The sequence below is a fragment of the Conger conger genome, chromosome 3 (genome assembly GCF_963514075.1).
Source record: "Conger conger chromosome 3, fConCon1.1, whole genome shotgun sequence".
Lineage (NCBI taxonomy): Eukaryota > Metazoa > Chordata > Actinopteri > Anguilliformes > Congridae > Conger > Conger conger.
Genome location: NC_083762.1, coordinates 36,282,416 through 36,486,516, shown reverse-complemented (window position 1 = coordinate 36,486,516; position 204,101 = coordinate 36,282,416). Strand labels below are relative to the sequence as shown.

General features: G+C 40.1%; 4 protein-coding genes across 5 annotated transcripts; 3 read left to right on the top strand and 1 right to left on the bottom strand.

Moving 5' to 3' along the window:
• The first annotated feature begins 20,784 nt into the window (after nt 1–20,784).
• Nucleotides 20,785–118,158, top strand: LOC133124269 (acid-sensing ion channel 4-A-like). Of its 2 annotated transcripts, none has more exons than XM_061235312.1 (10): nt 20,785–21,360; nt 108,127–108,277; nt 109,027–109,154; nt 109,303–109,453; nt 110,373–110,426; nt 113,203–113,356; nt 113,883–113,974; nt 114,557–114,636; nt 115,034–115,138; nt 115,781–118,158. In XM_061235312.1, exons 1-10 carry the CDS (start codon nt 20,785–20,787, stop codon nt 115,889–115,891), a joined length of 1,602 nt encoding a protein of 533 aa, XP_061091296.1. In that variant the 3' UTR covers nt 115,892–118,158. The 2 variants fall into 2 exon arrangements, with proteins under 2 accessions (XP_061091296.1, XP_061091295.1); XM_061235311.1 differs by having other exon boundaries at nt 115,034–115,150.
• A 1,425-nt stretch (nt 118,159–119,583) lies between these two features.
• Nucleotides 119,584–136,295, bottom strand: chpfa (chondroitin polymerizing factor a). Its single transcript, XM_061236929.1, has 4 exons — nt 135,853–136,295; nt 130,500–131,064; nt 125,079–125,261; nt 119,584–124,458 (listed from the first exon to the last, which is right to left on the bottom strand). The coding sequence occupies exons 1-4, from the start codon at nt 136,146–136,148 to the stop codon at nt 123,196–123,198; spliced, it is 2,307 nt and encodes a 768-aa protein (XP_061092913.1). The 5' UTR covers nt 136,149–136,295; the 3' UTR covers nt 119,584–123,195.
• A 15,011-nt stretch (nt 136,296–151,306) lies between these two features.
• LOC133124620 (protein Wnt-6-like) lies at nt 151,307–164,900 on the top strand. The gene is made up of 4 exons (XM_061235977.1): nt 151,307–151,386; nt 153,773–153,993; nt 163,188–163,489; nt 164,439–164,900. Exons 1-4 carry the CDS (start codon nt 151,307–151,309, stop codon nt 164,898–164,900), a joined length of 1,065 nt encoding a protein of 354 aa, XP_061091961.1.
• A 21,354-nt stretch (nt 164,901–186,254) lies between these two features.
• On the top strand, nt 186,255–203,089 carry LOC133123467 (protein Wnt-10a-like). The gene is made up of 4 exons (XM_061233933.1): nt 186,255–186,316; nt 187,295–187,566; nt 193,752–194,125; nt 202,544–203,089. The coding sequence occupies exons 1-4, from the start codon at nt 186,255–186,257 to the stop codon at nt 203,087–203,089; spliced, it is 1,254 nt and encodes a 417-aa protein (XP_061089917.1).
• Nucleotides 203,090–204,101: the final 1,012 nt, after the last annotated feature.

The window sequence follows — 204,101 nt, the reverse complement described above, 5'->3', positions numbered from 1 at the left end:
ACATGATGCGATAACCATCCTACTGTAACTCAGCACCCCCCGAGTGAAGCACCCCCCAGGCCGGAGCTGGCCCACTGTGTCAGAGAGAGAAGACGGCTGGCTATGATTGGCTCTCGTACCATGTGTCTCAATGCCCCAAGTGCACACAAGCACGCACGCACATACAGTGTTATTTTAATGAAGTATTACCCAGCTCAGCAAGAAGCACCTGAAAGATAATTGTCCACAGCAATGTCCCAATCTGGAAGCAAAGACAGATCCTGGTTAAGGTCAAACTCCACAATGCCCTCAGCTAATCTAATTAATGTTACCTGCCTTCAGACCACCCTGGGTACATTCATATTTACACATTTCATGGGAGATTTCCTATTCCTTGGCAGATGGGATGCCATTCTGTTCAAATTCATTTCTTGTTTTTGTTTTTTTGGCATTGCAAGTTTCTTTGAGGTTATTTAGTAACAGTTTTTTGACAGCTTTATTATTACTACTGCAAAATATCTTTCAGAATATCTTGAGAAGATCCATGTTTAGACCTGGAGAATGGAATTTACTTACTGTGCAACAGGTGATGATGGTGACCAATGTATTAGCTATGCTGGCTTCCGTGAAAAGCTCCATGTCTTTGTTTTCTTACACCATGTCTTGTAGTAAAGCAGTCATTCACTACTAACAGGGCCAAGGATCATTGGGCCTCATTTATCAATATTTTCGGAAATCCGTGTGCAAATGTGGGATCGGAAACAAACTAACAGCGTTCGCCGTATTCATGAAAGACGCATACACAGCTTTTTTTCGTATCCACGTGTGTATGTTGATAAATACCAAGTAATCGTAAATCAAAGGCACGTGCACAAAATTTCTGATTAGCATAAATTGACACCCCTAAAACACCATATATGAATTTCGGCTTTTTAAAGAGATAGTCGAAATAAGGAAAAAGCTTCTCTGAAGCGGATACTGAAGTTCTGTTAATGGAAGTACAACAAGCCAAAAACATACACCAATCAGCCATAACATTAAAACCACCTGCTTGGACCAGTTTTTTCACAATTAAAATGCTTTAAACTGTATAAACAAGTCTATAAATTTCACCACATGCAGTACCATGTAATTCCAACGGAGGGAAGAAGGGTGAAACTGATTTAGGATTAGATGCCATGCATTTTGAAATATGACGGGAGGTTTTTATTTCTTGTTAAATATGAAAAATTCTACAGGTCCTGGAGAATCTGTTCAGATAGACGTCATCCTGAACACCAGTACGTAGCAAGATATTTCAATAACAAAACAGTGCACACACACAAACCCCCCCCCCCCCCACACCCCACCCCTTAAGCTTATAAGACTTCTTTTTAATTTCAATTGCAATGCAATTCACTTATGATTATCTGCTTATATACGTATTATGCATGTCATACAATGCAATGTTAAGTGTTTCTAGACAAGTGTACACAGTTTAACAGTTTAAAGCATTTTCAATCATGAAAAACTGGTTTAAGCAGGTGGTTGGCTGATCAGCGTATTTTATTTCCGTAGTGTTCCGTAGCTGTGGAAAACTAAAGCCTGGTAATATAGCCTGGCTGTCATAAACACTTTCTCAAGTAACACACACTATGCAACAGGTAAAAAGAAAATAGTTTCACATTTGGCACTTTCCTTCCCACAGTGATATCTACAAGGCAACCGTTTCAGCTCTGCCAACCATAGATTATGTGTACATATTATTACTTCGCTAGCAACCTTTCTTTAATGTATTTTTATGAAATTTATGTGTATATATGTTACTTTTGCTAGTTTGCTAAACCCGTCGCGATTATTTCGACAAGCTGCTGCCTTCCAGGCTTCACTGTGGGAGTATACATTTGGCTGGAGGAACACATTGGCAAATCATAGGAGACGTCGTTGAACCATTATAGATCGTTGTTTTGTAGGCGTAGTAGGCGTAGTAAGCTACGCCGTGCCCCATACGTGTTTTCTAGAATTTATTTTCAACTCCACTTAAGCATTAATTAATTGGAATGAAACATCACCCATTTTAATGTTGAATCCTGTTGCGTTTTTATATGATATGAATAATTATAATATCCAATTTCCATATTAAAATAATTTAGCCACTCTAAATAAAATAATTCTGATATATATGTATAAATAAAATTATATATATATTAATACAATATTAATTAATGGAATTACGCGCACAATACAAACAGCTGAGACCACTCATGGAGTTTGTTCGGCTCCTACGAAAAAACTGACATCCAAAAACTTTGATAAATCCCACATTATTTGTGGAAATGCATTTCCGATGGATTTACACCAAATTTTGTTCGGCTCACGCTTGATAAATGAGGCCTTTTGTTCGGGGTGAGCTGAGTTTTTGTTTCATACGAATACTCATAACGAGTATTTACCTTTTTATCAAATACGAATGTTGCATGAGTAATTGGATTCATTATCCGTGCAATAGCTGTTCCTCAGTGACGAATGCGTAACATGAAGTTATCAGTAAAAACTACTGCCTGCTGTTACATTCCTCACTTCTCTTTTGTGTATATCAAGAGATTGTTGTGTGAACTTGTTCTGATTTTTGATTAAGGATATAACTACTTAACTAGTATCTTGTCATCATGTGATCAGGGGTGCATTCAATATTGCAAACGTTAGCGAACATATTAAAACTTTTTTCACTTACAATTTGAAAAGGTAGTGCGCTGCTAACAGAAATGGCTGTGTAAGCATTAAAAATGTTGAAGTTAATTGTGAGGATGGAGGATGCAGTCACATATGGGGCAGCTGTGTTCCGACTTTACTTATTTTGAAACTCACGGATAATCCAATGTTTAATCGTGTGTGCATGGTTAGCTGGTTCTTAGAATTTTGGATCCGGTTCTAATTTGGAATTCTCAGTTCCCAACCCTAATTGTAATACAGTCAAATATGTTCTACTGTAGGTCTCTGTAGGTCACTCTCTACATTGAGCTCCATACTTTTATACAAAGCCTCATTGATATACAGTACTGTGCAAAAGTCTTAGGCACATGTAAAATAAAGTCTATAAAAGTGAAGTAAAAATATAATAATTAAATTATATGTTTTAAAAATATCACAAAATGTACTATAAAGAGCAGTATGCAGGTAAAAATCTAATCAAATCAACATTGTTGTGACCACTCTTCACCTTTAAAACTGCATCAGTTCTCAATTATAATTATTATTTAGAAGGAAATCAGCAGATTGGTTGTTCCAAACATATTGGTGAACTTACCACAGTTATTCTGCAGACTGTGGCTGTTTCTTCTAGCTCTTGCAGCAAATCCCAGAAGACAGCCCCAAGTTCTTATCAGAAAAGTGGTCTTTTACTTAACACGTTACTTTGCTTTATTTAATGCACTGCAACATTTATCTGGAACATTTCATTTCTTTTGGAAAAAGAATGCTTGGAAATCTCAAATATGCTCTTTTATATTTACACACTGATGCAGAAAACAATAATCATCTAAGACCAAATTTGTATTTATCTAGGGTGCCTAAGACTTTTGCACAGTACTTTAGTGTGTAGCTGTCCATATGCTAAGACATCCTGTAGGTCTCTGTCCTGTAGGTCTCTGCCTTCACTTTGGTCTAGTTGTGCTATCTGGAATGGGTGGTGGTCTATCACTTCTTAATGCTAATGAACGGTTAAGACTCCCAGATCCTGTCCCTCAGATATTACAGCCTGAGACAGAATTATTGATCTCGGAAGATTGATCAGTGTGGAGATGATACATCTGTGGCAGATGATTTATTTTAGCCTTAATACACAGCGGCAGAGCACACCCCGGGGAACCTGCTTCTTCTCATCATTTTAAATATCAAAATCTTTGGTAAAGCACACACTCCAGTTTTCAGCAGAGGGCAGAAGCTGTACGCTCCACTGAACATGACTGCTGCCCAGTTTCACAACCACCTCACATGTAATCCTGACCCACATCTTGGTTTTCCCCTTTGGTCTTTAATTCAACTTTAATCCAGAATTCTCCCGAGACCATACAGTGAAAAAGTGAGTCTTAATTAAACTGCAAGTTGTGTCCTTCCGTGGTTCATTTGCTTTGCAAGACTGAATACTGAATCAAAGCTGGAGTCCATTCACTCCTTTCTAAATATATATTTTAGTCTGTGTGCATGCTGTGGCATTCTGGATAAGCAGATCTGGGATCAGATGTTTTCTTTGTAAGATTTTACTGAAGACTTCATGCACTTGCCTTGGAGATGATCTAGGGCACATGAGGCCTTATCATATTTCCATACCTGGAAAACTTTGGCAGTCAAATAGGCTGTATTAAGATTTACAAGAAAAATATATTTACTGTAAACTTCACCTGCCATCAAATTTTGACCAGAATAATTAGCAAATCTACAGCTATGTTTCGATAGTCAGGATTTGTTCATTTTACAGGAATATAGTACCGAGTGGGCCCTGATGTGTGTTTAATGGAGCCTCCATTGGTGGAGTATCTGAAGTGTGAGTGTTTGTGCCATGAACGGGCAGGGGAAGGGGGCTAGAGTTTTCTCTCAGGCGTCACTCCACATCCCATCTGTCCAGAGCTGACAAAATGTGATCAGAATAACAAGACAGCATCTGTGTCCAAATAAACCTCTTCACCCCACAACAAGGTACCAAACACTGGCATCCACCCGTACTTACACTCATTTGCAAATACACACACTCACAAAGGCATTTCCAGTATGCAATCATCAGGGTGAACAATATAGCCTCCACAATTCACTTAATTATACGATCTCCTAAAATTTATCAGTATATTGCTCTGAACAACTCTTCAACTAACTAGCATAACTGACTGTTCTGTTATATACAAAATGCTTTATGCCTTATGTAAATTCAATGTAAATGTTCTATTCATTTCTTTGTTCTATTGGTCACTGTGCTGTCTTCTGTAATACTCTAATGTGGTTTGATTACACTTTGATTCAATTCAATGAAATTGTATTTGTACAGTGCTTTTCACCGAGGTTGTCACAAAGACGCTTTACAGAGTAACAGAAGTAAAGAAAGAAAGGGGGAATTATTTAAGAATTATGATTAGCTCCCCTTCCAATCTTCTAGCTCTGTGCTATCAGCCTCCTGGAGAAATACTATAAAACTTGGTGAATCCATTGGCTCCTTGTATCGCCCCTGCTCCCTGCTGGATGCGCAATATTTGTTCATTTTAAAATTATTTATAGTGTAATAACCTTAGAACACAGTGCTCGCTAAGTAGCTAGTTAATGCTAGCTAGCTGTGCTAAACGCTAACTTGCTAGAATGTTTTAGCTAGCATGACATGTTTTGCAAGGAAAAGCCAATGTAAACAAAGGGATGGAGAGAAACTGAGGGATTGAGAGAAAGGGGGACAAGGAAAGGGAAATAGAGAGAAATAGAGGGAGGGAGAAAGGGAGCCTGTGTGCCTGTGTTTTTTATCTTTGTAAAGTGAATGCAGTAAATACATGTTTTTAGCTGAATGTGCAGGTGTGTGTGTGTGTGTGTGTGTGTGTTTTTCTGTGTTTGTGTATGTGTGAGCATGCATGTGTTTATCTCTGTAAATGTCTGCAATGCAAATTCAGGTCAATGGGTAGGTTTGTGAGGGAGTGAGAAAGATAATCATCTAATAATCTAATAATAAATATCTAAATGTTGACCAGACCTGGAAGAATTATGTGCAATCATGAAAGTGCCATTTAAGTTTGCAAAAGCTCTACACCCGAAAATCGACTGCGTCGAGATCACAGATGAGGAAAGTGCAGCGAGTATAGCTTTTAGTATATGTTTTCCAAGACTTGAGTCTGTTGCAGCTGTGAGTGCAGGTATATTTCCACAAATGTACACGAATTAAACCAGTAACCACTTCCAATGTTATATTGTTTCACTTCAGTAATGTCCATTTGCCCATCCTAATTTCTATAATAAACAAATGTCCTTCATCATTTGAAAGATACTGCTCTCCGAACTTCTCCAAAATCCTGTCAAAAACATCAGATGTGGCTCCTGATATTGAGGAAGGTAACAATAAAAAAGGCAATAAAATTATATTAAATCATATTCAACAATTTTGTTATATGTACGACACATGTATAATCCAAACGAACTCAGCCAAACAAAAGCCAGCTTTGTTGGCAATACATTTGACAGTATATATTTTTACACAGAAACAAGAGGCTTCGAGCAATGGCACAGCTAATTCTTAGCACCATAATTCCTGGCTATGTCACACTATGCTGTTTTTATGTGGGGTTTGTTTTTTCGTGGGTATGTAATGTTGGAAATGCTTGCCACCATAACTACAGTTACTGGAATTGCTCATATTCATTGAGGGGAAAAAATTCTGACATTTAGATGAACACAAATAACGGGATAGCGGCATTTCAAATCAGGAAATATATTTGCATACCTCTAAACACACTTTTTCAACAGCCAGCCATTCAACTAGAAAACCTAAGGCCTCAGATATTGTCTTCAAACCAATTGAAATGTACCTCTGAAATCTGAAAATACTGCATATACATATCTGCATGCACCTATATATTGAGTTGCTGCCTCATTATTGCTGAATAAATACAGTGGCTAAAAAAGTATTCAGGCCCCTTCAATTTTATTGTGTTGTAGATTTTATTTTAAATGGATAAAATTGCCAATAACCTGACACAGTGAAAACATGTTTAAGAAAAAAAAAACTGAAATCTCATTTATATAAGTATTCACTCCAGCGGTGCCCATAGCATGATGCTGCCACCACCATGCTTCACCACAGGTATGGTGTTAGCCAGACATAGGTCTTAGAGTTCTGCCCATCCATCCATCCATTATCTGAACCCGCTTATCCTGATCAGGGTCGCAGGGGGGCTGGAGCCTATCCCAGCATACATTGGGCGAAAGGCAGGAATACACCCTGGACAGGTCGCCAGTCCATCGCAGGGCACACACACCATTCACTCACACACTCATACCTACGGGCAATTTAGACTCTCCAATCAGCCTAACGTGCATGTCTTTGGACTGTGGGAGGAAACCGGAGTACCCGGAGGAAACCCACGCAGACACGGGGAGAACATGCAAACTCCGCACAGAGAGGCCCCGGCCGACGGGGATTCGAACCCAGGACCTCCTTGCTGTGAGGCGGCAGTGCTACCCACTGCACCATCCGTGCCGCCTGAGTTCTGCCCAAAGAGTTCAATTTTTGTCTCGTCCGATCAGAGAATCTCGTCATGTGCTTTTTACTCAAGAGTGGCTTCCATCTCGTCACTCTACAATACAGGCCTGATTGATGGAGTGCTGCTGAGATGGTCATCCTTCCGGCTGGTTCTCCCATCTCTGCAGAAGACTTCCGTAGCTCAGTTACAGTGATCAATGGGTTCTTAGTCACTTCCCTGACCAAGGCTCTTCTTGCCCGGTAACTTAGTTTGGCCATACGGTTCGCCTGGTCTTAGACGTCACAAAATACATTTGTTTTTGTCAGTGTGTAACCGTATGAGTGTGCTTACTGAAAATGTTATGGTTTGTTTTCACTGGAAAAATGTTTTATCTTGGTTTATGCAAGCCTAACAAGCTCATATCATTAGCTAAAAGTGCTTCTCAGTTCTCAGTTTAATACCATACCCCTAGTCAGGTATGGCCAGAGAGCTTATTCAAAAAGTAGATAAAAGCATTCCTATGTAAGTACTGCAACGGAAGTGTGTAGTGTGCAACGAAAAAAAAAAAAGATAATTCCTCTGGAGAAACTTTAACCCTGACCCGTGTCTGTGGATTTCCACCCCCCCCACGTCAGGCTACGTTAGGAACCGTTGTCTCTAAAGCAATATAACTGTTGGTTTTAATGCTTTAAAACTGTCTATCCTGTGACCATATTGATATTGAAATTTCACCCAGGAAAACAGGAATGAATGCACATAAACCCACTCAGGTTAAAGCTGCTGATGTAGTTTATTCTGCTCATGCAGGATGAAACGGGTGAGGCACCAACATAACATGCATGGTGACAGTACAACTGGGGCTCGAGCTGAGTTCTGAGTCTTGCACTTTACTCATTACTGGTTAAAAGCGACACTGCCATTTCAGCTGACAAGAGAAACAGACTTCTCTTGAACTTCAGGAAGGGCCAAAATGCATACAGTCTCTTAACATAAAAGGAAGCTCTGAAAAACATTACATTTATTATTAAGGAGAAACCATGCAGGAATGAATTTGTCGGAAGTGATCTTGCTGTGGCATTTAGCCTTTGTTTTAGAAGTTCACAACTAAGCTTTTTCACACGAGACTATCAAGACAAAACGAAGAGCAGAGTAAAGCGCTTCCGTGTCACGAGAGGGTGATGCAGTGGTTAGAGTTGTCCCTGTAGTCCTCTTCATGCGCATGTGGCTGGATGTGTTTTACACTGGCTATATTTGTCCTTCTGTTATTCCTGTACATCTGTTCACGTGTCACTGTTTGGAACTACTGATGAAAAATACAATCAAGGTTCTTGCATAAAATTGGGTTGATGTATAACCTGTCAGGAGCCCTTATATGAAATTGACAGTTTGGGGGTCTATACTTGTTGTTGATTTTAAGGATGAAATGAAAACCAGCACTGGTATTCAAGGACAAAGGTTTTATTGTTCTGAATTTGATAATGGCCTAGATCAGGCGTCGGTAACTCTGGTCCTGGAGAGCTGAGGGTGTTTTTTTTTTCCCTAAAAATCAGCAACCGATTCTGATCCAGGAAACAAGGTGAGGTGGAACTGTGTAGTCAACCACTTTCATTGCTCAATTAAGTGCTGAGTAACAATGAAAGCTAGCACACCCTGCTGCTCTCCAGGGTCAGGGTTGTTGACCCCTGGCCTAGATCGTGGGTAGGCAACTAATGGCCTGTGAGAAAAATCTGTTTCCCCAGCAATATGGCCTGATGAGTCCCCCGCAAGAAAACTACGTGTATTGTATTTGGTCAAATATATTTGGTAAATATCGATGTTGGCTTAGCTTTATTCATTCACTGGCAAAATAAAAATGACAGATTTTCCTTCTGTGCCTCATTGATTCAAAGACTTGTTAATTGGTGATGTGTCTGTCTGTCAGTCATATGATAAATACGAATTATCATTTGAATTCCTTGAATGGATACAAATAGTTTATGAGACCAGGCTGTATATGAAATGCTGGAGGTATTCTGTTATTTTTACTGCATTATTTTCTGTCCCTGAATGGCTGATTTGATTGGAAATTTAGAGTACTATATATTTTTGCAGAAAAGAATAACAGTTTAAATTAATAGTGAGTCATCGCTAAATACAGAAGTATATTTAATTTTGTCCCATTCATTTTTCCCATTGTTAATGTGTCAATTATTTTGAATGCTCTTTTGCATTTAAAATTTTTTCAAAAATGAGATACCTTTACCATTACCCTAATTATTATAATGCAAGTACTTTTTTCTGCAACTCAAATGATAAGGAATTACATCCATTGTTTATAAATTTAAGACATTTAAAGTCACTACATTGCTTCTGTGAACATACACTGAAGGTATTTACCTGTAGCCTCATTCATTAGGTCCCTCACTTTTGCATTTTCACAGCGCGGTACTGACAGTCCAAGAGTTTAATTTGTTTCTTTATAAAAATGTGTGACTTACTGAACATAGCTGATAGTAATGAGGGCTCATTTGTTCACTGTTGTCAGAAGTTGACATTTTCTTTTTATTTAAAATCTTGGAAGAGGCGAAACTCTAAAACTTACTAAAAACTATTTTGTTATAATTCACATGTGTATGTGCGTGCTTGCATGTGCATGTGTTCACACACTCTGTTCAGCATCTCACCTTTTGGGTTGGTCATGGTTTGTAGTTATTTTAAAACTAAAAATGTTCTGTTGTCACGCCCGGCTTTGCCGTGCTGGGCATGCTCACTCTACCTTTGACAGATTAAGTTTGGGCGGTCTCTCTCCCTCCAGTCTGAAGGGGGAGCTGTCTGGTCTTGGGCCATCTGGCCTAGACAGCAGCTGATTGGCGGGACTGCTTAAAAACATCTCCTGCCAGTTGTTCGGTCTCTTTGGCTCTGCTCTGCTCTGCTCCAGCACCACGGGGGCTGGCTGCAGCACCTTTTCGCTCCTTTTTGCCATTTTTGGCCTCTTTGCACTACACATACATTTCACTGATCTGCACCACACTTTTGATTTGCCTTTTCTTGCTTCCCATTTACTGACTTTTGATATTGACTTGTTTGTTCGAGATATGCTTTAGTTTATAGAATTGTGCTTGAATAAATAATCTTGATTAAATGTTACAAACGGTGTGGTCTCCCCATTATGTGTGTCCACTTGAGCCGAGTGGTCATGACACTGTGCAGTAATAAATGTTCAAGTTCAAGTTAACTGTTGAATTGATTTAAATTCAATTATAACTCAATATTTAAGAAAATCTGTTGTAATGCGTTATCTGTTGTTATTCCTGTCAGCTTCGACCAGTCTGGCGCTTCTTCTCTGACCTGGATGTCACTGGATGTTTTTTGTTTTTCACACCATTCTCTGCAAACTCTTGAGACTGATGTGCGTGAAAATCCCAGGAGATCAGCAGTCTCTGAGATACTCAAACCACCCTTCTGTCACCAACAATCATTACACAGTCAAAGTCACTTAGATCATATTTCTTCCCCATCTTGGCAAGCTGAACCTTTTGACCACCTCTGCATGCTTTTTATGGATTTAGTTGTTACCACATGATTGGCTGATTAGATATATGCATTAACAAGCTGTTGTACAGGTCTACCTAAATAAAGTGGTCACTGAGTGTATACAGACAAGTGACAAATTAAAGGAAAAAATTGTCTTTGTAAGTTGTTACTGCGACCATTAGCCACCCGAACAGCTTCAATGCACCGTGGCACATTTGGTTGTGATCTAGTGACTGCGAAGGCCATAGCATATGATTCACATCATTTTCATACTCATCAAACCATTCAGTGACCCCCCATGCCCTGTGGATGGGGCCTTTTCATCCTGGAAGAGACCACTACAGTTAGGATATAAATGTTTCATCACAGGATAAAGGTGATCAATCAGAACAACTATTGATTTTCAGTGACCCTTCCCTGAAGCAGATCCCAAACCATGCCAGGAAAATGCCCCCCAACCCCCACAGCATAACAGAGCCTCCAGAGTCCCCTCACTGTTGGGGTCAAGCATTCAGACCGGTACTGCTCTCTTGGTCATTGGTCTTGGTGTGCGCCACACATGCACTCGTCCACTTGATGAAGGATGACTCATTTGACCATCGCACTGTTTTCTACATCTCAGTAGACCAGTGCCTATGGTTTTTGCACAACTGAATTCAAATGTGCATTTTCTTTGCATTAAGGGGAGCACTGCAACCTTACTATAATATCCCTCTCGATGGAAGGACTGTTCTCGCTGATACAGTCTATCCATGTCCTGCTTTGGCATTGTCAGTCACCCGGTTTTTCCTTACATATTGCACTAATGCACAAGCGTCACGGTCATTGAATGTGCGGCCAGTAGCGTAGCGGTTGAGGTGCATGACTGGGACCCGCAAGGTTAGTGGTTCGATGCCCGGTGTAGCGGCAATACGATCCGCACAGTCGTTGGGCCCTTGAGCAAGGCTCTTAACCCTGCATTGCTCCAGAGGAGGATTGTCTCCTGCTTAGTCTAATCAACTGTATTGGCAGATGCTCTGGGTGAGAGCGTCTGCCAAATGCCATTAATGTAATGTACTGTAATGTAGTGTGCGCTTTCGACCACAATTTCTGATTCTGTCTACTTATGTCTTTCCCATAGGCCTGCCGATCAACGGTCTGTGCCCATCAAACTTTAGGACCTGGCCCGCTGGCGGCATGCTCAAATACGTTTTTGAAACACTAGCCAGTTGAGCAGTGTTTGTGACTGTAGCTCATGTTGTCTGTGCCCCTCATTTAAACTCACATCTTTTCTGTACATCTTGATTGAAAATTGGGGTCAACTGGGCCCACTCAGCAATTGTATACATGCGACAGAGCATGATAGGGTATTAATTGCTTAATTGTATCTTGCAGTACCCCTATTTAGCAGCATCTGCATTTTGTTTCTCCACTCATTCATTCAGGTTTTTCCTTTAATTTCTCACCCGTCTGTATACACTCAGTGGTTACTATATTAGGTAGACCTGTACACCAGCTTGTTAATGTATCAGCCAATCATGTGGCAGAAACTAACTGCATAAAAGCATGCAGAAATGTTCAAGTGGTTCAGCTGTTTTTCATACCAAGGGGAGGAAATGTGATCTAAGTGACTTTGACCATGGAATGATTGTTGGTGCCAGACAGGATGGTTTGAGTATCTCAGAAACTGCTCATCTCCTGGGATTTTCACGCACTTCTAGAATTAGCAGAGAATGGTATGAAAAATGAAAAACATCCAGTGAGCAGCAGTTCTGTGGGCAGAAACACCTTGTCAATGAGAGGTCAGAGGAGAATGGCCAGACTGGTCAAAGCTGACAGGATGGTGACGGTAATGCAAATAACCACACATTACAACAGTGGTATGCAGAAGAGCATCTCTGAACACACAACACATCATAACTAAGTGGATAGGCTACAGCAGCAGAAAAATGTAATAAGTCTAAAAAAAGAAGTCTAATAAATACCTAATAAAGTGCTCACTGAGAGTATATTCTGTATAAATGTAAAACTCATAAAATATATACGTCTGATAAATAATGTACCAAAAGACATTAAGGAACATTGCTGAATCTTCAGCTTCATGCTTGCGTGCAGAGCATGGGAGCTTGGTAATTTCTCAGTCCACTGAGTTAACGCTGCTCATGTTTTTTTTTTCCCTTGGGCTATGCATATATTACTACATACAGCAAAATGAACATACCTATGCATGGGGTAAATAACCTAACATTGCTAATAAAGCTTTCATCAGCTTTTGGTAGTTTGACTTTCACGCAGTGTTACTCAATGATAACAGAATTTTGCTAACCAATGCTGAACCAAGCAACTCACCTATGCCTTATCCACTCAACACAAGCCAAAGAAATTGATGTGCTGCACTAAAAGTCAAATGGATGCTTCAGCATTTCTAAAAGTAGAACATGCAAAAATGAAGGTAAAAACCAAGAAAGGAATTTGAGAAGAAAATAAAGATTCACTTGAAATGTATATGTTTGGGATGGCAGTAATTACCATTCAACTCAGTTTGTGACATGTTCCAGCATCTATAATCATTGAGGAAAATTGCCAGAACTTTCCACCATGCTAAATCATCATGTCTCATTCAAAAGGCCTATGAATCTCTGGGTAGGTCAATGGAAAAGCAATGTTATGGAATGTACTGAATTGTTTCAGATCGTTAATATTAGACAAAGGGAACCTGAGTATGCACACAACACATTTTTTAAAAATGATTTTGTTTATTTCATGAAGAAGCTATCATGTTATGCATTGCATTATAAAATGGGCAGGACAAATCTGGTTTGTTAATAGCACTGATAAAAAAATGATATACCACTGCTATGACTTGACTATGCTTGTTTACTGTTCTATTTCAATTATCACTCTGCGGTGAAGCAGTCAAAATTAAAAACTGTTACATGCAAGCCGATGCACGTCAGTCACCTTGCAACAATGTTGTCCAAGATTTGCAAGCAAGCAGGGACGGAGACCTACACACTGTCTCCACTTCCACATGATTCACAAACTATCTGATGCGGGTCTTGATTTGCGAGAGATATTTCTGCCGGTAAGCGGGTAGAAATGGGAGTTCTCTCGGGTGATCGAAACTTGTGGACATGAGAAAGCAGAGTAAGATGCAACGTGATCCCAACTGATGTTGGACAGTTTATCGGTGTTTTCACACTGGGAATGTACTAATAAACTTTAAAAAGACGTAAACTCTTGTTTTCTCACTCACAGTAGTTTCCAAGCTCAGTAACAAGCCAGCGAGTTTGGCAGAATAACGTTAGAGTTTACTAACGTTGCATAGCAACCGCCTGCCACTACCTGGAGCCGTAGGGAACTATTTTCTTCTCAATTATTCTTGTACTGACATTGTTAATAAAAACACGTGGCTAGACCGGGGCTTGAACCGCCAACCTTCCGAGTCTCAGTGATGTACCTTAACCACTATGCGATAGTTCCGAAGAGACACTGCAACATCTGGAGCAGAGGATGCAGATAAATTCGTATGAACTACCTGATGTAATTTATTTATACCAGGCTGACGGTAACTGCAGAAAAGGTAATTGGGTGTGTTTTTACCTCCTGGGCACCGCAAGTCTTAACTTTGGATCAGCATTGACAGTTATGCTTTAATTGTTTCTAGAAGGAAAGCGTGATCAGCATCAGAATATCTTTCTACACAAATGCCGCTCCCCCCATCAAGATGAGCAAAAGCCTCAACTGGGCTGCCAGGTTATGCAATACTAAAGATTGGCTAAGATAAATACACATAAAAAAATGACGTGGAGCTAAACAATCACATATACCGTTCATACACCAGGGAAAAGTTTCACAGGCAGAATTCTTAGTGAATTAGCCTTTGCCCTGAAATACGACATGGCAATTGGTTGTTATTTAGTGTTCTCACCGCATGTATCAGGTTTTAATTGCAAAATTGAAATTAATATGAACTTATTAATTTCCTAATTATTTTTTCTCTTTAAATTTTCCACAAAGATCTGCAGTGGTTCAGAAGCAGATGATTGCCTGGTCCATTGCGCAATGCCAGTATTATTATTTCTAATTTCGCTGATCAGAGATTTCTTTTGTTATTATGAAAGGTTCATTTTTCTTTCCAGATGATCAATTTGGGTAATCGACACACACACAAAAGAATAGTCATAATCGCCCAATGCATACTCATATTTTTTCTTAATTATACACTTTTTCATAATTTATTCAGAAACATTTATTTCCCTTATAAACAAATATTTTTTATGAAAAACCCAGACGTTTATTCCAGTGAATTCTATAATCTTGGGTGGCAATCGTCAGCATCAATAATTCCATGATCACTGCTGCAGTATTGCCATATGGTGCAAAAACCTCAGGTGCCATAAGCTTTTGGTCCCATGTAACATAATTGACATTTAATGTGTGTGACGTGTGTCGTAATTTTGATCGCTGAATGTAGGTCACTCGCTATGAACTGTAATAAGCTGTTTTAAATGATTGGGACTGGTGTCTGTTTATGATTAGTCAGACTTTTCATTGTATGTAAAGTGGTACTGGAGATAATAACATATGGTAGAGTAGAGGCTTTGCAAAGGAAACAGGGAAATAAAATCACAAAAAGGAAAAGTTATGCATGCCTTATATTCTGCAGCAAAGACTCACTTTGTATTCCGTGTCCCCCCCTCTAAAATCAGAAATTCATTCTGATGTTATACAGCTGGGAGCTTTTTGCTATTTAATTTCAGATTAGAACAAATAACCATGTTTTCTCATTGCACACTAGCCCCACCCCCCCAAAAAAAGTACCTCTGTACAATATTGTGCTCTCTTTATGTAAATCTGACATTTTGGCCTGTCTGTTCCTTCGAGAAACACACTTTGTTTACTGCAGATACCTGCGCCTGTTGGTGCTGAGGTGGCAGAGCTTTAACAATGACTGTCACAGCATTAATACGCTCTCTGACAAAAAAAAGGTACTCTGAAAACAAAAATACAAAAAAAATCCTGCAATTCCAAGAAAGCTGTTTGGTTTTCAGTTGGATAAAATCAGAAATTCAGCTGAGGAGCATTCCTCATAGAATCCACACATGGTGCTGAATAAAAATGCTAGAAAAGTTATTGAGCAGTGAGGAGGGGGGAGTTGAACCTAAGGGGATTTAAAAAAAGTTGATGATACTGATGCTCTTACTAAGACCAACATGTGACATGATACGGTTCTAGTTCATTTAATGGTTTCCGCACTGAATATGCATCATTATCTGTTGACAGGTTTCATGCTTGTCTGTCTATCACCAGAACACAGATAATGACAAAAACCCAAAAACCTCCCTTTTTTGGGTTGGGCTGAGCATGTTAAAGCATCCATGAACTTTGGACTATTTTTCACATTGTAGTCCACACAGTACTACAGGAGAGCGTGCTCTGATCATACCTCTCACTGGTGACAATTGGCAACCTGTGGAAAACAGGATTCATTCAGCTGAAACCTGAGGACCCATGCCTAATGTAGGGGCACTGTGTCCCTGGCAGGATGAGCCCAGTGCCTCAGCAGTGTAGACCCATGGTCATGCCTGGATATAGACACGCTAAAGTTGTAATGGGGAGGCGGCCTGTGGCATAGTGGTTAAGGTACATGACTGGGACACGGTAAGGCAAGATCGGTAGTTCAATCGCCAGTGTAGCCACAATAAGATCTGCACAGCCGTTGGGGCCCTTTACCCTTCATTGCTCCAGATTGTCTCCTGCTTAGTCTAATCAACTGTACATCACTCTGGATAAGAGCGTCTGCCAAATGCCAATAATGTCATGTAATCTAAAGCTGTAGGGGCCCACCTGCTTGTGGAGCCATTCAGAAGGCCCTATTCCGACTGAGCTATTCTCTTTCGGCTGTTCTCCAGCTGAGCCATTCTCTTTCAGCTGTTCTCAACCTTTTCATAGTTTCTTGACATCACTCATCTCACAGGCACCGAAACACTTTCAAGTCTAAAAATGTTTTTGCTATAAAATATCAGATTAACTGAATCACCCTGAAACAACAGGCCTGTCGGGTACTTGCAATGGTCCTCCGAAATGTTATTAAAATAATAAAACTGTCTGCTGAGGCATGTATGTATATAATTTATTTATTTTCTCTGGGTCAAGGGGGTGAAGCCAAATTTAAGTATTCGATGGGTCCACAGTAATTTGCCATGTTTCTCATGTATCTACAGTGATTTTCCTTTAGGGCTGAAGTTCTTGTTAATTAAGTGGGAATTGCTTTCTGGTTGCTTAGCTTGGAATAGGGGGACCTTTTGCACTGTAGAACCAGAGGTGTTGAAGCTAGCCATGTCATTTCAGGAGGTGAAATTGTGTATTTTTAGCCCCCAGAACACAGAATGAACTTGCATGTCCATTTTATTATGGCGATTTGAAGGTACGATTTGCTCTAATTCCAAAGGATATCGCTCCCTACCCTGTATGAAAATAGTCTCCTTTATTACTATGCCTGCTATTCCCTACAATAAGATTCTCTGCTGTATAATTTGGCATATTGATTTTCAGTACATCATTGCACCATTCTGAATGCAGCACTGCTGCTTTTGTAATCGTCATAATCAGCCTCACTTTTAGCTATTTCTGTAAGAATATGTGTGGCATGGCTCTGTATTTGCAATGCGTCATAATGAATGCATCACATGCATCAAAACTATTAATACATTTGTTGGTCAGAATCTTTAATGGCAAAGCTGGCTGAGAGAAAGAGATAACACCTATGGAACTACAGATTCTACACAGGCTTCTGCACATATCACAGGTGAATTTAAGGACAGGCTTATATTGTTTTTGCTACTTTTATGCACAAATGATGAGTGCCTTGAACTTTTTCCACTGCACAGAATTTTAATGTTGACGGGCGGTGGAAAAGACTGGCTTTTCTAAAACAATTTCTTAGTCATAGACAACAACATAAATTATTATCTGATAACCTTTAGGCTTGTTGTGCTATAATGATTGGTGCAGGAGATTAGCACACAAATGTCCACTGCAGAATGTGACATCACTCCTAAAAAAGCAAAAAGAAAATGATTAGTTCCCTTTTCTGGGGGACGGTAGTTCCTTTTGCTAATTAGCTTGAAGGGCTAATGGTATCGCTTGTTGTGTGGAGTGGTTGCTCCAGACCTAATGCCGTTGTAAACACGGTGGAGGTGTTTCCAACCGGGGCGGTGCTTGTGGCAGGTTTTCCCTGCGATACGCCCAGTTATTTTGGCTGCAGTCTGATCCCGGAGACACTCATTCAGAGCAAAGCCATCCTGCCTCCCACACACACACACACACTCACATTTTCAGTCGCGTTGTGCAGTGCTACCCCTTTACCATATGCCATCAAAGGACTGCCTAAATTAATCTCAGGAATGATTGGATCTGTTTTTGTTTCTGTCAAAAATCATTAGTATAGCACAGATTTTTGTATGCCAGAATGCAAATCTCGTGCAGGTTTTGAAAACAATATGTTGCAAAAACTACCTCAGCCGAAATCATAACATTGAGCCACCGTCCAAGGAGACACACAGTACATTTACATTGCCTTTACTTATTTTGTAGTAGAAACAATTTATTACATTGAAAAGTGCATGCGGCATGAGATGAAATATTGCTTTTTAATTTCGTATGCACTTGCTGTACATAAATCATACAAATACACCTGTATATCCTGCGAAAGGACAACCCGAGTCAGTTTGATTTCATGTGTTTTATGCTGCAGTTGTTCCTCCAATGTGTGGATTATTTTTGCTTATTTATACATTTGTGAAATATTTATGATATTCATTGAAAGACAAAATGATGTGACCTACTAAATCTACGCCGCGTAGCTGCCAGGCAAGCCCCGTGTACGTGCCTCGGTGGACTGAAATGTCATTTTTTTTCTCCACTCAGTGGAAATGGCGGTTTATGTGGCAAATGGGTTTCCAGGGAACCTTCTCTAATTTCCCTTTCTGCGGGGAGGAGGGGTAGCTGCGACACATAATCACCCACATCAACACCCCCGCCCCCCCCCCCGTTCAGCGCACGCGATCGTGTGTGGACCCCGAGGTTGTCTCCGACCCGCACGTCACTGTAAACAGCCTTAATTTTTCCTCCGGGGATCCCTAAGATCCCTAAAAAAAGACTAAAAGTCGATGGGAACCTGGTGGGATGGGAGGTTTTACGGGACAGTGGACCGTGCCCCAGAGGAGCTTCAGTGTATCCACACTAAATCACATCAACGGGCAGTCTTCTGATATCTGACTGTTTCCTGGGTATAGACGGCTGTCGTGGTTCCGGCGTTAAGGGAGTGGGTGGCTTGTGCCTTTAAGAGGGGCTACAAAGGTGCTGTAAGACGTGCCGTGTCGGTCTTTATGGGGAATAAGTGCATTTCCCAGGCTCTACCCTGCACAGGATAGTTGGATCCCACTTCCCACCGAACATGGATAAAGAATGATACCGCTCTGCTCAAGGTAATAACTGAAGTCTGATGCAGTAAGTAAACAACAGCAAGCACTAAAACAGCAGACCAAAATTTTCCCATCTGGCTGGTTTTTCAATCACTTGTTTTCTTCTCTTTTTTTTTCGTTCTCCCCCCTCTCTAAAGCATCATCCCCAATCAGAATGTTCTACTGCGAATTCCAAAGCTATTCGGGTCCTTCAGATTGTTTGGCTGCCAAACACAGAATGACTTTAACCCAGCGATGACAAAATGCACTTGTAGCATTTTCTGCTTTACTGAACATGCTGTGTTATTTCCTGGAGCCTTGGCTTCCCCGTTCTGTGGCCAGCATTGTGCAGGGAGCACTGAGGAGAGGGGTGTCTGCTTTTAACTGCTTCAGTGCCTAGCGCAACGCTTCATTTAGTCACAGTAACTCTGGATTATGCACTGTCCACGTACTGCATAGCCTTCATGGATATGGATACAGAGACCCGGTTCCTTATTCCACTGTTTTTCATAAATCTTGAAATAATAATAACCCATGCATTAGAATACGCCTTTGTATTTCCTGTTCACTTGACGGAGTTTGCTCATGAAAGAAAGGGGTCATTAAGGGCACCAAAGCGCACTGTAAAAAGGAGGCGAAAAGCGGCTAAATCGATGCTTTATTTCAACATCTCTAACGTCATCTGGATACAAATCAGATGGCAGCCGCTAATTTAAATGCCTGCCCGAGCCCTCTGATGCTGCCATTAATTCCTGATAAGAAAGGGCTGCTGTACTGCCTTCCTTAATCTCTGACAGATACTTTAGCCCGGTCGATATTCTTTCACTTTTTTTTTTGTCCCGATGAGAAGATTGATCGCAGAGACCTGCCTGCCTTTCCTCTCCTCCACCTCTCTTACTCCTCTTTATTGTTCCAATTAGTCCCCTGCAGGTGACCTATCGGTGCGGGGGGCTTTGATACCGACCCCCCCCCCATGAATGGCTGGATTTTCAGCAGTGTAACCTTTGGCACCAAGTCCTCGCGGTCAAGGGGGCAAGGAAAGCCGTCACACAAGTGGATTAGACGGCAGAGGCGAAAACAGGGAGAAGGGGGCGAGGGTGGGGGTGGTGGTGGGGGGTGGGGGGTGTTGGGGGGGAGGTGTTGGGAAGCCGCTGCTCCCGCCAGCCAGGAGGAAATAATCACAGTGTTGCTCCTCATGAATTATTAAGTATCCCCTTGCTCTTTTTAGCTCTACTCAAAATGCTGCATTTTCATCTGAGGGTCTGAAGCGCGAGGCGAGGGTGCGTGGTTTTGACAGCTGTAACGCCGCTGATAAGCAGGGCTCCCGCGCGCGCGTGGATCCAGGACCGGGGGAGAGACGGCAGAGTGTGCGCGGCTACGGGGACAGAAGTAGCGCTTCGAGCAGCGGCGCTAACAGTACCGGCGGTGGCGGCGACAGCAGCAGCAGCAAGCGCCACTCCTGCCTCTTTTTCTTTTTTTTCTTTTCTTGGTGGAGTTGAGATCTGTTGAGGAGACAAACGGGAAAAGAGAGAGAGAGAGTGAGTGTGTGTGTGTGTCAGAGAGAGAGAGAGAGAGAGAGAGAGAGAGAGGGAGAGAGGAGCTGAAGCAGGGCTTGATAGCTGTAATCAAAAAGCAACCCCAAAGCAGACCTGGCTGCCCACATGCCGATCGAATTTGTTTGCAAAATCAAATTTGCAGAGGAGGATGAGCAGCAGAAAGGTAGGCAGGAGGCGGATAAGGAGAGTTTGATAGAGGAGAGCTGCGCCCCCCCGGTCAAGGACCTGGCCGGCTTCGCCAACTCCTGCTCCCTGCACGGGATCAACCACATCTTCGTGTCCGGGCGCCTGGGCGTCCGGCAGACCCTGTGGGCGCTGGTCTTCTCGGTCTCCCTGGTCTTCTTCCTGTACCAGGCGGCCAAGTCCGCCATCTCGTACCTGGAGCACCCGCACGTGACGGTGCTGAGCGAGGAGGCCAGCCGGGAGATGGTGTTCCCCGCCGTGACCATCTGCAACATAAACCGCTTCCGCTTCTCCGCGCTCAGCGACGCCGACATCTACCACCTGGCCAACCTGACGGGGCTGCCGCCCAAGAACAAGGACGGACACAAGCCCACCGATCTGGAGTACCCCGCCCCCGACATGCTGGACATCTTTAACAGGACGGGGCACCAGCTGGATGGGATGCTGAAGAGCTGCAACTTCAGCGGGCACAACTGCTCCGCCAAGGACTTCTCTGTGGTGAGTGGCCAAGTTTTTTTAGAAGAGCGCGTCGAGTTTCTTCACACGTGGTTAGGTCCAGCGCGCTTCCGTGTTCCGGACGCCGTCCGCACTGAATGCGAAACGTGGTATCGCTCACCAACGACCGAATAAAATGCCGAAATGCGTGTCCGGAAAAAGTGCGGGCTAACCGGGAGAGGTGAAATTACCTTTTCAGCAAGGACGGAAATTAAATTTACTCGAACGCAACGCTACATTTCATTACGCTTCTCACTTTTTCCTTGTTAACATCTTGTGCCGATACAGAGATGTGAGTGTTGTGTAAAATAAAACGACTCTTGTTTGTTCAGTATTCTCCGAAAGGCGTATTGTTTAGATAAGCTTCTATAAATAGTTTTTACTGTGAAGCCTCGGCCACAAACGGTGCAGAAGTGTCAGGATCTCTCGTGACCGCTGCTGGTCTGACCGTACAGAACAGCAGCTCCTGCGTTTCTGCTGAGTGGAAAAAGAGAGTAGGAGCACGCTTACTTTTCACAGGCAAACGGTGGTTTTACACTGCCTCCAACGCAGGCAAAAGAGAGAGCTTCCTGTAAAAACAAGCTTTCTCTCCGCAGGCTTACAAACCTGCGGCTTGCTTCTCATTACAAGAGCCTTTCAGCAGGGGTGTAAGGAGCGATAATGTTTCACGCTAACGTTGTATTTCAACGTCATTGCCTTTAAGATTAAATATTTACAGGCTGATGGACATGATTCTTGCATTAGCCCAATTGACTAAAAGGAATAAACAATTCTCAGGCTTGCCCTGTGCACACCGTTCGGCATTTATTAAAGGTGCTGTCCAAATGGGAAATGAATTTTAAACTCTGGACAAAATGGAGTTTGCAATTTCTTTACCGATGATTAAGTGCTGTTGTCAAAACAAAATATTACATGTTGTGCATTGATACCGTTGCCCTTCTGAGCACTGGGCACACTCATTTTCATCAAAGGCCATTATATGGAATTAGATTTGTTGCACTGTGACACAGGCCAAAAGAAAAGTTGAATAATCCTTCTTTGTTTCTAAATATGTCTTGTTGTCAGACTGTTTCCCCCCCTCTCTCCAGTACTTTTTCAAATGTTCAAAGGCAACCAGTGACATAGAGAACATTGTGGTGGCAGTTTGCCAACTCTCAATTTTATAAAACAAATATGTTGTGTATTCATTCTCAAAGAAACACAACAAAGGGTGGAAGATAAAATAGAAGGAACATTAAAATGGGCAAATGCAAAAATAGGTAGAAATATGTACAGTTAAACGCATAAAGTATATATAACTATATTGTGCACGAGCTCCATTCCATTGAACTTGTCTGACACACACGGGTAGCCCGTGTCTAAGGAACCAGACCCTCGGCAGTGTGTTCTCCCCAGTTTGCCAGCGTCGTGTCTCTGCTTTCTGGGGGCTGGGGGGGACGGAGGAGCGGGAGGGGGGTGGGTGTCCTCGAAACAGTCCCCCGAAAGTTTCTCTCGGGTCACTTGTCCCTCCCCGGCGGATTTTGCGGTCTGCGTCTGTGCCGCTGTCAGTTAGATTTGTCTCAGATGTCTGGCTCCCCCTTCCCGTGACCCGCGGGCAGCGTTCGGAGCCGGGCTGTAAGAGCGCGTCTCGGGGACGCAGCCAGCTCGGGGATCTCAGCCCGGGAGCAGATGTTTCATCCTCCTCACACCCAACTCCCGGGGGGCTCACGCACTCTGTTCCTTTCTGTCTTTTGAAAATAGTGCTGCGCTCAAGAAAATTTACTTGGTGAGAAAACGGTACAGCTAGATAAATACACTGGAATAACAAAATAAAGAACATAATTATCCCCAGAGGGGAAATAGTAAAATATCCTAAAATATTAATATATATATATATATATATAATCCATCCATGATATATGCAATATCAATTGATGTCAAAGTAACAGAGAACAGTATTAATAAATAGGACAATGGACAGTCGCAAAAGCATTAAACCCTGGAAGTGACAACAAGTAGGCAGTGCTCGCTAGAATTATGACAATTGATATAGTCCCAGAATTGATACAAACCCTGTGCAGTATGTCTAGAATCATTCACATGGCTATAATATGTGTATATTAGGGTTCGGTTACCATGTGGTTGTCTTCCATTTTTCCCCCATTCTGGGGTGTTTGGAAAAGTTAATGAATTGATTTTACAATGATTTTAAGATGATGTTTGTGTCGTGATGAGACGGTCATGGTGAGTCACACGGACATCAGCGCTTTCTTCAGGGTTTTTTTCAGAGGATTATGAAGATTCAACTCCACTGTGTGTTTGGATGTTTTGATCAATTTATTCTATGGTGATACAGGAACCCCAGTGTATTTGCTTATTGTTTTCTTTGCAGAAAGAAGGATATAATTCAGAATGTATTTTAAATTCTAAATTAATACATGCACATTGTTTTAGCATGGAGATTTGTCTTGCTTTTCACTCCGGTAACCTAAATGTGAAGTCATATTTTTGCATTGAATAAATTTTAATGACAGCCAAATATAAAATAAGGTTGGAACAATGACTTGCTATATGAAGCATAAAAGAAACTAAACATTTCCAATTGCTGGAAGAGTATATGATCAATAAATCCTTAAAAACATTTCTATTTATTTTGAAGGGGACCTGTGGTTGCCATCAAATAATATTTTTTTTCTGCTTTAAATGGTTGTTAGCTGAATGAGTTGGCTTACTATACCGGCAGGAAGACTTCACATTTCAAATGCTACAGCCATATTACTATACTGAATCCTATAGCAGTTCTATTTTAAGTTTGGAATGGCTCTCATTTTGGCTATTTAAAATGTATCTCCGTCTCTGCCATTTGTCTGTCGTTGAGCATTCATAATGCTGACGGTGGTTGTTTGTGGGAACACATCTTCTCATATTATTTTCCTTGCGCACTTACGGCGTATTGATTTATCCGGTTCTTCTTATTGATTAAAAAATGTTTTGTTCTTTGGCAGTTGCAATCATTGCTATTGTGTATAATTAAAATATTGAGGCTGTTCTTGACACAAATCATTTATATTTTGAAAGGCAACACTTCATGATAGACTACAGAGAATCGGAGAGATATCCACTTATCAAATGATTTTTCCTCAACTAATTGTCATAATGTGAAATTCGAGTGTTAAATTGGGAGCCTATTCAACATGTTACACAGGGAGGTGTTTTTATGCTGAGGGTCTCCAGTTGGTGTTCACGTTGCTCTACTGTTTATGGATGAAGGCTCTTTCAGAGCAATATATTACTGAGATTAACAAACAAGCGAGAGTAAATCTATAAAACCTACTTTGACAATGAATGTGTTAAAGGTGCTGATCTCCCATATGTCATGTTACACCTTGAGGTCTTGGTTACGAGGCAGGCGCATCTGAAAAGATAATTGAATGGTTAATGGCATGAGACTAATGTGAATAACATGTACACCCCTGCCGATTTAACACCCCTAAATCAAATAATAGGCAGTAAAAACAGTCATAATTCTCTGTCAACTTGGAATTCAGCGGTGCCTTCACTTAGAAAACATTGAAACGCAACTTTGCCAGAGGTCTGTATTGGTGCCTCGGTCAGAGTTTTTGTTCCATAGTGGGCAAAATGATGGGGAGAATTTTGGAGTGTAAGGCTGTGTGGTTGAATCAACTGCAAGGATGGTTCTAGGCACTGACAACAAAGGTGGCTCCCTAGGGAATAATGGGGAATAATAAATAAGGCATTGTGTGTCCTTAATAGTCAGCAGCAGATAAGATCGGATGGTGTACACCACAAATGCCAACAGCGTTCACCTCAGCCCTGGAATTTCAGTGGCTTTGATGTTAGAAGAAAAGTACATAGAAACTCATACTGTAGTTGAGTGGAATGACCAGTCATATGAACCATGAAATGGCATAAGCAATTATTCCTTTTCAAGCTCCTTATTTTACAATACATTGTAAAATACTGTATTGTTAGTTGTTATTATAACTGACACAGTAAAATATGGAAATACATCTATTTCTCCAAAACTGTGTGTTTAACCCATTTAAAAGTGGTTGCAAGTTCCCTAGGGTGCAGCAAATGAAATACAAAAATGGTACATTCACGTGTTTGATGAAAGGCACTATGGGTTGCCTGACATATTGAGAGGCGCATTTATTTTATTTTAATAACAGTGTTAGAAGCAGTTTATGTTCAGCTGAAAAGTCAGAAACTGCCTGCACTCCTTTCAATGTTCCTTCGGTGATGCTGTGTCTTACAACAAAAGAACCATCCTCAGCTTGCTTTGGACCTTGGTTGGTGCCACATACATATATTTCTAATTATTTTCTTAGTACATCTTTCTTTTCTTGCTTTCATAATTTTTTCTGTCTTTGACACAATGGGTACATTGCTTATGACATTAGCTTGGTAATGTTTTTGTTTCTGAATGTAATGAATGTAATGACCTATAGCAGTTTTGCTAGCAGCTGTCAACTACAGACAGGTGATTACTGCATTATGCTGCTTATTGGAAGCTTATGTTGGATAAAAAAACAATGTTCTAATAACATCCTACTTATGTCTTGTGTCTAGATTATTAACATAACGGAATCCATAGCAACAAAAGGAAAGCCTGTTTAATAATAATGTAGCAATAATGCAAACAACCATTCCAATCAATTATTCTAATAAAATGTGTATATTTCGGCAATGAGGTTTATGAATTACTGCCAATCCCGAAGTGTTTGTGTCTCATATGTTTCTACGGTATTGCAGAAATGATCCTGAATAGACAATGAAGCACCTTATCCTTTAGTTTATTCTCTCTCACCATGCCAGCCATGTTAGAGAGTAACAGGTGGCCAGTGATGTTGAACATGTTGCAGGCAATCACCTGGGGTAAGCTGTGTATCTCAGGGGTGACACAAGGGAACAACATCATCTAATGGCCAGCCTTCCAACACCCAGCAACCTCAGACCCCCCTCCCCCAGCACCCCCCCCAACACCACCACCACAGGGTGTGCAGCATCTGGCCGCTCTCCTCTTTCCTCTCTCCTCCTGTCTCCCTGACAAAGACAGAGAATTGGGGACCGTGAAAGTGACCGCCTTCCTGGAGCGCAATCCAAAACAGCCTGTCAACAACCTAAAACAGCCTGTCAATTAGCCGTACAGTTCTGCCAGCTCAACCTGAACGCGCCTCAAATTCGCACCTCCAACTCGTACTCCGCGCCCTTAAAAGCACGAGCCGCGTGCCGGCTTATTCTCTTTAAGCACACGTGCTGCGCTGGAGGAACGCAGAATGGATGGCCTCCTCACCCCCTCATTCCAAACAGCCGCGCTGGGACGGACAACTGAATAATGAGTTGTCAGTCCTGTGTCTTCACCTGAACTCGGATGGTGAGGAATGCAGGCTGAAAGCTAAACCTCTCTTTCTGTCTCGTCCTTGCCCCTCCGTGCTATGTTGTAGCGCTGTGGCCGTCTAAGGCAGAATCAGATTGCTGTCTTGTTATGCTGGAAAAAAAACTGCCACTGCCGATAACTCGGGGAGATCTAACTTCAGAGTGGTTTTGTTTGTACTTCTGAGTTCTGAGTGGTTTTAAAAGGCTTCTCGCCAGAGCATTTCTGTTGAATGGTGACCCTGAATGAGGTAAACAGCATCTCTGCAAACACTGTAGGTTTTTGCTTAATAATGAATTCCTGAAGCCATTTTTTTGTGACTTGGCTGAGTGCTACGACTGACTGATTCCTGGTGATGTTGTGGTTCCTAATGAGACTGTGTTTTGTGATGAGGACATTTTTCTTAAAGGTATCGTGGTTACTAATGAGACTCTGTTTTGTGATGAGTCCATGTTTCCTGGCGAGAATATGTTTCCTGGTGAGGTTTTCACGAGGCTGTGTTTCTGTTTCTAGTTAAATCCACACAACTATGATTGATTTAGCACTGCACTTCTAAAAATTAAAATGGCACTACATTTATCCATTGATGTGACTGGAATTAGGTTTTTAGAAATAGCCTCCAAAACACCAGAATAAATAAACTTGACTGTTCAGTAGGAATTTTAGGTAAACATGGTTTGCCGTTTTGTTTGATGAGTTCAAGATGAGTGCACGTTCAAACGGAGCAAGAAAAGGGAGATTTGTTCCCTCATCGCTGGTATCTGTTGATCATTTTCGACCGGATGGCGCATGTTTATACTTTAAAGTGACCTCAAATACAAAAGCCATTGTGTGCGATTTGCATTGAAATGTCAGTGCGAGACAGGGTTTGTATGCAGAGAGAGGGTATAATGAGGATCATAAATGTCACAGTGCAGATACTACCGTGGCTCAGGGCCGCCTTCTGCATGAGGGCCGCTGTATCTACTTGGCCGGGTGCTGGCTGGCATTCTGAGCCCTGCCTAATGTCGCTCACTTGGCTTCACCTCACGCTGCTCTTTTTGAAGTTTATTTCCTTGTCTGCCCATGTTGGGAGCGTTTCCCTGCGCCGTGTGGGATGAATAAACTGAGTTAGCGTTGCGGGTTCAGACCAGTGAGAATGCGCGAATGTGGTGTTATGTTTGAAATGTGTTTTTTTCCTTGACATTCATATAAATACCAAGGTCCCAAAATAAGCATAAATATGAATGTAAATGCAATTAGTATTACCTGCGAATTAGGACCAAGCTGATAGCGATTCATATCAGGGTTCAGACAATTCGTGCATATCACCAGTAATAGGCAGCTAGAGGCTTGAAATCACATTGAAAAGTGTTGACATTCTTTTGTGCAGTTTGTGAATTATTTAAAGATATTCTGATATTCATCTGTTAAATAGTTTATTTCCTAATAAATAAATAATGAATAGAGAATAATGTATCATAAATCAATAAGAAATCGGACTTCCATTGGTGCTGCACTTGTTACATCCAACAACATATTTGACCAGTTCAACTTTCTAATAGTTATTACATTGTGCAAAGGGAAAAAGAAATGCAAATCAGCAAGTGAATTAATCACATTTCTTAGACATACTGTCCGTCAAAAGTAGTGGGCAAGTTAAGGGCAAGTTAAAACAGCTCTGGGGTAAGTTTAAACAGCGTCCAAAATGGTGGAAAGACTGGTAAAGCTTTCTTTTAATACAAGTCAAAGGTTGGTGAATGTAAGATTTACTGTTTACATGTTTTATCTGATAATTGCCCTGTAGAAATGGTCTATATTCTGTCTATACTATCCACATATGACAACATTAATATGTCATGAATGTCTTGGAAGAAATGGATAAGAGCGAGTGCTAAATAGGACCTAATAAGTGCATAGTATAGATGGAATATACAATGTTACATTAAAAGTTATTGTGGCTAATGCATTTATAATAGGTGGGGGTATGTTTGAACACAGTGTTACAATGTGCCCCAGCATGGCTTGTTGTACTCCTGCATGGCTTACGGTTTCTGTTTACTTGTGACATGTGCAGTGGCGTCTCGTGAGTTCAGAATTGGTGGGACACAAAACTTTCCTTTAAGCTAATCTTTCATCTCAACGTGTTACAAATCTATTTCACAAAGTAGCCTAGCCTACACTTAGCAAAAAATAACTACTGTATTGGCTTTCAGAATAACCAGCAATAACAAACCTTCAAGATGGTTTACAATCTACGCATTGCAGATCTTTTCCACTCGAGTATATTTTCTGAGTGTGAGTGCAGAGAAATTAGTCTATACGTGTCGGCAAATAATGTTGATAATATATGCACACATTTGTAATGCAAATAAAAATAAATGCATAAGGCATATGCTACTAGACTGCCTAATGGAAGAGCTGGTTGTATGTGATGGTACTGAGTATTTTGTAAATGAATCATTGTATTGATACTCAATGAAAATTAGGGGACGGCTCCACCACTGCTTAGTGATGTTTCTAAATTGTATTTTCATTTAACACCATTTAAAGAAGCTGCATGTTTCATTGCAATTGATTAGTCAGATCATTGGCACGCTTGTTAATCGAAAGGAAAGAAAACAGGTTGAGGGCAATGATTAGTTTAAAGGAAGTTTTATGTCCCACCAATTTTGATGTGTCAAAACTATACTAAAGCAATAACTCACGACAGGCAGTGGAATATTGTTATTTTATCACCGCTAAGGAGCGTTGTTCAGCCTGTTTCACCACACAATTAGTCTAATTAGACTAATTGACAAATATTGTTAAATTTCTCTATGTTTACGTGGATTGCACATTATGAGCCTATTACACAGACAGAGTGTTTAATTCTAAGTTAATATTCGAGGGGACCTTGCGGGGGGGCCTGCAGAATTGCGCTACCCCACTGCACGTGCAGTATAGCATTTGTACTCATGACACTCATTTCTTGCGTACATTCAAAACACTGCACGTTACTGTATACTCATCACTCTATATCTCTGTACCTCAGCATAGGTCAGCATAGAGAATAGAGTAGGCGTGATTCTGGAGTAGGTGCAATGTGACTACCCCTTGTAGAACATATCAAATCAGAGATGTGACTACAGGTGACCTGCTCAGGCCCCTTCAGCCAGGGGTTTTCATGGTCTGATAACTCCCATGAACCCTGTGGGCCGGTTGCCATGTCGATTGCTTCACGACCTTTCAGTCCGAGCCAGATAACTGCCAACTGCCTCCGTGTTAACATGAATATCTCCACTGCCTCTGTTTTAACCCTCCACGTCCCCCGCTTCGCCATGTACGATTTAGTTTTTCATGGAAAAGCGTCCGTTTCTTCATCTAATGCCTTGTGCTTGAAGATGAGTAACACACCACTAATACAGATGCTCCCAGAATTTGGAATTTCATATGATCCTGTCACAAATGGATAAAAAGGCAGGAATTGAAAAACCTAAAAATATGGGGGAATTCGCCCCGGTGGCATAATGTGCCAGTGTAAAATTTGCAGCGTAAAATAATGTGCGATGATTTCTCTTGAGGAAATGGTGGGATGTTTGGGTTTGCCAACAAACACCACCTTGACTTCGCCTCAAATCTCTCTTATCAGTGAAATAGTGTCACGTCATGTGAATTCACCGGATGAGATGTTGGATTTCATTGCATCAATCCTGTGTTGTGTTGTCAGTTAAGTCGCTGCAGCCATCAGAAGTGTTGGGAACTTCTGTCTTGTCAAACCACGTGATTGATGTCATTCATTATATTAACATGCAACTAGAATAATAATAATAATAATAATAGTAATAATATTAATAATAAGAAGAAGAGGAATTCCTAGCCTACTGCAAAGGCCAATTTAAACACAACAACATGCTGCCCAACCCCCTTCCGCATTGATGGAGCACAGTAAAGTTATGAGAAAGCACGCTTTGTAGGTCTGTTGCAGTGAGAATTGCAAGTACTGTGTCTTTGAGTGAACGTGTGGTCTGTACATTAAATAATTTATTTATACGGGACGTAAATGCTTTTTGAAACATTATGGAAAAGTGTCATTGCATTATTATGCAATGGATGATTATTATGATTTCTTTTTTGTGTGTGTTGATTACCCATGGTGATTGTCAATCACACAATTATGATGTAATCAGCCCAGCCCTGGGGTACAGTACTTTCACCCAAAGATATATGCTTACAGGGACATTTGTTTATTTTTATACATTAGCCTTTATTTATAGATTGACTACAGGGTAGGCTGACTGAGCATGCATGCTCTTTCACAGCAACACCCTGTCAACACCCCCAACACACCCCCCAAGTAGCCTAACCTGCATGTCTTTGGACTGTGGACTGGACTGAGCCAGAGTATACATAGGAAACCCACACAGGCACGGGGAGAACATGCAGACTCCACACAGAAAGGCCCTGACGAGGGACCTGAATGAATACTGATTGATTGCAAGATAATAAATAAATAAATATATTTATTAAAACAAGTGTCGGATGTTATGACAGATTCTACCTTTAGGTTTGAGGTTTGTTGGCTTGTTAGTTGGTTTGTTAGTCTCAGAAGTTGGATATAGTCTGAGGCATGTGGCATCGTGTAGTTTAACACTTTTAAACATCCTGTAGTTATTAAATGGACAAGGCCCATAGGATACGCTCAAAGCAACTCTGGGAAAGTATACATTTACCATCGGTGCTGTCGGTGTGGGTCAGAATGAGCTCATTCCATTGTCATTTTATTCAGTGGAATGTTCATGGAATGTCTAATTCATAATTTAGTGGTTGCATTTCTGAAGTGAGGAAGGGCACACCTCAGGTAGCTTGGAGAGTGTAATACAAGCTTAGGAGTGTAGAAAGTCAGGTCTTTAAAGTCAGGACCTGGCGCTCATGTTAGCTACATCTCCAGTGACAGGAAAGCCACAATGCTATTACCCTGAATTGGCAACCTAAACCTGCAGTTGGCAGTTGAGCAGTTTTATAAAATTTACAGTTGTGTTTTGTTTGGTCATCATTTCAACAGACGGTATATAATGTAATGGATGTTTTTTTTTATCATCTCAATCAGTTTGGCAGGACTAATTTTCTTTGCACAAATATTTCTTCTTCAAACATATAAAGCCAGCAGCAAAACTCACCACACAGAAACTCCAAACAGGTTATAGATAGTGACAAGATTATACTGCAAGTTTTCTATCTTTATCTATTTGTATGTGCAAAGGGTTAAATAATGCAACCTGCGCTGGATATCAAACAGTAACTTAATCTCATGGTTTGGACCATGTAGACGGCCCACTCAGCCTTGAGTTTCACAGACTCATCTAAATCACCACACAACACATTTCTCACTAACCCATTACCCCATCCAAGTCCAACCTTTCACTTACATTACTAACATCCTAATGTGTCTGAAAGACTACATTAATTACAATGAACAGAAATAGACCAAATGACTTTGCATCACATTACAATATGAAATGGATTCTTTATGCATTCATATGAACTCAAAGTACACCCATTTAACTCCCTTGTCTCTTTTTCATATTTTTCAGTTATGTCACACGAGGACTGAATGAAAGAATAATGAATCCCAGGGAAGCTATTGTTGTTGTGGTTTGTGATTGTTTGGCTGCATTCAGTGTAATGAAGAAATTGAGCCGAACAATGTGAGAACCCGCCGTTTTTCTTACTTGGCGCGGTTAATGGCTGCCGGTTTGATTGGCATAGCCTTGTGTTGCACACGGCTGTGATTAGCAAAGCCTTGTTGCATAACTGTCAGTATTGAGCCTTACTAGAAGCAGCAGACAGGTATTTTTTGAACACTTACCTGGAGAGCAGTCATATTGATCTTCTCACCCTAAATAGCCTGGGAAAGAGGGAGGAGGGTTGGAGGGGGGGGTGCTGTTTGATGGCTTTCTCAGAGTCAATAGAGGGAAGGACTCACATGTGCAAACAGAGTGAGTAGTATATCCAGTGGCCCAAGAAAGATTAAAGGATTTCCCCAGCAAATGAAGGACACTCAGGGAGGTTTCTAAAACAGGGATTTTTCGGCTTGTGTCTGGCTGCTGCTCAAGGATCCGAACATGTCGGTCTGTATGCGATCTGTATGAAGGAGGTCACTGACTTGTACGATTATCTACAGTAGGTGTCTCTTCTGGAAAGTTCTCTCAGTCTGAGTCTGGTGATATTCACATGGTTGAAGGCACTGTATATGTATGAGTTAAATATTTGTGGAGTCCTGTTACAAAACATTGGCAGAGTAGAAATAAAGCAAACTATAATTGCTTTGTTTTAAAATAACCTTTGCTTGAAGCGCATGTCATGAACAGAGATATTATAATGCAGTGGGCTTGAGAATTCAATCAACAAAAGTGTGCTTTATGAATATTGAACTGTGTATTATATGAGTTTGTCTTTCTGTTTCCATAGTTTCACGTTCATATATTTATATCCATGTCAGTCTTAAGAAATTTCCACTTAATGTAAGCTTAACCTTGTTTTGTACAGGAACAGTGTTTCAGGAAAAACTTGGGAATGGAAAAAAAATGATTCAAATGTTGAATTTACGGTTGTAGAAGACAGCGTGTGTCCTTATTTTCCCAATATGACATTAACATAGGCTATCGGTATATAGAGGTGTCAAATCCCCGAATATGCAACTTTGGCCCTGCTTTTTTTTTTTTATTGTACCCTATTTATTCAAATTGCCTGCATGTTAGCTAGGGATTCACTACCTATACCCTGTCCCTTAGCGGCCCGGATGGATCAGGTGAGCCAATTTTGCCACTCCATTTCAGCTTTGGCAGAACCAGAAATCGAACACAGTCCTCGGTGTACAACTGTAACCGTCCATTATTTTAGCTGTGCGCCACCGAGGCTCCCCCTGATTGCGGTTTTGAGCTTATTTTAAGCTGTTCGCTTGTTTCCAACCATTTTTATATTTATGGTAACTAGCCTATTGTTCAAGCACACTAGATGGCTTATGAATTTAGACATTCAACCCTCAGTACCGATCTGCAAAATCCTACCCATTAAAGTTGATGCTTGTTTCGACGGTATCATGAAAGTTGGCAATGCCACATGCACTTTAAGTGTATTTTGTCATTTCTTCCTTAAAAAACCCATCGAATGCTAGCAGATTTTGTTTTACTTTTTGTGGATTTATTTGACTTTTTAGATTCGGTTGTTCTAGTAAGTTGCACCTGCCTTGCCCTTGTGGTTTTTTTCCTGTACACGTCACTGATGTTGGTTGAGTTTGTTGTGTAAAGAACAACCTCATTATACCTATTCTGGATCATGTAAATCCCAAAGAATTTTGTTTTTGCAGATTAATCTGATTTAAGATCAGCGTTTAATCATACTAATGGGTATTGATTAGGAGGGCACAGGTGTTGAGGTGGAGAAAACACGCACAAAACAAAACAACACTAAGACCAAGAAGCTACAGGTATGAAAAGTGCCAAAAAAGATACAAATGCTTGTCACTTTAGTGGTACCCTATACAGTGGGTACATGAAATTTTCCCCCTTACCATTGGATTAATAATTAATTTGTCATTATTTCTACCCAAGAGAACAGTATTGTACTTTAGAGAACAAAAATGTACCTCCACTGTACCCTTACTTCCGAGAGTGTAGGGGGTGGCAATCACCATCCCCTGGAATCCCAAATGACACCCCAGGCTTCATATACAGTACAAATAAAATGCAGAAAACGTTCAAATGTTTTAATAAAATAACTAATTGGTCTCCTTTAGTAAATGTTATACACATAAATAATCATACCTGAAAAATTCTCTCTGGAAATGCCACTGTTGCAGAGGTTCACAGATCTGTCATACTTTGATAAAATCTGAGTCAATCATCTTTTTTTTTCTTCAGAATTTTGACTTAAATTGTAAGTGTAATTCAATGTAACTGTCATTTCTCTGGCAGTGTACCAAGTTCAGCAGTCCTAAGTATTAATGACAAAATATATTTGTGCTGAGAAATGTAATGCTTGCATATATGTTAAGTCAGAGGCAAGTCATTTTTCATGAAATCCATTTCAGTCTTTGAAACTAGAAAGCCTGTTCACTCAGTGTCCATGCACTGAAATGTGCTGATTTAGCAGGCTCTTGTTTACCAACCCTTTGCCTCACGTTGACCCCGCCCTCCTATTAATGTCCATCGTTCTCCCCTGACAGGGCAGTTAAGATTAATTCTGTTTGTCCAAATGTATGCTAATGAGAAAGTTGTGTGGATTTGATTGTCGATAACTTGAAATACAGTCGTGCTGCCTAAATGCCATTGCAGCTCAATAACCTATTAAAGCTGAATCACAGATAAGTTGGCCGCATCAGCAAAGCAATCTGAAATTTGTGCTGGCATTGATCCACTCGGAAGAGCATCTGATGGCTCCGTTTAAAAGCTGAGGAGGGACCGCTCCTGGCTATTAAAGAAATGCGTCCCTCCGGAGAGAACCGCCTCAATATATAAACTCAGTCTAATATTTATGGGGCACGCAACCGCCTCCAGTAAATATGAACCCGCCAAAGCATCACCATGAAACAACGTGATGAGCAAACACCGCTCATCACACATTCACAATTATATGGTCTGGAGCCTTTAACATTTGCCCTTAGCTTTGAATTATGACATACACGGATGCATGTGATTACTTTTTTCTTTGTTAAAACCCAGTTTGGTGAGCTAATTTTGGTCACCACTGAACTCGCCAAATTGGTTTGAGAAAAACAAATGCCTTCATTTAATTGTGAGTCAAAGTTAAGGACAAATATTGATTGAACCCAGGACAAGGCATTAGAATGAGGTGTTGACTCAGGATTATTAGATGGTAATTGATTTTGTGTGCCTTATTTGGTATATGCAAATGACTATCAAACACACACATCTTTGATTGCAGAACAAAACCGGTAATGCGTGGGGGAAAATAATATAATTAAAAAGTAATTTGTAAAGTAACAATTTCGTATTTCTAACATTCTACATATTACCAATTTATATTTCTAAATGATTACTGGAGAAAGTTGTGCTAAGTTTTGAAAATAAAAATGACCCGCTCCAGATCTGATCAGACAGCACTCTGGTTCCAGATCCAGTTTCTACTCAAGGTTTCTTTCTGCACGAGACCGCGAATCAAGATCTGGGGCCACTGTCATTTACAGAACCCAGTGAACTTTCAATGGTAATGTTGCTCACGCTTGATCAGCTTGCGCTTATTATATCTTAGGAATGTAAATGCCATGTGTAAAAAGCCCTGTGTTTACACTGTTCTAATCTTCACACAAATTAAAAAAAGGTCCGCTGAACAAAGAGTGCTCTTGTTTCAATGCCCTTGGAAACAGGGAAAATAAAAGTAATAAATCTTTACATTTGCAAACTCATCAGTTTCATTGCAAACACCCCGATAAGCACGTCATTTGGAATATATATGGATATTAATGAGGTATGGCATCTTGATCATGTTTATGTCTGCCCTTGACATTCTCATTGCATATATGGGAAGGATAATAATGTTGCTCTGAGCGGATCCAGGGAAGAAATAAATGTCACAGCGCAGCAATCACAAATCATCTTTCCTCTGACCTTCACAGCCTTTTTGAGGTATACAAAGCTGATGATAATATTCAATTAATACGTATCAAAACGCTGTGTACACAGAAAAACATGCCAATGAGAAATGTGCTCATGTGCACTGTAGTATTAGATGCCATTTTCTTATGTGATTATATTTCATGGTTCTTTATGTTGCCCACATTCCATCAACATGGCTCCTTTGCTTTGACTGAAAAATAAATGTGAGTGTTTACAAAGTTGGTTGTGTTCAATTTGGTGATTGGTGAACTACCTTGAAGGAAAAGGTAAACGCTAGCGAAGTAAAGGACAAATATTGAACCCAGGCCTGTGCTCCTTTTTTACTTTTGTGTGTTCCTGGAATTGTTCCAATGAATGAATCTTTTGCCAAATATAACCTGAGGCATGCGCATGCTGATGATAAGCATCTCTGGAGTTATCCTCAATATTCTGTGAGAGATGGGACAAGGAACTTCCTGTCTTGTGAAATCAAAGGCAAACAACCCCCCAAGTGATTCCAGTCTGCATCTTCCTATCTTCTATCATGAATGAAATTACAGACACAGTATATGTATTTAAAGGCCCACTCAGTAAATTTTGTTGCTCAAAATTCAAAGTCATTTAGATCACATTTCTTCCCCATTCTAAAATTTGGTCTGAAAAAAAGATTAACCTCTTGACCATGTCTGCCTGCTTTTATGAATTTAGTTGCTACCACATGATTGGTGATTAAATATTTGCCTTAACAAGCTGGTGTACAGGTCTACCTAATAATGTGCTCAGTGAGTATAGGTTTAATGGGATTCAGAACCCATAATAAACGTTTTTGCAATGTTTCTTACAGAGGAAACTGTACAAATTCAAACAGATTCCTCTTATTTAGGAGATTCGTTAGAGCTGCATCTGCTGAGTAATAACTTTTTCAGAGAAACATTAGAATTAGAGCTACAAAAAATAATTAAGAATTGATGTAACTATTAGGGTAAGAGGTAAGAATTATTTGCTTCCACTATAGTGCTATGTTAATGTAAAATGTTTTGTTCATTTCTCTATGAATCATGCTGAATTCTGTGCTCTTGCTTGCAAATTGTAATTTCCATGTTGCATGTATATTTCCTAATTTAAGCTCAAGGACATTTACCTGGTCAGTGTCGGCTATTAATACATGACTGCCTTCAGACCTGTCTAGGCACTGCTGGCACTGCCCGGGACTTTGGAAAACAGTTCTGAGTGCCCTAAGCATAAAGGAGGTTGGACGGAAAACCAGGTTCACTTTCTGTCCAACCTTGGGGTAGAGCAGCTGGTACTGGAGCTAAATTGGACCCGTCCTGGGGCCAAAGCCTCCTTGAACTCCCGGGGTGTCCCAAGCACAGTGTTATCCGCCTCATTTAGCACCAACCTGGTTTAACTGGCATTGAACCCAAGCCGTTTTTGTTTTCTGTCTGTGAGGACTCCCAGGCTGACGGAATCAATGTCGTTTCAGAGTAGGAAAATTAGAAGCCACCCACGGTGCTTGGCCTGTTCTCAATTTTTTCTTGTACATGCGTAGTTCAAATAATGAACTACTACAATCTTGTACAAAACTGTTTCCTGCTCAAATCGAAGGCTTTGGGAGGACAGTTTGATGCAAACTTAGGGAAATTAAGCTTACTGTTATTGTGGATTGTATCTTTTTACTCATGAATTATTGATTGATGTGCTGTTTATCTATGGAGTGAAGTTGTTTGTATGAAGCTGTTTTGTCAACATAAACTACCGGGCAAAACTTTTAGTACATTTTTAAGCAATGAAATGAAAAAAGAAAAAGCACCTTTGGTAAATTTGTTGAACTGTTCATTTTGCTAAATAAGTTAACTCCAAAATGTTGGTCACTATCCTATGAAGTAAAAAAATCATTTTAAATGCTTTTGACTTCCTTATTCACTACTTAACTTTGGCCATCTAAGTTAAAACCATAAGTTAAACTGAATTTGAACTGAAACATTGTACAAAAATACAATTAATGAGCTATAACCAGTAGTGTATGCAGTATCCGCCAATGTTGCATAAGTACAGGAATACATATTAGTTTCAGCAGAATATCTTTCTTACTTTTCCAGTCAGCTTCCTACAAAATGATGGTTACCGTGCAGTAACTTAAAAATCCCAGAATACAAAAACCAAAAAAAAAAACAAAGCAGTACTGTCAATCTATAGTTGTGGATTTGCGGGGCTGTTTAAGGAAAATGTAAATGTAGTTACAAAATTTAACCAATGGTCTTGGTAGTGTACAATACAGGCAATCCAACAGCATACCATTATTAACTTTTAATGATAGATATCAACCATTTCCTTATTGAAATATATCACTTAAATTCCTTCAGTGCAATAAACAGTGTCATCTGGTGGCAAAATTGGGAAGAGGGCCACATGCAAATATACTATACTATAAAAGTATTAACACATTTCCCTTGTGTTAATACATCGTGGTCACAACATACTTAATATTTCCACAAATTAAAAAATAAATAAAAAATGTTATTTCACATCCAGGGGTCCATAAATTTAAAATCATCTGAGTAGATTTCAAATCATATATATATTTTTAGAAGTGTACTGTACATACAATGCCCTCCATGGCAATGGAGATTATATATACGATATATTATAAGTGTGGCTGATTATGTATTCTGTTAAACGGAATTAACGAGGGTCAAATTGTGCGTGAAATTTCTCTGCCTCTATAGAGCAGGTGTAAACTGAGGTGCAAGACCGAGACACAGATCTAGACTTCGAATACTGAAATAATCTATGCAACAAGAATCACACTATTTCAACCCCGAGAGCAAGAAATAATGACTGCAATCACTGAAATAAGGTGCTCAACCGTAGTGACAGTAACTGAAGTTTAAAAAATCAATGTTGCTGCTCGTAAAAAATATTCATTCATTCATTCATTCATTCATTATCCTAATCCTCTTATCCTGAACAAGGTTGCAGGGGGGCTGGAGCCTATCCCAGCATACATTGGGCGAAAGGCAGGAATACACCCTGGACAGGTCGCCAGTCCATCGCAGGGCACACACACCATTCACTCACACACTCATACCTATGGGCAATTTAGACTCTTCAATCAGCCTAACCTGCATGTCTTTGGACTGTGGGAGGAAACCGGAGTACCCAGAGGAAACCCATGCAAACACGGGGAGAACATGCAAACTCTGCACAGAGAGGCCCCGGCGGACAGGGATTTGAACCCAGGACCTCCTTGCTGTGAGGCGGCAGTGCTACCGACTGCACCATCCGTGCCACCTCGTACAAAATATCAGTAGGTTAAATGCAATGATAAGGAGATTTTAATCACTTTTTTCCATTGCGGAAAGAGCATGTGTTTATTATTTTTACCTTGCTAGCTAACTACGATACCTGTCTGTGTTCTCTCACCCAACCAACCTTTCAACCAAACGATCTTGTGAATTTACAGTAAACCGTCAGCAGGGAGCGCTCTTTAACACCAATAAAAATAATCTGTGCACAATACAATCTGATCAATACAGAAAAATGATATAATAGCTACATGTTATATGGTTTGACAAATTCAGGCTATTTCAAGTGATACATGCTGTTATTTGATGTTACTTCGTCTCGTTATAATGACCACAACCTCCAATTTGAGAAATGATGAGAAAAAAATAAATACATTACTTAATTACATATATATATTAATGTATATATATATATATATATATATATATATATATATATATATATATATATATATATAAATTAATATATTGATTACAGAAATGTACATTTAATGGAGGCAACATATAGCTACCTTTGATAGCGATCAAAAAAAATGTTAGATTGTGTATTTGTAAAAATGACTGCATGTAGACTACATAGTAAAGTAGTGTACATAATGTTCATTATTAACGTATTCCGTTATAAATACAAAAAACAAAAAACACTGGTAATTTCAATATGATTTCTGAGTTTGAGTTTTTGGACAAAATTCAATGTGGTGCTTTGGGCTATGTAGCCAGTAGCCAGTAGCACACTGTTGCTTCTGGGAGAAATAAAAGATGTACTGGTACCTCTCACACAATGTTCCCATCTCATCTCCTATCTCAGCAATAGTGAAGCTCATTGCAATGTTACATCTCGCATTTAATTCAAATGAAAATAGCCGCCACTGCAGGAATATGTACACATTTTGTCCTGCAATGGATATTCTTTTATATGGCAGCCGATACATGGATATTGCCACAAACAGTGAAGATATTCAATGCCCTAAACAGCTGTTTTAACTTTAAGATCTGTCTTTTGCAAAATGCGTTTTGTAGGCAGTCCCATTCTCTGATTGCGTAATGAGCTGTAGCCTTCGCAAATAAGACGTTAATTTAAGGCAGATTGCGACTGCACCAATATACCCTCGTCAGGCTGCCTTTTGCGCTGCAAGCTTTGTGTATGTAAATCTGGCCCTATGTCTGGCTGATTATGTTTTCCATTGAATTTACTAAAGTGCAATAGCCATTCATGCAATTATTATTTTTTGAATTTTCAACTCTTTATATGAGAATTCAACAAATTCGCATTTGTCACAGAAACTATTGGCTAAAGTCACAGAGCAGTCATGAAAAGGTTGTTGGAAATCATGGAAACTGAAAAAAGGCATAAATCAGGCAGAAGTGTTTTTATTATAAAACAATAGATCTCATGAGCACCAGTGGGAAATGATTGAAAAAACATGCCCTACTATAGGGACAGTAAAAATTGTGTTCAGTTAAAAAATGCAATAATCAGAGGGCTGTTGTGGCTAGTAAAAAAAAAAAAATCCAAGTAGCTTAAATGCATTGATAGGCTGTTGCATTTATTTGCTTCTGTCCATCTCGGAAACTGCATGCTTTTTGCCTTTAACAGAACATTGTCAGAAATCCAGCAAGCTCAATTGCATCACTAAAATAATGGGGGGAAAAACAGAGTTACTGTGTGTTTTTTCTTAACTTCTTTAAAGTTTGATTTGGCACATGTTGTAGCCTACATTGTGAGGTTTAAGTCTTTGATGGAGTGTCTGTTATCACTGACAATGTTGCTGTAGCTACAAGGACAAGGAGCACTCAGCCTTAAAACCACTGAGATGGGCCGTCAAACATTGGATTGCAGGCTGTGTTCCCATCTAAAACTACCGAAAGGTCACAGAAAGCACTAAAAATGGGGAAAGACACGGAACTGTCCAAAAAGAGACAGTGATGTGATATTTCACCTGCCCTCTGGAGACTGCTGGTGATGTCACTGACTGTTGTTTTAGGGTTTTTCATCACAGCTCTTGTCTGTCATCAACTGCCGACCTGGCCAACCTGGACAGTCTTAATTTCTGAATTCACCAGTGGTTTCTTTCTTTTACAAGAGTACTGCTGTACTTGGTATACAGTTTTGTAAGGAATTCTTACATTTTCTTAGATTCGTTTTTCAGTTCTTTGGTCTTCATGATGGTGTATGCCTCCAAATTAAATCTCCACAGAAGGAAACAAAGGCTAAAATAAAGACTAGACAATTCTAATACTCAATGTTAGCTTATTTGTGAAAAATCCATGCAAAAGGAGACAATTGAGTAGCAGTTAACATCTGTCAGTCATCAGTTAATTTAATTTTGCACAGTTGAAAATGGGTGGATTTGACCATGTTCTTGCTGTTTCAGTAAAACATGTATGCATGCAAATACCATGAAATGAAAGCTGATTGTCAATACTTTTTTTTATTCATCTTTATATCTCAATTCCGAATGCCTTTAGTATATCCATCCATCCATCCATCCATTATCTGAACCCGCTTATCCCGATCAGGGTCGCAGGGGGGCTGGAGCCTATCCCAGCATACATTGGGCGAAAGGCAGGAATACACCCTGGACAGGTTGCCAGTCCATCGCAGGGCACACACACCATTCACTCACACGGGCAATTTAGACTCTCCAATCGGCCTAACCTGCATGTCTTTGGACTGTGGGAGGAAACCGGAGTACCCGGAGGAAACCCACGCAGACACGGGGAGAACATGCAAACTCCGCACAGAGAGGCCCCGGCCGACGGGGATTCGAACCCAGGACCTCCTTGCTGTGAGGCGGCAGTGCTACCCACTGCACCATCCGTGCCGCCCCTTTAGTATATCCCTGCTGCAAATTTCAGCTTAAGGGGAAAAAAATCCTTTCCTCCAATCAAAATTACATTTTATATTTTGAATGTGGTCACAAATGCAAAAAAAAAATTGAATTATGAGGTTTATTCATTATTTTAGTAATATATGCAAATTAGCTCCTGAATATTATTTAATTAAATTAAATCAAGGAATTTTTATATTTTTGTTTTTTGATGAATTATTTAAAAAAACAAGTTCAGTATATGCTGGAAAATTCAACTACTCCACAAAATAGAAATGGCAAAATATGTCTCAAAAGCTTCGATAAAACCCCAGATATTTTGGTTAAGAAGCACCAAGTGAAATTTACATGTAAAGTTTTTTTTGTACAGGAAAAATAGCCTTTGTAGTTATCTATTATCATTTAACTATACACTGGTGTGAAAAGTGTTTGCTCCCTTCCTGATTTCTTATTTTTTTGCATGTTTGTCACATTTAAATGTTTCAGATCATCAAACAAATTTAAATATTAGTCAAAGACAACACAAGTAAACACAAAATGCAGTTTTTAAATGAAGGTTTTTATTATTAAGGGAGAAAAAAAATCCAAACCTACATGGCCCTGCGTGAAAAAGTGATTGCCCCCCCTGTTAAAACATAACTTAACTGTAGTTTATCAAACCTGAGTTCAATTTCTCTAGCCACACCCAGGCCTGATTACTGCCGCACCTGTTCTCAATCAAGAAATCACTTAAATAGGACCTGCCTGACAAAGTGAAGTAGACCAAATGATCCTCAAAAGCTAGACATCATGCCGAGAGCTAAAGAAATTCAGGAACAAATGAGAAAGAAAGTAATTGAGATCTATCAGTCTGGAAAAGGTTATAAAGCCATTTCTAAAGCTTTGGGACTCCAGCGAACCACAGTGAGAGCCATTATCCACAAATGGCGAAAACATGGAACAGTGGTGAACCTTCCCAGGAGTGGCAGGCCGACCAAAATTACCCCAAGAGCGCAGCGACGACTCATCCAAGAGGTCACAAAAGACCCCACAACAACATCCAAAGAACTGCAGGCCTCACTTGCCTCAGTTAAGGTCAGTGTTCATGACTCCACCATAAGAAAGAGACTGGGCAAAAATGGCCTGCATGGCAGAGTTCCAAGACAAAAACCACTGCTGAGCAAAAAGAACATTAAGGCTTGTCTTAATTTTGCCAGAAAACATCTTGATGTTCCCCAAGACTTTTGGGAAAATACTCTGTGGTCTGACGAGACAAAAGTTGAACTTTTTGGAAGGTGTGTGTCCCATTACATCTGGCATAAAAGTAACACCGCATTTCAGAAAAAGAACATCATACCAACAGTAAAATATGGTGGTGGTAGTGTGATGGTCTGGGGCTGTTTTGCTGCTTCAGGACCTGGAAGACTTGCTGTGATAAATGGAACCATGAATTCTGCTGTCTACCAAAAAATCCTGAAGGAGAATGTTCGGCCATCTGTTTGTGACCTCAAGCTGAAACAAACTTGGGTTCTGCAGCGGGACAATGATCCAAAACACACCAGCAAGTCCACCTCTGAATGGCTGAAGAAAAATTGAAGACTTTGGAGTGGCCTAGTCAAAGTCCTGACCTGAATCCTATTGAGATGCTGTGGCATGACCTTAAAGGCGGTTCATGCTCATGGCTGCATTACAACAATTCTGCAAAGACGAGTGGGCCAAAATTCCTCCACAGCGCTGTAAGAGACTCATTGCAAGTTATCGCAAACGCTTGATTGCAGTTGTTGCTGCTAAGGGTGGCCCAACCAGTTTTTTCTCCCTTAATAAAAACCTTCATTTAAAAACTGCATTTTGTGTTTACTTGTGTTGTCTGACTAATATTTAAAAAGATCTGAAACATTTAAGTGTGACAAACATGCAAAAAAAAAAAAAAAGAAATCAGGAAGGGGGCAAACACTTTTTCACACCACTGTATATCTAGTCATGTGATTTACTTGCATAATATGCAACACCTGTACACCTCTTACATTACTTTGGCATTTAGTTTTTTTAGTTTTCAAAACCGCACTTCTTGCAATTTAGATCAGTTTTAACGATTTTGCCGTACAGTATACTTTATGTTCTCAAAAGACTTTGTAGTGTTCTCCGCAGAGTATGAATTGTGCGGTACAGTGATGTGCATGTAATCTCACAGCACAGGAGCAGAGGTGGGGAACTGTTCTGAGCCGCATCTTGCATAATTTGAACCTCGGAAACTGTTCTACTTGTAATGGGGGGGATTAGGCTGGGCCTTGATAGACATACCATGTATACGGATGTTGAATAAGTATAGCCATTCATAATGCATGGATGGATGTTGAATGAGTAAAACTCTTCCAAACCTAAACAGCTGAATATGGAGCATAGGATTAGCATCTCATTACAACAGATGGGCCAGAGAAGTTGGGCTGAAGGTGTGAAATGAGGGAACTAACTGGGACCACAGCCGCCCCCTCAGAATCCCAAATGAGGAGGGGGATAATGATGTTTCGGAGGGAGGCAAATCAAAGCCGTGGAAGAACAGAACAAGCAATGATTTTTAATGCTAGGTACGCACTGATAATCGTCTGCATTTCTGGGGTTGCACAGCCTCTGTTCTTTTTATGCGCGTTCGGAAATGCCCTTTTACTATTGTTGCAGGTTAAAGCCTGCAAGCTGTTTGAGCAAACCCAGACTCTGGAGTGTGGGGCAAAATGAAATCCCAGAGCCCTCTACTACAAAGGGAAGATTAATATCAAACTTGACAGATGGGGAGAGAGAGTATAATCTAGTGGATACTTACCCAAACAAGTTGCAGACAGTCTGCCAGAGAAATAAATTGCCAAAAGCGGAAAAAAAGTCTCCCGCCGTTCACCAACCCGACTTTATCTGTGGCACAAACATGAAATTACCCCCTTAATTTTCTTCCCTTCAGATAAGCATGCACATTCAGAGAAGCTGCCCATGGTGGAAGTCACAGGGATAAATCTTCAAGCAGTGTGCACCTCTGAGGTGAACCAGAAGCATGCAGGAATTAGGCTACTGTTTGCAGTTAAATCTGTGCAGTTAAATCGGTAACACTCATTTTGTCTATCTGAATGTAATTATGACACAAGCTTTGATGAGTATCAAACTGTAGACTGTACTGCTAAATTCCTGTTTTTCATATTGTGACGTGTGAAAATGGCTGATTCTGAGCTGTCCATGCATGGCTGTCTGAACACACAGGATCATCGACAAAAATAAATTGTTTTGTATTCTATACTACACTCAGTGAGAACTTTATTCAGTATTTATTAGCCATATTTTTTAGACTTATTAAGTCTTCTGCCATCGTAGCCTATCCACTTAGCCTTGACGCCTGTGTTCAGAGATGTTCTTCTGCATACCACTGTTGTAATGTATAGCATTACTGTCACCTTCCTGTCATTCTCGCTTGCGGTCCAAAGTGGCAAGCAAGCACTCAATTTGTGAAAATGTGTCTGATACAGTAAAGCAAGGGTGGCCAAAAAGAGACCAGCTAGGTCGGCATACATAAACAGAACACTTGCAGCTAAATGGCCAGCTATGTTATTTTATTAGGCTAGTCATAAACTCCAACAAAGTGAGTTCACTAGGCTCGCCAGCTAGCTCTAGCTACAAAGAAAAATGGCAGTGACAGTGTTAGCTAATGCCAGCTAGCTAACTAGCTAGCCTACAGTCAGGCTTTTAAAATTAGTTTGTGATCAACCTTACTAGCTAGCTGACTGGCTGATATGGAGATATTTCTTGTTACACATGACATGAGAGAACATGCAATATTGCAAGCAAGATAATATGCAAATACCGTGTTGATGGCGGACAACTGGCGTCACCTTAAAATTTGACTGAAGAAATGCATTTCAGACAGCAGAATGATCATTGAAATGGTTCTACTGTATGTGACTGTGAATATAACGACTGCCTCATATTCTGTAAAATTAGTTCTGATGTAATTCACCTGAAAACTAAGCTGATTGGCTACAATCAGCAGGGTGCTGAGTAACAAATTGAAGCTCCATCTCAAAACGAAGGCAGTTTCCTTGCATTGTTGCCTCGCTACCTGATTAGTCACTGCCCTTCAAACGCTTCTTCGGAGGTGCTTAGGCAGCACATGAATGAGACACACTTTGAAGGCCGGAAGATGTCAGAGTCAAAGTAATGTGCTAACGTGATGTGTGACGATTTGTGATTATAAACTATTTAGCTGCGTAGTTCATGGAAAGCTTACAGAGGCTTAAAACTATTGTTTTGGTGTGTTTGCTGTATACCTGTATCTCTGCCACTGTTTTCAACCGCCATTCATTTAATGTAAGTAAGAATCCTAAATTTAATCTCAAAGATTTATTGGATATCCTACCCGCCAAAGGTTCCCTCTTGCTGCCTTGGTCCAAATCTTCCAAATAAACGCACCTTAGAAGGAATCATGGAATTTTTGCAGTTTGAGACCCAGACGAGTGTGTGGCTTGATGACACAAGATCACCTTCGAAATAAACCAACCAATAAATAAACCAGCTGATAACATTGAACAGTAATTTGTTCATAACAGCAGGCTAGCTACTGTAGATATGAGACAACCTACTGATTTGTTTGGTGCCAGAATTGTGAGGATCGCTTTATTAGAAAGAGAAATATGACAATGTTTATAAGCTGGTTGTTGAAATCAAAGCAAACCATGTTTTTAATGATTCTATGAGCTGCATATCTTCATTTGTCATCGTACCTCCATTGTGGGTGTTAGTAGCATGAGCAACAAGAGCAACATGGCTCGTGTGTTCATCATTTAACAAGGAAGTGTTCCGGCTTTGCACCTGCAACTGCAATCTCATGACATAGCAACATCATAAATTATTTATCATATTTATGACTCATCGTAAATCATTTTTCAACCCTAGTTTATTAGCAAAGCAGCATTTTATTGCATTGGGGACGTTAGCCAGTGTAATATTTTTGAGTGTGACAAGACCAAGACCGTGTTTTCATCCTCTCCCTAACATTTGCTCTCCGGGGTTTATCTGCATGACCCTCTATCTGCTGAGACTATATTGCGCTTGGATTATACTCGTATATCTAATCTTCCTGATAAGGCAGTTTTTACGAGCTGCCCATCTTGCGCATAGTCATCACAAGAGCTGACGCACTGTGAGTGTGGGTGGACAGGAGCATTAATTCATACACCGTGAGAAATCAGCCCTTGTGTTTTTACTCTCTCTCCTTTGCGCTTTGATCAAGCCCTTATGTGATTAGAATCTGACCCTGACATGACAGGCCCAAGATACCCTCATCACACCAGCCCACTGATCTCCGGAAGAGGGATGCCATATATATTCCGAAGGAGCTGGGCTCTCCTCTGTATCTTCTGGGTAATAAAGATTTCATGTATTCATTTTACTCTGGAAAAATTGCAATCTATAATGACCTGACATTTTCTTTTAAAACTGGCCAGGAGAATCATGATTGGAATGCTAAGGGTACAGGGTGGGTACAGGGTGGGGGGGGTCTGTTTGCTTCAGGAGAGCAGCAGCAGGGGGAAAGGAAGAGAGGCTCATTTTCCGTTCGGGGCACGGTAGCTGGAAAAAGTGGAATCCATCTGATTTCAGGAAGTGACTGTAGCAGAATCAACAGAGCCCCATTTCAGTTCAGCGGCAGGGTAAGAGAGGGAAGTGGAATACGCCTTGAATTTGTGTTTGTTTTACATTTAGCTATATATTTATGCTGTTTGTAATGACAGTCTTTAGTTGAGTTGTGCCTGCATTCTTGTATTGTAATGGATCATTGGTTTTAATGTAATGTTATACACTCAGTGAGCACTTTTAGGTATTTCTTCGACTTGTTTTTTAGACTTCTACTGCTGTAGCCTATCCACTTAGAGTTATGATGTTTTGTGTGTTCAGAGATGCTCTCCTGCATACTGTTGTAATGTATGGTTATTTGCATTACTGTCACCTTCCTGTCAGCTTTCACCAGTCTGGCCATTCTCCTCTGATGTCTCATTAGCAAGGCATTTCTGTCTGCAGAACTGCTGCTCACTGGACTTTATTAAAAAAAATAGCACCATTCTTTGCAAAAATCTCTAGAGACTAGTGTGTGTGAAAATCCCAGGAGATCAGCAGTTTGTGAGATACGCAAACCACCCTGTCTGCCACCAACAATAATTCCACAGTCAAAGACCAAATTTTTTCCCCATTCTGATGGTTGATGTGAACATTACAGGCAGCCTGTAGCGTAGTGGTTAAGCTACATGACTGGGACCCACAAGGTCGGTGGTTTGATCCCCAGTGTAGCCACAATAAGATCCGCACAGCCGTTGGGCTCTTGAGAAAGGCCCTTAACCCTGCATTGCTCCAGGGGAGGTTTGTCTCCTGCTTAGTCTAATCAACTGTACGTCGCTCTGGATAAGAATGTCTGCCAAATGCCATTAATGTAATGTAATGTAAATGAAGCTCCTGACCCGTATCTACATGATTGTATGCATTGCACTGCTGCCACACAATTGCCCGATTAAATAATCGCATGAATAAGTAGGTGTACTAAAGTAAATGTTCCTAATAAAGTGCTCGTTGAGTGTATACTTTTGTCTGAATTTCTGTATTCATAGTGCCATGTTGACAGGAAAAAGGGTAGTTTATTATTCTGTACTGTGAGTTTATGATTTAAAATACAAAGATAGAACTAAGCACACCACACCCTCAGGTCTTGGGTGAGAAGACTAGTTCTTCTTGACTTCAAATGCGATATCCGTCTTTGAATTCAGACCCCATCCACAGTGTATCTGCCTCATAAGGGTGTTGCAGCTCAAAGAGTCAAATCCCTACGTTCAGCTCAAATCTGATATTCTGCAGTAAACCGAGGGCTTTACTGGTTGCCTTTTTACTGTACATTATTTACATCAGGTCAATATATTAACTATATATATATAGAATCTAATGCAATTTATCTGCTTTACCGTGGACAGTGGCATAGATTAGAGAGAGCAAGTCTAATTTTGTATTCTGTTTGGTATGTCTTACTGGACTGAGAGTTGCGTAGAATACTTTAATTCATGTCAGGGTCTCTTTATGTATATCTGTTCCCTGGGCACTTCAATTTCCTTAACCTGCATAACCCTTACCCCTTTGTCATCTCCATTGGTAATGAGATCTGCATCATGCAGGGTCAGTGTTTTCCTGAGCAGATAGCCCGGGCCGTCTCAGAATGCAGCTTTTTGTCTGGATGTGGATTTTGTGAATGACGGGTCGGAATACTGATTAAAACAAGACGGCTTCTGAATCGTTTGCTTTCATCATTTGGGATAGAACAAAAGAACTATGAAAGTCAGAGGCAGGGTTTATCATTGATTATCCCTCACGATGTGTGTCTCCTAGTGGATGCTCCATGATAAACAAAGATTGGATTCAACACACTTTGCTGGTATTGCATATAAAATATCGAGTTTTCAAAATATTATATTTTATGATATAATAAGGTTTAGAATCTTACATTTGCCTTCAGGTAGTTGTTGGATCGGATGTATAAAAACGGGAACAGCGTGTGACTGTTGCGTACCGAGTCCGCACCTATTGAATAAAGCAAGCGTTTTTGCGATGGGTCTGTGCAGCTGTGGTGGTTGAGTACTGGGAATAGAAGATGGGGAATGCCCGGGGCTAGAGGTCGGGTAGAGGTCACGACTAATCCTTCCTGCGTCTCGCTCTGTGTGGAACGCCGAACTCAAAAACCGAGTCGTCTCGCAATTAATAATTACGCTATTGCTATGAAACATCGGCGCGCGTTTGTGATTGCAGCACGCAGGTACTTGTTCTTGGGGCGGAGAAAATGAATGAGGGAGGGCGCATCAAAGACACCTGTTGCTGTTTGGCAAAGGCCTCTGCCAGACGTGTGTGGGAAGAGCGGGGAAATGCAGCATGCCAGATTTAAAATGTCCTCCAGGCCTTGCATCAGCTCTGCGGTTTGAGAGGGGTGGGAAGCTTCCTTTCGGATTACAGATGGATCTGTCTGTACCGGCTTAGCAGGGCCTGGTCAATCTGTCGAAAGACGCCTCTATTGTACTCCTCTGATTGACATCGTCTTCTTCCTTTGCCCACTGTGCTGGGGGGATATTTTTACAGGTTTCTGATTTGATTTAAGACTCCGGGTGGCAATTTACACAACAAAGCTGGCAAGAAAATGTGCTTGTCATTTTAAAAGCCTCTGAAATAGGTAGAATAATACATGTAGTCAGGGGGGCATGGAAGTTCCTTTACAGATCTACCTCAACAAAACACCATGTGTTTGACCATAGAGAGGGGAAGCAGTGTGGAGGTGAAGACCAGGTCTGTCTGTGACTCTAAACAAGACAGGGTTTCACCCTCACTTCCTGTTCCTGTTGTCCTATTATTTCAGCCTCTGACTTCTATGACCAGTACTGTAGCAGGCATGAATTAAAGATGGAGGTAAATTAACCAACACCGATGTGCTCCTGTGCGGGTATGTGTATTTCAGCTCAGGGTTCAACACCAGATACACTGTAAATGTCAAGCTTGTTCAACTTAAAAACATACGTTTCCCTGCTGCCTTAATATATAAGTGAATAAACTCTACTTAAGTTAACGTGATTGTTTCCATATTGTGCTTTAAGTTGGTAAAGTTGTCATTTAACTGATCATTTGTTCTCTGACTTAATTTGATTTAGTACGAATGATTCAACAGTATTCATGCAAAAGGTTTTTTATTGGTACAGTATAACAATTTGGGATGGATAATACAGCTATAATTTTCCCGTTACGATAGTAAATGACTTTGAGCCAGATCTGCACCAAACCTGGCCTGAGGACAAGCAGAACCAATGCAGAACTGACCCGCAGTCGTTTGCTACTCCTGTTTATATTCAATAAGGCATACTTGTTTAGCAGTGAGAGAAATTAAGCTCAATGCACACACATGTTATAGATTTAATCTAGATACAATTGCCATTTTTACCCTTCAGTCAGTTTTTCATTTGTTATAAATTTGGACAAATTTCGAAAAACATGTTTTCACTGTCATTATTGGTTATTGATGGGCAAAAATGTCAATAAAACATAATAAAGAGTGCAAAACGTAAAGGGGTCTGAATACTTTCTGAAGCCACTGTAACTGCTTTAATGTAGGTTATAGTTAAAATTGCTATACACAATGTACTATTGTAATACCTAAACTATTAGTAAGCATATTTCAACATTAATTTTGGAATTTCAATCTCACTCTAGTGTGCCATGTATAATTCAGAATTGAATGGACATTGACTCAAATGATGCAGTCAATGAGTTGTTTTGAGTTGGAAATTTGAAAAGCTAGTTGTGAATTTTATACAAAAAAATGCTCATGATACATTAAGTTTTAGTGGATAAACAAGTGGACATGACAAAAGTGGGCTGTGGGTTTTTACAGTGTGCCACTGCAGATGTGCTGGTGCCTGTGAGCTCAGTTCTAGCTCACCTGCAAGGCTCCTCAAAAGCCTGTGTTGCAGGCATTTTGCATCTGTGAACAATAGAAGTTGCAAACCAGAGAGGTGGAAGCAGCTTAACCAATAGATGAACCCCTTGCCTGATGGAAACCACTGCCTTTCTAGCACTCGAACTGTGATTCTCTGTGAAGTTCTTCAGCCTTTCCTCCCAAGAGGCTTCTCCAGCAACTCCAGCTGATCATTTTCTCTTTAATATCCCTCTCCCAGTTTCACAACCGTTGATCAACGGGGCTGAAAACAGCAGACTGTCCATTCTCTGAAAGTGGCCAGCGACAGCTGAACACACTAAATTGATGGCTCTATAGCGGGGGGAGAGGAAGAGCTCGAGTTGCCCATGGTTTCCGCTCCGATCTCATTTGCACCATCTTCTTCACAAACAAATTAGCAATTCAAAGCGCCGCCCTGGGGTTAGCCGTGTATCGCAAATGCCGAGGGTGATGAAGGCGCACATTTGTAACCTGTCAATCTGCTGCCATTTACTGCACACACAAGGAAGCAATCAGTGTCAGAAATACTCAGACATCCATCTACTCTGGGCATTCTGTCAAAATAGACACCTTTCCAAAGTTATTCGAAACATCAGGCCTGTTTCAGTTGTTTGGTGCTTTTTTCTTCAGGTGAAATATACAGTAATATTTTCTGTACTAAAAAGTTATCTAGGGTAGGCAGCTCTTCAGCTCTCAAGTTCTCAACATGAAAAGGTAGTATTATGAATACTGATCAATTGTCCTTATTAGCACTTCAAAAGCACAATGAGTTGCAATCAGATTAGTTTCTCAACCTATCCGATCAATTTTCCCTTTGAAGCACCTGGTTAATAATGCTACCTAAATTCTCACTCAGCAACTTGCTAATGATTGCTTCTCTCTTAAGGACAGCTATAGGGGTGCAGTGGAATCTAATGATTTCCTTTAATGTGTATTTTCCCGATTGCAGGCCATAAGTATGTTGCTGCTTCTCTCCGCTGTTCATCTTGCCTTGATGGTACTGTAACTGCAGATTAGTCAACAATGACAAATTAAGCCCATGCTGTAGTTGTACCTTGCAAGAAATAATGAATCATATCTAAGTTAGGTCACAGGAGCGCCTTTTATGTTGTCTTGCCTTTTTGACATTGCAGTTGCTGTTGTGTTACAGGTTATTAAGTACATCAACAATGGCTACGCTTAATGAGAGTGTGAAAATGTTTTCTTGAAAGGAAACGGCAAATGTAGACGGTGGCTTTTTTTCCATTTTACGTATATTGGTAGCTGATAATATTACCTGCTGGAGGGATGCATTTTGGCCTGACGCCCAGGGAGACATGGGTCTCAGTGTCTGAGCCAACTGGTTATTTGCCATGTACATTGGAATCTGTAGGATATATTTATGTTCACTTGTGCACTTTTATTTTTACTTTGTTTTCAAGTGTTTCTCTTCCTGATTTTATGCAGAGATGTCACCCTCTGCACAGTTGTCGTTTGCCAGCTCTTAACAAATTATGCAAATGACACGTTAATCTCACCGAATCCTGTGGATTTTGAATGCCGTATTGGGGTCAGAGAAGGTTAATAATGGTGTGGAGTGCAATACCACTCTGAGGGAATTTGGTAAATTGGTTTGGGTGTTTGCTGCTCTGGTGCACAGAAGATGAGTTTGGGTCATTACATTAATATATTTTATTTATTTATTTTCCCAAGAAACACTGAAATATCATCATTGCACTTTTGTAAAATAATTACAAAATAGATTTCCGAAATGATGCAGGTAATAAAGCCGACCCACACTGGTGAAAGGAATAATACATTATATTAATTTATCCATTAAATCATATACTGTATATATAATATATACAATATAGTATGTAGAAACTCCATGACATGGCATCACCATGGAAGCTCTTGTATGTCCGTCGAAATTCATTACAATTTTCCTTTTCGTCTAATTGTATGAACCATGGAATAACTTTCTTTTAATCAAAATGAAATATTTTATGATATAAATAAATAAAATTAATAAATGCAGCAATATATGACATAGTAAATTGAGAAATAGTTAAAAATGCCCACAGTCAAACAAAGAGGTGGTAGTAGTGTGATGGCATGGCGATGCTTTGCTGGCTCAGGTCTTGGATAACTTGCTAATGTTAGGTAAACCTAGCTAGCCCATTTTAGCTGCCGCAAAGCACAATAACATTAACATATTATATTTGCAGTACATGGGGTGCCCAACAATACTGGTGTACGGCAGGTAGATACAAGATAAAATACTGTTTTGGGTTGTGACATTGCTGATACATTACACAGCTTTATCACACAGACCCCCATCAGAATAAGTTAGCTAACTACATCTAACTAACATCTCTGAGCTCTTCAGTATGCTGCCTGAAGCTGACTGTAGCGTAACTTTGCCACTAAGTGCCATAAGTTGACTTGCAGTCTCACACTAGAAAAGTACTGCCAGATCCAGGCAAAGTAATCAATAGCAGAGGATTAGCCAATCACTGACAGATGACCACGCTATGAAATAAAACTGTCGCCATGAAATTAAAAAAGAGGTATTCAGAAATGTAATGTTTTACAATGAATTTGTAATAAACATTAAAAAATAATACTTGTTATTATGAAAAAATGTACATGTTGTCATGAAAATGACCATGATCAAATAATATTTTACAATTATGAGTTGAGTACTATTTAATTATTGCACAATTTGAATATTTATTGAAATATTTTTGAATTATTTGGTTTCATTTAAGCAAAATATGAAATAATCAGGTTTTATATTGTTCATCTGTTCAATGTACACATGTTCAATATGTCATAAAGACCATTTACAAATCTTGGCACAGTGATGCAACGGCTTTAGCTGTTGCTTCACTTGCTCCTTACAAGCACAATGAGAATTAAATGATTTTGGCCAGGAGATGCAATCACCCTCCCCCTCCATCTAGGATGCTCTACAAAAATATCATGAATACTTTTGTTGCGTATGCATTGGTGATACATTGTGGCCATATTTAAAGGGCTCACACTTTTACTTGCCAGTAAATTTATTCACATAAGTAGAACAAATTCTTTCCTTATCTCATACAAAATGCTCTGCCACATCCCCTTCGGGAGTACAGAATGTAAGCACTGCGGGGCAATGGGCCATTAAAGCACTTTTCACATATTTTGCTATTCAGGAATTTCCATGATATTACTGGCAACAAGACCTATTTACAGGATCTGAAAGAAACTAAAATGCGTTTTCATTTCATTCTGGATTTTTATATGCTTTTCATACACATTTCTTTTGTCCCTGTTTTTTGTGTTGTATTTTTTGTGTGTATGAGTGGTTTGTAGTATTTTGCTGTGCCGTCTCTTGTTTGTATGACTTTTACATCTAGCTATGGTAGAGATGAGAACCTACACTTTATAAGCTTACATCAAAAGTATGCACCGATGAGCCAAAATATTATGACCACCTGCCTAATATGCTGTTGGTCCTCTGTGTGCCGCTAAAACAGCTCTGACCCACCAAGCCATGGACTCTACAAGACCTCTGAAAGTGCCCTGTGGTATCTGGCACCAAGATGTTAGCAACAGATCCTTTAAGTCCTGTAAGTTGCGAGATGGGGCCTCCATCCTTGCTGATAGGACTAGATTTGGGGAAGCACCTTCTTCGTCATGTACCTCAAAGCATTCCCAAACAATTTGTGCAGTGTGGCAGGGTGCATTATCCTGCTGAAAGAGGCCACTGCCATCAGGGAATACCGTTGCCATGAAGGGCGTCCACATGAATGCCCAGATCCAGTGTTTCCCTGCAGAACATTGGCCAGAGAATCACTCTCCCTCCTCCGACTTGTCTTCTTCCCACAGTGCCTCCTGATGCCGTCTCATCCCTAGATAAATGGCAAACACGTATCTGGCTGTCGACATGATGTAAAAGAAAACCGGACTCATTGGGCCGGACAACCTTCTTCTATTGCTGCAAGGTCCATTTCCGGTGCTAGCATTCCCATATCAACAGGGGTCAGGGGTTAGCTTGGGCACTATCTATGCAGCCCAATACACAGCAGGGTGCGATGTATTGGGTGTTGTGGCACATTCCTCCCGTAACTGTCTTTTACATTTTCTGCGACTTGTGCCACAATACCCCTTTTGTTGGTTAGGATCAGAAGGGATAGCCTTTGTTGCCCTTGCACATCGATGAGCCTTGGGCGCCGAACACCCTGTCGCCGCTGTGTTTTCCCTCCTCGGACCACTGTTGGTAGGTACTCACCACTGCTGATCGGGAACACTCCTCAAGCCTTGCCGTTTTGGAGTTGCCCTGACCCAGTCGTCTGGCCATAACAATGCCCATGTCAGTGGTCATAATGTTTTGGGTTATTAGTGTGCAGTACTGTGCAAAAGTCTTACGCACCTGTATAACATTCTATACAGGTAAGATTTTTTCTAAAATAATTCAATGAAATTTATGTCCTAAATAAACATACATTTTAGTAATTTAACAGAATCAAATCAATATTTTTTGTGACCACCCTTCGGCATTAAAACTGCATCACTCCTCTGAGATAGCCAACTCTGTCCTGCAGTTCTATAAGACAATTAGCAGGGAGGTTGTTCCAAGCATGTTGGAGAACATGCCACAGTTCTTCTGCAGACTTTGGTTGGCTCCTTGCTTCTCAGACAGCCTTGATCAAGTTTTTATGTAAAAAGTAGTCAATATGTTACTTTTCTTAATTAAATACAAAAATGTCTCTGTAAAATTAAATCTTTTGGAAAATGAATAATGAATAATCTCTAATGTGTTCTTTTATATACCAACACACACAAAAAAAGAACCATATATATAATAAAGTCAAGGGTGCCTAAGACTTCTGCATAGTACTGTATATACTCCTGACTGTGATTCTGCTTTATTTACAATACAGTCTGAATGCAGGAAATCTAGCGTTCATCAACTCAAATGTTAGCTTCATTTCCGTTTTCTAGTGGACATAGATTTATGTATTTACTTTTGATTGAAACAACGAGGGTCCAATCATAAATATTTCTCCAATGAGTTATTCCTGGATGTAATACCAGGAAGCTGTATAGTATTTTTGGTGACAACAGCGCCTTTTCCATTGGCCTCTGCCCCTTCTGACATTAGTACCAGAGGGATTTCATTTAGTCTCAAATGTTACTTAAATTGCAACAGAAATAGGTTTATTTGTAATGTTCTTGCTTATTGATTAAAGTGGCACTGGCTAAACAAACAGCGCGCAGTGAATTACATTATTACTTTTGTGCTCAGTGTGGCATACGCTTGTGAAGAAACCCACTAGGAACCGAGAATAGTCAGCTCTGTCATCGAGAATTGCAGATCTTCTTTCTTGAAAGCCAAAAGTCCTCGAAAGGTTGGCTTTAATTAAGAAGCACTCAGTGGGATGTTCCAGGGCTTTCTGGAGTCATGTGACCTTCACAAGCAGGCCAGTTCCGTGACTCTGCATAAGGCTTGCCTCTGTATTTTCGCTGGTAGTGGGAAGGGTGGCTCACACAGCAGGGCTCACAGGTACTCTTGATATTATTATCAACAAAATAACGTAATTACAGGTTGCAAAAAGAGAGAGTTGTACAACATAAACAGAGCTGGTACAAAAGAGCTGAATAATCTGCTCCGAAACATTGAATAGTATTTGAATAGTCAAATGGGATTTAATGTTTGGTTTTTCAAGTATTTTATATTTACCTGAATTTTACTTGCCATCTTAAAAATATTTCTTAGGTTTTATGTACAGTAGAGTTCAATCTGAACATTGTGTTCTGTAAGAAATAGTGGTGAGTTATTTCTAAGAAAAAGGCTGGCGTAGTGATTTCTAAGCTGTGTTATTCCCTGGGAAGCAATGTATATTCAAATCACTCGGATACTCAAGAGAATCCTACACAACCAGAAATTTTATTTAGGCTGTCTTTGGAATAAGATACATACTGACATGGTTTGTCAGTACTTTTTTATTTAATTAAACAGAATCCCTTTTAGTTAACGAGCTGTTTTGAATTAATATAAAATGGCATTTACAAAAAGCCACATGACAGTTCAGTAATGGCTGCATTCCTTTGCTCATTGGATATATCACATATATCTAAAATTTGTTGTTGTCAATTTGTACTTGAGGCAGATGGAGTGGTACTGTCATTTGTATACACAGTGAAGTATTACATGTTTGTTTACACATTTCTCATCAACTTGAATACATATAGCTTATTATTGTTTGTTTTCACAAGCCCATTCAAACACTGTATTCTTATTAGGCATGACAAATTTAATTATTTTACAAAGTAAACCGCAAATATTGATTTGTCTATAAATTGCCATGCAGCTATGTTTGTTTTGCATTTGGAAAAAATGTTGTTAGAATTTTCCTCTATATCGCTGATTGAGGTGGAAGCATAATACACAACTCAAAGTATACAATTTACAATTGATTGGGTGTACAACCTTCATTAAAAGTAAAAAAGTAAAACATGGAGAAGATATGATGCCAATAAATGCATGCTTTAACTATATAACATTTAAATATGCATAATTTATTTCATTTCTTTCACATTTTATTTATAATTTATTTCATTTATGATGAATAAAAAAAGGTCAAACACCCATGTGAAAAAGTAATTGCCCCCTTAAACTTAATAACTGGTTATACCACCTTGAGCAGCAATAATTGCAAACAAAGCCTACAATTTAAATCTGTCTTTCACATCACTTTGGAAGAATTTTAGCCCACTCTTCTTTGCAGAACTACTGTAATTCAAACAGATTGGTAGGCTTTGGAGCATGAGCTGCGCAGCTGTGCATACCATGTCCTGTAGTGACTTTGACTGTGGAATGATTGGTGGTGCCAGATGGGATGGTTTGAGTATCTCATACCCGATTTAACCATTGTACCCTAGCTACATCATTATTTGTGAAATGGCCGTTATCACACAGAACAAAGTTATGAATAAGTGTAGTTTATTATAATATTATAATACATAGACTATTGTAGTTTTATATAGTATTTTTAGAGGAGTTATTGGACTGTTCTTGAAACTAAAGCCTATATTAGAAATATGAACAGCCTAATACTAGAAAGGTAGTGAAACCATATTTTCTTGAAATAAAAAACGGACACAATTGATTTAAATTGAAAACAGGATTAAAAAAAAATATTTTCAGGACTGTTGCCATCATCCTAGCGCATCTCCATTTGTAACCAATGTGGTTCCTTGACTGAATCCCCAGCGCTTCTGTGTGAAAGGGGCATCAGAAACTGACACCCACAACAGTCTCTAGAGTTTACAAAGAATGGTGTGAAAAACAAAAAACATCCAGTGAGCAGCAGTTCTGTGGGCGAAAACAGCTTGTCAATGAGAGAGGTCAGATGAGAATGGTCAGACTGATTCAAGCTGACAGGAATTCGACAGTAACTCATAACCATGGGTTACAACAGTGGTATGCAGAAGAGCATCTTTGAACACACAACATGTCAAACCTTGAAGTGGATAGTCTACAGCAGCAGAAGAGCACTCCAGGTTCTACTCCTGTAAGTTAAGAAGCTAAATTGAAGCTACAGTGGGTGCAGGCTCACCAAAACTGGACAGTTGAAGATTTGAAAAAGGTTGCCTGGTTTGACAAATCACAATTTCTGCTGTGACGGTAGATGGTAGGATCAGAAATTGGCATAAACAACATGAATCCATGAATCCATCCTGACTTACTATATGTCAGTAGTTCTGGCTGGTGGTGGCAGGATGTTTTCTTGGCACAGATTAATACAAATCGAGTATTATTTAAATGCCACAGCCTACCTGAATATTGTTGCTTGCTGACCATGTGCATCCCTTTTTGACCACAATCTACCAAACTTCTGAGTTAAATATATATAAAAGCCTTTTAATTGTCCTACATCATCAATGCAATGTGAAGACAAAGGAAACTCTTGTCTTTCAATGGAGTGGTTTGATATGATATTATGGCAGAAAAGGATTGGTGCTCTAACCCCTAAGTAACTATAGATATGGTGTATAAGCATGTGCTGTCAAATTTCTTACATAAGATCTTTCATTACTTTCTTAATCTACTTGATAATAACATGCAAATTAGATCACAGGGGAAACTGTCTGTGGCATTTAGATGCGGATATTCTGCTGTATTGCATCTCTTGCATATGACATGCTTTACAATGTTTCAGACGGTGGAAAATCAATTCAAAAGGCTACGGGCATTGTTCTTTGAAGAACAATACAATGTGACATCCCTTGTGGAAGACGCATTGCTGTCAGTTTAGTGTGATGTGATCAGACGAGGGGGAAAATGTTCTCCTTAGACATGAAATTGGTATTGTCATGCAAAGAAACATGTCGTTGAATTGTTTTCATTTGCTGTTCCCCCCCCCCCCCCACAACTTTGGATCATATCGGGGAATAAAGCAAGATTAATGCCGTTTTCAGAAATCACCGTCATTTCATAATGTACTGTCTGCGATCGCCCTCAATGCAGAAAGACAGGCGAATGCGATTCAGCAGCACGGCGTCTGAGACAGCAAGTTGAATATAAAGCATGGTTGTTTTGGCTGCCATTGACATGGTAATAAACTATCCCCCCCAAGAGCTCTCTGTCCCCTGTAGTATTTCTACAAGAGCAACAATTCCCCACAGTCCTGTCCCGCACTGCCTTCGTGGCCTTTGTCTCATTTACAAAGATAAAAGATACAATATTAAAAGATGAAGCGGATGAACTAAAGATTCCCTGTCTTTGTAAGGTTTAACAAATGATTGGCTGGTAAAGGTTAAGTCTCTAATGCTTTATTATCGCCGCCATAATGTTGGGCTTGTATCGAACGGTTGTGATTAATGTTTTGCGCGGGGATATAGATTTTAACCCGTCTCTGGCCATTAATGAAGGAAGATCGGCGTTTGTTTTGATTTTTAAGGATGTGTGCCTTGGGCCAAGGGTGGTCACCGCTTGGACCCGGGGTCAGTCCACTTGGGAGGCCACGGGGAGACAAAGCAGGTTCACAGGGCCGTGAAGAAGGCGAAGCAGTGTAGCCTTGTCACGCTGTGCAGTGGCGGCTTCACCGGAATGTACTGGAACTTTACCTGAGCTGTCCAAGAGTAAATGTGCTGGTGCAGTTCACCTGGGCCACATGCAGTGGACTCAGACTGGGACCTGCTGACAGACCTCAGTAATTCAGTAAGATTCTCAGAGATGGAGGTGGAGAAGTCTACATGGACTAGGCCCTAACCAGATTATGGATCATTACTTACAGTCAACATCAGTATTATGGGTTCACTGGAGCACGTGTCAAAGCATTCAGCAATATTCAGGTCAGAAAAATATTTGTTACACTTTTTCCCCCAGCCACAGCCAGTTCACAATGTCCAGCACTCTCTCATCTGGTTATAAAAACAAAGTAACCCATTTTGCTAGCAGAACGTGTTCACTTTCCTACTGCTGTGCCAGAGCTTTAGATAATCATGTACTGTAAAAGCCTAACCAAACGTTCATCATCAGCGGATTTTTACCACGCAAAGAGGTTTTAATCCTGGCAGTGGCCCTTGTCTTTCCAAAGGCCGTAAGCCCTAATGAAACCGGGAGCTACTGTACGTATTCCCCCCCTACACTTGAGCATGTATCGCCTCAAGTGCGGCAACATGTGCGAGATCTGGAAAAGGAGAGGAACTCCAGAGGCCGCACAAAATGGAAATAATCTGCAGAGTAATGCATTGACCTTTTCCGTGGCCTCTTTCAAGTGAAGCAATGCAGACGAGCGCTAATTAACATTTGCCATCAGCAGCTGAGACACGTCTGTGGGGGGAAGTCGTGAATAGCAGAGAGGAGCTGAAACCCTGTACAACACAGCAAAGGCCATCGGTTCATCTGTTAACACCAAGCCTGTGCACTCTGATTCTATATGAAAAAAACACACTGGCCAGCTGCTCATGCATATTACAGTATCGGAATAGCTAATGTACAAGCACATAATTATTTTTCTTTCCAGCATTCAGTGTTTTTTTGCCAACATTGCAACTGCAGCTCAGTTTGCGATACAATAATATTAAAATGAGTAACTCCCATAATTGTCAAATTATGGGAGAAACGTTATATGAGGCAGGCCATTAACTCCTTTTTGAACTTGAAATTCATACAAGCAACTTGTGTGACAAACAATGCAGAAAATGTCTACATTTTATTTTGAGAGTCAATCGACATTAATGATAGAGGTGGACAGAGGTCTGGCAATGTTGTCAGTGTAATAAACCTATTTTACCATGGTTCAGACATATAGCACTCGTCTGTGCAAGATTGAACATGCAACTGTTACAAAATAGCACATTAATCTTGATAAATCATATTTGCTTCACATATTATAGTAAAAAATGCGTTATGTACCAGTGATTATAAATAATTTCCTCATGTTCAGACACTGGCATGTATTAACTGATGAAATATCATTAGCACTTCAAATGTCCGCAATGACAAATTGTAAAAAAACTAAAAGTACATACTGTATAGCTAGTACCACTTGTACCATGACTACAAACTAAGCAAATTGTCTTTAAAAGAGGGATCTGAGACAAATAAAAATAGTTCATACTGCCTGTCCTAGTATAATGTGACAGACCTACAATGGTTTTGTGTTTCATTTGACGTTTTGCCTCTCGGCAAGAATGCTGCCAGCCAGGAAATAATACTTGCGAGGTTCCGATAGTAGAGGGCAGCCATGTTGCATTTTGGCCTGAAACAGGCGGAGCCATCATTTGTAGCAAGATTACCCATAATCCATCGTGGTTTACGGTTTGTGTTCACACAACCACCACCAGGTGGCAAATGTGAGCATTCTACTCTGCAGCTGTTGTGAGGAGTGATGGATTTAACTTTCCAGGTGCACGAATAATGTGGCAAGTGTATAACCACTTAAACTGTCCACATTCTGCACTGACGCAATGACAGAAATATACCAGTAACATTACTTGTAAACTGTTCTGAGTTGAATATATGTCTAGCTAAATTGATAGCTAATCTGCAAAGGTCAGTAACTTTGGTTTCTGAATGCTTTCAAATGGAAGGTTGTAATAAAATGGCTGATGACCAGTAACTTTGTAATCAAAGTTACTGGTTCTACCTATGGCAAACGAACAAGATAAGAATTGTAATGTTAGTCAAAGAAAGAACGAGGTGGTACACAGAAATTCTACATGCTACAGGAATTTTTCCAAACTAACTAGGGGTGCGTTATATTACTATTATTCCTCACAGCCTTTCCTTGTCTCCTGCCTGTAAATATGTGGAGGGAAGGAGCTAAGACTATGCAGCAGCTTTCCTTTACGCTGTTTGCCAGAGATGGCAGAGAATCGCAGTCGAACACCCACTGTTGGAGACCAACTGCTAGCAGGTTCCGTTATAGCAAAGGCACTCTGGGCATAGCACATCTATGGCCCTGCTCCTTCCCGCCTGGTTTCTGGCAACAGCCAATCAGTGTGCATATAACCATCTTACAAAAGAGAAAAACTAACAGATATAAGGAAAAAATGGAAGGAAATGACTGACTTTACAGATTATGGGCACAATTTACCGGATAGAAAATCGTCAAATTACCGGACAATATTAGATGGCTTTTTATGAAAACATTTTCACACACTGACAGATCGGGGGGCCCTTAGCACCTCCATTGAGCGGCCGCCACTGCTGCAGAAGCTATAATTTCTCATTCCAATATTGTAAAGCATGTGTCTGTTCAGAAATAAAGGCAGCTAGCACCACAGTGTAGACAACTGCCATGGTGATGGACTGCACAGCAAATCTCAAACACTGTGGGTGTCAAAATCAACACAATTTGGGTGTACATGTGTGACTCACTGAAAAAGTGTTAAAATAACACTTTTGATAGTGTTGATGTTTTACACTATGTGTGAGTTGAATTTTTTAACACTATGGGTGTCAAAACTGAACACGATCCCAGTGTTGACTTGACAACATTAATACATTTTTAAGCATTATGGGTAGTCATCTACTGCAACTACAGTGGTAGCTTTTGGATTGCTACATTAATAAGCATAATCATTTTCATAATAATCAAGACCAGGCAAGCCTGTTGTAAGGGTAATTTTCTTAATTGATTCTTAATTGAAAATGTGTGTTAACATAAAGACAATCACATGATTACAAATAACCTTTTAGTGATTTATCCTTATTACTATTAGACCACTTTCTGAATTAACTGCTTACTGTGAGTCTTTCTCTGTCTCTCTCCAGCAGACAGACAGCCTTTGACCTTAATGTCTCTGCTTCTCAACAAGCACATTCTGGTCTTAGAGCAAGGTCAACAAGGGGTGTTCAGAAGACAAAATACTGATAAATATTTGTGGCCAGCTTCATGTCTTTTTGTTTTGGTAAAGCCCCCCCTTTGGGAAAAGTGTGTATAAGAGTCTTACTGTGTCTGATGCAAATCAGAAAGCCGGTAAGCTTTCTCACTTTCTGTCATTTCTTTGCAAATAAATACAAAAGTTAAAGAGAAGAATAGCTATTGTTGTGTTTTTACTGGATCTGTTTAATCAGACAGGGCATTTTTCCCTAACACTGTTCAAAAGCCTGTGCAAGCCTGTGACATGCAGAGGTAGCTAATGTTAGCTAGCCAAGGTATTTACTTACTGTCTAACCTCCCAAGCTGATGTTACACAGTTTAACTGAGAACGTTTAACTACCCATGGTGAAGATTAACTACTGAAGATATCGATGATCTGATGTTAGGCTATATAAAATTATTTCATAAGAAACCTAATAAGCAAGCCAGCTAGCATTCACTGGAGTACAGCTGTGCTCTCAGTTTGTGCATGGCTTTTGGCTGTTGTCAATTACTTTGCTATGATGGCACCAACAACAGTTCTCTGATAGAACCATACCTTCTTATTACTGGTTTGATTGCCAAAGCACAATCAGAATCTTTAAGCTTATTTGTTTGCTTGTCAATGGCATACACAACTGTTCGTCGATAGAATATACACTCACTGAGCACTTTATTAGGTATTTATTAGACTTATCTTTTAGACTTCTACTGCTGTAGCCTATCCACTTAGAGTTATGATGTGTTGTGTGTTCAGAGATGCTCTTCTGCACACCACTGTTGTAATGTGTGGTTATTTGCGTTACTGTCACCTTACGTCAGCTTTGACCAGTCTGGCCATTCTCATCTGATGTCTCATTAACAAGGTGTTTCTGTCTGTCACTGGATTTCTTTGTTTTTGCATCATTCTTTGCAAACTCGAGAGACTAATGTGCGTGAAAATCCCAGGAGATCAGCAGTTTCTGAGATACTCAAATCACCCTGCCTGCCACCAACAATCATTACACAGTCAAAGTCACTTAAATCACATTTTTCCCCCATTCTGATGGTTGATGTGAAAATTAACTGAAGCTCCTGACTATCTGCATGATTGTTTGCGTTGCACTGCTGCCACACAGTTGGCTGGTGAGATAATCACATGACTAAGTAGGTGTAATAAAGTAAAAATGTTACTAATTATGTGCTTGGTGAGTGTATACCTCTTACTTGTTTACTTGATGAAGGTAGACACTACTGTTCACAAAACTTTTTCTAAAAATAACTTTCTCTATATCTTATTTCACATTGGTGAAGGCTAAATGCAAAATGTTATAATCCATAAACTTTTGAATGCTACTCCATATTATGCATACCAAAATGACAAAGAACGTTTGTCCACAAGTGGCAAATTAACAATTTGCTATTTAACTGCTTTTTCATAACTTGAGTTGACTTAAAAAATAGTGCATATTATTGGGTAATCTTCACTGACACACCACAGGCTTGAATACAGAATGTCCACAATTCTTGCTGCCTGCGGCCAATGTCATAGAGAAATTTGATGCCATGGAAAACCCTTTCCTGATTTCATACTGAATGTTTTGTATTTGACAAAGGGAATCTGAGTAAACACAAAAAAACTTTTTTTAAAATTATTATTTCATTAATTTAAGGAAAGTTATCAAGCACCCTGTCGTATGCCGTGTCACACCAGTGGGCAGAAGAGATGGACACTGGGAGGTAGCAAGAAAGTTCTGCGTTTTATTCACAATGCTGGAGCGGGGAAGGGAGCGGGAGAGAGAGAGGACTCTAAACTTAGACTAGCGCACACTGCTCTGCTTCCTGTACAGCAGTTCCCTGGTCTCAGTCGCCTACTGGCTAGGTGTGTGGCTACTTAACCAGTAGGTGTGGTCCTCAGATTGGCAGGTCCTCGGATTGGCCTGCCTCCTGCCCGCAAACCAAACCCAGCTTGCCACACACCCATATCACCCATGTGAATTGCCCCCTTAAACATAATAACTGGTTGCGCCACATTTAGCAACAATAATTGCAACCCAATGCTTCCTATATCAGTCTTTTCAGACAAAATGGTAGGTTTTCAAATTTCTTTTCAGATTTTGATTCTTTTCAGTCAATTACAGTAGATTTGGAATTGTGTTTTGAATCTTTGTCTTGCCATATAACCCGATTATACTCCTGCTTTATTTTAACTGCTTCATTTTAATCAGTTTTTCTTTAATAATATCTGATGAAGTAGTGAACTACCAAACATGAAGGGCCACACAAAATTCTGCAATTGTATACAGTCAATTTATTTGAGGATCTCATTATACATAATGCAACAGCACTTCTTTCCCTTCTTGTGTCAGAATGGCTGTGCATCCATTTAGCTAATAGAAAATTCTCAAGACAAATAACTACTGTCCATGAAATTGTTGCATAGCCTTGCATTCCTGCATTAAGATGCAAGGTGACTCGTAAAACCTACTCTGTGTACATGTCAGACAGCTGAAAACAGTTGTTTATTAATACTCCATTTTTCAGGGGAAAAAACTTGTTAGCACTTAGTTACCAGATCCATAATAGAGTCTTCTTCCCTTACTTGTGCTGTTTTTCATGTAAAATCAATGGCAGTTTAGCAGCAGAAGCCTGTACACTCATTTTTATCTTTATTTTACTGGCATTCTCCCAGGCAAAGAGATGCAAAGCATCTATTTGGAAATGTAGAGCTACCAGGGAATAACGTAGATCACTGCCAGGGGAATAAGGTCATTTTCCAACATGCAATGCAAATTTCTCCATTTCTATTAAGGGTGCCAATAATTCTGGAGCCCACTGTAGCATGCCATGTGAGTGTAAGTTGTCTGATAAATTATAATCAAAATAATTTTATACATGTAATCAAACATTATGGTTTGGCTTTTCCAGATAATTTTTCATTTGTTTATTCTCTGAATTCCTTATTTGCAGCAAATAATTTTTTATTTAGAATAATTTGCTTGTCGAAACAAGACACAGTTAACTGCGCACTGCTGACCCTGCTCATGACCACAACAACCTTCGTAGCGTTGTGCATGATCTCAGCCATCTGCAAGCAGAAGGAATCATCACTGTCACATGATGTACCAGCACAGAAATTCCTTCCATCTATGGTTTGCCTAGACAGAACAGAGTGTTTATCACTGAGATAGGGCATCTGGGAAGGGGGAAAGAGGCAAAAAGCACACTCCATGTCTCCGAACGTCGACTGCTGTTTCCCACTAAAGATTGACTTGATTGAATTTCGGCTTATCTTACAGAATTTCCACACACTTATTGGAGTTACAAACTGAACCGCTGAAAATAAACACTAGGAGGTGGCATGCCGGTAATGCTGATGCACTTTCAAAAATGGATCAGATCTGGAGGGGTATCTGGGATTGATCTGGTCATGATCTAGTGTTTAGACCACCTCTGTGTGTGTGTGTGTGTGTGTTCCTTTTCCTTTCTCCCACTTTTATTTAAATTTTAATGGGCTTGGTTTTCAGAAATCCTTTCCCTGTCACTGGACCAGATTGTTTTCTGTGTCTCGGCGATTTCCTGTTTCCCCTCCAACCCACTGATAATAATTGAATTGCTTAATTATTTTCATTCATCATGAAATTATCTGACTATAACAGCATCTTCACATGCTACGAAGGCAAGACATCCATCTGCCTATTGTTACACTTGCACTTTTAGTTTTCTTGATTCATTTTAATGCCACTTTTACTTTGTTTATTTTGTTGATTTGGTGCTTCTGCACTGTAAATAACTTAGATGCTATGTTCAAACCATAAAACCACCAAATAAACAAAAACAAATTGCCAGCAACGTGCATATTTTAAAGAACCTCTTGCGGGTAAATCCAATGCATGTACTTGTAGCATTTAAAACTGTCACCCATTGAGTACTGATGCCATTAAAGGGAGGAATTCAGTTACAAAATCAGTGTACATCTGCTGCCATGGAAACGGCTATGCAGGGAGAATGTTTTCATCATTCATAATTTTGTGACCATGCTATATTAACAACTACGTGACTTTGTTGGATTTTTCATCTGGATGTCAATTATGGTAACACTTTTTTGACAATTACTGTAATGACCAAGGCTGGATAGGCCACTTTAGTGGCGGCTAGCATGGCTAAGTGGAGATGGAAGTTTGGGTGCTTTGAGTGATTGAAGGCCAATTTTACTGTGCAGTGTCTCAATGCATTGGGGCATTAATATATTCTCCACATTACTGTGTCCTTTCACAAAAGCTTCTGAAAGGCGTCTTCGGCTTGATTCCATAGAACCCTTTTTAGTTCTTTAGTTTAGTTAGGTGTGAAGTGTGAAAACCGTTTAACTCGATCTTTCTATGGATTTTTCTATGCCATTGCAGGGTTCCTTTTTTTATAACAGTGATCCAGTGACACTTAGCCAGGAATTCATTTTCTTGGTGAAGGGTGCAGTGGTTATAATTCAAGAAATTAATTGAAATTCAGTTCAATTTAAATTCATTGAAATACATTAAATTAATGGAAAAATCCTCATTAACCATTATGCATGAGCCATTTGTCACTTGGTGAACTGTTACTTTCAGTGTCAATTCATTTCCTGGACTGACAACATTACAATGGATTTGACCCTAACCTTGTTTGGAAATGCTCCAGACTGGGTGGTGTGCAGCGTTGGATCTCATCCCAGTTCTTACTCTGGTATGAAAGTCACCGAATGGATAAGCTCATCCCGAGCCGCGTGTATGACTAATTCTGTATTAGGCCTGTACTATGGCCAAACTGGGGAACTGTACGCACATCCTTCTGGTATCTGAATGAACTCAGACCAGTGCACTGTTGAGAGGCTGTGGACTGGACTAGTATGTGTCAAGCTGTGGCTTATGCTTTCAGCAATCGACTAAAAAGAATCAACCTTAAACCAAAGGTCAAGGCTATAGACCGTTTTCAGACAGGGTGCCTTCAAACCACTTTAGCATATTTAAAACCTAACTTTGTGGCGGACAGCAGTGATAATATCTTGAGACAGTGGATTGTGTTGAAACATGGTAATATGTCTGCTGCTGGGCTAGGCAAAAGCTTTAATGGAAATCGATGAACCTGCTGCAACTTAACATGTGGCTTGATCAAATATGTGGAGTAGCGAAGGAAATGGAAATAAATTGATTTGGGAAAGGAAGCATGTTTCACAAATGCAAGCAGTTAAAATAGCTCTGCGCCTGGTGTCTGTTCAACTCAGACGGGACTGAACTGGTTTTGTGGTCCTTTTAATACTGAGAAGGCCAAGGGGCCATGCACACACACGCGCACACACATACACATACACACACACACACACATACACATACACACACACGCACACACACACACACACATACACACACACATACACACACACACACATACACATACACATACACACACACACACATACACATACACATACACATACACATACATACACACACATACACATACACTTTACCCTCATATCTGACCCAGACATATATTTTCATTGATATCCTAATGGTAATATATATTTTTTTACTTTATCAAACAACATGTCCTCAATAAATACATCCATTTCTTATGGTTTCTGCCTTAATTTTCAGTAGTGTGATTATTAGGTGATGACATATCCTTTGTGGTCATATATGACCCCAGTCAAAAGCAACATATTCCGCCAATGCAACTTGATAAAATAATTTTTCTGAGTTCAGATTTATGTAGAGACATTGACTGTAATGTTATAAATTTGGTATTTGGTGTGTGGAAAATGTTTCAATTGTACAATTTTTGGCTGTAGCATGAAGTAGGGGACATCTGTGGCGCAGTGGCAGAACAGTTCAGCAGTGGCAAATACAGAGCTTGTGAATAGCACCACTGACTCCACTGAATGAGTTCACAAATAAATATCAGGGAACATATTTGGTATGCCCAAAACCTTCTACACTTTATGCACATGTTTATTTGCAAGTGATACATGATGTTTTCCCCCCCATAATAGGTTACAGTTTTTTACAATCGTTTTCACACTTGTCTCAATACCATGTCCACTTTTTCAAAACTCTTCACACAGTGTGCTTTTGAAACACACACCTGAGCACATCAGTTAACCTTTGGTGCAAAAGGCACTTCAACCACCAAAACACTTAATATTTCACCCAAAAGTGACTCTTGCTGCCATAACTATAGCGCATGCTTTCTCCCATAAGACTACTTTGTCACTCAATGTACAATGAACTACAAAACACAAACAACTTGGAGCATTGCTAAATACATATATTATGTGTTTCCCTTTCCTCTATTTTTGCATCCACAAATATTTCAAGCCAAGTAGCTAAATAAACTTTTGATCTGTTGGTTTGCCTCTCACAATAGATGTCATGACTAAGTGTGGTAAATTTACAGTAAACTGTAAATTAATTAATGTTTTACTATATTGGAATCCCAGAATCCCACATTTTTACTATGTAACATAAAAGAATATATGATAAAGAAACAAATCACAAAAGCAACAGTATTCTTCAAAGGGTTTACAGTATTTTGACATTTGTTCTCACAGTGCAATATACTGTAATTCAGAAAAGAAAAATACAATACAATCAATTACTCAAAGTACATTACAATCAATAACAAATACATACCAAAAAGCAATATTTTCACTATATACAGTCATTTGCACATATATTGTCTGCCTATCAGTATCAGAAGTCTACTGTTGGCCTGGCCCATCCATCCTGTCCTCTGCATTTGCCTATTGATTTTCATCAACATCACGCCAAATATTATCTCTTGCTATACACCGAGGAAAACATCTCTTTGCGTGCCTTTTCCAGCCCTGGATGTGTTCCACTGTTATGTCCATACACCCAGCAGCCATTGCATCTAGAAGTGACATCTGTTCATGTGGGTGGTGGTCCTAAACCTTCACATATACCTTCATAAACTTCATATTGTTCCTTGTCTCAATACCATGTCCAACCTTCACATATACCTTCATAAACTTCATATTGGTATCTGAGCTCCTTGACACCCTCAGAGTTCCTGTCAAAGGGGACAGTGTACAACTGTTTCATCCTGAATGGTTGTAGTGTCAATGTTTGGAAGTATGTTGTTGTCTGCGATTATGTTGTTGCATATTTCTCTTAGCCTGATGCTGTTATTGACAATGACCATCCCAACTATTGTATCCTCCTGTTGAGGCGTAAACATTCTTCCCCTTCCCCCCTGTGTGACTGTGTGAGGTAACCGCTGGGTCCTGTAGTGAGTCAAAGACAAATGTGCACTGATACATCTGCTTTTTCTGGAGACTTCTGAAATCACAGTACTGCTGTAATATACACATCAATTGAACTTGGTTTGGTTGATGCTCTTCCGCGACGTCTTCTTCCTCTGCCTCTGGCTGCATCCATTTTCCCCACCAAGGCTAAAGAATGCAAATGCCAATCCAAAGGTGGCCCCTTTTGTATATGTGGTAACAGGGCACAAACAACAAACACCTTGGTAGGTTGTTCACTGAAATGACAGCCAGATGTTTCAACAGTACATATACAGCAGTAATAGTGGAAAAATCTCTTCAGTGACAACTACATCTATATTTTCCCTATATACATGCACATTTCAATGCAAGTATGATCACTTTTGTACAGATGGTAACAAGGCTGCAAACAAAAAAATTTAATAAACTGAATAAACTTTCTGCTCAAATCAGAATGATCTGTCTTATGTATTTCAAGCATATAGTTTCATTTTTCAGAATTTTTCAGAATTTTATTGGGTTTTGAACTGAAAGTTAACTGTTTTGAACAGAGTATCTAAATGTCTGCAAAAGTTGCTGTATTTGTACAAACATTTGCTGGTAGTGAACACTGACTGAGAGAGGTATTCATGAATTTTGGAAGAAGTGGTGATTGAATGCCTTTAGTATGAAAGCAATGCAAAAATATCCACAGTTTAGTTCACATAGTCTAATGATATGGTGAATGTGTTAAGTGTTTTGAAAAAGTGGACATGGTATTGAGACAAGTGTGAAAACGATTGTAAAAAACTGTAATATGAGCAAGTCTTTCAAAAAAATGTTCTTCAAAATTACAGCAATTACCATTTTTGCAACAGTACTATCACCTTAAGCTGAATGCCTGTAGCTTGTATTTTAAAATGTATTTATTCAGCGGCACGTTCCAATGTAAACCTGTGTGAGCCCAGTCAATAATGCTAACAATGTTTGCCTCCCAATGCCAAAAGGGAGATTACATCATTTTATACACCACAACCTGTTCATTTATTTTCCAGCACAAAATTTTAGTCCTATTCTTCCTGCCAACACTGGGACTCTTTAAAGTAACATACTCTATTTACAGATGTGTATTGTCAGCTCAGGGAGACTTTAGGTTTGCTCAGGACTACATTTACCATTCTTCTTCATGCTCAAGGTCATCCGAGAATGTGTGCTGTATTTCATTCCATCCATAAAGCCAGGTGATCACACTGAATAGATTCAGATCTTTAGACAAAATGTAACATTACACAAAGGGAACCCGAGTAAACACAAAACACATTTTAAAAATTATTATTTCATTTATTTAATGAAAAAAGTTATCAAACACCCATATCCCCCCTGTGAAAAGGTAATTCATAACTGGTTGCACCACCAATAATTGCTACCAAACGCTTTGTATAATTTGATATCAGTCCCTCATCGTTGTGGAGGAATTTTAGCAATTACCTGTGAAAAGGTAATTGCCCCCTTAAACTTCATAACTGGTTGCACCACCAATAATTGCTACCAAATGCTTTGTATAATTTGATATCAGTCCCTCATCGTTGTGGAGGAATTTTAGCATGCAGAACTGTTTACATTTTTAAAAATTATTTTTAATAAAAATTCATAAAGCTCATATTTTTTTAGAAAACATAAGTGAATAGACAATCCTACAGCTGGTTTTGGTACGTAAATAAGATTCTTGAGTACACTGTAACTGCATGTGACTGCAAAGTCAACATTTTGTTGTTTTTAATTTTTTTTAAGATAGGATTTGATCAGTTGAATGTTGATGCTGCTACAGGGACCTCTGTGAGATGAGGAAATGTTAGCTTGAGCAGGCTCATTAAAAATAGGCACCTGTATGTAGAAATGGATTTTCCCATAATTGTTTTTGTAGCTGGAGGCCAGAAATGCAGAATTCCATTTTCGTTTCGATAGACTGTTTATTTCTCCAAATATCAAAGGGAAAGATTTCCAATTTCTGATCCTGAACATTGTGATTGAAGGGGTTTCTCATGTAGCATGCTGGAAAAATACATGTATTGCTGTGAGCAAAAAGCACTTAGACATCTGCCAGAGGGTGTTTGCATTCATGTTAAAACAATTTACAGGTATGTCATTTGATATAAAATACATTTGTTTGTTTGGGTTGTTTGAAATTGAAATTATAGAATCCAATCAACTTAAGTTTAGTGTTTTCCTTTTTTCATCACAGGCCATACACAGCTGCTGTGACTCTCTCCTTGTCAAAAGTAATGATTGTAGAGATTAGCAAACAACCACTTACCAAACTTTTTGGAAATGACATACTCAGTCTGTACTTACATTTTGTTTGTTTATGGAACAGTTTCTGTCATCTGCAGTGATGGTATTATCAATGCTGTATTATGTAGAGACAGGAAACAAGGACATTGAACCTTACTCTGAAGTTTGATAATTGTGCAGTTAAAAAGAATATATAACAGTTGACCACTGTATGGCAATTATAAAGTGCCAGACATTACCTCACGAGGATGGAAAGTTCCAGCGTGGCCCGCAAAAGAAAGCATCATACTCTTTGATTGAAAGATGCGTTGTCATTGATATTCATGAGATCCCATGCTTTTTAAATGCACCTTGGGGGACACGCTTGGCCTATCAAAGCCAGCGTACAGTCGTCTGAACCGAACTAATAGCCCTCCTTTTCTGAGTGTGCCCCAGAGGCCCGATTGCTCAGATTCATCACCCAGCATGTGAAACAAACCGGTGGAAGGTGAAACAAAATGGCTGACATCCATGGTCCCTGATACTAATCTGTGGAGCTGCTCTGGCCAAGCCCATACACGGGCCAGTGAGGAGCGCCCGAGGAGGAGAACAGTAAGCCCATGGGCTCATTCTGTGTTCTCCTTGGACTGCTGACTGATTGTAGGCAGGTAGGAATAAGTGTGTAGCGCCAGCAGGAGGGAGAGATAAGGTTTTCCCATACCTCCGCAGATTAAACAGGCGGATTAACCTCTCTGCTCTACCACCACTATTTTCACCCTTTATCGTCTCCCTTTTTCCTGTTACATTTGCCACCGTACATTTGTTCAAATGTCATTGGAGTGAAATTGCTTTTTAACCCTTTGTTTTTTAACCTTGTCCCTTTATTTCGTCTACCTCCATATTTTCAAATAAAAGACAAGAAATGAAACAACATTCTACAGTCATAGAAAATATGAGAAAATTGTTGACTATGATAATAAATTGTACCTCTCTTTCTCTCATCTAGCTTTTAATAACTTGAGGGATTTGGTTTGAGCTTTCAGTTGTGTTCAGAGGAATATGTATTCAAGTGTAAAATGTATTTACTGTACAGTATACACTAAATGTTCACAGCCAACACCGAGCCAAATTGCCTAGCTTTTCCCTTTGGAGGTGTTTATTGTCCCAGCCACTGCAACGGCAGGGCAGGAGGGTAGTAATATATCTGCTAAAATATGGCTAAGTATAAGTATTATTTCATATGATTTATTTTCTGAGCGTGGCCAGGGTGACTTTCACGGCTTTCATTTTAGCTCAGTGTCTGTGTATACAGCTGTATATGCACTGAAGCAGCTCAGATTATATTTGCTCCTCAAAGGTTCTCCAGTACGGTCTCGCCAGATTCAAATCTGCAGCCTTCAAAAGTTAAATTCCCTAACCACACAGTCCACACAAACACTTCATACATTCCACTCTTTTCACCGACACAAATGATCAAAGAATTTATATCTACATTTTATTCCCAAAATATATCTTTACACACAAAAGAAGATATTTCTTATTCCGAGTAAAGAGCATGTCATAAGCAAGTTGAAAGATTAGTAGTAGTAGATGTACTCCATGCTTGTTATTTGATTATTTTTATTTGTAGCCATTTTAAATACTGATTCTGCATTACACAGCTAACATGTACCAGTAAGTCATTTACAAACATCAGTTTTCAGAACTGAATTCTGCGAGATTTGGACAAGGATAAATGTGAGCGAGAATGGGGAAATTACGGTTGTTATTTAGGCTGGTTCATGTTTCAAGATTTATCTATTTATTTATTTAGTTTAGCCATCATAAAATGGCTGGGCTACATGCTAGTCCAGAAGAGATTGGGGCTATTACATGGCAGACAATCGCCGTTGGTGTGTGTGTGTGTGTGTGTGTGTGTGTGTGTGTGTGTGTGTGAGAGAGTGAGTGTATGAATGGGTGAATGAGAAGAATCAATTGTACAGCGCTTTGGATAAAGGCACTACATAAATGCTAAACATTTATTATTTTGTTATACAAATGACCATGTGTGCAGTGCTCCTGTGAATAGATTCAAAATGAAACTGAAAAACAATTTTAATTTGAAGTTGAAAATTGTTGCCTTCAAGAGATGGAACGTTGCATGCTGTTGTAAGAAAATGGCCACCTTCTGCCCCACTGTCTATTAGCATAAGCCTGCTTTGCAGTAGGTACCTGTGATAAGAGGGCAGGCGACCGGACAAGCCATGACATTCCATTGATCCAGAAAATTGCTGCAGAGCCAGCCTTGAAATTAGTTTAAATTGCTGAATCAAAAAATGTTATCCCCGAGTGCCGGCAGGGCCCACACGATCCCTTCTGTCTCTAATCCCCGTCTGATTTAGAAAGTCGTCAGGGATCATGTTTTCCGCTGCCCAATTGATTGGGGTATTTGGATTGCTTGTGACAGAGAGACACACATGCAGGCATGCAGGCTTTGACTTGGATGACACTTAGTGTCGTGACATGGTTTTAAATTTTGGTGGCTTGAGGAATTTCCAACTGTGATCCACAAAGGCTTTGTGCCTTCCAATTCAATTACACGCTTGCACTTTTACACCATGCCAATCTCCGATCCACCATTTGTTATTTGTCAAGTCATAGCACCATGCCTTGCTACACAAGGAGAAACAGCTTAGTGCTAGTTCCCTTTCTTTGAATTTTGTGTTTCCAACGCTGTTTGAAGAAAAACATTTAATTATATTTAGTCTTATGGCCTCAAGTTCATCCAACCCAAGAGAATGTGTTTAATGTCTCATTTAATTTTTGAGGGTAACATGATTGCTGGTTTTAGTGTTATCTGGCGTGCATTAGGAAAAAATAACCTGTAAACTAAGCTAATGTGACAGATGCAACTTAATGAACTAAACAAGTCAGCAGATGAATCATGTCTTTCATAAACACTCAGCAGATGCTTTCATGGAAAAAGTGTCCCACATCATTTTGACTCCCATTATAATTTATAGTGAAATGGCTACATAATTCCATTTTAAGAATCACTGATCCACAATCACAAATCAATGACCCTTAAGGTGTACAGAGACATCTTATCTGTCCAGATCTAACCAAATGCCTCAATACTCAACTTTACCCTGCAGCGCAAACACCAAGTAATTCTGGACCAGAACATGAAATGTTTTTGACTGGCCATGTATACTCACTGAGCACTTCATTAGGTATCTATTAGACTTATTTTTTTAGACTTATTAAAGGTACACTAGGTAAGACTTTTGTGTTAAAACATTGTTATAAGACCATTGTAAATCCCTTCCTATCATTGAAAAAGGCTCACCGACATGTTGACTCACCCTCTGCCTGTGTTTCAAAGTGCACATTTATCGGACCGTCACTGTATCAAAACATTGTACTGCTGTACAACAATTCAAGTTCATTGGTTGAAAATTGGTTCTAACTGCCACAGCCAATTGGTGCTTTTATTGCTTATTATCCAAGCGAAGACTACATATCTAGTTATAAAACAATACCAGTTCGCTATTGGTAGCAACACCTGACAAATTTACAAATATCCAGTTACGATAAAATATAGGCTTCGGCTGCTTTGTCCTCTCACTCATGCAATTATTCCTCTGTAAATTCTGATTTGAAACTGTAAGGTTGTATTTCTTCTAAATGCTCATCCACTAACTTGGCAAAGTCAGAGCTATCCGTCTTGTCACTCAGACTAGCCAAATTATGATATTTTTATGCTAACTTTAGCATATTTTCGGTATGTTATGTGATCGCCTGGATGGGTGGCCGTCCGTAAACCAGTGTCTGCGTTCAAAGGTGTTTGAGTTTGTGTTTGAGCACCCGTTACCTTCTGAGTAACACAGGCTCGAGATTCAAGCCAAACACGTCCAGTGACGTAACTGGACATGTTTGTTTTGAGACATGTAGTCCCATATTTAGGAAACGGCTACACTGATGCTTACACTCATAATTTAAGCATTTAAACCAAATAAGCTCAACTGAAGCAAGCGTGACAGTGTTCCTTTAAGAATGCAAAGACAAGTAAGTACACAAGATAGATGGTGAGAGAGAGAGAGGGAGAGAGAGAGAGACAGAGAGAGAGAGAGAATGGGATGGAAATTTGTATAAATGACAAATTCATCTAGATCTAGGAACGAAATGCAGGTGTTGTACCTTATTTTCTTCAAAGAAGTTGCCTTGTATTCAAAGTAAGGCTAGTTTCTACTCCAAGAGAATGATTTTATATTTTCACAATTCATATAAAAAATGGCAGTGATAACAGCGAACGGATGGCATTTCATCTGCTGGTTAGATTTCCCTTTACCATATTTTTTGTAATGCGTATGCTCAAATGTCACAATACTCCCAATATAAGACCCGTATGTCGCATGTTTACCCAGGGGAAAATGCCTGGAATTTCACACCTAATCCCCTGTCAAAATCCATTACAAAGTTAGCAGAGGAAATCCTGCAGTATAAAGCAATGCTCTGTTGGTTACGAAGGGATTAAAATGTCCCTTAAGTGTCTATTGATCAATGTCATTGCAAAAACAACTTGCAGTGTATTATAGGCAGATTAAGAGACATTATCAGCAGTCATTTTAAGTGGAAGGGGAAAGCTGGCAGGTGGGATTAAGGGGCTTTTCTGTCGATGGTTTAGTTACAGTGTGATTATTTCACAGTTATTCTCCAATAGAAACGCTCATTCATTCACTCAATTGATACTAAGTATTGTGGGCTTTGTGATGTGGGCCTTTAAGCAGCATGGTCTTTGTTGAAAATATGGACTTAAGTATTTTCATTTTAAATGTAATTATTACATGTATTTCGTCTAGGAGGCCTGCATTGAGCTGATTGTGTTTCTAAAATGGCATATGGCTTTGGGCCTTTCACACAGGGTTTTGACAATAACCTCTGACAGCTCATTGGCAGCACTGGGCCTGTGACTGTCACCTCCAACACTAGCTGAAATCAACCCCAATTTTAGTAGCAGACCCATTGCACACCATGCAGCCATAGTAGCATGTCATTCTGCACTGTTTCTGGAGCCTTGGAGACCTGAACAAATGGTAGCCAGTAGCACTGGTCACCTTTTTTTGAATGGGCAAAGAGACAAATATTTCAGCCTGATTCATACTTCACCACATGACCCAAGTAACAACAAGTGTCGTATTACAAAAATTATACATTTTCAACTGAAAAAAGTTGAACTTTTTCTCAGCGCCGCACACCTGTAGAATGTTGTTATGTCACGGAAACAGTTATACTTTGTTGCATAGTCTTGATTTGACAGTCAAATCCGTCTGAAATCACTGAAATCATTGTCATGGATAGGTGCCAAACACAGCAGCACCCGGTCTAGCCATTTGGCATCTTATTACCATAGAGACAGCAGAATCCCCATCACAGTCTTTCCCCGAAGTATGCCAAGGGTTGTCAAACTGTCAGGAGTTTTATGAATTGTTACCATAGAGACAATAGAAACCTCACCGCAGACCTTCTCCTAAAGTATAAATGCAGAATGTTTTTTGCTGTGCAACAATCATTTTTGTACTGCCTACATTGTGTAAGACATTTTATTGCATGTTGCACTGCAATAAAATATTTGATAATGCAATATGTTTGAAATATGTTTATGTTGGGTGTTTATTATGAAAATATAAACTGGATAAAGAAAGACTGAATGCAGGGCAGAGCCATACATGTATTGTTAAATTATGCAGTAAAATGTATGACTGAATATGAGAAATAACAGTTGTCCTTCAGGTTGACTTTAATAACAAATCTTGATTCAGTTCAGGCCATTGAATCAATTCTGTGTCGGGTAATTTTGTCAGTGGCTAAAGTTCACAAACGAAACCAACTTTCCTTTAAAGGGCAATGTTCAGGTTATATTTCAATTCTGGGCTCATGGAGAGGATTTTTTTTTCTGATGCATCTTCCAAAGCAGACAAAAAAACAACCTCTTATTTAATTCAATAATTAATCTTGGAATTCATCATTCATCTCTGTATTCACACTCCTTAACATTTACATTTACTGTCATGTTTTTTATTTAGTAAAAAAATTATTTTCTGAAAGCCACAGGGGCCAAAATTATTGGCACCCCTAACAATTATTGTAGATAAAAAACAAAGTGAAATTGCCAATACAATTTTACTTTAAATACAATTTTGCTTTAATTTAGTTAATCTTTGTCTAAAGGAAGTATTTTCTGTCATTCTGACAATCCCTTTGTCAACCATCAGCGTAGGAAAAGCCAAAGAACTGTCAATTCAGAAGATGGTAATTGACCATCACAAGTTGGATAATGGGTACAAACAAATTACATGAATGGTTAAACATACCACGTACCACTGTAAGGGCAAAAATAAAAAGGCATAAAACCTATGGAATGGTTGCAAACTTGCCAGGAAGAGGACGCAAGTGCATATTATCTCCACGGACAGGAAGGAAGATGGTGAGGGAGGCCATAAGTAACCCAAGGATCGCAGTTTAAGAACTGCAGAGATTTGTTGCTTCTTGGGGTCACCAAATAAAAAATTAAAAACATAAATGGCAGCTCCATACCAGCAAACTCTTTGGAAGGGTGGCACAAAGACAGCCCTTACTGAGCCCAATTAACAAAACCAAGCATCTCCTAAACCTCATTGGAATTCTGCCTGGAATTAATTATGCTTATGCATGGTTACATAATTAGACGAAAATCTTTGGGCATAAACACCATCGACATGTTTGGCTGCAAAGGATATCAATGATTCTGAAAAGTTCTGCATGGAGGAACGGTGAAATCCGAAATTATAGGAAATGACTCATTGGTTGTCATCTTTGCCAGGGGTGTTTGCGTAAAGTATTAAACCAGGGTTGCCAATAATTGTGGAACATTTTTTTTGGGAAATATTTTTTATTTGAAAAATTTAAGACTGTATTGAATCATTAATAAAAACACTACTTTACGTATGTTGGTAAATAAAGCTTATGTCAATAACTGTTTGTTTTTTTTAGTTTACAGCATTTTCAGTGCATATTTATCAAGGGTGCCAATAATTCTGGAGCCCACTGTATTAGTTTTCAAGCCCATTTCAGTGGAAAACGTGTTTCAGTGGTTGTTTTTTGAAAGCGCATCTGCTTAGTGGCAGTAGATTCAATTGCCTATGAAGAGTGGTAATTACGATTTTAGATCCTCTAACTGAAATAACTAAATAGTTTACTGAAACCATCAAATATACATTCTAACATATTTATTATCATCACATTCTTTTGCTTGATATTGGCATACATGTTAATTACTCAATAAATGATTTCCATGGATGCCAATTTCACTGCCTCGTTAAGCAAACGACATTGCCCATCAGCTGCTCCTGCTTGAAATAAGGTTGGCACAGAACATCAAGCTTCCGGTTCATTTCCTCAGGTCGGAAAATAGATAATGTAATGTACTAGCAAATAAATACTGCAGTGTGTTGCAATATTGTCCTATTAGATAAGCAACTGTTTATAGTGCCTGCATTTTACTCTCGCTACACAGGGAAATGCAGGACTGTCTCCTTTCCACTGAGAGAAATGGTACCAATGGGTATAATTACATGTGTAGCTGCAAACAGTTTTCTTTTGTATAATTATTTATAAAATGGAGACATGAAATCAATTTATTTTAACGAATACAGATCGCAAATTATGATTATGACATATAGTTATAGTTAAAATGATGTGATTGCAAGAACAGGCCATTCAGCCCACCAGTACCCCTAAGTATGCCGCTTAGTTTGCCTAAAAGTTAAATAGTATCTAGCACCATATCAAGCCTGGGCTTGAAAACCCCCAGTGTTTCTGCCTCCACTACATGTCCTGGCAAGCTATTGACTTCATAATATCTGTACGGATTTCCATTTGCCTATTTCCATTTGTGCCCTCTTGTTCTGCTAACCAAACGCACCCTGAAGAATTGCCTATAGTTCACTTTGTTAATCCCTTTAATTAATTTAAAAGCCTCAATCATATCCTCCCTTAAAGAGAGCAGCTTAATTCTATCCTCATAACGCTTATCTTTTATACATGGAATCAACTTGTTTGCTCTTCCCTGAACCTTTCTTTTCCAGCACCTCTATATCTTTCTTATAGTGCGGTCCCAAGAACTGCACACAGTACTCCAAGTGCAGTCTAACAAGAGTAATGTATAAGGTAAATATAGCTTCCTGAGACTTATACTCAATACTCTTGGCTATGTATCCTATCATGTTCCAATATACCACCCATAAAGTAATCCTGCATTATGTTCTTATTTCACACATGTTGGACTTTACATTTAGTTGTATTGAATTTCATTTGGCAGGTTTCCGCCCACTACTGGATTCTGTTTAAAACTTACTGGATCTTTAGTAGATTCCAAATTGCTAGCAAAAACTCTAACTACAGTACTTTCAATGCCTCTGTCAAGGTCATTTATGTGGATGAGAAAGAGCAGTGACCCGAGCACTGGACTCCACTTCCCACAATACCCTGCTCAGATAAGATCCCTCTTACTTCTACTCTGTGTTCTATCCCATAGCCAGTTCTGAACCCACTCTGAAATAGTTCCTGTAATTCCTACCATCCTGAGTTTTTCATACATTTTGAAAATCAAAATATACTATATCATAAGCCCTGCCAACATCAAAACACTTGGTAGCTTCCTCAAAGAATGGCTATCTGGCTATTCCTTTATGTTATAATTGTTATAATTCCAGTTTGTCTCTAATGATAGATTCCAGTATTTTTCATGTGATGCAAGTTAGACTGACAGGCCTGTAGTTTCCTAGATCAGTATGGTCCCCTTTACAGACTGTCACCCAGAATCAGATCTCTTAACAGATCAGTGCATTGGCTGATACCCTAAGCAAATATTTCCACTGAAGTTCAATGAGATAGTGAAAAGTGACTTCCTAGAAAATGCTGTGTATACAAAAATAAAGTACCACATGGTCTGCTGCACAATGCTCTCATTTTGTGAATCCCCACCTTAGTCAAGCAATGTCTTCTATTACTATTTGTTTTGTGTTGCAAGTTGTGCGATTTTAGTAAAGCTATCAAAAGCTCGGATGAAATATCTGCTCATTCCCACTGGTATAGAATAGCTTAAGCAAAACACATGCATTTTTCAAAGGAGCTCCAATTGCAATTTTACATAAATTAAATACCTTGGTGTGACTCACTATGTATTGCTTATACAAAGCAGATGTTCCTCATGCTGTTTAATAGAGACAGATCTGAAGGTAACTCCCATAATGGCCTTTTGTAGTAAAATCATTTTATCACCTTTGAAAATCTTCCCAAGGCACTTTCTGCAAAATCTTTGATATGACTGCGTTATCTTTGGCTCCAGCGTCACATTTACACACACATACTTTTTTTTTCTTCCAGAAAACGGGTTTTGACTGTTACTGGTAGTAAGAGTCTCTGCAGACTGCAGTAAATGCTGCCGGTTGTGCTAAACTTGCAGGTGCTGTAGACCCAGTCTTCTGTCCTTCGTTTAATAAACAGAGATAACAATGTCATTTAGAGACTTGCTGTTAGCTTGATGGCAGAGGGAAAATTGATTACAGCTCCAAATGTGCAGTCATGCAATTAAAATGTTGGCCGCAATGTCATAATGCAAATGTATTTAAAATAAATTAAGTGAGAATGTAGAATAGACAAGTGCCTGTTTAGTTTTTTTTTTTCAAAATCTAAAACATAACAGGTGATTTCAAATTTATTATGCCGTTTCACAGAAATACCCCAGTCTTTTCTCATTATTAATGTCTTGCTGAATGTGTGAAAACGAGTTAAATTCCAGAATCAATGACACAATTGTTACTGTGTGATGGTGGCGGAAAAATAGACGATAATGGTGTTTAATTATCATACATATCTCTGGATACATGACTGCAGTTGGCAACAAAAAAACAGCCTGAATATTACCTGCCAGGCTGCCACAAAAGTGTGTTTTCTGTTACGTGAAGAACGCTTACCTTCGTGAACTGGACAGACAAACCAAACTGATTTTCTCTTTACCTAACTGAATGGTTTAATAGGTACAGGCAATGTGCAGGTAATGTCAGCCATTTCTCTTTAAAGTATTAGGGTGCGTGGGTCACTCCGGATCTCTATCACCCCCACCTCTCCCCCATGTGAGAAATGTTAAGCCCAGATATGGTATGGATGCTGGAGTTGCCTTTACTTTTGACATTATCACCTTGCTTAGCAGACACCTGTGTCCAGAACAACTTTTATAGTTTTAGATCACAGGCTGCCAGTTCATATGGCAGGATTTCTGCTCAATAGATGGAGATAATGTGTCTTCTATAGTGGTTTCAGCTCTTGGCCTTCAGGTCAGGACTATAATCCTCATACCACCTGCTACATGCTGTCCCCTTGTGCACCAAAGACTGGCAAAACTCAATAAGATGTGCTGATGGCAAAGCTGTAGTCCCCATGAAAACATCTAAGTTGCTTTCAGTCATAAGTTGATCATTATTTTTATGAAAAGCTCTTTGGGGCCCCCAACCTTGGGATTCTTCCTACAGGATTAGCTTTCAAAATGTTTCCTTTTGAACCATTTGAATTTCTGAAGGAAAATAATTTCCATCTCAGTGCGTAACCTTGGTGATTTAATGCATCTTTCTTCTTGTGAGTGTGTAAAGTACTCTCTGGCTTTCACTGCAGTTGCTGTACAGTTGCTGTAGCTATAAAGTTAGGATTCTGAATGTTGTCAGTGAAATGTGGTAGGACGAACTACAAAATTATGCAATTGCAAAAATCATATATAAAGAAATTTCAAAATATATAAAAAACTGAGCCGGTCCTATTTTCTTCAGTTTTTTGTAATGGTTTAAGGTAGCATCACGTCTGCCATAAGCACTGAGGGAGAAAGAAGATGAAACCAGGGATTTGCACCCAGAGACTCATGGGTTGTTCCTCACTCTGCAGCTCTTTCGCATTGCCATACTGCTCAGAAATGTTGTCCATGTCTGAATTTGACATTCAATTTAAAATAACAGGAGGACGCCAGACTTATTTGCTCAACACAGTCTTTCAATGGCAAAGCTTTTTTTAAACTAAACTCTGTGATGGACGGAGTGTTCTGAAACTAGTCCTCTCTTTGCTGTGTGGTGGTCTTCCCGCCGTGGTTTAAATCCATGGTTTGTCCACTTGAAGTACAGTATCGGCATACAGTTCTTTTTGTGCTGATCTGGCTTTGAGGTTATATTTCAAGTTCATGTGTGCTGCCCCGCCATCCGATGTCCAATGAAACGCAGGTTAAGCGAGGCGCATAGAAAAGCCTTACCTTGTCTCTCATTCACAGTGACGGTGGCTCTTGCCATCGCAGTTATCACGGCAGCGCCCTCAGGGAAATTAAAAGCATATTGTGTACAGTTTCACCGAGACGTGTCGAGTCTCAGAGGAGGGACAGTTTTAATTTTTTAATAAAGGAGCCTTTGCCAGACACAGCAAATTAAAGAAGAGGAGACTCAGCTTTAATTAAACTGGGATTTTGGAGGGGTCAAACATGGTCTCATTTATCCACTTACAGAGCGTGCAGCGGGGGAGGGGGGGTTGCAGAGACGAGGAGGGACGCTGTAGCTTATGGGACAAATTGCTGATAAACAAACATCTGTCCAGCCTGCCACTGAGTGAAAAATGCTGTGGAGGTAACGTCACATATACTGCGATATCAGCAGAGTAAATGTTCTCAAAGACCCTCTCCAGAAACAAAATTGCTGCCTATATATATTTTACTCTGAGAATTCTTTCATGGCATTTTAAGCCCAAATGGTTCCCCCAGGAACACAGATTACTCAGCCTCTCTTGTCTCACAAAATCTGTCTGTTTCAAGAAGTTCCTTAAAAGTACATTCTAAGCTGTGATGCTTGTGAATGCATTGGATGCAGACGCTGTTTACCTCGTCCGATAAATTACCCAAGTCTCTGCATATCAGCACTATTTGATGTGAAAGACATATGGGATATAATGGGATATTTGTGGATAGGCATTCTTTTTATGTTGTTTTTGTTTTTGACATGAAGAGGAAAGACAGAACTTGTATCAAGTCAGAGAGTTTACAATGAAAGTCCACTGATTCACTGCAAAGGGAATCTCCACTACCTGCTATAAGAACATTTCGTATTGTTCTAATAGGTGCTCATTGGACCAGCACAGGAAATTAAGTCACAAGCACAGTTTGAAACTCATTATGATTTCCAACACCCTGTGGAAGTGCACTTAACTGGTGGACATTGAACAACTTGCATCTTAATACAGTTAAGATGTACTGTATATATATTTTTAACATTGTTTCTTCATTTTTGGCAGCTTTTCTAAAAGTAATTACAGTATTTCATATTTGCCTGTGGACGGAAGTGTGAAATGTAGAGAGGGTAATAACCAAACTGACGACACTTCTTAAAATAGACGAAGGTGAGATTTTCCTCCTAAGGAAAATCTACAATGTAAAAATTACAATGCAATTAGCAGATATACATATTTGCAAGAAAAGATGCATGTGGGCCTTGAAGATTAAGTGCATACTGTGTTTCTAAACTGCTAAAAATGCCCGGTTAGATTTTGCTCCTTCCATAGACTGTATATAATTAAAGGAACAGCCTAGTGTTATGTTCATAATGCCTGTCTGCCCCTGTCCTCTGATTACACACTGAACACATTTTAGTGTGTGTGAACATTAAGTAGAGATTAAGGCTTTTGTCTCGCTTTGTCGACAAGGTAATATGGGAATTGTCTTTGTTTTCCTCATTTCACCAATACAAACAGATATGGGTATCAGCAGAGACGCATGCTTGGATAGGATAGGGTTTCACATTGAGCTACACATTTTATTAATGTTTGTTTATTTCAATACAGGATATGAAGGCCTATGACATGTAATGTCAATAGTAAGAGCTTCACTGAGATATCTACTCATCTATAGGCACATAGGAGATGGAGGTAACAGAGCACATATGAAAGCACAATTTGTACTTTTAGAGTATACTATGTTCTGACATTTTAAATAACACAGCATTATAGTTTATATGTACAGTTATATGTAATGATATGAACATTTATAATAGCATACTTAGGTTTGAAGTGTACATGTGAAAAGAAACTCAGAATATTTTTTTCCAAGAGATATTTAATTTCAAACACTATTGATGTGCTGGCCTTTGAAAAATAGGTTTATTGGGGTGTGGGGCATCTTTCAGTGAAGGGAAATTGCATCTGTCAAATTTGTCTCCTCACAATATAACCGCAGTTGCGTTCCCAAGTAGAGAAATGGAGAGATAATGTCTGATATGTTCCCCATTTTCTCTCATGACCTAGACTCAAACTAAGTACTGTGTCATCTAGAACTGTAGATGTGTTGTATTTCCAAAGGTTCAGCACTGGAAATTGTGTCAGACACAGACTCGACTCGTTTATAATTATAGCCCATGGAAATGTTGGGTTCGGCAGCTTCCAAAATAATACCTGTCAAACCCAATTCCCGTGTTTTGCCAGGCTTGCATTTTCTACATCTAGGGTGCAAACACTTTGGTATCATTTTATTCTAAATGAATGTAGGAAAACGCTGAGTGCGGAAAGCAGTCCTATGCTGCTGACTTCAGTAACTGTTTGAAAAGGAACAAAGCCAAAGTATTTTCCGTTAAATAAACTGGAATCTGGAAACACAATAAGACCTGGCATGGACTCAGGTTCATTTGGATGATAATTATGCCCCACTTTTACATGAACACTAAATTGTTAAATTCAATAAAAGTACAACAATGCTCTCATTGTAACTTAAAAGGTAATGGCATATTAGGATTAGAAAATGTTGACGTGTTGAAAATGTATTACAAAAACGTATTCATTCATTGTTAACCAGATTTCTATATTCAGCCTAAGACAAGGTTCAAACTAAGCCCGTGGTTCTCACTCTTGCCCTGCAGAGGGCGCTATTAGTGACTGAGCTACCCAGCAGCCCTGAGTACACTCTTCATCTAATGGCTTTTCACAGGTTTAAGTGCCCTTCAGTATCATCATATCAATAAGTCTGTGAACAGTATACCAAGGTGCTTGCATTCATGAATTCCAGTCACCTTTTGGTGCTCAAGTACTGTGTGTGAACATAAGGTACTTCTTGCATGAAAGCTGAAAAACCAGCAGGCAAAATTCAATTCAGTTATATTTGTATAGCTCTTTTTGCAGAGGCACTGTCACAAAAACCCTTCACAGTGGAATTACAAAAGGAAATTGGACAGAAAAGCAGACCTGATCTTGGGAGGAAATCTTGGGAGGACCCGGCTATAGAGGGGGAACCCATCCTCTGGCCAGTATGGTGGGCTCTATTTTCATAGTCTTAATACAAAGTCTATAGCACACAAGTCCATTTAGGGTATGATCAGTCAGATGATGGTCAGATGCACTTTTGCTAGTTGCAGGGTGGATAGTTCAAGCACAAACTGAGGTGCAAGGTAAAAAAGTCCTTGGCTTAATTCATTAATAGGTGTATCTTGGCAGTAACATATGATATGTTGTTTTTATAAATGTATTGATTTTATTTGATCTTTAGTAATGTGTTGTCTCTTGTGGCATTCTGTCTATTTGTATGGTATTTGTTTTCACTGATGTAAAGCACTTTGTGCTGTAAGCTCGAAAAGTGCTACACAAATAAAGTTATTGTTATTACGTATCTATCAATCAGAATGTCATCTTTCATTCCCTTTAAAGTCAACTATGTCTTTCCCCCTTGGCGGATTTCTATAATATGATGGTGGATTTAGCAAGATGTCAAACAGAAAGATTTACCTCTGAGGAAAAAGACCTGCCCCTGACCTACTCTGGCGTTGCTTTCAAATTGTATAACATGGTACATAGTACTTTTCATTCCTGATTTATTAAACCTTTAACCTTAGACTTTTCTTTAGAATCGTCTAGTTCTATTATGGACTAATAGGTGAAATCACCAGGGTTTTAAGCTTAAAGTAATTAAATGCAAAGAACTAAGAATAGGGTTAAAATGGTGACATTTGAATGAATCCTGTTTTGAATCTCATCCAATTTTTAAAAATCATCATGCACAGTGAATCACCGGGACCATAGGCTATTTGAAAATCATTGCAAAGCATTACGGTGATTTAAATGTCCAAATAAAGGTCTGGCCTTTATTCAGTCAAATACACCATTCCTTCTACTTACCAGGCAATAGACAAAGCAGCTCTTGCTGGTTTCTTTGTTTATTACTTGCAGTTCACCAGGACTAAAGTCCTGTAATGTGTCATTATGTATGTCCAACACATCCATGAGTTCTGCAAATGTTATAATGCACTGCATGCTACAAATCATATCCAGGCCATCTGAGGGCTGTATTGTAATGTTCCACCTGACGTATGCCAACATCTTAAACGCATTTTCTGTGGCCTACTACAAAACACAGCTCTATAAGGCTACAGTGTATGTTTTCATGAGTTTGGATAATCATTGTCAGGCACGTCTCCAATGGATAGCCATTATCCCAAATTTGGTCATTGGCCAATTTTCTCCATCATTTCTGCGATTATTACTATTGTGGTACTTTTCACATGTTTGATAAAAATACACAATAATAATCTTTCATATTGTAATGTTGATATTGTTATGCATGCCTATTTGTGTCTCTGTTTGTGTAACAGACAGGAGGGTGTACTGTTGTGCAGTAGCCTATAAGTGCATTCCTAGCCCAATATTTGCCATTAAATATCAATGAAATTGTGACATGACTTAAGACCATGTTTTGTTTGTTCATAATGCAAACACTTTCAGCTACTCAAAATAGCAATATGCCGAGAAGTACCATGACTACACCTCATTTAAAGACCAACCCGCCCAATCGGCAAACGGTCATTTGCTATTTTAACAGTGAACTCCTGACTGAAACTAGCAATGACACTTGTGTTTGCAGTTATTGCCATGTCAAATCCAAGACAGGGCCCAAACTGTGAAGATGGAATGAATGAAATGAGAGATCTAGCAGACTAAATGGGTTGGGCATGCTAAAATTGGCAGTCCAAGTGGAGAGTATATTCATATGAAATTCAGAGGGGCAGGGTGATGCATCTAGGCCTCCAGGTTGCATCATGGGATTGAACCAAGAGAGGGACTAAGCTTGAGTGGGGGAAGGAGCAGAAGCCCACAGGAAGAAAATAGAGAAAAAGGATTTGGTACTATGTAATTGAGATGAACTGTTGCATAAGTAGAGACCTGAGTGTAATATGGAAATATGGCCCCAGTGTACTGCTATGGTAGCATATCTAAAAGATGTGAAGAAAGGGGGAATACACAACCATGATAATGGTTGAAAAGACAGTTCCTCAACAAGGCAAAGAACAGCAAACCTGAGCATTCACATGCAGGAGTGTACTTACGGATTACTGTTGAACGATTTTAAAGCCCCTTTTGACCGTTTGTCAACCTCCTGGTTTAATTTTGATCCACTGTCAGAATGAAGATTTAATGTGGAAGCTAAAGTGCTGAATCACAAAGATTAGAGGAAGCTGAGGGCCCAGGCAGTCTTGCCCTGATGGATGGGCCCGTAGCACAGAGTCTCTTCTTTTGGTTCCTGCTGCGTTTTAAAAATGATCTATCAAGAACCTTCCAGGGGATATCAAGAACCTTCCAGGGGAACAAGATGGTGCTCTTCACAGCACTGAGGACATGGCCACCTCTGTAATCTCTTACTATTTCTCTGAGAAGAAATAAGAAGAATGAGTCCTTCATCGCACAAACAACCTGAATTTGAATAGTCATCACAGATAATGAAGATGCTTTAGTACTCACCCACTATATCCATTGCAATGACGTTTTCACGTTTCCACCATCCATAGAAAGGTAGCATCAGAATGTTATTCTACAGTGGTGGGGTGGGGGATTGCTTCTGGAAGGTGACACCATGTCAACAGAGTGGGAAAGACAAGGAACAACGTCATTGCCTCACTGAAGAGACCCATATACTGCACTGTTCTTTGTGACATCAGGCATGACCAACAGCTATACTTCTGAAATGGACATCCTGTTCCCAGTGAGGCAATCCTCATGATTTATCAGAAAATAGAGTCTCGGCCCACAGAGTTTCTGATCGAGTAGGTCTAGCTCTGAGCTCTCTTCTGTTCTTCAGCAGAAGAGATTTCGTGGACAAAGCCAGGCACTGCCAAAGTGACGATTCTGGTCATTAAGAGCCATTCGGCTGAGATTCAGTCAACATTTGTCCCTAACCTTGCCCATTAAATTCAGGACATTATTTTTCTTCAAAGAAAAGGTTTGCAAGTTCAGCAATCACTAAACCCAATTTAACAAATTGAGTATGTGATGAGAAAATGTAAAGCTTGCACTTATTTGTAAGTCAAGGTTAAGGGCGAATGTTCATTGAATACAGGTCCTTGTCTAATAGGCTGAAACTCACCTTTGCAACAAGGAAAAATCTCTTCCATTTGTTTCTGCCCTGTGCATCCACCTCTGGTAAGGATAACAGCATGCAGACTTTTCCTATAATGCTTGACAAGGTTAAGGTTTTAATGCTAGCTTTAATTGGAATGAAATGTTTAACAATCAAACAATTGATTCGCTCAGTAACTAAGATGAAACAGGTTGGCAGTTTATTTTGAGATGGCATCATAAACCTGTGTAGCATTTTTCTATCCATGTTTATGATGACGTACTGTAAATGTGAATATGCATTTGAAGATTCTACAGCATAAACGGTATTCATTTGTTATCCTGAAATAAAGCTGTTTTGCGTTGGTGTAAAACAGCTTTTATACATTACACTCAATGCTCGCATATCAACTTACAAATTAAATGGTTGCCACATTCACATTTCATTTTTCGAACAACCGTAATTTCCCTGTTGGCCGTTGAACCTTACTTTCATTTTAATTAGTGCTCTCTGTCGGGGTGGTTTCATAGTCAATACATATTTTGTGGATCCAAATATAAATTGGTTAACTTCCTGATAAAGCAACACTAAATTATTATTCCGGACATACTTCCATGTGAGAATTCCGGTAACTGTAATTTCTTTTTCATTATGATTCTCATTTTCATCTTTCTCCTCCTCGATGTCTGAAACTTATACCCTTCCAGCTTAAATGACTTCCTGTTGAATTTGTTGTGGGGTTATCCCTGAAATTGGAATGTAACGTTGTGTTTGTGTGTATTTATTCCCATGGCAACAGCAAGGGCTTTTTGGTGTGTTATAGATTTTTCAGGAATACTGCACCTAACCTTGTGAGCAACAGAGGAAATACCTGTCTGTCCCCGGAGACATACTGTATATGTCCCCAAACATTTTTCACCTATCCCTAGAGACTTGCTGTACTGGTCTTCAAAACATACAGTACTTGTCCTTAGAGATGTACTCTGCCTGCCCTCACACAAACTAAAATAGTCAAGGAATCTCTTCACATTTTCATGCAATTTGGATCTAATTTTTGTTTAACTCATCAGATAAAAAAAATGCTAACAGTGAAATGAAATTCAGTTCATTTAAAATGGTAGATACAATTTCCTTTCTGCACATAAACCAATATTTCATCAACGGGTGAAGATGAACATATCCATTGACTTATCCTGATATCTGTTAAATTAAATAAACTGGAATCCTTTGAAATGCTTTTGCCTTTCTAAGCATGTTTATGTCACACTCTTAATATCACAGGACATGGCCAAAGTCAAAGGCTAACTCAGATTAAATTAATTTGACACTGGTACTGTAAATGAGAAGACCACAAAGTGGGTTTATAGAATATGAATGTAAAATCCTCCTTTTGCAGAATGTTAATGCTGCTTAGAGGGCAGTCAGTTGTTCTACAGTATTTGTATACCGTGCAGATGTGTCTTTACTTGTCTGTTCCTCCAGCTACTCTGGCAGTGGTGTAGTCAGTAAAGGTGTTCCCTAATGTCGCGGTCAGTAAAATAATTCTCAAGTGGTTCAGTCAGTAAAGCTCTCATGTAACTCAGAAAAGCTTTGGTGGCTATGTCTTGAGCTAGCACTGACCAGGATTTCACAGCAGCAGAAAAAATGCTCAAGGGGAACAGTAGAGGAGGTATAGCTTGGCCATGGGGTAGTGCTCCTCCCAATAAAGCACCTGGCGCTCGCAGGCTACAGTGTGTGTCATCATGGAGAGAGACTCCTCCGGTTGGTGTTGGATCTTTTCTCTTTCTGGTATTGGAGCAGCCTGTAGCACAGTGGTTAAAGTACATGAGGTCGGTGGTTCGATCCCCAGTGTCTTTTCCCCACGATAAGATCCGCACAGCTGTTGGGCCCTTGAGCAAGGCCCCTAACCCCACATTGCTCCAGGGAGGATTGTCTCCTGCTTAGTCTAATCAACTGTACGTCGCTTCAGATAAAAGCCTCAGCTAAAATAACACGTAATGTAATGTAACTGCCAACAAACTGTGAGAAATAGACCTGCAATAGAAGAGAAGTGGTTCAAAGAAGTACACATATTTCAACTTCATAAACTTCAAGGGCGCAAATGCCACTTCCTCATTTAGGAAGAGTGCAGCGCAATGTAGAGGGTACAGCTCACCTAAACAATTAAGTGATAGTTTATTTTGACACGGTGCTGCACTTCTTTGTTCAGCAAAGGTTATATACAGCCATTATTGTGCTCAAAGGAAATAAAATAAAGTGTGTCCAACAGAATGAGAAATAATACTGCAATGTTAGAAAAGCACTCTCTGGGTAAATGGAGAAGCATTTGGACCTTACATACAGGTATCCTTCAGTAAAACAATTTTCTCTGAGTGCAGTAATGGCCGTATGTATCCTTCTTGGTACAAAGAACCACTGAGCTGTATCGAAAGGATAAAATACCACTCCTTTCTAAGTTTCAAGTGTCAGCTGCTATCTGGGATTACATCATAAAGCCTAATTGTTTAAAATGTGAATTCATAACATAGCATATCTTGGTAAGCTGCGCCTATATAAATATAGTAGTTGGTGAGGTAGAGGATTAAAAGCACTTTTTAAAGAAACATACTAATGTTGTGAACAAACATTGACTTGGTGTACTGTATACCTCTGCCATTTGAAACTTGCTTCGTTCGCCAAGGTCGCTCTGGTTTGATATCTTTGATATCTTGGGTTATTCTTTGAAAGGAAAGAAAGTTGAAGTCAAAGAATATGATAAGAGAAGATTTGTGTTTTTCAACTTGTCTTGGAGTTTGTGCCCCCATCATGCCCCCATTACAACCCTCTCTTCTGACCCCCCACGCCAAAACAAAACCTTGTTGAAGGAAAACAATTCAAAATTGAAAAAGATTTGAAATTGAAAATGAAAATGAAAAGAGACGGAGGTGCACGGTTAAGGCACCAAACCGTGAGGCATCTGTCCAATGCAGTCGCACACCGAGGACCAGGGTTCGCATCCCAGCCCTGCAGAGAGACAAGTTTGGCCCGGCTCACGTGGGATTGGCATAATTTAGGGGAGGGACTCGGCTGGGTTAGTAGGATCACCATATATATATATAGTTACGCTCTGATCACCTCAGAATCACGGAGAAGCCATGTCGTTCTACAGATCACTAGATCTCACAAGGCCGCCATGGGATGAGGACGTAAACAGTGTATTCTAAGTAGTTGGCATGGGTAATTGGAATAGATGTGGTACAATTGGCAACCAAATTAGGAGAAAATGGGGAAAAAATCTGAAACAAATTAAAAAAATAATAATAACCCAAAGACAAGACATTTTATCAAACACAATTCCATGTAAATGTTTTTTTTTTGTATGTATGTTGAAATTGTACTACTTTTCATCCAATGTTTTTGATTTTATTCATATTTTTATTATTTTCAGTTTCAAGGCATGTACAGTTTCAACTTTTTCATTTTCAGTTATGTTTCTTTTTTTCAAGCTTTGAAACTGTTGACCTTGATCTGGTTCCATAGCCTGTACTCCACTTTTCTCTTTGAAGTGAAACAATTTTTGTAAGGGCTCTGGAGAATACTGAGCCCCCCTCTATTTAAGCCAGAAGGATAAAGTGCATGTTGACAAAATGGAGTCCTGGAGGTCTTACTGTGATAAAATACCATACTGCTGTGAAACTACAATATTCATCTTACCTTGGTGGGTTACCTTAGCGGGTGCCCAGTTTTGTTAAAAAGATTCATACTGTACAGTATGAATTAAATGACAATGGTGGATATCACTGAAAAGAAAAACACCAAGCATAATGTCCCTGTTTGAAAATTGTGTTCTTTGAAACCGTCCTCTTCCCTTATAAGGATCATATAAAAAGTAATGATTATGCTCTCGACTTTGGCACCTAAACAGTACCCTCATTAGGGTGCCTTGAGACATTTCTTGACCATCCCCAGCATTGGCGTTTAGGAAGCTTGCCTGGCTGGACTTTGTCCTGTGGCCTCGTGATCCCAATTTGCGGTCGACAAGCCCGCCCGCCTGCCCGGCCAACATCTGTGAGGATGGCTGTGGTCCATGCGGCTGAGTGCCGTGCGCTCCACAGGAGCGTGAGCCGAAATGGGGGCTCTACGTGCGGCCGATCACCGCGTTAGATCACCGCAGCGGGTTGGAGCTCAGGAAATAAGTGCAGTGTGATCAGCTTATATATTAGCTCTGCCATCTGGAATCCAGAGTCGACTGATACATACAGTAATTCCGTTCCTCTGCTGCTCAACCAGATACTCTGGCAAGCAAATGCTCGTAGTGTGCCGGTTTAATGTTTTAAAAGTTAAAAAAGTTATAAAATTCTATTATTCCTACCCTTTGAACAATGCCGTTCCTATCTAAGCGTGAAAAATAATCATTTTAACAGTCTAAATAGACTCCTCGTATGGCATGCTCTTCTGGGCTTATTGCTCCCTCTGGTGGACACAAGAGAGCTTTGCATGGCTCTTTGCTTTGCTCAGTGAACACAACCGAACCACATGTGGTCTTAAAGCTGCTTTATTTGCACATAAACAGTTATTTTTGGCACAATATTCAGAGGGGAAACAAATGTGTAATTGCACACAAGGCGATGGCTTGGAACAGGAGCATCTGTTAAGGGCAAAATTTACAAGTGTTCATGTGGAGTATTAATCTTCAGCAAAGTCTGCTGCTGTGCACTTGTCACTTGTAAGCAAAATGCTCATTTTACAAGCTCTCGTTTCTAACAATGACATCAGCACACACTGTGAGGAGAGCGTGGAGGATGTCACTTCATATCATTTGCGGTGACGGGAACTGTTACTTCATGTCCTGTGTTGGGTATTGTTTTGATCTGAAAAAATCATCAAAGGCTGACTAAAAGACCCAGGAAAATACTTGTTCCATATATGGCAAATGTGATATTTTGCACTTAATAGCAGTTTCCAGGTACAGCTGTACATTTTGTAGGGAAATATGGCGAAAGAATGGAAGTGTTGAATCAGTTTGCACGGCAATATAAAGTTTCCAGAGGCGTCGTTACATTCATTGCTGTTTCCAAACTTATGGAAGAAAGAAATGCTATTCAAAAAATGCTATTTAACTCAGGAATTCTCAATATTATATCAGCAAGTGTCTAGTTGTTAATTAGTACCCAATATTGCCCCTCATTACCAGCAGAGTGTTCTGCTTTTACCATCACCAGTGAGCCACCCAGAATGCAACGCAGGGTCACATGACATGTGCATGATGCGATGTTTCTCTGGATGCATTAAGCCATTTATATTGTGATGAATACAATATTTCTTTCGATTTCCCCACTACCTTAATTTCCTACATGGAAATCCATGGTTTCCCATGGTTGCTGGCACACAAGAAGTGCATTATGGAATCTTGTAGATGGATTCAAGTGATCAAATATACAAAAAGGAGCTGAGAACAAAAAAGTAATTTCACTTTTTTACAGTAGTTTGAATAGTTACACCTGCAAAATATATGTACATTATGTACACACTATATGTAATATACACTCACTGAGCTCTTTATTAGGTATTTATTACACTTTTGACATATTAGTCTTCTGCTGGTGTAGCCTATCCACTTAGAGGTTTGACGCTTTGTGTGTTCTTCTGCGTACCACTGTTGCAATTGTAATGTGTGGTTATTTGCGTTACTGTCACCTTCCTGTCAGCTTTGACCAGTCTGGCCCTTCTCCTCTGACCTCTCTCATTAACAAGGTGTTTCTGTCTGCAGAACCGCTGCTCACTGAATGTTTTTAGTTTTTTGGACCATTCTCGGCAATCTCTAGAGACTGTTGTGCGTGGAAATCCCAGGAGATCAGTAGTTACAGAAAATACCTAAGCCAGCCCACCTGGCACCAACAATCATGCCACGGTCTAAATGGTTGAGATCACAGTTTTTTCACCATTCTGACAGTTGATGGGAACATTAACTGAAGCTCCTGACCTGCTACTCCAAGATTGTATGCATTGCACTGCTGCCACACAATTGGCTGATTAGATAATTGCATGAATAAGTAGGTATACACGTGTTCCTAATAAAGTGCTCAATGAGGGTATGTACAGTATATACCTATGGAGGAAGGACAGGATAGCATATTTATAGTACACTAGTAAAACGTGTACAATAAGTCTTCTTTTAAAAATAATTATCTGCCAAGCCTTTCTGCCAAAACCTGCCTAGGATCACTGTGCACTATAATTCATTATCATAGCTGTCTTAGCCACCGGAGTTTGCTCTTACTGTAACCCAAAAAAACTTCTCACCTGCTGTGCTTCGTTAAAACATCAAGAAGTTCAGTAGTTGGCTAATTATCAGAACCATTTTGGTCTAGAGGATTTCAGGGGTATCTGACCCCACTATAAATCTTAGCGAGTTATTGCATGCATTAATAACTCTCTGCGGGAAGAAATGTGTTCTAGTGTCTGTGAAATTGACTTTTAGCTTATTTCCACCTCTCTGCCCCATGGTTTTGTTAACAAGACTCTGCCTGAAATGAAGTCCACAGGCAGTCTTCTTAGTCCCTTTTAAATTTGAAATACTTTGATCAAATCCCCTCTGAGCCTCTTCTTACTGAGACTAAAGTGATTAAGTGCCTCAAGTCTGTCCTTGTAAGTCATCTCTTTAAGACCGGGAACTTGTCATTGCCCTCCTCTTTATATAGTATGTAGAGTTTCTTTCATGTGCTGACTTAAATGGGGAAAAACTATTTAAATTGGGGTCGATGGCATTGTGTCATTTTAGTGTAACTTATGGTCTGTGATTTTTGTTGTACATCCTGTTTTGTTTTACATTACTTGAGGCACAAGGCATTTCCTCAAATAGTCCACTACAACACCAAAAATAATTTTGTCCCTTGTGAGCTATTTTTTGCCATAAATTCTTATTCCCAATATGCAGGACTTTACTTAGCATTGGGATCATTTTGGGCTTAATATGCCATTGAACAATGTAACAAAATGTGTCTGGAAGCATGATGTTACTGAACAAACTGCTTTGGAGTTCTTCTCGTGCATTCAATCACAAACTCCTGAATGCCAGCCACACATCTTTCAACATGCATCTGCCTTTCATTCTACAGTCAAGTGTCCAATCAGCATGAAAACTACACAAAGAAATTCTTAAGGATATACCATTTTTTTATAAATACTGTACATTTCCTTTTTGATACATTTCATCATTGGCAGCTTTTAGGCAATAGCAAATTAATCTATAATTACCTTATAAATGTACATACGCATTCAGCGCAGCACTAAATTCCAAAAGAAGGCAACGGGTTGCAGGCTGAAGCCAATTAGTTTGGTGAAGGATTGCTGGGTGAAGAAATGTCAAAGTTTGATTATTTGTGCTACCAAAGGAAAGACCCATACCCTGTTTCACAAAGATTAGAGTAAAACCTATGCTGACTGTCTGAAACATGGACCAAAGTAAAAAGAGCTATCCAGCTAACTCAGTAATCCTGCTTTGGGAAATGCCCCCAGATTGATTTGAAGAGGGCAGGCCTGCCAAAACAGAAAGTGAACGGAACAGGAATTAAAATGTAATATTGTTTCAAAGGGTGGAGTTTCGAAGAAGAGAATCACATACGGAATGATGCAGAAAATTTGGGCAGGCATCTCTGTACCCACTAGCTCAGCACTACACAACTCCATGTCCTGCGGGCAGCAGTGTCTGCATGCATTTGTTCCACCTGATTTCACTAATTATTTTTCCCGCTTGGTTCAGATAATAAGCTAATTTGTGAAGTCGGGTGGTGTAGCGCACGGTTGAAGCAAATGCCTGCAGACACCGCGGCCCGCAGGACGTGGAGTTCAGTAGCGCTGCACTAGCAAGTCAAAACTTTAAACATCAATTGCAAGCTAACATAAATTGGGGTTGTCCTGATACAAGAGGCTTTGTTATTTTTGTGTGTCTATTGAATTACGTCACAACATGGGGGATACTGTTGTTATTTGAAAGACTGCATGGGATTTGCTGTGGGCAATTCCGCTGTAACCTACCAATGCAGATGTCACTGAAACAACCAAAAACGAGAATCTTGCAAACTGCCAGATTAATTACAGACTCATGATGATCGGGTATTGACCTTCCTCTGGACTGAGCAATGAGGGATTTCTTTTTTTTTTTATTTCTTAGTTTTCAAGCCATGTCTTTAAAACCTTAGTCGTCTTTCCTAGTTCTGCTGTGGAAACACAACTCATCAGTCGGGCCAGATCCCTTATCTACGTATCTTTCTCATCTTTATGTTTTATATCAATTATATTTATGCAGCTGCTCCATCTCAGCACAGATGACAGCTTCCTGTATGCAGCTACCCTTTCTCACCCGGCTGTAATAATATATCCCCAATACTCTTTCATCTAGGCCCAGGCTTTCAATTGCCTCAAACAGCAACCCAACTTTCATCTTAATCCTCATTAAGGAAACCACCCATCTAGAGGCAGAAGTGCAGTACACACAAGGGGCTTTCCACACAGTCACACTGCCAGTGTAACAGCCCTCCCTTTTGCCTGTATTTTGAGGGTAGCTATTGTCTATAAAATCCTGTCCATAAAGGAATACTGTCTATAAAATGGCGGACAAAGACATCTTTTCACCAGTCATTACTGCCATCCTTCGTAAAACTGATTGTCTAGACTGCCGTAAAGATAGTTATATCCTTGGTACGCCTTTTTTTTTTAAACTCTGCGATGCCTTTGAACACCTGGACAGCTGTATCCTTTCTATTATAGCCACTGTGCTAAACTATATTCTGACCCCCGATTGGCCTGTTTCAGACTGAAACCTCAGTTTACAACAGGCAGGAAATTGAAGCACCTTCTATACAGACACAAGTAGAGAGTAGCTTAGTTTTTGCATACCAGCAACCTACAATCCTCTGCAGTTTTATTTGTGCCTTACTTAATGTCATTGTTTTGACTCTGAAAGAGACAAGGATTTAAGCTCCTCTGTAACCCTTCCCATCCTTTTTTTTTTTCTTTGTCCTCCCAGAAACCCCACCAAGCCAAGGTGCATCAGTCTCTGAGTCACAGCCCAGGCTTTACTGCTGTAGATCAAATCTGTGACCTTCACAGCCACACAACAGCTCCTTCACCACAGTGTCATTTAGCCTATAGTGTGAAAACCCCGTTTCCTGGTGCTAAGGAATAACTTAGCTCTTAACACACCTCCAGGAGTGAAACCACCATCTGCAGCCAAAGCGCGCAGACACTGATCTCCATTTATAATCCCCTGCCCCCCAACATTAGCTATTACTATGGATTCATTTTCATATCCCATGAATAATCTCTCTTTCCAGCAGTTTAGATATTCAGAACAAATAGCACTTAAAGTAAGTAAACAAAGCAAATAACTAAAAAATGTCAAATGCTTTTTATACACAAAAGCAGACACTTGCAATTTCTATTAATAATGAAATATTCATACAGAATTCCACAGAATGCATAATATTCATATTTTGAATATTGCCTTATTCCACTTATTTATATCAAATTAATATGGACTCCAAACATTCAGAAGTGTTTAGTTAAAGTAAGCGCTCTTTATACAAGAGCTCTAATAGGCTTTACTGTGTATGTATTAAACCTGTAGTAGGCTACGTCCCACTGGCAATCCTGCAGTTATGGTGGGGGAAAAAATGCTTGAAGTGCCCTGTTTGTGATAATAAAGCAGTGCTAACAAATCGTTGACATGACCCAGCGTAGCATGTTGTTTGCAGGAGTAATAAGCCACTTAAAAATATACCAACAGTCAGTTGTTTAATGAAGTTAGGACTGCTGTGCAATATTGCGTTTGACTGTGTGCCAAAGTGCTGGAAAAGACACTAAGCTGTTCCGCTGCCAGAGAAAAACTCAAGTGAAGCGGAACCCCCACACTGCTAATTCTAATCTAACTGCTAACTGCCACGATGAAACTCCTCTCCTTTTATTCAAATTGCTTACCTTATAATGACAGCTATTGTTTCAATGTGTTGTGTGGGGTAGAGATGACAGCAGAACTACTACTCGCGTGTCTTGAAAAGGGATAACTCATCATTAGTCAGGGTCTATTTCAGGCTTAAATGTAACTGCAAATTGTGTGGATGGGCTGTAATGATATGCTGGTATCTGAGTTTTTTTTCCAGAAGTTAGGAATATGAACTGACCTTTGCAGTAAAAGTTCCATCTTTTCTCATTTATCTTTTTCATTCTCTGTAGTTCTTCACAAAATAGATAGTGTAAGTGACTTAATCTTTTTTCACAAAGAAACTGTCCTATAATGACGATGTACTTGCTCAGGTCAAGGCCTGCTTATGAACATTTGTTGTTATATCTATAAAATCTATATTACTAATAATAATAGTAATAATAATTTGTTAATTAGCTGCCAAAATTTACTCAAAGCGACTTACAGTTGATTAGCCTAAGCAGGGGACAGCCTCATCCCTTGTGGGTCAATGTGGGGTTAAGGGCCTTGCTCAAGGGCCCAACAGCTGTGCGGATCTTATCGTGGCTACACTGGGGCTTGTGGAACATCTCAATAGAGATCAATAAAATCTCTCTTGTATTTCGGGTGGGGCACACATTCTCAACCTGTGTGTGACAGTCAAGAGCACCAAAGCATTACCAATAGGCAATTTTGTATGAGCAACGACACAAAATGTTGCCAACTAAATGTTGCTGGTACATTAGAGTTCACTGAGCACATCACTTCCTATCAGCTAAAAAAGGTTATAAAATCTGGGTTACGGGTCGCCATAATCCAAAGCATCGGCAAAATATTTGGCACTCCCCAAGCAGAGAGGACTTGTTTCAGATTAATGATTCCATTAAACCTGAACACAGCTCGTGTCACCCTTATCAAACCGTGCACATGCCACACTTAATGGATATGAGCTGCCAATCAGGGCGCCGAAGCGGTCCGCTGCCATCGGTAATGAATTTAAATTCGCCTCGTACACAAATGAAAGGCTTGCCAGTGACATCCAGCCGCATGATGCGAAGTAAATTGATGTTCCCGAGGGGGGCGTTCGGCCGATTCTGATGGATTAGAGACAAGTGCGCGGGGAGAGGAGTGCCCGCTGGCTGTCAGACGACTGTCATAAAGAGGGTGTTAAATAGTTTTCAGACGGCGAGGGGTTAGCGATAGCATGCTGCACGGGGTTAGCCCACAAAGGTATTCAAAACTGATGAAGAAAAAAGAAAAAAAACGGGCGATTTTATTGGGAAAACACTGCCAAAAGACTTAATGGACAGACATTAGGCGCAATTAAGTATGGTGCTGGAAGGGGAAAGATTCATGCAAATTAGATGTAGTCTGGCACATTTCCAAAACATATTTAGCGGTGAAGACACTAATTGCATTTCAATGTACATAACGGCTTGCAGTGGAGAAGTGCAGAAGCGATATATCTGTTTCTATATGTTTTAATTGAGTTTGCACTGTTAATGTATGGTCGCAAAATAAATCACTGTGTGCACCTGCTTTCTATTTGGTTTGGGGCCATGCTGTGTAGGGTCCCAACAGAGCAAGGGGCAACACCTCCTGGGTTCTTCTGCAACAAGAACCGTATAAATCATAAATTAATAACACGTTATAGTGAAGTTCAGCTTTGTACTTTGCTAGCTTGAAGACACAGATGAATTGAATTGGACCTTCAACAGTTTTTTCATATGATGAATGCTTGTTTGCCTCATTGTTCAATGTGAAGCATCAAAGTAGAGAGATACCTGTACACTGTTGGGGAGGTGATGGTTTTGGGCCTTTCTTCTATTTTGTCTTGGACTTCTCCCCTTTCTCATGTCAGGGAGTGGCACCTTAACTTGCACCTTAAAACACTCAGAACTTCTGATGTCATGCTGTCATGTTTTTCATCTATTCATAACTAAAATGTCTAACAACAACATGGAAGAGTTGGCATCAAGATTGAGGGGTGCAGAAATATTGTTTCGGACAATAAATCATTTTTTACAGATACATGCTCTGCTGTAATGACACAGATCATAGGCAGTATTATTTGCTCATGAAACAGGGTAACATCGGCAGTGAGGAGCACTCTTTAACCCCCTGAGACTGCTGCCCTGAGGCCCACTGGGCAATAAAGCACTTCTCCTAATCAAACGTTAGCAAAACCATCGTTTCTTAACCCATTTTTGATCCGTAAAATGTGTTTAAAAGCAAGACAATGCTCTCACATAAAAAAGCCAGTCCTGCATTTAAATAGCAAATAACCAAATACCGAATTATCTACCGCTGCTTCGATGACTAACTGACAATATCATAAAGCCAATTGGAGAGTTCCATTGAAAAAATTATGCTCATGACTTTCGGCAGACTCTAAGCACGGCTGGAGATACACTATTAAGGTGGAGGAGTTTGAGGATCTTTTAGGGTTTTAGGAGTGTATTTTGCATGTGTGACACTACTGCATATATATTCACATCATTAAGCTAGCTGTATATTGTTTGTTTTTTAGATGTATAGTTTAATACTTGGCTCGGTTTTGTTTTCCAATTTGGGTCTGCTTATAGTTATATAAATACTTCATGTTTTCTGTGATCTGTAATATGGTTTTTGCAGGTGTAATCAGTGCCTATCTCTGTCAGCTGTGTGGAGAGCTATTTAAGCATCATCCTGACACTGCTCTGGGCTTTGGTGTTTCATTCTGCTATATGCACTGAGCTGGTAAAGAGCTATTCGGAGGACTGGATTGCTTTTTTCCTTGAAAGACATTCCGGAACCTCCTTAGTGATAGGCCCAGCGTAGGGACTGGTATTTCTGTTTTTCCCTTCGTCGGGTGGTTCACCCTGAGATGCGCTGCCTGGCATTTCAGCAGTCAGCACTCTCTTTGTGAGTCATTCTCATTTTGTTTAAGCCCTCTTAGTTGAGAGGAGCGAGAGGCGGGGGTTTTCTTCCGCATCTCTGGAAGAACCGTGTTCTAACATTTCAAAACTCTTCCGCCTTATCAGCTCTCTTCGACCGTTTTTTACTGGTCGATTTTCTTTTGACGAAACGCCGGGGTGTTTTTATTCTCTTTTTCTGTTACTTCCACTAACAAGAGAACCGTCCGCTTCCTCGGGAATTCCTCGCTAGTCTGGATAGACTCTGTTTGACCGATTTTACAGTTTTATTTCAGTTGCATTTCATGTGTTGCCCCTCTCCGCCAGTGGTCCCACACACTCATGAGGGGCTCCTAATTTATATCAATATCTCAGAACACTAAGTTTTGAACACTAATACTCCATAAATTGGCAACTGCATTTAAAAACCATCTTTTAACAGTATATAGTATAAAACAGAGTATGGTTTTTATTTCACATCCTATCCCATATATGCATTTTTTTTGCGATCAACTTTTTATCCCATATTCCCGGATACCTAACTTGGATTAACTTGGTTCATCCCATTACAATTCATGCATATCCAGCACCTGTACTAAATGTAGGCAAAATCCCCTATACATCCTCCAGGAGCTTGAAACGAATGCCTCTGCTTTGTCTGTGGATGAAAGATTTACACTAAATTAAACTGTAGAGGGAATTCCCCCGCAGCAACACACTTTGGTGAAATATATAAAATATAACTTTTTAGCTTGCCAATTCTGGCTGAGACTTACCAGGAGAATACGTGTTCATCGATCAGGTGGCCTATATGTTCAATTGGTTCAGTGACTTAGGGTTATTAGCCAGATCAGACCTAGCTGGTGAGACTCAAGTCTCTCAATGTATTGGTATAAATGGGATGATGGGGCACATTGCAAGCCGCACCTGTCCTAAAGAGATTAAACCAACAGCAAATTAATAGTGTCAATCAAAGGCACCTGCTTTCATGCCACTTAGCTCACTGCTTTTGCTGTGACATTGTGGCCTCCAGCTTACACGACTATGGACTGTCCCAGACTGTGGATTTGTACATGTAAGCATTATACATTTAAAGGTACAATAGGTAAGATTTTTGTATTAAAACATTGTTACAAGACTATAGTAAATCCCTTCCTATCATACCTATTGTACCTTTAAGTACCTTAAAACCTATTGATGTAATGCCCAATTAGGTCTGTATATTATTATATACGTCATAATGGAAGTGACAATAAACAAAAGTAAATAAATGGGTTTTTTTGGACTTGTGTGTCCCTGTATGTGTGTGTATTTACTGAGTGCTTCATATGTATGTGTGAGTTTTTGTTGTGTGTGACTTTGAATGCATGTGTGTACAGTATGCGTGTGTGCTAATTTATGAGCATCTGTACAATGCTCATGTAGTGAATTTTCCTCTCTTTAATTTCAGTTGCAGATGGTGCTAAAGAATCTGGTGTGGTGTATTAAAGTGCCCAGACCACCATCACTTTGATTCATGTTGCCATCAGAGACCGGAGTACATGTGCGGCTTCTAAATTAATGTTTATGTGTTGCTTCATATTTGTATCTTGATTTAGACATCACAAAAGTCTGTTTGATGTTTGGGCTGATTTATGGGAGTTAAATAAGACCCTGTAATGTTCGACACAGTGTCCACAGGCTTCGTTTCCCAGCTTTGCACTTTATTTTTGTAGCCCACTGCTGATTCTTTCTGATCATTTTATTAACGTTTTTATGTCTGTTCCGGGATTACTACTGAAAAGTTAAAGGATGTATGCATGTATGGAAGAAATAAATCTTTTATCACATCTGTTCATATTGAAACAAGCACTTTTAGCAAATCTGACATATTAAAAAACATAATAGAACTTATCCTTTTTGATTTTCTCTATCTTCTATTGATATGACGCAATTGACCCTCTTTGTAGAATCAGTAGACACAGGCGTCATGTTACTTTTTAAGATAAGTGTTATCTATTTATATTGTATCTACATAGTACATTGTCTACAAGCAGTGTTGAACAGAGTTGTGATCTACAGCTTAGAGTAACTCAAACTCAGAAATAACTGAAATCAACCTTGCCAGCTGTAATTTAGCTGTGTAAAACATGGCACTACATTTACAGACAGCATCATACAGACAACCTGGAAAGTAACTAGAGTGAACGTCAGCAGAGTCCATCTGCAGTATAACTAGGGCAATGGGGGGGACTCATTACTAAGCCTACAGGATGTTAGCGTGTCTCAGATTGATGTTTTCAAATGATCAAAGTTACCTCTGAAACTAACCTGCTAAAAAAGCCTACCCTGGATCCTTCCATCATCCAGAACTACCGCCCGGTATCTCTTCTTCCTTTCCTTTCTAAAATTATAGAACGAGCCGCTTCTACTCAACTTTCTTCCTTCTTTTCTAACAACAACCTGCTAGACCCCCATCAGTCTGGCTTCAGATCGGGCCACTCGACAGAGACTGCGCTCCTCTCCGTCAGTGAGTCGCTTCATGCCGCACGAGCAGCCTCCCTCTCCTCTGTCCTCATTCTTCTAGATCTCTCTGCTGCCTTCGACACTGTGGATCACTCCATCCTCCTGTCTGCCCTGTCAGCAACGGGCATCTGTGGCACAGCCCTGGACTGGATTGAGTCCTACCTCTCTGGTCGCTCCTTCCAGGTTGCCTGGGCTGGTTCGGTATCGACACCTCGACCCCTCGCCACAGGAGTTCCCCAGGGCTCAGTCCTTGGCCCGCTTCTTTTTTCTCTCTACACTCGCTCCCTTGGCCCTGTGATCACTGCACATGGGCTATCCTACCACTGCTATGCGGACGATACCCAACTCTTCGTATCGTTCCCGCCGTCTGATACGCAGGTTCCAGCCCGTATCTCTGCTTGCCTGAGGGACATCCAGAGCTGGATGGACAACCACCATCTAAAGCTCAACCCAGGTAAAACTGAAATGATATTCATCCCTGCTAATACCTCTCCCCATCTGGATCTCTCCATTTCCCTCGGGGATACCACACTCACGCCGTCACCCAGTGCAAGGAACCTCGGCGTGGTGATGGACAGCAGACTGTCCCTTTCCGAGAACATTGCGGCGGTGACCCGGTCTTGCAGGTTCTTCCTATACAACATACGGAGAATCCGCCCCTTTCTCACCCCCTACTCGACCCAGCTCCTGGTCCAAGCGATGGTTCTGTCCCGCCTGGACTACTGCAATTCCCTCTTGGCTGGCCTCCCAGCGTCCGCCATCAGACCCCTCCAACTCATCCAGAATGCAGCAGCTCGTCTGGTCTTCAACCTTCCCAAATACTCACATGTCACCCCCCTGCTTACTTCCCTCCACTGGCTGCCTGTCATGGCTCGCATCAAATTCAAAACATTGGTGCTAGCCTTCCAAGCAGTTAAAGGGTCTTCCCCAGCTTATCTGCAAAAAATCATCAGACCCTACACCCCTGCCAGACCTCTTCGTTCAGCCTCCACAGGCCGCTTGGCACCTCCCCCTCTCAGAACCTCCACCTCACGCTCACGACTACTGTCTGTTCTGGCTCCGCGGTGGTGGAACGAACTCCCCATTGAGGTCAGAACTATAGAATCTCTCCCCACCTTCAAGCGCAAGCTGAAGACACACCTCTTCAAACAGCACCTCTCCCCATCCCTCCCTACCTCCCTGTGAACCTTAATTGTTGTCTCTGTGACTTGTGTATCGGTGTATTTAGTTGGCTAGGTAAGCAGTGTTTGGATAGTTAACTTTGGTGACTTTTGCTCCGTTTGTTTGTTTGTTCAAAAAAAAAAAAAAAAAAAAAAAATTGCCCTTGTCCTTATCTTTGTTGTACAGGTAGCAGTTGAAATTGTACTTACCTCTAGGGTCTTTCAGCGAACTTATCCCTGGTTATGGATATGCACTTTGTTGTACGTCGCTCTGGATAAGAGCGTCTGCCAAATGCCAATAATGTAATGTAATGTAATGTAATGTAATGTAATGTAACCACATAAATTGTAATTTAATATGAATAGCTGGATTCCATAAAATGAACTTTCTAATTTCATGTAGCTTTTCAAACACACTTTCTTTCTTCCACCTTTGTAGGTCTACACACGATATGGAAAATGCTATACCTTCAATGGGGACAAGGCCGCAGAGAAAATCAAGACATCGAAGCAGGGAGGGATGGGTAACGGCCTGGAGATTATGTTGGACATCCAGCAAGATGAATACCTGCCCATCTGGAAAGAGACCAGTAAGCTGTTGTACCTGCCTACTTTTTTATCATGTTGTAATTAAAAATGAGCATCCCCTCCATGTCTGTGACCATAATCTATTTACACAATTGACTTGAGAGGCACAAAATGGCACCCCCAAGCTGATCAAAGAAATTCTGAAATCGAAACAAAATAAATGAATTGGTCATTTTTGGCACATGCAAATGGTCATATTGTCACCCTTTGCAAATTTGTCTCAGTTCGACCACAACAGCCTTTTCCTTCATGACCTATACTCAATGATCACTTCATTAGGTAAACCTTTACCCCAGTTTATTCATCAAAATATTTAATCGGCCTATAATGCGGCAGGAACTAAATGCATAAAAGCATGCAGGTCAAGAGGTTCAGCTGTTTTTCAGACAAAATGTCAGAATGAGGGAGAAATGTGATCTAAGTGACTTTGAAAGTGGAATAATGGTTGGTGCCAGAGAGGGTGGTTTGAGTTTCTCAGTAACTGCTGATCACCTGGGATTTTCACACGCAACAGTCTCTAGAGTTTGCAGAGAATGATGCGAAAAACCCAAAACATCAAGTGTGCAGCAGTTCTGCGAGCATAAATGCGTTGTTAATGACAAAGGTCAGAGGAGAAGGGCCAGACTGGTCGAAGCTGACAAGAAGGTGACAGTAACCTTTATTACCATAATCTATATTATTAGTATTAGTAGTAGTAAATTGCTAATTAACCAGGGTTCGTAAATGTTTATTTTGACTGCCTGTGTGGTAGATGAGACATCGTTGGAGGCTGGAATCCGGGTGCAGATCCACAGTCAGGATGAGCCTCCCTACATCCACCAGCTGGGCTTCGGGGTCTCTCCAGGATTTCAGACTTTTGTTTCCTGCCAGGAGCAGAAGGTGAGTGTCCTGCAGCCTTCTGGACCTTCTCCACTCTCACTGTCACTAGGACCTGTCCTGAAGTCTCACACCCGACCCGCTCAGTAATTCTCACAATTACTCCTTCGCTAAAACCCGAATATCTGAGTATCTGTTGGTTTTTCCTCAGCTGACCTTCCTGCCCGAACCCTGGGGGAAATGTCGCAAGAAAGACGAAAAGGTGACACCGTTTGAGTTCTACAGCATCAGCGCGTGTCGTCTGAAATGTGAATCCAAGGAGGTGGTGAACAAGTGTGGTTGCAGAATGTTGCACATGCCAGGTATATTTCCCTATTGCCATTTCACTCTTCTACTTCAAATACAAATTTTGCTCTTTCTTTTACTATTTTTGCTCTACTCAATGCAAGTCGTTTGCAGCATAGTAATAGGTCAGCCATTTAAAATGTCTGCCTAACTCAATTTTTCTCGCTACATTAGAGACACAAAGTCATGCAGAGCCACAGGAAATATCCATAAAATATTTGCCTGTTCACTCATGAGCCTTAATGAACACTTAATTTGTGTGTAATGTTTTTGAATAAATCTTTGTAATGCACAGTGGAACATGAAATCATTCCCAAAGCGGTAGCTCAGAGGAATATGCCTTATTTGTCTTTAATTGTGCTGTTGATGAATTCCTGTCATTGGAGTGTCTTGTGTGGTGTTTTTCAGTGAGAAGGGACCCATTGATTGTTTTTTTAAAGACTTTATAATTATGCCTGTGGGATAGACTTCATGCACTCCATCCCAAAGTATAATCAGGACCGTGACGGAACAAGCTTTGGCTGGAATTACCACACTGTGCTTCTAACCAGACTTGCTCTCTGTAGGTTACCTAAAATGTTCGCTCATCATGTATAGATAATTGGGTTATAAAATAATGTTCTAAAACATTAAAGTATCTGTCAGTAAACACTGGGAAGTGGTTTGGCAGTACTGCCCAAAGCATACAAAGCCATTGACCCTTTAAAGGAAAGGATTTATAAACACGTAGTTCATCCAACCAAAAACCTCCCGAGGCTTTTATTTAAAACCCCCCAGGTGCTTTTTGAATCATATGGATTCATGTTGTGTTTGTTGTTCCCGGATGAATGATTTCTGGTCTGCATTAAAATTTGGAATAAATAAATAAATAAGAATATACTAGGGCAATAAGCTCAGATGATAGAATTTTACTCTGACTGTATTTTTTCTTTTCAGGAAACGAGACCATATGTTCTCCAGACAAAATTAACTGCGTAGAGAGAGCTCTTGGTAAGAGGAGAGATTTCATTTTAAATAAACACTTGTGATCACTGTGACACCAAATCCAATAGTTATGAATGAACATATTAATAATTAGGTTGTCTGTTGAGTTTGGAGGCATTAATATGGATTATTCAGAACAGATTCACAGAGAATGATATTGCCTACCACTCCCTCAATCTATCCTGTGCATCATTCATACAGCTATGAAACACCGCTGATTGCCATGCTATCTAAATGCAGTCTGTTCTTGTAAGCTGTGTGCCTGCAGCTGGTGATGGTTGTAAAAAAACATTTGTCATGCGACAGGTGATGTCAACAATATAATTACGATCTTCAGGTGGAATAAGCTAAAAATGTAATTATCTGTTCAAAAGGAGACTGACCCCATTTAATGGGGGGCTGAAGTAAATCCACAGCAGCTATAACACACATGACAAGGTCGTAATCATATCTGTGTTATTCCCTATTAAATAATATGAATAAATTCACCCCTTCTGAAAGGTAATATTGCTTCATTTTATAAATAAAATGCATTTCCCCCCTTGCAAGTTTAACCCCTTAAATGTAGGTTTTTTGGCATTGCAGTAATTCCTTTTTTCACGGTGCAATTTCGTATTACTATGGTAGCAGGATATGCCACTGGAAAGCATTAAAACTCACGGTTCTATCTGCATAACCTATTTTAAGATGCCATTGCTTTAGCAACAACAGTTCCTTATTTTGTAACATCAGGGTGGCAAAACTAGTGCGGTGGGACCTCACCTTCTATGCATTTTGGAAATCTATGTACTACACAAAATAAGGTAATGTCATTGTCCTTTTCACGGCAAGCATCCACCGAATAATGCAATTCTAAAAATGTGCTAACTCGAAGAAACATCAATAGAATGTCCGTTGTTTACTTAAAATGTATCTGAACAATTATCATTGTTATCCATTTCGCATACTTCTACAAAAGTACTTGTACATAGAATGCGATTATCTACATTGTGTAAAGGCTTTCTCAAACAGGATGAGCCCACATCAATACTTTGACCAGTATCAGTTATCCAGTTGCACAGTAAAGGTGTGAAGCCTATCCATGAGCATAATAGAGGATAACTTCAACTCCACCTAGAACCGGCTAGTGGTATGGTACTGAAGTAACAACTGAGAGGCATTTTAGCAAATGGCATTATGTTTCTTAGGCTTGCATAACACAACTCAGTATTTTTTTGCCTGAGTTACGAAACCGTACCATTTTCAATACTTACTCTGAGACTGTTACGCTTCTGCAAAAACAGTACTTGACATTTTATGGCCAAAAAGGGGACTTCCAAGGAATCGCTCATCGCTCTGGCTTGTCAAATATTTTCAAGTGAATATTTCTGAGGAGGACCGTGAAAACACCTTTGGTTCAAATATAGAGAGCATTTTCATTGACGTGACCCCATTTTATATCAGTGAGCATCTAAATATATTCTCAAAATATTGCATTATTATTCAGTATGCTTATAAATAAGGAACAAGCTTGCTTTTAAATTATTGACTTGTTGATGGAGGTTGCGTATTTGACAAAAACTTCAATCAATGGACCTCAATCAATATATTAGTATACAAGATGTTCTTGTTGTGATTATTGTACTTATTTTTTTTACACTCTTCACGACCTGTTGCTGTCTGAGGAGAGCACAAAAAGAGGGAGAGGTAGGGGGAGGGTGACAGGTGGGGGGAAGTGTCATAGAACTCATAATATAATTTAGTTGTGTCTCCAAATGTCCTTTTTGGAAAACTTCCTAGACAAAAATTATAAAAAACTATGCAGAATGCTCATTGTATTTCTCAGCATGCCTGGCACCACCACAATAATCTGTATCGACAAAAAAACATAACCTTTCAGTGAGAAAAAATCTTCCACTTTCACTGTATTTGAGCGTCTGTAAATTAGTTTTAGTAATACTTACAGTAATTATTTGTTGAAAAACAAACCCCAAAGTGTTACCTTTCAGAGGACACAAGGGTTCAAGAATAGTAGCCATTTTATTTTGGGTATGTAATGTTCAAGCTTGTGTCAAGAAAAGGGGTGATACTTAAGATGATAGACTTGTTTCTGCATACAGATAACCTCATTTTGGTTGTTTTTGCCAATAGAAGTCACCTACTTTTGTTTGTAGAAGATCCCTGCTATATTACTTATAACGCAATAACATGTTTTTCTTCTCTAAATTGAGAAGACAAAAAATTCTGAGCTGAATGCTAAATTCCTTTTAAAAATACATCCCTGTTCGATTTGGCTGGATATTCACAGTCTATTTTCAGTAGGAAATGTAAGTCCGCATATTAAAAAAGTCAGTTTCCAAATGCTCAGTGTATTACTCTGACTATTCAAAATGTATCATGGAAGATTGAGTGCGCCTCACAGCAAGGAGGTCCTGGGTTCGAATACCTGTCGGAATACATGTTCTCCTCGTGTTTGCGTGGGTTTCCTCCGGGTACTCCGGTTTACTCCCACAGTCCAAAGACATGCAGGTTAGGCTGATTGGAGAGTCTAAACCGCCCATAGGTATGAGTGTGTGAGTGAATGGTGTGTGTGCCCTGCGATGGACTGGCGACCTGTCCAGGGTGTATTCCTGCCTTTCGCCCAATTTATGCTGGGATAGGCTCCAGCCCCCCTGCGACCCTGTTCAGGATAAGCAGGTTCAGATAATGAATGAATCAATGAATCAATGAATCAATGAAGATTGAGGGTTTTGTAGGTGTGCATTCTAGCTGTATACAACTCTAAGCCAGCCTGGTTTTGCAGATGATTTTCTGAAGAACTCTGCAGACAGCTGTACCTGTGAAACACCCTGTGAGGTGACCCGCTATGGCAAAGAGCTCTCCATGGTGAAGATACCGAGTAAGGGCTCTGCACGCTTCCTGGCCCGAAGATATAACAAAACTGTCGAATACATCAGGTAACTTTCAAACTATTACCCCTCAGTCACTCGCTGTGTGTTTGTGTGCGTCCGTTCATGTGTTTGCATTGCAAATGTATGTGGGTTTGTATGTATGAGCGTGTGTGTGTATGACTCGTGTGTGTCTATTTATATTTATGCTCATTTTAAAGTGACCATGATTATGAGTCGGTCTATCATAGTTGTGACATAATGTATACAGGCATATTGTTTTGTACTGTTCAAATGGATATATTAACAAGAACTCTGTCTCTGCAAAATTAGTCTGCTATGTACCATATCACATCATTATATGAATATAAAGTATATTTAGAACATTCACAACACTCTATATGATTGCAATAAAATGCTTTCATGTGCTCATGAGATCATAATGTATGCTTTATGTAGAGTTCATGTAAACATTGCCAAATTTATACATTTTTACAAGGTTTACATTAGAAATGTTTACATATTTGACTTATGTTTGAATATCATGGTTTTGTACCTATAAGGTTTTATCTAATTTTTTTTTTTTTTTTTTCAGGGACAACTTCCTTGTCCTGGATATTTTTTTTGAAGCCCTAAGCTACGAAACTATAGAGCAGAGGAGAGCCCACAGTGTGGCTGGATTATTAGGTATGTGCTCTTTCATTACAATTTCTTGTGAAAAAATATTTACATTTTTGGATAAATAAACATACAGAAATATAATATAGAATCAGCTAAACTGCATCAGAATGACCTAGTCTCCTTGTTTTACAAGATTTGTATACCATGGGCTATGCAGAAGAAAAATAATACATTTTCCCAAGTTGGTGGACTGTGAGTTTAAGAGAAATGACAGCTGGTTGCATACAGTATTGGGCGGAGAGCATATGCTTGCCTGCTTACTCCCAAATGAAAAACACTAATGAGACAGGACAACAAATATTTTCCAAATTCATAAAATATATATTGGGGATAACTTACCCTGATTTTTGCATGGCATTTAAGTGATGTGTAAAAGTGATGACCCTTGACCTTATGTTGTTGTGAGCTCATTATCTGACACATATAATGCTGTGGTCTCCTGCAATGCCTGCAGGGATACATTGCCAGGGTCTTTTTAATTATTGTTGTCTGTATGATTTACAAACTAAATTTAGGATATTCTAACATTCCAACACAACCTTTGTGTGCTTCTTATTAGCAGAAATTAATGCTTTATTCTCTGTTCAGGTGACATTGGTGGTCAGATGGGACTCTTCATTGGTGCCAGCATTCTGACCATTTTAGAAATATTTGACTACATCTATGAGGTACTACAATTATTTTATGTTAAGATTTTATTCTTTTAAAGATTTAAAGAATCTCTTCACGTGCCCAGATTAATATACTCTTGTACTGCAAATCCTATCGCAGTGGAAGTTTAGTCAGCTGTTTTCTTTATTCTTTTTTGGTTGTAATTATTGTTCAGTCTGCTCTTACATAGCATTTACTGGAACTTCCATTGCTGTGCAGCATTAAGCACGGCTTCTCAATAGCTTATGTAAAAATGTGACCAATGAGACCTTCTCGTGTGAGTAAACATATAATGATATGCAAATCCACTGCTGAGCTCTGGTGTGTGTGTGTGTGTGTGTGTGTGTGTGTGTGCTGTGGGATATAAGCTCCCTAATAGCGTACACTCATAGTCATCTCCTTCATAAATCCCAGGTGATTAAGAGCAGGCTGCTGCGTGTGTTGAGGCCACAGAAGGAGCAGAAGACCAAGCCAACGAGCACTGTAGCTACGGTGGGCCTGGAGGACATGAAGACCAAGGCCAGCTTACCCGTAAGCAGAGTGGTTAGCATGTTAGCCCTTCTGTTGCACTGAGCCGCTTCAACAAGGAGAAATAAAAGCTCACACCACAGCAGCTGGAAACGACCACTGTTTTTGTTGCGTAATCATGCTGTAATTGTTTATAATCATGAAACATAAAATTTGAAAACAAACAGAAATTTCCACTCCTAATTGCGATTCCCCCTCCATTCAGTGATTCTGTGTTCCACACACTTTTGGGCTCACTATTCAGGAGACAGTGGTTGTGTTAAAGGGATAAAAATCCCAGAAATATGAATTAACTCACAGTGGGGTTCAATCTTTTAGAATCAATTAAATTCAGTTTTCTTGTTGTCACTGTGGTTGTGTCCTTGAGGTACTGCCTGAAACAGCATGGCTGTGGTGCACATGCAAATATGTTCAATTCACATTCGAATTTTAGATTAGACTACTAGACTTCTTAGACTTAGAATTCCCTCCCTTTGTTGTGGTTTTGAATGTAGGCCTTTCCTGTCTAATACGAGGAATCTTGTGAATAACATTACTATTAGAGTATGTCTACCAAATGTTTCTGTAGTTAATGTTACCTTTTCATCAAAGAGACTGAATTGTATCTGTTTGGCTTGGCACTGTGATCCCCAGGAATCCTGCGAAACACCCAGGAGTCAAGTGGAGGGTGCTTACTCAAACACGATACTGCCAAACCACCACCATCACGTGCACCGCAGTGTCTTTGAGGACTTCGCCTGCTAGAACCTCCCAATCCTCCAGCTCCTGCTGGATCTGGGGTTTTTACCAGACACTTGGATCTCAGTTCTGCCTTTCCTGCCATTACCAGTGAAAGCTACAGCCAAAGTCTAACACCAAACTTGTGCTGCTAACAGACCTATTGTACACAGGCAGAGAGTGGAGGCCTCAGTGTGGTCCTGCTGAACACTGGCACCCTTTCCCCACCCCCTCCTTTGGGAAGCTGTCCTCTCAGATATAATTTTAAAATGGATGATTTTCCTACAGGACCACCTAAAGAGAAAGGAGAATCGCATGTCGTCTAGATACAGTTCATAGTCAAGAATAAATACGCATATCTTTGTCAGATTTTTAGTTTGTGAATTTATCTGGTTTTTTAGTATTTATTTCAGGTTCTCACTGTGCATCCAAAATGTCCCGTGTCTATTTATCAAATTACATAGAATAGTTATTTATTATGAGGAGATGTATATGCATATATATGTAGATATTAGAGGCAAATTAATTTTATTAAAATTATTCCACTATGGAGAGATGTCTATATCTGTAGCAATCATACAATCATCATGTCTCTTTGTTCTTTCCCAACTTCATAACAAAAAATCTGATTTACAATTAAACCAACTCAGCCAAGCTAAAGGCAGGTTGATTCTAGTTTAAGTTTCTTAGTTGACTGCATTGGACAGAACAAATGTGTTGGGAGGACTGATACCATGCAATATACTGCACAACATTTTTCTTTAAGTAATGTGTACTATGTCCTGTCATTGGTTCTTAAATAAATACAAAATCAAGAGTTCTCCTCCAGTAATACAGAGATCTAAATATGTGAAAAATTCACTCACTACCCGTAGCTCTCATGCATCGGGAATCCACTTTCTCTGTGTGGGGTTTTAGATATGCCCCATAATCCAAACTAAACCATTTCAGTACAGGGAAGTTACGGTTATATCACTGATGTGTTGATTGCTTTTATTTGGCAGGTGATAGGCTAAAGCATTATATGTGTAAACAGTATGGTTGGAACCACATCATTCAGAACTCTCAGATGAAACCTATGGTGACAAGACTTCACCTTGTTTTGTTTTGACAGTCCATGTGATATTGGGTGTATAAAAACTAATCAAATTCTACATGCTCTACATTTTCTTCCCTTATTTTACCTTATGATCTGTGGACATATATCACAGAATGCTAGACCTCATTCTACATTAATATTCACTGAAGAAATGTGTGCATGCATTTTCTCATATTGTGCTATATCTGAATCATAATAAGCAAATGTTACATCAGTAAATTAAGTTTAAACATGATAATCCATAAATGAATCCAGTATGTAGCATATTGAATACATAAAGCATGCCTGCCTTCCATTATCAATAATCATGAGCTATGCATGGCTTTCTAACATTTTAACATACTCAAACATGTATTTGAATTACCTTTATACATACAGTCTTGAATGGCACTCAGTCCTGGCTACACATGTAATTATGATTATTAGTCATAACCAACAGTATGCTCACAACATAATGTGTGGGGAAAGACATGGCAGCAATCAATTTGTTAGTTTTATTCATAAAATGGCCTTTGGTGGAGCCATGAAAGCAAGGTGTAGTGAATCGATTTAAATAGTAGTGCTGCTTTGTAGTACGTAGCTGGTCTGAGGACTTGATCAGACATCGTCATGATTTTGCTGACTGAGGGAATACCACGTTCAGGCCCCAGTCCAGTCTGTCTGTTATGTGTTTTAGTATAAGCGACCGAAGCACTGAAAACTTAGCAGCAGTTGATCATTTTATTTCAATAATTATTGCAATAGAACTGGTGTTGAATTTGTATGTTTGTTTTATCATGTGAAAACACACCAGTTATAGACCTTTGTGTTGTTTTTAACTGTATACTTATTTTTACACATTATGTTTGGTACATTATACAGTGCTGTATGGAGATTGTATGTTCACAAAACCTAAGCACTTTGTTCTGATTCCTGTGTATTGCTTATTCATGTTTATTTGTGTACCTGAATATTAGCACGTACAACAGCAAGAGGAACACCGTGGGATATCAGTGGAGCATGCAGAATTTACCTGTCAAGGTACGCCACATTCCTGTACGATACGGAAGCATATGGACATATTTATTGAATCGATTAGGCAATGCTAAATACAATTTGTACAGATGTCTACTGTTGTTACTGTGATTTTTTTTAACACATTTTATAAATGTAATGGCAATTATAAGGATTCATTATTAAAATGAAGTGACTGAAATGTGTGTTGTATGCAGTTAGTCAATTGTACTGTGTCCACAGAATCTCTAAATCACGGTTTTATAGCACGTTAATATGACATTATTATGCCATGTACATGTCCTATTTCATATTGTCGAACATAATTATGCTTCCAGACATTTATTTGTTGGCAATTAATCCTTGGTTCCATCAGCACACACCTAGTATTGAAACCTACAACATTCAGGTGTATCTCTAATGTCTTAACAACCAGACGATATGTTCGAATTTGGCATAAAAAGCATGAATCCATGGATACCATCCTTCCCTATGTCCTTATGACTGGCTCCTGGTGGTGGTGTAATGATGTGAGGATACATTAGGCCTGATCCACACCAATTCAGTATAATTTGAATGTTACAAAGCACACACCGTCTCAAGCTGGTACCACAAACATAAGGGACTGCGGTGTAGTCCAATGTGTGCACATTCCCTAGATCTCAATCCAATAGAGCACCTTTGGGATGAGAAGGAATGGGAGGTCTACAGCATGAATGAGTGGCAAAAATATCTGCAGTCGGCAGGGACCAAAAATCCCGAAGGGGTGATTCCAGCGCCTTGTGAAAACCAAAGAATGCAGGCTGTTCTGGAAGTAAAAGGGGGTCCTACCCACTGCGAGATAGGTGTACCTAATAAAGTGTGTGTGTGTGTGTGTTTGTGTGTGTGTGTGTGTGTGTGTGTATATTTCTGTACAGTATCATGTTATTTGGTTACTGATGCTCCGTAGTTATGTGTCTTGCTTGCCTGCCTACAACCAGTATGCTAGACCTATTCCTGAATACAGTAGATTAAAAAAGAAAAGCATTTGGACCACCCTTTCTTCCTTAACAATATCTGAAACACAATATTTTAGTAAGTACCCTGGCAGGACTAAACAGTGGACTTGCATTTGCATTGATTTCCTCAAATTGCAAAGTGCCGAACTTTCTATATCAAAACTCTTCATGTTCAATCTGGCCTGAGGACTGTGTCAGAGATGCACGGCTTGTATTGCTTACTTTGGTGGAGACAGAGGCTAGACTTTTTACAGATCACCACATAATGGGAAATCAGGTTCATTCAATGATGATATACATTTTTAGCTGCTTATTGAGATTTTGTTTTGCTTCTGTTAAATTGGTGTTCCAATTTCTTTCAAGCATTCATATCCATGCTCAGCAAATACTGTATATACCTTGGACAGACAGACAGACAGACAGACAGACACACACACACACACACACACACACACACACACACACACACACACACACACAAAGTGTAAACAGCGCACAATTGTCAGCCGTGTGAAGGAAACGGTGATGCTTGTTCATTTGTTGCGGCCTCAAGATGTCCCCAAGGTTCTGTTATCAGCATCTGTTAGTCAGTCTAATGTTTTTATACATTATATAATCAAAACAAACACTTTTGTCTTAAATACTTTTATTGGAGAATTACAAAAACTCAGTTCCATAGAACTTCTAAACCTCACCTTTATGTCGATGTGACAAACTGGTCATTCCATTTACATAGATAAAAAATATTGTCATGTGATCTTTGCATTTATGGTACTACTTGAATAACATTAATAAATCCATTTGACAGTCACTACAAGTGAGATCAACTTGGGGTAAACTCTGACCGGTTATTTTGCCTGCACATTAACAGTGCGGGGTTTAAAGACACATCAACATAATTTAATTGTTTATCCGCTACCCATCAATCATACATTTCCATTTTCCATTTGTCCATATGGCTCGGATGCAGCGGTTTACATTTACAGAAAATGTAAATGTATTGGTTCCTTAAGATTTAATTAATTTATCATGTTATCTAAGACTTATGTTTAGACTTGCCTCCACACAATATCTTAATTCGATGATTACAGTAAAATATAAATAGCTGAACATTAAGAGAATAATTCAAAGTAAAACAATGGTCAATTAAAAATAAAGTGTGCGCTATTCCTAAACTATACGTGCAAACAAAGCTGGTAGAAAACGACAAAAGATTTAACAATTTGCTTTTGGAATACACTCGTCTTGTCATCTTGTACAATTAAAATTATCTATGTTTCACAACATTTTAGACTTCCCATGTTTCACAAGACATATAATCTCAAGTAGACTCCCTTACCCATACAGATGGATTGGGACAACCAATCATTTCAAACAAGTTCAAACCACAACCCAAAAAATGGACCATTATTAGCTACTACTGCGAAATGTAATATGCATTACATATCTGTATGTGTAAATCCTACACTTGACAAAAAATAGTGTGCTTCTTAGCACATTTAACTCTACATAACTCCTACATATACAGTGTATTTAAGCATAATACGATGATTGCAAATACAACTGAATCAGAAGGAATCATTGAAGAGGACAAGTCGTCAAGTCAAGTAGATTCTTTTTAAATAAAATTCTTTCTTTTGTCTACCAAATCATACTGGTGCAGTCAGAAGTTTACGCTGCACTGTAATGCAAATGGCAGGCCCTTACTTGAACTCCGTGACTATGCTACTCTACCATATAGAGCTACATGGACACCACCTGTCTTCCAAAGGGCACTGCTTTGTTTTAATTAAAGGTCCCATATTGTGGAAATTGACATTTCATTTTGAAGGTGTTATAAAAATACTGTGAAATTATCAAAACGCTCAATCCCCGAATAAATCCACACAATCAGTGTGAAGAAAATGTGCATTTAAACAAGCCGTCTGGAATTCTGTGAAGTTGTGACATCACAATAAAAGCACTCAGAAATGGATGCCAAGAGTATGAAGGAATGTTTTGATATGTAAAAAATGTAAAACAAACAAGAACAAACAAAGAGTTATCAACCTTCATTAAGCTACCAAGAATAATATGCTTCCACCTTCAAAACCTGTCAAATAACTACATTCCTCCTAAAGGTCATTGAAATTACTGCACTGATACTTGCGCAACTGAACTGTCTAAGGCTCACACAAGTCCAGTCTTCTAATGATCTTCAATTTTTTATTGAAAACCGTTCTTTCGCCAAAAATCCAACATGCTATCCATTATGTCCGTGACGCAACAGGGCGTGCTTTGGTATATAAATGCTAATCAACATGCTGTCACACAACTATTTCTTTGGCATCGTAACAGCAATATTGTATCTCATCCTGTCCACCACACTCAAAATCTCATACTGCTTTTGCATTACAAGGCTGTGCCTGTTCTGTGCTTTCACAAAACAAGCTATAAACCAAAGTTCTGGCTATTTGTTGAGTAAAGGCTCACTGAAATGCTTCGCAAAATACATTTTTCTTAAAAATATACACGTACCGCAGTGGCGGCCACTCAGCAAGGAGCGCGTTGGGTGCTGACCCACCCCCGATCTGTCAGTGGAAAAGTCCGATCTGTCAGAGAGCACCATAATTCATTGGACGGTGATACATTTTGTTTTGTTATTTTGGTTCTGTTGAAGTCTAGTCTTGATTCTAGACTTTGCAATTGCCTTTGGAGATTGTTGCTGGGGTGTGACAACATGAGGAAGACAACAGTCGATGCAAAATAAGTGGCAGCCTCAGAAATGAAAATTATTAACAAGAAAAAAACAACTGGTGAACTTGATGTCAAAAGATCAGGGAGACCAAGGAAGAGCAGTGGATGTAGTGGATGACCAGGGAATACTTTCTATGTTGAAGAAAACCTCCGGCCAACGGCCCAACAGATCACAAACACTCTTTAACTCAGATGAGACAAAGATGAACATGTACCAGAGTGATGGAAAGAGGAAAGTGTGGAGAAAAAAAGGAAATGCCCATGATCCAAAGCACACCGCCTCATCCGTGAAACACGCGCTGCGGATTTCAAGCAGTCATTGCATGCATGCAGGATGTGCGACCAAATATTAAAAATGATTATTTTATTCTACATTATGTTAAACTGGCCAACATTTTTGGATGCCTGAAAATGGGGGCTATAATTTCTAAACGGATCATCCAATATGAAAATACCAACTGAAATCAAAGCAGACAGTCTGCACTGTCATCGTATCCTTTCAAACTCAAAGTGCTCGAGTACAGAACCAAAATAACAAAAAATGTGTCACTGTCCAATGGTGCTCACTCTATATAAAGAAATGTTTATTTTAATATTGGCATTGCTTTGTCTTTCCTTTGTAATTATAGAGGTTGGATGGGAGCACTGGTGAGTGTGTGCGTGTGTGAATGGCGCCCCACCCAGGTAAAAGGCCACCAGCCGCCTCTGATGTACTGTACGCATTTATCCCAAATTTTAAATAGACATTCCCAAATTGAAATACCTGTGAATATGTTCTTAGCTACAAATCTAATGTACACATACATACATAAATAGACAATTCAATTAAAAATATTTATATGCAAGCCATATATGGCAAATTTCTATTAAGCTTGAATATCCAAATATTAAGCTGATCTGTAATATATCAACAGAATGTAAATGTCAGATGTTAAGTTTGTATTTTACTGTTGAGAAGCTGTTTAAAGAATGATTCATGATGTGAGGACGACTAGCTAACAAACAAAGCTAACATGCAAATCAAAGGCACAATTAATAATAGTAGTAATTTAAATGGCTGCCAGCATTTATGATCATCACAAGTACTCGTACATTTTCAGAGCTGCCCTGTCTTGTAGTACCCTTGGCGACCACGGCAAAGTGAAAACTTATCTGAAAGTGACCTTCATAAAGCACCCGCCTCCCACAAAACAACAAGGTTAAACACTGGAGAGTGAGTTAAAATCACAAGAATGAGAATTATTTGGAATGGAAAATTATCAACATGTTTCTTAGAAAAAGCTTCTTTTTTTTCCTTCTTTTTTTTGCGAGTGTGCACTTGAAACACTGGCCGTTCCCGGGTGCACGTGTATTGACATGAGTGATTATATTTGTGCATGCACGCATGTGTTTGTACCGTGGCGTTTTTTTTTGTAAACATAACAAAACTCCTCAGGATATGCATTGCATTTGTAAACTTTCCGATAAACTACCTGGAAGGAGAGCCTCTCTTTTCAGTTTGAGAATCACGTACTGTTGCCCTGTTCTTGTTCGAACAACAGCATCGCCAGCTGTGTCCGAGAGCCCAGGCTCTCCAGATTGCTTTGGACACACCGGTGGTAGATGTCCTCGCTCAGACGGGGATTGCACGCCTGGTACCTGTACTTCTGATGCAGGGCAGGCTCCACCGCCCTGAAGACATGCAGGCTAGAGTACTTGATAAACATGTCGTAGATGTCCAGAGTCTCCAGGAGCTCCTCGTTCTCCTGCACATCCGAGGCCATTCGAGTTCGCGTCGCCATGTAGTCGGAGTTGTAGAAGCAGGCCTCATCAAAACCGCTGCGGTCGAAGTGGCCCGCGTCCTTGACCAGGTCGATGTTAGCCGGGGGCTGTTGGTTGTGATAGGCCACGTCTGGGTTGAAGTCCTGGAAGTGGATGGGGAAGAAGACCTGCCAGCTGCCTATGGAGTTCATGCGGCAGCGGTTGAGGAACTCCGAGTTGACGTTGGTGTTGACGCTGGCCACAAAGAACAACGTGTCCACGGGGTGCTTCTTCGAAATGATGTCCATGATTTTGATCTGGGACGGGGCTTCGGTCTTGACGCTTATCCAAGGGATTTTGACGGTGGGATATTTGCGCTCGTAGGCGTTGATCTGCGCTTTCACTTCGCCGAAAATGTCATTCTGGTTGACCTGCTGAGCTTCGAAAGGGTCGTAGATGAACAGAAAAGTCAAGACGGCGTTTTCGCTGGTCTCGAAGAAATTGTCGGCGTACACCTGGAAAAACTGGTCGATGAAGTAGCGGTCGTGGACGGTCATGGGCAGGATGATGTGGACCCTGGTGGCCTCAGTGACGTAAGGCATGGGGATGATCTCTATCTGGCTCAAGGGCCGCACCAGGTGGACCCGTTTGGTGATGGAGCGGCTCCTGCCCTTCTGGCTGACCACCTCCAGCTGCAGGTCCAGGGTGTACTCCATCCCCCGGGTGGGGTCGAAGCGCCGGTACCCATTTATCAGCTGCTGCTTCTTCAGGTGGAGGACGGGCATGTACTTCCTGTTCAGCTCTCCCATGGCCGTCTCGATGACGTCGGCGACGTCCGCTTTGTCGATGCCGCGCAGCTGGCATTTCGGGGAGCCGTCGGTACACGCGTACACCTGGTCCTCTGTGAAGTACTCCCACCTCAGGACCTCGAAACGAGTCTTCGGTTCAAAGGGAGGGTTGATCCCGATCGGCCAGTGGGCACTGCGATTACCGTCGTGGGCCACCTCGCTGATGTTCTTAATTTCCGCCTGTGGGGGAATAAAGAAGGCAAGGACTCTTTCTAAGGATCAAAGAATGAAGATATTCACACACAAAATTCCCAATAAACTACATGCAATGTCAAAAATGGCAAGCTTTCAAATCATAGATTTGAAAGACATATATAACGAAATGCCATTCATGTTGGTTTACTTTTGAAAAGGAGCTCTTCTTTTCTTTTGAACAGTTGAGATTTTGAATACTGGGTGTTCTTTTGAAGAGTTTCGGGCATTTGTTGAAGTTTACTGCTGAAAAGCATTTGTCTTATTGAACAGCGGTCACTTTGTTCTACAGTACCATTTTTTTGAAGTGCATTGTGTTCGATAGTAAGTGTTTCTTGAAAAATGCACATATTCTTTTTTGGCAACTGCTGTTCTGTGAACTGTTTCTGCTGTGATAAATGTGAGCACAGCTGAAAAGTGGCTATATGGCTTAATGGTGGGCTTTCTCATAAAAATGTGTATTGTCCATAGCTGTTCTGTTGAACAGCTAGCATTTTATTAAAAAGTTGCTGTTCTAGTGGGTGTTTTGTGCGGTGTGCAGGCAGTTTGATGAACAGTGAATATTCTGTTGCACAGTGCCAGTTCTTCGGAGTTCTTGAAGCGCTTACCTGTAGTTTCTCAATCTCACTGTAGGTCCTCTGTAGCTCAATCTCGGTGAAATGTTTATGCAGTCTGTACATCTGCTCGGGATCTGACACTGGATGGACAGTGAGGGCATTCTTAAAGTTCACATTTTCCTCCTTACTTGGATCAGAGTTTTTTCCCATTTCAAAATGATAATACTGGAGTCCCTGGAAAAAAAAACAGCATACAAAAAACATAAAAACGGAGGTCTATAAATGCGTTTGAATATGCATACTTATGTAGTAGGTACAGTCATAAGATATAGTCCCAATAGCAGTTTTTGATTTAATTAAACCAAATTTAATTGGTGAATTAACACACAAAATTCATTTCTGAACGATACTTCAATATGTGTATCCTAATAATACATTTTCTTAAAAAAGCATGGAAATGCTGTAGCACTAACAAAAAACTAAGTAAAAGGCATGTAAAAATGTTAAAATAAAAATAAGCAACAAGATAAATAACATGCATGACTAAAAGCAATAAAAATGAGAACAGTTAAAATATATGACTACGTATCCATAAAAAGTATGCTAGAGTAATCATTTCATAGATATATTATGATATTTCATATTTTAACAACATTTCTGTTGTTTGGATTTACCGTTGGATAGTTATCACAATACAGGACTGGGTATGCATACAGTACAATGCATAAACTAAATATATCATGTCAATATATCAAATATTATTTGTGGTTCAATAACAAAATAAGTACAGTTACATCGCATAAAATGTCTAATTATTTACAATTTATAGATATATTGTTCCATCTATTTATTTATGTAATTATTTTTGTACATTCAAGTTTTTCAGTGTTTTAATTTCCATCTCGCAAATGAAGTCATTTGAAGAATGTTTCAAGACTCATTCATACTAATGCAGAATAATCATGCAACTTAGTACAGCACACCAAAACGAAGAAGTTAATGAATATTTTTGAACAGCCTTTGAACAAATCAGCACTAGATCTAGACTGTACTAGAAGCCCATCCCATTTGTTGCCACTAAGCAAATCCTACAACTACAAATCAAAGTAAACAATATCCAGACAAAAATGCCTACCAAGTGTATCTATTCCCTAACTCCTGACTACCAGCCTAGCACAATAAACGGTTGCATTGAAATCTCTACCATTTAAATAGAGTTATTGTAGGGTTAATTTTAAATACAACTAAAATGCTACATATACAGTTTCAAAATGAGCCTCCTTGCTTGCTTTGCACATACCAAAGCCCAATCTTAAGAGAACTCACTTCACTATGGACAAAATGGCTATATGATTTTCAGATGTGATTCCTTCAATGACCCTTAGCCTTCACTAGAAATACAAATGTCTAAATTTAACCATCAAAGCATGCTCATTTCACATGGCTTTGGATGGTATATGCCAACAGTGCTAAATGGTAATCCTTCACAGCAATAAGATAATTAATTATGAGTATTAGCTCATTATCGGACTATGTGAGATTACACAGCACATTATTACCCGCCGAAGCATGTAAAGTGAATTTGAAATGGCGGAGCTGCAGGTCAACACATTCCTTCCACCCCCAGGGGGGGTTACCTCCCACAGGAACGGGTAATTGCGCTTTGCTTCTCATTGTAATTATTTTAACGACTACACCAGACTACAGTGCCTGGAGCAAAATAATTTCCCCCTGTAGCACACACAGCACACCAATTTATTAATGATCCCAATCTCTGCATCACTTCAGGCTTTGAAAATGTGTTTAAACACTCCTGCTAATGCGGAATCGCACATTTACAAATGGAGCATACGGGACCGACCTTTTTTGAAGGATGGTAATCGCATGGGCTTCACGCAGGAGGAGAGAAAGTGCTTTCAGATTAAAGCCACAGATGGATATTTCAAACGGGCACATCTGCATCATTTCTCTTGGTAGCAGATGAGCCTGTTTTTTTCAGCCCGAGGCGGATTTCAGACACTGAATGTTAAAAGGTTGGCATTTTAAACAGAAGGTCTCATGAACTCCTTAGATGAAATCACTCAAACAAACTCATCGCACTCTTATCAGCCAAACGTGCCCATTGCCTGACGATTACCGGGTCGGCAAAGCAGCGTTTCAAGCAGCAAGAGCGATACGTGAATACGAAACATTTATTTCTGGGTTAAAAATCACATTTTGCTGAGAGCCAATATCTGTAGAACAACAAATCTAACGAGGCTAATATTTTTGCATGAGAATCTGAGTGGTCACCCCCATCCCTTTTCACAGAATGACCCTTATTTATTTACTTATTTGCTTACTTACTGCTTGATTGGTAGACCGACTGTTTGATTAATTGACTGAAATGACCATGAGACATACGTGATTTGAGACACACTATCCAGTAGACTCAGAGTCATGGGGAGGGGGGCAAGTGTGTGGGCACGAGAGTCAAATTTCAGGTGGGATGTTTGCCATTACACCCTTCAGCAAGGCAACGTGTTTGGGTCCGTTTTAAAACAGCACTGAATTAATTATTAATAGGAGGGTCAGGTTGCCTCAATGCAATGACCCAGCTCATGCTTGACCCTTCAGTACAGAACAGACTTTGGAATGAGGCAGGTAAGCACCTGAGCCAATTACATAGGAAAAGCCACTGGTTACTTCCAAGCTATTAAAAGCACATAGAATTAAACATCTCACTCTGCTAGTGCTGTACAGCCAGTTCACCCGGCTGACATATAAACCCCTGTCATTCTTCTACAGTTCAAAGTTGCAACTAGTGCTGTTCTGTAAAGAAATTGACAAATAGTTTAATAGAGAGTTACAGCATAACATGTAAATATGTGTTAATGTGATTTTTTCAAAAGCAATGCAAAGAAAAGGTACATTTACATATTTACCAGTTATATTTACTATAAATCCTGCTATTACCTATACCTTATATGCCTACCTTTCCTGGGATAACATATTCTTGTAGTGATAACAGGACAACAAAATGCTAGGAATTACGAAGCAAATTAAACAGAAGAGACAGTAAACCATGCAAAGGCAAGAATATCAGACAGGTTGTGTGTACACAAGCAGTAAGTAACATGTAAAAAATAAATACATTGTCGGTCTATATATTTTTAATTAATACATATTATTTAAAATGCTAAGCATTTCATTTTGACGTTTCAAAAACGATTGGATTCAAATGCTTTTGAATTCAAACAAGATGGTTAACAGAAAGTGTGCTGCATGATACCCACTGTGAAATGTCACATACTGTACTGCTTCTGGTTAGGTCTGTGGTTACATTCCTCTGTGGTGCCTCCCATCACACCTACCCAAGGGGAGCAAATACATCTCCAAGAATGCTGTAAAATACTGCAAGCCTTTTACAGTCAGTATAGAATTAAAGGCAAACTGTAGTAAATTGCATCACCCAAAGTGGTGAACCCACCCAGGTCTGGCCCTGCGGTAGGGTGATGTCTCTATGGCCACTATGCTGGGTGATCAGAGAGTGCAAATGGGGACACAGTGCTGAATTAATTAGCCAAAAGCTCTTTCATTCCCATTTTTGCTTAGGAAAGCAATCCAACCTATAACAAGGCAAAACGAAAACACACAGTGCAATACCAAACTAAGGGCACAGGCAGAAACGGCAGAAACAAATATACCATACTGCAGCTGATAACCAGCTCACAACCAGCTCATAACCAGTACTCCAGCTTTGCCTTGATATCAGTCCAGATGAAAAACAAGATTCACACGGGTGTTTCTTCCTGTAAGTTTGGCTGCCATGCCATGATGTCATGCCAGGGCTGCATTCTTCTTAAGAAAAACAATGCTATATATAAACTGCTGCTTAAAAGATCCAGTTGTACAAGGTGCGACACACATTCTTGTACAACCGTCACGGTTTCTAGTTACAATGTGCGTCTTCCTCCCCACGTCCCCAGGCACGCCCACCAAAACATCCTACAGATTTCTGAAATGTTGTAAACAATTTTGAGTGAATATATCAAAATATTTAGCATATTGAACGCACATTGCGGGGCAACCAGAGCAGCACTCTTTACTCGTCCCTTACCCTCACCGTGTCATAAACAGCTCAAACGTTCCCTCTCCTGGCAGCCAGTTAGCCACTTCCAGGTCACGAGGAGGTGAGAGGCCAAAGGAGGATTCCTTTTAACTAAGCTGCCTGCTGCCTGCATTCCGGTAATACTGCCCAAAGCATGGCCCTGTCATCATGTTAATGTAATTCAGGGAGTACCAAAACATAAACATGCTATGGGTAGGTTCATATAAGGTTGGCTGCAGCAGGACTTTACAGCCCTTGTGTTAATGAGCTTCTGCTGGGAGACTGTTCTGGAGAGAAGATTTCCAAGGCCGTGTTTCTGTGTTTAAGTAGGCCAATGCTGTGGGACCCAGGTCCCAGTCCCCGTGATTAGGCAATGCTGGGAGGCCCAGTCCCTCCCTCTGTGAATCTAAGGTCATCCATTCTACAGCAGATCTAAAGCAAGTTTTTTTTCTTTTTTTTAAATATAAGGAAAACAATATTTCACAATTTGGCTATTTTGGCTGTGTTTTTACTTAAGCAAACAAGAAGAAAGAAATCCACACACGCTTATAAGAAAAAAGAAATCCACACAAGCTCAATAGTATTTTAGTAACAGGCGACTAATGTGAGTTATGTGTAAATTAATTCACCCATGAATTCATCCCTCTCCAATTGGTTCTCCCAGTGAGGCTCATGTTTGTTCCTCTATAATCTATTTTTATGATTCCAAGACAGCTCCCAAAAGCCATAATGATATAAACATAGTGAGGGGGTTGCCACCAAAGTTTTGCAATGGTACACTTTAGTCTCTCAGCGCTGTCAGCCTGACTTTGTGCCAGTGGGGCTCCCAGGGCTGTTTTGCATAGTAGCTACATATCTCAATCACAACAGAACGAAAAGTTCACTTCAGAGGCTAACAGAGCTACTGACATTGAAATCAGTGGCTCCATACCACAATCACGGATGGCAACAATCAACGCCATTGATGTAATGAGGGGTTATTCACAGCTTTGCAACACCTGAATATAATCTTTAATAAGAGGATGTTGCCGACAGCTCCGAGCCGGCACACAATCACTTCACCCCCATTGTAGTTTCAACTGGAGCTTTGGTAGTTGCACCCTAGCGACAGTGTAGTGCACGGTCCTATGTTTGCCAGATGTTTTGTGTTAAGTTTCACTGAGTGACAGAAAGCAGCCTATTACACAAAGCCTCAAGCAGGCCGAGGCCTAAGCAGCCCATTTGGTTTAATCTCCAAAGGAGGTACTGTATCGGTGCGACAGTGAGGGGGTTCTCATGAGGCCTTTGAATTAATAGCAGGTAAAAGTAGAATGCTCCCAGTGAATCTCCACCTCAGTACAGAAATGAAGCTCTGCCAACAAGACGAAGATAATCGATCATACCTCGTGCTCGTCCACACAGTTGGTGTCAGCGTAATCGATGATGCACCGGCCGAGCCACTCGTCTGGCCTGGCGCTCAGGATGTCGTTCCTGCAGTTCTCCAGGAAGGGTTTCAGCCGAAGCAGCAGGGTGCGGGACAGGAGGTACCCAAACCCGCCGTAGCAGTACCTGCCCTGGGGCTCGCCGCCGATGAACTCCTCTGGGCTCCCCATGTAGAGGCTGCGGTCCATGCTCAGATGGCCCACCAGGGCCTTGAGCCGGTCAGCCTCCGTGTACGTGTCGTCCTGGACGAAGTAGAACCAGTCATACTCGCTGATGTAGTGCTCCAGCACGTACTTGACCGTCTGGAACATGTTCCAGATGAGGCGCTCGTCGCCGTGGGTGACCACGAACATGCCGTGGGGGATCTTGCGGTTGCGCATGCCCGTGAAGAACACCACGCTGTCCAGGTGGTGGCTGATGGTTCGGTTCACGGCTACGCCCAACGTGTTGATGGTGTTCTTGGACGTCAGCACCCCCACGAACAGCCTCTCCCGTATGCCTAGCTCTGTGCTGATGTACTTTGCCCTGAAAATTAAGAAAATCCAAACTCAAGAGACGGCCCTTTGTAGGTCATATTCGGTTAAGCTATCTCTTTTTCCACATTGCATTTTTAGATTGCTTTGCTAAAATAACCAAGATTGAATCCTTCATAGGGTAAAACGGCTGCACTACAACACTAAATGAACTGATAATCCAATAACCAAGTGGCAGGATAAAAATAAAATTGGAGTACTGGTGCACTCCAGTGCACCAGCACTTTGTATATAATAACATGTACTTCCTGATAGATGGCTCAATATGACAATAAAATATGTCTGCATTGAGTTTAACACTCCAATTTGTGGTTTATAAGGACAGAGTGTGCTGCTTTAAAATATCACAATTATAAGCATATTTTACATACACTGCGACTGAGCTATCCAACAGGCTTGGCACAATCATACATTCACTATTCCTATAGCAAGAGAGCTTCTGTCCGTACTGCTGAAATATCATAACCTGACTATTACAGTGTGCTGTCCATTAAAAAGTGAAATTAGTCATTAGCTCAGTATGGAGTGTGTTGTTGTCAGTGTATGCAAAATATGCTTTTAATTGCGATAATTGCAATTGTTTAAAGCAGCACACTCCTACTTGTGGTTTAAAGGACAGAGTGTGCTGATTTAAACTATCGCAACGATCGCAATTAAAAGCATATTTTATATACAATGACAACAACACATTCCATACTGAGCCAATGACTCATCTCACTTCTGTTTTTAATGGACATCACACTGGAATAGTCAGGGTATGATATTTCAGCAGTACGGACAGAAGCTTTCTTGTTACAGGAATAGTGAATGTATGATTGTGCTGTTGGATAGCTCAGCCGTCATTCACTCAATCAATCATTAAGACAATGCTGTCATGCCTGAAGTTAATACCAGGCTTTCTGAAGCAACAAAAGACACTCATTCATTTTATCAGAGATTGCAAAGCCAGGCTTTATTGAATCACGTGGATAATTTGAGTTCATATGTATTTTCAGGGGTAGACAAATCATAAATCTATGTGCTAGCCCACTGGGATACCAGATATGGATGAACAGGTATTTGCATGTGTGTGTGTGTGTGTGTGTGTGTGTGTGTGTAGTGATCAGAGAACTGGCGCAAGAACAATAGCATCAAAAAAAGCTATTCTACACCCTGTAAATGTTGCAGTCTTTCAAATTTTTTTTTTTTTTTTTTTAAACGTCCTTCTGCACACCACTAATAAAGTAGCAAACGAGTCCATAAATATGTGTAACAATGTGTACACATAATTGCATGCATGAGCCCCATTGGATTGATCAAGCCAGGCAAGAACCAGCCACCTTAGCTAGGAATGTCCGACTGTATGCCACGGAAGACTTTGCCTTACACTAAATTCACTTTGGACTGTTAGCTACTCCAAGTCATAATGTGAGCATTTGTTATTTGACAGTGATATGGAGTTTTGACAAGACATTTCTGAGCCTGTTTGCTCTTAGAGACTACAGGTGAAATCAAAACCTGTCACTAGGTTTAAAAATAAAATATTACAGATTCACTCAAATCAAGTGGCGTGCATTTAAGCCTATACAATGTTGTAAGAGTAAATAAATACAGGTCGGTTCAGTACTTTATTTGATGTAATTCAATGTACAGCATTTCAGTGATCAGTTTGCAGGAGTTCTATTAGATGAGGGATCCAGCTTTTATTTCCTGGTATTTTTATCTAGATTTGTTTAAAAAAATGTAAGCTTTTGTTTCAGACCACCCATTTTTTAGATGAGCTCAAGTATTGGTATTTTAAGTGACTGACAGGTGCTTCTTCTAGCCAAGATGTGTCTTGTTAGATTCATTGGTTAAACAATAAATAATTCTGAATGTCTACTCTTGGTTTTAGCCTTGGGTTTTGCCTGTGAATACTGCATTTGTGTTGAAAACCAGAAAGCTGTCTTTGGGAGCAAAGCAAACCATTTTGAAGCTTAGAAAAGAGGGGGAAAGAGCCATTGCACAAGCATTGGGGATAGTTTATACTTGGAATTTCCAAAAAAAGTAAGAAACTGCTGGCATACTGAGCAACAGACATCAAACAGGTCAACCAAGGAAAACAACAGCAGTTAATGAGAGAAAAATTGTGAGAGCTGTGAAGAAAAACCCCAAAACATCAGTCAGTGACATCACAAACAACCTCCACAGGGCAGGGGTGAAGGTATGTCAATCGACCATTCAAAGAAGGCTATACCACTCCTCCACAGTGGAGGAAGTATCATGGCTTGGGCTTGCATGGCTGCTTCTGGAGTGGGCGCACTCATCTATATTGATGATGTAACTCATGATGGCAGCAGCAGGATGAATTCAGAAGTCTACAAAAACATTCTGTCTGTCAACTGCAAGGAACGTCATCATGCAGCAAGAAAATGACCAAAAACAAACTGCTAACACAACAAAGGACTTAATTCGGGAGAAAATATGACTGGCCAAGTCAATTACCAGACCTTAACCCAACTGAGCATGCATTTCAGTTATTGCAACCAAGGGATATGCAACCAAATAGTAAGTGTTATTTACTTGGGCTGATACAAAAGACACTAAGTAGTTTAACACATCTAGGTGTAAATACCAGGAAATAAAAGCTGAAATTCTGAACTCTTTTCTCATGCTCATCTTTTTATCTCAACATAAAATCTATTCAGTGTATTGCAAAAACAAAGGAAATGGCCTTGCTCTTCCAATATTTTGGAGGGGACTGTATGTGGCTTATCTTTTCTTCTTGGAGCCTCCTTGCCTAGGTGTAAATACCAGGAAATAAAAGCTGAAATTCTGAACTCTTTTCTCATGCTCATCTTTTTATCTCAACCTAAAATCTATTCAGTGTATTGCAAAAACAAAGGAAATGGCCTTGCTCTTCCAATATTTTGGAGGGGACTGTATGTGGCTTATCTTTTCTTCTTGGAGCCTCCTTGCTCTATTGTTTTACACAGGTGTAAATGTTACATGCATTCACCTAAGCACCCTGACTCAATGCACCATAAACACAACAGCAATACAAGTTTCCTCAGAAATGGTACCAAATTAAATAAAACTTGAAAGTACAGGCTACATTACCTGTGTTGGTTTGGAGCAGTAGGACTGTTTTATGTTAAAATCCCGTCTCAAGAGGACATTCAAGTTAGTATGGAGATCTAAATAGACATGTCTCGGCTTCTGGATGGAGGCCAAAGCCGAGACAGGTAACCAAGGCGAGTAATGCAGATACTTGTCAAGACTTCATAATTTCAGTATGTGATGTGGAAAAAAACCATTATCACAATTTTCACAGTGTTCATACAATTCCATGATCAATTGTCAGAAAAACAGGTTAAACAGTGCGAGGCACAGTTTGGTTACTCAACAAACTGAGGAAACATGATGCAAGGATTTTCAGTAAAGGTAGCCTAAGGACACAAGTATGACTCATTTCTTATTACCTTGTGCAAATGCATTTTAATTAGGCTAAGTTAGCTTAATTGACTTCAAAATAACCAGAGGTAGGCTATATTCATTCACTTCCGAACAATATAATATGAGATTCAAAACATTTTGCCATAGTGTCTACTATGTAGTCTGACTATAGACCTGCACCATACAGTAGGTTTCTAGTATATAGCCTATTGGTTAACATGGTAAAGAACATAAAAGTATAAAGCACATACAATATTAGTTGTATAATAATTTAGTTAGTCCAGTTAACATATCCTACTGTCACCATGGCTTTTGCCTAATTTGACAGGAAAGGGTAAACTCGTTGCATCGTATGTGTATCAGTCTAAACTCTGAAGAAGACAGGCCAACAACTGACAGCAAGTCGCTAGTTACAGACTCACACAAAATTGGCTACCAAATGAAAAAACTGATAACTTACTGCAACTTAAATGACTAGGCTACCTTGGTGTTGTGGTTATTTTACATCATAAACAAACTGAATAAATGAAAATGATCATTATCGTAGCCTATTGTGTTTCTAAACCCACCAACACCCTTATAACCAATTACCTAGGTCGAAGAGTGATGTGATCCTTAATTCCAAGTCAAAACACATGGAACTCTCAAGGAATGTTAGGCCTCAGAATTATTTAGGCAAGCCTATATCTCGGTGTTCTTGGTAACAGCGTTAAGTCAGAGTCAGTAGCCTCCTCGATATGGTCTCAATTCTTAAAATTATTCAGCCATTTTAAAATGCTAGCTACCATTAACGATTCGACACGCACATAAACAATAGGGCATAGCAACTTACAGTATGAGTCCAGCCTACTGCCACAAGCTACCTTAAGTAACCTATCGTTATACTTTAATTAATGAAGATATTTCAATTTAATATTGGACATAACTTCTAGCCTACCCTATAAAAAGCATGCCTGGCAATTTATGTTAAAGAAGTGACCATGTGAACAAGTCTTTTAAAACACCAATTTCAATACTGTGGAAACGGATGGATATGAAATCGAAAGGTTCAGGCCATATCCTAATTTTTGTGAAGACAAAGACAGACTAAAGTTACTGTCACGTTATTATTATAGTAAGAGGAATACAATGAGCAGCATTGATGCTTTCATTCCTGAATGATTCCAGTGACGTTCAAGCTGAAAGCCAAGCATAGCCTGCTTAAACTCAGTGAGCACATTAACTTGGCTAACTTACTGTAACCAAACTTAGATCTTCCGTTATAAAAAAAAGCGTGTAACCTTGGTTGTATATGTAGCCTAGCTTGAAATTCAGGCGTTTAAATGATTGAAATCCTTAAATACAACCTCTGATTCGAATGTCTCACCTGAAAACTTTCTTCGGTTGACTTTGTTTTACTGGTGTATACGGTACGATTCTTGGTTCAAAATCCTCCTCGATGTCCCCATTTTCCCCGTTACCAGGCGATATGGAATTGGGTCTCCTGGCACCTTTCAGATTCCCTTCCTGAACCAAAACAACTTCATCTCCCCTTTTAGAAACGGCATCGCACGGTTCCTCGACCCACGTTACGCCCAACAAACTCAATGTAAATCCCAAAGAAATACCAATTACAACCGGCCCGATCGGCCTGATGAGAGAAATTAGCATGGGGAATCTCATTGTTTATGGCAGTTGGCAACAGCAGAAATATTTCCGATTCAAACGTAGAATCCCTTTAAAATATCAAATATACAAAAAAAAAAATCGCTTTGCAGGAAGCAGCATCAAGTCATTATCATCTGATGTGATGGTATACGGCAACCCTACTGTCTCTTATCTTCTTCAGTAGTGCAGCTAAGATTCTTACGTGTCAGTGGTGCTGGCTCCTCCTACATAATAAAACCAAACGTCAGAAAAAATACAAGGAACTTCGCCCTTTAAAAGCCAATATGCTCACTCTACATTACACGTACACATGCACATTTACATTACATAATGCCTAGATTCTCATGAAGGCAAAATGCACAAGCAAAATGATTATAAGATGTAGCTAGCTAACAATAAAACAACTTAAGGTTGTCATGGTGAAATCGTACTGTCACGTACACTAGAGGGCGATCCGTCACCTTACGGAGTCATATTCCAGTCCAGAATGGAGGCACAAAGAACTGGTTAAAATGTGCATTTGGCTTGACCAACATGAAAACGAAAGATTTCTCAAGAGATTTTCTATTCCTTGTTCACTTTGAGTGGACATCAAGAGGAGCCTAAATGTTATGTTCCGGTTATGTGTATAACCACGGGATAACGTTCACAAGAGCTCTTGAACGATACCTGAACGCTTTGAACACAATGTGACTAAACTCACCACCTGATTGCGGGCATTTGTATGGACTATGGTGTTATGTATGGCTTTTCTGGAACACATCACCCCACCATCAACCTGCGGACCCAACCATCTATCAGACTCCACTGCACACCCACGAAACATCCTCTGGTAGCAAAACGTTCAGAGAGAAATTACAGTTCAATGTACGAAACGTAACTACGTCCAGTCAGTTTCACATTAACATATTCTCACCAGCTCACTTATTAAATAAATGAGAACAGAGATCACAAATACGGTAGGCTAACAAATATTTTAGTAACAGGTTACGCAAGTCTTTTTTCATTTCACCTCAAGGTCTCTCCCTCTATTAATAGAACGCGTCAAAAATAGTTGTCTGACGCCAAGCCTTTTAAGGTGGTTTGGAACTTACTTGATTTGAGTTACATTTAAATTATTTCAATTCATTTGTTTACAAAATGATCCCAATATAATTGCAGAATTGCCGCTGTCTTCTAAACTATGCTGCAACGTCAAGCAAGCCCAGAATTGCCTATAATTTCCCTCATCATCCCTAACAAGGCCATAAGACCATCCGTTGCAGGGGCAATATAAAGTGATGTTACTCATGTGTGCCCAATATTTAGGTCATTAAACAAGGATAAGGCAATGTAGCTCCAGGCACAAGAGCATGGGTCAGCGTCTGGTTTTCATTCAGGAGGTCAGAGGTGATCTTCCCCTCTGGCCAGGTCATTGCCCTTACAGCCAGGGCACCTTTCCCACAGGTGTGAGAAACAAACACATGACGACAGAAAGATTTGGGATAGCCCAGATGCTCAAGATTACCATTTTGACAGAATCCTATTTTGAAGGAAGTGGACTCATCTCATTTCAATGAATGTTAATTTGCTGAAATAAAAAAAGAAAAGCTAGATTAGACTGAAAAAATATAGGCCTGTGCTAACTTACAACATAAGTAGATCCAATAAATAATGCAATGTTTGCTATGTGCAGATATATTACAAAATGTAGTGAATGGAAGAGTGTTTTCTCATTGTATACTCATTATATAATCACATTTAAGGCCTGTGGCCTTTGACCAATTTTCCTCCCAGGCTCGAGGATATACGGCTCATCGAGAGTCAGAGATTCATCATCTTGAATCCCAAAAAACATTTTTCTGATGTTTGTGTGATGTTGAAGGTGAGGGGTCTTTGTGTGCCTATGATAAGACATAGCCAATCATTTGACTTTGTTATATCTTACTATATGTTTACGTATTAACTATGTACCTATCAAAGATAGCATTATGAATGTATTAGTGAAACACTTTTTATATTCTAAATGGCGGAGACTGCCTCGGTCTCTTCAGTTCATGCTTGACAACCTTGTGTGTCTAGGTAATGAACTCTTTCTGCAGAAAAATACATCCTTTTCTTTTTTGATACATCGGGTTGCACCTGGTCAAGGAGGGTCCTCATCAACTACCCGTTTACAGTTTATCATATCCACCATTGGAGGGTGAGTATATTACTTTTTACCACGTGCTTAGGTAATGCTTTGATTGATATGCTGTTTATAGATGAATTTACAAGAGGATAACATGACAGTACATTTTGACTATAAAGGGGTGGGAAAGACCTGGTATCTAATAGAAACAGGAGCCGGTAAAAATTCCCCTTGGGGGAGGTAAAGCGAACCAGCCCTTAAGAACGAAGTGGTTGTATCTGTTCGGTTTGTTACTTGGTCTTTGCTGTGTGCAAAAAAAGTTGTCTGACAGGAGGCTGGGGGCACAAGACCCGGTGTAGGGGAGGCAGAAGTCCTTTGAGAGATAGGCAAAAGACCTTTGGTTGGAGGCCGGGGGCAAAAATTGAAGTAAAAGTCCTCACGGGGGCAGAAGACCTGTTCAGGAAGGCGGAAATCCTCTGGCAGGGAGGCAAAAAGACTAAAAAAGACCTTTTATATGAAGGCAAAGAGACTAGAAGAGCACATTGTGCTTGTTTCTTATCTAAGGTGCACAGCAGATAGCAATTAGCAGGCTGATAATTGTGGTATTTGTTGTTTGTCTTGTGGGTCCGACCAGTAGGCCCTACTGTGTTTTAACGTGATTATGATAACTATAATAATAGGGTTATAATATAACATAATACAATATAATAATTGGAGGAAGTTATGGATGCAGAAATGTTAAATAGGTCAAAGGTACAGTAACAGGATTAATAAATTATTGTGCACAGGACATATAAGAGGTACAACACAGATTGAACTAGGAAATCAAAAAGGAAAAAGAAAGCGAATTAAATCTTTAGAGAAACAATTAAACGATCAACTGCAGCAGTTAGAGTTAAGTAGTCATACAACAGATGATTTAATTGGGCAACTTAAGTTGTCATGATAAGAGCAGGAGGTTGTATGGGAGAAGTAGACAAATATCGAACTCCAGCCAAAAAAATCAAAAAGATTCGGAGGCCTAACATCCAGTCAAAAAAATGTAACAGGTAAAATATACATTAACTTCTAATAATCATACTGGGCTTGACTAAAGGTTTGTTAAAGACTATGAAATAATAATAATCTTTCCCTTTCCCAAAATAAAGAAGCTAAGAACACCGAACGTGCCATGAGGACATAATAGATGTGGCTCTAAAAATATATTGTCTAATACATACAAACAAAAAAGTAATTACCTGATGAGTTTCCTTCTGTTTAAGTCAAAATCTAAAAGATTGCTCATTTTGACTCAGAAAAAGCTTTTGAGCCTATCATTCAGGATCCTGTGGGTCACAGTCAATTCACAATTTGAGCCCCTGATAAACAGCTTATATCTATTACAGATACATACCTATGCATATGGCAAAAATATCTATTAACTTCTGTGGAAACAGCATATATATTACACCAGACTAAGTGGCAATATAGAAAACAACTTTCAAGTCGTGATTTTTTTAAAAGCAGGAGGGAAGTAAAGGATTATAATATAAGCAGTAAAAGTATTAAAGTATTAAAATCTTGTGGACTCTTTAGCCAATGAAAGACTTTGAAATGTATCTGCCTTGCTGAAACACACCAAAAACCAGCAGACACTGCGGCCCTCCAGGACTGGAGTTTAACACCCCTGCCCTATGAAGACTGCATGGGTGATATATGCTTAATTCATATTGTGAGAACGTAACTAAAGCTGTTAGGTCTCTCCGCAGATAACGTTTCACTAACCTACATTCTGAATTAGTGTATGTAAGATGCAACAGACAATAGCCAAGAACATAAAACTGGTGGCGGCCTGTAGCGTAGTGGTTAGGGTACATGACTGGGACCCGCAAGGCCGGTGGTTTGATCCCCTGTGTAGCCGCAGTAATATCAGGCCCTTAACCCTGCATTGCTCCAGGGGAGGTTCGTCTCCTGCTTAGTCTAGTCAACTGTACGTCACTCTGGATAAGACCGTCTGCCAAATGCCATTAATGTAAAAAACTGTTAGAGTATTCAGATCGCTCACATTGGGATTCTGGGATTAGCCTATGGGATGAGCAGGTCAACCAGCTGTTTCAAAACCTAGCTCAAGGCGTTTTTTTTTTCAGCGTAGGTTGATATAAGCTGGACAGGGATGTAACGTGAAAAGTGACGAGAAAACTGATACGGACCAGTTCTCGTTTGGTTATAGCCTATCGAGACAGGAAAGTATGCCTTTGAATTACACACAAGCTAAATGACACAAAAAACACTGCCTGCTATTCACATTCCTCGGCGTCAGGAGGCCGCAGAGGCGTTAATTTCTTTGCTGAAGTGATGTCACTGCCATTCCGCCACTCTGGCTCCCTATGGCTCTGGCAATGTATAATCGTATGTTCCATGAGTCGCGTGGCTTGCAGTTGCACCATGCCTTACATTATAGAGTCACCGTAAATCGTCAAATTGTGTCCGGGGTCTTTTATTTACTTAGGCTCCACAAAGCACAGGCCTTTATTTGGGGCAGGCTTGTATTCGAGGCAGGCCTTTATTTATTATTAGGCTTCTGTTGTAGAATTTTATTCTTAGAAATAAAGTAAAAGGCTACACTTAAAGTGGGCCAACACTGTTCAACACTTACCTGTAACCGTTCAGAAATCAATTAGTGTAGGCTAATCAGGAAACACCGTTTGGTAAGTCATAGTGTCAGTCTTAACAGACTTAGTTTATTGCAAATATTCTCAAACACAATAAATCACATGCATAATCCATAAAATAATAACTTGCCAGACACGCCTTCATGAACAATAACAAATTAGCATAGATAACAGCAAGTTAAGGATCTTTTTTCCTAAAGTGCGTTTTATTGTGAGACATGCGTTTCGTTTGGAGCAGCATACCGGTAGGCTATCAAAATATTTTCGCTTTGGTTTGGGATTTAATTTACTTTTGGACTGTTTGATTCTATTGCTAAATGTTGGGACTGATCGGCACTGAAATCTGGGGGGGTATTTGATGGTTCACTGTTAAGTTTTATGTAGTTGAAAGAGTGTCGGGATTTCCACCCGTCTGTTTATTGCGAGCCAAGGCAGCCGCTTTCATTCAACCAACAATATTAAATATTAAGAAGAGCTCTTTTATTTCATTGAGTTAAATCGAAACAATGTCTTCTAGTCCTCATGGACTGATAGGCCTACTGGTAGGCAATATTACCCCGGCTTGTATTTGGGGGCCGGCCTTTATTTGTCCGAATCGGCCACGCCCCCGGCTATTATCCGAGGCCCGGCTTCAAATACAATCCCGGACACAATTTGAGGATTTACTGTACAGGCTAACAGACGAGCTACCTTTTCACCGTTCATTTTCAATGGGGCCTCGTTCTCGATAATGTCAACAACAAAACAACTTTAGCACATGTAAACCAGCTTTTTGCAAAAGGCACTAGTCCGTTTAAAAGTAGCATGTGTTCTAATTGGGTGAGAAACAATGCTTTAAAAAGTTTGTAGAAGAGTGCAAAAAAACTCTTACGAAAATGAGAATATTTTCAGTCATCTTTTTAATAAAAACTACCGAATGGATTTTGATGAGATTTTCAGGATTAATTGGAATAGCGTGTTTGCCTTACCAAAAGATATATATTGGTCCCAGAACGGCAACGACGAGGCTGCCGATTTTCATGTTTTGAATGCAAGTGTGGTTTGGACATTATCTGCCTCTGTTAATGTAAACTCACGTTTATATAGGCGGTATCAGTTTTTAATTAATGTTAAGATTAACCAGATTTAATAGAGGTTTGGCTGCATAACACTAGTAGTGCTACAGGTGCTGTTCCGGACGTATTGAATTTCAGAACATCGTGAGCTAACATGGTCTTCCGAACACAAGGATTTTATGCTGCTATTAGTCGTTTTAACTATAATTAATTGTCCAATTCACGTCAGTGTTTTAGTGTCTGGAATTGCCAATAATCAACCATAATCATAAACAGACATTAACTTGCGGTGGAAGTGGCCGCTTCGTTAGCCTAAGTTAGTTAATGTCATTGTTTTCCATTTCAATGATAATTATGATGCCTGAAATTTATTTCTTCAGTCTAATCCTATGGAGCCACCAGTTGTCTGTTGTCTGCCATCAACATGGTATTTGCATATTATCTTGCTAGCGCGATTTGCTACACACAACATAAGAGGACATGGATTGAGAAATATCCCATATTAGCCAGTCAGCTAGCCAGTGAGCTAGATCCAAACTAGCCTACTTTGAAAAGGCCAACTATAGGCTTGCTTAGCGTCTACCAGCTATAACACTACAGGCATACTCTTGCAGGGTGACAATTGTGAACAGCTGTGTTGCCAGCACACAGCCATTACAGACGTGTTTCTGAGGAGCCTTCTTGTACAGAGGATAGCGCAGGATGCTGGAAACTTGATGCAAGGGGAACATGGGGGAAGATCTGTTTTTCTGCAACATTATTTTCAAGGACAGGAGAAGCATCCTGAGACAGTTGAAAGATTTGAAAATGGGCATTGTCAATACAGAAATGATGCTGCAAAGATTTACCTTCTGAGTGTGGGTGGGCAGAAAACTGCTTTAGTATACTTGACCGACTTCCATCTTTTTTCGCCTTTACTCTTATCCTCACTTGGAATCTATATGGGTTCTTTGTTTCTATGTGTCCCATGATTATGAAATGCTTTATCATAATATGTTCATAAGTGGTTAACATTAATGTGTAATACTTCTGACATGATAATCCACAATATATCAGTATTTAGTTCCACAATGTAGCAGTATTTAGTTCAATTTTCCATGTTGTTTTTTTTCTCTCAATGTTTTGCACCAGGGACTAGTGAACTTTTTCCTCCTTTGGGCCAGATTTTGAATTATAATATTGTGCCCAAACATTTGCCACATACTGTCTATAAACAAGATGTGTTGTGCATGTGTGCAAATACAACTTATCCTGTCACTAGTGGTAGGTACTGACACAGATATGCAGATACAGACCTAAAAATAGTGACAATTTTGCACGCACGTGAATAATACTTTTTTTTTTCAATGACCAAAGAGTGAAATAGGACTGTAAGTTGAAAAGCCCTGGTTTCAATACATTTCTTGAATCAACATCAACAATCTCATAACTAATACATTTACACACAAAAAATCTAAAAACACATGTTTGATAATACACAAACCTTTTTTTAAATTAAAACATTGCTGTCAATGTTAACATTCTCTAAATGAAGTATGTACATAAAAAATGACAGATCTCACTGAACACCACTGATTTATCATAGTGCTGTGACTGTCAGCACTGTCATCAGAATGCTCATCCTTTTCAGCCTGTGAAAGAAATACATTCATCATAATTTACAAAACTAAATCCAGACTGCCACCAGAGGGCGCTCCCTAATCTTTTGAGTGAAATGTGTATTGCGAGAACAGCCTGTGACAGGAAGACGCCGCATGTGCGGTACCTCAAACATAAAATGTAGAACATTAAAAAGTAAAATTGACAAAGAGCTGGAAAATCACGCATAGGGAAACAGTGCATATGTGTCATTTTTATCTTGTCATGGTAAGTAGGCATGCAAATACAGGAGGAGCTTAGGTTTATCATTACAACCAATATTCACAAAAGTTTAAATTGATTTACCAAAGGACTAGGAACCTCAGACGTGTTCAGTCAAATCTTGCAATGTCAGTGGGCATTATAAGATATTATGATATTATAATCTCAAGGAAACTGTACGTTACATACACTGTTTCTCATCAAAACAAGCACAGTAAATCATCAAAACAAAACATAAATATGATTCTGGAAGGTTCTAGGGGGATGACAAAACAGGTTTTGTTCTTTGTTTTTTATGTTCAGCCTTGTTATGCAGCTTTCCTATTTCCTGGTTTAGAATGTGCCCAGGAGGGATATTTCAGATAACCGCTTTCGAATTACCAGCTGACTGAAAAGCAAATCATTAAACATAACTGAATTCTTTGCCGTTAAATCACGTCTACATAGCCAAGGGTCTGCAACCCTGGTCCCGGAGAGCCACAGGGGTCAGCAGCTTTTGTTTTCACCTTAAAGTCAACAACACAACCAGACCCAGGAACCCAAAAGAGGTGACTTAACTGTGTAATCTGCTTTAATTGTCCATTAACTTTGCAACACAGAAGACCAGCAGACCCTGTGGCTCTCCAGGTCTGTGGCTCTCTGACCCCTGACCTATATACTGCCTTCAGTACTGATGTTCTGCTGCTCCTGGCAGTGTTCATTCCTCTACCTCTTGTGATGCTTGCTTGCACAGGATATCAGGATTTACATTTATTTTTCAAATACCCCTTGGTAATGTTGTGTTCACTGATTATAGCTAATCATATTAAACTAAAGACCTAATATCTTGCAGAATGTAACTCCACACTGGACTGTGAAGTCATTGAAAATTGATTCTTGATAAGAATTTATAGTCTGGTGCAATTTGGTTTTGGATTGAAGTTGAAAGCTGCTCCTGAAACATTTCCTGTCAAGCATGGGCTGCTGATACAATGTTGAATTGCTTTATTGATGGTCAACAATTCTGATTCACTTTCTGTGGTAGGGGAGCGTGAAAGGCCTTGACTTAGTGGCATCCCCCTAGTTGAATGCTGGGAAATGGTAAAAGGTGAGTTCTTTCACAGACGCCATAAATGTGCATGATTTGTAAGTAAGGACCAGCAGGCCTGCAGTATAGACCACAGGGAACAGGAGCAGGGAAAACTTAGACCATGCATTGTTCATTCATGCTGCCGTGAATACTGAAACTATCTGGCCACCATCTGAAAAAAGTAATATATAAGAATGCATTCTGCTGTATACCCTGCCCATCGCACTCCCATTCTCTGCAGCCGGGGCATCATGTGATTTTTCTCCATGTCTTCCAGAACAGATTCCCTGTTCAGACGTGTATGGAAACACTAGCATTTTATAATAGAATTCCGTTGCCAGGTCTCAAGGAATTTTGTGAACTTGACTTCTCGGAAGGATTCCAGAAATGAATGTGGTCTGTTTAAAAAGTTATGGCTCATAACTGTCATGTGTTTTTGATTCTGCCTCAATTTTTCACTTAAAAAATTGTGTAACAGGATTCCTAATCTAGTTGCCTATGGAAGGTTTGGGAGGAAAAAGGAAGCAGAGAAAATGGAAGTATGTGGAAAAGTAGAATACGGGGTTGGGAAAACAGGAAGGAATGGTTTCTCCTCAGGATAGGAGCATTTGTAATGCTTTCTTGCAAATATTGATTAAATATTGATTGATCGGGGCTTGTTGTATTTAGACATGTGGCGCACCCCACAATTGGGCCAACATTGGCTCAGGAGGGAAGAGCAGTTTCTGGCAGTCAGAGGGTTGCCGGTTCAGTCCCGCCCTGGTCGAGGTGTCCCTCAGCAAGACGCCTAGCCAATTGCTCCTAACGAGTGTGTGTGTGAATGGGTGAATGAGAAGTGTTAACTGTACAGCGCTTTGGATAAAGGTATATAATTGCAGGCATTTACCATTTGAATCCAGACTGTGCCAGTGCTGACCGAGGCAAACACAGGCTGTGCACAACCAGTCCTCACACTGCCTGCGGCAGAGAGTTTCAGTGGGCAGGTGTGCCCAGCAATTTTTACTATTTACGCTAACCAGTGACCTGTTCTGGTTAGTTGGGAGCATGCAGTTTCTCTGTGCCAGACACACATTAAGTTTTCTTAATGCATTGTCTGTGCTGCTCAGCTGATGGACTGCAGATAACAACAAAGGTAGTTAGCAGCAAACGTTGTCTGTGATATTAAACTGATGGAGTTGAAGTCATCAGACGGGACTACAAATACAATTAGGGGGAAGCATGTAGCCTGGTGGTTCAAGGCCCCCTGCGTAGTTCAATCAACTGTAAGTCACTTTGGCTAAAAGTGTCAACTGAAATAACAAAATAAAACATATTTTGTTTGATTGTTATCCCGACTCATGAGGTAGGGGGGACTGGGGATGATGGGCACACTTTTCACTCTTTGTCCTCTTTCTCTTTTTCATTAGAATATTCTAACCCTTACCTAATGAAAGGTTAAGGTCTCAGTTATAAATCCATGCATGTTATGTTCCACAAATGTTTTCTAAAATGAAGTGATTAATGATTAAATTCATCCTCATCTGTGTGAAAGAAAATAGAATATAACTTCTGCTCAGCAAAGAACCGAGTACAGGCATGTTATTGCACTACTGAAAAGCATTTTAGCTAATGACATTACGCTTCCAATGGTGCATAGTTTGTTAGGCTTGTAACAACATTGCATTTTTTCGCCTGCGCAACAAAAACCGTGCACAGCGAAAACTGTCTGGCAAAAACAGATTTTATGCCAAGAAAAGTTGACAATATTTTTTTGATGCCTACATCTAAATGGACTTCCAAGGAATATCTTGTCTGAGTGAAAACACCTTTGACTACACAATAGAGGGCATTTTTAGTGACCCCAATTTATATTGGTGAGTATTTAAATACATTATCTAAATATTTTATCATTATTCAGTATGAGCCACTCTGCTTTTGAATAATAAATAGCATGTCAAATTGTGGAATGCGTTTGACTTGTTGAGGGGGGTCATATTTGAAGTGTTAGTGTTGTGGCTGTAGCTCCATTGTATTTCTAAGCGCACCAGGCACAATAAACTGTATCCACTCAAATATAGAAAATCTTTTAACTGAGAAAGAAGGTTCCACTTTCACTGTATTTGAGTTTTTGGAACCTTGTTCTAGTAATAGTTTAGTAATAGTTCAGTAATTTTGACTCTTGTTTGGAAGACAAACCCCAAAGGGTAACATTTCAGAAGAGACCGGGAGTATGCCTGTAGTCAAAAGGGTTCAAAAATAGAAACATTTTTATTTTGGGTGGGTCATTTTCAAACTTGTATCAAGAAAAGGGGTGATACTTCAGGGGTTAAAGAGGGTAGACTGCATTACTTTGTGTAAGTCAATGAGATTTCAGTAAAGACAGGTGCCTACCTGTCTGTTTCAGCTGCATACATTGTCCCTATTAAAATGAAACTCACATGGATATTTAGTGCTTTACAATATGTGACCCCCTCTATCATAATCAGTCGCAACGGCCAATTTCACGTAAATCAATGTTTATGTAAAAACTTTCTACAAAATGTTTAGCGGCACTCAAAATGAAATGGGAAGCAACTGTTTCACTGATATACAATTGCTCAGGTAACACCAGCTTTATACTATTTATCAAGGAATACACTCGTGATTTCATGGTCCAGATGGAAGCAATAAAAGGCACACATTTGTTTATTTTGGATCTGCACAGAGCAGGGTGCCAGATATAAAAAGATTAAAAAATTATTGATTTACCGACAATATTCAGTTGACATAGCATTTCAAGCAACTCAGTAGTGTTTGCAATGTTAGTTAATGTTCGCACTTGCTCCTTTTGGACTACTCAAAGTTTCAAACATTTACTACTCTGTTTCTCCCTGGAGCACTGGTAGTAGGACTACATTGGAAGGAGGTGACCTGCTGTAAATGAGAAACCATTGCCTATACATTTTAAACCAAGTAAAGAAGTCACTCATCCTTAAAAAAATGAAACACACGCATGTACAGTACATGCACACACACACACACACAGACACACAGACACACAATGAGACAAGGTGCTTGCACACAGATGTGCAATAAGTATCTATACATTATCTTTTCCCTAATATCTCATACGTTGCTTCATAGCTTCATCATGATAGGACATTTTAATGTAATTTGTCTTTACAGTGCAATCCTGTTCTGTTTGTGTTTAATGCCCAAGTTCATCTAAGATTGTCCTCATTAATGCCCACAAAACAAGGGGAATCAACCAGAGAAAACTATACTGAGATAGCAGAGGCAAAGTTCATCTGATCTCCCCTCTATGTGGAATTATCAAAGGCCACAGCTAAAAATAAGCACATGGTACGCAAAGGAAAATTTATCTGTTTTGCTTGGCCCATCTTTTGTTTGATTTCATCATTGTTTCCAAATGAAATGGTAAATCTTTCATAGGTTACAAAAGGGTAGAATGAAGTGGGTTTTGTAGAATTATGTTCAATCATGAAACCCCATTTAATTTTAAATATGTGTTTGGTTATGCATTTCTGTGTCTTGGTGTTAATGTACACATGGCACTCAGGCTACCTGATTAGAGTTTATATAATGGTTGTTGTACTATATATGCATACATACACAGTATGTTTCTTATGATACAGTATCCTATACTCTTTTTAGTTCAGCTACTTTTAAAATAATATACATTTTGGCATGTGTTTTCAGGAATTCAGTTTGAATTTACACAGTGAAGACTGGATACTATGTCAGCTGGTGTGATAAATCCCTTAACTAAGTCATTTAACTTATTCGGGGGACAATTTAAAGGAAATCTTGGTTCTCAAACTTATTGAGTTTAAAGGTACAATAGATAATTTTGGACTTCTAATGGTAAAGAGAGGAAAAGCAGCAACAAACACCTTCAAACCACAACACTGTTTATCCCTCCCCCTTCTCTGTAAACACACTGGCATTGAAACACAATTGGCTGTGGCAATTGGAGCCAATTTTCAACCAATTATCTTGAATTGTTGCACAGTTATACAATGTTTTGGTACAGAGTGTCGGGCCATCAACTGTTTATTTTGAAACCCGAATTTAAGGACTATAAACACAGGCAGAGGGTGAGTCAACATGTCAGTGAGCCTTTTTCAATGATAGGAAGGGATTTACAATGGGCTTGTATCAATTTTGTAACAAAAGCTATACTGTACTAATATAATAGCAGCAGAAGCAGCCAGCACCAATATATACTCAGTGAGCACTTTATTAGGTATGCATTAGATTAATTTTTCTACTCCTGTAGCCTATCCACTGAGAGGTTTGAAGCGTTGTGTGTGCAACAATGCTCTTCCGCATACCACTGTTGGAATGCATGGTTGTTCGCGTGACTGTCAGCCTCGACGAGTCTGGCCCTTCTCCTCTGACCTCTCTCATTAACAATGCATTTTTGCCCACCGAACTGCTGCACACTGTTGTGCATGGAATACCAGGAGAACCACCCTGTCTGGCACCAACAGTCATTCCACGGTCAAACTCACTTAGATCACATCTTTTCCCTATTCTGACATTTGGTCTGAAAAACAGCTGAACCACTTGGCCACGTCTGCATGCTTTTATGCATTTTGTTGCTGCCACATTATTGGCTGATTAAATATTTGCTATTTACAAGCTCTTTAGTATAGGCCTACCTAATAATGTGGTCACTGAGTGTACAGCACACACCAGGGTGATGTGTGGCAGTCATTCTCAGTCAGTTACTCAATGCATATCAGCCTAAGTTTAAAGGAATGGAATAATTCAGCCAATTAAACTTGGGGGAATGATTAGGTGACCTAGATTGGGGGGAGCCAGTTTTGGAATTTTCCCCAGCATAGCAGGAGTAGTATGTGTCGTAGGATCTTTTATGACGCAGTGCGTCCAGACCTTGGTTCACCATTTCATCCAAGATTGTCTCCTATAGTACAGTGTCCCCATCACCACATGAATGCAATGGTGCTTAAATGTTCCAAAGGGAAGAGGGTCCCCTACAGGTCTATCAACCCCACTTCTATAAGCTGTATCCATTTTTCTGAGGTGGTCTGATTTACATGCTGGGTGAAAGACTGCTAACCAATACAGAAGCTATGATGTAGGCTACTAAACAGAAGCTACAATGTTCTCATAGCTAAAAAGTAATAACTTGGTGATACCATAATAATACTGTTGTTATACTGAAAAATACTGTAGCTATACTATATGTGTCTTCTGGGCATGTTCCCCAGTAGTGTGTACTTGACAGACCTAACACTGAGTAGTGTTTATGAAGTAGCTGTGCTACTCAGCCTAGCGTGTTTTACACCCCCCTTAATTCTTGAGAAAATACTGAAATTTGTTAGGGGATTGAGATTTATGTTATTTTCCATTTAAGTTTTTTTCCAGGCTTAAGCTTGATAAAACCATGAATCATTATATATCCAAAGCTATGGCCAAAATAAATACAAGAACGGAAACATCTTTTAAAGTTCTGGCAAAAGCAAGGATGTTGCAATCATGAATAGCTTTTGCTCTGACCAAAAATGCACTGTCATGACAATACAAATAAGCAGGAGTTGCTCATTACAATTTAATGCAAATTGGGTCGTCTGTGTGTTACTTATTTACGCATTCCTTGCTCTCTGCGAGCCCATGTGGAACGCCGGTGCTGTGCGATCAGCTGTCCCCAATATCTGTAAACACAGCCCTTTCGAAACGTTTCACTCACTCCCTATCCTTTCATATGTACCAGTTACTACATCCACCCCGCTTCATCCAAAAATTATATTTCTGCTTTGAGTGACAGCGAGGATTTCTCTTGGCATGCCTGGTGGGAGATGAGCGCATTTCTTAGCAAAGCGGAAAAAGTACGCTCACACGTTAAAGCTGGAAACATGAGTATATGGCTAATGATGAACTTCACGCCTACCTGTAGCTAGTCAGTCCGAAAGCGCAGCCTTACTAAACTTCAGGGAGAAACGCACAAGTGAAATCAGCCGGACCAGTTTTAAAGTGTTGTATTTCTACGTTATTATTATTATTATTATTTTTCTATACAGTAACTCCTGCCTGGGGTCTAGCTTTGCTCCATGCTCCCTCGGGTGGCGAGATGCACGCTGCCAAATTAAAATCCCTCCGTATTGGAATTCAAGAGGTTTTAGTTGGGACGTGCTTGTCACCTCCAGAACATTTCTGTCTGGTCTCTGGGATTTGAAAACACCAAGAGCAGCAAAGCCAATGATTATGTTCATTGATGTCATTGCGATCGTCTCCATCAACTACACTTCTGCATTGAATGCGGGTTGACTGACGGCAAGCTCATAAGACTTTCCACGCATTTTGGGTGGATGTTTTTCCAAACCGATGAAAACGTTACACGGAAGCTGGGTGACGGTAAAAGTTGGAACGTGCAGGTTTTGGATGTTAAATAATTAATTTCCCCCTCAAGGACATATTTACACATGATGACCCCACTAACTCGAACGCAGCTCGGCGTGTTTCTCATCCTCCTTTGTCCGGTCAACATAATCGGGTTGTGGTGGTAAGTTATCTTCAAAAGGAAGTCGTAGTGTATTGATTGCCATGAATGACCTTTCTCACGTAGTTTTAAAATAGGCTACTTTAAGCAATTTCCGGCTATTGATGTTAAAGTAATTGTTGAAGGTGTCACGTTTATCAATCTACAGCTCAGCCTACATTTTATTTGCGTCTGTACAGGTAAGGGCGGCGGGAAGAATACTTGTAGGAGCTAGTAGGCATAGTTTTTTTTAAAATATTGTTTGAAGGGAATTTTCATATCCTAAATATTCTTTTAATTCAATCATAAAAATTTTAATAAAACTCAGCAACCAACATTTTGGATAAAAGTAAGATTGAAAATGAATGTTTTTCCTCAAACATGAATATAAGAGAAGGATTGAGGAGTGTGTTAGAGCGAGGTCCACCAACAGCGGAATGTAAAGAAAGGGTCAGTGTTTAAATTTTAAAAACAGTCCTTGGTATATACATGCATGCATGCTTTTAGTGAAAAAATGAGACAGCCATTACGTTTATGTTGGTGGCAACCAAGCTTTCCTAAATCGATGTTCTCTGAAAATCAAGTCTGTGGGTCTTGAGAAATTGTAAGATCAGTTTTGGACAAGTCGGACGAAGACGATTTCATTCAGGAATTGCACAGGCATCTGTTGGGACTACTCCCAGCTCTTCACATAAATAATCTCAGGAAAAGATTATTATTACATGGGGTTATGTGAGTTGTGTACATAACAGGCACCTATATCCCAGACTTGCATTGTATACGAGATCCATTTATTCAGCTGTACCTTTGTAGGGGAGAGCTGCATAAGTTGTCATGTGGGTAAGTCACAATGTTCAATTCTCCAAAGGCAATAGCAGTTCATCTCAAATCAAATAGCAGTTTTGTGTGACTTTGTGTTCTGAGGTCAACTTCTTTTTTTGTCTTCAAAAGTAAAAACATTTAACGTAATATTTTTTTTTGGTATACATGTTTAAAATGATATTTGTATACTGTGTAGAAGGGAGAATAACGTGTCTTTTTAAATTGACACATAGAACCTACTCAAAAATTCTTGTGATATTGTATAATCAGCAACTAGGTGTCTTGTAATAGTACTAATGTTATAGTAAATGTATTATTATATATATGTTTAGTTTAGAGCAGCAGACATATCCCTGGGCTACAGGAGTCTGACTATCAAACTGATGCTTGGACCCAAGGCCAGGTACTATATCTGCCTGAACTGTGACTCTGACTGTGAAGGGTTAGATTAGTCACAAATACAGTATACAGTATACAGTATACTGCCAGTGTTCTGCAGTTGTTCATTTTGGAGATTATTGACTGGGGATGGGGGGATGTTCTGCCGTTGTTCATCAGAGATTCTTGATAGTCACAGAGATTTGCCGCTGACTTTAACAGGGGGTACCAACTGCATTTTGCAATTGCATTTCAAAATCCAGATAATTCTGGTCTTCATAAATATCTGATCTAGATTTAGAAATCTTTTACAACAATATCCACTGCTCAATATTACTGTCACAGAATTGTTTGACTTTCCACAGACCTTCAGGGCAATGTACTTAACTCCTGCCATCCAGGTTTGGGAACAGTTCAACTACCTTGGCATTTCTGGGTCATGCTCTGGCCGACAGCCAGGAACATGGTCTACAGATGCAGCTACAGCTTGGTCTCTTACTCTATTGTGGTGTTTTACTCTGTCTCTCTGTCTTTCTCTCTCACTCTCAAACCTGCTGAGAATGTCTATAGTTATACAACTATGAAACTGTAGTTGTGAAAAAAACATTATCAATATGTCTGAAACCGCAGCACAAGAAACAGCTGATTGGATACAAATACTGTATGTGTGCCTTTGTTCCCATCCTGGAGGCTGTTTTTTAAATGACTGCTCTGGAAATGGGCAGGAGACCCTTCAGACCAGTGGAGGATGCCTTCAGACAAATGGAAGATTTTCTTTTTTCTTTTTCTTTGTGGCCTGGGTTTCCATTTGTGGCAATTTGCTGATTTTACCATGTTGAAAATCATGGGTTATGGGTAATATATCATTATTATAATGGTGAGCAGGCCCAGGGGAAGGATAATGATATAGAACCTTAATTTACATAGAATTGTCAGTTAATACTGCCATTATTAATTAGTTATCTTTGTCTTTTCATTCAGTAGTTTCATTTGTAGTTTTTTACATGCAAAAATGAAATTAAAACCATTTTGAAATACACAAGAGAATGTAATGAAATTAATCGCATAGCTTTAAAGTTGACATGACTTCATAACATTTAAAATGATTTATTCTATTGTAATACAAATGTCGGTTTTCTGAATGGATAACATGGTACTGATAAAGTGAGTGTACTCAGCAGAATGTGACAGAGCGTTCTCTTCTCTGTAGGGTGGTGGGAAGCCCTTCGGTCATGGACCCCAACAGCATCTGCAGGAAGGCAAAGCGGCTAGCCGTCAAGCAGGCCGAGTTGTGCCAGAGCCAGCCTGAGATCATCAGTGAGGTCATCAAGGGCACTAAGTTAGGCTTGCGGGAATGTAAGCATCAGTTCCGCTTCCGTCGCTGGAACTGCACCAGTCACAGCAAGCACTTTGGAAATGTTCTGCAACAAGGTGAGGGCTCAATGTCTGGCTTGCAAAAGTACAGCCATGTATCCCTAAAGTATATCTGTCAGCGGTATCACTGCAGTGCATGTGGTCCAGGTTGCCCTAGCAAAAGTTAATTGCGATTACTGTTTTAGATTTATGCTGAGATTAACTTCTCCTGCATTGAATTGCCCACTGCTCAACTCTTAGCAAGGCATTTGCCTCCATTTTAGAGGTCCAGGGGTACTGGTTAAGATAAATGATATAATGGATTCCACCAAGTATCAGACAATTTTGGCTGAGAATCTGGTTGTCTCTACCTCAAGGCTGAGGCGTGGCTATAGGTGGACTCAAACCACCCTGTCTGGCACCAACAATCATTCCATGGTGAAAGTCACTTAGATCACATTTCTTCCCCATTCTGAAATTTGGTCTGAAAAACAGATTAACCTCTTGACCATGTTTGCATGCTTTTATGCATTTTATTGCTGCCAGATGATTGGCTGATTAAATAATGTATCTGCATTAACAAGCTGGTGTACAGGTCTACCTTATACAACACTCAGTGAGTGTATATACATACAAACACTTGCAAACTAGGTTCTGCAATGTTTATATAAGAGCTGGTAGGGAATTACTGTGTCTTTGCGAACTAATTCCATTCCATTCCTTAAGAGCTTTAAATACACTAAGCTGACAGGAAGCAACATTTCTGACACTTAGTGCTAGATTTACGTGCTTTGAAAGGCGGCCTAACGAGAGTATGTTGGTGTGGTTGGTGTTCCCTGATCACTCCCTACTCCCCAGCTAGACCACTCTGGTCTGCCAGCTCTGGTCGCCTTACGGTTCCCTCTCTACGTGCACCTGGCGGTCGAGCTGCACGTTCACGCCTGTTTTCTGTTCTGGTTCCTCAGTGGTGGAATGACTTGCCTACCACTGTCAGAACAGCAGAATCCCTCCCCCTATTTCGACGCAGACTCAAAACCCACCTTTTCAAACTCTACCTTAGTCCTCCCTCCTGATTTCCCCTGCCCCTCCTTTCTGATATCCCTATCCTTGTCTAACCCCCCCCCCCCCCCCCCCCCCAAAAAAATAAAAAAAATGTACTTCTGATGACAACTATGTTTAGAACAGCATTTCCTGTGTATTTTGCTAGTTTCTGGATGTGATGCTCTGACTTATGGTAGAACCTATGCACTTGTAAGTCGCTTTGGATTAAAAGCGTCTGCCAAATGACTAAAATGTAAATGTAAATGTGGTAGCAGTCTGCCTGAAATCAATGTCAACAGCTCATTACACAATCAGCGAATGGGACTGCCTTCTCATCGCATTTTGCGATTGAGGCTGGTTTTAAACAGCGCAGTTAAAACACCTGTTAATGGCATTGAATAACCACACTGCATGTGGCGATATCCATGTATCTGCTGCCATGTAAAAGTTTATCCAGCGCAGGACAAAATGTGTAGATAATCCAGCTGTGGCGGCAGTTGTCATTTGAATTATTCCAAATACGAGATATAACTTTGCAATTGACTGCAATTGACTATTGCTGGGGTAGGATATATTTTATTTCTCCCAGAAGCGTAATTATTTGTTTTACCGGTGTTTGTCACAGAAGATGCAGGTGATTTTCTCCTTTTTGACTGGCCGCTGAAATCCCAGTTTCTTTTCCATGATTATTTTGGAGGATAACTCATCAAAACAAACACACTCTTTCTGTGATGGACAAAGGCGTTTTTTTAAAAGCAGCATTATAATGCAATTAGCCTATGCATATTTTTTACTAGCAGCAACACTGTTTTATAAAATTCAGACACTTGTTACTGTCACTACGGTTGAGCACATTATTTCAGTCACCTCCCACTGCTTGGCATGACACATTGGTTATTATAATAAATAATTTTGTAAAAATGTTTTGCTTAATTATTGCTTGGCTGCAATCATTAATGAATATGTACTATTAATAATCTGATTTCTTGCTCTGGGAGCTGAAATAGTTTGATTCTTGTTGCAAAGATTATATCAGTGCATCTTCCGAGCATACACCTGTGTTTCTGTCTCCTTGCACCTCGGTTTATGCCTGCTCTTTAGAGGCGGAGAAATTTCACGCACAAATGGACCCTTGTTAATTGCATGAACTTCAGTTAATTCAATGGAATACATAATCAGCCACACTTATATCTCTATTCTTTATTTGTGCGCTCCACCCTGAAATACATATGCATTAAGGAGAGAAGCGCACCTTGTGATGACTCACCTAGATGGCATGCATACTGCAGTTCCAGCCCTGTGTGCCAGTTTGATTCATACAATGCCTGTTTCCTGGGCTGAATGCGTCTGAAAATCATCGTATTGGGATGGGCAAAAATACAATACAAAATACAAAATACCTCAAATGTATCAAAATTCAGTATTTTGTGTTTTTAAAATACAACAAAATACATTTTCTGGTGAGCATTATCAGAATCAGAAAGCTTTATTGTCATTGCACAAAAACAGTACAACGAGATTTGGTGTGCAGCACCTAAAACGATACATTCATACACACACTACACACACTACACACCCTACACATTCATGCACCCACACACTACACACATTACACACTCACGCACCCAAGTTCAAAAGCAGCATAGAAGAACTTTTCGAGCAGTAGAAAATATTGCACGTCCCACAATTATTAAAATAAATATATATAAATAAATGATGGATTAGTGTTATGATGCAGATGTGATGGCAATAGGGGGGAGTGTTTATTTAGTTCAGTGATGGCTTTTGGAAAGAAGCTGTTCTGCAGCCTGGAGGTGTGGGCTTTGAAGGCCCTGTATCGCCTTCCAGATGGCAGCAGAGAGAAGAGGTGATGAGAGGGGTGGGTTCCATCTTTCAGGATGCTGCTAGCTCTGCGGAGGCAGCATGACCTGAAGATGTCATCCAGTGTGGGCAGGGGAAGTACGATGATTTTCTGCGAAGTGTTAATGACTCTCTGCAGGGATTTCCTTTCCGTTTCTGTGCAGTTTGCATACCATGCCGTGATGCAATAGGTTAAAATGCTCTCGATAGAGCAGTGGTAAAAGGCCTTGAGCAGCTCAGCAGACAAGTTGGTTTTCTTGAGTGTCCTTAAAAAATAGAGCCGCTGTTGGGCCTTTTTTACCAGTGCCGTGGAGTTGGCTGTCCATTTGAGGTCCTCAGTGATGTGGATCCCCAAGAACTTAAAGCAGGAGACCCTCTCCACTTCCTCTCCCTTGATGGTTAGGGGAGAAAGGTCCCCTCTGTGTCTCCTGAAGTCGATGATGATTTCTTTAGTCTTTTTGATGTTTAGTGTGAGGTTATTTTCTGTGCTCTATCCTATCAGTTTACATTTACATTTTTACATTTTAGTCATTTGGCAGACGCTTTTAATCCAAAGCGACTTACAAGTGCATAGGTTCTACCATAAGTCAGAGCATCACATCCAGAAACTAGCAAAATACACAGGAAATGCTGTTCTAAACATAGTTGTCATCAGAAGTACATTTTTTTTTTTTTTTTTGGAGGGATTCTGCTGTTCTGACAGTGGTAGGCAAGTCATTCCACCACTGAGGAACCAGAACGGAAAACAGGCGTGAACGTGCAGCTCGACCGCCAGGTGCACGTAGAGAGGGAACCGTTAGGCGACCAGAGCTGGCAGACCGGAGTGGTCTAGCTGGGGAGTAGGGAGTGATCAGGGATTGTATGTAAGGTGGGGCAGTCCCCTTAGCAGCCTGAAATGCCAACACTAGGGCCTTGAAACGGATGCGTGCGGCAATAGGAAGCCAGTGGAGGCCAATGAGAAGCGGGGTGACATGAGCCGACCTGGGCTGACTGGTGATCAGGCGGGCTGCAGCATTCTGGACCAGCTGGAGGGGCTTGATGGCACATGCTGGGAGACCGGCTAGGAGGGAGTTGCAGTAATCCAGGCGGGAAATGACGAGCGCCTGGACTAGGAGCTGGGTGGCTTTCTCAGTCAGGAGATGACGGATACGGCGTATATTATACAGAAAGAACCTGCAGGTTCTGGCAGTGGAGGATACTTGTGGAGCCAGGGTGAGGCAGTTATCAAGAGTCACCCCAAGATTCTTTGCCGTACGGGAGGAGGAAACTACAAAGTCCTCAACAGTCAATGAGAGGTCGATTGACGGAGAGGACTTAGCAGGGATGTAGAGAAGCTCAGTTTTGGCAAGGTTGAGCTTCAGGTGATGGGAAGTCATCCACGCAGAGATATCAGCCAAGCAGGCAGAGATCCGTGTGGTGATTTGGGTGTCGGGGAGGAAGGAAATGAAGAGTTGGGTGTCATCAGCGTAGGAATGATAAGAAAAGCCGTGGGAAGAGATAACAGAACCAAGAGACATGGTGTATAGCGAGAAGAGGAGAGGCCCAAGAACCGAGACCTGCGGGACTCCAGTTCGTAGGGGTTGAGGGTCGGAGACTGCGCCCCTCCAAGTCACCTGGTAGGAGCGACCAGAGAGGTAGGAGGAAAACCAAGTGAGTGCAGAACCTGTGACACCCATCCCAGACAGCGATGAGAGCAGAATCTCATGGTTGACTGTTTCGAAGGCGGCTGACAGGTCGAGGAAGATGAGGACAGAGGAGAGGGATTTTGCTTTAGCAGAGTGGAGTGCCTCAGTGACCGCGAGCAGGGCGGTTTCAGTGGAGTGGCCACTCTTGAAGCCAGACTGGTTGGGGTCATGGAGATTGTTCTGGAGAAGATAAGTGGACAGTTGGGAGCAGACCGCCCGTTCCAGAGTTTTAGCGAGAAAGGGAAGAAGAGACAGGCCGGTAGTTGTTCAGGGCAGAGGGGTCAAGAGTAGGTTTTTTGAGCAGGGGAGTGACTCTGGCCCTCTTCAGGGAAGAGGGCATGGTGCCGGAAGAGAGGGAGGTGTTGATTAGAGAGGAGAGAAAAGGGAGATTGTCATCAGATATAGATTGTAGGAGGGGAGAGGGGATGGGGTCAAGAGGACAGGTGGTTGGGCGGTGGGAAGTAAGGAGTTTCAGTGTGTCGGCGTCAGAGAGGGGAGAAAAGAAGGTTAGGGAGTTGGGGAGGGTAGGAGGGTCAGCAGGGGTGGAGGGTTGGGAGAAGGAATTGCGAATAGCATCGGCCTTCTTTTCAAAGAAGGAGACAAAGTCATCAGGTGTGAGTGATGAGGGGGGTGGGGGGGGAGGGGGGGCCAGAAGAGAGGAGAAAGTTGAAAACAGTTTGCGGGGATTAGAGGCGGCCGCGTTAATTTTCGAGTGAAAGAAGGAAGATTTAGCTAGAGAGACAGAGGAATGGAAAGATGATAAGAGGGCATGGAAGGAAGCTATATTACTGGGGAGACAGGACCTTTTCCATTTTCTCTCTGCCGCCCGCAGTTCGGTTCGGACAGCTCGTAGAGCATCAGAAAGCCAAGGACTGGGGGGGGAGGCCCGGGCTAGTTTGGTGGTGAGGGGACACAGAGAATCAAAGGAAGATGAGAGGGAGGACATGAGAGTTGTAGCCGCATCATCGGGAGACAGTCGAGAGAAAGACTCCGCAGATGGTAGGGAGGAGAGGATTGTAGATGAGAGGGTGGAGGAAGACAGGTGGCGTAGGTTCCGTCGACAGGTGACAGTGGATGGTGGGAGAGATGGATGGGTGTTAGAGGAGAGTGGAAGAGAGAAAGAGATGAAGGAGTGGTCAGATATATGGAGTGGTGTTACAGAGAGGTTGGTTGTTGTGCAGCTCCTTGTGAAGATGAGGTCAAGAAGGTTGCCTGCTTTGTGGGTGGGAGGGGAAAGAGTGAGGGTAATGTCAAAAGAAGAGAGGAGGGAGAGAAAGGTAGACTGGGTGGACTCTGAGTTGAGGTTGAAGTTGAAGGGGGGTGTCATTGACAGGTGAGGAGCTGAGGAGGATGTCCATCTCATCCAAAACGTTCCCCAGAGGACCCGGGGGGCGATAAACAACAATAACAAACAGTTTGCACGGCAGAGTAACAGAAACCGCATGAAATTCAAAAGAGGAGAAGGAGAGGGATGAGGCGAAGACACTAGATCTCCATGAGGATGAGATTAGGAGACCTGTGCCACCTCCTCTGCCAGAGGATCTGGGTGTGTGGGAAAAAGAGAAGGCAGAGGAGAGGGCAGCCGGGGTGGCCGTGTTCTCTGGTGAGAGCCACGTTTCAGTTAAAGCAAGAAAGTCAAGGTTGAGGTGGGAGGCATAGGCAGATATGAAGTCTGCTTTCTGGACGGCGGACTGGCAGTTCCAGAGGCCACCAGCCACACAGAGATCAATACCAGGGGATCTGGGAGGGAAGATGAGGTTAGAGATATTCTGCCCATGTTGGCGGGAGGCGAACCTCCTACCTGACTGGGACCTGGGGAGAGGAGAGAGGACAGGGATGGGAAGGAAACACATGGAGGGAACTAGGGAGGACAAGGGGAATACTACACAGTGGAATGAGGGCAGGCAGCAAAAACAAAATCAAACATCAGGCTCTCGGACAGTTTGTGGACTTCCTCTCTGTAGGAAGAACAGTGTCTCATCACTGTTGGAAATCAGTCCCACCACTGTTGTATCATCTGCAAATTTAATTATTGTGATTGAGGGGTGAGTGGAGATGCAGTCATGTGTGTAGAGGGAGTAGAGCAGTGGACTCAGCACGCAGCCTTGTGGTGCGCCGGTGCTGAGGGACAGACTGGAGGAGAGGTGTGGGCCGAGTCGGACTGTCTGTGGGCGGTTGGATAGAAAGTCTTTAATCCACATACACAGAGAGTTGCTGAGACCCAGGTCGAGAAGTTTGGTGACCAACCTACTGGGGACAATTGTGTTGAACACCGAGCTGTAATCTATAAAAAGCATTCTCACATATGTCCCACTCTGGTCCAGGTGCGCCAGTGCTGTATGAAGGGTTGTGGCGATAGCATCCTCTGTGGACCTGTTTGCTCTATATGCATACTAATGTTGGTCCAGGTTAGGGGGGAGGGCAGATTTAATGTGCTTCATAACCAGTCTCTCAAAACACTTGGCGATGAAAGGGGTGAGTGCCACAGGTTTATAGTCATTGAAAGTGCTGATGTTGCTTTGTTTGGGCACTGGGATGATTGTGGCTGATTTGAGGCAGGTCGGCACAGTAGCTTGGGACAGAGACAGATTAAAAATGTCTGTGAAGACATCTGCAAGCTGGTGGGCACAGTCTCTGATCACTCTCCCTGGAATCCCATCCGGCCCCCCCGCCTTCCTTGCATTCACAGAATTTAAGATTCGCCTCACTTCCTGTGTCTGTACAGTCAGTATGTGGTCAGAGGCCGTTGGTGAAGGTGCAGCTCCATTATCAAGCCCTGTTTCAATGCGGGCAAAGAAATGATTGAGCTCCTCTGCCAAGGAGACGTTATTGTCGGTGGGTGGCTCCTGGTTACTCCTGTAATTTGTGATCTGCTGGATGCCCTGCCACATACGTGCCGGATCCCTGTTGGTGAAGTGATCCACAATTTTTTCCTTGTATGCAGCTTTTGCCTGCTTAATGCCTTTTTTCAAGTTGTGCCTGGCTGCGCTGTAATGCTCTCTGTCACCTGATCTGAAGGCTGTATTGTGCTCCTTCAACAGGGTCTGGACCTCTTTAGTCATCCAAAGTTTCCTGTTTGGGAAGACACGGATGCGTGTGTCGATGGCGACATTTTCAATACAGGTCCTGATGTAGCAGAGAACAGTAAAGGTGTAGACATTCACATCTTGATCAAAGAACAGGTTCCAGTTGGTACGCTGGAAACAGTCCTGCAGTTGGAAAGAGGCATCCACAGGCCACTTTTTAACAGTTCTGGTGGTGGGGTTTCTGTTTTTAATAATGGGGCTGTACAGTGTTAGGTACAGTGACAGGTGATCAGACTGGCCCAGATGTGCGAGGGGGGAGGCTCTGTATCCCTTGGTAATGTTAGAGTATACACAGTCAAGTGTGTTATTCCCTCTAGTTGCACATTTAACATGCATTAGATCAACGGTTCAAAAACCTTCACTACATATACAGCACCTGCCAAAAGTATGGTAGCAGTAAAATGTACAATTTGTTATTTTTGCTATATACTTACGGCCTTTGCATTTGGGATCAGCCCATGATCCAAAGCACCTCCTTCATCTATGAAATATAAAATTTTGGGCAACATGGCTCAGGCAGTAAGAGCAGTCGTCTGGCAGTCAGAGGGTTGCCGGTTCGATCCCCTGCCCGGGCTGTGTCGAAGTGTCCCTGAGCAAGACACCTAACCCCCAAATGCTTCTGACGAGGTGGTCGGTGCCTTGCATGGCAGCCAATCGCCGTTGGTGTATGAATGGATGAATGAGAAGCATCAATTGTACAGCGCTTTGGATAAAGGCGCTATATAAATTGCAACCAAATATTGAGGAGGTGGTGTGTGTCATGGCTTGGGCATGTATGGCTGTTTCTGGAACATGTTCACTTGTCTTTATTGATGATGTAATGGAGGATGGAAGCAGTAGGATGGCCAGCATCTCATTCTGCATCTCAGCTCTGCAAGACAATGCCCAAACCCCAAACACGGTGCCTACACAACCAGAGCATTCATCAGTGGGGGAAAAGTGGACAGTTTTGTACTGGCCAACTCAGTCACCTGATTTAAACCCAATAGAACATAGAATTCACTTGCTGAAGGGGAGACCGTAGACAGAAACATCCTAAAAGAAAGATCAACTGAAGGCCGCATTGAAGGCCTGGAAAGGCATTTTGAAAGAAGATGCCAAATGATAGCTGATGTCAATGGCATATCGTAGACTTGATGCAGTTGGCCGTGGCCGTTAGCGAGGACTTGTAGTGGGGCATGAGTACCTGGAAGAGCTTGGTTTAAACCTAGCCTAGCACAGTGAAAAGGGCCCAGGAACCCTGGAATTAAGTCCAGGCACTAGGTTTGGCCCATAGAGAAAAAGTCTTTTGAGGATGGGTGGAAAAAGTATTTTTGGTATTTGAAAATTTTGATACAAATTACATGGAGATTTTTTCTTCCACCATAAAATACAAATGACAAAATACTATTTTGTATTTCAAATACATGTATCAGAAATACTGCCCATCCCTGAGTAGAATCTCACATTATTTATTTCATGTTCTTCCTAGAACTACCTTGAACACATATATTCACCAAAAAGAAAAAAAAGTGAAAGGAAAACAGTAGTCAAGAATAATAATCCAATACGCAGACCCCCCTGATGTCTGTGTGTTTTATCTGTGTGTTTTATCTGGCAGATATCCGAGAGTCTGCGTTCGTGTACGCCATCACGGCAGCGGGCGTGACGCACGCAGTGACCCAGGCCTGCAGCATGGGCAGTCTGCTGCAGTGCGGCTGTGAAACCACGATGAGCTGGGCGCCTCCGAGGCCCGCTACCGGCGCCGGCACCGATGCCGTCAAATGGGAGTGGGGTGGCTGTGGGGACGATGTGGACTTCGGCTATGAGATGTCCAAGAAGATCATGGACGGCAGGCAGAAAAGGGGGAAGAGCGACATCAGAACCTTAATGGATCTCCATAACAACGAAGCAGGAAGACTGGTATCTGAAAAGATCTGCTACATACCTGTAGTTCTTATACTGTATTCATAAAGAGCATTTTGTATGCAAAGACATGGTTAAGTTTCAGGCAGGGATCTGTGCATAATTCCAAGTTTCTGAAGGTTTACCAGTTCATTGAGGAAAGGTATTTCAAATGGCCAATGACTTATTGAGGCACTTGCAAATATGTTGTTTATTAGGGCAGTAAATATACAGTGTGTCACACAGTTTCACACAAAAATACTGTTTAAGTGTATGAAAAAATTATAAATGCATTATAAATTATCACCATAAATAATGACAGCATTTTTTAAACATAGCCGGCCCCCCCACAGATGTCAGGTGTTTCTGATTATTCAGGAATTTTAAGTTGCTTCCCTAGTGCAGGTATAAGAGAGCGTTCAGTATCTTGTCTTAATTCTAGGCTTTTGATTGCCTTTGGAATCTTTTATTGGTGTTTGTCAAATGGGGACCAGATTTGTACCGATTAAAGTCAATGAAGTCATTCTGAGGCTGAGAAATCTGATTTAAAAAAAACAGTCAGAGACATGTGCGAAACCCAAAGCTTATGTTTGGACCATTAAGAAGAAGACAGCATTGGGGAGCTCAGTAATCTCAAAGGGCCTGGTAACTTTAGAAAACTCTAGCAAAACTGATAGTCCTATGTCTTTAGGTAATAATGTAGTAGTTCAGTGTTAGTACTTTAGTAATACTGTATGTCAGTCCTTTAATAATACTATGATAGCTCCATGTTCCACTTTAATCATAACTTTAATCTTTAATCTTAATCTTGTACCTTTGACATCATGTTTCCCATTTTCAAGATTGAAAGATTCATTGTTTATCAAAGTTAATAATGGAATACATGGACCGCAATGGCATAGTAACCTTCTTTCGGAATTGCATCTTGGCTTTAACTCATAAACCTATTTGTGTGTCTTGACTGCAGGCAGTGAAGAATTATATGAGAGCAGAGTGTAAATGCCACGGGCTCTCTGGCTCCTGCACACTGAGGACCTGCTGGAGGAAGATGCCTCACTTTCGTGAGGTGGGAAACCGACTGCTTGAAAGGTTCAACGGGGCCTTCAAGGTGATGGGAGGGAACGACGGAAAAACTCTCATCCCCGTTGGATGGAACATCAAGCCTCCGGACAAGCAGGACCTAATTTATTCGGCCGAGTCTCCAGATTTCTGCCTGCCCAACCGCAAAACGGGGTCGGCGGGCACCCGCGGGCGGGCGTGCAACAGCACAGCCCTGGACATGAGCGGCTGTGACCTGCTCTGCTGTGACCGCGGTTACAGGGACCAGACCGTGGTTTATGAGGAGCACTGCCTCTGCAGGTTCCACTGGTGCTGCATGGTGCAGTGTAAGAAATGCGCTGTCAGGAAGGAGCTCAGTCTCTGCTTGTAGAACCTTATGGGTAGCCGGGTATACAGTGCTGCAGACTGCAAAGACCATTGAACTGGAGGCTCTCAACTGTGTTCCCATTTCCAGAAACTTCCATTCCTTTCAGAGCTGGAGTAGCAGCAATGGATGTTCAGTCTTCGTCCATTCATGAATGTTCATAATGAGTATGCAAAACAGAAAACTTTCAGCTTTTAAACAATGTCACAGACTTAATATTTTGTTCATTAAACAGAATACAGAATGGTTTTAACTTATAGAATTAATTTGCAGCTGACACAGATGAAGCAGTTGCAGCTGGAACTCTGCAACACAAGTATGATGAGTTGGGTGACAGCACAAAACAAATAATAAAGCTGACTTTTAATGATGAAGTCTAGTTCAATAATTGTAGATTCAGACTGAGTCTGGCACTGTGAAATTAACATTACTCCCCAAATGGGGTAAAGTAAGTAAGCAGCAGACCTGTTTACATTGTTCTCCCAAAAACAAAAAACTCATTATGTTGACCAAATAATGGAGGCTTTAAGAGGACAGCATGCTTTTTTATTTGCTGGCCAGGAGCTGTCAGTGTTTAACATTCACATGTAAAAAGGGAAGGTGTGCATCCATGCAGAGATTGCACACTGTCACTCAGATATGATTTCAGGGCCTGAATTGAAACATCGTAGTGTAAGAGTGCTGATCTAGGTCCAGGTTTTCCCTGTCCATACACTAACCTTATCCATAATGAACTAAAATACAAATGATCTGAGGTCATCACTTTGTGAATACACACTATTCATTATTGAGTTTCATGGACAACTCAATGATTAATAATAATGAATAAGTGTAAGTTTGCTCATGATCTTTCTCAAAAGCACTTTGAATATAAGACATGTGGGGACCAGGAAAATATTTTATATCAGTACATACATAATTTTGTTCTTTAAAGTACTGTATGACTGTTTTGTGAAGAATAGAGAAAGATCAAGATGTTCAAGTTTATGACCTGTAAAAAGGTTTATCTTTTAGTCCTCAAATGTTTTATGTATGCCATACCTGTAATGCACTTTTGATGAAACATCTATAAGGTGTATATAAATCTTTTCTTGCACATTGGCCTGTCTCTTCCATAACAGTGCCTATCATTGGCTTCATGAGATGCATTTGCCCATGCATTGAAACCCAAATATGGGCATTATTTTACTTGTTTTATTTGACCTGGGTAGATTTTCTTAAGGATATCAAGGCAGTGGAATTCAAATAGGTTGACCTGAGTAGGTTGTTTGTGAAAAATATATTGTGCATTTTCTTTGAGAAAAATGTAAAAATTGTAAAAACATTCATCCCAATCCTTTTCTGACTACACAGGATTCAGGACATGCCAATGCATTTTCCTCTATACATTTTTGTGTGTGTAGCCAGCTCAATTGGGTCAGTTTGGCTCTATATCAACTTCAATTTAGTCGGGATGATAGTAACACTTTTCTCTCAAATTATCATATGAACTAGCCATATTTGCTACTACAGATGAGACAGTCATTCGACTGTCATTTAGACATGTACTACATTCATTCATTCATTATCCTAACCCGCTTATCCTGAATAGGGTCGCAGGGGGGCTGGAGCCTATCCCAGCATACATTGGGCGAAAGGCAGGAATACACCCTGGACAGGTCGCCAGTCCATCGCAGGGCACACACACCATTCACTCACACACTCATACCAATGGCAATTTAGACTCTCCAATCAGCCTAACCTGCATGTCTTCAGACTGTGGGAGGAAACCGGAATGCCCCGGAGGAAACCCACGTGAACACGGGTAGAACATGCAAACTCCACACAGAGAGGCCCCGGCCGACGGGGATTCGAACCCAGGACCTCCTTGCTGTGAGGCGGCAGTGCTACCCACTGCACCATCCGTGCCACCACACATGTACTACAATATCACCAAAAATAATGTCAAATTAATCACAAAAAAATATGTTTTAGGTTTAATTTTTGCATCTGCTGAAAGGCTCAAGAGACAGGAAATGTAATTAATCAGCCCTAACTAACATCTGCCTGCTGTCCAGTAAAGTGCATCAGCACAGATCACTGACAACTTAATTTATTTTGAGGCTTTCAGAAAATGCAAACATTTCACCTGAAACCTTTTTTTTGTGATTATTTTCCTTTACACTATGAGGTTAAATTAATATTTGATTGGTCATTATAAATAAATGTTAAAAATAAAACCCATGGCTGAGAACTTACAACACAATAATCACAATAATACAATAATCTATTATTCACTAGCTACAGTAAAGAAAATCCAATTCTTCCCATTTCTTATACATGGATGCTATCTACTGGCAGAAAGTGGTATTTTGCCAATAATTGATGATACCTTTCTTGTTGATTTTAGTGTTTGTTTCCATAGCTGTCATGCATAGCCATACATGGTTTAAAAGGATAGGTAGTGACATGATTTTCCATTTCAACTAAGATCGCTGTCTGAAATGAATTTCTTCGGTAAAATCCTAAGGAGTCACCCATTGTCTGACTGTCATCGACATGGTATTTGCATATTAGCGACATCTTGCTTGTGAGGTCACATGTTCTCACATGCGTAAATTAATGAGAAATATCCCACATTAGCCAGTCTGCTAGCTAGCTAGCTAGTGAGGTAGATTGCAAAACTGCATCTGGTTGCTTTATTTTTCTTAGAAGATAATCCAGCCATAGCCCTAGAAAGAAGACAACCTTGTAAGAACCAATAATGTTGTCTGACATGATAATATTGAGCAACATTTAAAATATTTTTTTGGGATTTTCGAAATTACACTTCTGCATTCGTCATGCAACGCTGTGTGCATGTGTCAGACCATGGGCAAATCTTCTAGTTCTCTAGATCATTGCACATCATCACATTTTAATAAGGGGCTGGAATGTCACACCTGACACAACTAGTGCAGGTGTGTAACTAACAAAACGCAAACACATTGACTCGATATCGTTACAAAATAACCATCGGGAAAAGTTATCATACATGTTATTTATTAATATTAGAAAAATATGAATCTACACTTTAAAAAATTAAAAATGACGCACAACATGTGTGTGTATCAGTTCTTACCAATCATGATATTGTATGCTCATTTTCTAGATGCTTTTATTCCACGTTTATCCTTGGCATAACAGAGGTGTTGTTTTGAGTTATTAATGCAGTTGGAAATTTTACTGTCCTTCAGTTTCAGCCTTGCGTGTCAGCACAAGTTCATATTTTCCAGGAATTTGGTGTGTAGAGCTACTGGTATTAAAGGCAGAGGAAGATTGGACACAAGCACACATCCAGAAACACTTGCCTAAATGTATGACTCCCTGACATGGCCATAGGTACATTGACGTGGGCACTGTGAGGAGCCACTCCTGAAAATGTTAGTTTAGTTAGGTTGATTTAACCTTTGTATGTTTTTGCTCTATTTCGTTCAGCCTTTATCAAGCAGTCTCTGTAGCATATTCTGCCCTTACAGAATATGTTGTGCATTTGAAAACACATATGTTGTTTGTGATGCACACATTGTACTACTAAAGGATGTAAGCTGTATGTAAGCACATGGCTGTCACGTTATGTCATGGGGCACACCAATTATTTTCTGTCATGCAAACAGGCCAGAGTCTATAGCATTTTACTGTCACTACTATGCACTTACTCAGAGGATGAGAGTCATTGTTATAATTTCATTGTTTTGTCCTGTCAAGATGTTTTCAAATGGCTCCCATGTGAAGTGGCCAGATAGGAGTCCACACTATTTTTGGCTTGGCTATCCCAACTACAAACATTTTAAGAAGCTGTTCCCAATAGCACTTTCAAGTTTATTCAACTTAAAAATGATGTGGATTACAAAGCTCTGGTGGCAAGCTTTAACTATAAATAAGTTGTATTAACTCATTTATAGTTTTGTGAATTACATTTTATTGCTATATTAAAATTCAAAAGCTGAATAAAACATAAAAGTAAAGGGGTTTCTGGGGGAAACAAAATAAACAAAGCATCCATTCATCCATGTGTGAGGCTGTGTGAGGGCTGGAGTCAGATAAACGTTGTCATGGTCTGGATCTTGATCTCAGCCCTGAAAGTCTTTGTCTGGGTCTTGGGTCTTGAACTCGCCAGCATACTATGGATAATAGTCATTCCACTGCTGTGCCATAACGTTGCCACTGTGGAGAATTCCCTGAGTGTACATTCCTACTGTTGCTCATTATTGGAGACATCAGCCTAGTATTTTATACAGAAATAAAAGTAAGTTCTTGTTGCGCTGTTGTGAATTGTGACCACAGCTGACTTGCATCAGAAATACTGCTGTAAATCTCATAGAGTTTACCCATCTTTCTGTTCCATCTTTGTGACTGCACCAACTTCAATTTCACCTTGTTCTGCCGTGACAAACGGTGGAAGGTTTTATGTTAACTTAGCTATGTTCATTGGCAGTTTGCACATTATTAAAATATATACTACATTTATTTAGTAATGACAAATAATGAACATGTGAGTGCAAAGGAGACTATTATGAAAATACAATCAATGCTTTCAGCAAAGGCAGATATGAACTTGTTAATGTAATGTAGTCTAATGCTCATGAGAGTAGTTTTGTTCTTGTTTGTATAACTTAGTTTAATGTTCAAAGGGTCTAGCTGACAAATGGCCCATCGAGTCTGCACTTCTCTCACTCTCTTGAGACTGTACAGTCCCCTTCTAAGAAATGACTGCACTTCGATCTCTGATCCGTGCACTTTTAAGTCGCTATGGATAAGAGTGTCTGCTAAGTGCCAGTAAACTAAGGGAGAAAGGGGCTTGTTGAAGGCTAGAGAAACGCCAGTAAAGGTTTCTGTATCTGCAATATACTGATGTTCGTGGAACCCTGCATGCTGTAATCTGTAAGTGGTTCTGGATAAGAGTGCCTGTATAATGAATACATTCAGATATTTTTATCTTCTTACAGCAGACAGCTTTATTACATCAGAGCAGACATGGGACTAAGTTCCTCTTATTCAAGTCACAAGTAAGTCTCAAGTCATTGTCAGAGGTTATGTCAAGTCAACTGAAATCGAGTCCCATGTCAAGCCAGGTCGAGTCCCAAGTTAAGACAAGTTCAGTCTTGTTGCTTTTTTGCTACTCTAATAATGATATTACTGGCAAATGTATCAACATCTTCAAAAGGCACATTGACAAGCAATTAAATTGGTATTTTAATTATGCTAAAATATTAATTATTCATGTAGGTTTACATTAGACCAATTAGATTTACTCATTGTTAAGATTTACCCAGCTTGTATAATCTTGGTAATTACTGTTGCTATAGTGCCATTCCCAACAAATTACTACTACTACTGCTGGATGGATTCCCTCATTTTAACTAGCCTAGTAAGTTAACCGGTTACTTGGTGAACAGTTTGTAGTAGAACTGTTGTATAAAAGCAACATGAGAGGAAGAGTGTTTGCAAGTTAATTTTAAGACTTTTGAGCACATTTTGGAATGCAAGTTAAAAAAGTGAGAAACAATATTCCCAAAAAAATATACTGGATTTTAATGAAATACAGGGCAGAGTTATAGAACAGTTACTAATTTACCACTCTAACGGCCAGATCAGGAGACTGACATCGCCGGCGAGATACACTTGCACTTTCTGTACCGTGAATAACCTTGCAAAAATACATTTAAAGCAAATTGACAAAACTTTAACAAACGTTATAAAACTGAGTTTGTCCTTAGAGGAAACACATGCGATTAATGGCAATGTAGCCTACAGCAAAGACCTTGACAAGCCCCTTATCAAGTAATGTTAGGTTGTAGCCTGCATGGAAGTTTAATACCCATCAACAATTTCCAATACGGGAAACCCATGGTTTAAACAAAGAGTTAGTTGTGACACCATCGATTTGACCAACAAGGGATTTTGAGGTACACAGTCATTCTCGTATCATCTATTATTTGTTTAACAGTCACATTTTTATTGTAGGTAAAACTTCTGTGGCAGGAATACTCAGTTTCTCTAGTCAAATGTGATGCTTCAAATTCATGCTAGCTTCAAATCCACATGCTAAAATAGTTGGGTATGTAATGGCTGCCTGGGTTTGGGATGGTTGTGACAGTTATTTCTTATTGAGACTTTTGGCATTTATTTATTTCACAGCATGCCTAGGCAATGGAACAGAAAAACAGGCAGGGATGGCCCAGTAGACACACTGAAGCACTACATGGTTAGTCAGCTGAAATATTCACTCACACCTGCATGCACACACACAAACACACTGTTCCAGTATATTGCATCATTTTATTTGCAAAATATAATTTTGAAAAGGGTGACATTTTAAAGTGATTTTGAAGTGATGTTAGAAATGTTATATTTCCTTTTTAAGAATGAAAGTCTTTACTTTTCATTTGCTTTATTGAAAAAAATGTACTTTTGGCATATGCACAACTTCTTGTGTAAATGTAATAGTATGGGTCTGATTTAAGCAAAATTTCTGTTCCCTTTACATCCATCCCCAGCATGTTACACATTACCCTATTGCGGGGTAAGTTGTAACAGTGGCACTCCTTGTATTTGACATTACCTCATGCATTCTCTGATGTTGTAGATGATGTCTCAATTACTATATTTTTGTAACAGACAGATGTGGGAAGCTTACATCAAAGTTTCATCGAGCTATACATAATGGAGAAAAACATGTTACAATTGTGAAGAAGAATTGGGAAGAAACAAACACTAAATTATTATCTATGTGGAGCCTGTCATTAAATTCAGATACCTGTATGCATTTTCAAATAACTATTATTTGTATTTGAAAATGAATGCCCCTTCCTGTCCCTTTTTCCCTCCATATTGGACACATTTTGTTCTCTTATTTGTTTCCATGGATACCCAAGAGGACCTTTCTCGCACTGAAGATGTTAATTTCACTTTGTGCACAGTAGATGGTGCTCTTTGAGCAGTGTCCTTTTTGTCAGCCAAAGCTTCAGTGATTAACCTCTCTATTGAACCACAGATTCAATAGAGAGATGTTCTGGAGCATTCTGTTATGTCTTGTGCTGAACTTTGGCAAGCTGCTAAATAGTTTTGACAATATCTTATTTGCATCCCTCGCACTACTGTCCATATGGTCCACTTAAGTGACCACTTAACTGACCAATTGCCAATTTATCTCTACTTCCTGTGAACCTGTAAACCAGTTGCAGTCTTTCCATTCCAATCTTTCCATTACATTATATGTTATTAGGCCGACGCTTTCATCCAAAGTGACTTACAGTTGATTAGACTAGGCAGGAGAAAAAGTTACAAAGGGCATAAGTGTAGTATTTAGATATCTTTTTAGATTCTCCTTCACTTAAATAAGCACATTAATACACTCAGTAAGCACTTTATTAGGTATTTATTAGACTTATTAAGTCTTCTGCCGCTGTAGCCGCATACCACTGTTATAATGTGCAGTTATTTGCATTACTGTCACCTTCCTGTCAGCTTTGACCAGTCTGGCCATTCTCCTCTGACTCCTCTCATTAACAATGCGTTTCTGCCCACAGAACTGCTGCTCACTGGATGTTTTTAGTTTTTCGCACCATTCTCTGCGATCTCTAGAGACTGTTGTGCATGAAAATCTTAGGAGATCAGCAGTTTCTGAGATACTCAAACCACCCTTTCTGGCACCAACAATCATTCCAAATTCGAAATCACTGTGATCACACTTATTCCCCATTTTGATGGTTGATGTGAACATTACCTGAAACTCCTGACCCATATCTGCATGATTTTATGCAATGCACTGCTGCCACACAATTGGCTGATAATTGCATGAATACATAGGTGTACAGGTGTTCCTAATAAAGAGTGTATCTGTCAGCTCCAGAACCCTTAATGTATTTGTTAAAGCAGAAGGAATCTCCCTAACCGAGACTTTGCTTGATGTTTGTGAAAGTACTCAGAAATATCCATGTCTCTCCAGAAGAGGGAGCCTCAGGATGCTTTGAATCTCATCTGTCAGGATCAATCCCACACCTCTCGTTTCTCACCCACGCTCTTGGAGGGGCTGAAATCATGTTATAAAACTGGTTCAGATTGGAAAATGCAATTATAAGAAATCTTAAATCTGCGTCCTCTTATCTGAATCTGTTACTTGAAATATGGACCTTGTGTGTTTTGACATCAAATTAAAATGACATTGACAATGCCAGGTTCAGAATTTTGAATGTCAGCAGATTGTCTGGTGAAAATTAAATTTTGAGATCGGAAGCAAAGGTTAAATGATCTCAAGAGACAGGAGATGGATTATTTGCTGTCTGATGAATGTCAGGACCAGATGAAATATATAAACATAGGTTCACATCTATTACTGTTTTATTAATAATTTAGTAATTCAGACAAAAGTTATGTTCAATCCTGTGATTAGGATGCCAAGGAAGCATGGGTTTGAATAAAAGATCCAGTGCTACAAACTGCACAGATTCAATTTCATATGAAGTGTTGCACATTCGTTGTTTTCATAGTACAACACTGCTTCCACTTCACAGATTAAAAATCAACAAAATATCTTTCACTGGTATGAATGGGGACATCTTGTGTGAGTCTTGAAAATAAATGTGAATAGATTTGGGAGATATACTTAAACACAGACACCTGGATCTACTTCATTTAAAAACAAACACTTCATAATCGGACACAGAAAAATGGGCATTGATTTGCATTAAGTAATGTAGTTAGCATTAATTAAAAGACATACCAATGTTTTAATTACAAATAATTAGTTAGCCATTAACAAATACATTGACAGATTTTTTAAATATCAATATAAATTGGCAGTAAATAATGTAGTAAAAACAAAGCGGTACCACACTGTAAGCTGTATTGACTTATCAGTAGTTAGTTCACAACTACATTAGTTAATGCCAAGGCATGTAACTTTATTGCAAAGTGTTAGCAAAAAATGCAAAGTTTCACAAGGTTCACTCTAAAACAAAAATATTCACCAGGCCCATATGTCAGCCATTCAAACTGTCCTGCAAAGGGCTTTTCTCCAAAATATAGTATTTCCACACTGAAGAGTTACTTGATTCTTAGGCTGTGGTTCTACTTAAAAGATTCAACTCAGACACAAATGATTCAAAGCACTGGCTGATCCTTTCCGGCCACAAAATACCACTTATGTTAATTGGGCTCTTGTGTTCTTACCATGTCTACCATTTAATAAAATGGAGATAAGTAAATGTAATGTAAAGGCATAATTGGCTCTTTAGTGGTTACACATTTCTGGGACGTGGAAGAATGTTAATAAGGCAGCAGGTGTTTTGCGGGACTGGTTTTGGTGATATATTATATAACATACATTCACTGAGCACTTTATTCGGACTAATACTAATACTGGGTCGGGCCTCCCTTTTCTCTCAAAACAGACACAATTATTTGTGGCATGGATGGCACAAGATGTTGAAAACATTTCCTTGAGATTCTGTTCCATGTTGACATGATTGCATCATGCAATTTCTGCAGTTTTGTCAGCTGCACATTCATGCTGCAAATTTCTCATTCTACTACAACAAAGGTGTTCTACTCGATTCAGATCTGGTGACTGGGAAGGCCACTGAAGAACACTGAACTGATTGTCATGTTCATGAAACCAGTTTGAAATGACTTTTGCTTTGTGACATGATGCATTATCATGCTGGAAGTAGCCATTAGAAGATGGGTACATTGTAGCCATGAAAGGATGTACATGGTCAGCAGTACTCACATAGGCTGTGGCACTCAAGGCACACCACCGCCACCAGCCTGGACTATTGACCCAAGGCAGGTTGGGTCCATGGATTGATGCTGTTGGTGTTCTGACCCTACCATTTTTTTGCCTCAAATGAAATCGAGATTCACCAGACCAGGCTAAGTTTTTCCAGTCTTGTCCAGTTTTGGTGAGCCTGTGCCCACTGCAGCCTCAGCTTTCTGTTCTTGGCTGACAGAAGTGGAACCAATGTGGTCTTCTGCTGTTGCAGTCCTTCAAGGTTCAACGTGTTGTGCATTCTGAGATGCTTTTCTGCTCACCACAATTGTACAGAGTGGTTATCTGAGTTACCGTAGCTTTCCTGTCAGCTCGAACCAGTCTGGCCATTCTCCATTGACCTTTCTCATCAAGGCGTTTCCATCATGGAGATCACATTTTTTATAAAGTGCTCAGTGAGTGTATATAATATACAATAATTCTACTAAGTGACCACTACCAAGACCACTCCAGGTCTGCCAGCTCTGGTCACCTTATGGTTCCCTCACTACGAACACCTGGCGGTTGAGCTGCGCGTTCACGCCTGTTTTCCATTCTGGTTCCGCAGTGGTGGAATGACTTGCCTACCGCTGTCAGGACAGCAGAATCCCTCCCCCTATTTCAACGCAGACTAAAAACACACCTTTTCAAACTATACCTTAGTCCTCCCACCTGATTCCCTCCCCCCCCTTTCTGATATCCCTCTTGTCTAAGCCCCCCTCTCCCCCCCAAAAAAAAACACTTACGATGACTGTATTTTTGTTTAGAACAGCCCTTTTTTTATTAGTTATGGATGTGATGCTTTAACTTGTGGAAGAACCTATGTACTTGTAAGTTGCTTTGGATTAAAACCGTTTGCCAAATGACTAAAGTGTAAAATGGTTGTTCTCAGATCGCACAATGTCTATCAATTTGGGTTAGCAGAATCTTTTTGAAAGGTCAATTATTTCCTCCAAGCATATCACCTGTCAGCAAGCTTTTTCTGAATAACACTTTCTTGTTCCCGTGTTTCCCCCTCTTTACTAGACCGCACACATGTATTTTACTGGAGACATGTAATTGCCTAAACTCTGCTGTTTCACTTTTAGTCCTCCTCAAGAGATGTAAGGTTTAAAATAACGCTAACATTCAAGTCAATTCAGTTTTATTTGGATACCACTCTTTACAGACTTTGCCACAACAGCACATTAAAGAGGAAAGAAAGATTTGGCACAAACCAAGCATGAACCCCCAACAAATGAGCAATTGAGGTACAAACACCCCAGTGGGAAGAAAAGCATTCAAATGGTGCCAAGAAAAAACTCCCAAATGGGAAGAAATATCAGGAGTAACCTGGCTATAGAGGGTAATCCCATGCTTTACTAGCCCCTTAAGCTTCTACCATAAACTTGAAGATATTACAAACTCTTAACAGACTTAAGGGTGCTTTCAAACCTTTGTTTACTTTGGTCCAAATCACTGTTACTTTATTGCATTTTTCTCTTGGTCCAGATTGGTTTCACATGGCAAAATTGGAAGCAAACCACAACTTATCAACAAAAGCCATGTGGGAGCTGTCAGTCTGATCGTTGACATCATTTAGGCTATACCAAGCCTGCAAGCCAAATATTATATGTGACCTGCTCTATCAACCTGCTCAACCCAAAACGTATTTTGAGTTTTAGAAAAGAATCAAAAGAGGATAATGTAAGTATCGATACAACTCTCCACTCTAGATAAAGAAAGTTGTGTCCCATTTCACCATCACCAAACTGTTTTTGAGAAAAATGCCTTCAAAGGTTGCAAGAATTACGTGATGCTGGGAGACTACCAGCACTGCACTGGACTAATTAAACTCCAGGGCTATACATCATCATCTTCTCTATAAACCCGTAAAACTATCTACTCTGAGCATTACAAATTTCAGTGTAAAATACAATCACAGAGAACTTTATTCGGAACTTTTTTTCTTTATTACACCCACTTATTCTTGCGATTATCAGCCAATTGTATGGCAGCAGTGCAATGCAAACAATCACGTAGATACGGGTCAGGAGCTTCAGTTAATGTTCACATCAAAGCATCAGAATGGGGAAATATTTTGATATAAGTGACTTTGACCATGGAATGATTGTTGGTGGCAGACAGGGTGGTTTGAGTATCTCAGAAACTGTTGATCTCCTAGGATTTTCACACACACTAATCTCTAGAGGTTGCAAAAAAATGGTGCAAAAACAAAACAAAAATCCAGTGCACAGCAGTTCTGCAGACAGAAACGCCTTGTTAATGCGAGACGTCAGAGGAGACTGGTGAGACTGGTCAAAGCTGACAGGAAGGTGACAGTAACGCAAATAACCACACATTACACACAACAGTGGAATGCAGAAGGGCTCTGAACACACAACGCATCATAACTCTAAGTAGATAAGTCTAAAAAATAAGTCTAATAAATACCTAATAAAGTGCTTGGTGAGTGTATATTGCATCAAACTTCGGTTCAACAATGATGTTATATAATATGTGCAACAAAGGCACCATGACAAATCACTAGATGAAGGAAAACAATTGTAATCCACTAAACCCAATGTAAATGTGAGTTTGATTAAATCAGACAACAGGATATTGTACAGCACATCACTTGTATGATTACTCAAGACATGTTGCACTTTTGTTAAGCTAACTAAAGGCTTTCTTAATCCCATGGAATTGTTAGAGCCAGCATATACCAGCAAAACAAAATGACAAATGGCACTTTGAGTATTTGACAAGTTGAGTTTGACAAGTGGTATTGCTAGCTTCCTTGAGACAAATTAGGGACCTTGCCATCAAAACAGGCCCAAACAGTGGGACACGGACCGTTGCTGGATCAAATACCTAAATCAATTGAATTGAATAGTAGGCTAGTCATAAATGTAGGAAACAGGTTGCTTGTTACATTTCCAACCAAACGAGTGGCGTGATTTCCAGCCAAAAACCGCAAATCCGCGACTTCCCTTTTTTCACTTTGGAAAAAGCAAGTGCAAAGTCGTATTAGCGGGCAACTCTGCCTACATGTAGCCTATGATGTTCTGTGCAGTTCCTCAAGTAGTTTCCTATAGGCTGTCTGTTGTCAGCGAGTAGCCTATTACTGTATATCTTTTGTAATGTGCTTATACTGATTTATATTGTTTTGGCTGTGGTCCAGCCTATTGAATCATTGTACAGCCTATTATTAAATTTCATCAGTTAACCGAACCATGAAAATACTGAAAATGCCTATCCCTACTGTTTGACAGACTCCCCCTCTTTCAGCTGTTTGCTAAACATTTTGGATGAATGGAGGAGGAGACTGTTCAGACAGGCCACCAAGAAGGTAATGGCAAATTTGAAGCAGCTGCCGTCCTTTTTGGTCAATATGTGCATGTGGGAACAATATCGAAAGTGGAGAGCACTTGTAGGCTGTATGGCCAGGTGGCTACTTGGAAAAAGACCAACCTCTTAGTGGTATGCCAAAAACACTGTGCGTATCAAGCAATATGATACAGTGTCCTCTGATGACATTTGCTCTGAAGAAGTTTTTTGCCCAAAATACAAAATGTTTGGAGAAAACATAAAACAGCACATCATCCAGAGAATACCAGTGAAGCATGGTGGTAGTCATGTTATAGGGGTGTTTCTCATCCACAGGGACTAAGGCACTTTTCAGGATGGAGGGAAAGCTGAAAGTAGGAAGGAAGTTCAAATTTCAGCATGACAGCACACAAAGAACACAGCCAAAGCAATAGTGGAGTGGCTAAAGAAAAAAAGTGAATGTCCTTGAGTGGCCGTTTCGCAGGTGTTGGCTTCCTTCTCACTGGCCATGGCAATTCCCTCGCCTTCATCTGGTAGGCCATATATTTCCTCTGCAACTAGTGTCTCTCCTCATATCCAAGCTCAAGTCTTGCAAGGTGAAGACTGGCTACCTTTTTGTTGCCATCACCTGAAATTAGTCTATTCAGGGAAGAAGAGACACATTTTTGACACGTCTTCTCCCCACTCAAGGCCCTGTCCAAGTGTATTCCCCTTGAACCATTTTCATTATATTACAGTACATTTGACAAGCTGACAAGCTTCACAGATGCTTCAAAAGTATCTGCCTCATGTTTTGCACTTGGTTGCGGTGCATGACCCTCACACCACTGGGGCTCCACCCCCGCTCGCCTTCTCCCCAGCTCGGGGCTCCTAGTTTCACTCCAGGCTACCTTCCCCTCCCTCTCTTGATTACTGCAGGTATCACCACCGTCCCTCTTCTCCCTCAGCTGCCGACATAGCTCCGGATCTGCAGTTCCCACACTCACTCCTGTACTTCTAAAATAAATCCCCCACAGTATTTATCCCAAAGCAAAAAAACAAAGAAACAAAGGTAGAAAAAAACTAAAATCAAACTAACCGAAATAAAGGAAAACAAAACTTCAAAACCCTTATTAAAACTACGTGGCTCTGAGCCTGTTTCTTGCTGGCTACCTGAACACCCACTGCCACAAACCCCGCTCTTTTATCCATTTCCCTGCATCAGAGGAAGCCAGTGGCAGTTGTGCGATTTAATTAAATGGCATAGCTGAAGAGACCACATGCACACACATGCTCATAATTACCAATCAAGGAATGTGCCCTCACCAAGCCGGTGGCTTGTCAGGCTCATCTCCTGACATTTGCAAGTGAGCAGGTACACAGAGCAACTCATTGCCTCTGCTTCCACATGACTCAGAAACATGCCTTTATGTCTGTAAGCAGGTGACCGAAACTTGTGGACCATGCTGAGCAATTTGCTTCCTCTAAATAATAAAACGAGTAGACCTACGAGTAGATCCCACTGATGTTGGAGTTTTTCAGTGTTTGCACAATGGGAGCATACAAATAAATGCACTTTACTGTTGTTTGCTCACTCTTGGTAGGCTACAAACTAGCTAATTAGCTAGTGAGTTTGGCAGAATAACATAAGTTAGAGTATACTAATGTTGCACAACAACCGCGTGGCACTATTGGGGAATATTTTCTTGTAAACCCCTTAAGTCTCACTTAAGACTGTTTCCTTTTGCATGCATTCCTTTTTCACGGTGAAATTTTCAATCACAATGGAAACAGCAGTGTTTATAGCTTTTCAGATCATACCACTGCCAGGCCAACTTGTGGACTTGTGGCACTGGTGAAATATATGATTGGGCATTCAAAATTGGGAGGAAATCCATTTTTAAAAAGTCATTCAAGCTTTCAAACTCTCTCCCTCTCTTTTCCAGGTAGAAGTGCGAGAGTTCTCTCGGGTGACCGAAACTTGGCCAGAGAAAGCAGAAATGATTTCTTATGACTTCTCCAAATAATAAGATGAGTAGAACTACGCAATGTGATCCCACTGATGTTGGACAGTGTTTCAGTGTTTGCACAATGGGTGCGCACAAATAAACTTGTGTAAAAAATGTGTAAACTGTTGTTTGCGCACTCATGGTAGCTTGCAAGTTAGCTAACTAGCTAGCTAGTGTCACGTTTCAGGTCTGTTTTGCCATGTTTTATGTTTATTCATTTTGTCTTAGTCTCGTAGTGTCTTATCATGTATTATGTTAGTCTAGGTTCGTCATGTTGTTTAGTTTATTTCTTGTTACGATTTATTTTCTTGTCATGTCTAGTTATGTTTATTTACGATTATTTGACCTTGTTATGTTCAGTGGTTAGCGGCTTAGTTTGTTTAAGTGTTTTGTTTTGATTTATGTTTATTGTTACGCGGACTGGTTACTGTTTAAACATACACTTTTACATGTCTTTCCGCAAACCCTGCGTTCCGCCTTTTCTCTCTCTCTCTTTCTGTCATTCACACCCTAATTGTTTCCATTTGTCTATTTACTAAAACTACTAACGCTAGATCAGGATTGGGTAGAACTAACAAACTAATTATGTGTTCTTACGTTTCTCGTGCATGTCATTTACTAATTTACTAATGCTAGGGCAGGATAGGTTTATTACTAACGATTACTAATTACCTTGTTAAACTTGTCATCTATTGCACCTGTTTTTCATTTCCTTGCTGCTCTCTAAACTAATTGTCTACACCTGCCTACACCTGCATTTATATCCCAGTCACGCTACTGTTTGTTGCGAAATTGTCTGCCTCTTGTTTTCAACGCAACTCTTGAGCATTATTACTGATTGATTCACGTTAAGCTCCAAACCTGTTTTACCGACCATTGTTGATTGATTTCTGTTTCGCTGACCATCGTTTGTTTTTTGACCACGTCTTGGCCTACCGTTTTTGTACCTTTGCCTCGCTGATTGTTTCATGGTTTCGACTTCCGCATCGCCCTCGACTACCACTCTGCCTGCCGTCCGCCTGTACCTCTGCCCCGCTGACGGCTCTCCTGCTACCGGACCTTCCTGCACGTCTACCGACTACGAGTTTGCCTCTTCCCTCGGCACCGTGCTTTTTGTTTGTTTATTGTTTGTTTGGCTGGATCTACTTGTATGGACTTTGCTTGTTTTGACTACGCTCCTGGGATTCGTCCCGAATAAAGCCCTGACGGGACTTCATCTAACCATTGTTTCTGAGTCGTGCATTTTGGGTCCAACCCCCACGCACCCGTCTCAGATAGCGAGTTTTGCAGTGTAACGTCTCTGAGAGTTTACTAACACTGCACAGCAACCACATGACGCTATTGGGAACAATTTTCTTGAAAATTATTCTTGTTATGACTTTGTAACCCCTTAAGTCTCTCCTAAGTGTGTGAAAACACATGCAATTTTCAGTCACGATGGAAACAGGATATACTGTTTCAAAGTGTTAAAACTCATGGTTTCATTGATGTAACCAATTTTAAGATGCCATTGCTTTAACAACAACAGTACTTTATTTTGTAACATGTCGGTGGCAAAACAAGTGTGGGGGCACCTTGCATTTTGGAAATCCATATACTATAAGAAATACGGTGATGTCAGTTTTGCTACGGTCTGCCATATTGTTCTATTTTGCCAAAACAAACAAACAAAATCGTATCCAATCAGGTGCCGACAGTGTTCTGCGGCAGATTACGCCCCTCTTCATATTGATCTCATTGAACCATCTGTCAGACAAAACCCACCTACAGTACCGCCCATTAAATGGACAATTGAGGGAACAATGCATCACCATTTGTGGTCGCCGGATTTACATTATTGGCATTTGGCAGATGCTCTTATCCAGAGCGACGTACAACAAAGTGGTTGTACGTCGTGTGTGAGCACCATAAACCCTGTCATGAACTCTTGGTGGGCCTTGAATAAAATATCGTTGTTCTAATGAAATATCCAGCTTGTAAAATCTGCATACAGTATTCTTTCTGTGCTGAAAGTTGGGCTGGAAAGTTTAAAGAAATAAATAGCACTTGAGATCAGTTTTATTTATACAGAGTAGAACATCAAGTTCATCGTCCGTTATTTCTGTTCAGGTAAACAAAGGTGTGTGTTCCTGTTGGACTGGATGCTATTAATGGCCTAAAATGAACTGGCCCTAAAAAAACTGTTTTCATTTCTCATAATAGTGCAATAAATCTAATAGGACAGCATTCCCCTGAGAACAATGAGGAACAATTAAAATAGCGTGTATAAGATACTTGACCACATATCTTGGCAACAGCCTGCGCTCCAGATGCAAAATTTATTTTTGTTTTCTGGGAGATTGTGACATCTTGCAATTGTCCAGGGGAAAACACGTCATTGTGATGATTTTTATTTGGTTTAAATACAGTTTAAAGACGGTATAAAGTCATAAAATTGAAAGGGCTGAGGTCAGTATCTTCTTGAGCAGAGTCAGGCATAGCATTTTCATCAACCCATCTGCTGCAGCAGTGGAGGTGCAGACACTTTGATGGAATATGTTCCACCATATAGTATATGTTTAGTGCTGTGGGATTGTCTCTGATTGCATTACTGCTGTTGTTTTCATGCATGTTTATTTCAGCTGGGGTGCATTAGGATGCAAAACTCAAGCAGGAGGTGAATTAACATCCTCACATGAAACACATGAAACATTTAACGTTATACGCTCATATATACTGACGTTACACGTGTAGGAAATTGACTGGTTATTACAAACAAAATAGTGTCCCAAAATCCTGTATAATACTGTACCACCGATAACCATACTAATGGAGGGGTGCTGGGTGCATTATATAAACTTTTACTTAGATAATAAACATTTTAAAATGTAATATTTAGAAGATTAAGAAATGGGTGCTGGAGTATTTTGGTTCTGTAAACCAAATCACTATCATTTCTAGCAAGGCTTTATGTATGGTTATATTTTTCACCTGCATATATTGTTAGTAATAATCAGTCTACATCTGTTCCTAGTGAGTACTGTATGTATGTATAAAGAATTGGATTGTGTGTATGCAAAGCTGTATCTGGTACATTCTGCACATTCTGTACTGGTCCAAGTTGCGCAGCCATTCTTTAATCTAGAAGGAAGTTGTGAATTAATTTTGAAAGCTGTAGAAATGATCTTGAAGATAGCAGGCTGTCAGGTGACTGCAACATGTAACTTGGTTTCCAACATGGACTTGAGTCACAATAGGTAGATCATACAGGAGGTATGTGCTTGTTTTGAGATGATTTACTCAGCACTGGAATGTCTCATTAAGATGTAAATTTTGCAATTTATTTTAACAAGTAACAGTTTTTTCCCGTTTCTGAATAGTGTGTGTGTGTGTGTGTGTGTGTGTGTGTGTGTGTGTGTGTGTGTGTTTATAGATTTTTAGATCATACTGCTGTGAGGGTTTCAGTCGGTCACGATGGGCAACATGATTAGTCATTCAAAAAAATCTTTCAAGCTTTCTCTCTATCTTTCTCTTTCAAGTGGGCCACTAAATATGATGTCCACCCAAATTATATGGATGAAGTTTGTTCTAAGGAGAAAGTTAGTTAGACCTATTCATAAGAACTTTAGTGAACTTTAGAATATGTTTGCCAGCATGAACAACTCTTTACAATGAAGGCAAACATATTCTAATTATGAGACTCATATTAATCAATATAATATTCCTTGCTGTCATACAATCTCTGTACAGCCATACTCATTAATTAAATAGTTCTACAGATTAATATCTTTCTTGTTCTGCACTTATTATGTATCCATTGTACAGTACATTCTGCAGTTAGTGATATTTAGGATGTGTGTTTAGCTTGTCAAGCATGAATGTAAGAACACACGTAGTACTACTGTACCTTACTATGCAAGCTAGATCTTTGTGAGCTTGCCATAATAGCCTGTATATGGCCAACCCAGACATCTAAAACATTATTTAGGAATTGACTAATTTGATTCAGCTTCATTGTTTTCTGAAGTGTACAGAGTGGGGTAGCTGTATTTGTGGTCCGGCCACAGAACTGTGCTGCAAGACTTTGTTGTCTGTGATCCATCCTACTAAGCTATTCATTTGTTTGAGTGATGAAATTAGCCTGAGCGTATCTCAGTTCTTTTCAGATGGTTGGTAATTACGCATTTGTGTATTTAATGTTCCAGACGTGTAGGAGGAACAGAACAAGCCATTCATTGTTGACCACATAATCTATGCATTACGAGTGTTTGGGCGTTTAAACAAGACCTAAATGGTCTCAAGGTGTGCGCTCCTCCACAACTCAGACATGATGAGGCAAAGTCATGGGGTGATGCACATTTCAGAGGTTTCAACTTTTTGTTTTCAACAAATCACATTGGCACATAGCCAAAAGCAAACCTACGATAAATCTACGGCAGGTGTATTCACTCATTGCCTATTAGTAATAATGACCATTCTTATTATAGTGCACTGACAGTTGCAATTTGCAATGTTGTGACCTGGGATTCTATTTAATCAAAACTACAGAAACTCTATAATTTCCATTTTACACTTGCATTTTTGTTTTTTAACAGATGATGCAAAATAACTGGTGTTTAATTATTGGCTTTTTCCAATATAGTGTAAATCTTGTTTATTGGTAAATACTTGTTTTCCTTATGACAAACTAACAAATTACAGAGTATATACTTGGAACGCTTATGACAAGACTTCAATATCACACAAATTCTTAAAACATTATCATGGTAAGATAAAACATTTATTTTTACAACATATGATGCAAAAAAACGAACAATGATTTATCAAATTCATTTTGTTGAATCAGGATGGGGGTGGGGGTGGCTCACTCAGTGAGCACTTTTTAAGGTATTTAGTATGGTTATTTTTTAGACTTATTTGTCTTCTGCTGCTGTAGCCTATCCACTTAGAGGTTTTACGCATTGTGTGTTGAGAGATGCTCTTCTGCATACCACTGTTGTGGTTATTTGTGTTACTGTCACCGACCTGTAAGCTTCGGCCTCTCTGGCCCTTTTCCTCTGACTTCTCTCATTAACAAGGCGTTTTTTGCCCACAGAACTGCTGCTCACTGGATATTTTGACTGCAGTGCAATGCATACAATCATACGGGTCAGGAGCTTCAGTTAATGTTCACATCAACCATGAATGGGGAAAAATTGTGACTTTGACCATGGAATGATTGTTGCTGGCAGACAGGGTGGTTAGCACAGGGTGGTTAGAGTATCTCAGAAACTGCTGATCTCCTGGGATTTTCACGCATACCTGTGTCTAGAGTTTGGTCGGTTAAGAATTGAGCAAAAAAAAGAAGAAGTGAGCAACAGTTCTGCAGACAGAAATGCCTTGTTAATAACAGATGTCAGAGGAGAATGGCCAGACTGGTCAAAGTTGACAGAAAGGTGACCGTAATGCAAATAAACACACAGTGGTATGCAGAAGAGCATCTCTGAACACACAACACATCATAACTCTAATTGAATTGGCAACAGCAGGTGAAGTCCAATAAATATCTAATAAAGTGCTCAGTGAGTATATATTTGCACAAATTGCTCGTGTAGAGATCTACCCAATAAATTGCTGACAGAGTTTACATTATTACATTAAGTTCATTCCCAAAAAGCAAGGTATCAGTGACACATTGTTTTTTGTGTAAGTGGATGCATAAGAAGTGGAAGAAATTAAAATATCAGATATCAGAAGTCATAAGCAAACGCACCGCGTTCCTGTGAGCTAAGAATTACCACGCGTATTTATTTTATTTTTTTGGGCTGAAATGATTTTACTATTGTGTGACGTAAAAAGTGGGCTGGCACAGCAAAGCGGTGTACTTTAGAATGCTACAAGCCAGTGAGCGTGGAGATACTGTAGGACTCTCCAATAGGCTTGTACTGTATATGGTCTGCTGCTTACGGATCATCTCCAAACCAAATATCACTTTGGAACCGTACAGTAAAGAAGTGCAAGTGAGTTTTCATTCATTACGCCTTCAAAGTAGTCATACTTTAAGAGAAAGTTGCTGACATCAGATCAGAACTTTTTCCACCACCAATGTTAGATATTACGTTCGATTTATGTTATTCCAGGTATAAATGTAGAATCAAGTTAATTGAATAACACATGTCCTCTTCAAGTTTGTTGCCCGGAATTTATTATTACATGGAAAAACTTTTCCTCGATAAAGCTGTCATTGTTAAAGGGCGGAGAGATTCCATTTCTTCAGTTCTTCAAAGGCATCGAAGGTGCGGTGAAAACAGAACAAGACGAAACGAGTAAATAACGATGGGATTCTTGTTACAAATGTTTTTCCGATCCTTGATGGTTGTGGCCCTGCTCGTACAACGGTAAGTGTAAGATTATTGGTATTCCTGCAAATAGCACAGGCCTACATAAAAAAATATTATAAGTGTCCGGATGATATCTGAGTAGGGTATTCCTTCATTCAAGAGCTTAACGATATTTATATTTCATTCATTTGATCTGTGCTTAGAAAGTGTGTATTTTTCCTATTGATTATCATTAATGTGTGCTCCCAGTATAACTGTACTTCCGACAGTAGTTTCAGATATTTCTATTGGCATATTTACACGAATTCTGCCTGAATTCTGGCTTACTTGGAATTAAACGTAATATTGGTGAAAATTGTTTAACGTGCTAATTATATACTTTGTGTTTTCCAAGGCATCGTCATAAAACTTGTGGCTAACAAGTTGGAAACTTATGAGTAGTTTAAAGTGTATTCATTGCACCTCTGTTTTTATCAAACAGAAATGTTGCACACAGATACTTATTTACTTTAAACTTCACTTTGTTTAATTGTTATGATTCATACAATCTCACTTGGAAGTTGACATGCATTCCATTCATATTGAGTAGTTTGTGAGCGTGTTCCTTGGTATTAGCGTTTTCCTTATTCTAATAATAAGGCTTATGTTCACGTATTTTTCCAGTCTTGGTGTATGGGTTTGCTGAAATGGGTGATTTTATTTGGCTAGTATCCCGCTGTATTAATACATGTAGTTTAATACAGAACCACCAGTTTGTGTGGGGTTTGTATGACTATTTATTTATTTATTCATACAGTGTATTTTATTCAGAGAAAACCTTATTCATTTGACTTGTAACACTGCATGGTTGAAACCTGGAAACTAATGGACAATGTATCAGAATTAATATATAACAGCCAATATTGTCAAATATTTACATCCCATGTAATCCAGTTTCCTCGATGTCTGAGGTTTATGTTTCTTTTTTGTTCCATACAGGTGGGTTTAGAATGAGCAGAGCCAATGCAACTGAAAATCAGCCCTTATGTGTTTCAGGGTAGACTCCAATGAGATCTTAGGACTGAAGATCCCCTTTGATCCCTTTGATCCCATTCTCAATGCCAACACCGTGTGTTTGACCCTCCCTGGCCTGACCCGCCGACAACTGGAGGTGTGCATGCGGAACCCAGATGTCACCGCATCCGCCATCCAAGGCATCCAGATCGCCATTCACGAATGTCAGCACCAGTTTCGAGGACACAGATGGAACTGTTCCAGCCTGGAGACCAGGAACAAGATCCCATATGATAGTGCGGTCTTCAGCCGAGGTCAGTCTCTCAAACAGTCCTCGTGCCGCACTGGAGCTAATCGGGTGGACATTCTTTATTAGTCTCATTAGTAGTTTTTGATTAGCTCTCAAACAACTTCAGTGTAAGAAAGACATGGATGGATATGGAATTATGTATATAGAGGGTTGATTGCTAACTGCTTTCTTGCACAGCAATCTGATTCTCATTGATGGCCAAAGATGGGATTTTGGTGCTAAGTTAGTATGTGACTTACAGTATAGTTAATGCATAAAAATGTTTGATATGTGTGAAAATACTATGGGTCTTCTCATTGATACACCCTTCATAGGCGGTTTTGAAGATAGCATGCATGCAATGGTTTTGTTCACTACTAGAACCACTTTATTTTTAGAGAGTAAGCAGGTTAGCTTTCAGAATGCACATAGCAATATCAAAGTAGCTTAAACATTATCTGTTACTCCTTACAGTCTGTATACTCCTTACATATGGATGGCGGCAATGTATACTTACTTAAGGAGTATCGATTGATGCTTTGTAGACAGCAATCTTTGTTCCTTTGTCTGAATCTTACTGATTCTGGTCATTGCTCACCATTTAACCTTATCGAAAGTAAACAAAATTGGATTTTTCATTAATGCAAAATAATAATAATAATAATAAAAACATATCACCCTGCACCCTACTTGTGCCAAACTGCAGAAGGTACAGTAAATAGGTGTGGGTTTCATTGGTACGTGAATGGGAGACCGCCTGATAAAACAATTTTTCTGCCATCAAGATTCTATATATAGTATGAACTGGAGACAGCCTCCACTTACTGGTTCTATGGATTCCTTAACTTGAAGGGATGAGTAGGAATTAAAAAATTCTGACTCAATGGGGAAATTTGCTTTTTGTCATCATAAACTGCAATATCCCTGTTAGCCACTGGGGTTTGCAAGCTTCTAGGGGGAATATCCATCCCTGGTCCTACTGATAGGTCTTGCTCAGCCAATTGGGAGCACATATTAACTTTAATATACATACTGCAAAGCATTTTTCCCTATGTTTGCCAGAAATTCACATAACAAATAAGCTTTTCTGCTATAACATAGCTAGGTAACTAACTGTCACTTCCAATGCTGGTGCTAGTTGATGCTGCAAACTTCTCAGTTGTTCTCAGTTGACATGCCTGGTAAAATAAATAAAATATGAAAAGTGTAAAACAGAAAGGACTGAATTTGAATGGGAACTTATGACATGCAAGACCTGGTCTATTAGTCCACTGGGTTTGAAATAATAGTTTCAGATGGAAGAGAGAGATAACGCTATAGAAAGTAAAAACTGATAAGACAGCATCAGGCCCACATATAAATATGAAACATGCAATTTAGATTGTATAAAAAAGTTTGAAATTATATACCTTTGCAGTTCCATCTATATTAATGTTTTGCATACATCGCAACAAAAGTAAAACAAAGACCCCATTATTTGACATATGACATGTCTGTCTGCTTGCACCAAACTATCAGCAGTAGCATTATTCTCGCTGTGCAAATTAGATATACTCCTGCTTTGTTCTTAAAGACAAAACCATTTCTGGCATTGTGTTTCCCAGGTAGGCTCTGAAGCATCAGCCCTATGGAGCAGACCTTCTCTAAGCTGGCTGATGCTTGTGCTTTTTCCAGTGTGAGGGCTGTGAATTTGCTCTCAGCACTTTCCCCACTCTCAGTGGCAAAATGCATAAACCTGTTTAGTTGGTTTCTGTAACTCAAAGTGACAGTTTTCTTCAATCTTTAATTCATTTTCCCACTTCCTCAGCCATCAGCTCAGTCGGCCGTGCCCCTCACTTTGAATTATTTGTTAGCTAGTCTCTGGCCTGTTGGGGAATAATCTAAAACAGCATTTCCATGTCAGTGTGTCTGGGCTGCTTTTAAGTGCCATCCATCCCCCATGGAATCACAGAAGTATGGAGAAAACAAGGAGGAGTCTCCAGATGTGTGTGTTTCCGTTTGTGTTTGTGTGTGTGTGTGTGTGTCTATGTGTGTATGGGGCTGGCAGCAGAAACACCTGCACATGTTGTAACTTCTATCGCCTTTTTTATTAGATCCATGCGCACCTGCATTAATGTAGTAGCAATGTAGTACCAGTGTTAATGTAGATGTACATAATGTCGTGGAAACTTGTCTCTACTATGTTTCTGATATCGACAAACAAACTGGCTTACTGCAGACATGAATAAATGTATAGATACATATACAGGTATGTGAGTGCATGTTCGTATGTGTATTTATATGATAATGGATTTGTGTGTACTTACATGCATGTGTGCACATATGAAAGTACAGATAGGAGTTAGTTTGAAGTCTTCATCTATTTCTGAACCAATTTCCTAATCCTATAGTCTTTTTGACCTGAAGGCATTATGAGGACTATGTTTTTATATAATGCACATTCCAGACATAAGTTATTTCATACATGATTTAACTGTTCAAAGATCATAATTCAGTTTTCTCTGAGGTGGACGAAATAGGATGGTGGGGTTAGGTAAGGCTGTCAAGACCAGGGGCCTCATTTATAAACGTTGCGTAGGCACAAAAGAATGCGTACGCCACTTTCTAAGCAAACTTTGGCATTTATAAAAACAAACTTGACGGGAAAATGTGCGGTCCTCCACGGAAACTCTGACCCATGCGTACGCACATTAACTGGAGAAATGAGAAACTGCGACATTAACTTGTGTGAAATTGATTGTTGTGTCCTGTGCCTTTAATGCTCGTGACGTAAGACCAGGAAAACGGGAAGTGAAACAGGTTGTAAAAAGGTATAAAGATTTGCCGGGAGTTGTGGCTGGGTATGGCTGCTGTAAGGACGTGCTTCGTCCCTGTTATACTTATTAAAGTGTTGTATTGTTGAATCTCGCTATACGGGTTCTCTCCCTTCCTAAGTGCAACACAACATTTGGCGACAAGAGAAGTCGAAAATGATACACAACAGATACCACTGTGTAAAATAAATCGAAATTGATTGTTGTTGATTGTACTCTTAAAGGGTTCTGATTTTCTGCATGTTTACACTAGGACTCGGAACTATACTGTCCTCTCAGGTCCTCTTTGCACTTGTTCTTGTGTTTAATTTGCACTTTGTTGTACGTCGCTCTGGATAAGAGCGTCTGCTAAATGCCATGTAATGTAATGTAATGTAATGAAATATTACCTCTCACGTATCATATATGAAGAGTTAATTTGCAAAAATGGATAAAAGCCTCTCTTACAACGAATAAACAAACAGCTGTTTGATTGATGCTCCCTGGAGTGCCCAAAAAATATGATTTAGGATGATAAATATAAACGGAGATGTTGTTGTAAAATAATCCCTCAAATATGTAGACAAATTGTTAAAAAATACTTCATGTTATTAAATGTATTCTCATAAATAATATGGTGAACAGTCGGACAAATTGCACTGCACTGATGCCATTTACAATGCGTCAGTTGGGCAGATACGAGTGCATAGTTTCATATATTGTTATCATATTCATATATTATGTTTTATAATGTGTTTATTGTTATGGATTTTTGTTTGTTTTATCTCTTAATTTTGTAACTGTGTTTTCAATGGTGCTAGACAAATAACGTGTATTATTATCATTATTATTAACATCGTCGTCATCACATTCGTTGTGCAGAACTGTTCGTCATTTACAATCAATCAGGATAAGTCCCACACCTGTAGCTTTTCAGAGGCAATCAAATGGCTGAAATCCCTTTTCTTGGCCTTGTTTTCAGCGTTTGCCATTGTCGTCTTCCTGAAATGCATATTCATTAGGGGTGTTTCACTGCCTATTTATAGGCAACTGTGGGCGGGACATGAAGCTGGCAAAGTTGCGCCACATTTAGAGTTGATTGTGATTCATAAAGGAAAACTGGCGTGGGACGTGCGTATGCACTGTTTTATAAATCAGAATATTTTTTTGCGTACGCACGTCCTGGGTTTCATGCTTACGCAACCTTTTGACGTGAATCCTACGCACAGTTTTATAAATGAGGCCCCAGGTCTCTACGATCATCATATTATTCCTGATTTCATTTTTTCTCCCACTTTCAGTTGTACAGTATTTACAATATAAGCCCACCAATGGTCAAGAACAGTCTCGGCTTTGAACAAGCCTGCAGGTACCCAGTTGGCCAAAGCAGGGCCACAATGAGACAGTCCACAAAGGACAATCACATCGACAAGCCTCCATACCTGGGCTGCAGTGAGGCATAAGACAGGCCTTTACTATTGCAATAGTATTCTGCTGTCTTGAGAATCTCAAAATGTTGCATTAAATTATCACCTCTGAGCCTGATTTGTTGTGTTTTAAGGGCATGACCCTGTTGACTGTTCTGCATGGCCTTGAAAGTGGTATTTTTACGACACCTTAGTTTAGTAGTATCTTATTGTCACTCACTGTTTTTTTTACCCAGGAAGTTAGTGAAGCAGCAATTTTGAAGCGACAAGTGGCAAATCCTAGGATGGTCTCTGTGAGAAAAACTAAAGTATGGGAGACCAGCTCCCCATTGTAATTTGTTTACTACAGTGAAGTCATAGAGCATGATTGCAATCTTCATTTGTACCAGTATGCGTACTGTAGCTACAAGGCTTCAGTAGTCAGAGTCAATGTAAACACATAGGGTGTGAACAATGCTCCCCTTGGGTGCAGAATAGGGGAACATGATTCCTTTTTTTAAGAGTTACAGCCAATCACATGTTCACTGATAGATCATTGGGTTTAGGAGTGTGCTAGAGGTGTGTGTGAAGTTGCCTGTTCAGTTGCATATACACAGTACACTCATTCATTTCTATTGTCCCAGATGCACCAAAAAGCCTTATAGTGGTACTTTGTTTTGTGGAACCACCAGTTCATAGTTGGTTTATCTTTATCTGAAAGATACTTATCAGCTTTGAAAACACAATGCACCATAATATGAGAACCCTTGCCTTGAAGAAGAGGGAAAAAGACGACAAAAGACAGTTGGTCATGTTTTGAAGAAAAGGTTGCACTGTTGTGTGTGTAGCAAAATAATTTGAGAAAAGATGCATGGAGGATTGCTGGATTATCCTGTTAAAGATGCATCACTGCTGCAGTGAGTCTAGCATTGATTCCTGACCTGACTAACTGTGGCCGGCATGTAATAAATTGCCATACCATAGCATTGCCCAGGGAAGAATATAGTTGGTCGGCCTTCGTAGTCACTGTTGACTCTGGCTGCTCACTCAAGCTGCCCATGAAAGTGAATCCCTCCATATCTGCGTGGCTATGGTAAATGGCTGGGATTTATGCAAAGCGCTGTACATTACATTACATTACATTATTGGCATTTGGCAGACGCTCTTATCCAGAGCAACGTACAGTTGATTAGACTAAGCAGGAGACAATCCTCCCCTGGTGCAATGCAGGGTTAAGGGCCTTGCTCAAGGGCCCAACGGCTGTGCGGATTTTTATTGGGGCTACACTGGGATTTGAACCCCCAACCATTTACCTTAACCACTACGCTACAGGCCGCCCCTACAGTGCTACAGGCCCATTCATTCACCCATTCACACACCCATTCATTCACCCATTCACACACCTATTCATTCACCCATTCACCCATTCACACACCCATTCACTCACCCATTCATTCACCCATTCACACACCCATTCACTCACCCATTCACACACCCATTCACTCACCCATTCACACACCCATTCACTCACCCATTCATTCACCCATTCACACACCCATTCACACACCAACAGCGATTGGCTGCCATGCTAGGCACCAAGCTCGTCAGGAGCATTTAGGGGGTTGGATGTCTTGCCTCGACACAGTCTGGGCATGGAATCGAACCAGCAACCCTCCACAACCCACCGACTGCCAGACAACTGCTCTTACCGCCTGAGCCAATGTCGCCCAAAGTTATTGGAAAGTCCAATTTGGTAACTCTTTACCAAACAGCCTGTTAATGACCTAGTATTTACTAGGTAAATACCAGGTACTTATTAGGTAACTATTTCGATTTCAGAGGTAAGTACAATGAAACAAATTTAGATAGTCTAAAGCGTATTTAGATAGCAAAATAAAGCGTTACCTCCAATAAAAAAAAGATTAACAAAAGATTGAAATTAGATACGCGTGCCACATTCCAATCTGTTTGCGTGCGGAAATGTCAAGTTTTGAACCTTCCTCTCGTTGAAGGCTTCAGAGAGAGCGCATTCGCGTACGCAATCGCGGCAGCGGGGGTGGTCCACGCCGTCTCCAACGCGTGCGCCATGGGGAAGCTGAAGGCCTGCGGCTGTGATGAGAAGCTGCGCGGGGACGAGGAGGCCTTCAGGATCAAGCTCAACCGCCTGCAGCTTGAGGCCTTCCACCGCGGGAAAGGCATGGTGCACGGAGTGATGGACCGCTTCCCGCCGGATGCCCCCGGACCCCAGGATTCCTGGGAGTGGGGAGGCTGCAGCCCCGATGTGGATTTCGGGGAGAAGTTCTCACGGGACTTCCTTGACTCCCGCGAGACGTACAAGGATATTCACTCCAGGATGAGGCTCCATAACAACAGAGTTGGCAGGCAGGTGAGACGTTTGAATTTATGCTACTGGCACGGGACTTCGCGGAGCTCTTTGACTGGCTTGAATTATGTGAGAAGCGAGGGGAGATATTTATGGCCACACTTTATATCTGAACAGAAACGGGGTTATTTCATGAAGCAGGATTACTGAGTTAGCTGGATAACTGCGCTGAGTAAAAACTGGAACAGCTTTTTTTTTTTACTTTAGTCCATGTTCCAGTCCATTTTCCAGTCCGTGTTTTTAGTTATCTATTTTACTCTGTGAACACTGAATCACATAGTGTGGCTGATAGCTGATTGATCATGTAACCTCTAGATCTACAGGTAGGTGCCTGGCTTGTATTTTCAGAGCCAGTAGTCAGCTGCAAATGGAAATTTATACTTTGCTTTTTTCATCCACCTGAGCATTATGAATCATCATTGTGAGAACATTCCTTTATTATTAATGATATTTTAAAAGTACTCAGTAAAAATGAAAATGGAAAAAACCCAAAAAAATATTTTAGGATTTCCTTTAGACCTTCTTCTCAGTTGTCCATGTGATGCTGTTCTCTCATCCAGAGTCAGGAGTTTAACTCATGCGTGCTTCAACTGCCAGGCACTCACACTTTTATCATGCTCAATTTAATGTGCTTATAAGATCTGAGCTGCTTCTCTCTGCTCTTTATCTGCTTATACACACGGTCCATTGCAGAGCGGAAAAATGAAGTAAACACCTACTTTCCAATAGTTTCTCTGTGATATTCCACCTCTCTTTGATTGAGGAGTTTCTAGAAGAGTGTCCTCCCAGGAAGAGTACCATGCCAAAGTATTAATGAACAATCTCCATGTATGTGATTAATGGCAGTTTTTTTGTTCTCTTTGGAACTGAAGGAACTCTTTAGTTCTGTTAGAAATTGAAGTGAGCAGTGGTTCTGTAGTTCTCTAAGGAACTGAGAGGCTCTGTTGTTCTGCAAGAAACTGTCGTGAGCACTAGTTCTATAGTTCTCTGAGGAGCTGAGAGGATGTATAGTTTTGTGCTAGCAGGTTACTTGTGCTAACAATATACTAAATGGAACATCATTACAATTTACAAACAAGTGACTCAAGCCAAATTTGTACCTGCAAATAAATAACCCACTAGACCCATCATCATGCATCTCGCCATCATCTTTCAATAAGCGATACACATATTATTACATTAATGGCATTTGGCAGACACTCTTGTCTAGAGTAATGTACAGTTGATTAGACAAAGCAGGAGACAATCCTCCCCTGGAGCAATTCTGAGTTAAGGGTCTTGCTCAAGGACCCAAAAGCTTGTGGCTACACCGGGGATTGAACAACCGACCTTGTGGGTCCTTGGTCATGTACCTTAATCACTATGCTATGTGTGAGTTTGTCAGCAGAAATAAGGAATGAGCTGAAGAACATGAAGGAAAACATGCTGTGCAAGTAGTCTATTACCCAGGCTTTGTCTATTAATGAGTAGCAATCGCTTAGAAATCATGTATGATAATCCAGGAACATCCGTTGATCTGAGATCATTTAACGGCTATGCTCTCGGCCCTCATGACCTTTTGGGTTCTTCTGTGTATTCTATTATTCCATCAATTCATGATATACAGTGTAAGGACAAAGTATTTGGGCAGGGGTACAATTTGTGTTCGTTTGGCTGTGTACTCCAGCAAATTAGATTTGAAATGAAATAATGAATATGAGGTTAAAGTGCAGACTGCTGCCTTTAATTTGGGTGATCCATGTAGGAATTGCATCCCATTTTATACATAGTCCCGTTCATTTTATGGGACCAAAAGTAATCGGACAGTTGGCTTCTCAGCTATTTCCAATTAGCCAGGTGTACTCCATCACTTCCTTAGTGCAGGTATAAGAAAGTCAGTATCAGTATCTAGGCAGTTCTAGGCATGTGATTGCCTTTGGAGACTTTATTTGTCAACATGAGAACCAGAGTTGTGCAAATCAAAAACCTTTGCAACGACTGGTCTTGATGATCAGCCTAGCCTTGCTGTTGCAGGAGACTGGGAACCGATTGACAGTTTCGCACAAGGACTCTCAATGTCTTGCCACAAAATCCTGCGGAAAAGGATTGTTGTTGTTGCTGGAAAAGTGAATTATTTCGTGCCTGTTCTGTTCATCTTTCCTAGTTATTTTAAATAATGGCGGTAATTTGGATCCTGCCTCCACTGGAGTGTACACTGGCAGCAAACTAAATTTCAGGTCACATACTATGAGGAGGGAGAATCACCACTGAAATGTAGCCAAGTCAGAAGCACACGAAAGGGGTGCAATCCCAAATGAGTGCTCTGGCGCAGCCTTAAGACAGTAAAAAAATAAGTTGCTTTGTGTGGGCAGATTGCACCTGTAATTTATTATAAGAAAGGCTGTAGGGTCAGTGGAATAGCACAATTCTGCGGGGTCTCCCCACAACGTGATAGACACGAGGCCCCTCTCATATTGACTTACAATGAAACACTTTGCCTGTATCATAATAACATTCTGCAATGAAGGGGTAACTTTAGGTGGGATATACACTCGCTGGAGAACATAATAATGTACCGTGTGTAAGTTTTTGTTTTAAAGTTTGTTTTGATAAGCATACAATATGTTGTATAGTTACGACCATCTGTCATTGAAGTTACCATAACGGGAATCCCAGCACCTTCCAAAATCTGTATTGTCACACTTACTATATACATTGTCTCCCAGCATTTGCCAATTGGGTATTGTTAAAATGCGCAGGCTTATATTCTGGAATCCACATAGGCTAAACACACTTATTAGTAATTAGCAACAATGAAACAAAATCTTGTTTCATATCATTTAAATCTTGATTGCTTGATTGCGCAATATTAAAAACTATTTTAGTGCTGCAGCAACACCAGGGACACTTGGCAAGATGGACTGTTGATTGATGAAAAGGGTTTGTGTAAGAGTTGATAGAGCAGCATTCAATTTGACATTATTTGGGCTGTGAGCTCGGCTGATGAGTTGTGTTCATACTGAACTGGCAACACATACGGAATGGAACAGATCCTTGTCTGAGGCGCGCAAAAGCTCACAGGGAAGGAAAAAGTTAAAATGCATTGCAACTTCTTTAATAGCAGGAAACACGCGTTTCAGTTTGAAAATGGCAGTGTATGTTTGCGTAAAATACATTGCCTCTAAAAAGTTCCTTCATTTCGTATTCGCCGGCCTGCCAGCCAAGAGGGTGTAGGCGGAACCAAGGAGAAGATGTGACTGTTGCTAAACCTATTAGCTTTAAGCATGCATTTTTGGTAATTCTCATAGGCTGACTGAAAGCTGCTGGGTGATAGCATATACAGTAAACGGGGAGCATATAAAGTACATATTTTGTGGCAGGTGAGGGAAGGGCCCCTACTGTATCTGGGGCCCTCCTGCACTGTGGGGGCTGCAGGGAGTGCACACCTGGCTACACACTAGCTCAAAGCAGTATAACTTGGCTTGACTCAGGCAATGTGAGGTACATTCTCAAAAATAAAGTGTCAGTGGACACATGTACATTTTTGTTCTTTAAGATACATTTCCCAAATGTTCCCTGAACATACAGCAATGTTCTCTTATGAGTATGTTTTCCACGAAAAAAGGTACAAATTAATCATATATTGTTGGCTAGGGGTACAATTTTATGTATAAATAGGATACTGCCACAGGTACCTTTTCATACCTGAGAGTGTAGTGCAGCATAATGGTGAAGGAACTGGGCTAGCAAGTCCAAATTTATAGGTTGGTGCCCTACCGACTGGCAGTGAATCCTGCCTGCACAGGAAGTATGCTTCTCTGATGCTCAGCCAGTAGACTGTTCAGTCAGAGTGTGTCGTTGTTTGGGGTATCCTAAACTGACAGAGAATGGTACAGGTACAGAATGTTACACATGTATGCATTTTTTATTAGTTGATGTGATTTGACAGTGTCTGTTCAGCAGTGGAAATGTAGTGTAGCTAACTGAAGTGCAAAACCCCACTTAACATGGGGAGGAAACACCTTGGCGACTTCAAACACTGTAGAGGGCCCCCACCCCAAGAAACCCTCACAGGTCTGAAATAATACATCATACCCACCCCCTTGCTGCCACCCAGGCCCCAGAAGGGTCTTTTTTGTGGAGGAATGCGGGGCATACATGTTGTTTCATGCCCGCCCTCTGGTTCTCACGACACTCAGTCTTGTTAAAAGCTCTAATTAGTGGCTGCTGGCTGTTTGGAAACAGATGTTTAAACCCAGCGAAAGATTTGAAACATCAAACACAGCGGAAAGTAGAAAGAGATTCACCCTTCCTTCCCCAAAAGCAGAACACAACTTTACGACTTTTAGTTTGTCAGGGGAAAAAACTAATGCGGAAAATAGAGGAAGCAAAGCAAAAGAATTTCATTAAACGACTGGCGAGTAAAAGTGGTGATCTAAAAAGTACACGTGTATTAAAATTCAGGATTATATTTCAGTGTTCGTGACTTGTGGCAGTTAATGTTTTTTGGTTGATTTTAAGGAAAGCTTGGCATCATTGTCTTGAAATAGTGTATAAATACCAAAATATATGCACTGCAGGTCATGATTCCATTGACTTTTGCAAAAGCCCCAAACATTTTAATGTGATGGTGTGTGACCTCTTTTGTGGTCCCTGTCCACAGTCCACTGGAATTTCAAATCCCACTGTATGAATCTCCAGGGGCATATTTTATCAACAATGCAATGTATAAACTGTGCCTAGTCTCAATATAATTCCAGCTTCTTGACTTCAACCAGGGCTCCAGAATTATTGGCACCCTTAATAAAAGTGGAGAATTGTAAAAGTGGCTGCATATAATAAACAACCTGGATAACGATCTATATTTTATGTTCAAACAAACAGGAAAACTATGTACTTTTATTACAATAAATTTACCCTCATGATTCAATGTTTTTTTCTCATTCTCATCTCATTACTTATGAAAAATTATTGGCACCCGTAACAATTATTGTAGATAAAATTAAATTGACAATACACTAATTTGCTTGAGTTTAGTTTATATGTCTAAAATAACTATATTGTGTCATTTTATCACTTCCTGTTTCAGTAGAGTTTTAAAAAAATGAGGTAACATGCATGTAAAATCCCTTTGTCAATCATCAACATGGGAAAAGCCAAAGCACTGTCAATTCAGAATACAAAGATGTTAATTGACCATCACAAAATGGATTACAAAAATACATAAATGGTTAAACATACCACTTAGCACTTAAAGGGCAATAAAAAAAAAAGCATAAAGCCTTTGCTGCAAAATTGCTAAACTTGCCAGCAAGAGGATGCAAGTGCGTATTACCCCACGGATGGTAAGGAAGATGGTGAGGCAGGAGTAATCCAAGGGTCACAGTTTAAGAATTGCAGATATCGGTTGTGCATTGGGGTCACAAAGACAGACCTTACTGAGCACAGTAAACAAAACCAAGCATCTTGCATTTGCCAGACCTCATTGCGGGGGTGACATGGCTCAGGCAGTAAGAGCCGTCGTCTGGCAGTCGGAGGGTTGCCGGTTCGATCCCCCGCCCGGGCGGTGTCGAAGTGTCCCTGAGCAAGACACCTAACCCCTAAATGCTCCTGACGAGCTGGTCGGGGCCTTGCATGGCAGCCAATCGCCGTGAGTGTGTGTATGAATGGGTGAATGGAGAAGCATCAATTGTACAGCGCTTTGGATAAAGGCGCTATATAAATGCCTGCCATTTACCATTCATAGGAATTATGACTGGAAGTGCTAAGATCAGATGAGACCTAAATTGAATGTTTTAGCCATACCCACCATCAACATGTTTGGTGGAAAAATGGAGTGAAATATGGCGGTGGGTTATTGCTGTTTTTCAGATGTCCAGGGGCACTATTTAAGATCAATGGCACAATGAATTGGCAGAGAATTTGATTGAAGTCCCCAGTCTTAAATCAGCATGAAAAACCTGTGGTCTGAACCGAAGAGGGGGTATCCCAAGGATATTCTGATTCTGAAAAGCTGCATGGAGGAATGCTCAAAGATCCCTCCAAATGTGTTCTCTAACCTTATCACAAATTATAGCAAAATATTCATGGCTGTCGTCTTTGCCAGGGCAAACTGCAGTACTCGACCATTCAAAGGAGACTGCACTCAGTGTCGAAAGCCCACTCTCATCTCATGCGCATGTGTAGCAAGGGACAGTGAAAAGCACACAGTGATCTTTTGTGTTTATTATGACAGTAAAAAACATGTTGGCTTCATTCTGAAACTGTGTGGGAACAAAGTTAACTGATAGGCTGCCTCAGTTGAGTTAATTTATGGGAAACACTTGGATTTGTTCGTTCTGTATCTATTTTGGAACAATGACATGTCTTTGAGTGCCTACACTCCGAATATGCCCTCCAGCATGTAGTGTTTCATCTCAGCCTGGTGCTGGATTTTGGCCCTCCAATTAAAACCTGCCAGATGTAAGTAAGGCTTACATACACTCAGTGAGCACTTTATTATGCATTTATTAGACGTATTTTTTTAGACTTCTACTGCTTCTACTTCGGCTAGAGCTTGCAGTTCAATGCAGTTGCACCCTGAGGAGCGGGGTTTGATTCTAACCTTTGTCACAAATTGTGGGAAAAGACTCATGGCTGTCATCTTTGCCAGGGGTGTTTGCACAAAGTATTAAACCAGGGCTGCCATTATTTTTGGGGGAAATACATGTTTTATTAGAAAAATTTAAGACTTTGGTTGATTCCAATCTTCCAATCAATGTGGGCACCCCTGGTCAAAAAGCCTTTTACAATTAATATCTAAATGAACAAACGCAAACTCTGAATGGTACAAAGATAAACAGGACACATTTATTCAAATTTCTTTAAAGCAAGATTACTTTTTATTTACATTTTTTACAGTTTCAGCTTGGGAACCCTATAACAAGCTTGCAAACGTTTCCTGTAGCTAGCTAAAAGTCTTTCAGTTCTCGCTTTTGGAATTTGTCACCTCTAGCTCAGATATGTTCTTTGGCCTCCTTGCTTGTTTGAGATCTTTCCACAGATTCTCAATTATATTCAAGTCTGGGGACTGTGGTGGCCATTCCAAAACCTTCATCCCTCTTTCCTGGAGGTACTTCATGGTTGATTTTGAGGTATGTTTGGATCATTGTCTTGCTGGAATACCTCTCGTCAACTTCAATGTCTGGACTGACATTAGCCTCTAGAATGTCTTGATATTTGGTGGAATCCATTCTTCCTTCCACTCGTACAATATTTTGTGTGCCCTCAGCTGCCACACAGCCCCAAAGCATAATGGATCCACCTCCATGCCTAACAGTTGTCATGGCGTTTTTCTCTACTAAGGTTTCACCCTTTTTTCTCCAAACATACCTTCTTAGGTTTCGTCAGTCCAAAGCACATTATTCCAAAAGGCTTCAGGCTTTTCAGTGTTTTCTTTTGCATATTTCAGATGCTTAACTTTCTGTTGAGGTCGTAGGAAAGGCTTCTTTCTGGCAACTCTGCCATGTAGGTATTTGTTGTTTGAAGTACATGTTGTATTGTTGTTCTGTGAACAGCTAGACCTGTGTCTACTACTTTTTTGCTGCTCTTTTGCAGTGAGGTGTGGGTTCTTCTGAGCATTTCTCACCTGAAATTTCTCTTGGTCTTCCAGACCTTGCCTTGACTTCAACTGTTCCATTCATCTTCCATTTTCTAGATAGTTTGAAACATTGAGCAAGTTTTTTATAGCTTTCTCCTTCTTTGTGGAAATGATCCATCTTCATTCTGACATCCATGGACAACTGTTCAGAGGAACCAATTGTTGTTAACACGAGACAGAACAGCCTTTGCAGTTGGATATTTTAGAAGGTATGGAGTTACTTCAGAATAAAAAGTTCAGCCCTGGAATTATACTCACCTGACTTGTTGAAGCCCAATCAATCAATCAATCACCTGGGTCTGGGTCTTAGTAATCATCTTTTTGAATAATCCAAAAGGGTTCCCAGACTTTTGCACAGGGCCCTTAACATTTATAAACAGTAAAAAATCAAAATATTCAGAAAGGTCTCATGTTTAACTCTGTACCATTTAGAGTGCTTTTTGATCACGTACAGATTAATTGTACAGATAAACCAGGGGTGCCCAAATTTCTGCAGCCCACTGAATATACTGGCACTTTCATAATATCAAACATTTTAGGAGGTTCACATTTTAACACCCACACATTTCAGAAAAAAAAAACTGTAAACTGTAATAAATTAATTACATTTGTTATTGTCAATATTACTTACAATACAGTGTTCTATAATTTGATTATGGGGGTACTGTGGTTGGTTATCTTTGTAGGTAGTGTTTCAGTACTGTGCAATTGAACAGGAGTAGTATGTGAGCGCAGTGTAGGATAGAGGCATATCCCCTATAGCAGGAAGTTGACTGTGATATTTCTTGTTCCGCTCTGGGCAGGTGGTGGTGGAGCACATGAAGCGCAAGTGTAAATGCCATGGCGCATCTGGGAGCTGCCAGCTGAAGACCTGCTGGCAGGTGACGCCAGAGTTCCGGGCGGTGGGTTCCCTGCTGAAGGAGCGCTTCCACATCGCCACCCTCATCAAGGCTCACAACAGGAACACGGGCCAGGTGGAGCATGCCAACAGTCATGCCAACAGCCACAGCAATAGCCACAGTCACAGCAACAGCCACAGTCACAGCAACAGCCACAGCTACAGCCCCATACCACACCGGCGCAGGCCAAACCTCAACGAGCTCGTCTACTTTGAGAAGTCACCCGACTTCTGCGAGAGGGAACTAGGATCCGATTCAGCGGGGACGCAGGGGCGGATTTGTAATAAGACCAGCCCCGGGATGGACAACTGCGAAAGCCTCTGCTGCGGCCGGGGCCACAACATCCTGCAGCAGACCCGGAGTGAACGATGCAACTGCGAGTTTCACTGGTGCTGTTACGTCGTATGCGAGGAGTGCAGGATAACAGAGTGGGTCAGTGTTTGCAAATGATACAAAAGAAAATGTATGAATAAGAATACGAGCACTGACTGACTTTGAGCAGGGGAAGACTGCAATATTCTGCAATTGACTGTGAATTTCATTAGGCAAATGGAAGCACAGAAATGGGAGTCTGGAACTTGGTATGTACGAGCAGGTATGTACGGTGACAAGTGAGTGTCACCGTAGTTTTGGTGTAGTGCAGTCTTTCGTCTGAACCACATTTTATTGAGAAAGTATTTTTAAGTTAAATGATTAAATTATAGGCTTAATTTAGCAAGAACTGAGCACTTGCTAATATTTAAATAGGTTATATTAATGATGTAATGACTATATTGTTCTGAACAAAAAGCATTTTTATGAAAGAGGTGCATGGGATTCTGGATTTCCTGGCCTATTATTACATCTAGATCATGTAAGTGCCACCTGTAGCTAGTAGACATTCAGGTAATTAACACAGGCCATGTCTGAAACAGCTTACTCGCCTAGTACTGTATATAAGTTGAGTACACTGAATGAGAAAATGAAGTAGGCAAAATTTTCAAAATTTAGTGTCTGTAAAATTTTGGGATGATATAGTACTTATTTCCAGGTTTTGCTGAATGTGGCCAAGTCTTAAACAGCCTTCTAACCACTGTGTCCTCAAATTACAGTGCCGTGAAAAAGTATTTGCCACTTATTGTTGCATATTTGTCACACTGAATTGTTTCAGATCTTTAGACAAAATATTAGACAAAGGGAACCAGAGTAAACACAAAACACATTTTTCAATTTTTTGATAATGATAAAGGTCCCCAAACACCCAAATCACCCCTGTGAAAAAATAGTCCCCTTAAACTTAATAACTGGTTGCACCACCTTAAGCAGCAATAATTGCATCCAAATGCCAAAAAGGTCCTGCCACAGCATCTCCATCAAGAAGGGGGCAAATACTTTTTATTTTCTATTGTCTACTAAATATAATTCTGATTGTTTAATGCGTATTTCGTAGCAGTTACATGATGTGAAAATATTGTCAATGCTA

What these genes read in the sequence shown, in the direction of transcription:
- LOC133124269 (XM_061235311.1), top strand. Translation starts at nt 20,785, where the DNA reads ATGCCGATCGAATTTGTTTGCAAAATCAAATTTGCAGAGGAGGATGAG. An exon ending in GCCCATCTGGAAAGAGACCA is followed by an intron (nt 108,278 to 109,026) that starts GTAAGCTGTTGT and finishes CCTGTGTGGTAG; the next exon opens with ATGAGACATCGTTGGAGGCT. An exon ending in AAAACTGTCGAATACATCAG is followed by an intron (nt 113,357 to 113,882) that starts GTAACTTTCAAA and finishes TTTTTTTTTCAG; the next exon opens with GGACAACTTCCTTGTCCTGG.
- LOC133123467 (XM_061233933.1), top strand. Translation starts at nt 186,255, where the DNA reads ATGGGATTCTTGTTACAAATGTTTTTCCGATCCTTGATGGTTGTGGCC. An exon ending in GTGGCCCTGCTCGTACAACG is followed by an intron (nt 186,317 to 187,294) that starts GTAAGTGTAAGA and finishes TATGTGTTTCAG; the next exon opens with GGTAGACTCCAATGAGATCT. An exon ending in TAGTGCGGTCTTCAGCCGAG is followed by an intron (nt 187,567 to 193,751) that starts GTCAGTCTCTCA and finishes CTCTCGTTGAAG; the next exon opens with GCTTCAGAGAGAGCGCATTC.
- chpfa (XM_061236929.1), bottom strand. Translation starts at nt 136,148, where the DNA reads ATGAGATTCCCCATGCTAATTTCTCTCATCAGGCCGATCGGGCCGGTT. An exon ending in ACTGTGTGGACGAGCACGAG is followed by an intron (nt 125,262 to 130,499) that starts GTATGATCGATT and finishes TTTTTTTTCCAG; the next exon opens with GGACTCCAGTATTATCATTT. An exon ending in GTGAGATTGAGAAACTACAG is followed by an intron (nt 124,459 to 125,078) that starts GTAAGCGCTTCA and finishes ATTCCCCCACAG; the next exon opens with GCGGAAATTAAGAACATCAG.
- LOC133124620 (XM_061235977.1), top strand. Translation starts at nt 151,307, where the DNA reads ATGATGACCCCACTAACTCGAACGCAGCTCGGCGTGTTTCTCATCCTC. An exon ending in AACATAATCGGGTTGTGGTG is followed by an intron (nt 151,387 to 153,772) that starts GTAAGTTATCTT and finishes TCTTCTCTGTAG; the next exon opens with GGTGGTGGGAAGCCCTTCGG. An exon ending in ACAACGAAGCAGGAAGACTG is followed by an intron (nt 163,490 to 164,438) that starts GTATCTGAAAAG and finishes TCTTGACTGCAG; the next exon opens with GCAGTGAAGAATTATATGAG.